This window comes from Magallana gigas, chromosome 6 (assembly GCF_963853765.1).
Source record: "Magallana gigas chromosome 6, xbMagGiga1.1, whole genome shotgun sequence".
Classification (NCBI taxonomy): Eukaryota; Metazoa; Mollusca; class Bivalvia; order Ostreida; family Ostreidae; genus Magallana; species Magallana gigas.
Genome location: NC_088858.1, coordinates 18,885,042 through 19,089,812, shown reverse-complemented (window position 1 = coordinate 19,089,812; position 204,771 = coordinate 18,885,042). Strand labels below are relative to the sequence as shown.

Genomic DNA, 204,771 nt, shown 5'->3' with positions numbered 1-204,771 from the left:
CCATGCATGGGCAAATCATATAAAGTGAACAAATAAATGAAAAGAGTGGAAAGATGATCTAAGCGTGATATTAACAGGGCTGAATGGTCGTCGACATTTTTGAGACTAATATGATCTCCTTTGGAAGAAGAGCTCCGTATGAGGATATTGGAATATGTGATATAAATGTTAATTTCTCTCATACCATATCAATGGTACATGAGGTACAAAAAACAAATATATTTACAAATGTACAAATGCAGGGTTCTTTATTTCTCTCATACCATATCAATGGTACATGAGGTACAAAAAACAAATATATTTACAAATGTACAAATGCAGGGTTCTTTATTTCTCTCAAGCCATATCAATGGTACATGAGCTACAAAAAACAAAAATATTTACAAATGTACAGGGTCGTTTATTTCTCTCAAACGATATCAATGGTACACGAGGTACAAAAAACAAATTTATTTACAAATGTACAAATGCAGGGTTCTTTATTTCTCTCAAGCCATATCAATGGTACATGAGCTACAAAAAACAAAAATATTTACAAATGTACAGGGTCGTTTATTTCTCTCAAACGATATCAATGGTACACGAGGTACAAAAAACAAATATTTTTACAAATATACAAATGCAGGATCCTTTATTTCTCTCAAACCATATCAATGGTACATGAGGTACAGAAAAACAAAAATATTTACAAATGTACAAATGCAGGGTCAAGTAAGGAAGAGTAAAGGAATTGAATAAATCGAGCTAATATTTTTTTTTAACAAATATGGACAAATTTTTTAAATGAATCAATATCTATGGTATTCATAGGTATACCTTATAAGTGTTCAAATTTGATGAGTATTTATCTTCGATTAATTTGTTGCGGAATAAAGAAAATGCCTGACAGTCCATAACACAGTGGTTTTCGTCACACAAAGTGTTTTTATTACATAATGAACAGATTCTAAGACATCTTTTTATGTTACTCCATCTTCCAGTTTTAATTGGCAATTTATGATTACAGGTTCTAAATTTTGTAAATATGACACTTAAATCGTTTGGAAGTTTTTTAAGATAAATTTCCTGTCCAAAGATTCTGTAATTCAAAAATTTGGGTGATTTTTCTACATTTCTGAACCAATCTTGTAAAAATGTACATGTAGTATTGGAAAAAACTCAAATTTAAAAGCTAAAAATTATAGATTTTTCATTTTTAATAAATAGAAAATAGCTTATTAAAACATATAAAAAAATTCAGGTATATCTGATGGATAATTTGTTGACCACACAGCCTCCTCAACGATAGATTATAAATATGAACAACGACAACGTTGCCGTTTCGAGGTTTCATTATTACGTTTCATTTGCATGTACAGCATATCATTTCAAACAAAAAACTGTCAGAAATTAAATACTGGCAACGTACATTTCGACGGCAAAGAGTTACAATAAAGAGTTCATTTAATTGAATGTAGGCTGTTATAAACTATATACAGAGAAAGTTCATTTTGAAGTAAGAGAGAATCTTAACAATGTTTAATGGATCATTTGGACAAGAATACGCCGCCACACCTGCAATAACCATCGATAAATCACTTTGTCATCTCAACATCAATCGGCATATTGAAGCGCGTGCTGCATTGTGCTCTGCTAGGGCCCAACACGCCCTCTGTCTTGTTTATAACGGTAATATTGAATTTCAGAGGAGACAAAATAAAGAGGAGTTGAGAATGGAAGCAAACCACGTTCAACCCGGGGATTTTAATTACTGTTTATACTGTGTCGCTCCTTACAATCGGCAGAGCTCCGTTTTATGATTCTTCTCTCCTCCCATTTATTGTCCCCTATTTTATCTAGTTAATTACAAAGGATGTAATTAGAAAAATATACCTGTATCAACCATAACCCCTTTTTTCACGACATGAAAATGTCTGTTAACTGCATGGAATTGGTCATATAGAGCAATTTCTTTCTTTAGAATTTTCTTTTGCTATAAAATATTGACACTTTAGCTCTACACGAAGCTTGTCTTGTCAGATGGATTGAAAGAGATTTTCTTTGACCATTAATCCCTGCAAAAAAAGCAGTTTATATTATTTATGGGCTGAATGCAAAAACCTTCATTTATTTTTATCGCATCCAATTAACTCTATGTTTGATTTCGTATTAAGGGAATTTAGATGAAGCGGTAAGTTTGTCGAACGAAGAAAAAACTCCATGATTTCATTTAGCAACCCCTCCCCCTTCTTGCCTCTCCATAAAACACCACCAAGAGAAAAAAAACCCTAACAAAATTAGTAAATAAGTATATCGATTACTTAATCAATCAATAGATGAAATACCCCCAAAAAACATAACAAAACCAAAAAAAACTAAATTAAGAACGTACATGCATTCAGTCTCCTTAGTACTAGTTCAGAAGTGAATAAACCAATACTGTTTCTATCTTATTCTTTAAAAAACAATATTCTTTCTATTGTTGTAAATGAGGATAATTATTGGAAGGCTTCGATCATTGGAAAACAAATGCGTAACCCACGTACATTTTATGGACATGATCGCCATCTTCACAGCAAGTACATGTATGTGAACCACGTGCACTACCAACAGAATATTTCATTGTTTATATGACCTCTCTCTTTATCTCGCATTCGTTCTCTCTGTCTTCAAAGATTTATATGTAAGGAAAGTAAAAGTACATTGTAAGTAAATAATCGGTAAATAATAAGTAAATAATACCTTACTTTATAAAGAAACAACCAATTCTTCCTCTTTTTTTTTTAAATTTTTGACTTATTTGTAAAATAGGATGTTTTCAACAATTATTTACTGGAGGTGTGCGTCACTCGGTGGAGAGCGTGATCAACTGAAACTCGAGTTTTACTAACGCATTTATTATAGTTAGACCTTATCTGTATTTGAATATGGTTTGTATCTCAACCATTCGGTTTTGTCAGCAGTATTATGCACTTAATCGGATTTTTAAGTCACCCAAATCACCCAGGTGACTATAGCCATTGGTCTTCGTGCGTCGTCAGTTATCAAAACTTCTTGAAATCTTATAATTTATGGTTTGAAGCATATCTAAAGTTCATGTAAGAGAAATCTAAATTCTAAAATATATGACCTTACCACCCCGAAAAAAACAACTAAATGCATGATTATAATGTTCTAAAAGCCCTCTACCTAAATTGTGAAATTTGTTGGTCAGGGGTTCAGGCCGTAGGGCGGGGCCAATATTCTGAAGTTCATGAAGACGCGGACCTCTATCAAAATTTTGAAATAAATGGCCCCAGTGTCAGGAATTTAGGCCCTTGGGCGGGGCAAACTTGGCCCTGTAGTGAAATGTGTTTAATCTAAGAAAATCTTTTTCGAGTTTTCCACATCTGGAAGAGATAAACTGAATGCATGTATATGTCTATGAAGATCTCTACCTAATTAATTGTGAAATTCATGACCCCTGATTATGCAATTTTTCGACATCTGGAGCTTGGATATAAATAATACGATATTCTTCCAACACTTGCTCCCCTTTTATGAATTAACGCAGTCAGAGAAATCTCGAGTTAGGGTTTAGACTCCAAACTGAAGCTTAAAACGCAAAAATGAGACAGGTCCATCTACTGGCTATAATGGTACCCAGACTCTTGTTAGTATAAAAAGGGGGAAAATACTCGGTATAAGTAATTAAAAGTTGATGAACAGTCGCCGGGGTCAGGCTAGAGCATTCTGTCCTACTTTTGTTGTTTATTATCATGTTTGTGGCATGTGTGATATTATTAAAATGACGGATAAATATTTCAGGTGACCAGTTCATATACAGTTTACCTTTGATAATGATTATGAATAATCAAATGCATTAATTTAATTTGAAACCACCGCATAATTTCTTGCGTCATATACTAATACATGTAGCAAGCGCAACTATATGAAATATATAGGATCTCTCATGATTTGCGATGGTACTGTATCTGATTTTTATCCAAGGAGTTGTGTGTTTTCTATCTCCGAGCCTTGGTGAGAGGTTAAAAAAAACACACAACGAGTTGGATAAAATCATATGTTATCTTCGCAAATCATGATATTCTTTTTATCACGTGTGTGTCCACGTTAAACCTCATTTTTTCTGTAATAATTATAATTGTGAACCGCACAACACATTTAAAACTACAATATGTCAACAAATTTACGTATTAAAAAAATGTTCCTTGAAGATTAATAAGCAAACATTTCATTTTCGAACATTTTTTAATCAATTCTTGAAAAAAAAAATAAAACTGCATTTGATGCTCCACGCTTTTCAAATGAATCATTTTTTTTTTCATTCTATGTCAATCAACCTTCTACGCTACTTATACATAAAAAAAATCATCAAATTTATAATACTAGTTTTGTTATTTTGTTTATAATCATATTGATATTCTAGAATTATAATTTAAATTATGTACCTCATGTAACATCAAATATGTTTGGAGAGAAATAAATGAACTTTAAATTTAGAAACCAATACAACTACTGTGGACCAATATCTGACGACCAAAAGTGATAAATGTTAATCTTTGGTGAAATCTTTTATAAGTGTTATAAACATATATATTTATGGATTTGATGACGTAGAAAGAGTGCGTTATGTCTTTCGATTGTACGTAACTATGGTTTCAATTTTCAACGATGAGCTTAGTAAATACTTCAGCGGCTCTTTTCGAACTATTGTCGAGTTCTTCTTAAACTTTACCTATTTGCAATTGAAATTGATAATATTTCATTTTTGAAAATATTTTTTGTCTAAATATTCTTTTTTTCACCTTTCCTCTCTTGTGGATAATTCATAAATATATTACCTCTCATTTAAATGCGCAACATCGAACGTGGGTCGATGAAATACATGCTACATATAAATGTATTGAGTGAGCAACATGTGTCCCCTGACTAATCATTGGTTGTTTAATACATGTATTTGATTAGATCTTGAACACACACAAGAATCCGACAAAAATCAGAAAATAAATCTCTCTGAGGTTCATTTGAGTGGAACAATTTATAGCTTATACATCAACAACGCCAGAAAACGGAAGCGGGATTTTATTTTATGCCCACCAAACAAGAAATATTCATTGAATTATACGATTGAAAAATTTATTCGAAATTTTCGGCATTTTTCTTAAGGCTCCATAATAATTATGATTGTACAAGATCCCCCTTTCCCACACACACACACACACACACATATTATAAGTACGAATCAGAATATTTTGATATTTTTTACGGAAATTATAACGGAAAAACTTTAAGTTGATGATTAATAAGACTGACCAATAGTCGAGTACTCGAGTATTTATCGTTATCATCCCTTATGAAATTACTTTAAAAAGAGAAATTTGTTACCATCGGAATTCTATATATTAATATAAAACAATATCCTATATATTAATGTTTAATGTCAACAACTTCAGAGATTATATTGGGAAAAAATACTGTTTGTTGATCATTTGTTTAGTTCGAATTATCTACATATAGTATATATATGTCAAATCTTAAGAATATATTTCGAAGAGTTAAATCTGAATAAGACAAGTTTAGCAAATCTTTTCTCTCTGTGAGTTAGATTGTGACTTCTGATAGGGTACTTCAAAATTTGACATTGATTATACTCGTTAATGGCGTTATGAAGGTACATATGTAATCGAATATGCATAATAATGATAAAAACATGCAAGCACGTAGCTTTGTTTTTTCAGTGTGTGCTTAGGGAGCGTACCCATCCCTAAATTATCGGTAATTAGATAAGGCGGAGAGGACACTAACTTTGCCAAACCTAAAAGTCTTAATCTTGGGGGTGGGTGGGTAGGCTTCAAATGCAATTTTCATATCATCTCAATTTCAACTTTCAGTCTCAATAGGTGGTGTTGCTTTTAAATTAATTTCTCTGTATATAAATATAAGAAATAGTCGATCCAAAGAGGGAAAGTAGCCCCACCCACATCCCGCTGCTACGTGCTTTCAAAGGGCAAAGTTTTATATCGTAAAGGGAAAAAAGAAAGAAAAGAGAAAATGTAACGTTCCTGCCCATATTTCTTATCCCCGACATGGTGTCGGTACTGGAGACATTTGAGAGATGTTTCATGGAGGAAAATGTAGACAATCAGAGAAGTTCATCGACAGTCTTGCGGGGAAGAGACAGGGCTGCAATGTCTGCCTGCATCGTGATGTACGGCACTAGAAGAAGAGTTGGATAGCAATTCTCGGCTGGGTCATTTCTTCCATCCCCCGGCGTGACTTAACGCAAAGAATGAATGAGCGTTAAATATTTTATTCAGATTCATTTATGGAAACTTCTCGTGAGAAGATGGATCTTTGAAACTAGCATTTCTTCCAACCGCTATCTCCTGCGGCTCATTACATATCATATGTTGTTGTTTTTTTGGTTCATTTTTTTGTCGACCTTTCATCATTTTATAATAATTGATACTGATCATGACAACGCTTTATAATATTAAGAATTATTTTGCATTTGACAATTTGAAACAAATCTACAACCAATTTCAATGATTAACATTTTTATTTCACCAAAACTTTCTCTAACTTGATTACATATTAATCTATTCATTTATTTATAAAGCAGGGGGCAGGGGAAATAAAACTCTTCAATGTTGATCTACCATATTTTGTTGTCATAAACATGGACTCAATTCTGATTCTGACTCAAGTCTCAGTACTGAAACCAAATAATTCCCTGTAGCCCTTTCCGTCAAAAAAAAAAAAAATGAATTTGCATTCGACTTCAACTTAAGAATCTTTTACCAGGAATTTAGCTTTTTTTTAAAATCGTTTTAATTCAATTTCGTACATGTAGTTTCTTTGTATATCTAAATCATACAAATATATATAAGAAAACCAAAAAAAAAAGACACAATTGTTATAATATTGTTGTGAGACACATGAGAAATTTAGCTTTTCACAAACGCATTTGTAGCAGATTTCACCAGGTTTGTTGTATCTATTTTAAGTGACAAATGCAAGCTGTAAAACAAATAAAACAGAAGGATTTTAATTAGCCACATTTTATATATCACAATTCATCCATATTCCCTACCATGTCACGTTATGCTCAAGGGAAACGGTAAATTATAGCATAAATATTTTTGAAGATAATTGGATTTTGATAACAATAACCATAGATATGGTATTGCGAATTCTTAATCATTAATTGTTAATCATTGATTACGATATGCGAAATGTCAGCAACATTAATACATACATGAACTTACATTTACCATCACGCAAATAAAGCGCTATACAGTAACTTGTCTCTTATTTATGTAAAACTTCCGGTATCTCTTAACAATATTAATCTTCGCAAGATTGTCAACAAGGAAATATTCTCATGGTTCATAAAACCGACTTTCCATGAATAAAAAGTGCAATATTGTGTGCTATAATATCCGTATACTATTTTTGGCCAGTTGAATAATTATGATATTGCACTACCGTTAAAACACAATTCGTGCAGTAATACAGATCACGTGACTGTTCCTCCGCCATATTAATCTCCACAGGAAACAGGCGATGATTAAGTAAACTCGGCAGTCCAACTCCAGTTCCTCCGACTGCATATTGCATTGTCTCTGCGATTAATGCCTGTTATGTTCCGGGATATTGATGCATAAATAAAACAGTTTTCTGAGTACTTTATTAGTTAATTAAATACAAGGATGTGATCTTTTGGAGACTTTTAAAAAAAATATATATACTAAATTCTAGTTCCTGGTTTACTTTTTTTGCTTGTACCGACGAAAGTCGTATTACTCCAGTGTTAATACATGTAAATCTAACAGTTTTATACGATGGATTGCAGTGATTTATCTGATTATTATTATATCTGCGACACTCCTTTGTTGATTTCTGATAGACTGTTTATGGATATCTTGTCTACCATATTTGTAACAGCGGCGAGAGAGAGAGAGAGAGAGAGAGAGAGAGAGAGAGAGAGAGAGAGAGAGAGAGAGAGAGAGAGAGAGAGTGAGTGTAGATGAGCATGATTTATCGTGTAATTTACATGAAAATTCTAATTTATTATTTCATGTCAAAGTTAAGCTGATTTTTTAAATTTTTTTTTTTATCAAAATTCTCTTAAACCTTTGATTCTGCTGATAAGGTTTGAAATTAAAAAAAAAAACCTGCAATGCAAGCTTTTATGAATACGCGTATTGTCAGTAAGAAGTGATATCCAAATCAAATCTATTAACAATCAAAACAGGATACACATGTACAGGATCCAATGATTTATATTTCAAAGAATATATATTTTTCATGTTTTATTTCTTATTTTCTAATATTAAAATTAACTTAATTTTCATTTCAATTCCTTCCTGAGTTTATTTTAATTTAACTGTAATAAAAAGCACGGCCTTGATGATGACATAAGAAATTAACGCAATAATGATTTAAACATTGATCTATATCATGATAATATTTAAATAAATTTTTCAGTAGAACATTTTTCATTTACTTGTTTGATGACTTCCCAATAATCTCAGATATCAAATATATTTATATCCAGCACTGAGAGAGAGAGAGAGAGAGAGAGAGAGAGAGAGAGAGAGAGAGAGAGAGAGAGAGAGAGAGAGAGCGAGAGAGAGAGAGAGAGATGTTAATGAACTTGATATCATGAAAAACAAATAGCTACACTAATTTTAAAGTAACTTTTTTATCCCTATTGACAACTTTTATATGTCTATCTATATAACACTTGAACATGAATTATAAAAATCATGTAATATAAAATTTTGCTAGTCATTCAAACAGGCAACCTAAACTAACGTCTTGACCACGCATACAATGTTGAGCAAAATCTTTTTACGGGACGTGATGCAATCATTTCACAAAAAAAAAAACAACTATATACTACAAAGTATATCAAAAAAGTAAGAAACAAATATAAAATGCCAAACAAATATAAAGATAAAAGTATATAAATTGTTAGATATTCTTTAAAATAAAGGAAAAAAGAGAGAGATTAATAAAAGTAAAACCGCTCAGTTATAATGCATTCCATAAGATGAAAATGAGATCAAAATGTATCGTTGAGTATTTGGTGTAAAATGTGCATAAAGATCAAAATTAATATCAATTAAAAAGCAGAAAATATATTCAATTGATTTAATATAATATCACTGAAAAATTAAGTGATAGAATCCGACAAAGTCTTCGACGTGTTTGCATTAGCACGAAAATTACCTGCTATGTAGAATCTTTTCACAACTAAATTATCGGAGTCACTCAATCCATTTAGTGTTTACGTGGAAATGTAATTTTGTTTATTATAAATGAAAAGATTCGGACAAAAGGCAAAGCAAACAACCCTTCTGAGGCATTGGAAAATTCCTCCCATTTAACTGCAGAGAGAAGTAAATATTATTCAATGCCATTGATCAGAAGTTCCCACAATCCTTATGTGTATAAGTATCATTTGTGTGCTACCCGTTTCTCGTTGACTGCCCGTGAAGAAAAACAAACTTCGTATTATTGTTGCTGTCAAAATGCCGAACCCCTGCTTTTCCTTTCTTTCTTTTTTTTCTCTCTCTACTTCGCTCTTGATCAATATCACTTAATATTCATGTAGCGAGATATTATTGGCATTTCTCACCAGCGCTGATAGCCGTTGGAATCTGTTGCCAGATCCGATGGGAGGAGGGAGGATCAAAAGTGGTCGCGTATCTATGCCAAACTGCGGATCGAATATCCTCCAATCAAATTCATTTAGAGATGCTTATCAAAAATTACGCCAACAATTGATATAAAAATAAATGGAAGGTTTTAAAAAATAATTTTCATATCTGATTCTCCGACAAATAAGAGAACAATATGGATTTGGGTGCCACAACACTCATGCCGATGCCCGGGAATTTCGGAAGCAGTTCGCAAGGTAAGGGCCATCTTTCGTACCATATTCTTCATTTATAACAAAAGCAAATTAAGGTTGAAAGCCGCGGTTGGTCTTGCTCTTATTTAATTCATCTGCTGGTAATGAAATCATTGCTTTTCAATTTAATCCGTACTGGAAATAATGAAGTAAATATCATTAGTAGCAACCAACACCTTATCTTGAAGTAAAGCCAGTAATTCTCCCCCAAGAAAAAAAAAACCGGCAAGGAGATGTTTTTATTTCCAATTTTTGTGTGTTTGAATAAATCGCTTATCTTTTAATCTTCACTAATATGAGAAATCGAAATCCAGCTTTAGTTATTTAATCTTGATATTAAATACGAACACTTTATGCCTGTCTAATTGTTTGAAATTAAAAAAAAAATTTTCGTTTTGAAACATTATCTATTGAGAATTTATTTTTAAAATATTTTTTTCCATTCATATATGCAATATAAACGACCTTTTTTAATTTTTTAAAGTCTTTAACATTAATTATCTCTTGAATATTTGATAAAGTTTAATTTATTAGTGGTTGACAAAGCCAAGACTGATTAATTACAATTAGCAAGTATGTATGATACTCTATTCAGTATAGAATCAGGACAATTAACGAGTCTGCGACAATATATAAAACGAGTCAAAAAATTTCAAACAAAGTTATATCGAAAAAGAAATTAAACATCAATCAATAGGTAATAAAAAAAAATCATTATAAAACTACCATATATTATACTGAAATATTAAATTAAAAAGCCAAACAAATTACAAATCTGTTGGTAGGTTCAGGCCTAGGATTGAAAGCGGATTTAGGGAACCCAGTGACACGTCCGATGCCCCCGCAAAGCCCCTCCCGAGACTCAGACAGCGGGGGTGAGGACAGGATGGGGGACGGGGACAAACCCTCGAAACAGAAGCGACACAGGACCAGGTTCACGCCCGCCCAGCTGAACGAACTGGAGAGAAGTTTCGCCAAAACTCACTACCCCGATATTTTTATGAGGGAGGAACTGGCTCTAAGGATTGGTCTCACCGAATCGAGGGTTCAGGTTTGTGGGTTTTAGTACTACGTACAATAAAAGAACCGCATAAGAAAATAAAGAAATAAATATATCTTTGGTAAATTTCAATCAAAAGAAATTTTTTTTATAGCGATATTGTACAGTATTTCAATTATTTTTGGGGGGCGGGAAAGTAAAAATTAAGTTAATCTTACTGCTGAAACAACTAGTGTTCCCACTTCAATTTCTTTAAAAATATATGAAATGGTATTCAAAAGTGTATTAATTAAAAAAAAAAACGAAATTTTTAAAACACACAGTTCAATTCAGTATATATATATCTCCACTACGCCACATACTGGTCGCGATATGCAAATACATAAGTTAAAAAGATCTAATCAAGGTACATGTAATTAGAGACGACCTTATAAAAGTCCGACAAAGGATATAAAGGCAGGCTAAGAAACAACCTGCTGTTAAATAATGATGACCTCCTGCCGTTACCTATCTTCTTACACAGACACACAAAAAATAATCTACGCTTTGATGAAAACAATTCTTAAAGGAACATATACTCGTCATTTCTGACGTTCTGCTCTTAAAATTTACTCATGGTTGCGGATTTTGCTGTGACGACGACATATTATGAAACATTTACCCGCCCTTGTAAACCTTCATCGCCTTTTGGTCGAGTTTGTCGCGGGTTTGCGCCCATAACCTTCTCATTGACACTCACTGCCACGTGCAGGTGTATAGATTTCATTGGGTACCTCTAACGGTTTCGACATGACAAACAAAAACAAGCGAAAACTGTGAATTTGTGGCATCCCCGTCTTAAAACCCGTTTCTTATTATACAGTACTCTGTTTTGGTTTAGTTTATATTTGAAAAAAAAAACCTAAATATTTTTTAACGATTTCATAACTATTTCTTTAGTTCCACACAGTTGGTCTTGATTAAAAAAAATATTTATATCAACGAGAATGTCAATAAATGTGATCTGGGGCATGTGATAATTTTCATGAAATGGAGGAAATTTAAAATCCATATAAATATGTTACCCTTTACGCTAGTTTCTTGTAATGTCAAATATAATCAGACTATTTATTTCCCATTGTTTTATTTTTCTCCAAAGTACCCCATATTCGATGAAATGCAATTAGATAGTATCCCATATTTGATAAATTACAGTTATGAAATAACTTTGTACATGTACTTTAAATTAAGAGAAAATCGAGAAACTTTTGAATTCTATATTTTGAAAAAATCGCAGTTCAACAATAAAAGACTACGTGGCCAAGAACTTCAAAGGGAAATTTTTACTTTGAAGTGACCAGCATATTGAGCCTTTTTTACCGGATACACAAAATCCATTGTCTGTATTGAGTTTCATTTCAGTAAAAAGAGACTGTTTCGATTCTAAATTTCGTATGTACATTTGAATGTTGTTTAAATAGAATGACCTGGACATTGGCTAAACTATAGACAAAGTTGATTCAAACTTAAAACGCGAGACGGTTGACCTCCTCGTATTGATATTCTACCGTACACAAATCCTATTAATACCGCTTTTGATCTTTGCCGATTTATACAGCTTCTTATTCTTCAATTAATTGCTTAAAATAAATAAAACCTGTGAAATGTAAACACATTCATCTGCATTCAATGTTATCGCGTTTTAACTGCATTGTAGCTGGGAAATAATGCTTTGTGAGAATGAGGTAAATATTATAGTTAATACACAGGTAACAGAGCTATAACCTTCCATTCGTCTAATGTAGACATTATAAAAATAGGTTGTACAAATTACGTTCATCTGTTAGGCGTTATTTTTTTTTTTTAATATTAAATACCCTTTAATAAATTTTAACACTCGCGAAATCTAAATAATACTGATCATTCTCACTGTCTTTTCATTCATTGCTTTAATTTCTAAGATATCATGGAATCGTAGATACACGAATGAAAGCTGATATAGATTCATCAATTCTCAAGATTTGATGCATTCTTTTCTCACGCCATTGGAACATTTCAATTAACATACAAATTATCTTCTCAATGGCAGTCTATCCACGCTTGACACATTTATAATTATTTTATTAACTTCACTAAATTGTCAAAGGAATTTCATGACACAACGGTATTTCAGCCCTGTCAAAGATGTGCAAATAGAACAATTAGCATTTTCTAACGGCCGCCGAGCTTGCGTGTGTTTTGTTATTGGCAAACGGGCCTGCCATGTCCAAACACACGCTCATCTCGCGAGAATACCGCGCACCGATAGCGCTTGTATAGGGTGATGTAAACTTTAGGACGAGAGCTAATTTTTGTCAAACCGTCACCGAACGTTGAAATAATTCTTGTGTGGGTGGATGTGTTTCTCGAACATATAATGTAGAACAATCATTTTACAACCAGGAAAACATGACTACTTTGTTGGCAACAACTTCAAACAGGTACGCAAAAAATATAAGTAAACAAGAATTGGCAATCAAAATTGGCAAAACTAAACTTAAATTGTCAGATTGTTTAATATGTTTTTTACTAAGTTACAATTTTTAATTGTCAACAAGTCCATGACATACTCATTCGGAATTTTAATAATTAATGGACACACAATCATATTAGTGAGCAAGTTTCTATAAAGCTTATACATATAATTCTGAATCAATTTGAGAAAATTCCAAAAGCTAAGTATTAAAACGTTATAAATCTTCATTTTTTACCACAGAAATACATTACATGAATGTACTAAAATATTTAAAAAGACTTTTCACTCTTAATTCCTTTAAAGAATATAATTTCAAAATATCATGGAGTGTGATTGTTTTCAATGAACTCCACGAACATATGAATGCAACTTGTAAAATTTGTAAAATGTGTTTCATAAACCATGAAAAAAAAACTTGAGGCTGTGTGGGAATATCAGTATGGCAGAAAGTACATCATAAGTGCCATTATCATTTGGTAAGAAAAATCAAACCCCAAATATGAAACAGTGAGATAACCATATTCTAAAAGTTCTTACAAATGTAAAAAGCCCCCGGGGCATTCGACCTGCACGATGGACCTACGGCACTGAAAGATACTGACAAAATAAATGTACAAGTCTTTAGAAAATTTTCAAAGAAAGTACATCATTTTATGGAAGTGATCCTAAACCCCTAAACAAAATAAAATGTTTCAATTCTGATAAACAATATTATCATAAGTGAATAAAAGATAAGCTAATAGATAGCATTCTGAGAGTATACTGTATGAGCAATACTTGATCCATAATCACAATGGCAACCTTTTCTTCAGATCTATTTGAGGGATGTCGTTTCATGTGGTATAGAGATTTCGAGGAAATTCGGACACAATGTGAACTTCTTTTCCAGTGAAAATTACTAGTAAGAGGTCATGCAGAAATTTTCTTCACTGAAGGAGAAGTTTCTGCTAAATGAAACTGAATTTAATTGGTCTTGTGCGAACTCCATCACAGTGTTCCTTTCAATACATATCGTAGTTTCAATATGCAACTGGTCGGTTTTTATTTTTATCCCATAAGCGGAGGAAACAACGTTCAATGTCCTCGACATTCTTTATTTGAAAAAACCCCACCCATTGGAACAAATATAAGGTCATCTTATCATGAGTAATTTTCAAAATTTTCATTAAACTACATTAAATCTTATCCTTACGATATAACCAAAATAACTAGAGAAAAGCCAGCTTTAAACTCTTTCTAGCAAATACTTCAAACTATAGGAGACAACTTCATTTTGTATTAATATCAAACATCCTGCGATGATAATACATTTGAGCTCTGACTGCAAGGTTCGAGATGTTGCGATTTATCTTCAATGTAAAACGAAGTAAACAACAAGTCCCATATATTAATCTAGTGAAGGATAAACCTGATCAGAAAATTAAGAGCACTTAAAGATTACATCCGCTGATATATTTTAGTTCAAAAATGTAAAAGCGGTCATCTGATTGGCTGACAGCAATACATACATATGCATACGCTAATGTCATTCAAAGAGGAACTCTTAGCGGTGCCTGTTGTACCCTTTCGACGATTTTAATCAGATAAAACATTAAAATGTTCACGGTTTCACTGGTAGCAGACTAATTTGTACAAAAGTATACCATTTTTTACTCCTTCTCTTTTTAAAAGTAGATATCAGTATTAACTTTATAAATGACAATGAGGTAATGTTTCTTTTTTCGTATTGCGCAGGTCTGGTTCCAAAATCGGCGTGCAAAATGGAAGAAAAGGAAGAAGACCACAAATGTGTTTCGCACACCCGGGGCTTTGTTGCCTAATCCAGGGATGACACCATTCGGAACTATGAATGACGCTTTCTGTACGTTTCGTCCTACAGACTCTCGCTGGTCCTCGATTCCAAGTATGACGTCACCAATAAACGGGAATCCTCTTGCCCTCACATCCTCCTTGCCTCGCCAAACACCCCTGGGTCAGTCTTTTGGTTCTCAAGTACCTTTTACGGGTCTTCAAGATGCGTGCTCCACGATTGCAAGCAACATTTCAATGCCAAATAATGGTGCTTCATTACACAGCACCTGCTTCGGTGTTCCATCCGTCAGCTGTGCTTCTCCTTTATCGGCGAATTCCAACTCTCCGCCGATTTCTCATCCGCAAGTCAACTGTGGCATGCAAGACGTGGATGATGCTTGGAGAGGAACCAGCATAGCAGAGCTGCGTAGAAAAGCTTTGGCGCATACAGCAACTCTCACAGGATATAGATGAACTTTTTTGGGGGCATCATATGCAATGGATTTCAAAATGCGCTGACGAGGAAATCGACAGGGTAACTTTTATTGCTTTGTGGTGGAAGGAAAAAAGATGTACAAAGCTTTTAATTATAGAATTAAGTAAATACATGAATTTGTGGAAACTTTCCAACACAAAAATGACTAATCACAGAACTCGTCGTAGCGCAATGTCTTTCTTTTGAATGTATTTATCATGTTTTTTACAAGAAAAATCTAAATTAGATTTATCATGTACTAGATTTGTAAGTAAAAAAATTGAAGTGCTCTAGAATAAGATACCTATGTTCTCATAAAATAACATTGTTTTGTTCGATATAAGTGAATGTTTGTAATGAGTTTTATATTGTAAACAAAAAAAGACATTCCACAGAACAGTGTTAAGGCATACAAATGTATCAATCATTTCTGGCCGATTTCCCCAGACTTTGTATTCTCACAGAAAGCAGTTAACAATATTATACTTAAAGTTGCTAATCATATATAATTGATCGATAAAAATATATAAAGTGGTTATTAGCATGAATTATACTGTGCTTTATTCAATTATATACCCGGTAAACATGCATTGAAAAGGACTAGACAGCCAGGAAGATGTTTATATATATGTTCTCATCCGATGGAATTTGTTGTCAGTAAGCGTTGAATCATGAAATGATATTCAGTTTAAATGAAATATCAGAAATCATCTAATAGAAAAAAAAAATTGTGATTTTAATTATATTTTACTATGTTATAGTAAAAGAAAGAATGGCATTTTATACATCAATATATCTGATTGGTCCATTGCCATCTATGTTGTATATTGCAGTATCTTGTTATCAGTATCATGATTGTCATACTATTGTATCAGGAATTATTATGAAATAAACTAAAAACGTACATTCTCAAGTCTTAGAGAAACAAGAGTTCAAACGTATATTAACATTGTTATTGCGAAAGTGATTACTACATATATGTATATGTAAATTTCACACGTTGGAAATAGTGAATTGGTTTCTTGCATGAATGTTTGTAAGAAATTGTGCCTATAATACGTGTAACTGGAAACGTATTACAATAACAATTCGTGACAAAAAATATTTTATTATACATAACTGAATTAAAAAAAATTGTTGAAAATTATAATGTATAACAGAGGAATTCATCTAGAGAAAAAAAGAAGCAATATCAACCAATTCATTTCCTTGTAACATTTTTAAAAAAAAAGAGCGGATCCTTCAACGAGCCGATTCAGTAAGTGCACGTTATATAAATCCACATAATTTACACTAAGCTGTGACAACCAACTGTACTTTTGCATCTTTAAACAGTTACATATCAGCGCAGTGAGGTAAACCTTTTTTTCTCACATTTAGATAGCGTTTGACAAATTACATTGACTAGCTGAAGGAGAAAAATGTACCTAACTGCGCCCGTGTATTTCAAACTTTTTCAAACGTGAGGTGAAGCTAAGCGTCTATTGCGGTTGAATGTGAACATTGTACTCCTACCATCACTTATGAAGTATATCTCACAAGTGCTTATTTCTTTCCCTTTTTTGGATAGAAAGGGTATTTTATGAGGGTAGTTACATCAAAGATTTAATGCATGCAAAACTAAAAGTAAATTCATTTGCCCCAAACCTTGGCCGGGATCAAAGGCATGTCGCCGAAAACTCCAACACGAGAGACAGGTACAGACGTAGAGAGAGAAAGGGTCGAAAAAAAGCGATATTATTTATACATTGTATTTTGTCATAGACAGAAAAGGAGGGAGATGGGGGTGACACAACCTTAAGTTCATCAAGGTAACTGGTTAGAAAAACAAAGCTAAACAAAATTAATCTATTCTGCTTTTTTTCCATATAATTTTGATATGGAAGATATTAATGAACATATAATAAATAGCAGCTACGAGTACATACATGATGTGATTATTAATAAATGATTATTGCAAATCAATATATTATAATAATATCTGAACATAAGATCTTTTACAATAGGTGATTTCGTGGACTGAGCCACGAACATCGCGGCTGCCCACTAACAATGATGATTCCAAAGGAGTGCCCATATATGTGATTTTAACTTACTTAGTATAAGTTTTCTGATGAATTTGCTGACGTTTGTTTACATAAGCTTACCATTGTTTGTAAAATTTGTAAATCAAATAATTACTGTGTGATGTATTATGAAATTTTGAATATAAATAAACCATACAAATGCAATTACATTGTTACGTAGGTACACCTCCTAATTGTTCTGTCATTCCTGATATTATTTATTTCAACAAATAGAATACACATCTTGCCTATTTTAAAATACTGTATACAGGGTTGTTTTCGACCCGTGCTATTTTGGCCCAGCTTTACTTCCAAACAGTTTCGCCACGTCTTGAATTCTCACAGACAGGGTTATGTTAAAAGAGAGATAATTTGAAACATTGGAATCAGTCTTAAACTCACCCACTGACAAAGAGGGCGAAAGGGGCGTAAATAAAACAGGGGCGAATATTTCCATGTATGTATATTTTATTTGTTTAAAAAAATTATATCAGGAAGAACAGTTCCTTTCTTTCTTTCGTGTCTTATGAAATCCAGTTGTTTTTACACCTGCATGATTTTAATCATTATATTATTATCATAATGATCATGCAAGTGGATTGTAGCTGTAATACCATTCTTTGCAAACTTGTACTAAACTTTTAACAATTTTTTTCTAAGTCAATATGATCAAAAGCTGTTTTTCACATTCTTAGGATATTATAAATCACCACACGTTTATACTATGTATAGCATTTATATTTTGGAAAGAAAAGTCATGATAGCAACGATAGTATTTTATTTATTTTAAAATACTTTTTATTTATATTTACATATCTTCCAAAATTAACAGAACCCATCAGTATATTTCTGGATAATAAATGCAATTAATTATTTAAATAAAAAACAAAGAATTAAATTGGAAGCTAAGTCTCAGTTCTAACAACATTATTTTGAACATCAGTCATTTGCTTTTGTTGTTAAGAGATCATCATGGATATGTGCAGCCTAAAATTTGTTTTGATTACTCATACTCTAAAGACCAAGATGAGATTTAATAACTTTATTTACACCGATCGAGTTCAATATATCAATATATAATATGTAGGTGTATCCGGCTAATTACAAGTCCCTTTAATTAATTGCTACATATGTTGGATTTCCGCTGTGATTCATGCATGTACGTTGTAAGCTCGTTAAGGAGCCTGGATGGTCAACGAATGAGCCGTCAGATCTTCTTTAAAATTTTACATAAAGTAAAGAAAAAATCCATGTAATTTACCTTTAAAATTTTACATAAAGTAAAGAAAAAATCCATGTAATTAACCTTTAAAATTTTGGAATTTTCCTATATTCTTATATAGTGCTCTAGCTTCTTTTAAAGGAGTTCAAAACAATCTAAAAATGGCCACTTTTCATGTTGTGCATACATCATTTGTACTGTGTTATATACTTGTATTGGGAGAGTGCAGGCTCAGTTTCAGAACTTGTGCCCATTCCCAGTTGTGATTTTGTACAACAAATATTTTCAAATCAAACATGGCCACGGCCATCTAACCCTCTTAACAAAACTTTGTCTCAGACTTTATTAATAGGTATGTCCATTCAATTTTTACGGGTGCGTGGAAAAGCCAGATAAAAATAAATTTTAAAAATGAATTTTTCAATGTTCGTACGAGTAATTTATTTGTTCCGACGGTCAAGCCTTTTTGTTCAGACAAATAAGTTTTTTGTTCAGACGAATTGACTATTTGTTCTGATGAATTAGGATTTGTCAGGACGAATTAGGATTTGTTCAGACGAATGAGTTAAATGTTTGGACGAACTACTTCGTCCAAACAAATAATTTATTTGTCCGAACAAATATCTACTATTAATTCACCCGAACAAATCCTAATTCGTCCAAACAAATAAGAACAAAAAAATTCACCCTTCCGAAAAAAATGGATAATTCGTCCAAACAAATACGAGTTATTTTTTTTTTTCATCTGGCCCTTTCAAGCCGCCGTAAATTTGACATCATGGAGCGTAAGATTGCGATTTCTTTTCTTTTCTTTCTTTTTTTTTTTTTTAAATAAACTAACTCTTGTAATGTATTTCACTGGTGTGTAAATTACAGTTGATGGGGGATTGGCAGGGTTTTTCAGACTAAAGAAGGTCGTCTGGGGTTATTTTGGCCACGTTTACTTTTTTAAAGCCTTAAAATATAATGGTGAAGATTCATGAATGTTTACAACTGTAGATTATAGATTTCTATGTAATGTATCCAAGAAAACTTATAAAGTTCCAGAAAAAAATGCGATAAATAAACTATTCTACTTTAAAAGAAACTTTCTCGATCAATAATTTTGTAATCATATCATATATTTATATTAGACCTAATATCATATCTAACACCCTTCTTGCAAACGTACATCGGACTGCGACGAACCAAGTCGAACAACTCTTACGTTTACATTTATAAAGGTTACGTTTAAGGTCCGACGCGACCTATCTTCCATTTTTTTCTATTTTTTTTATCTCCACAATGTGAAGATTTCCGCTAAGTAATTCAATAATTATATTTTCATGCTATATGATACATTTTTTATTTATATATAGTGTTCAATTAAAAATGTATTCTATGACTTTATTTATTAGCATTCAATATTAGCATTTTGCATGCTATTTTAAGGAAAATTCTAAATATTCTAGCTCCGAAAATAGCCTGGTAATGTACCCTTAATTTTTGGGAATTAACAGGTTTAAATGTTAGTAAATAAGGAATAAAATATCAAGAAAAATTATATAAAATTGAGGAACCTCTCGTGCGTCCTTAAATCTACGATCAGTATTTTTTTTTTAAATTGTTAATGAAGAAGACACTAGTGGGTAACCTTACGTAACATTTGTCCATGACCTGTATCGTTGATCTGGTGCAATATGGCAGGTGCAATGAACGATGCACTTGAAGAATTACAGCGTGAAAAAAAGGTAAACAAAACACGTATCACGATAGACCTGGTAGCATTTATTTTATTTGGGCGTTGGTAATTGTATATATATGTTTACATCCTGGACTTCCTAGAGCGTACCATATATGGATATATATCATTGATTCTCAGTATGGAGGGTTACGTAGAGACAAAGAGAGATAATTTTGCACATTCACTGAATGAAACCCATCGGTGTGTTAATTCAAAAATAGGAGATATTTATGGTTGTACTATGGAACACCTCCTTATTTTGAAGTGCTACCTATCGAAATAAACAATAAAATTCAGTTTAATTTTATAAGTTTGTTCTTTCGCAATTTTAAGTATGTTACCTAATAGCGTAGCGCAATAAGCAAGAGCGTCTAGCGCTCAGGATTAGAGCGTCTTTACGTCATGAGTTCGAATCCCGCCGGGACAATTGAAATTTTAATTTACCTTTTAAAAACGCATTTTTTGGGCAAATTTATTTTGACGATTAGTGACTTTGCGGCGTTTAGGGCACGTCCATATTGTGAAGTTCTTTGTTTCGAAACAAACAGCAATATAAACTAACTTTATTACAAACTTATCATACTCCCCAAAGTCACTATTCATCTAAATAATTTTATCCCAAAAATGCGTATCAAGTTCGTTGACTGGTGCTATAAAATCATCATTGACATAACTACAAAAATCAAATTTAGCATTCATATAGATGAACAAAAGTTAAACGTGTACGTACAAACTTCCTTAAATAAAAAAAAATATATTTTCAATCCACTTCGGCGTTTCCGACTTCCTATAAAAAAACTAAAGTTAAAGCGATCGTAAAACCTTTTATTTAGTATCAGCAAAGCGATTGATAAATATCTTGTTTCATATATAAGTATACAATAAGCAAATTTGAGAAGATCCCTATTCGAGAGAGATTATATGCAAGGCAAAGCATTGTCCGAAGACTCTGCCGTCACAAGTTAGTGTATAGTTATAATAGAGTATAGCTATAGATAAAAAGAGACAAAAATAATAAATGTTATTTATGTCTCTGAGATAAACGATGAACGTACACATCTATTCGTATACATTAAATTAACGGAATTTTTTTTTATCTGGGTGTAATTTTAATTTATTAAATCGGAATTTGAATTAACTCTCCTCTGTGAATGAACCCGTTTCAACAATGTCACACTTGATTTCAGACTTGTGACTACTGCATGTTTCTGTGGAGTCATCGGACAATGCTTTGCGTTGCGTAAAATCTCTATCAAATTGGGATCTTCTCATGTTTGCTGATTGTATACTTAAAGATGAAATAAAATATATTTATTTATCAATCTCTTTTCTGATACTAAATAAAAGGTTTTTCGATCGCTTTGACTTATATAGCAAGTTAGAAACGCTGATGTGGATTTAAAATACACTTCCTATAACTACAGTTGCAATCCAATGTTTTCTCAGATATCCGCGTCAATTTGTTCCCTCCTATTTCAAATGTTTTGACTGTAACAGGTGAAATTGACGTAAGCTGTATATCTCAGTCTTGTCGGTTAATGTTCCGCGGTCTTATCTCAAAATAATATAAAAATACAGGTACATGTATTCTGTTGACATTTATAAGAACCAATGAATAATGTTCGAATCCAAAGATAATTACATATGTCTGCAAATTTGATGTTATTTCAATCGTTCCCTAGATTTTTATAGTCGATTGGGCGAATAAAGATGAAAAAAAACCCACTGTGTTGTGAAAATTGACGTTGGGCCAGAATGTTTTTGCAGCGTTATTATTATAACAGCCTTATACGTAAATGAACTAACGACAGATGACGCCAACCGCATTTTTGGAGTTTGTGAAAGGGTCAATAATGCTGAGAATACTAGGAATGCGTGTAGTTAGTTCTGAGATTAATAGAATCATTCATTATAACGAGTGTGGGATAGTGAAATTCCACAGAGGGGACAAGATTTACGGTCTAGGACGAGGCTTTGCCGAGTCCTAGACTGTGAATCTTGGCCCCGAGGTGGAATTTCACTATCCCACACGAGTATATAATGAATGATTATTTTTCTCGCATTATATTACCTTAAAAAATGATGTTTGACAACTTTCTGTTATGACGTTCAAATTATCCCTCTGCGTGCTTCAAATAGTGCAAGTCAAAATGAGAGCATATGACAGTTTTTTAAATAAAAATATAATAAATTGTAATAAATTTAGCAAACTAATTACTTAATGGATAATCTCAATCCATCATTTTGCATGTACCTACAAAAGACAACGTTTGTTTACGTTTTAAAACGGCGTAGTAATACACAGTGTAAGACAGAAAAATCTCACACTGCTGTCTCACACCGGACAAACCGATCTCACACCGGTGATAATGCGAGAAAAGCTTATACATGTATCTCATTGAAACTTTCCACACTTACAGTAAATATGTGTAACAAAAATCACAGTGACCATAAATTAAATTACAATCGAATAGATTATCTTTGTCCTTTATGGCGTTTTTATGTTAATTTAAAAAAAACCCTCCTAGTGCTGGGCCAATCAAGGGTGGTGGGAGCATATATGAAAGTCTCTTCTTAATTATCCCTGCATATCGCAATACTTTAAAGCCCGGTGAATTTACTGACATCTTTATAACTAACATTGGTATGACCTAGTGTTTTAAATATCACAATCCACTCACCTGCCTACCAAAAAAGATAATTTTTACTTTTTTTATTGAATGTATAAGTGCTTTTATTAAACATATAAATCGATCTACAAAATCAGGTCTTGGATACCAAAGTCTATGCTGCTTAAAATATACATTTAGGGCACCGACAGAAATAATGTAACTTACATACCAAAAATGGCGATACAGAAGGCTGTTATTTACATTTGTAGCCCACCATCTGCTGCGTGAAGGAAAGAATGAAGTATTCGAATTTTACTGACTTTATAGCCAATAATCGACTAAGAAGATTTAGTAGATGATCGTCGTGACCGAGCGATAATCGAGTACTCGATTACTCGTTGACATCCCTTCTGTTTAGTATGATATAAAATATATCAATTAACTATTTTTACAGATGCGAAAGCTCCAAGAACTATTCCGAGGTCGTTTTTCCGAAGTTCAGGCCCGTCGCTTACTGACACATCACGGTTGGGCTCTAGAGATTACCGTGGATTTTGTATTTGAGGGTATGTGATGATTGGATTGATAAAATGTGATTAAGCACATCGTCATAAGAAATATTGTACAAACATATACATACATATATATGATCTTTTCAGCACAACACAATCAAGTTAAAGAAATTGCTGGAACTGAAGATGACAGGGTACTAAGTATTTACTAAGTCATTTTAGATTATTCTTGTACCTTTTAATGTCTACAGTTTTGATGCGTTTCTTAGTTATGATGACTATACAAATCAATTTTAGTGGTTGGAAGTGTTAAACAGGCGAGCTTGGCGGGAGTTAGCCAGGCAGAAGCGAATTGATTCTATTGATATTAGACAGTTCGCTTGCCGTCCTTGTGACTCGGTCTGGTGGAGACGAGTGCCCGGAAGAAAGACGGTACGTCAAAGTCAGTTGCTTTCCGTTATTATCCTCTGTATGGTACAAGTCTAGAAACCTTCTGGGGTTTTTCCTCTGCTTTCATCAGTATGTTGAATATACTTGCAATTGTGGAAATATCAGTACTAGTAATCCATATTAAGATTCATATACACTTACATTGTATTTGAATTTTGGGAAAACTGCACCTTATAGATACATGCATATGAAAAAAGGCCACAATGGCAATTGCATGATAATCCAGAATTGTTAATATTTTTGAGTTTTCATTGAGATATACATTAATAGACGTAAGCGTACGGAATATATACAACTACCATCTACAATGTATATTACACAATCTAATGAGAAATACTAGTAAAAAAAAGTCTTATCCGTTAACAAATTCGCTTAACAACCGAATTAAGCATCTAATTTGGATAAGACTGCATTCATACCATTTTTTTTTTCATTAAATGATTCAATTATGCGTTTGCGTGAAATTTGCCACAATTCAGGTCCTATGCAGTATTGTACATTGAAAAAATTTAACTCGTTTCTAACAAAACCTGTAAAAATCTCCGGCAATTTTGATCCAAAATAATTCAAACATCTTCATCAAAAAAAGAAACAAAACGTGAAAAAACGTAACAAAAAATGAAACAAATGTCACATATTCGTTTAAAGATGCTCCGAAAAAGGGATATGAAAACTAAGAAACAAAGTTGAGATTTTTTCTTACAACAGTTACTCTTTGGTAGGTGTCGAAATGTCACCGGTGTAGAATTAGGTATGATGCAGTACCCAAAGAAAGCGAGTGGGGCGTTGCAGAATTTACTTGTGGAAATTGTGGCAATGTGTTCAAGTGAGTTAGCTTTAATTTAAGTTTAATTGAAACAGGTAATGGTGTTCGTTAAAACCATGTCTATTTTATGGATTCAAGCCATAGAAAATAAGTAATTAACTGATATGTGGTTTGTAATTGTACGATTATAATGTTTTTTTTTGGTGCTAATCTTAGAGGATTTGGACAAATGAACAACACGTTTAGTCCGTGTTATGTTTGCAACGACATTGCTCAACCATCAAAAATATTTCCAAAGATGCGTCCATCTGGAGAGCGCCGTAGACATACACATTCCTGTTATGCAAGCAATTGCTTCAATCGAGCAGGTATGATTACGTTTTATAAAACAAGTTAATCGTTAGTCTTTTTATTTATTATATTTTGGAAATGTTCACAGTGTATGATTATTATTTATATTTAAAGCTGCTTGGTCCGATTTTAATTATATCAAATTTTATCCACGCTTTTAAACGATGGCTATGCTTAGTATATGTATAATAATAGACATTGCAGTAGTTTTCCCGTCAATTATGCCAAATTTCAATGAAGAAATATACATACAAAATTTGCTAACAAAACAAACGACATTAAAAGGTACCGCGTTATTTCGCCTCATGTTAAATTTCACCCCTGACGACGAGACGGGTATGGTTGTATTACGACTTTGACATCGCTTTAAAGGTCGAAATGATCAGACAAATTGCAAATAAACATGTGTACGTTTTGTTCGCTAATATTTCCAAAGTCTGCTTTCTTTACAATCGATGCATAGCATGCGGGTTGAATAACCCCAATCATTCGGGGGACGAAACCAAGCGGTTTTCTTTTCTAAACATTCCCGTGATGCATTTTGGTTTGTTTTTCGTTTGCCCAAAGAGAAATTATTTTTATTCACTTTGAATATTTCTAACTTTGAAAAGAGACTGATTCTACTGGTGTAAATAAGAGAAAGTCCATAACTTTCTAAGATAAAGGATTTGTATGGAAAAAATTTTGATACTGTAATTACAAAAAAATCGGACCAAGCAGCTTTAACATATTATCGAAATTTTCATTCTGAAAAAATTAAATAAATCGTTCGTAATTTCTGCGACATTGTTATTGAAATAACGACCCCCTCCGGATTGATTCTCCTTTTAGTAATAATTAGAATGAATTGACTTGTATATATGCTCATATATATTAAAAAGAATAGACAAACTTGCTAGTAACATTTAATTGTTGGAGTAAAATTCGTCGGAATATCGTTTATAAGACTATGCTGGCACAATGTTGTGCTTGATATAAAATCGTTATCATTCCATGTTAAAGTAAAAAATAATATTGTGTAACAAAATAACATGTAAGCATTGAAACATGTACACAGTGCATTAATGTCATTTGTACATACAGATGGAGACATATTGCCTGGTATCTGCGTCCACCCAAAGTCCCTAGGTCGAAAAGTGGTCACACCCAGTGATCAGCACATCAGCTCTGGGTCGACTGTCGACACATTCCTCACCCAGGACGACCTCGCATCCATTTCATCCGCCAGTTCTCGTCCCAATCTCTCAGATATTGATGAAGATAACTGATTGTTTTTTGTTCGATACAATATGTATCTGTGATATTATATTACAATATGACTTCTCCGGTGATTCCGTCTACGCCACAAGTGTTTTACGTAAAGTGATTAACTGCGACTTTGGAAAAGATAGTCATTAAATGAAGCTCATATATTTTTAAGTAAAAACCAGGCAGCAACAGTTTAAGATAGATAGTTAAATAATGTATTTTATAGATTTAGCCATCCGACAGTTTTTCTTTTTCTTTTTATGTGGTATAAAGAATGTATTGAAGTTCAGCACGACATTGAATTAAATACATGTATATAACTATACAATAATTTGTTTTTTTTCCAGTGATTTGAAGGTAAACTAACTACAGATAACAATGAAAAGAGAAACCACGTTGATGTTATAATTTGTCCCATGTTATTGCTTCCATCACTTTTTGATGATTTTTAATAAAAATACACATACCTGTGAAAGAAGTACAGTTGAAATCGATGAAATGGAAAATATCCAAGATATCTTCATTGACAAATTATCCCTTTTCACTCATGAAAGTTAACAGATACGAAAAAAAAAATTCTTACGGAGATTTTTCAAGGAAAATGTTTACATCTTTTCTCCATTCAAAAGTAATCGGGACACCTCCCGCAATTTTGCAACTTCATCATCTGGGATTATTTATGGCGGATGCAATGCAAAATCCCCGTAGACTTTCTATTTTGGGATGTGTATTAAAACCTGTAGCGGTAAATGGGGCGTTTCAAAACAGATAATCTGAACATTTTTCATATTAGTGGATGAACGCAGTTTGAGCACAAAGGTATATTTGATTATCGAGTATCAAGCATAAAATGGTGGAAGCACAAACTAGGGACAGAGTATAAGTAAAATTTGAACGCTGTCACTGAAAAAAGACATTTTTCGCACAAATTTGTAGTAATACCACCATCCACTCCTATCCCACACTCTAACAAATTGAAGACATGTGGAATGTAAATCTTCTCCCTCTTTAAAATGGGTTCAAATATCCTTTGTTATAAGCTGATTTTTCTTGTGAATATGATGTTTTTCATAAATTCATGAACCTGACTCCTCATCCTAAATTCGATTTTTTCCAGTATCTGAAAAGCTCGGTTGACCAGTCTTAAACAACAACCGATAAAACGTGGTCTTTCAAACAAGAATGAATATGATTTTAATTGATCATTCATGTATATGGCGAAAATTTAGACACTAAATATTGTAATTTGCGCATTACAATGGAAAGTCTTAACTAAGTGTTTCTACCAAAGCTTAGGCATTTGCGGAAGGGGAAAGGTTTTCTGATAGTTTAATGACATTCACAGGATGTTGATCAACAGTTTTAACTGTGACTGAGAGCGTAGACCCGTGTCCTCGGGTGTTTGTTTAATTAAAAGGATATAATTTTCATCAATTTTATTGATTGCCAATACATACACATACATCTTCCGTATATGATACCACTATTTCTTACGGAAATTTATTGTTAAATTCATAGCTATATAGAACTTACAGGACTGAAATCTAAACGCCCCGATTATTGATTGGTTGAAAAATCACGGACTGCACGAAATAATCGTGATGATGTCAATCTCAAATTCCCATAGGCGACGATTTGGGTGTTTCTTTTAGCTAACTTACTGATACACATTTACAGTAATTTAGTGAATTTTACTTCTTCTTCTTTTTTTTACAGTCAATCAATTAATTAAGAGGACGTGGGTTATTTATATTTTCTGCAATGTCGCCACCTTTATATCACGAATGAATCGCCAAAGAAGGCATTTTATTGTTTAAATCTTGTGCCGAAGAGTTTTCTTGACCGTATTATTGCCATGATTGTAACATTCTGAGAGTTGAATGAGAATGATTTTAAAACATTTCACCTTTTTGTTTTCTGTAGAAAACGTATTAAAAATGAGGTAAAAAGATACATGATATTATAATCGGAATATTAAAAAAAAATCCAGCTACTTTTCAGGTTTTTTAAAGTGTTTTTTTTATATATATTTCCCATGTCTGTTTATATATTAGTCGTGGTGGCTAAATTTTATTGGATTTCGTGGATACAAATTTGTTTTGAATTTACATGCCCTGATAATCTAGTATGAGTATTAGTTTTTATGTAATTTAACTTCTTCTGAGTCAGAAAAGGAATATAATACATAAAAGTTACGTTTGATAATATAAGTTGAATATAGGATAATTTGCCAATCCTGTTGAGCTTTAATTACACGCACATGTCGTGTGTCATAACTATAAAGAGAAGACGTTAATTGCTCATTTCCATGTTTAAGAGTATTTGACTTTATAGGGAAATCTAACTCTGTACCAATCAATAAAACAACTTAAGTGTGCAAGTAAAAATTCTTTAATTTTTCTTAATTATACAATGCAAATAAGAAATGTGGAAAAATTGAAATATTTCGTAAGATGTTTCAAATTTATTGAACATTTCTGAATTTTAGTTTTCTGAGAATCATCTATATGTGTTGTACACTTACGCTATTAATAACACATTCACAAATATTTCCTGTTCATTAAAACTGTACATGTGTCCTTATCTTCTAAAAATAACTTAAATGAAACTTCAATATTTCCTGTTATAAAATCTAGTATATATTGGATATATATTACATTTGTTTTCGCTTGCAAATTATGATAACGTTACTTCTTCCTTCTTTTGGATGCATGAATACCAATGGTCTTCTTCAAGCACTTGCACCTGTTGTACACATGTCGAACTTTATGTACATCATATATTGTTTACTAAAAGTATCGAACAACTGAAATTAAACAATACTTGATCTTTTTCTCTACATTAATAATACAGAAATGTAATTCTGCCAATTGCTAGTATTATTGATGGTACATTAATTTTTTGTTTTTATTCCAACATGACCTTCAATCGTATTTGTGATAGCTCTATCCAGATGATTAAGATAGATACATTAGAATCTTGAATCCACCTTTCCCGTTCAAATACTCTACCCACGCCATACCGTCTCCATCCACGCACAGTGAGCGAGGGTTGTTTATCTTATCCTCACGAACAAGGTACATCATAAACTTTCCATTTCTGTCAAGCAAGTCAATACAATGATTGTTGTGATCTGCCACTAAAATATGGCATCGCTTGTCCGTACAAATTGCTGTTGGATAAAACTGAGCCTGTTTTTGATTGTCTCCTGACCCCGTGTACACCGCTTTGAATGACATATTACCGTGAAGAATAACCACTTTTCTGTCCGGCAGATTCAAGACACAAATTGCATGATCCGCGTTTTCTGTGAGCCTGTGGGGTTTACTGAGAAGTGCTGCACCATTGTGCTCTGGAATGACATCTTGAATAACATTCTTTTCCTTTCCTATCCTCATTAGCTTCCCGATGCCGTCCCTGGTAAGAGATACCAGCAAGTCACCATTCCGATCCGTGCTTATACCAGACGGTGACCAATCTCCAGTTTCCAAAAACTTTTTCACTTTCCCCTTAGGTGAACATTTTTTTATGTATCGCTCCCTAAATAATGTAATGAAAATTTCGTTGCTTTTTGATTCCGCAAAATCTTCCACGTGAAATCCAAATTTGAATTTTTTCATTTTCTGCCCATTGCTATCGATCAAAACTAGTTTGCATTGCTTATAGCCAACCCAAATACAGTCTGGTTTTGATCTACAAGGGCTTAAATTCAAATCCAACTGTTGTCCGATTTCAAAGGATTTTATCACAAATGGAAGATGCATTAGTGTTCGCGACATCTGCCTTTGTAGTCTCCGAATAAATCTCGGTGAGACGAGAGGACTATGGTTACCAGGCATTTCTCTACTTTGACAGATAGTGCCACAAAAAGCATTCAAAAGGTTGAAATCCTTTTCTGCACTCTCGTACGATGGTGGTTCGACTTTCATGCAGATGCAGTTTCGGGTCATGTCTTCAGGTGAGGGAAGTTCATTCATGAATTGTAATAGACGAAATTTGTCATGACCCTTTAAGTGACGTTTAGCATCTGTTATGAAGCTGTGTACGCTTTTTAGTTGAGACCTCACCTTTTCTTGTTCACTTTCAAGTTTACCCATATCTATTTGCTTCAAAACAGACAGTTCATTTTCAACTACACAAAAGGCTCGATCAATTTCGTTCTTGAGCATTTCTTTTTCCGACTTTATGGTTGATTCTATACAGCTAACTTTTTCTTCGTATTTTGTAACATTTTCTGCAGAAGATCCTAGTTGACTTTCTAGTTTTTTAATTGTACTTTCTTCCAATGTCTTAAGAAATGTCACAAGATATCCCCTTTTTTCTTCAAATACGTCTGACAGAATGGTACATAGATGGCGCCTGTGTTGTGTGGATAGCATACATGTATTGCATACTGCTGTGTGACATGTTTCACAGTAATGTTCTAAAGGTTCACCTCTGTGCTTCTTACACGTATACATATCAATAGTATCTTCCTGGTTCATAATCAAATTTGTGTAGAAACTTGGCGGTACACCGTTTAAAGAATGTAATGGAGGCGGACCACACATATGTGGAGCAGGAGGTGGTTCATTTGGTAGTGATAATGGTTCTTTTGGAAGAGGGGCTGGTGCTTTCTTAGCGCGTGGTGCTGTTCTAAATCCATCGTGAACTGAGGATGTATCGTCAAATCCTCTAGATATTTTCTTATCTAGAACGTTATGAGGGGTAGGCATAGGTAGCTGGCTGGAATCAATTGGTTGCTTCCTGCTGGTTGTAGCAACATCGTACGACCCTCTGACTCTGCGACCAGCACCTGCCATGCTATAATAATTTGGAGTTTTAAAGCATAGATACACAATGAACAATTGCTTTTGTTTAGAAGTTTCAATGACCATAATTAATGAAATAATAATTTAGAAACTCAGAAAGGTAAATAAAAACATCAAAGAACCTGTGCTGTACTACTGCTAAGTTTCGACAATGATTTTCTTCCTGTTGTATATATACTTATGAGAACTTGTGAGAATTGTTCCGCCTAAAGTTAAATCAGGAGACAGCCATTGGTACATGCATGGAATAATGGAAATCTAAATATAGAGGAAAATCATAGAAAATTAAAAAGATTTTATACCTATATATATATTGGTACATGTTAATAGATACATGTTTGAACTATATTTTTTAAAAGGATTTTTTTCGGGAATGGTGGTTTTTTCCCCCATATATAATTTCATGGGGTTTCTTGCCCCATGGGGTTTATAGCAAAACCCCATGGGGTTTTCTGTGGGGTATTTTTCCAAGCTAAAATCCCATGGGGTTGGAACTTTTAAGTTCAAATATCTAAAAAACTATCTAAAAATGTTTAAATTTTTTCCCCATAAATTTTTTCAGAATAAAAAAAACCACCATTTGGTACCAAACTTTAGTCGATAGTGTGAATGGAAAGGTGTGCGCAACGCCGGAAAAATGTCCATTCCGGAGTTGTCCGTCCCACTGTTTAAATGTGTTCAGACGTTTCTTTTAATCAACAAACTATTCATAAAGTATTCTCCACTTCAAACCCATTGTACTAGTACTAGTACATGTATATTATATTTTTACAATTAAAATAAACACTGACATGTCATAAACTCTGGATATAAATATGTCCATTATTTTTTTTAGTTATCATACTTATCGTATTGGCTGAAATACAGGTTGAGGAATTTGAAATCATAGTTGACGATTTTTGTAAAATAGCGACTCTTTTTGGGAGTTGATTTTAATCAACTCTCCTATGCAGTTACTCAGACAACCCGAAAGTGAAACAGTGTTAGGACCTCAGCACAAATCATTGCTGCTGACAAGACTTAGTTCTTGAAAAATAATTGATAAATTCGATCGTTGTAATGTATGCTAAAGCATTGTTTTTCAAGGAAACGTATTTATAAATACCTTGAAAATAGTCAGATTTTAAATGGCACGAACAATTTAAATATTTTTTGTAGTCGTATGTATTCCTACGCCAGAGTTCAATATATTATCGTTCAACTCGACGCTCGGCTGTCTCCGTAAATCCTTGTCGGAGATTTACGGTGTCAGCCGAGCGTTTGGTTGAACGAGACTAGAGTTCAATATTGCTTGGATCCATACAATTTTTGAGATATATTTATTTTATTTTTATTTTTATTTTACTTATATATACATAGTTTGATTGAATTAATTTTATCTTTAAATATTATTTAACAAGATTCATATGGGGGTTTCTCGACATTCTTGTCGAAGAATTCATATTATGAAAATGTGCGTAATTCAAATTAGAATCTTCATGTACTTGTCATGCAAAATAACATATCATTGATTTTAGAATAAATAAACATCGACAAAATCAACTCCCGTCAGTTTTTCAGTACTTTGATTTTTAAGGTACTTACATACAGTACATAATAGTTTTGATACTTTAGAATAATCATTTTTATTTCCAGTTCGTTAATAAACAGTGTGAATAAAATATGAATAAAATAAGAAATAATCTGCATGCACTCCCCACGAATGTGTTAATTAGCAATTACATACTTTATTACGGATCTAAAAAAATCTTTGAAAAAATGATATAAGCTTTTTTTGGCATTCGCTCGTTTGCTGTTGATTAGGCATTGATTTATAAATGCATATAAAACACCTTGCAGTTAATGAAGATAGACAGAAAAAAATCAAAAGCCGTAAACTTACAATTTACGTGGTGATGATATCATTCTCCATTGCAAACCTTTTTCTTCCGGTTTTAAAAACTATCAAAGCGTTTTACCAATCCCATTTTGTTTCCGCATTATATGTTATGTTTATCGAATAGCAACGCTAGTGTTGCCTTCAGAATCAAGAGCAATCGATTTCCTGAAATTGTTTGGGATTGTGATTTACTTGAAATTTAAAAAAAAAAAATCATTTTTCTGTACATATTTTACGTTTGAAACATTGTTATAACTCAGAAGAAAAAATCAAATCTTTCGTCAACTATCGTTACACACCTTTTAGGGAATGATTGTTTTTGTTTTTGCGAGCAATAACACTACATACAGTTAAGAGAGTTCCGTAGTTTCACTTCCGGCCTAGACTCGCAGTAGAGTTCATCGGCTTTGAAGACGAAGTGCCTCGGCCTTTCATGTCTGATACCCAATGTTAACTATTTTACAGGAAATATCAAATTATTATTAACGTAAATTACATAGTAATGTTCCATATTTCGAAGGAATGTTTGTAGTTGTATTGTGTGCAGTTTGTTTTAACGGTAAACAACCCAAGTGTAGTTTTTATGCTTTAGCACGCTTTGAGCAACTTCTGAGATTCTTTAATTTTATGATTATATTATAAGCTCAAGAATAGGGAAATTATTTCTAAATAATTAAGAGTATCTTCGTTGTTTTATATACTAATAAATTAAGACAATCAAAGCGCGTTTGTTATGAATCGATTATCTTTTTAATCATCTTTAAAGTATTGTTTTGCATCAATATCAATACTTACATGTACATATACTTGCAAATCACAAAATTTAAAAGACAAAATGTGTAAGAGTGCTACAATTCATTCTTGGCTTAAAATTTACCAAACATTTAACGTCAATCCTTGTTATTTTGCATTATGACTGTAAGTTTGGTATTATTCATTCTAAGTTGTTTAAAAAAATTAAATAAAAATTAAAGCTGCTTGGTTCGATTTTATATCAAATTTTGTGCACGCTTTTAAACGATGGTTGTGCTATGTATATGTGTAATAATACACGTTGCAGTAGTGTTCCCATTCAATGAAGCCAAATTTCAAAGAACAAAATTATGTACAGTTAACAAAACAAACGCAAAAAAGGTATCGCGTTATTTCGCCTCATGTTAAAATATACCCCTGATGTCGAGACGGGTATAGTTGTATTACGACTGTTACGTCGCTATAAATAAAGATCGTAATGTTCAGCCAAATTACAAAGAAACATGTGTACGTTTCGTTCGCTAATATTTCTGAAGTTTGCTTTCTTTATAATCGATGCAAAGCATGTAGGTTGGACAACCCCAATCATTCAGGGGACGAAATCAAATGGTTCTCTTTTCTAAACATTCCCACGATGCATATTGGTGTTTTCTTTTCGTTTTTCCCAAAAGAAATTATTTTTTACTTACCTTGAATATTTCTAACTTTGAAAAGAGGCCGATTCTGCTGGTGTAAATAGGAGAAATACAATTTTCTAAGATAATTTGTTTGTATGGAAAATTATTTGATACTGTAATAACAAAAAAATCGGACAAGGCAGCTTAAAAGGCAGATAGTATGATTTTCTCTCATATACATATTCCACTGCTTTAATTGTCCAACCATATTATGCTAACCCACTGTATTAAAAGAATTAGGATAAATTATAGCTAGAAAAAAGTGCCTCACGAGAAACTGACATGTGAAAACAGCTCTGTTATATTATGTATAAAATTTTCTGGGGAAAAAAGAGTTGAAAGTAAAGGCCGCACATGAACATGGTGCTTACTTTTGAACGCCAATCGACTAAGGATTTTCAATTTTTTTTTCATATCAATAACTAGCACAGACATATTAAGCCTTCGAATTTGGAGCCCCATCTTCATTATCATTTTCATGTTAATATGTATTTTCATCCAGCGACAGATAAATGTGCAAAACATGGTGTTTCATGGCATCTTATAATGCACAAGTTTTCGATCTGATCATACACAAATTCAAATTTTAGTGAAAAGTTTATTAGGAAAAAAATCAAGATTCATGTATCAATATGTGTGATTTTTAATTACTAACAAGCATTTTGGCCTGTCTTTTTGTTACAACTAAATTGATATTGTTATATTTCAACATTTTCCAAAAAAAAAACTAGTTTAAAATTGACATAGATTACGCTTATTGGCACCGATTGTTAGCCGTTATTGGCCGTTTTATATTATATATAAAAAAATACTGAAAATAGTGTTAAAAATAAAGATTTTAAAAAATAAAAATGTCTTGAAACTTGATAATATAGGATAGGATGTGTCTAGTTTATTTCCTTCGTAAGAATTTGACATTTTTTAAAAACACTCCCAGTGAATAATTATGTAGGTGGTTCGTTTTCACCTGTCCTCCGACGACATAAATGCTAGTTCTAACTGTTTGATTAGTGTTACAAACTATGTGAACAGAACTTAGGAAAATCGGTACCTGAATGTCAAGCGAACGTTTACATTGTTGAAAAAAGGGACATTCTCTTTTCCTCAACCTAAGCTTAACGGTGATGGAAAAGTACATTAACAAACCGCCTACCATCTAAAAAATCCCAAAAGCAAAATACAACACCCCTGCGAATGTGTTCGGAATGTTTTCTTTATCGTTGCTAAGTGTAATTGTAATAAATCCAGAGGTGCTCGATCTTTAATGAATAAAAACAGTCGTTAGTTGTAAAATATCTGAAGATGTTGTTTATTTTTTCATTTATGTTTTCTATATTTTATCCAACCACTGTGACTTTTTTTTCTGGAATTATATATATATATATATATATATATATATATATATATATATATATATATATATATATATATATATATATATATATATAAAAGAATTGGCTTTTCCTATAATGTAACATGCTGATCAACAATAATGATAATTTACGTGCTTTTAGAGCCTTTTACCGTTTAATATTGATAAATATTCACATCATTTGATGCTAATATAAAAAAATAAAATACTTATTTAGTGTTAAATAAGGACTATGAAGGTAGTAATCATTGTATAAAAATACATATTGTGCATGTCTTGGTAAATGAGACTGATTCGCCCATTAAAAATTGGAGGTCTGTAGAAACTCACGTTTGCAATGTGAATGAATTTGCTGGTGCGTTCACCGTTCACTTTGCGCTCCGTTTGCGCTCTACGTTCGCCTATCTTTCATCGTTCATTAGCGTTCACCGAATTCCGATCAGCGTGCGCTCACTGTTTGCTCAGAATGCGCTCACCGTAGGCTCAGAGTGCGATCACCGTGCACTCACCGTTCAACTGGGAAAGTAGAACGTTTTAGAGACTGTAATCACTGTAAAAAAATGGCTACAGATATGTAACAAAGCACACAAAGCTCTATTATTATCTATTATTTAAAAAAACCCACTTTCAAATAATATTTGTAAGTGAAATATGTTTGTTATTCTTATATTAAGTTTTTCATTTAATGATACTTATACAAAACATGATCTCTGTAATTGAAATATGAACAAATGGTAGCCTGAACACATTTTATAGTTATGGACCATAACTTCAATATTTGGAAATATCAAATAAGATTTTCTGTTTGAAAAGTAAGGTTAGATTGATTTCTAGAAGATTTTTGGAGAAAAAAAAGCGCTATGGATTCATAACAGTTGTTGAAGATAGCTCTAGCAATGCATCGAACGAAAAAGAATCTAAAATGTATCTAAACTTTTAGCTCCCAAACTGGTCTGTGCACTAAACCTTGTATTTCAAGATTTAAAACCATTAAAACTTATTCATCTTTTTAAAAAAAGTATGTACTTTGTTAAGTGGCTGATTTAATACAATCCAAATAGTACGATAATTCATGTCATTATTGTATGGATAATTAATCAGGTTAAATATTTGTTAAGTAAATAACATTATTTGCCTACACTGAATTACTAGAAATAAATATCAGAATCTAAAGATTTATGAAATCAATCCTTCCATTATTTCTATGCGTCATCAGGAAATACTTTCCTTGTTTTTGTCGCTACACAAGATGATATAACTGTTCTGAATTCTACCTTGAACCATACCTAATCTAAACCAGTTTATCTGTAAGTATGACATTATTTTTGATTATCTACACAGAATTGTGTACGTGTTAATTGATGGTTTGACAGATAATGTAATTTTTTTGATTACAAATAATTGATTAGCTTATTTTTAGCTTATTTTTTCGAATCGTTATTTTTTTCACTTGTAACTGTGGTTCTTACTCTCTGGCGTTCTATCCTATATGAATAATATCGGATTTCAAAAGAACAAAGGGAAATAAACGCAAGGTGTCGAATCAGGATGCTAAATAAAAGTTCCGATCATCATGTTTCAGTCAAACACATAATGTTCAAACTGGTAACGACAAAGCCAATTCTTAAATGTATGTAAAACTGAGTACTCTTTTCACAAGAACGTCAATCCAGTGATACTTCCCTGTCGCTAGCATCAACTAATGGTGGACAAGCTTCAAAATAAGATCACGTCTAGTTATGATTGCTCCTCTTTCATCTGTTTAACCCCTTACTTACATTTCATTATCAATTCACTTTCTGATGACGATTGTTTAAAAAAAAAAAAACCTCTGTTACTCAAGTGCACCAAATCCAACGTGTCCCACTGACGTTAGCATTAGCATTTGGATGCTTGGAGTCCAGCAGGCGGTAAGTTTTATAAATTTATCATTATCAGATTACTTAATGTGGCTAAAATTCTTACTGACGAGAACTGTGTGTAAATAGGATTTAGAAATCGATATTCAAATTCTCAGTTTCAACCCTGCATTATGTTCTCCTGTTGGCAGTTTTAAAAAGCGAACTTGTTTTCTTTTCTCAAACAAAATACAACACTTTTTATGTGAGTAACAATGTTAAACAATTTATTCCAAACAAACATAACACTCCCATACCAAGATCACTCGTGTACTAAAGCGTCGTCTAATATTTCTTCTGAAATCGGAAAAAAAATACAATTTAGACATAGTGTATTATATTTATCAAATATCAAATCATATCGTGATATTAAACTTTGAATAAAATAAAAAGGCTCTTTTAAAATTCTAAAACATTTGAAAAGACCCCAAAACTCAACCCTTTTTCAAACAATAACATAAAATGAAAATGAAAACAAGACTTACTCCTCTTCGGTTTCCATGTCCATAAACCGGGGGAGAAACGTGTCCAATTGGTCCCAAACTTCCTACTGGTCCCAAACCTACTGGCCCGATACCTCCGACAGGTCTAAGTCCACCAGCTGGGCCACCGGCAAAAAGATGCCCTCCATGACCTGCAAGATGACTTGGGACTACGTTTGCACTGACTCTGCCGTCGTGGTGGGCGGTGGCGGTGGCTACGTTACGACCGTCGTTAACGTGGATGGACTTTCCATGGTGAGTTAGGGACTTTGTGATGTGACCGCCGGATCCTGAGAGCCTTCTTCCGCCATTTAAACCGTTAAAAAGGAGACTGTTTTGGAGTCCTCCAGCGGACCCGATGAAGGGGTTTCTGTAAACATGGCCGTGCCCGTGAACTGGTCCATGCACTGGTCCATGCACTGGTCTATGCACTGGTCCGTGATGTCCGTAGTTATTTTTGGGGATAGCAGCCACACAGGCTACCAACAGAACGGCTACACAGTATTGCATCATTTTACCTGAAAAATTAAATGATCCATTCATATTTTCCATAGAGCTTCAAATATTTTTCACGATTTAATAAAGAAGACAGCAACTCAAAATCAACAATGCCAAATATTCATTTTTTAAAGTTTTCTTTGAATAGGAATTGATAATACGAACAACTTAACAAATCTAAACTACCGGAATCAATTTAAAGTTAATATACAAATTCCAATTTGAATGAGTATATATTCAACTTGTTCAAATCAGTTCAGCGTTTCCTAAAGTTATCAGCAAATTCAATTGATTATGGGGTTGTTGGAAACGAAGTTTTTACTATAAAGTCAATACACTTATTTTTCCATTACACCCGCCACAGAATCTGCTTCAAGAGGCACCTACATTTATTTTATTCAATTTAAGAAGTATTTTGTTCGAGTATAAATATAAATGCAATTTTATACATACTGTTACTTCAGCAACAAAACGCTTTGTCTAAATAATAAAACAATATTGAATCTTGACTCTTTCTTCCCAAACCGATATCAGAAAAATTGTTTTCATTTCTCTCTTTATTTTTTTTCTTTTTGATTTGTATCCTTTCTGTAGTCTGACATGTATATAGGTAAAAAGCTATAATAGACTATGCTTGCTGCCTAATCGAATTCAATATTGTTGAATTAAATATTGTTTAGATAAATAAAGGGATAGAATGTTCATAAAAGGTCTTAAGTTTGTAAAATTAAAGCTACTTAAGTGTTCGATGCTGTTAAATTTCCCTTAAGATTTTCATTTTTTTATTCATTTTAAAATAAACAAAGAAATAATAAACTTTCAAGACTTCTTACCTTTGAAAACAGTTTAAATGGCCAACCCCAAAATTTGTTTGGTGACAGGTCCTTCATTAACGGGCATTTTATACCTAATAAGTGTTGTTACGTCATGCGATTAGGTTCAGTTGATTGGGTGTCTACCAAAAATAGACTGATTCAGCAAAGCAAACCATTTCCTCATGTAGATTCTCTTCTTTGTGGTTCGGTTCAAATGTCTATTTTTGACAATCAATAAATTTAGTAAAATATATACCATGCGTCATGTATAAATAATAAGGATCTCTATTCTTTGTTTAAGATTATATTTTGTCAGTTATACGTACGTTCAGTTGAATATGTAGTTTTGTGTTAAACATTGCGTTCTGTGTTATGTTTTGGTATGAAAAATTGATAAATATCTGTTAAGCAATAATCTTAGATTTCCCTGGTGAATAATTTTTGAACGTTGTTTTTTATTGAATCAAATTTCAATATTTATCAAAATGTACTCTCGAATTTAATTTTAATGATTTCATACCTAAAGAGTCATGTCTAATTTTAGAAATGAAATATGATGTAATATTTCAAATATGATCCAATAAATTTAATGGAAAAATTATTGGGGTCTCATTTAATATGTTTTCAAAATGAAACATTAATTAACACAATTAAAAGAGAATAATTTGCCAATACGCTTTCCTTCTACAAATATCCTTGCTTTAATAGCCTAAATTAAAACACAACTACAAGATAATGACAGGAGAATATCATAAATTAGTTAGTGTATGTTAAAAAGAACATCCGTCTGTTTAAAGTGTTAATTTTAGATAATGGGTTTTTCATTATTCTGTCAATTCTACAATGTAAAAAGTTGTTTAAATTTTCATGGGAAATCATTGAGGCATGGATAATATTCATAACCAGCAAATCTATGATTTGTCATCAATATTCTCTCATGTTTTCGTATCTAAATATCTTTCATTTTTCCATATTTGATTTTTCATTTCTGGCGTTTTTCAGTATTCTTGATTAATGAACAAACAAATATACTTGAAACGATTTCTTTTATTCAGGTCTAGTTTACTAGGTAAATGTGGTTTCGTTTCCCTCATTGTGTTCATGCTGAGTAAGTGAAGCGAAACTAATTAAGTCATACAAGGAAAGTGTAATGATGTGACAATTACGAACACTACTTTGGAGAGAAAACCATCGGGGCTTATCGAAAAAATCCCCATGATAGCTGTCCTTTGTTTTAAAGGATGGTGCTTTGTTTTATGTCAAACAAGTTCATATTATGCATCTTCAGATATTAACTAGATCGTCAAAGTGTAATGTGTAGAATAATTATAAAGTTTATAATTCTTGGAGTTTTTCTCAACTTAAAGATAACATCTAAAGGTATTTTTAGTTAGACCTGTTATTAAAACAAACCCTTCTTTGAATCAAATACTTCATACTAATAATACTTTAATTAATATATAAATATGAAATGGCCTTACAAACAATAATGTAAAGGCCTAATAATTGTGAAAACGTAAATACAATGAGGCAAGCATATTTGTTTCTTATTCATTTAATTATAATTTATTTTAGAGAGAGAGAGAGTTTTTATTCTTACAGCTGTGCAATTTCGGTACACACTTCAAGAAACTACACTCATTTTATATTTGTTTGTGTTTCTTAATGTAAGTCACTAGTCCTATCACATGTATGTTAATTTTTAAACTGTTGTTTTGGAGTAATTCAAATATCTTTTAGCACACCTGATTTCAAAGAGACGAGCTAGTCATTTTTATCGCATAAATTTCGAAGATTTGACAAGGACATATGTACATCCTTTGGTTGTCGATACATAAAAATGCTGCATTATTTATAACGTAATGATAGGTGGACAGAAAAAAGGCTACTTAATTTTAGCCCAGATGCTTCGATAAAAAAACCACCTGTAATGTATATATACTACTGGAATGCGATGTTTAGAAAATTTTTCCACTGCATGCGTTCTTTAAACTTTAATATACTTTTGTCTTTCTTTTTGCTATTGATTATGTTTTTCCTATAATTTATTTTTTTAACCTAAAGTATCCCTACGTAAAGTTAGATAAAGAGCATTCGTTTTGTTATTTTTGATATTTTCAAAATATAAAACAAAATATTCAAAATTGTGCAGCAACTTATATTTTATTTAGAATTAGTTGTTATAAATTAACTAGATGTTACAACCTTAATCATAGGTCTCGTATATATTTTCCCCTGAATAATCTCGCCGGAGCGGACTACGAATACGAAATTAGCTTTGTTCCTTTATTAACATTGTTCCTTTTTTTTCTATTTTTCGAGGGCAAAAACAACATGACTTCCTATTGAAGTATTGCTGCAAAAATAATTCAACTTCTTTTAACTGACTCTGAATATTGATACGCAGAAACAAAATGATTTCCCGTTCATCTACTGCAGCAAACATAAATTATTTTCTTTAAATGACATCTGATTGAAAATTCAGAAATTTATTTTGTGGCTAAATTTAAACCAAATGCTCTCTATAGACAATTATAGGTCCAAATGATGTTGATTTAAACCTTTGAGGGTTAATGAACTTAATTTTGAGTATGATATATGCTGAACTGAAGACCTATTAATTGCAATGCAACGTGAGAGGGTTTATGATAAATGTAAGACAGGAAGTCGCTTATCAATTATACATAACAACAGATAGGGACAAGAAATAGATTATTATATCACTGTACTCCTAGTATGCAATGAAAATTAGATTTTAGTTGATTGCGTGTGTAACTATAAACTTTTTTTTAAAGAAAAAAGTATTTTATTGTAAAACTTGGGACTATTGTGCCGCTCTTTCTTATGACCGATGGAATAAGGCAATCATTTCTACAGTCCCAGCATTTCCGACAAACCTCAAATTCCTAATCTAGGATGGGGGGGGGGGGGCATATTCATTTATTCTAATATCAACTTTGATATCATGTACGTTTCTTTCATTACATCAAATGAGAGGGATCCAGAATTCTCCCCTTCTCCGTTGCTACATGTCTGCCTGGGAGCTGACGATTTTTTTCTCCGCAAATACTGTTTGAAAAGTATCCACTTATTTTAATAAACTGCACAAAGTTAAATTTCTTCACTGCTTTGATTATTGACCAAAAATATATTAAAATGTCCTTGGCTAAAGAGTATATAAAAGCCATGCATAATTTTTCTTAATTTTTATCACTTCTTTCTGGAAAATAATCTACAGAAAATTCAAAAAGTTGAATAAACTGTATGTATGTATTTATTTTACATTACCTGCACATGTTTTCTCTATATTGCAGATTAAAGAAGGAAAAATGGTTATGTTTGTAACGTTGATTTCTATGACAAAGTTTACTATGAAAAAGCGCGTTCTTATGTATTACTTGAATGACAAAAGAATCAATTGTTTACACTCAAAGAATGTACTGAAATATATATAAATTAATGTATATTTTTGTAAATGTACACAAATTATAATTACTGGTTTTATACCTTTTGTATTAATGTACATGACTTTGTATAATTTTCCCTGTCGAAATGCTTAATGGTTTGTTCTTGCATAAGTCCCACAAATTCTATCTGCATGAACTAATATGAAAAATTAGATGTTCCAAAGTTACCTTCGAACTACAACGTAAGAATTGTCCAATTTTGATCTTGATGTTCCTGACTTTTTTCCAAGGTCATATCTTAGTAAAGTTTTATGTGCCTTGATTATAAAAGGTGTTGATGCACATTCACTTTTAATCTTAATGATGCACTTTGATTTTTTTTTTAAAATATGTTAACTTGGTCCTAAATTTAACGCACTTTGAATAAAAATTTACAAATGCTTTGATTTTGTGCTAAATGTTACTTTGAATTTTTTTAGTGCAGAGCAACAGAGTTGCCTTTTTCAAATGCCATGAAAATTCTAACTTTTTAGTCAATTAAAGGAGATTAGCTCGTCATTAAGACTTGTGAATGAGTGAATGATCTTCATTTATTCCTGTTCGATCAGGCAAACCGTTTTTTTTAATGATTTTTTAAATGACATTTTATTCAAAGTGGTAACAATGAAAGGACCAGCTGCAAAGTGTTTGTAGCTCGAAATCACTTTCTCCCTATATTAGTTATATTTTGAATCATATGAACATTCAAATTACTGCAGATATGTAAATTTGGGATTTATCAATCTGAAATGGCGTATTTCAATCACTTAAATCTTATTGCTAGTGCTTTCAAAATATCATTCTTCCTATTCATTAACTGTTAAATTTGAAAAGCAGCCAAAAAATTATCCAAGGTATAATAATATTCTGACATGAATGTATAGATAACACATGGAACCAAACATTTTTAGAAATGATTTGATGGTCACAATTTCTACCAAAAATGTTTACCTTCTGCCTTTTTTAACGTTAACAATGTTATAGGTTGGATGCTTTTAAATGTTCGACAGCAACTTTTAGAGTAAGTTGTCGAGTTACTAGTGGAAAAATTTCACAATTCATATTTTATAATCTCGGATTGCGTTATGTTTTTATCAAATACATTGATGATAGAAAATGCCACATCTTTGACAAAATTTTGAGCTAAAGCACTTGAAACTGTTTCATTGTATTTAAAATTTTAATTTTAAGTAATGACGTGATATGTATTGTTTCTTGCATTCAGCGATTGGGTGTGTTTTTCTGAGCTATCATACGCCAAGCTTATGTGATAAAATCGAACGCAGTGACACAAACGAGTTGGGTTCTTGTTTATAGGACATGCAGGTGACTTTAAAAAAAATTACTTCATATACATTCTGTGTTTGATGGATCGATTATTGAAATTCCCTGTCCTTGTTTTAACTTCTGATGACGCCCAATTCATCATTTATTAGCTTTTAATTTGCAACAGGAAAACTTAACATTGAATAAGCGTTGCTGCATATTTGGGGTCATCTATGTCGTGAGGTGTCACTAACTCAAAGATGAAGAGAGTCATTGTACTGAATGATTTGCACATTTTAATGCAATGTGTGCAACCCCTTTGAGTACTTATAAATAATTCAAAAAACAAATATTACATTTATACTAAAAGACACTTTCAAATCAGTTTCCTATTGAAATCTATCAATTTGAAATATATATCGACAGCAAGTTTGATTTAAACAAAGGTGACAAAAACTTCCCAGCAATTAAATAGGTTTGATGAATAATTAACATGAATGAATTTAAATTGCTTGAGAGTTATTTTCTAGGCACCATTTTAATATTTTCTAATGTAAAAAAAATCTTGATATCAATAATTTGAATTTTGTTTATATCAAACAAATAATTTTTGTAAAAAATAGAGTTTTATATAAGATTTTCTGGCATTAAAAGGGCTTGCTGATGTAAAAAAAAAAAAGAAAAAAAAAGATTTTTGTTTAACTCATCAAAACGGCGCCTGAGATACATACTATACCTGTACTTATTGGATTCGTTTTTCTGCATAATGTACATAATTTACATGGTTTAAAAATCAACTAATGCCCAAACATTCTAGATTTCGATTCGTAACACATTTTGTAGTCTAGATGTATGAATTGCAAAATTTACATTTGAATCTTTACAATGGTCCCGGAGAAGATATGATCGAATCCCATTATAAACAATTCATTTTTGTTTTACATTGTTACGTAAATTATTCAAGGGAAAATCTATGAATTTAAAAATACTCTTTTCATTAATAGGTTCAATTCATTTTTAAAAACCACTGTCATACATTGTAGGCCCATTTTCATAGGTATAAGAAACAATCATATAAAATCATAATGAAAAAATATTGACAACGAGAGAACGGAAGGGGGATGTCTTTTATATTTGAGTATAAGAATGTAAACATTTCTTGAACTGGCTTGTTTCTGCTCGAAACTGACCAAAACTGTTGCCTTAAGATATAAAAGCACCGAATATGAGATTCTAAATGTTGTTTTGTATGCAAATTATGCATTCAAGAACAGGACAATTCCTTTTTAATCACGTAAAAATAGTTGTCAAACTGCGCAGCTAATTTTGAAGATTGAAAAATATGAAGGGGGTTGGTGTCCTCTTTACAACCATTTTTTGAGAAAAAGGTTGAATTTTGCACATGAATATAAAACTTTGCCTCAAAATAAGGCACTCTATTTTTTATCTGGGAACTATTTTTAGAACAAGAAAATTCCAGGCTTAGAACTCCTATGCCTATGGAGGCACATTGACGTTATATTTTAATCGATAAAAATAAATGTCAATTCAAAACAATCTGGACTGAATGTGACAGACATTTCTATACCTATTCCAATTGTATTGTTTTAGTTATAAGAGTATAAAGTAAGTTCTTTTTAGAAGTAAGATAGGGTTCAAAAAATTAACTGCCTGAAAGAAAATTTATACATATTATTTTTCAATGAAAGTATAACTCTAATGTACCTTCATAGACAAAGACAAAATATCTCGTGCCAATTTATGGTTTTTAAGACCCATTTTTAGAATAGGGTACTCTCTTTTGAGACAAAGTTTCGGCTTAAATAAGCAAGCTTTGCGTTTTTCTCAACAAATGGTTGTAGAGTGACACTAATTATTTCCTTTCATATTTTCTCATATTCTTAAGTCCTTCTTTTAAGTCTGTACTGCACAGTTCAAAGTGATTTAAAAATGCATTGTTCTGCCCTTGTATGCGTAATTTGCATACAAAACAACATGCTGAACGTCATATTTATTGCTTTTGTATTTTTGACAATAGTTTTAGCAAGTTTTGGACAGAAACAAATCAGTTTAAGAAATGTTTACATTTTTCTTCCCGAATGTACAAGATAGCCATACATCTCCCAGAAGATAAGGTAAACTGGCCTCTGGCCCGCCTGAGCTACGAAAGGATATCGAGACCTTTAGGAGTATGTGCGGTCATCTTGTAAATATGAGGACCAAAAATCTTAACATTTCTATAACTAACTTGATTATGCCCTCCTTTGAGACAAAGCTACAATGCAAGAATCAACCTTTTTCTCAACAAATGGCCATAAAATGGACATCAATGGCTCCCTTTCAGTTTATTTTAAATTTTTGAAGTCTTCAGTTGCGTAGTATAAGAAAAAGAGTATTATTTTGTACTTCTATGTGCAATTTGCATCCAAAACAATCAACATGTAAAATCTCATATTTATTGCTTTTTTGTCGTTCGACAACAGTTTTGGGCATAAACAAGCCAGCTCAAGATCTAGAAATGTTAACATTTTTGGTCCACACATGTACATGACGGCGGACATCCCCTTTAAATCAAAGGGACTGAGTTTTGTTTGTTATCTGATATTAATATAAAACGCCAAATATAGTTAAAAGTCAAATTTATTCAATGGCAAAATAAAGAAAGAAATATTTAATAATAAAGAAACTATAAATTGAAAAACTATGAAAAGAATCTAAGATTTATCTTCTAAACTTTAAATGTCATGCCTCAATTGTCAAATAGACAATTTTCGATTCTTTTATCTATAAGTTGTTGGACAAAATTCATGACTTTGTGAAATATTACTCAAACGTTGACATAAGAAAAAAAACAAAACCTGTAAAATGCAAAATATATAACAATACGTCAATTCTATTATAATTTATTTCAATATAAAAAGTGAATGAATTGGTTAATTGATTAAAATTATCAATCATGCATTTTAATTTGATTCATTAACACACTACTTGAAATGTGGTTAGCAGCATGACGATGAGTTATTATAAATATTCATGGAATCATTCTGTAGCCAATCGTTTCACTTCATACAAAATAAATGCGATATAAATATCTCCCGAAGAATTTTCTGCAAAATTGTTTGTTTGCACTAGGACGTCATGAAGGCTCTATAAGTTTGTATCGCTCATCTCGATCTAAAAATATTCATTTTCGAAGAACTGTTCTGTATTTTCATTTCTTGAGGCTAAAATATTCATTAAATTAAATAAATATTCAATGGACAGATAGTGTTTGTTGTTTCATGGGTAGGTGTAGGACCTCACGAATTACATTTATACGACCTCGGCTCAAGATTATATAGATAATTACAAGCATGTACTTGTAGTTAATACTTCTTTTGTATAGAAGCAAATTAAAAGCTAGCATATCTGAAATAAATTACGAAAATATTACATTTAAATGAGTTATATCATATCTACGAAAGCCCATAAGTCCCATTCCAGATCGAAATTTGAAATAGGTTTACGGGATTCGAGATATCAGTATGCAACTAGGAAATATAATATATATTATAAAAGGTGTAAATCGTACATGCATTTCCCTCTTTCTTAACAATTACCTGAACAGTTATATGAATTCACAATTATTTGACACCGTTCCTTTTAGGAAAAAATTAGCGAAAAATCAACAGTTGATTAATATAAAATTAATGCATATACCTTTATTTTTTTCCAATTATGAAATTTGGAAGAATTATATTACGAGGGAAGATCAAAGTAATTTATACTTCATGCATAAACTGTGAAAATACAATCATGGATGAAAGATACTCACAATTTAAAAAAATAATAAAGTTGCATATCATTATTTTGAATTATGTTTTCAAATCTAATTTGCCATTGGCGATGTTTAATTCTTCTTTCCCAACTTCTTTTGTCTTAAGAACTATATCTGAAGCTGTGAAAAGAAAACGATTAATTCACCTTCCTTTCCGTTTTGCTCGGTGTGCTGTGCAAATTTTGTATGTTTGCTGTATAGCAGACCTGTAGCTCTAGAGGACGATATGAGCTTCTGATCGGCATTGAGTTTGTTAAAGTAACGATATGAGCCAAAATGACCTGAAGCTGAAATAAAGAAGTTTTTGTTAAGGCTACTGTATCTTAAAAACGTATATTTTATCGATTTTTATTTTTTTAATTTTTTTTTTGGTTAATCTCAGACGGTGTTTGTTTCCATGGTGCAATTTGTAATTTTTTGAAGTTAAATTTCGAGAAAAAGCAAACATTCTATACAAAAATGTAATAGCAAAGTATCACTGTTTTATCAGTAAACAGGGGCATGCAGCAAAGATCAGATCACCAGCCTACACAAAACTACAGAAACAGTTATCGTTGGAAAATTTCAATCCAGGCATACTCGTGTATCTGTTGATAAAAACTTGACCCTCTACAATCTGCAGATGTGTGGAAAGAGCTGAAACTCAAGATCATCAGCTTTTCAAAAATATGTCAACATTTTATCTTAAATGACAAAGTATGTGCTTTGTGAATTATTTCTTCTAAGCTGTTTCAGCCACAGTGCCACTTTTTTTAAAAGTTTGTCAGCTGTCCAGATTTTAAACCAAGGCTTGTTGTGTTGTCAATTGAGTCGGCTCCCCTTACTTGATATTTAGACACTGTACATATGTATTATATTAGCTGCGACATACGTGTCGTGTTTTGTCGGTTTTGATTATTTCACAAGCGTTGTTTTAACATCGAGATCGTATTTTTTTTGATAAAATAAAAGATAAATATAGATATTCCTACCTTGGAAATATGTGATTGAAGTTTGTTATATTGCTGAACACTCAGAACTAAAAAAAAAAGAATGCCAAAAGAGAGACAAAGACCGGGTCCAATTGTTCTTACCCTTCGGCAGACCAATTACTAGGCATACGGAGGACCACTAACTTGTAACTAAGTACATTAATTCATTGTGAAAAGTTATACATAATCAAATTTAAAAAGTTGTGTACATTGTCATATTGTTCTCCAACTTATTTTTAACCAGAATATCACTTCACCTTTCTGTGTATACTGCAGTACAGAGTTAATCAATTTTTGCTAGAGTTTATGTCTACAATGTATGAAATAATAATAATTCATTATCTTACTCTCTATCAAATACTAAATTATAGCTACTTTTAAGGCTTAGAGTACAAATATTTTTAATACTAGGTTGTACTCGACTGCAGCGAGTTGGACCCAACGAAAAAAAATGACGAAAGCTGAGGTCGATCTAGTAAATTTACAACTCACATTTTATTACTACTTTTATATAATTTTTTTTCTCTCTCTATTAAATACATGAACTGAATAGACAACAGACAATATAACTTTATATGGATAGAAGCTTTCCTAGTGATATTTTAAATGATGTAATTATTTAGTTCTTAGTCCAGCCAAAGGCAATGTTTATTGACAGAGGACAGGTATGTTACATGCTCTTACATGGAATGGGCAAGATCATTTACTAATTTGTTTTTTTTAATTTTTTTAATACTAGGTTGAATTTGACTGTAGCTAGTTAGGGTTAGACCCAACGAAAAAAAAATGACAAAAGCTGAGGTCGAGCTTGTAAATTTACAACTCACATTTTATTACTTCATTTATATAATTTTTTTTTTCTCTCTCTCTATAAAATAATTATTAATTATATAATACAAGTAATAGCTTTCCAAAAAGCTTGCCTGATTAAACAAAATTATTCAATGGAAGCATTCATGTACCAATTAGGCTAAATTATCAGTAATGAATTTTAATTTTCGCAGCTGATCATAAATTAATAAACGGAACGTGCAAATTTAAGACGAAATGTCAGTCTTTTTTTTTTTTTTTTATCTAGAACATGTTTATATATACTAGTCTCACTTGAAATTCAATTTTTTAAGGAATGTACACATATCATATAAGTGCATGTAAGCTTGAAATTAAATAGTCATTTTATTAAAAATTGTATTTGTTATATTAAGATGCAAAATCAACTGAAAGGCGTTTAAAAAAATTTCCAACCATACAAAATTTGAAAGGGTAACGTTTTGTTTTTGAATACATAAAAAAAACCTAACTGTAACTTCAATTCCTTATATGCAGTTTCATTTATTACATGCACCTACAAAAGTGGAGGGGGCAAATCCATGATATTTCAATTTATTATATAAAAGTTAAGAAAAGTGCCTGCTGCAAAAAAGTGGGGAGGGGGAAGCACGGTGTGCTCTGAGGTATTAGCATGATCCCCACGGATTCGTCCACTAATCGGCGCACAAAAACTCTGAATGAGACATTATGGCACGAAGTCCTGCTTTACCATTCACGCAACGGCTGAGATCTTGATCCTATTGTTTGAATGAACTCATCCTATTGGCCGAGATCCATGGGGAAGGGGTCAGATGAATTTTTTTTACATTTGTTTTGTAACAGCTACATACATGTATATTATACTTTGGATCGGATGTTTTGGAAGAGATCTATCGATTTATCAAACACACTTGATTAGTAGTTGTTAAATGTAGTAATGTACATTTAGTAAGACACGCGAGTTATGACCCCTTTTCAAGATTGGTGAAATCGCTCAATTGAACGAAAATCGGGTCAAAACCCGCTTTGGCGATTTAGTTCCTCCAGTAAACATTCCAGCTGAATAAATATATATTTGTTTTAATCCAAACTAATGACTCTCTTGTATTAATGATAATCCAACACCAATTATTATACATTGTATCGTAATAGGCAGTTTGTTACAACTAGTTGCGATGACCCCCTCCCCACTTTTTCACCGTTCAAATATGGTGGAATGCTGATCTATTTTTAAATCAGGATTACACACGTGCACTGCATGGTGAACATCCCTTTTACTTGAAAACTCTTGCTCGCTGTTTTCATCAATTATGAATGTAAATGCTGACACCTTATTTTAAACATGCAACGGTTAATATTTTTTGTGAAATATCATGATATTGCTTGATCCCATTGTCTGCACTGTTTCATAGAATGTAACTTTTAAACCTTAGATATGCCTGACGTCATGACGTCAGGCAACATGACGTCAGGCAATAATTAATAATTAATTATAATTATTTAATTCTCGGTCAAGTCAAAGGCAATGTTTATTGACAGAGGACATGTATGTTACATGCTCTTACATGGAATTGGCCAGATCATTTACTAATTGTTTTTTTTAATACTAGGCTGAACTTGACTGTAGCGAGTTAGACCCAACGAAAAAAATGACGAAAGCTGAGGTCGAGCTAGTAATTTAAAATTTACAACTCACGTTAATAACATCTATATAATTTTTTCTCTCTCTCTCTATAAAATACATAAACTGAATAGACAACAGACAATATTTAATATAATTTTATATGGATAGAAGCTTCGCTGGTGATATTTTAAATGATATAATTGAGCTTAAAAAAGTATTAGAAAATATTACTTTTTAAATCATTTTTTAGTTCTTGGTCCAGCCAAAGGCAATGTTTATTGACAGAAGACAGGTATGTTACATGCTCTTATATGAAATGGGCAATTATCATTTACAAATTGCTATACTATTCATTAGTATATCTTTTCTTTACTATTGTAATAATTACCTACTTGTCTTTTCTAGGCTCGAAATTAGAATAAGTATATGTTCAATGTAATCAGTATCAACATTATTATTTTTTTTTATAGAAAAATATTTTCAAAAAAGTTCTCCGTTTCCTCTTCTGCGCTGCTGCCTAAACGGAGTTTGATTTCTTAATTATAATATGACGCAACTTAGTAAAACTGAATTTTTTGATACATTTCTATTTTGATAAACAAGATTTATTTTTTGAAAGATTTACACTTAGCATTTATACATTTTCTTGTCAATTTTATTTGATTTTTAATTTTTTTTCTTTTAAAATTGCAAAAAAGACAAATACAGTTTCTAATACCTTTGATTGTGGTGTTTCTTTCCTTTTTTGTTCTCTAGAGTGACTCAGATAACATATTGTTCCAATTTTGGTGAATTCTTGAGCAATATGACTTAAATCATGCACAAACCTTAAATTTTGATATGTTGAGTCTTATTCTTCAAATAAACTATACTTCGCTGGTCTTGACCAAATCGGTGTGCAACAGACTTGAAGGGAAAGAGGAAACAATTTTAATTGATGTTTGTGATCTTCACCCTCAGTCGTGGGCCATAAGCTTTTTGTGAAAAAATTAATGCATAAATCTTAATTCCTGAGGATCAACATTATATGCATTAAAACTGAATGAATAATAAAGGTGAGCAATAATAGTGAAATTCAGGACTCCAGGGTCAGAGGTTCTGATGTATAAGTAGTCTCTGATGGTGAGATAGTACTGTTTAGTACAACATTACCAGTAATTGTACCAGCCGCAAACTACCTCCCAATACTCTGGCCTTAGTGTGATCTGTTGTTATACTGACCAATTTTTTATATGAATTTTACCATTAACAGTCTTCATAAATTTTAAACACAAGTTACCACCAAGATACACTAGGTATTTGTACGGTTTACTAATAACTATTGTTATACTTTCATGTTAAATACTGAAATCTGATTGGCTAAGACGCAGTTAATAATATTTACTATTACCCTCAGCGTTAGCAACGCACTTGGCAACGGGTAACATTAAAAAATGTTACATGCGCGAAAATTATGCGCGTACGGTTCGCTGTAGAATTCACGTTATTCCTATATAAAAGCAGTAAAAATTTCTTAAAAATTTTAAAAAAGACATTCAGTATAACAAAATAAATAGTGCCTGTTTGGGAGGATAACAGTTGAAATTGACACCCCTCGAAAACCATTGTCAACCTCCGCTTCGCGTCGGTTGACAATGGCTTTCTCGGGGTGTCAATTTCAACTGTTACCCTCCCAAACAGGCACTATTTATATACTATTAATTTAGCAAGTGTAAACATTAAGCTGTCGGATTTTCGTGATTTTAGAAAGTTTCTGTTTTGTTTTTTGCTTGTTAAGATTTTTTTGGATGACCCCCCCCCCCCCCCTCCTACTTTTAAAAACGATGCTACGTTCCTGCGTACCTCCCAGCTGAGAACAATATCGAACTGTTTGAGGATGAATTGTCATTATAACAAGATTATTACAATAATTATTCAAGATACGGGCATGTCTTTTTTGACTGGCGATTTTACCGGAAGTTGTCGAATTGAATAATTGTATATGTAATCTATATAAATTAAGCGAGCTTACTAGGCATTTTGTAGAGCAACATCACCTAAAGTATATATCTTATAGATGTAGATATATATTCACTGGTAGTAATACCATGTTGGATTTATAATTTTTCTGATACACATATGTTCATGTCTCTCAGATCCTATGAAATTCTTAATGAAGGAGCACTTTCAGGTCCCTCTGAACTCATTCCTATATTAACAGTGTTCAAGTGTTCTGCTTTACCTAACTGATCTTAAGGTGGCTCACTACACCTTGAAAAATTTTCTCAAATCAGCAGAAAATTACTTGATCATGATAGATATCATAATGGATAAGAAGTATTTAAGTCAAACAGGCAAAAAAATGTGCAATTTTGGATGAAAAATTACATTTTTGAAAATTTAATTCAGTAAACATGAACAAAAGCTCCAGATGGATTCGAACTCATGATCTGCGGTTCAGAAGCCGAATACTTTAGCCACTAAGCTACGACGATATACAACCGAATTGAACGATATAAACAGTTTTAACAAAATATTCAAATCGCCATCTTGTGACGTAGTGTCTCAAAATGTATTAGCCTGGGTGTAGTGAGGTATATACCGTATGAGCAGTAAAAGCTCCAGTGAAATAGAAGTTAACCAACAACTGGACATGGTAGAAGGAAACAGTATCCCAATGACTCCCCCTGAAATTAACGATTTTGTATGTTATCTTTTTGTTAACTCTTACATGAGGAACTTTCATACCAAATAAAATTTGAAATATTTTTTGTGTTTATTTGCAATGATTTTTATTCAATTTTTTTATGTCACAGTTATTAAAATAGATTTTGTTATAACATCAAGCAGCTTTTTCAGATGATTTGTCAACAGAGTAAGAAAATATGAAATGTGATTTGGGGAAATACTAAAAAAAATTGCAATAATAAAAGTTTTGAATGTTAAGAAGTATTATATTTATTTTTAGGTGTCCGAAGGAAATACCCATCATATAACAAAAACATTTCTCTCAATTTTTTAATAGTTAACTTTTTAAAAATTATTTTACAAAAACACGAAAAAACATTTGAAAATTCTATAAAAATACCTCTAGTATCCCTATCATCATTTTGATATTTGATAAGTATATGTTTTGTGGTCTTCTATTGAAAATTGCATAAACTGTGGGTGTATAGAGCCACCTTAATACGGTTTTACTATATGGCCATATTGACCTCAGGTGACCTAAAAATCCACAATTGACCAATCTAATCTTCTTTGATTCAGATTTTTAAAATTTCGAGCTACACAAATTCATAATGTATATATGTACAAGGATTAGCGAGAATTTGGGATTTTTGTGGTCACTGCAGCTAGCCAAAATAATCAATTGCAACGCTGTTGCAAAAACCTGGACGATTACCCCAATGAAAAGACTTTTGGTAAACACACATTGTCAAGCCGATTGAGCATATTCTAATGCACAGATTTGTTTATGCACTTTGTGCAGTTGTTGCTATTTTCTGGTTTCATATGACGTAACTCATGTAATTAATATATTATCGCAATTTTAAAAATGCATTCCATTTTTTTTTATATCATGTATATGATGTAATCTCTCAGTCTGAAAAAAAGAAAATAATGAATACTGAATAATTGCTGTTCGTACATTTCTGAGTAAGATATGGGTATATCCCTCTAACTATTTTTAGAATCGGTAGGACAACAAAGTAGTGCCTTTAAGCAAAATAGTCCCTCTACTTGCAGAGTGTATATACATTTATTGGGACATTTTAAATCAGAATGCTTGACACATGTCAGAAAAGAGGATTTGCAATTTCAAAAAAAAGTGTCAAAATTGAATTATCATTTGAAGAAAAGAATTGAAATTGTTTGATGTACACCCTTTCCAAAACTGAGAAATTCCCTACTTTTACTTTCATTTTCAGAGTTTTTCAATACAGACGCATTTTGCCGGAAAACGAATCTGACTTCACACCACGAAATTTTAACAGGGAAGAGACAATTTGATGAGCTTTCATTCAAGAGGTCTCTCGTTGCTGAACGAAAATTAAGGCCGGAGCTATGAACCATAACGTTAACATTACCGCCTATGGAAAATGCATTAGTGGACTATACCCATATTGTATGCGATGTAAAAACTATTCTACCCTTTCTTTTTTTTTTTTGAGAGAGAGAGAGAGAGAGAGAGAGAGAGAGAGAGAGGGGCCAAGCGGCTTGCATGAAAGATTGTGAAAAGAGTGTGCGTGATTTTGTTCGTTTGTTTGTTTGTTTGTTTTTTGGGGGACTTGCTAAAATATGTTTACGTGTTAGTGTTATATTTTTTATTGCCTGATACATGTATATAAAATCTTTAACCCCCTACCTGGGAAAAATCTTATTCTTCATAACGTTTACTGATGGAAAGATTACAAAGCATGTATTATTTTTATCAATTTCCTTTAAGATCAAAATGATATCAGTTTCTAATAATAAGATAATCTTTACTGAAGAAACGCCAACAATGCTAAAAAAAATGAAGGAAATCATATCTATTTTATTCATCGAGATCGGGATTCCGAAAATAAGATCAGATTGGAATTTACCCGGGAATGATATCTGATTTCTTATTTAATCGTTTATGTTTTAACTTTTTATTTAAAGGGGCATTTGAATAATGAAAATGGGAACTAGAAGAAAATTTAGCACTGAAACATTGGTTGGTCGTATGCAGAAGTCTTCACAGCGTGGAAACTCAGAAAGAGAAAATGGGTCTATCGTCCGGATAAAGCTCGATAATTTTTTGTATGAATACACTGTATTGTTCTTGTTGTTTACTTGTATTAGAACGGACTTCTCGGTATTAACTGAGTTAAAGCCTTATTAATATATTTCATATCTTGAAACATTTACTCATTAATGTCTATCCATGCATTATTTCATGTTTGAAAAAAAGTTTCACACGTTTTTAAAAGCTCTATGAACTTCAGTGTATCTTGAGCTGTTGGTTAAGATTTGGCTGTATGGAATAACGCTTAGACGAGTTTCCTCATACTCTAACCCTTGCCTATATCATTTATATAATATGATAAGTACAATTGAGAGTCAGAGTGGAGTAGCTACCGAGTGTCACTTGTTTCTGCTACAAAAGTTCACCCAATAGAAAGATAATAACACAAGGTATCTAACTGAGTAACTCCAAATTACATGATTACCCCTACTGTGAATTGTTATCTTTTTTACTTTCAATGAAAAAGAAAAAAAAATGAATGTTTTTGAAATGTTGATACCAAAGAGGGTACCTGAAATATTCGGATAAGATACTTGTACGTGTTATACAGTATAGGGTGAACTTACATTACAGAAACCAGTGCCTATGTATCAGCCAGTGAGTGAAGAGACTTCATACATTTTGCACTTTTATTTGTCAGATCGATTGTTGCCGCAGAATTCCTACTTAACAATATGAGATGTCCGCCACTCTTACCCTTCCATGCATATTGTCCGTCCCAGGACTTGTTTTTTCAAAAATAACATGCGTTAGTGAACCTAGTATTGTCTAGACTGAATGCAAAAATGTTGTTTTTTTTTTTTTACCAGAACATACGACTCTGTGGAGTTTCTGACTGGACCATCCCTAAATGTAATAATTGGTCCCAATGGCACAGGAAAGAGCTCTATTGTTTGTGCAATATGCTTGGGGCTTGGGGGAAAGACAGGACTTTTGGGCCGTGCCCAGCAGGTGGGAGATTACATTAAATACGGATGTCCAAAGGCAAAGATTGAACTGGAATTGTAAGTTGTAGCATTCTATATGTAGGTCAAACAACTAGTTAATTATTTTGTTTATTTTGGAAGAATTCCATGTGCTTTCTTTAACTATAAGCATACATAAATCAGTATTCTTAATATTCAGTGCAAATATTTTATTAAAAAAATTGATTAGAATAATGAGTTTGGTTGAGCAGATATAGATAAGCCAAACTTCTTCTATGTACATGTACTTCACATGTATATTTTTCATCTCCTTGATTGTGGTTTGGTAATGTTAACAAACATATAGTTCTTGTACTTGTGGATCTTCTTTACTTGATTGTGTTACAGGTATAATAAAAATGGAGAAAATTGGATAATTTTAAGAGAGATACAAAAGAACAATAACTCTTCTTGGACAGTGAATGGAAGATCAGCAACCATGAAATCGGTAAAAATGTGTGAATAAAGTGTAACTTAAGGTATTTCTGTCCATAAATATTGTAAATTTTAAAAAAATAAAATAAAGTACATGTAATGTGGTTTCACCAAATGAATATTTGTTGAATACCAGTTTTCATGGATTTCGTTATTCAGTTGATCCATGAAATTAAGTGTTCATTGAAGTGCAATTTCTATTAACATTTTGTATTGATATAGGGTCATTGGCCACAAATTTACGTATCCTTGAAACTGTGATTGTCAATTAATTAATCCAAGGAAATTGATACCCTTGAACATTAATATAACCAACGTAATGAGTATTACATGTATTATTTTTTAAATTATGTCAATAAAATTGAAATATTAACACATTAAAGGTATATTGTTGTATTGATACATTGTTAGTTTTAGTGCTTTTTACAGTCTCTTGAAATAATTCAAAGTGTAAACCTGAATTATAGATTGTTTAACACCATTTATATGTTTTAGGTGGATGAACTGGTGGCAAATCTAAACATTCAAGTTGGAAACCTCTGTCAGTTCCTTCCACAAGAAAAAGTTGCAGACTTTGCTAAAATGACTCCTGAAGATTTGTTGGAGAACACGGAAAAAGCTGTAAGCTTATTTTTTTTATTTATTTCTAATCACTCAAAAACATTATAGCTTTGATATATATTTTTATTTGCTTTTGGTTTTGTACTTTCTAATCAACATTGTAGAATGAAATCTTAATATTCTGTTATTTTAAAATTTTATGTATGAGATTTTCATAGATGGAGTAAAGAGTTTAAGAGAATACTGTGCATGTAATTCATACTTTTGTACATGTTATTACAGTGTATTACAGGTATGCCATGAATTAAAGTGCTTTGATACTATAAGTCAGCAACATTTGCTTGCATTCAGGTTGGTATACCAGAAATGTTTGAAAACCACCAGCGTCTGAAACAATCCCGGACCGAGGCTAAATCGCTGGAAATGAACTTTAACAGCATGAAAGAGAGGCTGGAGAACCTACGTCAGAGAAATGCCCGCCTTGAGCAAGACGTCAAGAACTTTGAAGAGCGGGAAAAACATCTTGATAATATAAGAATCCTGCAGATGAAGAGGCCTTGGCTGGTAAGATGATGTTAGATTTTTGTTAAGTGAAAGTTTATGGTGATGTATGCTTAGTTGGATTGGTTTGAACAGAAATGTAGCTTGTATGCCGTATTTAAAATACAGTTGAAAAATCAAACTTCATTTTAAATATCCCTCTCATCTAAGTGAATGTAGCTAGAATTTATAAGATGAAGCCTTTAAAGTATGTGTTCATTATTTTTGTAAAGGATGGAATCCAATAACGTATATCAGCAGCTCTTGTTAAGACTTCTTCATCTTTGATGAAAAATGGATTCTATGAGGTTACATATATCAAAGGTTAAAAACATGACTTGAATGAAACAGAAATTGTGAAATTTATTAATCTGTTTATTTACTGGGGGCAGTATTTTCCATCATTTTTTTTGCAAAAGCTTACTTTTATGATACATTGTTGATGATGTTCAACATTATGTAATAATAGAGTACATTGTAGATATATTTGATCATCAAATAACTTTTGTAACAAAACAAAAAGTAAAAAAAGACTATCGGAAGGCATTGTACATAAATTTGAATTAGAATGAATTAGAGAGTTTTAATAGTTTTAATTTATACTGAATGAAAATTAAGTTTCCAATTATTAATGAATCCTATTGCTTGTTTACATGTCATTTTGTGTTGGTAGGAATATGAATCACACAGACAACAACATGAGGAAGTGAAGAAATACAAAGATAAAAAGGTAGAAGAGTTGAAAGCTGCCAGGTCAAAGCTATATCCTCTGGATAAGAAAATTGATGCCCTCAAGAAAAAGAAAGAGGAGATGGATGCCCAGATGAAATCAAAGGTTTTCACTTATGATTTTCATGTCCAGTAATATTGATATAAACACACACCTTTCTATAAAATGTTTGCATTTGTGAATGTTTTGAATTTCAGACTGATGTTTTAAGGAAGTTTGCCAATGACGCTCATGCAAACAGCAAAGAAATAGAAAAACATGCAGATCAGGTAAGAAATATATAGATCATCATGTACATAAATTATGTTAATATACTTTAAACGTATTACATTTGGCTGTGTATTCTAATTAGCGTTTTTGGCGGAAAACGTCCTCCGCTAAATCAAGTACACCGCCAAATGTAAAATATATAAGTACATAAATAGGTAGAATCAGAAATGCGCTAAATCAAATCCACACTAACTTTTAAAAATTCATATGCAGCTAAATATAATACGTTTACAGTAAATTCCTCAGAGGGTACCGTAAATCTGGAAATTTTTACCGTAGATAAATTTTAAGCTAATTTGCGCATTGAAACATTAGAAGTTCTTACTTCACACAAAGATTGCTTATGACCTAAGGGTGTGTCATGACCTTGAACCAAGGTCATTCGGGCAAGGTCAAGGTCACTGGCAGAAAAAGTGCAAAATTCGTGTCCGGTCCATATCTTTCTTATGGAGAAACATTAGAAGTTTTTACTTCACACAAAGATTGCTTATGACCTAAGGGTGTGTCATGACCTTGAACCAAGGTCATTCGGGCAAGGTCAAGGTCACCAACAGAAAAAGTGCAAAATTCGTGTCCGGTCCATATCTTTCTTATAGAGAAACGCTGAAAGTTTTTATTTCACACAAAGATTGCTTATAACATAAGTGTGTCATGACCTTAACCCAAGGTTATTAGGGAAAGGTAAAGGTCACTGACAGAAAAAGTGCAAAATTTGTGTCCGGTCCATATCTTTTTAATGGAGAAACATTGGAAGTTCTTACTTCATACAAAATTGCTTATGACCTAAGGGTGTGTCATGACCTTGCACCAAGGTCATTCGGGCAAGGTCAAGGTCACTGGCAGAAAAAGTGCAAAATTCTTGTCCGGTCCATATCTTTCTTATGTAGAAACATTAAAGGTTTTTACTTCACACAAAGATTGCTTATGACCTAAGGGTGTGTCATAACCTTGAACCAAGGTCATTCGGGCAAGGTCAATGTCACCAACAGAAAAAGTGCAAAATTCGTGTCCGGTCCATATCTTTCTTATAGAGAAACACTGAAAGTTTTTATTTCACACAAAGATTGCTTATAACCTAAGGGTGTGTCATGACCTTAACCCAAGGTCATTCGGGGAAGGTCAAGGTCACTGACAGAAAAAGTGCAAAATTCGTGTCCGGTCAATATCTTTTTAATGGAGAAACATTGGAAGTTCTTACTTCATACAAAATTCCTTATGACCTAAGGGTGTGTCATGACCTTGACCCAAGGTCATTTGGACAAGGTCAAGGTCAATGGTAGAAAAAAGTGCAAAATTCTTGTCTGGTCCATATCTTTCTTATGGAGAAACATTGGAAGTTCTCAGTTCACACAAAGATTGCTTATGACCTACGGGTTTGTCATGACCTTGACCAAAGGTCAATTGAGGAAGTTCAAGGTCATTGTTAAAAAAAAAATCGGGCCCAGTATACCAATAATTCAAAATGTTTATATTAAGTGGCTGCTTTACATGTGGAATTTGTTTGATTCGAGTCATGTTTGTTAACATAAGGATGCAAATATCCTCATGCATTAACAGTTAACTTGAACTAAAATGGAATTTAAAGAATAGAAATTGGTTTGTGTACTCATATAAGCATTTTAAATAGTTTTAAAAAATAGAGCAGTTGTTATTTATAGAAAATGGACGATGAAATAGATTCATCCAATATTTTCTATAATAGAAAAAATACATGAGTTATGATTTTTTCTTAGCGGGGGGTATCAATTGTGAGCTTGCTCACAGTACCTCTAGTTGGGATAATTATCTAGCTATAAATCCGTATCAAGATACCCCTTTAGGTAGTTTTGTTGCATTTGCTGCTGTTATTGTATATATCGGTAATTTGAACAAGATATAAATTGCAGACATCAACTCTCACATGATACTATATGAAGTTGGTAAACATATACGATTCGTGAGAAAATTAGAGGCGGCGGCAATATACGATGTCCGAAGGTTAGCTAACATTGTGCATGTTAGTATGTTGACATTTAATATTTGAGTGCTTTTTATTTTTAGTGCCGATGACAATTCGCAAAAATTTAAAACTTAAAAATTATTCTATAGCTTTATGACTCCAATTCGCAAAAATAAATCGACGTAAAAATTTCCAGATTTACGGTATATACCATACATTGTAAGTCATTTTATGCATGTTTTTAGGTCACCTGAGTCACTCAGCCATTGGTCTACAGTTTTGTCCGTGACTTGCGTCATTCGTTAACAATTTTACAGTTTTAACTTCTTCTTAAAAAACTACCAAGCCAATTGTTACAATTTTGGGTTTAAAGCATCTTTAGGATAAGAGGAATTTAAAATCTGATATTTATGACCTTACCACCCCTGGGGCCTGTAAGGTGAAGCCAAATATGCTAAAAATGTGAAATGTGGAAAAAAAAACCCTAAAAGCTCTCTACCAAAATTTTTAATTCATGGCCCCTGGATCGGTTTCAGACCCTAGGGCAGCACCAATATAGTGAACATCTTAAAAAATCTTCTTCTCTTCGCCCATTCGAAGGACTACCGTAAAGTAGTTGTAATTTACATGTTTTATTGTGAATTTGTTTATGTAGTTCGGAGAGGTTCAAGATCTTCTAAAGCAAAAGGAAAGTGAAGAAGAGAGCAGAAAAAGAAGGCAAGAAAAATTGAATTAGATAAATATGAATATATTCAATTCAAATATACAATAATTCTTGTATGAACCATATGATTTCCCCTTTTCTTATCATGCACATGTTATCTTTTAATTTGGAAAAGCTGGCAGAATGATAAACAAGAATTTATTTTTTAAATGGTTATACAGTAAAATTCGGTTGTAGCGAAGTCCTAGGGACCAATGGAATAACTTCGTTATATCCGTAATTCGTTATATCAGTATAACGAATTGGTAATAATATCTACAGTGAATTCACTATATACATGTTTTCTTACACTAAATCTAGACAATATTTTTCGCTAATTGAGGTTTAAAATAAAAATACATTACTTTGATAGAGAACCTTTAATAATCGCGAATTGAAAGAAAAATATATGAAAATAAATTCATTCAAACCATTTTGTTAAATGGTAGTGAAAACTTTTTTAAACTGCATGTAATGAAATTCATTATAAAGGTGTTAAATTTCGTTATTATTCACCTCTATGGGACTCAAAATCAGTTCGCTACATCCGTAAATTTGTTATATCCGAATTCGTTATAACCGTAAAATTTTGCAAAGATTTATTAAGAATTTTACCGGGGACTCAAAAAAACTTCGCTATATCCGAGAATTCGCTATATCCGTGTTCGTATTAAACAAGTTTTACTTGTAATGCATTTATTATGTTTTAATGTATGCTAAATTGATTGGGTAAACAGTAATTTTTGCTAGACAATAATCTTAATTGGGTTTGAGTGTGGCATTGACGATGATAATGACACAGAGTTTAACTTTGTTAGAATCACAGATCTAAGGAGACAGTTGGATGCCCTGGAGGAAGAACTCCGGACCTCAGTGGAAACCACAAACATACAGGTAGAAGCCTAGTTTCTGTAGACCAAGTATTATGTGAGGTATTTTTCATTCACAAATAAGGGGGAAAGAACTTCTCACAAACAAGAAGTAATTTTGTTTATTTCATATGCATTCTGTATTCATCTTAATCAAAGCAGGTTAGCATAGCCAAATATCAACCAGCAGAGATTATTCCTAAATCTTGCAGCTACCAGTATTTATTGTTTGTACATTTAATATATCAAGGAAGATACATGTAATTTGAGAAACAGTCAAAACTTAACATGGAGAAATTACAAGCCAGGGCATTCAAATGAACTGTATCCTCCATCATATTGCAAAAACATACATCCACATGGAGAATTCAGTATCTTGTACATTACATACTGTTTATTCACAGACACAATAAAATCTACAAACTTCTTAAATGATTCTTAAAGTATTTTGTTGTGGCTCAAAGTTTATGAGCTTTACCTTGGCTACATTTGCAAGGAATAAGTTTTGATTTTGTACACAGCATCACTTTCATTTGTGTTAAAACAGGGTTGTCTCTAAAAATTGAAGTAGAAGGAAGAAATAAAAAAGTAGAAGGGGGTCTGGAGGTCTTGCTTATAGCTATATTGTGTTTGAAATGCAATAATAGCCGGATAATAAAGGCATTATGGGCGGGGGAATTCCCCGCCCCCTGGGTCTTAGAGACAACCATGGTTAAAAGCAAAGACTTCATGCCATGTTAACAGGAAGGGGTGGGAGGAATGTAGGTTAGGCGAGTTACATATGATTTCTTTAAAAGCCGCAGCTTGAGGAGACAACCAATGAGATGAGAGCCACTAACCACAGGATGACCGTCTTAGCCCAGGACGGGGACAGGGTGCGGAGGGAAATTGACGGCCTGAAGCGACAGATTGAAGGTACTGTGGTCAGTGAGCTTAGATGCTCTATGCTACCTTTTTCTGTCATCATCATTGTATTATGATGTTTGTCAGAAAGCAATGTTATACAAAAAGAAATAGCACAGGAAAATGAATTTTGAGACACCTTGAATCCCCATATTTTGCTGTAAACTTAAGATAAAAAAATTTTTATTTGTTTTTTTTGTGAATTATAGAAATGCGTATACAGGGAAATAAGCAAGAATTATACTCTGGGTACCTGCAGAACAACTGATTGGTACATGTACAATGTTTAATTGGTGTAAAATTAATTGATTGGTATTCAAGGTTACCAAAAGGAACTGAAAGAAATTCAAAACATTGAGAATCGAAAGCTAGAAATGTTGCGAAATAAACACAAGCCCACTTACGATGCTGTGATGTGGTTTAAGGACAACCAGAACAGATTCCAAGGACAGGTTCATCTTCCCCTTCTCTTATCTGTAAGTACATGTACAACTTAAAGGGACTTGATATCATGGTAGCCATTTTTTTCTTCAAATTTTATTTTTCAAGTTTGGATGTTTGCATCCATTAAGTAATTTTCAATGGTCTGCCAAAATTTAGTGGCATTTATCAAGTTATAAGTGAGATGCAGAGCTTACAATACTTTGTAATGTAAATAATTATAAGGCTCATGCCATGTTTTTGTTTGCATTTGGGTTGTTGAATAGAAAATACATTATCTAAAACAAAGGAAGAAGTGACAATACTAGAAACTGTAAAATTATGTTCATTATTGACTTGCAGGTAGAAAAACTTTAAGAAAAAGAAGTTTTTACAGTATACACATTTACATCTTAAGTTATCAAAAACATCATGTCATGGTACAAGATTTGTTAACAAAGAAATGTGAGCTCTGTATCTTGCTTATAACTTCACAACAGATTGTAAAACTTGATTAACAGTTGGAAATACCTTAGTTACAGGAAAGCATTGTAAGCATTAACATTTTAAAAGGAAAATTTTTAAAAAATCCTGACTATGTCGCCATATATTATCATTAAACAGCTAATTAGAGGATGCCAATGTTGAGTGTCAGATCATGGTGAACTTAAGACTAGGTTCTCCTGGAAGAAAAAGGTCACCTGAGTTACTGATGGGACTAATCCCAGTCAGCCTTCATAAGTTGCATATATAACTTTCATCTCAAGTGCGTTAAGGTGGCTCTATACACCACTTTTTAATGACGCAGTACGCAAAAAAGTAAATCTGGAAACATGCATTTCCGGTACTGACTGATTTAAACTGAGGTGAATTGTATGGGAACCGCTATTTTGAAAAATTTGTTAAATGGATAGATTTAATTTGATAATTGGAAAATTCATTACTTACAAGTAATGTGGTATGTGACACCTTCACGTTGTGTGGTATTATTTATCGAAATAAACAATAAAATCAAGTATAAATTTTTAAAGAGTTTCTTTAGCATCATCGATATGTTACACCGTAGCGCAGTGGGTTAGTGGGTTCACTACAAACCAGTAGGTCATGAGTTCGATTCCCGTTGAGAACAATAAATTTTTTAACTTTTCAAAAATTTCTAAAATGTATTTTTTGGTTGAATACCGTGAAAGAAAATTCTAAACAGGTAAAAATATTTCAATTATAATATACTTTAATGCACATTAATATCGACACCTAACGGGGATGAGAGGGTTGCTTTGAATTTCTCTCAGGTTGGGATACATAAATCCTATTAGCCTTGTCAATGTTCCCCTTTGTTTATTTGACTTAGTTTTGCACTAAAGCGAATATATTCACTAATACAGGGCAAAGTCTATAATGAAATACGCATGTTTTTATCATTCCAACATTATATTTAGGAAATTTTCTTCAACTCAGAAATAAAAAGTCCCCAAGGTTTTTGGGCCTTGGGACTTAGGAACGATAACCCTTACATGAGGAACTTTCATACCAAATAAAATTTAAAATATTTTTTGTGTTTATTTGCAAATGTTTTCATTCAATTTTTTATTTCACATTTATTAAAATACATTTTCTTATAACATCAAGCAACTTTTTCAGATGATTTGTTAACAGAGTAAGAAAATATGAAAAAATATGTTTTGGGGAAATACTGAAAAAAAATTGCAATAATAACATTTTTGAATGTTAAGAAGTGTTATATTTTTTTTATGTGTCCGAAGGAAATATCCATCATATGACAAAATAATTTCTCTCAATTTGTTGATAGCTGTCTTTTTAAAAAATATTTTACAAAAACATGAAAAAACATTTAAAAATTCTTTAAAAATACCTATAGTATCCCTATCGTCATTTTAATATTTGATAAGTATATGTTTATATTCAGTTTTGGTATATAGCATATGTACATGTAAGCTAGGTGAAGGGAGATAACTTTTAAAAAATTTTAATATGACTTTCAAATGGCATAAAATTTTGATTGAAAACTGTAATAATTGATGCTCTTATAAATACTGTTAACGTGGTTATTAATGCGTTGAGGAAATTTACACTAGTTACATGGTAAGCCTAAAACTGTGGAAAATACCCCGGCATGTATGGTGAAAAAATCAAAACTTAAGTGTGGCAAATTATGCATCGGCATATTTAATACATGTGTGTTGTTTGCCAATTTGACTTAACCACCAGTAAATAAACACTTTAACATTTTACTGCAACTGCATCAAGCAAGGGGTAGGACCTCAGCCAAAACTGTAAATTTCATGACCACTAAGTTGGGGGCTATTGAGCTAGGGTTGTGCGTTATTAGAAATATTCAATTGGGAAAACCTTTAAAAGATTCTACTCAATTTACTAAATCAGGGAAAAGGCAGATGTATAATTATAATATAAATGTATTATTATTAATAAAGCTGTTTGGGAAAATTTATCAAGTTTCATTTAAATTCCAGTTATAACCCCTGGGGTCTAAAAAAGGCTGCAGTTTGTCAGTTGTGAAGTTAATTGAAAAAAAGAAAACTAAACTAAAATGAAGGCAGTAGCTTTATGATTCAGTGGCATTTTGATATTTATTTACTACCCCTTGTCAAATAGACATCAAGATGAAGGGATGTGTTCCAATTTCAGGTAAAGATATTTCTTCTGAAAAGAAGAGAACTGATTCAGGGGTTTTTATGTGAGGTTCAGATATTACATGATACCTTACATTGTAGGTAAACCCAACCAGCCCAGCTGTAGCAAAATACATAGAGATGACTATAAGTGCCAATGACATGAGGGCTTTCATTTTTGAGAACACGGCAGACTACAATGAGTTTATGAGTGAAGTCAGAGATAGGCAGAATCTGAAAGTGAATGCACTGAAGGTGCCCCCTCAACAGCTCAGTAGCTTCAGATCAAAACACAACATTTCTCATTACAGGTATAATTTATTTGTACTGTATACAGGGAAATAATTACCCCCGTTTTATTTTCGCCCCTTTTGCTCTCAATGTCAGCAGGTGAATTTAAGACTGGACAAAATCCAATTTGTCAAATTATTTCTCTCTTTAATTGATTAAACCCAACTGTGTCTTGGCTAATTCAAGATGAACCGAAACAGCGTGCGAGCTAGTATAGAGGGGCAATAATAACACGGGACAAAAATAAGTTAAACTTTGTATGTACACTATATCAAAAATACCCGCTTTGATGAAACATACTACAGTAAGTTTAGCTTTATTTGTCATTTTATAAGTCGATATGTTGCTCATTCTAATTAGATATCGAAACACCAAAGTGTTTCTAATATATTCCTTCATGAATTTTCTTGAGGCTAACAATTAACACTCTTTTTTTCTTCTATCCGAATGATAAACTGTGGAATTTTCTATTAATCTGATGAAATTCTTCAGACATTTTAACCATCAGTGTATTTAGCTGGTTCCACTGTGTTTATTAAGGTTTACTCATCTCTGTCCTTGAGCTTCCTGCATTGTTATTGAATTTAACTCATTAGTATTTGAGATGAACAAAAATATTCAGACAAAAAAACAGTCTGCAAAATGCACGTAACACTCATTAGACTGAGGATGGTAAAATGTCAAAGAACAGGGGAACCCCAAAGTTGTTACAAACATACACCCAGTACGTCACATAAGTTTGTTCATCATTTTAATTCTCTGGTATGAAAATGCAAATTTTGACTCTATTTGTTCTGTAACATGGGAAATAAAGCATAGAAATAAAATATGATTTTCATTATCTTTCGTTTTGAGGAATTGTAGATGTAATCACCTAGCAAACAAAATAATTACAGGTATAGGCAGTGGTGTGGATATGAATAATAAAAATTCATTTTCTGATTTCTTCATTAAAATGTTTAATTTTGTACATGTATTTGCATAAATGAAGGATGGAATTGTAAGTTTCAAAGAACTTGTGCTTTATCTTATATTGTTAATACTTAAAACTCTTGACAGTTGACAGTTTAAAATTTTATTCCTAACTATGCCAGTTTGTATGACTTTGAAAAAAGAAGTGTTGATAAAAACTTGAATTGTTTTACCCATTAGTTCATTCCTTGTTAAAATTCAACCATGTAAAACATTCAACTCTGTTATCGTCCACCTTTCTATTTAGGGCTGGTAGCCTTATATTATTCAGCAGCACTTCTGCAGGGGACTCTACGTCGCAATGCTCACATGTCTAGCATAATCAACATGAATTAAAGGCTTGTCTTGACTGTTGTTAAATGACCATACAAAGAAAGCAATAGTTAATTTGTGTCACTTTTTAGCTCACCGAGACGAAGTCAGGGGGAGCTTATACTATACCGTCGGCGTCGGTGTCGGCGTCGGCGTCTGGACCTGGTTAAAGTTTTTGTTGCAGGTCCTGTATCTAAGCTATTACTTGTCCTATATTCACCAAACTTGCATGGATGATGCATCTGGACCTACTTATGGACTTGAAAGACTTGGATGCTGAATCTGAGTCCTAAATTTCAGATGCTGGAGGAGGTTAAGGTTGTTGGACCAGGTTAAAGTTTTTGTTGCAGGTGCCCTTTGATAGCAATATCTAAGTTACTGCAGGTCCGTACTTCACCAAACTTGCATGGATGGTGTGTCTTATGATACTGATGCACCAGACAGGCTTGAGTGCTGAATCTGAGCTATAGGTTTTGGATGCTGGAGGAGGTTAAGGTTTTTGGATCTGGTTAAAGTTTTTGTTGCAGGTGCCCTTTGATAGCAATATCTAAGTTACTGCTGGTCCGTACTTCACTAAACTTGCATGGATAGTGTGTCTTATGATACTGATGCACCAGACAGGCTTGAGTGCTGAATCTGAGCTATAGGTTTCGGATGCTGGAGGAGGTTAAGGTTTTTAGAGCTGGTTAAAGTTTTTGTTGCAGGTGCCCTCTGATGATTATATCTTAGTTACTACTTGTCCTAACTTCACCAGACTTCCATGGATGGTGCGTCTTATGATACTGATGCACCAGACAGGCTTGAATGCTGAATCTGAGCCATAGGTTTCGGATGCTGAAGGAGGTTAAGGTTTTTAGAGCTGGTTAAAGTTTTTGAAACAGGTGCCCTCTGATGATTATATATTCGTTATTACTTGTCCTACCTTCACCAGACTTCTATGGATGGTGCGTGTTATGATACTGATGCACCTGACAAGTTTGAATGCTGAGTCTGAGCCATAGGTTTCAGACGCTGGATATGGTTAAGTTTTTTGGAACAGGTCACATGTTTAATAGATAATAGTACTTTTTCAAACTTGCATAGTTGATTAAACTGTAGTATGAATGAATCACATAGGAAGCTTCAGATGCAGAGCTTGATCTCCATTATCAAGGATGCTAAAAAATATATCTTAGTTATTACAGGTCCTAACTTCACCAAACTTGAATGGATGGTGTGTCTTATGATACAGATGCACCTGACAGGCATGGATGTTGAATCTGAGCTATAGGTTGCAGATGCTGGAGAAGGTTAAGGTTTTAATTGCTAGTGCCCTCTGATGATGATATCTTAGTTATTACTGGTCTGAGCTTCACCAAACTTGCATGGAGATGCGTCTTTTGTATACTGATGCACCTGACAGGCTTGAATGCTGAATCTGAGCCATAGGTTTTGGATGCTGGATGAGGTTTAGTTTTTTTGGAACAGGTCACATGTTTTATAGATGATAGCTTGCATAGTTGATTTAACTATATTATAAATGAAACGCAGAGGTTGCTTCAGATGCAGAGCCTGATCTCCATTATCAAGGAGGCTAAAGAAATCTCCTACCTCACTCAAAACTGCTCGATAGATAGATGTGTTTGTTGATAAATGATATAACATGATTCCTATGATATAGTATTGTATGGTATGAAACAATATTGTTTAATATGATACAATATAATATCATATGTAATATTATAAAAAGTTATTTGATACGATATGATATTGTATAAATTTTTTTGATATTTTATGTTATGATATTGTATCATGATATCGTTATGTATAGTATTGTATATTATGATACAATATTGTATATTGTTTTCCCTTGGACTGAAATGTCACACTTTCATTGGTTTAAACATAGCACGTGATTGCCTCATATATCTCTATATTTGTTCTGTGAGAAATAATATTAGGCAATATGGCCGTCATTGGTCAACGCTTCGCTTACTCATTTCGACATTTCATAGTATTTAATACATAAACCGCATGCCGTAAGTTCTTAAAGTATTTGGAGTAGTTGCCCTTTGAAATTCTTTAAAACTAGAGTAGTTGCCCTTAGAATATTGACGTCACATTGTTTTGACTGGAGCAGAACAAAATGACAGCGTCGCAATTTGCTGAAATCTCTGCAGAGGAAAGGGAGAAAACATTTAAAATTGAATAACAACAAAACATTGTAAGTAAACATGGGTGAAGCAAAGATTTTTAAAGAGAATTTGAAAGGTGAGATTGAAAATTCTGAAGAGTTTAAATGAGTTAAATTGGACGAGATGTTAGGCATCTTGTACATGGCTTTGTGTAGATCATCGCTATTTGTTAATAAATATGTCGCCTGATAGTCCTAGGGAAAACAAAACACTTTAAAATTTTACCCAGTCAGTTCAAGTTTAACATCTTTAAGAATTGAATGGTTTTTGATAATGTAAACCAACGTTTTTTTCAGCTGCAGGAAATTTTTGCGAGGTTTGCAAGAGCCTTTCTAAAGCACATATTTCTTACTGTGAACTTATAGCCTCCAAATGTCTTTTTTAACCTATTTTCCAGGTAATCTACATCTTAATAGCAAAAAATAATAGCCGCATTGCAGTTAATCTTTGATAAATGTGGCAAATAAAAGTTGGTTGATGATATGCACTTTTCAGTCTGCCTTTTTCCTGTTTTTTAATTTCAGTCAGTTTGGTTTTGTAAACTACATGAATGACTACATAGTTTGTGCTGAGGGGGTCAGAAGGTACTTGTGTGCCCAGTACCATGTCCATAACATTCCCGTAGGAACCCGACGAACCAAAGATCTTGTGGAGGAAATCAAACTGCGATGTCCAGAACTGAGACTGTTTTATACAGATGAATACCAGGTACCAAAGTATCATAAAATGTTGTGTGTGTGTGTGAGAGGGGGGGGGGGGGGGGTAGGTGGCAGCAATTTAAAGAAAATCTGTTTATATGTTACCATTATCTGAATTTAAATTCAATATCAGAGTATGTCAGCTTCATTTTTCACCAAGATTACCAGTTTAATCAAATATTCTTACTGATGCAATTTAGTGAAGAATACATATGTGCTCATACATGTTTTTCTTGTATGTTTATTTTAATGAATGTTTTAGATTGAAAAAATGATTTTTTGAGTAATAGAGATTATCCTAATAAACATACCTGTATTGAATGCACAGTAGAATAAAAAAAAAACTAGTGTTACAGCCAGTTGAAACTGAACATGAAATAATGCTGTGTAATACTGTTTTAATTCTAGTACTCCTGTCGAGTTTCTAAATATGATAAGTCTGTGTCATCGAGAAGCACCAAAATCAGGTAGGAATTTGTCCAGAAATTACCTGTATAAAGTCATCAAGGTAGGAATTTGTCCAGAAATTACCTGTATAAAGACATCAAGGTAAGAATTTATCCAGCAATTACCTGTATTAAGTCTTCAAGGTAGGAATTTATCCAGAAATTACCTGTATAAAGTCTTCAAGGTAGGAATTTTTCCAGAAATTACCTGTGTAAAGTCATCAAGAATGAATTTTCAATACTAAGACACTTTACAGAAATAACTGATCATTTTTGAAGGATTCTTATGCAGTTTCTAAAAAAGTGTCTTATCAAATTATTTTAGGGGAGATTGTAGCTGATATGTGTCTGCAATTGCTCCATCCATTTATCAGTCAATAAATTATTTCATTTATCTGCATACTCATCCTGCTCTGGTTTTACTTCTCTGGAAGAATAATTTAGTAATTAGTTTATGTTAAACTGAAATCTTCAGTTAGAAAGTTAATGCAGCCCCCCCCCTCCAAAAAAAAGAGAAAAAAAAAGGCAAAAGCAGTTTAACTGTCAGTATGTTTCATTGTTTTTTGTCACAAACCAAATTATAATGTCGGATCATAGTTTGTAATCTGCCTCATTCTCCTCTTTGTTAGTTTTGAACTCTATTGACTTGTTTTAACTTGCATGGCTTATTTTTAACTTGAATGACTTGTTTTTAACTTGAAAGACTTGCTTTTGCAGAGACCCTCAATGGATGTCCGCGTCAGTGGATGCTTCCAGGATTCAAGAAATAAACAATGAGATTAAGGTGAGGGAAGGAAATCAACGAGAAAGGGAAACATTATTTTTATAGTAGCACAGTCAGACCATGATTAAACATAGTAAAAGCTTAACAATATTCAGAGGATTCTATATACAGAGGATTAGATGCACAAAGAAATAGTGATTGGACTAGTTCTAGGCCCAAAGCTTGGAACTTGAGTTTCTCTGGCCAAAAACTTCAAAATAGAATTTGGCTGACGGGTATTTGCAAAAGGGTATATCTCCAATTTTATATTTCAACTGTAATGAAAAAATTGAGTTCCCTCCTTTTTCAACACGGCAATAAAACTCATTTGACCTGATGCAGGATTGCCCTGAAAAAACAAAACAATAAAGCTTGTTGCCCTTCTATATTGTGCATAGAGGAAATCTCATTAAATTCCAATGAAGGAAGGAAGTGAAGGCATAATGATATTTGAATGAGTTTCTTCTGAAAATCTTATCAATGAGTTAAAGAATTTTCAGTAAACCAACTTTTATTTCCAGCAAATTTTTATCTTGATTAATTGAAGTTAAACTTGTCTCCAATGACGAATTTTCACAATCAAGATGCAGATTACCTGGAAAATAAAATACCAGACAGAGACATTTAATGACTGGTTTGCAGGGGAAAATATTTGCGACAACAAGGCAATTTGTAAACTTTGCAAAAATTTCTTGCATGGAAATAAGTTTAATGGTTATCAAAAGGGGAATGGGATGTCATGGAAGCAGGCATAACACAAGGTGTTTTTCTTTGAAAGGCCAAAAAGTTGAGATTGTGTTGAACACACAATTCACAAGATGTAGAAATTGATTAGTTTTGTAAAAGTTAAAAAAAAGATATTATTAAAGAAATTTGTAATTGATGTTTTAAAAAGTGTCTTGGTTTTGCATGTGTAGTCCAGTAATTGAAACTTTTAAAAATTAACATCCAGAGTTGTCAGGAGCAGAGGAAAGAGAAAGAGAATAACTACAATGCCCTCCAGAGAGAGTCACAGGAATTGGAGACAAAGATGAACAGACTACGGGAACAGAAAGTAGGTATTAGGGTAAAAGTCATGTAATTAGGGCCCCGCAAGGATTTGCGGGTGCCCTATAGTAATCACTCTGTCCGACCGTCCTTCTGTCTGTCCGTCTGTCACTCTTCCGTCCACAAATTTCCTGTTTTTTTCTAATAACTTTTTATATGGTGGCCGAATCAAGTTCAAATTTGGTATGGTAGTTCAGTAGGCAGAAATACATATTTTGATGCTAAGTTTGGTTCTCTATGTCTTCTGGTTTGGAGCTGGGGTGGTGGGGTAGATTTCTAACTATGCATAAGAATGAATGGGCAAAGAGAGATAACTGCTGAGAATGAATGGGCAAAGAGAGATAACTGCTGAGAATGTTACCATTGTATACATGGAAGGCTGTGCAATATTTGTCCTTTGGGAGTAATTAACCTTCCACAGGAAGAAAATCCTAAGCTTTATCTTTATCTGTCACATTGAGATTAATTACTGCACTGCCTGTGTCTGCAAATGAACTTTGTTTTGAAGTTAAGGTCAATTTTGAATGATGTGTAGTATTGTGTACATTCTTTGAAATATGGATTTAAAATATAATATTCATATTTTTGGTTAAAATACCATACACAATAATTTATAATAATTTTATTGAATTCTAAAATCAAGATCCCTTTTCACTATTTTATTTTTGAATTATTTATTTTATTTTTTTCTGCCTTAATGCTGTTAATTTTAACAGGTAATCAGATAATAACACCATTCTGTCATTTCTGAAAAAAAAATCTTATTGTAAATTTAGAAGAAAAGGATGAGAGAGCAGAACAATTAATCCCAGGATTAATCCCCTGGGATTAATTATCTTGCCTGCTGCAGAAAATATAGAGGCTTATCTTTATCTGTCATATCGAGATTAATGAACACCTTTGTCTGCACTGATGTTTGTTTTGAAGCAAATTAAACTCTCATTCCATGAGCTGCACCCTAATATTTTTACCCCTCAGTTTAAAGGATGGTATTTGATAAAGAATATATTTCATTCTAGTCCAAATACTTATATTCTGTAAAATAAAAAAAAAAAAATGAATAACAATAAATTAAAAAAAAAAAAATTTTTAGATATCAGTTTTTTTATTTTTCTTTTTTTTTTTTTTTAATGGATGTTTTGGTGTTGTTGTTTTTGGTTGCTATGTTTATATTAAAGGAAACTTAAGAATAGTACCTGAAAATGTTCCTTCTGTAAGCCCTGATTAAATTCAATAAATGGATGAGAGCAGGATAATTAATCCCCTGAGATTAATTATCTTGCCTGTTTCAGAAAATCTAAGGTCTGTCTTTATCTGTTATATGTATTACCGTACACATGTGTCTGCAAGTGATGTTTGTTTGAAGTTGAGGCAAAGCCTAGGTATCATTGCATTGGTATCAATTCTTTGTTTTTTTAACAAATTTTATTTCATCCCATGTTAACCCACTTTATCCCGTGGATATGACTCATTGGATATTTTTTTGATATCCCACAGTTGTGACTTTGCAACGGGATTTGTGTAGGCATAATGAAGTAAAATAATGTGGAGTTTTATAAACAGTGTAAACATTGATTGTGGTGTATAAAACATGGGATAAATAGAATCTCATATGATTTGTAGTATAATATGATTTTTATCCAACTTGTGTTTTATCCCCTCACTAAGGCTCAAGAAAAATTGTTGGATGAAAATCATATCCAACTACAAATCACGAGATCCTATATATTCCAGTTCTTTACATCTTCTGCCGGGCATTTATTTTTCATCATTGTTAATATAAAGAGGATGGAATTCAAAGTTTTTTTCACTTCTCTATATTAATTGTCATAGCGGGGCCCTGCCTGACTGGTCAGTTTTCTAGTTTTTTTTAAATTTCAACTGCAGGTAAGGAATGCACGTATTCTAGGTTGGACATCACAAGTTTGTTAATCACAGTTTCCCGTTAAAAAGTTCACCAAATAGGTTGATGGTGATTTTAATGAAAAGCCGTTTTGATAGCTGTGTGACCCCTGGATCATTACTGGGGCCCCAGGAGGGGTTCAGAGTTTAAAATATAAATGTATAGGGAAAATGTTTTTAAATCTTCTCATGAACAACAATTCTACAATTTGTAATTTTACTATGCAAGCATCCTCAGATAGTGTAGATTCTAAATTATTTAAACCATGAACCCCAAACTAATACTGCTGCCTCAGGAGGGGTTCTAAGTTTAACATACTAGAAATATAGAGGGAAAATGTTTAAAAGTCCTTTTCTCAAGAACTGCAATTTGTACTTTGTAAATTATTGTGCAAATAAGGTAAATTCTGAATTGTAAAAACTGAGACCCCTAGATCAAAACTGGTACCTCAATAGGTGTTCAAATTTCAAAATTCAAATCTATGTAGAAATTGTGTGAATACAGTTTGTGAGATTATCATTATAATATATGGAATAATTCTACGATATGAATAGGTTTTCAGTGTTTTTAAATGGTATACATGTAGTCTTGAAAGTTCTCACTGGCCCACCGTCACCAAATGTTTCAACTTTATGTAAACTATTATTATTGCTACTTCTATCTAGACAGAAAAATTAAAGTGTCAGTAAACTTTAAATTGTTTTTTATATCTAATCAAAAGTGTTAATTATTGTAAAACAAATCTTAAGCCCTTTCAAGCAATGCAGTTTCCTGTTATTTTGTGCTAAGAATTTAATTGAATCATTATCAGCTAGGGGCACGAGACCCTTGTTTATCCATAAGAACAAGCGACGTTACTGGCCAAAATTTGCTGCTTTTCACATATATTTGCGTCATGAAATTCATACTGAAAACTGTTCCGTTTTTAGCAAGACGTCAAAAGTTTACTGAACATTTATATGCGACGTCATGCATACAAAGGTAATTCAAAAAGTTTGTGGACACATGACAATTGTTATTTCATTTTAAATAAGGATTTAATATCCAGGAAAGTATTATGATATTTTAATTTAGTCTATAATATATATGTATAAAAATCAGAGGAATGTACATTCTTACATTGGAGTTTACAATAAACAGTAAAACTCAGTTATAGCGAAGTCCTAGGGACCAATTGATTTACTTCATTATATCCGTAATTCGTTATATCCGTATAACGAATTCGTAATAATAAATGAAGCGAAGTCACTATATACATGTTATCTTTTACCAGACTATGATTTTTACTAATTAAGGCTTAGAATAAAAATATATTATCGTAAAATACCGTGTATAATACGCACTCATGTATAATACGCACCCCCCAAAGTGACCAATAATGGCGAAAAAACAGCAGGTCCTATGTAAAATATGCACCCCAAAAATGGCAAAATCAACGGCTGCCATTTCCCCCCAAACTTTTGATGTTTCATGATAATTTTATAATCCATGTGCAATTTCTGTAATATTGTAATTGGGACATAGCTAGAATTTTGATTTCTGATAATTTATGAAAAAAGTACCAGCTTTTGAACTTAGTCATTTTTTGGCAAAATATTGTATATAGGGTACTCCATATAAATTCAGGGTTGACATGGATTATGGATACACTTCACATAAAAGGAAAAACTGGTTTGCTGTCACATTGACAGCTTTTCACTTGTTAAATGCATTGTTATATATTCATATTGACCTCTTGTGTTATAATCATATTGACCCCTTGTGTTTTAATCATATTTTACAACTTGTGTTGTATTTATATCCACCACATGTGTTGTATTCATAGTGACCACCTGTGTTATATTCCCACTGACCACGTATGTAATACCCATATTGACTACCTTTGTGATATTTATATTGAATGCTTTTCTTGTAGAAAAACTTAATGCAAATGAAAGACAAAAAAAAGAGGTTCCAATCTCAGATTGAATCCAAGAAGCAAAGGTAATATATGCACATTGTATATTTTAGAATAGATGAGGAGAGGACTTGCAGTCTTTTTCTGTCTAAATTGATTATAAATGTTGAATTCAGAAAGCTACACAAATGGAATATTGTTTGTATTTTGTAGAATACAGACAGAGGAAGCAGAGGCCATAGATCTGGATGCAGAGAACAGAGCTGCTGACAAGAAGAAGAAAGCCCTCAATGTCAAGATGTGTGTCTGCCTGCAGAAAATGAAGGACAACACAAAGGTACCCATTCACTCTAGAAGAGAGTTTCATTGGCTCCATTCTGCTGATAGACCCTGAAGCTATATCCAAGTTTTTGGTTTCCACCATTCATTAAAAGTTAACAGTAGGGCTGGGACGATTCAGGGTTCATTCGATTCGGTTCGGTTTCGATTCAAAGTGCTGGGTTTGGTTTTTTTTTTTTCGGTTTGATTCGATTAAACATGTATTAGCCTTAAAATTATAAATAAATAATTTTTACTTTGTAGATTCCTTTAATTAAGGATAACAAACAAAAAATGTTATGTATTCTTTTTAAATTAGATATTTAGAGGATGAAAAACTTGCAGGAAAGGGGAAATACTTGTTGGCAAAACTGCATGTACATGTATACAAAGAATATTTGAGGATATTATTGGCTCACGTGCTTTATATACAGTCTCTACAAGCGATTTTTAAAAAAATATTTTGCAAATATAGTTTTCAGAAACATTAAAAATATTCAAGAAAGAGGTATAAGTACCTTGAAAATAGTCAGATTTTAAATAGTACAAACAATTTAGATATTATTTGCAGTCGTATGTATTCCTAAGCCAGAGTTCAATATAGTGTCTATGTAAATCTCTGACAAGCATATATTTAGAGGTCGCGTCATCAAACTATCATGTGACCTGGTTTACACATGGGCAGAGAGTATCTCTTGCTTGTCTGAGATTAACGGAGACAGCCGAGCATCTGGTTGAACTAGACTAGAGTTCATTATTGCTTGGATGATACATGCATTTAATTAATTATAAGCTTCATGCTGGAGTAAAATAAAATTTTTGATATGATAATGATCACCATTTTCCTACCTGAAGTCTTACAACAAGGACATTGATAGGATATAATTGTCCCATATTTGTTAGCTGTCAAGTATAGCTTTTATGATTAAATGTTGGAAATGGAAGACCTTAAAAACACTGTTAACTAGGGCTTTGCTCCAGCATGAAGCTTAATTAAATGTATGTACCGGTTTGAGAATCCTTAAAGGGTCTGTAGATGGGCTATGGTACTTAGGTGTCCGTTAAGGCCTGTTGGCCTCTTGTCACTGTCGATCCCAAGATATTGAAGATTCTTTGTTTTGTTTGTTCACAATTTTTCTCAAAAAGTATCATAGATAGAAATTTCAAATTTTTAATGATGGTAAGAGAGTATCCAGCTGCATATCTGAACATCTGCAGTCACTTCCTTTTTTCACCGGAAAGAAATAAAAAACCTTAATTTTTTATTTTTTTTAAACTAAGATTGATGGAGATGCTCTAATAAATGCAGAGTACAAAATTTGTTTTAAAATTGATCCATGCACTCTCAACATTTTTGGCTTTAAAGGGGGATGGTCATGGTTTTGGTCAAATTCTATTTTTCTGTTTTTTTCCAAAGGAAAAATCCAGTTATTGAAATGGCTTGACAAATGGATTATGGATACTGTTCAAAAGAAAACCTGGTTGCTGTCACATTGACAGCTTTTCTCATGCTGTTATTTAGGAATGTATTTATAATGATCAAATGAAATTGAGAGTCTGCAGTCACAGAGTTTTAAGCAAGATACAGGACTCACAATTCTTTGTCATGTAAACAAGGCTCGTGCCCTGTTTTTGTTTACATAGGTTCAATACACCAGTAAAAAATCTTTTTCAAGCTGATTTGTCTATTTTCTTATTCATTTAAAGCATAAAGAAAATATTTCTAATGTTTAAAACATTTGTTTTTAGGTCTAAAGCTGGAATTTTCACCTCAACATTGAAAATGTAAACAAGAGCTTTGCTTACATAGCAAAGAATTGCAAGCTCTGTAACTCGCTCATAATTCAAAGAATGACACTCAAATTTTGGTTGCATATTAAAAATGCCTTACTGAAGCATTATAAAAATTAAAACTGGAAAAATGATTTATGATCAAAATCGGGACCATGCCCTTTTAAAGTCCTGAAGCGAGAATCCTCATAGCCCATTTGTTACAGTTTTGGACATATGCCCAGGCAACCTAGGTTCAAATGCTGCAGTTTGTTTTCCTTAATTTTGTTTCAATTATGATTTTATCTTTAAAATGATGCATCTGATTTATTTCTAAGTGTAGTTTATCAAAATTCACAGAAATAGCGCATTTTTTAGCATAATTATAAGTCTTTTAAAATCCATATGGAGGGTTAAATGGAATATATATGTTTAAAAAAAATTACATTTGGCATGAAATTTTTACTGTAGTCCTCAGAGGAATTATTTAGTTATTTATAAACATGTATCATTTATTTCATATTACTGTATGACATGAAACATGCACTCTATGGAAAAAAGTTGTACTCTTTAAGACTGTTTATCAATTCATGATATTTAAAAGTACATGTTTAACAGTATCAAATAAATGTAGCTTTTGTCAAACAGACCTCCTTCAAAAGTAAATACATTGTATTAGAGATACAATAAAACAGGCTGTTCATACTTTGTTTTTGTTTCAGGAATGTTTGAATCTCAGTGTAGATAAAGTTCGGTTAAGTCTAAAACATGCATCGATAGTTCGAGACTTGGAGAATCTAGAGAACTCAAAAAGAGAGCAGTCCCACTCCATGCAAGACTTGGAGGTAAGGCATTGCTTTTTAAAGAACTTTGAATTGATATAGAATTGGTAATGTGATTTGTCACTTTGAAAGTTTAAGAGGTTGAGAATGATTGGTGTAAAGAGTCTTAGAATATAAAAAAAATGAAAAAGTGTCCAAATCATCATTTGGATTTGACAGTGCACTTGATTAGGGTGCAATTAGTTTTTGAAATTTTTATTTCAATTCAGTTTTTTTGACATCACCATGTTGGCATACAGTCAAAATGAAATCAACTGACAGACAAAAGAATATCATAACATAAAGGCCATAGCATGCAAGACAATTTTATACAATTCTTTATAGTCCCTTGAACTGTTTTCTCTGCATATTAAAAACATTGATCGAAGTAGACACTGGTCTTTTAAAATCATTTATAGAAGTTGACACATAGATGTTTTGTAGTACATTGTATTATAATCACATGAATAAACAATATCTTTAATGGGATCACTACCACAGCATAATTTATCATTAAAAATATCATTGATAATACTTGTATTAGAATCAAAGGTTGTCATAAAAAGGACATGAAGTACAAAATAGTTTTTCATTTTCAACCAATAATTTGCATGCTTAGCATAAATGTTTTTCCTTAGGGATAATCGGTTTTTAAATTACAATATCTGCCGGTTTCAATAAATTGTGAATGTGCTCTGAATCTTGATAGCTGGGATATTTCTTGCTTTTTCAATTAAGAGAAACTTTAAGTAATCTTGTAATTTATACTCAAAAGAATTTAATATTTTACTGTAGAAATAAAGTTTTCCTGTCGGAGTTAGAAGATGGGATTTTGTTCAGTTGTTCAAAAATCATATCAACAAAAGTGTTATTTAAATTAAACCTCAAATCCTCTATAAGGGAAATAGCTAAAGATGTAAATCTAAAATTATGTTTATATTCTCTATTAAATACATATACTGTAGATGGTTTCAGAGAGGTGACTTTTGAAACAATACAAGTATCACATTAACTAGATATACTGTATACAGGGTTATTTTTGCCCCGTGTAATTTTCGCCTTTCTACGCTTTCAAACAGTTTCGCCCAGTCTTGAATTCGCCCAGCAATTTGTGTTAAAAGGGACAGAATAGGAGACACTGGAATTCGCCCACTCTTAAATTTGCCCACTGACAACGAGGGCGAAAATAAAACGGGGGGAATTATTTTCCTGTATACAGTATGCAATTAACATCAGTAAAATGTCTCTACAACAACGTCTTTCTCTTAACATATATAGCAGTTTTGGTACCCGTTACTTGACATTAAATTTCTTTCTGGATCACAATCGGTAAATAGATTAATATCCAAATGTTGATACACCAGTGCATTATAGAATCTTTGCTATATATTTGCAGAGAGAATTTGAGGAAGCTAAAGAAAGAGTACGAGATATTAAAGAGAGGGCAAAGCGGTTGTTACAGACTGCCAAGAGAGCTACTGGAACAGCTGAAAATGAAGAGCTCTCTCAAGATATCAGAACGGTGAGTGTGCTTGCTAAAAAAAATGCTGAGGTTCTTTCTTCATGTACAGTAATATAGGGTATTTCATATCAATTTAACAATTAAAGCAATATGTTCTGTATTTTTTAGAATTTTATTTTGCTGCAAAAACCTGCTAGTATGATAAGTCTGCATATAACTTAAACTTTTATGATAAATAAGGTTTGAAAAAATCATTAATTTTTGTCAAAGGAAATATATCTCTTCTAAGGAATATATAGCAAATCAATTTTTGTACAGGACGACAATAATTCAATTTTGCTATAAATAAGGCTTTTTAACGGCCTTTTCCACAAAAATATGGCTAACAGAAATTTAAAAACCATGATATTTTTGTCATTTTAGAAGAAAAGAACATTTTAGTAAAAAAAAAAAAAATTCAACATGAAAAATGCAGCTCATATTGCTTTAACATCTGTATACTGTAGTTTTTTTGGAAGGTGTTAGTTGATGATAACCGCTCTGTTGCTTTGTTATAAAGAATTTTTTTGTTACCCTTTCAAAGGAGATGGCTTGTATGTGTTTAAATCTATTCTGCTCAGTCTGCAGACGATCTTTTGTCATTTTGTGCCATTAATACATGTATTATCAGGGATGTAATTTCCATTAAAAACCCATTTTTAAATATGTCACAAACAAACAGTCTTAGGATTTTATATTTTTATTTGTGTCCTCATAGAGAAAAAAAAATGATAAACCAAAAAAAAAACCCTACCTATACCTAATCTAATTTTTTCATCAGTGTTACCCTTAACACACAATTTTTTTTCTTAGGCATTATGAAATAATATACAAATTGAGATTAAAAAAAGGGTATCAGTGGCTCAAACTCCTCAACCTTACGTTATTTATGGTAGGAATAAAAAATCTGGATAATTTAGTACATCGAACATGGCTGGGGATCGGAGATTGTTAAATGTCAAAATAGTTATTGTTTGGTTGAGATCGGTGTAGACTAATTTGATTTAGTCATATCCTTCTATTAATTATTACTTCTCCACTAGCAGTCTTGAATTAATTTATTGAATTGCATAAATACATATTATTGTGCAAATGACTGAAAGTAATTAGTTTGATCTTAATTATACCACATCTGAAGCAGTACCCTATATTTTCAGAGACATGTTGATTAAGATTTAATAATTTGGAGATATATTTAATTCCATGATAACCTTACTCTTTTCCTGTTTTCCATCCGTTTTTCATTAGCAGTTATAGTTCACCATTTCATTATCAATACTTATTATAAAAGTATTCAAGCCCACCAGCCCAAAAGTTCAGTATCCATTTTTAAGTGGCATGTAATTTCCATTTTTTGGGTACGAACTCAAAACAAAAATTTATTTTGATTGAACAGTTTACTATCGGGGAGTATATATATTAATATTTCCTAAAACTTCATAAAATTGTCTCTTTCTTTTAAAGCCAGAAAATCATATTTTCGCCGGAGCATATTTAAAAAAAAAATATTTGTTCCTCCATTTTGACATAAAAATTTATGATGTATGAATATTTCAAAGGTATACTGGCACTGTACCAGTTATCGGCTAAAATTTAACGTTTTCTTTTCGTAATTCCTTATATCTTGATATTTTTTTATAAAACTTGACATACTTTAAAAAGTGAACTCCTTATTTATCAATCTGTTAGTTTATATCATTATTTAGAACCCAAAACATCTTGTTTTGTGCTTTTAAGCACACCCCGAATTTGCCGAGTTTTTACGATTTACTGTACCAGTTATCGGCTTCATGATAATAACATAGAAAAAATCCGTGTTCATGTTGATTTCATACTCTGCTAAATGTAGTTTGAATTATGCCCCTTGTGAGGTCAGACTAAAGTATTCGGGGTCATGATACATTGTAAACAAAACTCATAAAATAATTCGTTTATTATCATACGGTAATACACCAAATCGTATACTATTCAATACATAATTGTGCAATCAGGCGTTCAATTGCGCTACGAATCTCTGGGAAATTCGTGAATCCCTTTTGTTTATACATGTCAAATGTATTGAATAGATATGTCAAATCAAAGAACGGATATAATAACGTACCACAAAGAAGTAATATTCTATTTTTAACTTATAACGTCACTTCCCCCACTGCTGAAAGTGCAAAGATGTAAAATCAGCGGTAAACAATGATCGTTTAAGTTCATGTATAAAACATATTCAGGAAAGTTTTCAAGCAAACTTACTTTTCTTTATTCGAAAAAGACGACTGAATTAAAAAATCTTGGATTGTCGCGTGCTATCAACCCGAACTCTCAGTTTAGCTGATAACTGGTCTTAGCCGATAACTGGTACAGTACCAGTATACAACAGAAATATGTGTTTAAATGTATGTGTGATATTTTATTGCAAAGAAGCAATGTAATGAACAGTTGCTGATTTTGAATTTTTCAATACTTCTGATGCATGGGGTTGGTATATATACTCAAAGCAATCCAAAGACTTGTTGAATTTACAAGAAAGAAGGGCATTCAATGTTTCATTGTTGTCAATGTTGAAGTTCTGAGCGAAATTCAGTGTGAATTTTCTTTGATAATGCTAAAAGAGTTTACTGCAGAAGCAGTTTTTACTTGACTTTGTGGTTTTTAATGTTTAGTCAGATCGTTTTTGGCACCAGATCCAATATTCACTTTACCTAGAACATAAAAAGCCTCGTATTGTCCTTGATTACTTTGTTTTACCAATGGGAATTACTTTTCCGAGCTATGTTGATAGGTACAGAGATATTGTTTTCTTTTTGTCCGTTTTCATTCTGCTGGCCACGGTTAAGACCTCTTCTTATTGGAAGCCATTGCACTTAATGATATAAGCAACTCATGATATTAATTAACACTAATACCTGATCTGAACAATTACTTGTTAAAGCCATCAACATTTTTACGTAAATCCAAGCACAGCTTGGATTCATAACTGGAAGTCAATCACGCAACATGATTTACAAACCAAATTCGAGAATCGGGAGATTTTCAAGTTGTTCGACAAAAATCGGTTGAAAAGCATGACCAGCCGAGTCATAAACAATATTTGGGTGGATCAGGGGTCGAAAAATTAGACGTGACCCAATGAAAAAGTTAATGAATTCAGAAATATGGTTATTAGGATTATGACACAGGCAGTATATTATGGAAAAATAAGCAAATTTGGACAAATTCTTCATGAGTTAAAGATGTTTCACACTGAGTAACCATTAAAGTAAATGAATAGCAGAAAGTCTTCATGTAAAACACAGTCACCCATTTACCACCATTTCTACCAGCCAAATTATGATCTATATAATTATGTTAATATATTTACATCAACTGAGTATTTTTTCTCTATTTTTTAAGAAAACCAATTGTGATTCATAGCTTTATACTGTAGAAACTGACAGGGCTGAAATCTACACAATTCCATTCTATATAACCAGATCAGTCGAAAATTTCATCAATCTGTTAAAAAATTCAGGGACTGCACAAAATAATAATGATGATCGATGTCAGACTCAAATTTTTATAAAAGAAGATTGGCTATTTCTTGATAAACGATCATTGCAGAAAAAAATAACATAACCTGACCACTAATACTGGTTGTGTATTTTATTTTGCAATGTTACTACCTTCAAACCTGCATGAATCACCAAAGAAAGTATTTTTTTAAAAATAGTAATCTTTCCAATGCATCATGAAAATTAAAAAATTCCCCGTTAAACATATTCTTAGATTGTATTTCCAGCATAGAATCAGTTTGATAGATGGTAATGGCTATGATATGTTCTACATTTACTTGTATATTGCAGCTTTTTGAGAGAGTGAGAGCCCATACTGTGGAGGAGATAGATGAGGCCATTCATGAACAGGAAGCACGAGCAGATTCTCTCTATCAGACAGACGAGAGGGTAATTACTGTCTTGTAGTAAAGTACAGAATAATGTGACAGCAATCTTACGAATGCAGGCTAATGGGCATATTGAGGGAGGGGGGAGGGGTGGAAGCAAGAAACTGTTTAAAATCTGCCACCACAGCTAGTAGAATGTTCATATAGCATCTGTTCATTAGAAAATGATCACAATGTTATCATATCTATAATTTGACTTTGAAAACTTCTTATTTACCAGGTCGTACAAGAATATCGAGATCGCAAGGCAGAGATAAGTAAATTGGAGTCGGATGTGGAAAACAGAGAACGCGCTCTGAGTGGCCATCAGGAGAAGATTGAGGAAATCAAGCGACAATGGCTGGAACCCTTGCGCGAACTGATGGAAAAGATCAACGAGAACTTTGGGTACTTTTTCTCCTGTATGAAATGTGCTGGTGAAGTGGACCTCAGTGTACCAGCCAATGAAGTGAGTTTTTAGAGTTTATTGAGAAATTAGATAGGAAAAAAGAAAGCTATTTTGGTGTGTAGCTGACATCCTTTTTTATGTAAAGAAGGCTTGTTATATGATTTTATGTATACAATCATAGATTTGCTGAATAGAGAATACAATAAGGCTGGGTGGGCAACAAGAAAGCCTTCAGATCTATCTAAAAATTTTAGATATGATTTTTGAAGCTATAAACTATTATTTAGTAAATAAAATTTCCTAATATGGCCTAGGCCATCCAGTCCTCTTAAGGTGGATTAATACATCGGTCATCACAAAATAGCTCACCTCTGATCAACATTTTGTTTTATTAAAAGGATTTTATCGACAGCAACATGAAACTTTCCCCATAGCTGAGTGGATAAGGTGTAGGGCTTGTGATCCGTACATCCAGTGTTTGAATCCCAAGGGCTTTTGTTGTTGCTTACTAAATTGAATATTTTAGATCATTTTTTTTATCCCCAAACTGCAAATTTTTTGCTTATTCAAAATGATTTACTGTTAATTTGAGGAACTTTTTCCAGGTGTTAATTCCACTTTGATTATAGGATAACTCAACATTCAAATTTTGATAAGTATACCTATATGGGAAAAAATAAATTTTAAGTATGTGTTGTGTAAAAACACTTTATATCAAAAAAAGAAAATTCCATAGAGGCTCAAATTATGGCCAATATACACTCTTAAGAAAACCTTGCAATGGTTACAAATTGTAAATGTATCAAAATGTAATGCAAATTTGCAAGTTATGAACAGAACACAGCTTCCTTGCAATTATAAGCAGTAATTACTTGAGAGTCAGTGTTTCCTTTAAAAAATAATTTAGCTGTGGGCATTTGAAAATGGTTTGAGAATAAATACAGTTTATAAAATGTCAGACTGATCTATGTATATGTACATTTGACATGATCATCCCTATTTAATAAGATGATAAAGTCTCTGCAGACGACCTGGGAGCTACAGGGCCACCCATTGAAAAAATTGTATATTTATTGCGCAGAAAAAACGTGCGCTAGTTTTCGACTAATTTACCTTATTTATACACAAATTCTGTGAAAACAATTAAAACCATTAAATTCATGCAATTTACTACTGATATCATCTCTTCACTATCCCCCCCCCCCCCCCCCCCCTTTCCTAGAAAAGGCATAAAATTCTACAAACTACCGTAATTTAAGTACAACCTGATGACTAACCTAGGAGATGATGTAGGCGAAATACTCGCTTTTTGATCGGTACACTGAGTTCACAATCGTGTATGTTAAATTAACCCAGATGAAATAAATTAATAATTATCTAATTCTAAAGACATCTTCTTAGACTATTAACACCTGTTGTGATTAATAAATCGAGGCAGGTGATGCAACAACATGTTGTGCAAAACAATGTTGATTACTTTTAGGCTAGACCCAGTGTTGATATTTCAGTTGGTTGGTAGGTTGTAATTATAGTTAATAACTCTGTCAAATCAATGCGAAATAATCATAAAGTTTGATTACAGTTATCTTTAAAAAAAATATATCCTCTACATACGAGTTGATTAAATTGAATCTTAAATATGGTTTGAATGATTCATTATTGGTAAAGATAAACCAATACAATTAAACAGAAAAAAAAGTCTTTAATATTTGGTGTTTGTTGTTACTTTTCGTCAATTTTTGTCAAATTGGTCAGGGCTAGTGATAAAGGAGTCGGGGCTAGTGAAACATTGCTGAGGTAGCCCGACTGGTCTAGTAATTCAAAAACTTAATGTCAAACCCTGGATGTGAATTAACATCAGTGTCAAAGGAATGAAAGTAACAACAAAGATAGCCTTACACATGTATATTAAAATAAGTTAATACGACTCTGTTTATTTTAATTTTTATCTGCATCATTTTCAACAAAGGACCCATGTCATTAAATCATTAAAAACATTTTTAAAACAAGTATGAATGAATAAAGATAAAGTTTACACTTATGTAAACAAAATGTATGTAATTTTTTTAAAAATATCTATTCTTGGTCAAATCTATAGTACTGAGCACAGGCACCTGACATTATAAGTTTTTCTCATAATAAAAATAAATACCCTATACCTATTATTACGTAAAGGGTATTTATATTTTTATCATGGGAAAAATTTATAACATCTGGTGCCTGTGGTTCTAATTGCAAATTTTTGCCTGTTTTACAGGAGGATTATGAGAAGTATGGCGTTCGAATCAAAGTAAAATATAGGGATGCGGAGCAGCTACGTGAGCTGAACATGTACCATCAGAGTGGAGGCGAGCGTAGCGTGGCGACCGTTCTCTACCTGCTTGCTCTCCAGGAACTCGCCAAGTGTCCGTTCAGATGTGTCGACGAAATCAACCAGGTATGTCAGTGAAATGTTCAAGCATGATTTAAAAGTATGTTTTCTAAATTGAGCTCAGAATTTAGAGTTCGTTTTCTTTAAAATAGTGCTCAAAATGTAGATTATGTAATTCACATTGACAAGATCAAACACTAAATAATTTACGTGTTTTTCAGCTCAGTGTTGTAGCTTGATATAATACTATTTTTTAACGAGACCTGTAACCCGAAAGTATATGTTTTTAACGAGACTGAGTCTAATTATTTCTTATCTAGATATTTTGATGAAAAAAGTTGCTTGAAGTTTTATTACCATATAAATTATTTCAAGATTAAAATATTAAATTTTGTGCACAATTGGACCCTATAGTAATTTGTTCAAGAAGTGTCAAATTTTCACATTTTTAAAAATATTTTTTGTCGATAATTTGAATTCTAGAAGACAATAAATATATTTCATCTTTGGCCCCTCCAGGCCTTCTTTTCAATATTCAGTGATGAAAGTCTGATAACTCTTACTGTGTCAAACACATAATAAAGAATTGAAAATGAATGAGCTCATTTAATTTTGAAAAATACTTATCGATAAAGATTTGATTTTTAAGAATTATCTTTTGTTTCAGAAATATAAAAAACAAAAATTTCACACTGTTGATCTTAGCATTGGTATCAGCCGTAGGATGGTATCGGTTGCACTCTTTTGTGTTTGGCTGATACCAACCACTCGGGTTGTTACCAGGGCAGAGATCAAAACAACAGTGCGATATTTTATATCAGTTGGTAGAAAAAGAAAGGTAACTCATGAGAAGACATCTTAATTAGGTTCAAGTCTTGAGAATGATTTTTTTTAACTACCGGTAGTCAAAGTACAATATTTACATCTACATGTACACTGAAAATTTCAGTGTTTGATATTGAAGAAAATTTTGGTAACATGATCATTGGAAGAACTGAAAATGATTTACAGGATAGTAATTGCCTCATATGAATTACTGTTAACATACATTTCGCTCTGTATTCTGAGTGTTTTTGGCAGAATGCGGCTTCCGTTAAATCAAGTACAACGCTAAATGCCATGGATACATGTATATGTATAAAAGTAGTCACATTCAGGAATACACCAATTTAAATCCACGCCAAATTGTTCAAAAACTATTTTTCCCCAAATATCGTACACACCAAATATATTGCATATGTACTTTTACAGTATGAAATCCATTGGGTTTGATTTGCTATATATAACTTTAGTGTTTTGATGATGTTTACTTCTAACAGGGCATGGATCCGGTGAATGAGAGGAAAGTGTTTGAACTGGTTGTCCAGACTGTTTGTCAGAAGTCCAGGTCACAGTACTTTCTGCTGAGTCCCAAGGTAAATAATTATATATCCTATCATCTAGCTGTGAATCACTGAATATACTGGCACATGTAGTCCAAACACAAAAAATGTTTTGTTTACCAGTGTAGTTTTTAGAGTATTGTTTCTTTTTGACCAATGGCTTATTCTCGTGTTTTAGGAACAGACATTGTGTAAATCCAATTTCTCGCGTACTTTTTTTTCAATCGGATGTTATTTTCAATTATTTACATTTAATCTGTTGTTCTTTTGCCGTTTCAGCTCTTGCCCGACATGAACTACGCCGGCAACATGACATACCTTTGTGTCTACAATGGACCGCACATGTTGAACCACAAGGACTGGGACCTTAAGAAGTTCATCCAGAGACGAAGGAAGTTAGAAAACGATGACTGAAGAACAAAATAATATGAGAACTTGCAGTCTTTTTCAAGAGATATGTGTAAACTTGTGCACTTGTAAACTAGTTGTGCATAGATGTAAGGAAACATTGCAACCAGAAGAAGGCCATGATCATTATTATGAGTTATTTCCCAAGTATAAAGCATGGACTTAGTATTCTTTTTTTTTTAATGCAGTGAGGAAGTGAGATTTCTTGAGAAGCAATAGATATGATTATAATGATATTTAGATTATAATGATATTTATTACAACGAAGAACAGTCTAGTCAATTTTAATCATTGTGTATGAGAGAGTTTTAAAAATATTCCATTTCTTACTTTGGGTATTGTGATGATCAGAAAGATATCTAGAAATTCAAATGAGTATTTATTTAGATGTACATTTCCACTTGCATTCACCTGAATTCATGAAAAGGTAACAGTGCTTCAAGTTATTGAATACATGTTGTCTGCAAACATTCACAATATATAGTTGATGTGCATCAGTATTTTGAACCAAATTAAAGGAAACAGATTTGAAACGAAGATTCATATTCAGTTTGGCTGATTTGACCATATCTATTAAATTATACTTCCTCTTTTAAAAAAATAATAAGGGTAAGATTTCAAAATTGTGCTGTCATTTTGATTTGGACTTACCTCTTATCAAATACTGAGTAGACACTTTTGAAATAAATTCTATATTGTCTTCCTCAATACTTCATGTGTACATTTTAAGTGTAGAAATAATATTTATAGCCCCAAATCATGATGCAATTGTTTATAAAAGAAGACAGGAGTTCGGTAATCTCAGTTTAAAGGAAATTTCCAATTGTCTTGATAAATGTGAAATAATTTAGGACTTCATACTTAGTTGACAATATTTTTGAAGCATTTATAAAAAAAAATTGAAATATTTTGTCTTTATGACCAGTTCATTTAAAACTCGTCGTACATTTATGTATTCCTTTTGATGATGAGAAATTTAATGTGTTATGTTATTACAGGAGTGGAAGTTAAATAATCCGATAGAAATGTGTTCAGTATAAGGTGTTCAAATGTTTATTAACAGTTTGTTTTTACTTAGTACTTTCCTCCATTTTATCAAGACTTTTTAACATTTTTCACAAACTATAATCACAGTTCTTTTCACTTTGAAACCAAGATATACATTGTAAAGAGATAAGTTGGACAAATGGCGACGTGTCATCAACATCAACACATGTTTTAAAATATGCATGTGTGACTAGTGCTACTCCACTTGTGATCCGCCTTGACCCGTTTTACGTGTATTTACAATAAAAAGAACGAATGTTTCTGTGTTGTTGTTTGTAATGTAAACATGCTACCTTGTGCTTAACCAACTCAGACTCTTGTACATATCTACTACCACTGAGTATAAATTTCTTGAAGACAACAACTGTTGTCCATAATGGGCTGTAAACAGATCTTGTTAATACTCGGAATATAATGTCAAGGTGCCACATATATTTCATCTTCCCAAGTCAAGGGTTTCTGATCCGCACCTCTTCTCAGAAGCCTTTCTGTGGGGAGCAGAGTGACTGAAAACCCTTGGCTAGCGAAGACACAAATTGGATTAGTTAATTGGATTACGGTTAATTTTAGTTCCATTTTGCATATAGCGTTTAATTATATGCAAAAAATTAACCACAGTGGTAGAATTCGTCCATAAATCTTAGCACATCTTAAATAACAATATATGGTCGTATGTTCATGGGTTTTAAGATATCACACTTCTTGTTGATCAGTTAATTGGTTGCCCTCTGGACGATTGTCCCATCAATATCGGACACTGTTTTACCGAGACTGTCTTGTACAAAGGAAATGGATGCCTGAGCATGGCTTCCAATGTCAGCGCCATTTTCCTGAAGTACCCGGATCTTTCCCAGCAGACGATTAAGGTGTGGAAGTACGTGCGTTGTGAAATCTGTGGCCATGTAGTCCAAGGAACTGTTAATGTTTATTGCCGCCGTCCGCCCACTTTCTTTTGCTGAGTCAGAGTTGGTCCTACCAATGAGATGGATGAAATCTCGAACCGAATTTGGCATCACATCAGCACCTCGTTTATGTCTCGGTGGTTCATTTAGCTCTGCGAATGAAAGATGGATGGAAATTGAGTTCTCTGTTATCGCAGGATGTTTTAATGAGAGAGCAGTAATAAGATAATGTTTTATGAATTAAAGTGATAATTGCCACGAAACAGCTACGTGCATACTTCTTGTGTGGTTCTTTTCAATTCAATATCATAATATTTATAAAGTTACCTCTGAAAAACAATTTCAAGTTCAACTTTATATTTTTCAACACTTTTGGCGAGAACTGAGTACTCATGGATTGCACAAACTGAAATGATTTAAGAGTTAGTCATTTTGAATATTTTGAAACAGTTTCATATATAAGATTCCCCGTCTTGAGCTGGCTCCGGGGCCATAAAACTTAGACAAGCTCACTTTTGATTTAAGTCTCACTTTTCTACTATATATTCCTTGTGGAAAAGTAAGACTGAGATCAAAGTGAGCTCATTATGTAAACAGATAACAAATGAGATCAAAAGTGAGCTCACCTAAGTTTTATGGCCCCGGGGCTTGGTCTCTCATTATGTAAAAAGATAACAAAAATATTCGTTTTTAGCTCACCTGATCTGTAAGCTCAAGTGAGCTATTCTGATCACATTTTGTCCGTCGTCCGTCCGTCCGTCCGTCTGTAAACTTTTTACATTTTAAACTTCTTCTCTAAAACCGCTTATCCAATTTCAACCAAATTTGGCACAAAGCATCCTTATGGGAGGGCGATTATAAAGTGCAGAAATAAAAGTCCGATCTGTATTCAAAGCGGAGAAAACCTTGAAACTGTAGAAAAAGGGGGGTGCATTTTTAAAAATCTTCTTCTCAAGAACTACTGAGTCCAATTCAACGTAGTTTAGCCTAAATTATCCTTATGGGAAGGAAAATATAAATTGCAAAAATTAAGGTTTAATTTTGTTTCAAATCTGCGTTATTACAAAAATAATAATAAAGGAAAGGCGTGTTTCAGCTTCGGGTTCGGCATCCGGTAAAATGGATAGGCAAGACTTGGCCTGGGCAAAACAAAAGATTGGCAGTTATTAATCTGCCTATCTCATTAAAATTTCAGGATATTTGATGGACCAGTAATATTTGTATTCGCTGTAAATATTGCTGCAAAATAATGCGTATTTGGAATTGACGATTGCCGATCTGCCCCGGCTTTTATTTTGCCACGGCCCGGGTTTGCATACCCATTTTACCAAGACTCGTATTCCATACTTCTAAAACGAGGTTCTTTGTTTAAAGCAGCCATGACATTATACGAAAAAGGGTCGATCTGACTATGATGAATTTGCTTGTTATGCAACAGTTGGCGTATGAAGGGAAATTTTTGACACATGCAAAATATATTGGTGCCGATTTTGTGAAGTAAATTGAGGCTAAATATTTCAATGCGTTGACAGTTTTCACCACTCTCTACCATCGGCTCATACATTCACTGAGAGAGGAACGAACGACAACTCTGCATGAGAGATCGAGTTTTCACACATGACGTTGGTGTTAGCTTGTTCTGATTTTCGTTTCGTTTTCATTATTTATGCTTTGTAACCTAGCTAGGAACTCTCGTCTGTATTTCGTGATTTTTACGTATCAAATCAAACAGAGACTTCGGTAAATCAAACAGTTAACTGTTTACCTGCGCAAATTAAGCAAAATCTGATGTATCAAAAAAGTACTGAAATACAATTCATTCTATCGGTAATTCGGCATTATCTTTTGCGTAATGGTAGATTAATTAATGCAATAGGTTTTGTTGAGATGCTCGGCATTTTCTCGAGTTTATTCAGTTTAAATAGAGTTTGATATCGCTGACGGAAATATGTAGGTATATACATGTATATATATGATTCATTTCGAAAATATAAATTGTGTTCTTTATTTGTTATAGTGCATGTTTCTTGTGTTTAATTGTTTACAATTTCTATTTACTAACCATATTTGAGTGTTAAGCTTCGAATTATAAGCAAGATACAGAGATTTGCTCACAATTTTATGTTTGTACACAGCTAGATCTTAAAAACTAAAGATTTAAAAAGTAAAAAATTAGTCTGTTCTTCCAGAAACCAACTTTAACAACTTATTGTATTGTAAACTTAACCTTTTTTCATCATTATTACTCCTACTGTACATGTGATCCTTGACTGTGTTTGTGTACATTTGTATAAACTGATTTTGAACCTCAAATACCAGTGAACTGGTCTTGAGTGAATAAAAGAATTGAAAATCTTAGGGCATCCTTTTTTTCCATTTTAAATGCTGAATAGGAAATACCAAGTTAAAAATCTTAAGCTGAATGTAGTAAACTCATGTGAACAAAATATGACTCAAATCTAGGGGAACTGTGAGCTCTGTATCTTGCTTATAATTCTACGATTGACGCTGAAATTTTGGTTGAAGATTAGAAATTCTATATGAATTAGAGTATGTACTTGTACAAACAAAATAAAAGAATGATATTCTGTATATACCTACTCTCCGGGGCCCCCTCTTTATACAATAAATAATGTGAAATCTACATCAATTTTGATAGTTTTTCAGACACGAGTAAATAAAAACGACATCTTTAAAACAGTTTCCATAGTTCTGACACATTTTTGTTGCGGGGATAAAGTAATTATCGCTATTCGTAAGAAAATATCACAGCGGAAAATTATCCTGGTTTGTACGCGAGGTAAATAACAGTCATTTAATTATAATGGAGAAGACAAATTATATTTTTGAATGTTTTTAATTTGAGGAATTGAGCGCATTGAGGTACAATTTTCTTCACATCTATACATGTAGGATTTTTTAAATAAAATACAATAACTATTCGGGTATATATTTTTTTAAAATACAATAACTAGTAAGTAGTTGATGAAAAAAATGTACCTATATGCTCTCATATATTTTGATCGCTTTACAAAGTCGGGGGGGGGGGGGGGGGGCAGAACGAAAATATAGGGAATTGGAAGTTAACAACAGTGTACCCCTACCAAATGTTTAGTTTTATATCTTGCGTAGGATTTTCTTATTCTGGTAAAACAAATAGTATTTCATGAAGGTACAATGTCAAAGATTACGTGTATGCAAAAATAAGTGTAAAATTCGAATACTTGACAATATTTATTTTTTGTTATTCTACCGAGGGACCATATGGCACAATATCTTTTGAACGCCCATTGTTGATCAGGTGAGCGATGTGGCCCCATGGGCCTCTTGTTTATTGTGTACATGGTGTGTATTCATTTTGGATTAGTTAATTTCCGTTTAATTTCAGTTGGACAAAGCTAAGAGAAACTTGCTCTACTGAATTGGATCTACTGAGTTTTTTTCTCTATACCCGTTTGTCCAAACGACTATTGACAAAATCGAATTAATCACGATCTTTTATAATTAATTTCAAGTTTTAATCAATTAGTCGGTTGCTTTCCAGTTGGATACACAGACCTCTAAATGCGTGAACTACAACCAATAAAAATGAAAGGGTACTAGTATACTCTTTGGAAGATGGCTAAGGTATTTGATTTCGTTTGCACAGAGAGTATTGTCTGGCCTTGTGTGCATAGAGAACATGTGTGTCGTTTATACTAAATGCAGGCACGTAGCATGGGGGGGAGGGGGGGGGGCTGCCCCCCCCCCCCACTTTTTCTCGCAAGAACAATTTTTTTTAAAATTTACATATAGCGTTCATCTTTCGTTTAGCGTTCACTTATCGTTCAGTCATTTTCATTCGGAACTCCAACATGAAAGGATCGGATTTTCCGAGTCACCGCAAATAAGAAAAGAACCCGCGTGTAAAGGTAGAAGTAAACTTTATATATTACACATAAAACATCATTCTATTCGGAATTTAATCCGTGATGAAATGGACTGAGAAAAGAATCCGTGCGTAAAGGTAGAAAGAAACTTGTATTGCACATAAAACATCATTTTAGTATGAATTTATTCTGTAGAATTAAAGGGGGTGTGCGGTCATCTTGTACATTTGAGAATAAGAATGTAAAAATTTTTTGAACTGGCATATTTCTGTCTGAAATTGGCCAAAACTGTTGCCTAAAGATATAAAAGCAATATATATGGTCCTACATGTCTTTTTGTTTGAAAAGTATGCATACAAGAACAGGAGGATGGCTTTTTCATCGCTAAGAACAGCTGTCGAACTGCGCAGCTACAGACTTATTTTGAAGATTTAAAAATCTGAAATAAATTAGTGTCCTCTCTACGACATACCGCACGTTACGATACGATAAAAGACGGAACAGCCATTGAACATGATATTTATCATGTTTATAGTACGCTTACTCGGCTAAAAATATGATGCCAGAAACTTTTCCGGGGAAATCTCTTTTTTAAATGGATAGAATAGATTGTATAAGGTGGAATAACACATCATCACAAAATGGCTGTTGTCTGATCGATTTCGTTTTATTAAAATCGATTTCGTCGACGGAAAGATGTAACTTACTCCATAGCCTGGGCCCGGTTTTTCGAAAGGTGGTTAAATTTAAGGATAACGACATGTTAAATCCCAATCAAGTGATTAGCTAACGCAGTTGTTAAATTCTGTTGATCAAAAGCAATTTAACGCATTGGTTAGCTAACACTGTCTTAACTGAGTTAACCACTTGGTAATCACTTGGTTACCCATAATTCTTTTTTACTTCCTATATATGAAAAAAAAAAAGATTTTGCTTTGGGATTTCAATAAATTTGAATTCAGTAAAATATTATTAGTATGATTATATGTTGAACATCTATATCATTTCCTTATTTTCAAATCAATTTTTTTTTGCAAAAAAAGTGGGGGGCCAACTCCTTGATAATTCAAATTTTTTTATGAACGCACATTGAGCGCGATCGGAGCGGAGAACGCAAGTGAACGCACTGTCAGTGCACTGTGAACGCACTAAAAATGGGAAAGTAGAACGTTTCAGGGACTGTAGATACCATGAAATTTTCATACCCCAAATATGAATTATAAATTTTGAATTGCGAACTGCGTTCTAGAGTGCAGTTCATTTTTGAATTACGAATAGTGAACTGCGGACTGCGTTCCAAAACCGATTGCCCACATGGCGTAATGTGGGTCAGTCATGTTGATGCTTTGTTCAATTTGTCCGCGTCTACACGTTAATGTAAACGTGGAGAAAACGTAAAATGCCATTGCCAAGGGCGAAATGTCGGCAGTTAATCGTAGAGGTCTACTCCTCCCTAAGAATCTTAATTGACTCACCTGTTAATGGACAAGATAGGGTCTTCGCTGGGAAATTTATCTTCCTAATAAAATTGACGCGTTATGTTTTTGCATAGTATTAGAGCATGCAAAATAAGCCTCCTCCCTTCAAATTGGAGATATTTGCTTTCAAATTGTAAACTAATAGAGATTTATTTTATTACTGGTATTAATTTAAAAAGTGATTATTACAGAAAAACTCAGAAAATAAATCTTTACTATGAAATATTTGGAATCAATTTGGAAGTAATATTTCCAACAGTGGATACTCTTTGTTTAAGATAGGAGTATTTCAGAACTTCTGATATTTGTTTAACAAAACAATATTAAAAACTAACATACATTTTTATAAGAGATATATTTACATAACTTTACTGGAAACAGCGTCAAAAAATGCACAAGGAAAATGTGAATGTAATAAAATGTAATTAGGTTTACTTTTATTTGTAAATATGCATTTCATCTAAAAAAAAAAAATGAAACTGAGACCGTTGCTAGATTTCCTCTCATTTGTCTGAATGTTTGGTGTCAACAAATTATCCGACAAGCCTGAAAAGTTCATAAACTGAGTGATTTAGTGAACAAAAACTTAATTCATATTTAATCATAATTAATTATTTATACGGAACTCTCGTGTGAGATGAGATTTAAATAAAAAAAAATATGGTCACCTTATGTTTTAACTCAAAAGACACATAAATACCCATCTATCAAAGTGTTTGATGCAAAATATGGCATGTACTGTTAAACTTCTATGATAAATTAATCGTTACTATTTATCTATCTTTGAGCGCCTTTTTGACTATATAATTACTTGTCACACCTGATGCCACGTTGCTCCGAATTATAACCAGGGTACTTGTATATAAGATATTCGAGTAATTTTATGGAAATATAACTTTTCTGTCTTACATATTCGCTAAGATTTTAAGTTTTTAATCAAAATGATTTGAAACTCAATTTTACCTAGTTTCGGATGAATATGACACTGGTTTTTAGTTGCATTCACGCATTTGCATTACCTTTTCATAAAAAGGCACGTTGACACCTGCACAACTGCCAAAGGTGACAAGGAAAAATACCGCTACTTGCATTTTAGAAGTCTAAAGTGGAAAAATATATTGTTACTCTGTTTGATTGATTTTAAGAGTGTCATTGAAAATTCTTCACTAAATATTACTCGAAGCAAGAAATTGAATCAGTAATATGTATATGATATTACAATCATGTTTAACACCTTAGATTTAGGAAATTAAAAATTATTACATGTACATACCTTAATATTGGGGCACCTTGCTTGTCTTTTATTCTTATGATATTTGTATTCATTATAGTAATAAAAACAACATAACATATGAAGGCTTTGACATGGAATCATCGCATTCTTCAGACGGACGTTAATGAGCGACCAAAATCAATGATTACCGCTATATTGACAACTTCGAGGAACAAACAGTAAAAACAAAGCAATGTATAGACCGCTGTTGATTATGGTTTGCCTTTGGAGAAAATATGTCACAAACATTTACATATCACATTTACTATGAAGAGAATCTTCATAGGAATTTTAAATAGAGAAATGGACACGAAAATACATCTGAAATAAAGTCTTTTCTTTAAAAAAAAAAACAAGAGAATTTCTTTGTAATTCTCTAAAGCAAAGAATATGCAAATTTAGCTTCACTTTATACAATTCATGGAGAATCTCTCTCTCTCTCTCTCTCTCTCTCTCTCTCTCTCTCTCTCTCTCTCTCTCTCTCTCTCTCTCTCTCTCTCTCTCTCTCTCTCTCTCTCTCTCTCTCCTTTGTGAGTGAAAATAGAACAGGAGTTAAAAAATTTATCTAAATTGATATACTAGTATACACTTGTAATTTGAAAGGAAAACCAGACACATTAATAGGTTTTGCATCATAGTTTTTTACCTTTCGCTGACCTAGTAAACGGAAAAGGCGATGACTGTTTATTCATGCTATGCAGCAGTAAATAAGGTATGTTGCCCGCCCAACAAAAACTTAAGGCTTGACAAAACAGTGAATGGTCACATAATGTTCTTTTATAGGATAGGTTGACCTTATTATGATGGACATGTACAAAACAATGCGTTTTTCTTTATCTTTAGCGAAGTGAAAACTGATGACGAAGTTTGATGTGACAGAGTATTCAATTTCTAAATTTCTTATTTGATGGATAAATCTGAGTTATAAAAAAAATCCATTAGATGCCGATGGCGTTTTATAAGGGTATTTTAGGTTGTGTGCGACATATTGTGATATTTTAAATAAGGATGAAAGAATATCAAATTCAAAAAGCAATTCCCGTTTTAAAACATTTAAAAAAAATTTGTGAAATACATGTATTTAAACAGCATCCAGTACGAAGCATCGAAACCGGAAAACTCTTGCTTGACCCCAAATTCCAAAACGGGGAGGGGGAGGGGGGCAAATCTAATATCTTAAAGAATAAATACATCAACTTTCAATGTAATTTTCTTACAATGTCTGAAAAAAGTGGAGGGACAAGTTCGCTTAAAAATTTAATTTTCTATAAAAGGATAGTTAACAAAATACTACTCCCACCACCCCGGGCGCCATGCTGTTATAGACCTCGGACAAAAAAATGACCTTGATTATATTTTTGACTACGATTTTTTGTTATATTAACGATTCTTTCTTATCATGTATTATTCATAATTTCCTAGAATAGTTTACGTCTTCTTCTTTTTTCTTTGTTTTCTGCACAATAAAGAAGGGTTCTTAGTCTAATGAGTAGATTTCATTTTCACAAATACGCGTACAAATTTTAAATGACGGACTAAAACGATTAAAAATACTAATGATAAAAAAGATGGGTGAATAAGGCATGTAAAATGCCCATAAGAGATATGATTAGATACTGCAAAATTAAAATATCATTAAATCTGATACTTTTAAAAAAAATAATTGAGAACAATGTATATTTAACGTAACATCGGTATGTAACCCATAAATATTTTAATTACTTGCAATAGGTTGATTTAAACTGGCGTATGCTTGTCAAAACCTCAAAATAGTGACATTTTTAAAACTTCAATGCCTTTTCTTTTACAGAGTGGGTCTGAGCTCCATATTTTTGTCATAGTCTAAATGCGGTTAAATGGAATTTAAGCCGATTTTAATCAACAGAAATGTAGAGAGATGACCCACTATACTTTAAAAGTGCCATTTGGTAGCCCAACAATTGAACGTTTTAGAAAAATAATAAAAATCCATAAATTCGTGGCCAACTTCTCATATAGCATTTTAACAACGCTCTTTGTTGTGAATGAAATGGCTCAGTGGTTAGAGCACCAGACATTAAGTAACTTTATAGAACTTAAGTTTTTAGGTTGTGGGTTTGATACCATCAAAACTTAAGGATTTATAATTTTTTTTTATCGTTTTTTGAAATATTTCAAACTGAATATAGTTATAAATTACCCTTTTGTCAACTTGAATTATAACATATCAAATATATTTAATTGAAAAAATGTTAAATTTGAAATTGTATTTTACGACTTAACCAAACGGGCAGTTGCGCCATCTTATTCCCCCATTTTCTTCAAATTTTCTTTACTTTCCATATAGATATATTTAAAGATCAATAATACTTTGGAAGATAACAATTTCAAGAAAAAATCTTCAAAATATCCATCTATAAACACCGTTCCGAAGTTAATAATATTACCTTTACAAAAATATTTTTACAGAATTAAATCCAGATACTGTAAAATCCTCCGAGATATTATTTACGCTATATCCAATAAATAACGGTATTAACTTCTGCATTAGCATACCTGTACTAACTTTCAGGCATGCAAATGATTAATGCCATAAATTCAGCTTCAACAAAATGTCTAATTGTGAAACTCATATTGTATTCTGTCGGAGCTGGGTTTTTTTTAAAAATCGTGTTCAACATTCGATCTTAATTAAAACTGTTTTTAATCCAATCACATTTTCTCTCTGCATTCTCATATGACATCTGACAGAGGCGGACAAGACAATAATTTGAATTAGAAAATAAAAAACAATTTCGTATTAAGTTGATACTTCATGGGTTTATGAGTACAAGAAAAAAAAAGATTTTTGTTTATCTATGTAAAAACAATTACCAATCATACCGCTTCTAGTGAAAATAATAATAAATAAGAGCATGTATTTAGATAAGTAAATGTCAAAAACACCAGATACCAGTAATTAAAAATCAAATAGTGACATTTATGTAATGAAAACAACTACGCAATGATATGAAAGTACATATATATGTTATGAAATGAAGAAGACGGATACATTTTTCACCTATATAATTGTTTTGCTCGGCTCTAAATTCAAAAAAGACATTAATTTTACAATGAAAAGAAAAAGAAAAACAACAACAACATACAGTCTCAGTTGATTTAAAGAGATGCATATATCTTAATTGCATGTATTTACATTTATTGTTTTAGTACAAATCTATTGTCAAAAGGTGCATATTGTCGGCTGTGTTTTTATAAATATATAAAAGAAAAAAAATGTATTAAATTATCACAGGTAATGGTTATAAAGGGACAGGGGCATAGGAAATCACACATTTTATTATTCAAATGTGTAGTCCAACATTTTAAAAGTGTATCAAATTATTCAGATGTACCAGAATTCCAACTGTTATACCTGAAATATCGAAACTTACTTTAAAACCGATATGAATATCCACACAAAAAATGTCGGCTCTTTCAAAATTTTTAACGATTTTTATTTCCTTGTCAGATTAATAATAGAAACTTAAAAGTTCTCGCTCTGATGAAAAATTCTAACCCCGTATTCATTCTTTCATTTGATCGACCCCCTTGTCTTTCAGATCCTAAGGTTAGCCATAACATGGTCTCCAACAAGATCTAGCCAGCCCAAACCAGATTGTACTGCATTTTGCGTGTAACAAATTAATAAAGCTGTCACATTTGCATAAATATAAATAATATACAATGCATTTCAGAAATGTTTTCAACGCCTGTCCAACTCCGTAATCGTCTAAGCGTATTAAAAAAGACAGAGACATGTTTTTAAAATGATCAAATTTTAAAACGTGACAGCTGTTTGTATAATTAAGCACGGACATCTTCCTATATATATATACCTGCATTTCTTCTTCTGTTCAATCAAACTCCGTCGTCCGAAATGAAGACAGCATTCCCAGTGCTGGCTGTGTTGTGTGGATTTCTAGCAACAGAATATTTGCACCAGGTATATTGAATATATGTTTAATAGCTAATCATGTCATCAAAATAAAATTTGAGATAAAATCAAATCAAAAGTTATTTTTTATTGTAACTAAGAAAACAATTTAAATAAATATTTTTCCCTCAGGTTGGTGCAGAGACTAATGAAATTGCGGAGAGTAATTTTGGTCGTAAGTTTGTTTTCATACAATTTTTAAGCATCTGTTTCGGATATAAAATTTAAGTACATGTACGAAAAATTTTTCGAAAATTTTTATTTGCCAAAAAAGTTTATAATTAATAAGTCATATCTCAAATTTCTCAGAACTGAGACATAGACGCGCGGTCCTTAGTAATCCTGGTGGAACACCTGTTGTCATTGGAGAGGAACCCATTGTTGCACCCGGCCCAGTTGTACCCGGTCCCGAGACTACTACCAAAAAACCTGTTAAAAAAACAAAGAAACCCAAGAGACCTAAACAGCACAAACCGGGAAAGAGACCAAAGAAATCCAAGGGAGCAAAGAAAGATAAGAAAAACAAGGGTCCTAAAGCACCAAAGAAGGATAAGAAAAACAAAGGATCGAAAGGTCAAAAGAAGGATAAGAAAGCAAAAGGCTCAAAGAAATCAAACAAGGGTAAAAAGGCCAAGGACGCTAAACCTGCTGGACCTTAAACCCGAATTAGGAAAATCTTGAAAGGACAACATTTATCTTGAGGTGTGAAAGTGACTGTTTTAAAATGACAGCGAAGGACAATCGCTTTTGGTCGAGGATATTGTATATACGTTGTTAGTATTTTACATTGATATGAATTATTATTTTTATTAAAAGTTGAAAAATATTTGAATTTTGTTTTTTTAAAACTATTTCAGTTTTAAAATATCCTACACAAATTGAATGGCGTTATTTTAATTTTTAAAAAAGATGAGTACAAGTTATTTGCTAATTACAAACAGATTATTTACTAGCATGCCTTTGAAAGAAAGGTAGTTTGAAGGACGACAATGCAAATGCGTGAGCGAAAACTTGATAATCATTTGGCTATTTAAGGTATATTCATGGATTGCATCGGATGGGTTTATGACATCACAGCCATTTTGTTACGTGCAAAGCATATCAAATGGGAGAAATCTTTAAACAATAAGCATAAAACTATCCTTATTTCTAATTAACAGCTGTAAAGGTTAAAATGGTATCAAGGAAACACCATCACTTGATTTGACCCAATAAATATTGTGTGGTTGCCGCAGTAGCCCGTAAAAAGAATACATGTTCTAAAGACTGTTTATGAATACAAGAAAGCAATAAATGTCACTTCTAGCAGTGATGTATACCACATGTGCCAAACTGCGAGTAATTAACTTTTCTGCGCAGAAACACGAGATCTGCGTAATGTAGGTGAAAAGATGAGTTTAAAACTAGCTAACTTTCATAATATATCTTGTTGTCTGTCGGCTGTTTTTAATAAGGAATAAGGAATCATTCTTTGAGTATTATGAGGTGATCATTTACTTATATTTATATAATTTTAAACCATCGTACGATTATATATTAAATATAAATAAGCAAACCCCGCTGGCGCCTCAATTTGCCTTTATGAGTTGTATAGTACAAAATCGATACATAGTGTTATCAAAGGCAAAGACACTGGGAAATGAAAATATAAAAAAATTACCACCAATCATATTTGAGTTCATCCTTGAAATTCGACGATGGAATTCAGAGATGATACAAATTGGATCAAGAAATGATGTTAATGATGTTTAAAGTGAATGTTTTAAGACTACAAGAAATCATATCTACTCAATGGTGACAATACATATTAGTTCATAGAATTATTCTTTTGAATCACTATGTCTTAAATCAAAATCTCACTGTATCATTCGATTTATGTGTTTTTTTGAAAACATGACGTTAAGATCAACGTGTTTACATAAAAAATGAAAAACAATACTTAGTCTAGAATTTAATATTGAGCTGCCTGAGCATTTAAATCGGTATTAACATGTGTATCAGACTTCTTAATGAACTTTTTAGAATATTTAATGCTATTAATATTCTGTAAGGTGAGCTTTCTTTGTCCAAAGACGACTTAGTTATAATTTGTATCATTTCATATTTAAAACAATAGTTGTTCACTTATTTGAAAACAGACACATTATCAATCCTTTCAGTGGAAATTAAAATTTTGAAATGCAAAAATTTGTAAATGCATGGAAACTCTATAGAAATGTATATTTGATGATGCCAGTAAATCTCAACTCATCAACTTTGTTGTACCGATGGACACCTCTTAACTTTGTCTAATTTTGTTGCTTTTATTATAATTTACCTTTTAAATTTAATTACATGACCATTGACTTATTTGTCTGGATTTTTATTCATTCAGAAATCTTAAATATAAAAATTGTTCACCCAAAACAATCATCTTAGAAGTCAATATTATATAATTTATGCCAAACAAAAACCAAAAATAAAAAATTAGAATTTTAGATTCCTTTCAGTGACGACCGGAAGTTATGTCGAACAAAATGAAACATATTCGAACCATCCACATACTTGGGGATATCATTTCGAAAACTTTACCTTTTAATTATTTACCGTTAAAGAGCAAAAAAGGACGAAAATGTATTTGTCTCTCAGACCGGAAACGAAAAAAACGGAAATGATTCTTAACAAAAAAATGATATTTTATACTTCCCAAATTTTTTCCAGTGGACCGAAAACCCTTGTGTAGCGAAGATGAGAAAAACATCGAAATTCAAAAAAAAAAAAAAAAAAAGAAAAAGATTTTTCAAACGATTTCAGTGATAACTGAAAATAGAACTAGCCAAAAAAATGCTCGTTTCATTTATCTTCATATCAAAGTTTATCATCCGTGAAAGTTTCATGTCTAAACCAATTTTTTGTTATTGAGACCCACAGACAAAAACTGTCTTAGATATTTGAGATATCTCAACGGGGGCAAAAATGTACTAAATCAAAATTAATTACTTACATGTACATATAAACTTTTCTTCAGAAATATAATTTTCAAGCAAAACAACAAAAAGCTTTAAGGTATATCACCTCTTGAATTCTTTAGTGTTTAAAAAAGAGGTTGTGTGTCGGACCGGAAAATACCGAACGAAAATATTTTTTTTGATATAAAAAAATAACCTCCAGATATGATAAATTTATATTAAAATATCATATTTATTATTTATTATCATATTTTAAAATTTTAACTTTCCTTTCATGAGCTGTTATTGTAGAGTAAATAAAACGGAAGTAACGTCAGACTGGAAGTGATTTTTCAGAAAATGGGCACCGGTATAAACTTCCGATGGTAATGCACCATTCTGAAAATTTAATGAAAATCGGTCGAACCAAATCTGCAAAAAATTTGTAAGAAAAACCCAATAAAAATAGTGAAAAAGAAACAATAGAATAATAAAACGGTCCTTTGTTGAATACGGAAGACCCTAACAATTGAAATATACAAAAATAACATTTGTCGGGTCACAAAAATACAAAGCACGTGCACAAAGAAAATAGAAAGATATTCATCTTGGAATTTATTTGCATCATTTACTTAAGAAACTTCAACTAGTTGACAACCAGTTTCATTATTTAAACGCAACTTTTTAATGGATGGAAATCAATCACCAATATCCTTTTTTAAGGTGGCTCTATACACCCACAGTTTATTCCAATTTTCAATAGAAGACCACAAAACATATACTTATCAAATATTAAATGATGATAGGGCTACTATAGGTATTTTTAAAGAATTTTTAAAAGTTTTGTCGTGTTTTTGTAAAATAATTTTTAAAAAGTTAACTATTAACAAATTGAGAGAAATTTGATAGATATTTCCTTCGGACACCTTCAAAATAAATATAACACTTCTTAACATTCAAAAATGTTATTACTGCAATTTTTTTTAGTATTTCCCCAAAACATAATTTTTCATTTTTTCTTACTCTGTTGACAAATAATCTGAAAAAGCTGCTTGATGTTATGAGAAAATGTATTTAATAACTGTGACATAAAAAATTTGAATGAAAATCATTGCAAATAAACACAAAAAATATTTTAAATTTTATTTGGTATGAAAGTTCCTCAGGTAAGAGTTATCGTTCCTAAGTACCAAGGCCCAAACATCTTGGGGACTTTTCATTTCTGAGTTGAAGAAAATTTCCTAAATATCATAATGGAATGATAAATACATACATATTTCATTATAGGCCTATATAAGTGAATTTATTCGCTTAAATGCAAAACTAAGTCAAATAAATAAAGGGGAAAATAAACTAATAGGATTTATGTATCCCAACCTGAGAGAAATTCAAAGCCACCCTCTCATCCCCTTATGGTGGTAAGGAACATCTGTCAATATTAATGAGGATAAAAGTATATTTTAATTAAATTACTTCCACCGGTTTCGAATTTTCTTTCACAGTATTCATCCAAAAAATACGTTTTAGAAAATTTTGGAAAGTTAAAATTTTTATTGTCCTCAACGGGATTCGAATTCATGACCTACAGGTTTGTAGTGAACCCACTTTTTTTTTTTATATCTTTTTGTAGTGAACCCACTAACCTACTGCGCTACGCTGTAAGATGTCGAAGGTAGGAAAGAAACTATTTAAAAAAACCATACTTGATTCTATTGTTTATTTCCAATAAATAATACGACACAACGTGAAGGTGTCACAGACCACATGACTTGTAAGTAATGATTTTTCCAATTAACGAAATAAATCTAAGACTATTCATGAATATAACAATTTTTTTAAAAGAGCGGTCCCCATACAATTTGCCTCAGTTTAAATTAGCCAGTACCGGAATTGCATGCTTCCAGATTTACTTTTTTGCATACTGAGTCATCAAAAAGTGGTGTATAGAGCCATCTTAAAAGGGTTCATGGTATTGGTCATTTCAGATCTTCGATTGTTTGGATAACTGCACCTCTGTATCAAAACATAGGAAAAAAAATCAAGTCATAAATCTGAAGCAATTGGTAAGGAATTCCACACATGACAGGTAACTGTCAGCTACCAACTGCTGACTGCTTACTGCTGAAATGCTTTTGCGCATTTGCGAAAAATATTTAACCTAACATGAAATATTTAGTCATTTGAAGATAGCTGCAGCATTTGATGTCATGACTTATAAAACATTTTTAACACTAGGGCAGATGCCAGTAAGCAGTTGGTAGTAAGCAGTTGCCAGAAAGTAGTTGCTAGGAAGTAGCTGACAGGAAGTAGTCAGCAGTTGGCAGTACTGTAAACAGTCTGCAGTTGGCAGCTGACAGCTGGCTGTCGTTTATGGAATTCTATAAGTTGATGCATTATTGTATATACGTCGTGAATTATTTCTTCTAAGCTGTTTCAGACACGATGCTTCTTGAAAGTTTGTCTGCTGTCCAGATCTATAACAAAGGCATGTTGCCCGTCAAATGACTGATGTCAGTGCTTATACAATTAGAACATCTTTAGCACATGCGCAAAACATTTCGTAAGTAAACAGCTGGAAGTTAGCAGGCAGCTGAAAGTAAATGGAATTCCATGGCAACTGCTCCATACCACATATCTTTTTTACGTAATATTTAACATTTTAGTGGAACATTTTGTAATTCGTTGATGACTCACTCTGATCCTTATTATAAAATTTATTCAGGAATTCCCCTCAATATGTTGTGTTTTTATTTTGATACATACATTATATATATATCCCATTAGATAAAAATCCCATTATTTTGTTCATAATTATACCCAACAATCGGATCATCCAGTAGAAAGAATAACCAGGTGCCAATTACATGTAATATACAAGTTTTTAGAATCAATCCAAAAAAGATTCTTACTTGAAATAGACATCTAACGTCTTCTTCTCTATGGTTCGGTTTATAAGAATGGGTTAAATTTTGAATAGCATTTGAAGATATTTTTCTAAGTCTCAAATACGATCAGAAACATTGGTTTGCAAATTGGGTGAAGACCACAACATTTCATAGATCATATTAACACTTAATAAACATAGCAAAATAAAATACTGATTTAGAAGTTTTACTTGGACTTCGTACAATGTTCCTGTATGCTATTTGAATAGAGAAAAGTAGCTTCGATGGGAGCCAACTATCGTTAAAAGAGAGATAACTGCAAGTCGGTGTTCTCCACTAATACTCTTAGAGAATCCTACATGTATGTAATACCAGGACACATCGTGATGTATGTTTCTGCCATCCACTCTTTGGCCTTTATTTGACCAGATTCTTATGTAAAGATAAAGAGTTGTATATTGACAGTCCCTGGTATCATCACATTATAATAAAGTCGTATTTGATTTGGGGTTTTGGGAGTTATTACTCAAGCAAACCGGAAGAAAACTGTTTGGACCTAATCACAAAATCATCACCGCTGAAAAAAAATATTACTTGAAAATCGATAAATTCGACGTAATATATTCGTTAGCCTTATTCGGAAACATGGTTTTTCAAGGAGACTTATTAATAAATATATTGAATATATTCAGATTTCAAATGGTACGAACAATAAAGAAAGTAGTCCTATAAATTATATTCCTACGCCAGCGTTCAATAGGCTGGTCCCCCGCTAAAACAATATCAAAGTACTGCAAGGATAAGCAAGCTTGTTGTTTAGCTGTAAGGAATATTTTGCATTAATATTCATTTTGAGTTCTAGTACATTTTTAATAGCATTTTTATATAGTTTTTTAATGTTTTTAATGTTTTATCTATAAAATGATTTGAAAAAAATGACAAATTAATTATGATTTAATAAATTAAAACGGTCAATGAATTAATTTTTTCATCAATATCGTACAATTTGATGACGTTAATTCTATTTTTAAATACACAATACATGTAGATTCAATTTAGGTTTTCCGTCTAAAGCTCCGAATATTGCTATTCAAATTAGAAAAAAATGGGCGTAATACCGTAAATTCAAGTACCAATTACTCTTTGCCATGCGAAAATAGCAGTACATTGTGATTTTAATGGGGATAGTTTTTGGAATCGATATTTTCATATTATTGCTTGAGCACTGGCAACTACGTTATTCCTTTTTACTGGAAAACACACGCTCGACTTCACAGTAGGGCATTCTGGTGGCAGGGAATAGTTTCGAACAAAAATTTCAAAATTTTGAAATAAAGGGAGAACCTTGAGGGGTTATTTGAGGGGTATAAATTGCTAGAATATTTATTGCATTCATTTTGTGGATAGAGGAGCTCATGTCAATTTCATTGATATATGACACTTTAATACTGGTAACACTTTTCATTACATATGGAATGAGAATGCGAAACTGTGGCCAAAATTTTCATTTTCGGTTTTGTGCTTGAAAAGTAGGGTGGGTTCAGAACACGAAAGGTCACTCGAAAAGAAGGCGATTGACCCCCCATCAATTGGTGATTATTTGCATGGGTATACAATAAGCTACCAATCCTATGGTAGTTTATGGCAGTTGCTCGGGACTGGAGCGTGGTGCTGGACCCGTGAAAATGTGAAAAAAGGGCAATTTTTCAGAAAACTTGAGACCGTCCCTCGCTATTCTATAGAATGCTATATGTCAGTTGTACTTGTTTTATTCTGAAATGTTTTAAAATTCTCAGGAGTCGGGACCATGTGTTCCCTGCATGCAAACCAATTTTAGCAAATTTAAATATCCACTGAAAAATTAAATCACATATCTGAGCACTATCTGCCTCTCATTTCCTCGCCCAAAAAAACTATCTCCTGCCACCTCTAGAAATACTTCTGTAGATAAACTGTACCATGTCAATTTTATTATCATCTTTATATGATCTGAAGTTTTATGTTTTGTTCAACCTGTACATAAATACCAGAAAGTAACAGTAGCTTAGGTCTTATAATACCAAATCATTTCTGAAATTATAATGAATAGCTATCTTTTCTTAACAACCTTCCTGGGTCTTTCCGTTAAGCTCGAAAAACAACCTTGGATATGTTTTCCGAGCTTGTCGGAAAGGCCTGAGAAGATACGATTACTACAAAACAGTACCATTGGTTCTAACGATTTCTAATTTTTCACCTCGAAATAACTGTAAATACAAAATGGTTTAAGCATACTTAATACATGAGTCATGCCAGTGCCAATGTAAAGCCCACTCTAGATTCACCATTCTGAATTGAGACCATCACCCCACCCCAACAAATTTCAGTGCACTACTGTGCCCTCATATTAATAATTTATCGATTCAGAAAATCAAACCTACGGTTTAGAAATATACTTCTGTATTTTATGGTTGCTATGTACAGCACTAGCTCACCTATCTTTTAAAAAGATAAAATTGTGTTTAGATATATAATAGTCCTAGAAATTTAGTTGTTTGTTTTCCATTTCATATACTTATAGCTTTTTTGTCTGCACCTCTTTTCTTAAAAATCAAATTAAATTCTCATTGTTTTAAATATGTTAAAGTTTCTGGTTTATATCCATATTTCTTGTCATTTATATTCCTTTCTTGTTGTTTAACGCATTTGTCTATAAACAATTGATATGTGTATTCTAATTTCAAAATGTTTGTAAGCCGTGATATCTGTCAAAGGTGGTGGGGGGGGGGTCAATATTTTGCGGTCATAATATTTTGAACCCCCTCTCCAATGGGAATTTTCAATAGGAGGAGGTTAAATGTTTTGTAGTCATAATATCTTGAACCCCCTCTCAAACAGAAAATGAAAATTGTGGGAGGGGGGGGGGTCAATATTTCGTAGCAATGATATTTTTAACCCCATTTTAGAACGCATTTCGCATTTTACTATTCGCAATTCAAAAGTGAACTGCGTTCTAGAACGCGGTTCGGAATTAAAAATTTATAATTCATATTTGGGCTCAAATTTTCAGGGTCATCCTCTAGTGGTAACTCACAATCACCGTGAAAATATGGTGATGTGGTCATCTCTAGTTTTTGAGACATGGGGACCTAAAAAATGCACTATTCATTATAAAAAGATTTTAAACATCGGGCTTGGAAACATCGAGGGGCCCTACCCTGGGCGCTAAAATGTACAGGGTCATTGCCCAGGAGTTAAATACCCATTTTCTAATTCTTGAACCAAAACTTGGTTCTGTATAAAAAAAAGATACCTTTATTGTTTTTTTCTATGCCATGTCTAATGATTAAAGAAATCCAACATAAATACCCCATTTCGTCAGGTCATGTTTTAATGTTTTTTATTCACTTCTGAATAAATCAACTCCTGTCAGTACTTTCTGTATTTAATGAACCGACCAATTTTGCGTTTTGCTCATGAACCAGTACCTCAAAATTATAAACTATTGTTTTAAGTGTTGATTGTTTTGAACAAGTTAAAACAATAATTTTAAGATTTATGTTTTAGTTTTTTTTTTCGACGATTTTCAGCTAGACATCAAAATATTGTTATAATTTTATTATAAAATCTTTTATAACTATGAAAAGTAAAGAAATTATTGTAAATCGACTATCTAATATGCGCAGCTCTTGTTTCAAGGCTAGGTCATTTGTTTTGTTAAATGAAGTATTTTAACACGAATCATATGATTCACAAAAGATGAGATATTAATCATCACAAGACTAGAACATGTTTTATAAACATTGCCGCGTGGAATTTTAATTTAACAGTCGGTCCATCCTTCTTGTGTTACTTCTTATTGTTTTGGCCTTCCATTTCTAAACAGTATAAAAAGGAGAAGGATTCTGTTGCCCTAGTCTTGCAGAGATGAACGCTGTGGTTGGACTTTTAGTCGTTTTCTGTAGCTTCTTGCTGCTGGATTCCTCACATCAGGTATTTAATTTTCAAATTTCTCTATACTCCTTTGATATTCCTGTTCTTGGCTCATTTTTATGAAATCAAACCAGATAAAAATAAAAGGATTCTTATTAAGAGTGTAACCATCAATTAAATTTTTAAAAAATCTCCTTCATTCTGTAGACATGCTGCATATACTATGATATAATACTTTATATACATTTAATCATTTATAAAACTTAATAGTTTTTTTAAATGCTTTGGCTTGTTTCAAGGTTTCATTCAATTTCATTTGAATTTCTAGGAGGATTTACAACTGTTCAATGGAGGTATGTGCAATTTATATTTTTTCTGCTTATCATGTTAAGATATATCAATCATTGATAATCATTAATAATCAAACGTTATGCTATCCATCTCTTTTTAATAAGACTAGAGTTTACAATATTGTCATAAACCCAGGTGAGAAAAACAAGAATGAATATTATTAACACAGCAAAATACATGTAAAATCGATATAAACTGAAAACAAACCCACAAGATAAATTAAAAAGCATCGAAAAATTGTTCTTTGGGATGTGACAACAGTTTGTAAACAATGTATAAAAACATTAATGCATTGTTTTGTTGTGAAAAATTTAAAGCAAGATTGTATATAATTCGATAAAAAGAAAAACAAGACTAGACCAGTTGCTATCATCATAGAACTGCAAGTCCCGTGAAAATAATGTAAACCATTTAATAGTTCTGAAACCTATTGTTTTATAATTTAGTTATGAAGTGTGTTTTAATAAAAAATGAAATATAACAAAACGAAAAAATAATTATTTTAAATCTTATTCGGTAGGAAAAATATTCATGATATGAATTAATTTAAAATTAAATTATATAGCATTTTTAAAATAACAAATGATTTAGTTTAATAAATTATAAACGTACAAAATGGAAACTACGAACAAAATATTACAAAGTACTTTGAGTGATTTTAATTTGAAAAAAAGTTTGTTGCATATTTAAATAAGTATACACATGCTATTATAATATATAAATTTATTTTCTGTCTTTGGGTAAACTTCAGCATTAGAAATAACACCAGTTAAAATTAAGGTTTGGCAAATGAAGAAATCTTTATGAGTTTAGTGTATTTTGATTTAGCAAGAAACAAACGTGCAGTAGCCATAGGGGATCCACTGAACACTGAAACAACAACCACCGAGGCCCCGGAACCACCCGAGCCAACAGACCCACCCAGGACATCATGGCGAAGGAGAAACCGGGTGGGTGGAGCCAGGAACTCAACTACAGGAAGCAGGGTATCTAGAAGAAGAAACCGAGTGGGAGGGGCCAGAAACTCCACCACAGGAGGGTCAAGACGAAGGTCAAGGACAAACAGGATTCGGTCGTCTGGAAATTCGACAGTAGCAGGGTCTAGGGCGAGCAGGAGAAATAGAAGAAAGAATAGAAGATTACAGCAACAATCTACGACAACCGAAGCGCCTTGAAAGGAATCCTCTGGAAAAAAAACTAGAAGAAAGTGACATTAAGAGAAAGTCAATGTGGAAAAATAAATAAAGTAGTCTGGTTTTGTAATGTTATCCAAAGATGTGCTTTTTGACAAGATCATGTGATGGTTTAATAGAGCATTAATAAAAAGTTAATTGAGAATAATAATTGGTATTTTAAAATGAATATTTTAAAAAAATTAAATGATTTTATACATAATTTTTTTTTTAGAAAAAAAAATAAATGAAGGTCTTTAACCTAAAGGGAAATAATCGAAACAACCTTTTCATGTGCAGAGAAAACAAAAAGTTGCCTCGCCACGTCAGTAGTTGACTAATAATACATGTAATAATAATATCATAACGACTTCACAATACAATTAAAGTCCACTAGTGTTTCATGTGAGGGTGTTATGTAATTTATTCAATTGTTCCACAAGATGCTATTTCCGAACGTGCTCACACCTGGCGGGTGCATTAGCCAAAGTGTTACTCATGAAAGTCCCTCCTTAACTTGAGGAGTAGCCCGTGTCCAAATCTATTTAAAAGGGGGAGAGAGAGACAGCTCTTAGATAGATAGATAGATAGATAGATAGATAGATAGAAGAAGAAGAAACCGAGTGTGTTGCAATGTTTGTGCTTATTATGATATTCATGATATGAATTAATCTAAAATTAAATTATATAGCATTTTTAAAATCACAAATAATTTAGTTTAATAAATTATAAACGTACAAAATGGAAACTACGAACAAAATATTACGTATAAATGTAGTTTACCCATTACAAACTACTTTGAGTGATTTTGAAAAAAGTTTGTTGCATATTTAAATAAGTATACACATGCTATTATAATATATAAATTTATTTTCTGTCTTTGGGTAAACTTCAGCATTAGAAATAAAACCAGTTGAAATTAAGGTTTTGCAAATGAAGAAAGCTTTATGAGTTTAGTGTATTTTGATTTAGCAAGAAACAAACGTGCAGTAGCCATAGGGGATCCACTGAACACTGAAACAACCACCACCTAGGCCCCAGAACCACCCAAGCCAACAGACCCACCCAGAACATCATGGCGAAGGAGAAACCGGGTGGGTGGAGCCAGGAACTCAACCACAGGGAGCAGGATATCTAGAAGAAGAAACCGAGTGGGAGGGGCCAGAAACTCCACCACAGGAGGGTCAAGAAGAAGATCAAGGACAAACAGGATTCGGTCGTCTGGAAATTCAACAGTAGCAGGGTCTAGGGCGAGCAGGAGAAATAGAAGATTACAGCAACAATCTACGACAACCGAAGCGCCTTGAAAGGAATCCTCTGGAAAAAAAACTAGAAGAAAGTGACATTAAGAGAAAGTCAATGTGGAAAAATAAATAAAGTAGTCTGGTTTTGTAATATTATCCAAAGATGTGCTTTTTGACAAGATCATGTGATGGTTTAATAGAGCATTAATAAAAAGTTAATTGAGAATAATAATTGGTATTTTAAAATGAATATTTAAAAAAAATTAAATGATTCTATACAAAATTTTTTTTAGAAAAAATAAATAAATGAAGGTCTTTAACCTAAAGGGAAATAATCGAAACAACCTTCTCATGTGCAGAGAAAACAAAGAGTTGCCTCGCCACGTCAGTAGTTGACTAATAATACATGTAATAATAATATCATAACGACTTCACAATAAAATTAAGGTTCACAAGTGTTTCATGTGAGGGTATATATATATATATATATATATATATATATATATATATATATATATATATATATATATATATATATATATATATATATATATATATATATTCCTTTGCCAAATAAGATGCTGTTAAACAACACAGGATAACAAAAGCACGTTCTGACATAAATTGCATTTTCTTGTACACCTCATTACAGCTACTTCCAGATGTACTCAAGTTCGAAATGAACTAGATTTCATATGGCTGATTTCAAATATCTGAACTGAAAAACGTGAGAGAAGTAAGCTAAAAAACTTTGATCGGAAAAATAAAGCAATTTGAAAAAAAGATATTGTCCTTTGCTAAGCAACCTCAAAGAAGTGTGAATGTTTTTGTAAATTAGTTAAATCATAGTTTTGTATCGTAAAATCAGTACACGTCGGAGCAAAAATCAATATCCCTGAAGAAAGTGAAAATCTTTATTCTTCAATTAAATACACAACATACATTACACATATACATGTAACTTGTGTCTGTATAAAAGAAAAATGGTCGACAATTATGGTTACAAAACATTTTTGTCTCTGTCATTTTATCATTTTTAACTTATAACATACATTTACAATTTGATCAGCTACTGAACTGATGAACTGATAAAAAATATGTCTGTTAACTTTGAATATTCTGTCATATTTTTGTTAATTATCGTCAGTGTTACATGTGAAGATAGACAGTAAAACACAAGTTTTTCGACTTGATTTGATAAATAATGAAAATCTGTGTGCAGAAAATAAAGAAATCCCCTGCTTCAGTTGACTATGGAATTTGATATACGACAGCCAACTGCTGACTGCTTACTGCCAACTGCTTACTGCCAGCTGCTTCTTGCCGAAATGCTTTTGCACATGTGCTAAAAATGTTACATACGTACAGGGCTGCGTTCAAGATCGTAGCAGCTAGCCTAGCCGCTAGGTCGTAGATATCTATGTCTAGTGATCGGAATGCTAGGTTAGCCGCTGGGTCTCAGATTTGAAGATTTGAAGTATAAAGACTAATCGACATCATTTGTTGATTTCAAGCAGAAATATGCATGTTTAAATTCATTATAACTTAAAGGACGAACAAAAATCACCATATTAATATATTTCATGTTTGTTACAAACTGGTAACTAAGGTGGCCATCTTTAATTTGATGCCTAGCATAAAATATTTAGGCTACCAATATCTACGTATAAGCTAGCCTAGCCGCTACGTAGATATTCGTAGACTAAATATTTTATGCTAAGCATCAAATTCAAGATGACCACCTTATTTACCACTTTATAACAAACATGAAATCTATATATTTCGTGATATTTTGTTCATCCTTTAAGTTATTATAAATTTTAACATGTATATTTCCGCTTGAAGTTAACAAATTATGTCAATATAATTAGTCTTTTGTTGAATATTTCCAACTTCAAATCTGAGACCTAGCGGCTAACCTAGCAGTTCGTTCAATAGACCTAGATATCTACGACCTAGCGGCTAGGCTAGCTGCTACCATTCAGCTTTAAGGACGACGGGCCCAATTCAAGATTTCGCACCTATGCGCAGAAATCCGCGCAAATGCTAATTATATGACTGTTGTAATTACGTACATCAGAATAAGAGAAAATGATAAAATTTCCATTCTACTAAACATAACTTGTGATGCCAAAATATCTTTAGTGGAGACAAATTAAGGAAAGAAAATTAGTCGGAATATCTTCTGCTTGCGACAAGTCCGTTATATTTCCACGGTTAATAGTCCTAAAACGCGCAAATAATACTTACATACATAGCATTTAATGTAACGTCAGGCAATAATTAATTATGTACTTTTCAATGATATTTCTTAAGAAAAATGAACCATGCTGTGAACTTTGACACAACTCCTTAAGAATTTAGATCCATGACATATTTTTTTCTGTTCATCGTTAAGCTAATTGACTAATTAATATTACAATTTAATTAGTTTTTATACCACACACCAGAAAATTCCCATAACTTCCTAATATATCTGAGGATTTTCGTACCAAAATTTTGAAACGCCCCCAGTATAGTAAGGAAGTCGATGATCATGTAATTTTTTTTTTTACTAATTTTCACTCACAATTAACTGATAAACATTATATAAAAAATTGAATAAAAAATCTATGGTAGAAATGAATTGGGTCCGCCGTCCTTTACTTTGTTTTCCAGGGCGATGTCATGGCCAATAATGCCTAAATTTTAAGACAAAAATACCAAATAACTTCACAACAGACACTTTACATAAAGAATAAAATTCAAACCTCTTGTGTGATAGTGAATAATATCATTTTGAATAAGTAGTTACGGAACCTTTGTATCTATATTCATAATACTGATACAAATATATATATATATATATATATATATATATATATATATATATATATATATATATATATATATATATATATATATATATATATATATATATATATATATATATATATATATATATATATATATATGAATAAGTAGTTACGGAACCTTTGTATCAATATTCATAATACTGATACAAATATATATATTAATATATATATATTTGTATCAGTATTATGAATATTGATACAAAGGTTCCGTAACTACTTATTTAAAACGATATTATTCACTATCACACAAGAGGTTTGAATTTTATTCTTTATGAAAAGTGTCTGTTGTGAAGTTTTTTGGTACTGTTGATCTTTTAAAATATGTAACAGAGACATAAATGTGATTTTATATGATATATGATTCTGTTGATGCATCAGCTTTTTTTTTTATACTTTGTGAATTATTTCCCAGTCACAATGCTTCTTTAAACTTTATCAGCTGTCCTGATCTTAAACCAATGTATTATGGGCGTCAAATGAATATATATTCTATACCAGTGCTTACATGAGTATAAGATTTTAGCATACGCGCAAAAATATTTCGGCAGTAAGCAGCTGCCAATAAACAGTTGGTAGCAAGTAGTAAGCAGTTGGATGCTGAAGGTTGGTAGCTGACTGTTGTCTATCGCATATGGAATTCAATTTTTGACTATGTTCGTTTATGGACTTTCTGCAATGATGATTGCAACAGGTAGATCCCCAAAAAAATAACAGAAACAACATCGTATTTACTAATATATCTTTTTTTCTGTTTTTAAAGATAATTAACTGACATCAAGTTGCATGGGAAAAGAAAGTTCAATAGTGTTTAATACTTTTGTGTTGTGATTATTATGCCTCATATTTGTCCATCTGAGCTGTGAGATATTCAAAATTCTTTTTCCAACTAACACATAAACAGAGAGATGCATTTCTTTGAAAAGAAAATGCATGATACATATATTCATGAAGATGTAAACCGATCGATTTCTAAAACTGGTTCGTAGAAAAGAATATTTCACGGCATAAAATATAATACATAATAAAGAAAGTTCGTATGTCCCAGATTTTTGTCTTCAGCAAAGTTGAAAGAAAATTGTGTATGCTCCAAGTGCCTTTGTTTTGCCTCGGATCAAAATGTCAAACGTCATTAGATTAAACGTGTCACGTGATTGTCCAGTATGTTTTTATAGTCAACGAGTAGTATATAATATACGGGACCTTGGCTGCCTTAACGTCTTTATTATCTTTTTTTCTTTCTTCAGTTAACTAATATTACAAGTATTGGTCCTTGACGAAAAAAAACAACCTGATAGGTTTGTAAATGACTTTCTATTGAAATATGATGAGTTTTTAATCACCTTTATTTCCCCCTCTATGAACTCGAACAAACGACACACTTCTGTAGACATTCAGTAATATTTAGCGGTAACGCATTTTAGAGAGCGATATGGCACGACGTTATCATAATATACTTACAATTATTTGGTTTCAATTTTTTGTGTTCTTAACATCCAAAAAGTTTTTGTCTATCCATATTACTACCCCATTTTTCACGAGCTGTCTGTAATCTGCAGGCATGATTACGAAACTTTCCTTAGATATGACCTAAATGTGTTCCTACGATATGACTTAGGAAAAACAGTAACGAAATCCAAAGATCAACTTTTGAGAAATGTTAAAATGTTGCTCGATGGTAATTTAGGATCATCTTGAGTTAGGATCCTGGACTACTAAAATCATTATTTTTCATATCATACAGATGAAAGGACTATATATGATATGGGCCTAAAATGGCCCCCTGAAATGAATATCATCATTTTACTATAATTATTTGTTTTCTTAGTACAGATATCTATGTGATGTGTTCACATAGTATTCATTTTGGTTCAAGTGCCCACAATTTAGAAATATGACGTTGTAAAGACAACCTTTTCCCGCCAGTTTTGCATTTTTAGCGTAAAACAGCTTGTTTTCAAGCAGTTTTTCCTTCCGAAAACATAGAGCGCATCCTTGAACAAACAAAATATTTTAATTAGAGATGTATCTAGCCAAGACAAATAAGTGATAAAAAAATGTTTCTTGTTCAAGCATGCGCTTTATATTTCCCATTTGTAAATAGATAAGAAATATGTCAATTTTTGGCTGATTTTGATTGAATTATAGAAATGGCGTCACTTCTGACGTCATATACTGCCAGTGAGTGCAAATAAATGAAATAAATAGATAAAAAATATATTTTTTATCAACTCTTCTAAAAAATAAGTAAACATTTTATTGTACCCGACACTTAAAAAATGGCGAATTATGGGGGCCAAATTTAACTCTTATCATATATAGTTCTTTGAGAGACTTGTGCAGGGATAAATCATTAAACATTTCGACAGGGAAATTATACTTATTCATAAACACGACAAGCCTAAAACCGGTAATTTTTTAAATAATATTTACAGAAAATATACAGTAAAATACGGATATAGCGAACACTCTCATAATGAAGTGATGCTTACAGGGAAATGAAATCTATTCCCCTTGACTTTATTACATCTTGTTAACTTGACGGATATAAGAATTACGCTTATAACGAAACAAAATCCCCTGTCCCCGGCACTTCGTTATAAGCGTGTTTTACTGAACATTTACATAGATAATTATATTCAGTGACCAATAACAATTTAGTTCAAACAAAAAAACCCCCAAGAAATCCAAATGTAAAGAAAATATACATTCTGATAGCTTTTGGCTTACAAGCCAATAATTTTTGAAAAACAAATACATTCGTTGTTCGCGTGTAAATGAACATTTGATACTGTTGTCAATCAAATAAAACATATTGGCATGCGCTTTTTTTAAAATAAAAATTAACGTTACAAACACAACCAATTTTTTATTAATCTGCAATATATAGAATACATGTTGAAGGTAAATAAGAAGTTGGTTCTGATCTATCACGGAAATACATAGATATAGTGTAATCAACATTACGAGTTTTCCTAAGATTAATTTTGCCAATACTAGTACTAGTAATCAAAGCAATGAATGTAACTTAGGTTTTTAAAATAAGCGAATAATGTTCATCTAAATAGAGACAGTATTTGTGAAAAATATATAAATTTGTTTAATTTGTAAACTTCTAGGCAGGCACGTAGTTGCGAATAAGGGGAGAGTTCACCCTCTAGTTATGTTATAATAAACGTACATACATGTATTATTAAAGTTGATACACGTATATTGTACTTGAAAGAATGAGAATGCCCCCTCCCGGACTACGATTTTGAGGTTTGTCGGAAATGCTGAAGATGTAGAAAAGATTGCATTATTCTACCGGTCTTAGGAAAAGCACCACAACAGCCCCTTAAACATCCCATAAAACTAAACGTGATTTTACAACCGTATGGTGATCTAAGGACAAGGTAAGTGATGTCCTAAATTTGGGACAAAGTTATGACTGTTCCTAACTTTAGGAGAGATTTGAGAAACAGGCTTAAGTCTAAATCATATGCAAAGACTTACGTTGGACGCACCATAGTCCTAAGATAGCTTCATGAACATGCCCTCTGGCGTTCCTTATGTAACTTAAATTTATCATATAAAAAGTATCAGTAAAATATGATTTAGTATTATGTGATGGTGCATTTAGTTTCGTGTAACTAATTGTAATCGTGACATTTTAACGTTTTAAAGCTTTAAATAAATCTAGTTTAAACGATGAACACCAATATTCTTTATTTAAAAGCATTGTTATAAAAGTTTCTAAACAACATATGAACAGGTAATATTTTTATAATTACCACACGTGTTTAGTATCTTACTTAACAGACGTGCACATAAAAACTAAAAGTGTCTTAAATAGAAAGAAAAAATCAAAAGTTAAGAAAAACTCAGAATAAACGCAGTAGTTCTTTTTCGTGTTTCTTGACTAAATAAAGGGTTACCAAACTTCTTATTAGAATTGTTAGGGTTTTTTGTCATTGTCATTGTTAGGGGGTTTTTTTTTGGGGGGGGGGGGGGGGGGTTGCATACCCCAAATCGCAACTTCTCGGGCCTTTCCTGGCAAGCGCGGAAGTACACCTCGAACTGTTTAACATTACCGGATGTTAGAATTTTATACAAAATAGAGTCGCTTCCCATTAAAGTAAGTATCGGCTAGAAAGCCTTATAAGTCGCTTCTGTGTTATATTTTAGGGTAAATCATTTACTTTAATGATGTCTAGCTTACATCTTAACAGATCGTTAAATGTGTTGTATTTATATCAAGCTTTTTAAAAAGAGGGGTTGTCATGGACGCCTAGGTAATACATTCGAGGTGTTTTTCCGAGCCTGCCGGAAAGGCCCGAGAAGTTGCGATTGTGCATACCCCAGTAGTTACTTTGTTCATTAGTCAAACCCTGCTGCACTTCCTTTTCTTTTTCAATGGCGGAGTGAAGCAGACGAGATCTCGCATGTACAGTTTCTGTTTACTATAATTCATTGTTGTCAAATTTTGGGTTGGTTAAATTAACTATAAAATTAATGAAACCAGTAAATATTGTAATTACTGTAACCTAAAATTGCATTATTCGTCAATGAACAATAAAATTATACTTCTTGCATGTTTTCTCTAATGATTCGATTTCATTGTTTAGAAAATTCAATCGCTTTATTAATATTCATTAAAATACTAGTAACTATAAACTCAAATTTAATTTTGTGCATCTTTTATTGTTAAGCACATACGAGTGGGTCGGATGCAAGGCTTTGAACATTTTTTTTCATTTTTATTTTTAGATTCAAGATTATCAAGCAAACAGTTTAGAATTTAATTGATTTTATCATGTTAAATTACTAATACAAGTTTAGTTACCTTTGCGTTATAGTTTAATTTTGTACAGAAAAAACCTTTTGTCCTTTTGTGGTGTGTCGCTGTCCATTTGATTGTAATTTTTGCCAGTTTGTAGTAGGTTGTTTAAGAGGATCATTTCTTGCACATAACTTTTAAGGTTTTTTTTTGTAAAACAACAATTTCAACTATCTCCATGCACACTGACAACGATAAAAAAACGAAAATACATGTATGATTTTTATTTGACAGCCACATGATGTAAAATGACGTTTCACGCTGTTGTTATAATATTACAAATTTTATATACATTGGTGATATTAATTTCAAGAAAATATATGTATAGTAGAATAGATGGATTAAAAATCTCAACAATTTGAAAAAAAAATATTGATTAAAAAAGAAACCAGGTATTATATACCAGTATCTATCAAATAATAGGCAATATTATGACAAATTATGAAATAACCATACATTTGGCATCTGATGTTCCAAAAGTCCATATATATATATATATATATATATATATATATATATATATATATATATATATATATATATATATATGTCCAGAAGTTGGAATTTATAAAATACTCGAAGAATCAAAATGATATCTAAGCTCTCAAGCCTTGGGATTCTTTGCACATTTGTATAGAACACGTTTGAGAAGTAAATCCTTAAAACGTGGTCGAATGAAAATGTGTCATTGTGGCGTTATTATTTGCGCCTTCAAGAAACTAATTAATATCATTTTTTTTATGGTAATTGTCATATATTAGCTCGTCCTCTATTATTATTTTTAGAGTCTCTAAATTATACGAATCTCCAGCAAATGATTCAACTAAACCACCATTTACGATGGTGATTACTCATTCAACAAAAGAACTTGCTTGGTTCTTATTTAAAGAATGTCTGGCTATGAAGTAAAAAGGTGCATTGTGATAATTTTGCATGTGCTGGAAATAAAAAGAACAATAAAACATTCCACAATCCAGTTACAATTTAATTATCTTGATCTCAAAATAAATTATAATTGTTCATACTTAGTAGAGATAATAATTTGCCTCGACGAACCGATAAAACACTCAACAATTTCGAATGGATGTCTTTGATTCAGAGAAATAAGACATTTAATGCTATTTTAGAATTAATATAGAATGAAATAAAACAACCATGATCAGTCAGAAAGTTCTAGTTAGTGAATCGTCTCTTGTGTAAATATTTTCCAAAATTTTATGATTTATTATACGCTCTTGTAGATCAATTTATCAAATCCCGTATGAAATTGCGTATGAAAAGAAACAAAACTGTAAAAGAACAAATTGGCAAAATTGCCACAACCTGAATTAAGCGTAATCTAAAATGACCCCCCCCCCCCAAAAAAAAAAAAACAACAAAAAAACCCCACAAAAAACAAAAACAAAACACTACAAATTTAATATGCTGCATTTCGTTGAATGGCCTAATTAAAAACAGAAGTAATGATAATACGCTTGCCTTTTTACAATTTATATGCTCTCGTACTTTTCACACTTCTTTGTTACTCGGAACTGTCCGGAATAAAAAAAAGAAAGAAAAAGACTGCGTTATTTCTTTAATGACCAAAAGTCCAGTACAGCTGAATCACGTGCAGGAATCTCCACGGTCGAACTCAAACTGACTCTTTCACACAACGCGCATCTGTCACTCAACATTCAATTAACAAAATTAAGGAGTAATAACACTATCATAGCGGTGACCTCTTGGTGTAAGGAATGACTTTTATCTTCAAAAATGCTTCAGAACGTTTTCACTTATTAAATTGAAAATAAATTAAAACCCTGTTTTATTAATCCTAATATTAAATTAAATGTGTTGTTTTCACTGTTGAAATATGGAAAACAAAGTATTCATTTAAAATAACTTAATGATTCTTGATAACCTTTCTCTATACATTAAATGGTAAAAATTATCTACTAAACTACTCTAAAGTGGGGCTTAAAGACGTGAAAATAAAAATTAGACGCCTTTCATGTCACAATCATGCAAACGCACTGTAAAGAGAGAAATATATATTACTAAATAAATCCAAGTTATAGATCTACATTTTTCCTATTCTAAAAATACCATACTACGCAAATGATGGTCCATTTGATTTCTTAACATTGTTCACGGAAATAAAACTCTGCATTTACATGTTAAAAATTATTGTGCATTTTTAATCATTTCTATAACATGGATGCAATATGAATTTCTATTGAAAAAATACAAATTTTGTAAACCATTGCGGAAAAAAAGAACACGATATATGATTATTACAAAAATAGCAGTATGTAAAATCTAAATTTTCGAGAGAAAAAAATCAGCATTATATTATATCCAATGTTGATCCAAAAGTAATGTCACACTATTCACCGCGTTTCACACTGGCGCTGTTTTGTATAAAATGATAGAGCAAAATTTTCCGTATCAAGATTCGAATTTGAAGTAAAATTTTGATTGATATAAATTCCGTTGAACACTTAACAAGATATAGATGTTTATAGCATGGTATTTACGTGACATTGCCGCCTCATGAATTTACTGCTTTTTTAAGGTTTGTATTTATATATAAATTACATACTTCAAAGATATTTCAGGGACTTTTTCTAAATGTTTTTTAAAAAATAGGGAATGTTACCGTCCATTTAGGATATCTACGCAATGCATTTTGTCTCTAGACCAAGGAATAAAAGAATAAAAAGACTGGACATGCGAATAGTGATGCGAGGCAATTTTTTCTTCGACGGATAGAAATCACTAGACAATGTACTGAAATTGATATATCAACCTAAAATTGAGAGCGAGTTAACAGAGGACCCTTAACTTGGTTCCAATATCTAATAAAATGATATGTTAATAAATAAATTAAATAGCCATAAGATATACGTTCTGAATGAATGTAAAAACTAGGTTCTTACGTCATTAGATATATCATAAAGCTGCGTTGATGACTTCTTGAAAAGACCTCGACAAACTGATCGCACATTAAATAATATCCAATATACTACCCCATCGATTACAAAAAGAGTAATGTGTTACATGTACTTTATGAAATAAAAATGATAAAAAATATAAAATAGAGCATCGTGGCTAATTTGTATAGAGTACTAAATTACGAAATTCTACCAGAATGCCAAAGATCTAAAATTGACGTTGCTAACGTGCGGCGACTATCCTTATTTAACGCTGTACAAAACATATTATCTTCAGATATAATTATCACAACTCATTAAAATTTTCAGTTCTGAATAGAATTAGGTAGATTTCTCAAAGCACAAGTTTTTGTCACTTTACGCGGATTTTTCACGATTTTATCGCATCTGTGACATTACTTTTGGATTAACCCTCGTATATTGACAAGGTTTTCTGTTAACGCATACTGATTTTCAAAGAAAATATTGAAACTATAAAAGCGAATAGGAAAAAGTAATAGATTGCACACTATATTAAAAGAGTGTATACCAATTCTTTGATAAATCATTTCATTAAATATCTTAGTCGTCATTTAATGTATATTTCAATCTTAAGTTAAATCTTAAGTTAAATTTTGGCAAGCCCTTAAAAGTTTTTCTATTGTCATGTGTGGAACTCTTTCCTCAATATTAAACGCTATTTAAGGAAGAACAGTTTATTTCTGTGACATTCTTAAGACGCACGTTGTATTTAGTTACACTATGACAGGTGAAAAAGATTATCTTTTCTTATGAAGAATGCAATTTAAAATCATTACCTTGACGTAATTATTAACTTCGTCGTGACATTTTCAGTCGTATCCAAATTTAGAATAACTCTATCTGGAATATTTCTTTTCAACTGAAATACTCTTTCGTTGTTTCTTTTGATGGTTCTTTAACATAGGCGAACTATAAACACGCATTTTATTACAAAGATACTAAGAATTCTGGAAAAAATAAAACTTTAAAAGTTATAGATGGCATACATGTAGATCTGCTTGATTAAACTCTGCGCATATAAAAAAACAGTACAGTTCAAATTCATCCAAATCACACAAAGCTGTCTGCACTTTCAAATCCAGTTACTGCATGGCCTCACTTTCCTTTAATATTTGATATATTACATTCATTGCAATCAATTATAAACAGATGCTTTTCTTTTAAATCATTTAAAAAAAATATTTGAATATATGCATCTGATCTTTAAAAAAAAATCTACATATACATTTAATTTTTAAGATGAAGTGCATTACAGATTAAAGTACTTTTGATTTAAGGCTTCTTAATCATTCTGGGGTTTAGCGTCTCTGTACCAAACAGTTACTATCAAAAGATGTAAATTAGGTGTGTTTATTAATTTACCACGAACATACGAAAAGAAACGCGGTGCATTTTTCGCTCATCATTTTTAAGTTATCCGTTACAATTTTGACAGGCGGGGGAAAAGATGAGTTTTGTCGAAAATGTTATCCAACAACCGTTGTCATAAATTTACATTTACTTATCCTCGATTACTATAAATTCAAAATATTTAGCAAAAGCAAGCCAGATACTGCAATGAAGGTCCTTGCACAAGCATTGGTCTTGGTCGCTCTCGTTTTTCTGGTGGAATCGAGAAAGGTAAATATCAATCTCTTATTATGTTTTTGTCTAAAATTACTACGATTAAAATTTATATCAATATATTATATATAAATGCTTTAACATCTAAGTTGTAAATGCAAGAAATTGTAATTGATTTTTAATTTGATTTTAGATCCACTTTCAGTCAGCAAGTCTAGATGGGAAAATAAGAGGTACTGATTTTTGACGTATTATTATTAAATCTGAATGGCTGTTCTTTCGTGTAATTAAATCAAAAATATTTTTGTTTCACTTTTTAAAAACTTTGTTTCAGAGAAAAGACAAGCGCAATCAAATGCTAACGATACAGCGACCGAAGCAATTCTAAAAAATGAAGAGCAGACAGTATCTGAACCGACTCCAAGCGAAACAGTAGTTAAATCCCCTACTGAAATAACTGCCAATTCATTATCAGAGCCTGCACCAAGCCAGGCAGAACCAAACACCGAAGCTCCTACAGACGCGACCACAGAATCCGCTGTGAATATACTGGCCGATCCTCCTGTGGAACAAAATGCCAATCCTGATGCTGCAGCTGCAGAGGCTGTAGACCCCGAAACCACAGCAAATGTTGCAGTTGCAACTGAAGTTACTACCACTGAGGCAACAGGAACTGCCACAGAGGCTGCTGCTGAAGTGACCGCCACTGAGGCAACAGGAACCGCACCAGAGGCTGCTGCTGATGGGACCACCACTCAAGCAACAGGAACTGCCACAGATGTTGCTACTGAAGGGGCTGTGGCTGAAGCAACAGGAACTGCACCAGATACGGGAGCTGCCACTGATGCCGTATCAGAGGGTACAACTGGAGGAACAACAACAGGGGTAGCTGTAGAGGGAACTACCTCCACTGCAGCACCCGAAGTTGTAACACCAAAGGCTGTGTTAAAGAAGAAACAAAGGATGACAAAGAAACAAAGAGCTGCTATTAGGGCGGCAAAAAAACGTGCAAGGTTGGCTAAGGCGAAAAGGAACAAGGCGGCTAAGAACGTAAAGGTCGAAAGTAGAAAACTAAAAAAGGCACACAGAAAAGCAAAGGCTAATGCTAAAAAACAAAAAAGGTTAGAGAGAAAACGTGAAAAGAGACTCTCAAATAAAAAAGGAGCTAAAAAGCGAAAGAGATCAGTCAAGAAATACAAGAAGTCTAGAGTATAATTGGAAGTGTGACTGAAAAAATAAAATCAATCAGTTGTTCCAATTGTCATTTTGTGAATATTGTTGTAGTTTAGTGTATGTATATAGTTGTTTTATATTTATTAAAATCTAAATTATTCCTCACTTGGTTTTTTTCTTTCAATAACAAGAATGATAGCTGACACTAACACATTCTATTGTTAACAAGCAAGGTAGTTCTTTAGATGTACACGATTTGAAGACTTTATCAAAAATGTGTTCTATAGGTATATCATAAAACTATGGGCGCAAATAATAAGTTTTGATAAGTAAAAAGTGTTTTGTTTTATAAAACATAGTGTCTTAATAAAGCAATATTCAGCACAATCTTTTTGAAAGAAATTTGTGCTTTTGATATTAAAGCAAACGTTTTATAATGGGTAACTCACCGCATAAATCTAGTGACAAAGTTTGTAAACAGTTTGTCACAAAGACTGCACGCCTCGTTCATTATTTACAACGTTTGGTTTGTCTAACGTTTGTTTAGATTTCATGTGTTCATTCAAATAACATCTGCCTGTGAAAGTCAAAAAACGTGAGATGACAAACATGATCAATCATTTAAACCTCTACATGCTATAGTGTATAAAAAGGAATAATACCAATGATCTTTGGATGAGTACTGACCATGCACCCCCTCTTTGTATTGACTCTGCTACTATATATCAAGCATGGTTATTTTGAGTCCACACAGGTAAATATACTATTAGTATATTACGAAACATTTTTAAAAAGTTTTATATAATCTCAGCATTTTGGCTAAAGAAATAAGATAGTAATGTATTTTATCGTTATAAGTTCAGAGGTGCAGAGTTATGATTTTGTAAACATTGTCTGATTAATTTTTATTTTACAAATAGGTGCCAAGCTTGCGTTTAAAGCGAGAAACGACCAGTTCTGTTCTTCCATCTTGGTTGGAAAATATTGTGCGCGATAGTGGAAAACGTTCTAAAGATCAAGTATTGATGTTCATCAAAAATATTGGCATTCAATTCATTAGAAAAAAGAAGGATGGTGATAATTCTAAAACCGAAGTTCCTTCCATAAGAAACGACTCAAACACTCCAAAGGAATCTGTTAATAATTCTCTGACTCAATTTAACAGTTTACATTCAACACAAAACACTGACATCGAATCCGATACTACAGTTTTGAACACCGGAAACAACGAGATAACATTAGTTGCAAACAAGACGAAGAAGACAGCAAAAAATCAGAAATTAATTGTGCAAAATCAAAATGATTTTCTAACAGCGCAAAGAGAAAATATAAGTAAATCGGCAACAAAAGGCAAACAACTTATTGATTCAAACGCAGATGACGGGAAAATCAGCAAGCCTATGGTTGTGGCCAGTACACCTAAAACTAAGGACAACGGTGTGGGCAAAACCAACGCAAAAGTAATTAAAAAAGAAAAGACAATGGAGACATTGCAAACTTCAACAAGTGTCATCGTGGAACAAATACAAGACTTACAAACAGTAATTGTGACTACACCAAAAATCTTCATTAGTACTCCTGACAGGCTGCCGCAAAAGAACTTTGGAAGGAAAATCAAAAGTATTTTTACTCGTTAGTCTCATTAATCTTGTTCCATCATTCTGCTTATTCTTGAATGTAATCATGTGTATAAAGTGCTCTTTTATGCACTACAAATTGTCAGCCACATTTATCATTTGACCATTCTGTATTTTTTCCCAAATTTGATGGTCTTTGGGTGGTATCTGACACCTCTATATTGTGACGTACTTCCTATCGAAATAAACAACGAAATCTAGCATATTTTCATAAATGTTTTCATTCCAGTAATTGTTAAATTGTAGCGCAATGATTTAGAGCGTTAAATATATATAATGAGTCTGTAAGTCATCAGGGGCTGCCGTCATAAGCTCGAATCCCGCTGGGGCTTTTATTAGTTTTTACATTTTAGAACATAATTAAATCTTAAAATCTAAACCGGTGAAAGTATTTTGATAATCTACTTTTATTCACATTATTATCGAAATGTGTCCATACCACCTTTAATGTACTTCAAACACATACGTTGTAAACTTATTAAACATTGTTGTATTTATTTTGGTCGAACAAACGATACAAGATTATAACAAAAACTTTTTTATTGATTTTTGTTCATTTGCTAGCAACAATAAGTGTTAAAACTTATGGGTTAATCTAAAACTTATATTTTAGTTCATTTTTTGGGTTGAATTATAAATATAGGCGATAAAGCATCCAAGTCATTGTAGTAAAGTATTCATAAAATGTAAGGTAAATAGAAAAATAAGCATATGAGATCAAAAATTATTTTTTATACATTCATGTTAATCGATATCAAGAGAAGTGTTCAAAAAAACCCCAACAAATAACGCAATAACCAATTGGTATTCTAAATTTATCGACTGTGTCAATAGATTTAAACAAGAGGAAACGGCAATATGATATTTTTTGGTCTAACCCTTTATATCGTTTATGATGTCATGCATTCTGTGATTTTGTAATTGTTTAACATATCATTGGATCACAGATAACATATAGCTGTTTGGTTATTTCAAGCTCCGAACTTCAGTCGCCATCATTCCACTGTTTTTGATCACTCGGTAACTACGGAAAACATTGGACGTACTTGCATGGATGATCCAAAAGCTTTCAAAGCAATGACTTGTAATTCCCTTTCCCTCTTCTGTTTTAATTGCCGTTTGTATTCCACTGAAAATAAGAAGTGAGAGATATGGCGTGTCAGTCACAGTATTCTGATCACAGAACAACTGGTTCTAGTGAATGACCTAATGATGAATTTAAGAACCGTAGATAATTGAAGCATTTGGTGGTAATGCACTTTACAATGTGTAACGATCTGTCCACCTATCAACATTTACATTGTTGTTTTTGTTTTTGCGGATCTTGTTAATCCCTTATGCTTTTACCGTTGGAGTTTATGCAATTTATTTAGAGTCATATATTGATCTTTCTTAACAACCCATCACGAAATATGTCCATGTCTTTTGATAGCATGATTACACTGGCGTTTGCTGTTTATGAAATCAAGTATTAAAAAAACAAAAACCGGAAAAACAAAACACAAACCAAACAAAAAACAAACAAACAAATAAACAGAAACAACAAAACTTATCAAAACGATAAAAGAAACGTAAAACCCCAAATTCAGGGTCGTGTAAACGGCAATCGTTGATATGCTACTGAAACTCATGCATGCAAAACCGTATAATGAATGGTAAGTATAAGCAATAACAGACATACCGATATTTTGACGAATGATGATATATGCATGTGTGTCGTTTTCAGCGGTTTATTTTCTGAGTGCATTTTTTTGTGAAGCTTTTGACTACTTTTCATAGAAGGAAAAATATGTATGCCAATGTTTGTCAGTTAAGAGCATTTTTATATACATATGCATGTACTATGGAAATGTTTTTCGTGCAATATAATCGATTTGTAAATAAAAAAGGAAAATACACCATACATATTTTAAATTTTAAAAGTGTGACATATTATGAAAGAATCAGAAAATAACTATTAAAAAATTAATTATTGTCCAGGTTTTTTTTTATTATCTAAATTTTACTTTTGATATGCTTTTATTTATTTTAATTATATCATGCAGATACATGTAAAGAAGTATAGTCCAGACATACAGGACAAATCCCTCTCGTAAGAACGGAAGAGAAAGATACATTGCAATAACTTTGAAGTATGTATTTTGTTATCGTGGCAATATTCAATGCCTTGCAAAATTAATCTTTTTCTGATGATAATCTAATCCACTATCATAATGGCGTTAGAATAATTCTAACAATCTGTACTGCTTATCCTAATCGAAATTGTATCATACTAGTTACTTTTCTATCGGTAAGTTGATTATCAAATAGACGCTTTCAACGAGACTCAGTTTATGTATAACGATAGAAGCCCCCCATCAAGCATTAAAAAATTGCATGTAGCACACGTGAATGTAGATTTCTAGTGAATCTAGTTTTCATTTTCATATCTTTACACATAGCTTTTCTTCTTAAAGAATGATAAAGTCTAAAACAAAACAAAAGGGCACGACTATTTAACTCCCTTACATCGACAATGGAACATCGACTATGGAACATCTTTATATCACTTTCTCAGCGTAGGTTCATTTGCGATTTCATCCATGAGTTTTACTTGTACCGTGGTCTTTCGTTAGTTAGCAGGTAATCGTTATCCGGTTAAAAAGTTAAATATCTGATTTTGACAGCGTTTTTCAATTATTTAGTAAACAAAGATTTATCCATTAGCATGTGTTGCAAAAATAAAACCATGCAATTAAGATAATTGCTAAAAAAAATTGAAAAATGTAAAACATGGTTTCTATATTCTATGAGACGCTCGCAACTGTATTGACGTTATACTTTAATATTTTATTTTTCAAAAAAAGTCATACAATTTAAAAGTTATTGCCTAAAGCTTTTTCAAAAATTAAAAACATCTGAACGTTAACAATACGTCCACTCATCCTTTGATAATCACTTCGTACAGTGATATTTATGGACCCCAAAATAGGCCATGGTATTCACATGACACCTGGCATTTATCCAAAGGTAAACTACAATGCTAATATTAATGTTCTTATGACATTCATTAGATAGATCAAAGAGTACATTGTACTCACCTGAGAGCGTGACGAGTTTGATGCCCCAGGCCAGACTCCAGAACCACCCCACAAACAGGAAGGTGACGGTGAACAGCTGGGACACGCCCACCCATACGTTGACGCAAAGTGTCACAGTCTTTTGGTCTTCTTTTGCTTGTATCCTTGTCTCGCCGCAAAAGAGGATGGAAAATCCACTCAATACCGTCCCTAGTGATAACAAAAATAATCTGACATTTAGAAAAAGTTTTTATTTTCGACTTTGAACATTTTTTTAAAAGATTTTTCTTGAAACAATTTCCTAGGTAACTTGGTATTTTTCAACCCGTTTTAACGGCGGGTTTAACGGGCAGAACGTGTTCAAAATATACTGAAGTTTGAGTTTTAAAAATCTATTATTGTTTTAATCGATGTACTGGAATGAAAGCTAATTTTGAAATCAAAACCTGTCATTAAAAGATCATCTGCGTAAAAAGTTCTCAATGTTAAATATACGTATTTCAAAATCTAGACGTTTCTGTTATTTTGAATGACACTGTGTGTTTGTTCGGCCAGGCTGAAATATATATGCCCCGGTTATTCCAACTTTTCAATTATGTATTTTTTAAATCAGTAGTTATGGCTACTTTAATTTTGTGTTATAAACATGATCATATATTCTTCGGAATATTTGCCATATGCAAGTACATTAGTATTGAATAATCCCATTAAACATGTTCACTTAGCTTTTAAATTCATTATACCAGTACCAATTAGCCAAATTAAACATGGAGTCACAAAAACTCTGAATCTCTTAATTAAGTTGAAAAAAAGCTTTTCTTGTTTTGTGTTAATTTATCAAGAAGGAGTCCATGAAACATAAAACAAAGAGATGAATACGGACATATATATACCAAAAAGAAATTTGTTTATCCCATGGACTCAACGCAAACTTAAGTTTGTCAAAAACCGGGAATACCTCAAGAAATACAACTCTCAAAATAAATCATTATCATTTCCAAAATCTATCAAATGCATTGCTACATGTATTAAAAAATTTAATAACTATAAAAATTCGAAAAACGGTCGTAAGAAAGTAAATTTTGTAAACAAAACCTTTTTGCGACTAGCAAAGCCTACGAAAAATAAAATGTGGTTAAAGGCAATGATTTTTCCCTATAAAATAAATAACCACATGTTTTTACAACAATAGACAAACGCAATGGAAGTAATTGACCTCTAAGCACCAAATTAATCCTAAGGCGAGGCAATCATTTTCTTGATAATTAATCTCACTTTTGGATGAAAATACCAATAAAATTCCTGTTTTCTATCAGTTCTTCGAATATTTTTTTCATAAGTCTAGTACATCTAATAGACCCTTCTCTAATACGTCTTTTCACAAAATCACTACAGATTAGCCAGGCCATTCCTGAATACCGGAAGAGGTATCAAGGCGGTTCGCAGTTTGAATGTAACGAAGAAAAATAGATTCCATCAAACGTCTATGTCGAGTAGCAGTTAAATCAATTAGCCATCAAATTATTCAATCACCGCCGTGTAAAAGGACCCGATAAGCAAGAAGGGATGAAAATGGACATTGATTTGCAATTTTAAAGGTTGATTGTACGACAGCCGCTCTATCGCCGAAGTAGCAAGTAAGGTAATTACATTTCAACTCGAACACTCTCCAAAAGGATTTTCTGGACTTGGTAGATAAGGAGTTAGTAACGTCATACGCGCAAAATTCTATAGAAAACATTTAAATGTCAGATAGTTCTACGCTGTTTAAGTACTGTTATCACCCCAAAAACATTTGTCTCATTCTTAGGTAAAATGTTCACGTAATATTGGATTTTAGAGAAAAATACATATAACCTTACAAAATTGCCTGTTTTAAATTATTTCTATGACTTCGCTTCTTATATACTGATAAATAAGTTTAAAAAATAGATATGCACATCACCTGCATATAATACACATACAAATGGTAACATTTAGCGATTCTAAGTTACCAAATTTCTGTGTTTTACAAATATTAAAAGTGTTTAATCGTGGATTTTATGCACTTTACATACAATTTCCAGACATTCACAAATGGTTTTTTGTCTTTTGCTCTTATATTTCTAAACTATTTAATGGATCATTTTAATGTTGCAACGAGCTCTGTAGCAGCATTTACCTTTGAATGCATCTAAAAGTTTGTAGAGTATTGTTTAGACAATTCTCATTAAATAGTTATATAGGGGATAACAATTTATCGATATTAAGTAACAAGTGTTTTTCTTAAGAATTGTTTTTCGACGGAAACATAATTATTGAACTCAAATTTTTTTTAGACTTGAAAATAACTTTTAGCTCCCCCCCCCCCCTCAAAAAAACTAATAATAAAAAGAAGAAAAAGACTGCAGAATAAATGGTCAAAACACAGTATTAGCACTGATTAAATAGAACTATACGTAGAATAACATTAATCGATCTTCAGGACTATTGCTACCTATTTCCCGAAAATGTTCCAATGGCATTTTCTGTCCTACTTTTCCAAACATAATGGTAATCCCGTTAGTGTCTCAAATTATCATTGCAGACAAAACAAGAGATTTAAAAAGCTTATTGTACCCAATAGCGCAGTATATTGGATAATTTACAACAGAAATTTAATCACTGGTGCAGAAGAATACATTTAACGTGTCCGGTGTGTCAAATCCGTTTTCTTAGATATCCTGTGTTGTCTGCTGTGACAGAACAAGAAATTGCTAGCCATTAGGCAGTGAATAGATCATTTTATTGTGTATATGAAATGTCAATCGGCAAACGGGGATAAAACTATAATTTTCCATCCAGTTCAAAGCGAATTTTAGGGATTTGATAACCTACGTTCATTAATGTTTACCCATTAACAAGTATTTGAGTAATAAAGTTAGGATCAAACTTGTGTTATTTTTCAAATTGCAGAGTAGTTAGCAACATTGCACGATAACGGATTAAATATTGACGTAAACTGAATGAGTCTTTTATTCTGCTTGCTAAAATCAAAAGTTTCTGAAGTCTGAAAAATAGATATAATGAGACGTGATTGTTTTCGGATAAATAATCCTTGTAACCATGCACTGCCGAGTACTTTTAAAAGATTATTTTCTACTCTTTCAAAACAATTTAATTTGCATAATTGAAAAATTCTGACGTTATTCATTTTTGAAAATAACGATTTAACCACTGCTTTTTATGAATATTAGAATTTATCTTACGTCAGAGAAACAACAAAAGATGAAATACCTGAACCAGGTATGATGATATTCATCAATAAGCAAATCGCTGATAATCCTAATGGAAGATACGGTATGGCAGATTGAATCCATGAGTCGGAATTAGACACCACTGATTTTGTCTTTTCATCTTCGGGATCTTTAGAATGGTTTGCATACTGAACAGCGGGCTCTGTGGCCGAGTTGGAACATTCGCCATCGTTCGTTGACACTTGATTTAAATCTGATGTAAACGATTCCTTGATATCTGAGATATCTTTTGGTTTTTCGTTCGAGGTGTTTTTTGTTAGAATTGCAGCAGGATTTGTTATCGTTTCTTCCAGTATTTGTTTCTCTACACTGTTGTCTCCAACATTTGAAGATTGTGCGTCTTTTGGTAATGACCCATTTCCTTGTGAAGAAATTAACTGTTTTTCTTTCACTTTCTCAGATTTAAATCTCTGCCACGTCTTTTTAATTCCAGTGGGTTTTGTTTTATTATCGTGAGACAGAGCTTTTATTTTGTCTGTTTGGTTGGCACTATCTATATTAATATGTCCATTTCCCGTCATTTTACTCTTTGAACTGTCCGGTCTACCACCATTGTCCTTTGGTTTTACAGGTTCCTCTGTTATACTTAGCTTTGAGCCTGTTTGCTCGTTGTCTTGGGTTGATCCTCCAGCTACTCCAGACTGTCTGGATATCTCTTGCTTTTTTACAAGCTTTTTTGACAGTGTCGGCCCTTTTCCTTTGACAAGATCAGATGAACTGCTTCTTCGTTTGTCCAAGAGTTTACCTTTCAAGAGATGACTCGGTCCTCTTCTTTTGCCTTTATCTTTGGAATCAGTACTACGGTTACTTTTTGTAGACAAAGGTCTTGCTTTTGCTAGGGGACGGTTACTAATCTCGGCACTCTTTTTTCCTTTCATTTCGTTACGTAAATCACTTTCATTAACTTTGTCGTCTTCTAATGAATTTGAGTTTTCTTTTCCGGTGATTATATTTTCCGTTTTACTTAATTTAGTTCCATTTTCGTTGTTTTGTGGATTATTATTCAATTCTATACTGAAATGTCGATCCTCTGATTCCGAGTGATTGGAATTCAGGTCAGTTGTCGGTATCATATCCATTGCTTAATGAAAAATTTACAAACTCACGCTTTTTGATATGGATCCTAATTAAAAATTTAAAATTTTCACTACAGGTTTTCGTAAATTATCATCCATCACTCTGTATGTGTTGATGATAGAATTGAAGGCAGCTTCTTTCCTTTTACTCTCTCAGTGTAGTAAAAGCGCAGGTTTTCAGCTTCATTTCATTTTGTGATACAACTGGTCGATAGATTCAACTAATGAATCTGCTCAACGAAAATGAAAACTTGTGAGTTGGTGTTAGTTGATGTGTACTTTTTTTTGACGTTTTGCAGAGCAACAGAACTGGAGTGTAGAGGTAACTAATAAACCCAAACCACAGTGCATCCTCCTATTTATCGATTTTAAATTAATAGTCCGAAATTGGACATGACGAAATCAATCGTTGTCTTGGTTACATAACAATATGTAATAATTTCAACCCATGTATGATGATTGCAGATAACTGAATAAGTAGGCGATCGACTAATACAACAAAACATTGAATTTGGTTTTATCATCAAGACATTATTTGGTACTCTGAGGTCAATTTCATAACCGTTATTATGTACAATAACAATGCAGATACTCTGTCAATTATTTGATATATCATTTTTTTAATTCCATGAGATTATCATATTAACAAATATCTGTCGATGTTTAATTACGGGGTAGCTTCTATTTGTAACATAACATCGTTACTTAGTTAAAAGTAATTGTCGAAGTATTTCCTTCAAATGAATCAATAAGGTAAACATTCTTTTATTCCTATATGGCATTCATTGAGGAAAAATATTCACAAAGCAAATATAAATGAATTAATTAGAATTCATATTTAAACAAATTAATAGTAAAAGTGCAGCCAAATAAACCTTCGGCAATGTAGTCAAAATCACCATGCATACAACTGGCATGTTTTTATCCGTGATTGAAAATGACAACGAGCACTTTTAGATAAAACCGTTGAGGAATTAGATAAACCAGCACATCCACCTGAATCTGTCTGTGTGCTAAAACATATACGAAGTTATGCGATTCGCAAACATATATTTTTCAATAATTAGAAATTTTAAAAAATATGAAACTGTAAGGTTACAAAGGAAGGTAGATATGAAAAATCTATAATTATTTAACGTTTAGTTGTCAAATTTTACCTAGGGGAATATGTGTTTTCGGAAATTGCCTCCCAAAGGTATATTAAAATCAAATTCCTCAAGTGTGCGGCTAATGTAACGTGATACTGGTAATAGAATTGATTATAAATAATATGCATTCCTACCATTATAACCCTGGTGGTCCCTCCATTTAGTGGCGTCATATTACCTTTTATATCATATCACGAATAAATGTGTCACTCACCAGAATTTTGATCAGGGGATGACGTCATACTGTCGAGATATCCGTACGCTTTGTAGGAACTGTTATATATATATATATATATATATATATATATATATATATATATATATATATATATATATATATATATATATATATATATATATATAAGTTTTTGGCACACAAACTTAGACAGTTCTAATTTTTTTTTAAATAGGGCACTGGGATATCAAAACTTTTTTTTTCTTTTTCCAAAGGAGGAATAACACTTGGCGTATGTTGTTAAGCAACAGATATATTAGGTTGATGTTGTTGACAGTGTTAAAACGTATGTCTTTTTTCCAACGCTCCGTTGTTTCCAAAATATTAGCTAAGTACTTTTATGGATTAAAAAAGCATCCGACAAAATCTGATATTCGATATCCCATATTTATAATGTTTAGCTCTCGCTTATATTGCAATGATATACTAGTATGAAATACATATTTGCTGTATTGATTATCTGAAACCCAAAATTGTTAAAATGTTCAATATGAAAGAACTGAGTGGCAGTTTCTTTGCAGCTATAATTGTTTGATGATTTGTGTCAGTTTTGAATATTAAACTAATGCCCCAATGACGTGCAGGAATCAGAACACAACTAACGACATTTTGAGTGGTTCAGCAGCGATCCCCCGCAAGTCATAATCATGGCTACAAAAGATATGATAAATTCATGGAATATTTGTAATCGAGCAAGTTGGCTTTGATGTCGTTTAAATGTCTCGAATTTACTAGAAAAGAGTAATAACAACAATGAAGAGTAACTAACTATGTTTATGACAAAGCCGGTGATTCACAAAATGACGAGGCAGAAATTTAGATAGTTAATATCCCAACAAAAAATAAATAAATAGATGTCATGCAGATTTTTGGTGCATTTGAACATCTTGCGACTCGTGTTTTGTGCATCAAAATATCTCAATCAGAAAAATGTGCTGGATCCTGGACATTGTGACTTTACTTTCAGTGAACCAATTGATTTAACTTAATACGACATAAATCTGTGTGTCTTTGTTTATTTCCATGTCTATATTGTGCTGATATAGTTTTTTGGCAATTATATATACTTGGTTTGTGTGGAACTATATAAAAATATTTTGTCAAATTTTGCATTGAAACTTATCCGATAAATTCAGTATTTACAGAAAAACTTTTTCTAATGTTCATCTTCATTTTTAATATACACCTTGATAATTAAACGAATTTAGATTCCTAATAGTTTAAGAAAATGTATTTTTTGGATTATTCTCAAAGAAGCCATCGATGCAAAAGACTCCATTTTAAATAAAGATGTTCTCATACAATTGTTCTGCAATGCTTTGCAATGTTTCCGTAGTTTCCGTAAGAAAATATGACAAGCTTTTGAATTAATTTATATCATTGGAAGTATATATCCAATATTGATTTTTTTTTTCGAGAATTAGGTAAACCTCTCCTATAAAGACTGTGCAGTAAATATTCTTCAATAAAACCCAATATTTTGAAAATCAAAGAGACGGAGGAATAGTTTTATATTTTGAACTTAGAATTCCAAATGTATCCTTTGATTTTGAAGTTGAATAGTTCCGCTGTTCCAACAAGATTTTTTTGCTTAAAAAAAAACAAAAATAAAACCCACACAAATCTATCTATATGTTGAAATTGAAATACAATAATGAATCAGATGTCATTTTCAGGTTTTATTTGTATTTCAATTGCATACAAACATAATTAGTTTCAATGCTATACCGGTGTGAATTCCCATACTTTTAAATGATATACCACTATACGTTTTTTTGGATAAATAAATTAAATAGCGAGGTACAAGAGCACATTAAAAATATATAGGAAAACAATTACTAAAGTATGTATGTCCCACGTTATTGATTTCGTTATTTATTCACAATTTTAAAAAAGATAATAAATAAACATGCCAGTCAATTAAGTACAATTGAAATCGATAAAGGGAATCAAAATCCAAGATTTATTCATTGACACGTCATCTGTTTTTATCCTTAAAAACTCACAGGACGAAAACAAATTTCTTACGGTAATTTACTGTCGCTTGCAATGCAAAATCTCTTAAACTTTTTTTATTTTTAGCCGTTTATTGATATCTGACAAGCTTTAGTTTTAAAGGAGAAATCTTGGGACTTTTTATAGTATTGAATGAACATCGTTTGAACTCTGAGGTATTTATGAATATTGAATAATTTGAGAAAATGTGCTGAATAAATATCTTGGGATAGAGTATAGTATCATAATTGTTCATACACTGTTTTTATATTTACTGAAATCTACACGCCCCGTATAGCGATTGCTCGAAACCTTCATCAACCTAAGAAAAATCACGGACTGCACGAAATAATCATGATAATGTCAGACTCAAATTCCCATAAAAGACGATCTGGCTGTTTCTTTTAGCTAACGTACTGATTTACATTAATTCAGTTAAGTTTACTAACTTCTTACGATCAATTTATTCATTCGTTAAAAGAAAGGTGTAGATATAAACAATCAAATTCTTTCTTTGATTATTCATGCGGGTTATGAAGGTAGCGATCATTGAACATTTTTTTTTTAAACCAGCTAACGCGGTTTATGTATTTTTCTACAATGTTGCCACCTTCATATCCCGCCTAGATCACCAAGGAAAGGTTTTATTGTTTAAATCGTTACACGCATATTAATGTTTATTTTAATGAATGGAATAAAAAAAAAAAGATTGATTTCTTTTCAAAACAAAGATAAGTACTTTGTTTAAAATTGTTACTGTGTCAGTCTTTAAATCAAATAAGAAGCACCGGCATTCTTATTTAGACAGATATCAAATACAGTGCTGTAAAGGCGAAGAAAGAGATTAAATTATGAAATATAATGAACGTCCTTATAAAAGAAAACAGGAGGGAATAGACAATATACAGAATCAAGTTATTTCAAATATATGTATTGAGCAGGTATTAAACACAATTAAAGATCCATGCATTCCAAAAAAGAATATACACGTACAATGTAATCTCATATCTATTTTAACAGTCAAATAGCGATAATTCGGCGAGTGTGAGTATAATGACAGAAAATTCACAAAACTCGACTCCAGAGGTATGTAGCATTATCAAGTAACATGAGATATGCAGGGATTGCGGCCCATTCCCTACTTTTGTTTCCCCGTTTCCGTTTTATTTGATTTTGTATAGGTCTGTTGGTAAAAGTTAAGGAAGAGAACAAATTGTGAAATAGTAAAAAGGCACTGACACACAATGTACGCTCTTGGAAACCCGCATCCTACGTATAACACTTGTATACTATGAAGAAGAAACCAGGCAAACTGCACCTGTAATGACAGCGAAAAAAAAAATTAAATATTCATAAGTCATTTATTTGTTTTCTGCTAGAAAATTGATTGTTAGATAAAAACTCTCATACATTTAGTTCAAGTCTATGGGAATTTAATCTTATATTTGATAATAATTTATTAACTCGTGTTTGTTAACTTGGGTTTCCAAATACTGGTTAATAAATCATCACTCTTGTGTTTGTTATTCATTTAGAACAATTTGTACATAACACCATCTGTATTCTGAATTCCACTATACATTCAAATTTGCACTTCAATAAATTTATATTCTATATCTTACCTAATTACATTCTTTTAAAGATACAATGATTTTGTGATGGTATAGTCACAATGTAAATTTTGAATTTAGTGGGTGGGTGTAACTACAAAATTTACAATATGACAGTATTCTAACATCTGAATTTCATAACCCGTCACCATAGACAAGTCTATTGGTATTTCTATGTTACGTAGCTTCGTGTATCAAATAGTTCAATTATAGGATATTGGTAAATACTGCTATATGTACTAGGTATACTGCATTACATGTAAATTATAAATGTTTAACATAGACCGTGAACATTATTTAGCACTGATCAGATTCACTATATTAAATTCGTAATACAAAATAATACGGTTGTCCCTATAACTTCTTGTGCGATAATCGTAGGAATATTAATCAAATGTATCAAATGTCAAATGTCAAGTAAAACTTCTACGAACAACGTCATTTGGAACGATGTTTTTAATAAGAGCCATTTTAACAAAAGCTTGGACTTTGGGCAGTACGTGACAAACTCTGATTTGATGAAGGCAGGGTTTACTTTATAAACTGTGCAGTCATTGGCTAATACATGTATGAATACATTGAACGCAATAACATTTGTCCGACTATATTTCAGTTGAAACAGTGTCAATTTCACACAGCAGAGCAGTTCGTGGGAAACATAACTTTCTGGTTTTGACAGTCTGTGAATGTTAATCAGCTTCTCGTAGGGAAATAGAAGAAAGAAGGTCAATATTTGACAGCTTATTTTGATGATCAAACTAGACAATAACATCTCACCGAAAAGTCCAAGCTCTTGTTAAAACGGTACTTACTTGCTATTTGGTCCGGTCAACCTTAGTTCAATTTGTAGTTTTGTAGAATTTGTGAGTGGGATTGGGTATAATATTGGCATGGGGTCTAAGACGTGTTTCCTTACCAACTGTAGCTTTGTCATGTATTTTTTCCACCATAGATATTTCTGCATGGACGGCCCAAACGCTGCCAGCAGGTAATAGGTGTACATGATGGTATGTATGAAACTATTTAAGCTCACTACAAGGTAACCTGTAATGACAATAAAAAAAGAAGAAGGGGAAACATACATTTTGATTAAAAAACAGAGAGATAGACGTTTCCAACAAGAAATAATACTGTACTCTCTCCTCCAGGAACAAATTTCGCTCCTAGCCAGTACCAGAAAGGCATAGCCGAATGGTGGTAAACGTGAAGGAAGGTTATCTGGTTGTTTTTCTTCCTCAAAACGAAGAAGGCCTGCAATTCGATTATATTTATTATTATTTCTTAAAACCAGATCATAGGCACATGAACACGAGTTACAGGATTCAAATACATATTTTATAGATTAAATGTTATTGATTAGTAACGGTAATTATAAGCTTACTATAGAATACGGAAAAAAGTGAAAAATATAATTCAATTGTATATGAGTGAAGAGAAAAAAATTGAAAAAATACGGGTACATTAGTACATATGTAATACATTAAAAATTTTCTAAGGTTTTAGACACTATCGTTGTATCCCGTGGTATAAGTTGTCAGCGATTAAAAACCATTACTTTGGCTAACTTAATTGTTTCAATATTGTAATATATTGTATACCTATTAAGGTAAAAAAAAAATTCATTGGGTTTTTGTGAATTATTTGTTCTTTTTAACTTACCGTATCAAGGAACTCGACTAGTTTAGATATATAGTAAACCCAAATTACATTGGCAATCTGCAACACAAAAAATAAAAATCTCTAACAGAGTTACATTTACATATAAATGTAGTTTTTCTCAATAGAATTTTTAATTTTTAATTTGTTCCAATTGAACAGCAAGAAATTGTTTAAATCTTATAGCGATCAGAATCAGCAACTCAGCTCTAAGTACAAGTCATTTAATAGAGATTTTGTTTAGATCCTTACTCAATATAGAACCTAACTCCAATCAAAGATAATTGGTACATAAAAGAAAAGAGTTTGCTTATGATTAGTTCGCTGAAATTAGATGGAAATGTCATATTTTTTGTTAGCCGATAAACTTTTCATCTTATAATTTATTTCATTTTTTTCCAGTGAGAGACTTGCATTACATATTCAAGGAATCTCGATTTTAATGACGCAACTTATGACGAAAGAGTATATGTAATCAATTTAAATGAAGATAATCTCGTTCAAAGGATCAACAATTCAAATACATGTAAAGAAAATGAAGCATTATTACCAACTTTAACAAAATGGTTTATTTAGTTTCAAGATCATACAATGTTGGCAGGCAGCTTTTCAACAATGACCAACCGTATATCCGTTTTTTCGGCAATCGGTTTTTAGAACGTAGATCGCAGTTCGAAATTGAATAGTGAACTGCGTTCTATCTAGAACGCAGTTCGCAATTCAAAATTTAGAATTCATTTTCGCAGTTCGCAATTGAATAGTGAACTGCGTTCTATCTAGAACGCAGTTCGCAATTCAAAATTTAGAATTCATATTTGGGGCCCGATTGCCTTATATGCAATTGAATAGTGAACTGCGTTCTATCTAGAACGCAGTTCGCAATTCAAAATTTAGAATTCATATTCGCAGTTCGCAATTGAATAGTGAACTGCATTCTATCTAGAATGCAGTTCGCAATTCAAAATTTAGAATTCATATTTGGGGCCCGATTGCCTTATATGCAATTGAATAGTGAACTGCGTTCAATCCAGAACGCAGTTCGCAATTCAAAATCTAGAATTCATATTTGGGGCCCGATTGCCTTATATGCAATTGAATAGTGAACTGCGTTCTATCTAGAACGCAGTTCGCAATTCAAATTGTTGAATAGTGAACTGCGTTCTATCTAGAACGCAGTTCGCAATTCAAAATCTAGAATTCATATTCGCAGCTCGCAATTGAATAGTGAACTGCGTTCTATCTAGAACGCAGTTCGCAATTCAAAATTTAGAATTCATATCTGCAGTTCGCAATTGAATAGTGAACTGTGTTCTATCTAGAACGCAGTTTGCAATTCAAAATTTAGAATTCATATTTGGGACCCGATTGCCTTATATGCAATTGAATAGTGAACTGCGTTCTATCTAGAGCGCAGTTCGCAATTCAAAAAAATTTAGAATTCATGTTCGCAGTTCGCGATTGAATAGTGAACTGCGTTCTATCTAGAACGCAGTTCGCAATTCAAAAAAAATTAGAATTCATGTTCGCAGTTCGCAATTGAATAGTGAACTGCGTTCTATCTAGAACGCAGTTCGCAATTCAAAAAAATTTAGAATTCATGTTCGCAGTTCGCAATTGAATAGTGAACTGCGTTCTATCTAGAACGCAGTTCGCAATTCAAAATTAAGAATTCATATTTGGGGCCCGATTGCCTTATATGCAATTGAATAGTGAACTGCGTTCTATCTAGAACGCAGCTCGCAATTCAAAATTTAGAATTCATATTCGCAGTTCGCAATTGAATAGTGAACTGCGTTCTATCTAGAACGCAGTTCGCAATTCAAAATTTAGAATTCATATTTGGGGTCCGATTGCCTTATATGCAATTGAATAGTGAACTGCGTTCTATCTAGAACGCAGTTCGCAATTCAAATTGTTGAATAGTGAACTGCGTTCTATCTAGAACGCAGTTCGCAATTCAAAATCTAGAATTCATATTCGCAGCTCGCAATTGAATAGTGAACTGCGTTCTATCTAGAACGCAGTTCGCAATTCAAAAATTAGAATTCATATCCGCAGTTCGCAATTGAATAGTGAACTGTGTTCTATCTAGAACGCAGTTTGCAATTCAAAATTTAGAATTCAGATTTGGGACCCGATTGCCTTATATGCAATTGAATAGTGAACTGCGTTCTATCTAGAACGCAGTTCGCAATTCAAAAAAATTTAGAATTCATGTTCGCAGTTCGCAATTGAATAGTGAACTGCGTTCTATCTAGAACGCAGTCCGCAATTCAAAATCTAGAATTCATATTCGCAGTTCGCAATTGAATAGTGAACTGCGTTCTATCTAGAACGCAGTTCGCAATTCAAAATTAAGAATTCATATTTGGGGCCCGATTGCCTTATATGCAATTGAATAGTGAACTGCGTTCTATCTAGAACGCAGTTCGGAATTCAAAATTTAGAATTCATATTTGGGGCCCGATTGCCTTATATGCAATTGAATAGTGAACTGCGTTCTATCTAGAACGCAGTTCGCAATTCAAAATTTAGAATTCATATTCGCAGTTCGCAATTGAATAGTGAACTGCGTTCTATCTAGAACGCAGTTCGCAATTCAAAATTTAGAATTCATATTTGGGGTCCGATTGCCTTATATGCAATTGAATAGTGAACTGCGTTCTATCTAGAACGCAGTTCGGAATTCAAAATCTAGAATTCATATTTGGGGCCCGATTGCCTTATATGCAATTGAATAGTGAACTGCGTTCTAGAACGCAGTTTGCAATTCATTTTTGGGGCCCGAAATTTTCAGGGGCATCTACTAGTGGTATTTCACTACCACTGGGAAAATATGGTGATGCAGTAATCTATAGTTTTTGAGACCTGTATGGTGTCCGGATAGGGCCATTTGCATTAGCGCGACATCGCGTTCAGATAAACGAGACATTGCGCTAACACATGTACACAACACACCGTCGCGCTAACGCAACTTTGCACAACACGCTGTCGCGCTAACGCAACTTTGCACAACATGCCGTCGCGCTAACACAACTTTGCTTAACACGCCGTCGCACTAACGCAACTTTGCAAGTTTCACAGTCTAGTAGGAAGTCGTGTCCGGAAATATTAGACTGCGCATGCTGAAATTTGTAGGCCTGCATGCAAGCATGGAAATTATTTTCAATTATTATCAATACATATGAATAAAAATATAGTTACTAGTTTGTCACTGTATAAGGACAAGCTAGAGTGCATATAAATTATAAATAAATTGAAAATTTACCTCAAATATTTGATATAATTAATAAATTCAGCAATGATATATTTATAACATGTACATGTCACAAATTCATATTAGGTGCTCTGTATATTACCTAAGCAAAGAAATTTTAAAATGTAAAATTACCGGTATATTACCGGTTTATAACATGTCACATTGAAAGTGGCGGGGCTAGACTGATCCTCAGAAATATTGAGAGAAAAAACCTAATTCCCAGAATTATGAAAATCCTAATCCGTTGGGGGGGGGGGGGGAGAGGGTATGGGGGGGGGGGGGGGTTAATCCTATACTTCCAAAACAAAAATCTTTCCGTCCATACATCTTTTTTCCCCAAAACATGAAAATCCTAATCCGTGGGGGGTAGGGGGGGGGGGGTTATGCCTTTCACTCCAACTTCTAAATCTTTCAAACGTACATTACGGAACAATTATCTTTCCTGGGAAAAAAAAGTGTGTGTGTGTGTGTGGGGGGGGGGCTGAACCCTCTATTCTGCTATGTTCCTAATGATTAGGTATAACTAAGCAAAAAAAGACAGCCCCCCCCTCCGGTTCCGACGCCTATGTGTCATGAATATATTATTGTTGATTTAATGAATTTTATTAAATATTTAAGGTAAATGTATCAATTGGTAGATTTTATATTAATTCATATCCTTATATAGTGACACACTAGTAACTATATTTTTATTCATATGCACTGATAATAAATGAAAATAATATATATATTTCAAAGTACATTTTATTTATTGTTCATCCATGCTTGCGTGCATGCATATTTCAGCATTCGCAGTCTGATATTTCCGGACACGACTTCCTACTAGACTATGAAACTTGCAAAGTTGCGTTAGCGCGACGTCGTGTTGTGCAAAGTTGCGTTAGCGCGACGGCGTGTTGTGTGTTAGCGCGACAGCGTGTTGTGCAAAGTTGCGTTAGCGCAACGGCGTGTTGTGTGTTAGCACGATGTCTCGTTTATCTGAACGCGATGTCGCGCTAACGCAAATAGCCCTATCCGGACACCATACGATTCTCAAAAACTATAGATAACTGCATCACCATATTTTCACAGTGGTAGTGAAATACCACTAGTAGATGCCCCTGAAAATTTCGGGCCCCAAATATGAATTGCGAACTGCGTTCTAGAACGCAGTTCACTATTCAATTGAATATAAGCCCGATTCTCAAAAAACTATAGATAACTGCATCACCATATTTTCACAGTGGTAATGAAATACCACTAGTAGATGCCCTTGAAAATTTCGGGCCCTAAATCTGAATTCTAAATTTTGAATTGCGAACTGCATTCTAGATAGAACGCAGTTCACTATTCAATTGCATATAAGCCCGATTCTCAGAAACTATAGATAACTGCATCACCATATTTTCACAGTGGTAGTGAAATACCACTAGTAGATGCCCCTGAAAAATTCAGGTCCCAAATATGAATTCTAAATTTTGAATTGCGAATTGCGTTCTAGATAGAACGCAGTTCACTATTCAATTGCATATAAGCCCGATTCTTAAACATAGGTAATCACAGATTACAAAGCTCACCGAGACGAGGGATCACCTTTATGAGGAATCACCTTTATGAGACCACCTTTATCATATTATTTGAAAATCATAGTTAATAATGATCTTGGATATACATGGAACTGTTTTGACACAATATCGTATAACAATATCATATAATAAAAATTGTATAATAATCATATGTTCATTTCATAGGGTATTATATGATACAATGTTTACCAATACGATTTAAAATACTATATTGCATCCTATGATACCAGTACAATATATATATATATCACATATTACAATAAAATACTGTAAAAAATAATGATGAAATATGATATTGTAACATATGATATGACATTGTATCGTGTTATACATTATTGTATTTGATCACATAATACAATATCATGATATATTATGATATTGATATGATATGATACATTATAATAATATATGATACAATATCATATCACATAATGCATCACAATATTTTAACATATGATATTATACTGTATAATATTATAGCATGATATTGTATTGTATGATATTGTATGATATTTGATACATGATAGGATATTGTATCATATGATACAATAAAATTAGATACAACATTGTATCATATCAATTGATACAATATCATGTGATAAAGTACTATATTATATCATACAAAATCATAGTATACTTTATTGTATTATATTATATAAATAGTGCCTGTTTGGGAGGGTAACAGTTGAAATTGACACCCCGAGAAAACCATTGTCAACCGACGCGAAGCGGAGGTTGACAATGGTTTTCGAGGGGTGTCAATTTCAACTGTTATCCTCCCAAACAGGCACTATTTATTTTGTTATACTGAATGTCTAATTTTTAAGAAAATTTTACTGCTTTTATATAGGAATAATGTGAATTCTACAGCGAACCGTACGCGCATAATTTTCGCGCAAGAAACATTTTTTAATGTTACCCGTTGCCAAGTGCGTTGCTAACGCTGAGGGTAATTGTAAATATTATTAACTGCGTCTTAACCAATCAGATTTCAGTATTTAACATGAAAGTATAACAAGATACAATATCATATTATACAATATCATATAATACATTTTCATATATTGATATAATAATATATTATATAAACCAATATCATTTTATACAATATCGTACCATATAATATGATATGATATATATTATACAATATCATATCATATGATACAATATTATATGTTGCAATATCATATGAAATAGCATGTGATAAAATATGATATATGTGATATTATACAATATCAGATTATACAATATTGTATCATAATAAACAATACTATACAATCAGAATACAATACAATATCATATCATAATGTACAAAAAAAATTGATACAATATCATATCGTATCATATAACTTTTTACAATATAATATATGATATAATATTGTATCATATAAAACAATAGTGTATAATATCATACAATACTATATCATAGGAATCATACTATATCATTTAACAACGAACACATCTATCAAGCAGGTTTTAGATAGGATAATTTTTTTAGCATCCTTGATAATGGAGATCTGCATCTGAAGCTACCTCTGCAGTTCATTAAGATTATAGTTAAATCAACTATGCAAGCTATTACTAGTATCTATAAAATATGTAACCTGTTCCAAAAAAACAAATCTCATCTAGCATCCGAAACCTACGCCTCAGATTCAGCATTCAAGCCTCCCATGTGCATCAGTATCATAAAATGCATCATCCATGCAAATTTGGTGAAGTTAGGACCAGTAATAACTAAGATATAATCATAAGAGAGCACCTGCTCCAAAAACACCAGCTCTTAAAACCTTAACCTCCCTCCAGCATCCGAAACCTATGGGTCAAATTCAGCATTCATGCCTGTCAGGTGCATCAGTATCATAAGACGCACCATCCATGCAAGTTTAGTAAAGTTAGGACCAATAATAACTAAGATATATCTTTTAGCATCCTTGATAATGAAGATCAGGCTCTGCATCTGAAGCTACCTCTGCGATTCATATATATTATAGTTCAATTAACTATGCAAGTTTGAAATAGTACTAATATTTATTAAACATGTGATCTGTTCCAAAAAACTTAACCTAATCCAGCATCCGAAACCTTTGGCTCAGATTCAGCATTCAAGCCTGTCAGGTGCATCAGTATCATAAGACGTATCATCCATGCAAGTTTTATGAAGTTAGGACCAGTAATAACTAAGATATAATCATCAGAGGGCACCTGCTCCAAAAACTTTAACATGCTCTTAAAACCTTAACCTCCTTCAGCTTCCGAAACCTATGGCTCAGATTCAGCATTCATGCCTGTCAGGTGCATCAGTATTATAAGACGCACCATCCATATAAGTTTGGTGAAGTTAAGACCAGTGATAACTAAGATTTAATCATCAAAGGGCACCTGCTCCAAAAACTTTAACCAGCTCTAAAAACCTTAACCTCATCCAGCATCTGAAACTCATGGCCCTGATTCAGCATTCAAGTCTTTCAAGTCCATGAGTAGGTCAATATGCATCATCCATGCAAGTTTGGTGAATATAGGACAAGTAATAACTTAGATACAGGACCTGCAACAAAAACTTTAACCAGGTTCGGACGCCGACGACGACGCCGAGGGTATAGCATAAGCTCCCCCCCCCCCCCGACTTCGTCTCGGTGAGCTAAAAACTACCCAAATATGAATTCTAAATTTGAATTGCGAACTGCGTTCTATAAAGAACGCAGTTCATTATTCAATTGCATATAAGGCAATCGGGCCCCAAATATGAATTCTAAATTTTGAATTGCGAACTGCGTTCTAGATAGAACGCAGTTCACTATTCAATCGCATATAAGGCAATCGGGCCCCAAATATGAATTCTAAATTTTGAATTGCGAACTGCGTTCTAGATAGAACGCAGTTCACTATTCAATTGCATATAAGGCAAGCGGGCCCCAAGTATGAATTATAAATTTTGAATTGCGAACTGCGTTCTAGATAGAACGCAGTTCACTATTCAACAATTTGAATTGCGAACTGCGTTCTAGATAGAACGCAGTTCACTATTCAATTGCATATAAGGCAATCGGGCCCCATATATGAATTCTAAATTTTGAATTGCGAACTGCGTTCTAGATAGAACGCAGTTCACTAATCAATTGCATATAAGGCAATCGGGCCTCAAATATGAATTCTAAATTTTGAATTGCGAACTGCGTTCTAGATAGAACGCAATTCAGTATTCAATTGCATATAAGGCAAGCGGGCCCCAAATATGAATTCTAAATTTTGAATTGCGAACTGCGTTCTAGATAGAACGCAGTTCACTATTCAATCGCACTAAATTTTGAATTGCGAACTGCGTTCTAGATAGAACGCAGTTCACTATTCAATCGCACTAAATTTTGAATTGCGAACTGCGTTCTAGATAGAAGTTCACTATTCAATCGCACTAAATTTTGAATTGCGAACTGCGTTCTAGATAGAACGCAGTTCACTATTCAATTGCGAACTGCGAACTGCGTTCTAAAATCCGATTGCCCGTTTTTTCCGCGTATCAGAAAATTTGCAATAATGTGGAAAATGTGTAACTTTTATATATTTTGCGTGTGTCATTTTTGTGCGACTTTAGAAGTTTTTTTTATAGGAAACAATACACGATATACTTTCTGCGTATTAGATATTTTGCGATGTAAATGTGGTCGCGAAAAAAGCGAAAAATTACATCATCGCGAAAAATACCGGATATCCAGTGCACCAGTGGATGCACTTTAGACGTAATGTTTAAGAAGAAAATTTATGTTTTCAACATGCAATTTTATAATGCATTTTAAACCTACTGCCTTTCAGACAAACCTATCATCACCAGAGCGTTAAATTGATGTGAATTACATTTGCAAGAAAGCTACATAAATCGTAAAAAATAAATTAAAATAAATACTTATACATGAACCTACTCTTAAAGCGTTCGGGTCATTGGAGTAATCCATTGGTTGGCATTGCTTACTGAAGTCTGTATTGAACCATGCCGCCATTAGAGTCTAAAATGAAACATGTTTGATGATGTTTGCTTCTATATGATTTAAAATACCCGTATGATAATGAGAAAATAGAGAATCATTTACTATATCGTCATTTTTAGACATTGCTCTAACACTTTTTAGGGCGGAATTTATGGTTTCGTTTTTAAAAATTGATCCAAAAAGACAAAAACGATTATATTTTTATTTTCATATTTCATGCACTCTATAAGAAAACATAAATGCGGACATATAAAATATCGACCTGTCATCACTCAAACTATACCTCATAAAACATATACATGCTTAGCAGAACCATACAGCAGTTGTAGACAATCATTGGATTTTTTAGATCGTAGGCCTTTCTTGATTTCATCCAAACGGGGCCCAGTTTTACTAGGTAAAGATACACGCCGATACTTAGAAGAATCGGCGCCGGGGATCGAACCATGAACCAATCCTGTGTACGAGGATCTGTGATTGTAAAATAACAAATATTTGGGAAAATAACAAATATACATGGGAAAATAACAAATATACATGGGAAAATAACAAATACATTTAAACAATAAAATGCTTTCTTTGGGGATTCATTCGGGATATGAAGGTAGTGACATTGCAGAAAAGATACATAACCCGCGTTAGCGGGTTATGTAATTTTTTTAACTAATTAATAAATTGATTATGAAAAGTAAGTAAAATTCACTAAATTACTGTTAATGTACATAAGTACGTTAGATAAAAGAAACAGCCAAATCGTCTCCTGTGAGACTTTGAGTCTGATATCATCATGATTATTTTGTGCAGTCCGTGATTTTTCTTAGGTTGCTGATGGCTTTGACCAATCGATAAACAGGGCGTGTCCATTTTATTCCTGTCAGTATCTTGTCAGTTTCAGCCGTTGTAGATTTCGACCAATCGATAAACGGGGCATGTATATTTCAGTCTGGCTGTTTCTATAGAGCTATGAATTAACTATATTTATGTTTCCGTAAGAAATAGAGGAAATAATGTGTAGTAGATGTAAATATAAAACACATAAAATTTAATGCATAAAATAATACATACATGTAAAGTCGAAAACCAGTATACATGATACAGTTTTTGGTTTGGGGTTTTTTTTTCATGTAATTGTGAACGCCAAGAATCAACGCCATGATATCATGCACCTTGTGTTCAATTCAATACAGTTCTTTTGTTGCTTTACATTTTACTAAAACTTTAAAACGAAAATTCTGTTTTCGTTTGACATTGTTTTATCACGTTTAAATCTAGTATTCATTGTGATTCTAGCTATATTTGTGTGCAAAGAACTCGTTTGTCTTATTTCCTTAATACTTGATAAGAAATCTCGTTACAACTGACTTTATTGTTTTGAAATTAATTGCTGTGAACTTGTAGTATCACAAAGGTTGATCGTTTATATTATACGCATGGCGGGATGGCAGTAAGCGGTAGACATCTCCTTTTTTGTCTCCTATCTTTTGCATCTTGTTCAAGGATCTGGATGTCGCTACCTTGGGATTTAAAGAACTTTTCGAAAAGTTAATTGTCAACGAGGTTAATGGATCAAAATGATTACTAGTAAATTAATTGGCTTTACATTGGACACAGCCCGATCGCAATATTAATCTATACTGTCAAAACTTTAAAGTCATCAGAAGTTGAAACAAAAATTGGAATTTTAAATTCTTTATCTACAATTCTTGTATCTTTTGATCAAAGAACTTGACGACATTGCATATTACTAGTGCTGGCCTGGTATCTGGCAAGTTAATAACCTCAATTTATCGACCTTAAAGGGGGGGGGGGGTATTGACACATCTATTCAAGTTCAAATTCATTCAAGATTTGCACGCAGAGCAAATACTTAAGTGTGTGTTTTTCTGCAATGATCGCTTAATTTTTAAAAAGTATGAACTATCAAATAAACCTTTTTAATGTTTATATACTTTTCTCTTTGACTCTGTCTTCAGTTAAAGGGCTAAATTAACGTCATTGTCGTTCAGTTCGTTACATTGAGGGAACAGCCAGTTTTTCCATACATGGAAAACTATTACGAGTCCGTGTAGTTCGTTCTCTCAATAAAGCTGAAGTTGTCGTTCGACCACGCTTACTCTATATACATGTACATCATCAGTAACATATAAAACGCCAGTAAAAATGTATTCAATATCTATTATGGGTATTTGAATAAGAGGCTCGAACAAGTAACTAGAACCATTTTAACATGAGCTTGGAGTTTGGGTAGTTGGTGTCAAACTGCAATGTGACGTATGCCTGTCTATTTCATTGTAGGCCACTCAGCCATTGCTCGTTGAAATCAACAAGATTTGTCTGGCTTTTGAGCTAAGACTACTCAATCGGTGTATATTTCACCTGAAGCCAGCGTCATTTTAACTTGTTTTGACGCAAGAAATAGATAGTTACGTCCTACTGAAAGTCCAAGGCCTTGTCAAAATGGTTCCAAGTATGCTCATATGCACACAGGTTGATTCAAACGGGTTAGATCACAATGAATTTTGTCAGTAACTGAAATGTTTAATTGCGAGAAAAGGCTCAGTGGTTACATTTATTTACTAGGGACTTGAGATAAGAAGAATAACTCTAACTTCTTGTATTATATTGGATATTCCTCAGAGTTAAACATGTTAAAGTTTACTTACCACTCATGTCGTCCATGACGTAACGGTAAAAACGCCGGACTTCAGTGATGGTGGTCATTCTCTGTCCATTAGTGCGGAAAAGAAAAAAACCCAGATATACATGAAATTACAGCAAATACATGTTATATATCGACGTCACTTACACAACTTTGATTTTTATGATGATTTCACATCAGAATTAAATTCAATGCACTAGGAAAACAGTTTCATAAATGAAAATAAATAACAAATGAAACAAAAGATTTAAAATCACAGAGGACAATCTAAAAGAGGAAATGATACTTTTATAACAACAATTTCAGCGCGCTGAAGAGCGGTTTACGTTTCACACAACGAAAAGTGTTGTGTGAAACGTAAACCGTCTTCAGCGCACTAAAATTGTTGTATCATTTCTGTTGAAAGGGAAGAAATTACGAATTACGTACGATCATTACTCTAACTTTACAGCTAAGACCTTACTTACCATTCACTAGTTTACAAGTTATAAAGAGTGTTTCAATGGGAAGTACATACATGTACATACAACATGCATACAGATGTCACGTATTCAAACAGGATAAGAAAAAAAACAAGAAACGCCTTCAATAAGTACATAAATAAATAGGATTAGAGAGAGAGAGAGAGAGTTAGAGAGAGAGAGAGAGAGAGAGAGAGAGAGAGAGAGAGAGAGAGAGAGAGAGAGGGGGGGCGTTGATGCATAGTTAATTGTTGTCATGCGTTGAAAACTAATATATGAACCGTTTATTATCAGGCTTCAAATTCTAACTGCTTTGGGATATCATACATGTCATGCATATTTTTTTCTATCGCAAATTAATGAGTAAGGTAAATTATATATGTAAATGATAAATTCTTGTTCCGGATTCTCGGCTGAATTTGAATTGTATGAGCGGACCCTGGCCTTGAATTGTTCCTGAAAGCCATATTAAAAGGTGGGGCACATTTTCTGATGAATTCTGCCGTTCAAAATAGCAATCCCGCAAAACCATGCAATACCTTCACCAATGAACATGCTTCTTAAATTGATTATTTTCTCCGGATGAATTATGTTGAATTATAATACATGTTAACTGTTCGTAAAGTTTAAGTAAGAGCTAATCAATTTAACAGCGTGAGAATTCGCCTTTTATAGAAAACCTGTACAACCAACGCAGAAACGTTAAATTAAGTTAATTTGTTTTCAAATATTTAAGTTATTTGTATATAAAAATAGATTTAATTCAATAAGAATTGATAAGTTTTTATGCTTCGTTATTCATCGGTTATAAATCGGCATGAAAATGAATGTATATAATTCGTGAAATCATCCCCCACCACCACCAGCACCCCCCCCCCCCCCCCCCCCGACTCGTTTTGACTGGTGAGGTATAAATACTGTTCTTCTTGACAGATACATCTACTAGTTCTTGTACATGTATGTATGGAAAATGATTGTCGGAGTTTGTAAAATTCATAAGAATTTTAACTCACAATGGTGGTTTAAATAGATAATAATTTTTTACCAATATTTTTTTGTATGTAAAATACGGTGATAAGGATTCGATTTTGTCAACGTACAGTACAAATATTGGCAATTTTGCCTGCTGTTCAATCGATATTAACCGTAAATACTTATGTATATACATGTTCATGTAAGAAGAATTAAATTCTTCTTAAACTACTCTGTCACTGGTCCCTCGATGCCTTTCAATATATATCTTTACAAATTGGTTAAACGTATTACTACTGTCAAGTCTGCCTGCGTATTAATTCACTTTAAACAGGTCACATATTAGTATTATCTTTAAAAAATAACACAAGCACACTACTAGGCCCTGGGTCAATGGTTTGAAAACATATACTTTTAAAGCTATATAAGGATTAAGAATTAGATGTGCGCTGAAAATTGAAGAGCTGTAAATTCAAAATAGTTCTGTGAAGTTTTGATGACCTACAATGATAGTTAAAACAAATTACTGTGTGTGTTGAAATCGAACTTGATAAACTCAGTGTCTAGACGTAGGAGATATTTTTTTCAATCAAATATATCCTTAAAAAATAAATGATGTCTTTAGCGTTAAGTCAAGAAATAAAATTGTAAAGATTTCATAAATCAATAGAAACATTGCTAGTACACAAACATGATGGGAAAATCCGGCAATGCTGATATGTGTATTTTTACCATGTCGATTATAATGCCAAAAACAATTAAAACAACGTTAGTATAAAACCAACAAAACAATGGTGGGAAATGTTTTGTACTTACTTTTCCTTCAGTCGGAAGTCCGCGTTCAGTTTTGTTTATGTGTTGTAACTAGATTGACGTCCAGAGCACGTGCATTGCTCGACTTTTGAATTTTTAAGACGACCCGATCGACCAGTACGACCCGTATTTAAATACCGGTGATCAATTGAGTATTCAAACAGCACAAGCTGAGTTTACATTTGCACATTTTATTACTCAGGCAGAGCTCAAGACACGAGATGTGATCGATATTTTCGAACTTCTAATTTTATTCTGTTGTGAGCTTATAATGTTGTTAATTATTATGATGCTGATGTTTTCGTAGATATCGAATTTTTTTTCCACTGTAGAAATCTTAAATACGGTGCAAGGTTCAGAAAGTCCCTGTATGATTAGTCACAATGACATTCATTTGCAAGAACCAGATCTAGAGTATGTCCGAAAGGAACTCGTCAACGTACAATTTTACAATACACAATTATTTTCCATTGCAGATGTACGTCTTGAGATGTGAAATGAGTTCTTTAAACGCAACGATGAAAACATCCTTTTAGTTCCATAATATTTTTTTTTCAAATCGATTTTGCGGTGCACAATTATTTTTGTGATGAATATGATATTGACATATCGATTTTGCTGTTACAAATTTCATTGTGAAAAACCGAGTCTGGGGTACGATCCAGTTTGTTTCGCTTTTTATCTTCTACATCCTCATGTAATTACAAAGTATACTTTCTGCGGAATAAATTGATTATGAACCGTAATTATACTTATTTTTAAAGTTTGTTTATTTTTCTTTAAACATATAATGTAGATAATTCTTTGCATGAATTTCATGCAAACGAGGTAATTAAAAAAATCTTTATATGTAAATGATATTCATTAACTGCATAAAATATCATTAATACATGCAGGTAGCATGCTTTTTTTTAAAAATGAAAATCTTAATCCCGGAAGGGGAGGCGGGGGGGGGGGCATAGCGTACCTATACCTTCATGTAACATCAATTTCACTATTAATTTATTATTTTCTTTCCTTTCAATTCAACTTCTAACATTAAAAAGTGGGGAGGGGGAGGGACAACTCCATCTCAATTTACTTTTTATATGTAAATTTCAAATAAGTATTTGCCGCAAGAAAAAAAAAAGGGGGGGGGGGGGGTCAGCCCCCCCCCCCCCCCCCCCCCCCGGTAATATATCTGAAGTGGTTTGTATTTTTAAAGGAGGATAACTACGTCATGTGCGTTTCACAGTAACTATATAATAAGCTGTCGGGGGTTGTCTTTCTTTAACCCTGCCTGTAACAGTCACGTGCGGATGACGATGGGGGTAGCGTATTTTAACGTTTAACCAATTAATAGCATTACAGTTGACATTTAATAAACTATATATAGACGAGTATTTCAATAACATAATAATTATATCCCAAGTTTATGGATACTCCTTGAAGGGAAAAAGAATACATACATATATATACAAACTATGAAATATAATAAAATGGTATTTTCATTGAAATACACAGTTGTTCAGAATTTCTTCTATCACTATCGCTATCCAATTACATCGTTAATGCGAGCCTACCTTCTAGTCTAAGTTACCAAAGCCAAAGAATGACCCAGCCAGTACGGACAATCTTTATGTAACAACTATATACGTGAAACCTAACAGGTTCCCTATATGTTAAATTTACAGATGAAGCATGGCAGAAACTTGGCAAACAATGCATGGGACAATAAAGGACACTTTAAACAAATAGTGAACGAGATTTAGGGAACGGACCCCGGGGTCCATCCACCTACCCAGGGAAGTCAGCTGTTAAATTATATACACCGCTCTAGTGGCGTATTTCTCATTACCAATCAAAATGAGTGAGTATATTTTCGATTCATTTCAATTTATTGATTAACCAAACATGTCGCCACGAAACCATGTTGGTGATGTTACAAAGCATCTAAGCAATGTTTTGTCAAATAACAATTTGACAAATGGGTATATATATCCCTCTAACTATTTTTAGAATTTGATACTAATACTACAACAAAGCAGTGCCTTTAAGCAAAATAGTCCCTATACTTGCATAGTGTATATACATTTATTGGGACATTTTAAATCAGAATGCTTGACACATGTCAGAAAAGAGGATTTGCAATTTTAAAAACAAGTGTCAAAATTGAATTATCATTTGAAGAAAAGAATTGAAATTGTTTGATGTACTGAGAAATTCCCTCCTTTAACTTTCATTTTCAGAGTTTTTCAATACAGACGCATTAATCTGACTTCAAACCACGAAATTTTAACAGGAAAGAGACAATTTGATGAGCTTTCATTCAAGAGGTCCCTCGTTGTTGAACGAAAATTAGGGCCGGAGCTATGAACCCTAACGTTAACATTACCGCCTATGGAAAATGAAATAGTGGACTATATACCCAAATAACAATTTGACAAGTCCTATAAGGATGATATCTGTGTCCGTAGATCGAGACCGTACCTGAATAAGCAATACAGTCATGCATTCATTTTCAACAATAGTTTTATTTATAAAAGTCACTAAAACGAGATTCTTTTGGGATATACGTGTATGGTTTTGAATGTCCAGTTACGTTGCATCGTTTTTGAAAGGGGACAGAATCATCCAAAAAAATTTGACAAGCTAACCCCCCCTCTTCCCCCCCCCCCCAAAAAAAATAAACAAATCCCAAATCATGAAATTCCTAATGGCTGGGGGTAGCACTCTTTGTCCTTTAATTTAATTTCAATTTTGACATACTCCCAGAAAAGTGTGTGTGTGTGTGTGGGGGGGGGGGGGGGGTCCAACTCCAAAATAATTCAATTTTAAGAAAAATGTTTGCTGTTTGCTGCGATAATAAGTCACCCCCCTCCCCCCTCTCAGTTTCAATGCATGAAGGATATCCAGAAATTCTAAGATATGCTAATTCAGTTTGTTTATACATGATATTGAATTTAATTACTCTTGTAATTCATAGTTCTTTCTAATTTGTCACCTCATAATACTCAAAGAATGATTCCTTATTAAAAACCTTTTTCTTATTATGACTAGTCATTCTATTTTGATATTAAAACGTTTAAAAAAAAAGCTTTGCTACAAAGTCAGGCATGAAGCATCGTTTTTAAAAGTTATGGGGAGGCAGACTTATTCGAAAACTTGCTAATCAAAATAAATTCCACTAAACACACAAAAAAACTTCAGAATACAATTTTCCATGTAAAAAGAAAGAGTGCTGCGTGAAGACGTTCGGAGTGGAGGGGACATGACCCCTGAATTCTACAGGCCAGAGAATGGAAGAGTTCCTAGCGTATATCTAAATGCTAAGTTTTAACATTTGTTTTAGTTTTTTGTTTTGATTTTATTTCTGTTTTTGTTTTTTTTGTTTTGTGTGTGTGTGTTTTCTTTTCCTTTTTTTTTTTTTGGGGGGGGGGGGGTCTGTACAATAAAAATGTATTAGAAGAGATTCTAAGTACATATGTTTGTTGTTTTCTCTCGATGTTATTTCTTTTACATGTAATAAAAATCATGAAAAATACGTATGCTTCATTATCACGCTTGAAATCCCGCTGCTGGCGCCTTCACTATAGTCTATCCGAATTCAAGCGGAGCCGAATCTCAGAACGTGATTTCGCTATTAATTGATGTCAACAGTTTGAGAAACACAGCATGAATGGAATGATTTCCTTACATCAGTTATCCTATGTTTTACTATCACATGAACATTTTAAAAGTGATCATTAGTTTAAGTAATACATGCAGAGCAAATGATGGAGACGAAGGGCGTGGAACTTTGAGTTCGGACAAAATACTTGGTTTTTGTATTATGTATTATATGATATCATAACCCAAAGAAGGAAGATTTGAAGGCTCTAAATCAGTTGCAAAAGACTCAAGAAATTGATGGCAAGAACATAGGATCAGAGACAGCTGACGTTACTAATATTTTCTTTCATGATAATATAATTCCCTGCATGTACTATAATAATCACAAGTTATTATCTTAAAGTAGTAACAATAAAAAAACAAACAAGAGGCCTACAGGCCTTGACGGTCACCTGAGTACCATACTGACATACATGTAGTCCTCAGATTGACCCGTCAGAGGGAATCATTTTTGCATTTTAAGCTTTATTTTGGGGTCTAAATACTAATCCAAATTTAATGTTTGAAATCACTTATTCATCAGGGGAAGTGAAAGAATCTGGGATTATTTAGCTCCAGGTACCAAAGATTGTAAACATTTGGTAAAAAGAGACCATCGTGCCTTTATTTGTCAATCTTTTATAATTTTCGTTTTTGTTTATAACGCACACAACACGCATACATAATTATAATTATTATAATAAAAGTAGAAAAGAAGATTTTCTAAGATTGAATACATTTTCACTATACGGCCATATTGACCGCACTCTATGAACTGAAGGCCTGACCCAGGGACCATGACTTTCACAATTTAAACAGGAAGCTTCATGCTCATCATTACCATGCATTTAGTTTTTTTTCAAGCGTACATGGGAGTGGAGAAGATTTTCTAAGATTGAATACATTTCCACTATGTGTCCATACTGGTCCCGCCCTAGGACCTAACTTCTAACCCAGAGGTCTTGAATTTCACAATTTAGGTAGAAGGTTCTATGGACATCATAACCATGCATTTAGTTTTTATTAAATATTGAACCAATCCAAGGGCCTGAACCCTGACCCATGGGCCATGAATTTCACAATTTTGATAGAGGGCTTCGTTGATAACAAACAATGGATAATGACAAAGACCAATTGCAAAAGGTCACCCAAGTGACCTTAAAATATAGTTTTAACATTAGGTGCCTGTGCACTGTTCAATCTTTATTAAATCCTCTGAAAAAATAATTAATCTTAATATTCAAACAGATGCTCCAGCATTGCAGTTTGGAAAAAAACCCCTCAAACATGTACAATCTCCTGTCAGTGTATTTTAAATACCCAGTAACATTTAATTTCCTCATAACTCCTAAAATTGTTTTTCCCATTCTTTTTTTAAAGTATAAAAAAATCCCCGTGTCAAAAAATTCAGCAATTGACTTCCTGTTCATTTTCCAAAAATCTACGTTTGCTATACCCTGCAACTGTATATAATGGAGCGTCATTAATACAAGTGAAACTTAACATACTTTTTTCTTAAGATTGGACAGATCTATCCTGGATAGCTCAGAAACAAAAATACATTTAATTCACATTCTAAATCCCTCTTACTATATAAATTCAGAAAATTATCACAAAATTAGCGTATTTCCACAAAACTAAAAATAAATCCTGTTCTTAATGCTGTAGTTTACTTCCTATAATTTCCCATTCATTTAATCATGTTGATTGGCAACCATCTAAATTTAACTTTTCCCAAAGTTCTACACTAAAATATCATTCAGATTTCTATCATTCTATTTCCTCTAAGCTTTTCACTTTTATTATGTTTCCTCATCTGCTAATGAACACACAAGTTAAAAGTTTTCACAATTTATTTGGATTTACAAAATATCTATTGCACAAAATAAGATGCTTTTGAACTTTGTACAGCATCAACAAAAAACAACATTTCTGGTCTGAATATTTTTTTGAATTTAAGTTCATATTCTGCTATTATGGTTCAATCTTCTTGAAAGACATTAAAATAAAAACAGCTTAAACATGTAAAAGTGCTCAATCATTTCAGCTGTTTATCGTTCAGTTCAAAACAAACAAAAGAGAGACTCATGCATACATACTGTTACGGCTTGTTTACAATCGAGAGATCATTTTTATTTTGCTGGTTTCCATCATTTGACAATTAACAATAACATTCTCTTTTAAACGTCACATTGTACAAAGGTACTTAAACCTGCCATTATGTAAAAGATGCTGCTCTTTGTATAAAATACACATCATTAATATACAAGTCTTAAAATCCCAACGTTGGAAGAATAGCACTATTTCTCAATGCCATTTCAACCACTAATATGATATACTGAGAGGCTCCTCTACGTTTTCAAATTCTCTATAAATCTAAATTTTAACTCCATAAAAACCTAAATTTTTTTTTTTGTAGATAAACCTTTCAATCACATCATATTAAATGGTCTATTAACAGGCATACATCAAATTAGTTTGGACTAAAACCAATCACTAACATAAAATTATTTACATGTTAACTTTGGTTCTCATACTTCTAGATGTTTATAAATAATCCACAAAAGAGTCTGTTAAGTGCTGCCAACACTTTTCCATTTAAAACTCTATACAATTAACCAAATTGTTGTTGAGTAGAGAATTTCAAAATATGGATTTAAATCATTTACAGGAACAACCATTAGACAAAAATCATTAAATATCAAGTATCCTTCAATATAAGATTGTTCATCTCCAAGACTCGGGACAGTATTCTCATCCTTGGGGAGGATGGGCAAGAGATAATCGGTTGACTAGATGTCGAAAATCCCTGAACATTTTCAATTTGTGTCGAAGGTTCAACTCCTAGCAACCATGGTTCCCAATGTCACGAGACCTACTGCAGTGAACATCAGGCCCTTCCAAAGCTTGTCCTCTGTTGCTCCTTGCTCGGGAAAATAATCAGAAAACGCATCCTGTTGAAAAAAAAAGAAGAAAAAAATTGATATTTAAATGTACAATTATGACACACAAAATTACTCAAAATCCTGTTTCAATCACATGACATTTTTGGGCAATAAATTCTCTTATACATTGGTCCATTTAATCAAGATATTTAAATTCCCAAGTTTGCCAAGCTGTAGACGAATTTTGGCACATGAATCACCATACTTGTGGTAAACTAATGCATGGTGGTCAGGGATGGGGTAATTGAAAAAAGTATTTGTAATTGAGTGTAATTAATTACATTTTTCAAAGTAATTGAAAGTAATTTGTAATTGAGTCTGTCTTCAATTACAAGTAATTGAATGTATTTAAATACATTCCAAAAATATTGTGTATTTTCAATTACTTTTCAATTACATCTCAATTACTTTTTTCCTAGGTTAAAATATAAAAAAGGTGTCTGATAATGATAAATAGATTTTATACATGTTTGGCATGGACTTTTGTTTATACAATAATTAAATGTCCCATCATGTTTCATATGTTTATACAGCATAACACACTGCCCAGAGCAATAGGTAAAGATCAAATTTTGTGGAGGTGTGAACTCCTCTAATAGCCAAGAACCCCCATTGATTTTAGACTTAAGGGTGTCAAAATATATCATTCTTGTGAATTATAGCAATTATTATTTATATACTGATATGCTGTACTGCCGAAAGTTGTACTTTCTGAATAAACATAGTTTTAATATGTGAATAAAAATTAATTCACTATAGAGAAAATGTTATTCATAACCAAAAATGAACTCAATGGTACTTAATGAATTTAATGTTAAAGAAAATTTTTCTAGAAATTTTCAAGAAATTTGATCTGACCTGAACTATACAACCTTTAAAAACATAACCGTACATAAAGCTCTGTATATCTTAATGCTGTTAATATATGTATATGTTCTCAACATTTAAAACAAATAAAACTAAAGTATTTGAAATGTAATTAATTACATTTATCAAAGTAATTGAGAGTAATTAATTACATTTTAAAAAATCAATGTAATTGTAATTGCAAGTAATTGATAAAATTGTCAATGTATTTGAAAGTAATTAATTACTTTTCAAAGTAATTGACCCCAACTCTGATGGTGGTTAAACATGGAATTTGGAACATTGCCAGGTTCATTGAGAATTCAATACACGTTTATGGCAATTTGCCAATGAAAATCCCTTAGGATCATTATAACTATTTCGTGGAATATTTTAATTTCTTCTTATTTTTTTCTTGTTCATAATCATTTTCTTTTTTATAATCTAAATTCTTAACCCCTTTTATAGAATGTATTGTTATATTTTGTATTAAAAGTGTCAAATTACAATATTATAAATAGTTGAACTGATTTAACAGCATTCAACTTTTGTTATACTAATGATCTCTTCAAGTTACAGTCAACATTCAAATCAATACTAACCCATCCCCCATTATCCAAGATCCATTTCCCCAATTTGCTTGCCACATATTTTCCTGCATAGAGTGCTATCCTTTCTTCTGATTCGGGGTTATGTTTTTTACAATGGGCTGCCAATCGTGAAGCAAAAGTGTAGACAGCAACGATTCTCCCCCAATTAATTGTCCCGTCCTCAAAAATCTCATCCGCAACTGATACGAATGTTGAGAAGGCATTAGTGTCATTCACATTCAATTTCTGCACCATAGATTTAAAAGCGATATTATGTCGGTCAGACATTTCTTTTACAGTTCTTCTCATGGTTTTACAGTATCTGTTTTGTGGAGTTTTGGTAGAATCATCTTCAAATGTGGCAATAACATCAGAAGCTATCACCTCTGCCGTCTGTCGGACTTTATCCATCGGTGTGGTACTGCCAGGAGTCTGTGTTTCTTGGTCTAATTTTGTCATATCTTGCCCTAATCCAGCAAATCCAGGAAGAATACCAAGCTGCCGGTTAATTTCACTGAATAGATTTCCTTTCAGATAGTTTCCACTGGAATGCTTTATGTTTTCTATTTCGGTAGCCATTTTTGTTTCAAAATTCACTGTTTTCCTTTCAAATAAATGTGAACCAAAATGAAGAATAAACAAGTAAACAAGAAAAGTCTTTCTCCCTTCCCTCACAATATGGCCGAGCTCAGACGGAGCGGTTCACGTGGTTACAATACTGCCAGATTATTGGTCTTGGTCGTATATATCGTTCTCGTCTATTTTTGGAATCGTATACGTCAACATTCAACAACAAATCTCATTGGCTAAAACTTGTGAAAGGTAAAGATGGAATTTCTTTTCCTCAAATATCTGTTGAGATTTTCATAGTTTTGCAGCTTTCGGAATTTAATTTAGAATTCAAGAATTTACCGTTTCCGTATCGTTTGATCAGTTTCAGAGACAGGAAATCAGAAGATTCACATGGGTATGTCGATTTTTGATTTGTTTATAGAAACCGAATTTCCTCGGTGTTATTTTAATACCGGAAACTGATATATTTTTATTGTAATTTTTAAAATCAGACAAGTAATATATTTTTTAAAGTGTATATTATGCATTTACGTTGTAGATATACCAATTTTAAGTTATTGTATCATTTTAAGTATGTGTTAATTCCAGAAGTGGATATCTGACCCACATAGCCTATTTGCGTGATATCCATATGGATATAGGCCTACGTTATTCCAGTCCATATATGGAAATTCCTCTCTATGGGGAATATTTGATATACATGTACTCTTTTGAGAAGTGGGCAGGTATAGTCTTCACGAACGTCCACTTCTCAAAAGAGAATAATTTGACGACTTTTAAGTTACTCATAATGTAAGGAAGGAAAGGACAACTTTTCAAATGAGGAGCTTGAGGATATGGTGGATCTCTTTAAAAATAAAAAATCAAGGACGCTTGAGTTTTAAAGGGGCTAGGACAGATTTGATGCTCATAATTTCAGAACTTTTCTGAAATAATATGACGTGTTTGTTGTTAAAATAAATAATTTGTCAAAGGGAATCTTAGTAATATTTTTTTCAATGACAAATTAGAAATTTACAGCTGCAAAACATTTAAGAGGATGTATCTCTGAAATATGGTTTTTCATTGTTATTTTATGCACACCGAATGGACATAAAAATGCTGAAAATCAATTTCAGCCGCCTCCCTGGTCCCCCCAGCAGGGCTCTGCCATGCACCCGCTGGGGGCCTGTAGCGGCCCCCAGACCCCCGGTTATCTTTCCCATTTTCTCAAAAAGAGTTGTTTCCCCTAAAACCTAGACTAATCCCTGGTTAGTAAGTTATATATAATATATGGGTGAAGCCAAGCCGTCTATGAGAATGATCTACCCAATATATTTCTGTAGTCAGCCCGTAACAAACCTAATAAGTGTTTTGTTTTCCTGAAGACTATCGAGTGAGACATTTATTCACAAAAATTGATCATCTATGCAAATCCATGTAAAAGTGGCCTTACATCTGGTCCAATTTATTCACAATCAAACTCTTCAAAATTATCATTCTCCCCTTTTAAATACTGTAGATTGCTAATTAACCTCAAGGAATTAATATCTGCTTAAAATGGTGAGAAGCACCCCTCGGGGATTTTAAAATCTCGCTATTATTTTCTAAGAGATGAAAATTTAAGAAATAAGGATGGAAATTCTGTGTTTGCGATTTTATATTCTCAGGATTTTATGGGAAACCGCGAGATCCCAGAATTAAGTACTCGCGTAATATAAGGAATTTACAGTACTCTTTGAAAATTTTCGCCTTACCCTTGTTTACACTTGTTTTGTTTTGTTGATATTCAATTTTGAAAATGTTCTCCCTTTCCTCCGCAGAGGTTTGAGCAAATCTTGTGCTGCCATATTAATTATATATTCTGCACAACAATGTGATGTCAATTCAGAGGGAAACTACTCAATTTAAAAAAGTAATTTCAAAGGGCAACTACTCCAAATCTTTTTAAACTCACGGAATGCGGTTTCTGTACTTAATACATTATGAAATGTCGAGATGAATAGGTGAAACGTTGGCCTTATTGTCAAATTTTAATTCTCACCAGACAGACATAGAGATATATCCAGCAGTCATGTGTCATGTATATATAAACCAATGAGGCAGCAGCTTGTGTTGGAGAAATTCCACTTTTAAATAATAAGTGTGCTCTAGCCGACACAAAATCAAAATCAAACAAATAATATGTACCCTGGACAATGCAAATTTTAAGACATGTACATGACTGTAAAAATGATAATGCTTTAAAGACCCTTTCCTTTTTACCTCACATCAATTACATGTAGACATGGATTTTTTTTTTTATCCCATTCCATCAAGTGTCTGTCAATCTGCCTGTTAACTTTTCACATTGTTCAACTTCTTCACTAGAAGCACTGAGCCAATTTCATCCAAACTTGGCACAAAACATCCTTTGGTAAAATGCATTCAAATTTCTTTAAATGAAGAGCCAGGCCCCCTTCCAAAATGATTAAAACAGATTGTAGATAGGTATGAGTATTTTAAACATTATAAATTCTTCTCGAGAACCAAACATATAACTTGCTTTTCCCTTTGCGTAGTTGCATTTATTATTATATGCATGTGGACGTATGTTAGAGCTTTGGTTTGTTAGTGTAAAAGGCTTGTTCAATGTTGGCAAGATTTCATATCATCCTGTTATAAAATTTAATTCTTTGTTTACAAACAATTAACTCATTGCACATTGATCACTTTAAACTATTGAATATATATATAGACATACATTGTGAATTCACCCTTTTTGCATATCTTTAAAAAATTACATTGTGACATCATTTTATTTAACCCGGCTTCAGAAGGATACAAGGAAATTTACACCTGACTTGTTAACCAATCAGAAGTCATTAAAATAAATTAAGCCGCAGTAGGTAAAACCTATTTGCATCCTGTTTGTAAGCAAAACAAATAGCTTCCTACAAGCTAAATAGAAAATAAGTGACCCCAAGATATATGGAATCCAACCAGGGGTAAATTCCTGTTCACCATTGATTGCACTTAAATAATTAATAAAATAGGTTTTTCTTATGGTCCTTTTGATCTCACAAATGTCTGATTTGATAAAATTTCTAAACTAAGGACACATTATATCTGTTTAAAAACATAAAAAAATGCTATACAATGTACCAGTGATAACTATAAAATGTAGTTAGAACCATTTTAACAAGAGCTTTGACTTTCTGTGGGATGTTACTATCTAGTTTGCTCATCAAAACATGGTGTCAAATATTGACCTGCTTTCTTCTAATTCGCTAAAAGAAGCTGATTATTGATATTCATAGACTGTCAGAACCGGAAAGTTGTTTTCCAAGAACTGCTCTGCTGTGTGAAATTGATGCTGTTTCAACGAACTATACATCTCTGGGTGAAGTCGGGCGAGTGTCATTGCGTTCAATATATTCATATCTATTAGCCAATGACTGGACAGTTACCCGTTTTCATCAAATCGGAGTTTGTGACGTACTGCTCAAAGTCCAAGCTCCTGTTAAAATGGTTCTAGTTATGATTTGATAGGTTACAAAATTACAAAATTTAGACCCAGTCAGATTCTGCCTGCTTTCTTCCATTTAGTTATTAATAAATTAAGATTAATGTCGATAAAGGAATATTTTCTATTTCGGTGTTATAATTCGTGAATACAGAATGTATTATAGATATCTTAGAAAGTGTCTCTAAGTACTTTTAAGTGTCTTTAAGGATTTGATGAAAATTCAACTATTTTGTAAACGGGTTAAAAAAAACTTTGTTATTTTCAGGACATGGGAGCTGACGGAATGGAAGACGAAGAACCACAACGTTCTTTGCCCCACCCCCAAAACAACCCTCAAATTCAGGTGACACGTGCTGAAAGTATAGAGAACTCTCAGAGTGATACAGAGGAGAGTAACGAGGAGAGAATTCGACTGAGTCAGCAGTCTTCTGAGCGCAGAGGATCTGTCCCCACTGGGCTAGTTGAGCATCACCTCAACCCCCAAGCGCATTCTATATGTGGACAAATTCTGAGAGTGATGGGGGATGAACATTACTCTAAAGGTTTAGGTAAACATTTAAGGTACATGGGAGATGAAATGTGTTATTCGTATTTTCTAAGGTACAGATACTACTCTTCCCAGCAGAACTCTTCCACTGGCCTTACAAGTAGCCATTCCCTTCCAGATTTGAGAAGAGAGTACGGACCTGAGCAATAAGACTGTGAATCCTTTTATTCTTAGAAGACAGGCATTTAAAGTTGTTGTGATATTCCTGCAGTAAGAGTTCAACGAGACAGTGAAATGCCATCATATAGACAGATAAACTGACCCTCGAATTGGTTGTAAGAGCAAATATTTGTATCATGTTCTGAGGTTGAGTACCTGGAAGGCATATAGGCTGCCCTGCTGTGAAAAGAATAAAACTAAAGAAGTTTTTACTGTATGCAAGGAAGTAGTTTGGATTTTGATGATGACCCACTTTTGATAGGACAGTGTTGTACACCTATGTGAATAGTTCTGAGGTTGTTGGTACATTAAATGATGTCATTTTCTGTTTTTGATGGATCAGTTATTTGTTTACCATTAACTGCTGAGTTTTGATGTAAACAGACATAGTCACATACAATAAACATCTAGATCAGCAGGATTATTAACCAACCTTGCTACGTTTAAATACCTATAGACATACACTGCTTTTTATCACGTAGACAAATCAATAATGTGTTTTAAACACACAGGTAACAAACATGTTTACCAAAGAATGATGTAATGGTGTTTTATAATTTTGTAACAATTTTAGTTTTGCTGATAATGAGGGTTAACTTCTCAGTATAAATGTATGGAGGGGTCATTTACCTACAGAAGCCAGACAGAAAAGTTTAGCTAAATTCTTGGTCTCTCTCCAAACTTAGAAAGTTTATTGATCTGACACCAAGTTTTCATTCATATATTTAAGTTCAGATAATCTTAGAATTTAAGTTCTTTGAGAATAATTAACAAAATATTTGTTACTTATAATCCAGAAAAGAGATTTATGATTTCAAAAGTATGAATTTTCTTTTAAAAATTTCCAAAAAGGTGCCTTATAATTATATACGGATACTGGTATTTGATGTCACTCAAGTATCCTTATGTAATTACTATGCTTTCCAGCATTGAATTCAACAAAGTATTTATATTTTTACATAATTGTCTGACCTTTTCACCAATGTTGAAAGTGATCAAATTCTAAAGACACATGGTCTCCCAAAACCTGCAAATTTATTTTCTGAAGATGCCTTAGACATTTACCTCAGATTCACAACGCCAAATATTACTGCATGGTGTGTGATGATCAATACTACATGTATATATTTGTACATGTAGTGTTTTTTTTAAAAATATGTAATATTGAATATAATCATGATAATAATAATAATAAAAAGAATATTCTTAAACAGGAGCATGTTTTGAATTCATGAACACTACCTAATGTTCATGTTCCTGATGTTCCATAAATCACCACACAAATTATGGTTATTGTAATATTGATAAATTAAGATAACGAACAGATATAAATCATTGTTAATTAAAGTAATATGATGAAGAAATAGTGCACATTGCCATTTGATGCAACAACGTGTACCACAGTATCCTGTCTCTAGTTCATTAAATAGGACAGACCATTCATAGATACTGCCATCATTACTCATTTAGAATACTTAGATCTAATGTGATGAAATTCAGAAAATCATATGAAAATGTTACACGTTTGAAAAATCATTCTAAATTGTTTTGTAATATTATTGATACAAGTTTTGATATTCAATGTACATTTGCAACAGGTGTTTAATTACTACAGGTGTTGAATATGTCAGATTTTTGAACTTTCAATCCAGAAAGTATCCTTCTAATGAGAATTAATTTAACTACAGATATTGTATCTACATGTACTTGATAAGCAGGCCATTCCATGAAGGGGTTATGCACAAAGACATTCTTGAAGGGTTTAATGGAGTATTCATGCACCCCCAACCAACACACATTTTTCGGTGTAAGAATGACATCAGCAGAGGTTGACATGTTCAACACCCGAATAAGTACAGGTATTTTACCTACGGTAAATACCTGTTCTTAAAAGGACATTTATTTCTTAACAAGTTCTTATTGTGATTGAGAACTTAAAAAGGTTGTCAATGAATTTTTTTGACGGTCTAAATCTTAATTACAGTATGTTGGTTTGATAAAGTTTGCTAATTGTTTAAAGATGCATGTCTTATTATTTGTACAATATGTATGTGGGAGAAATTGCAAAAGGTAGTTGAAATTTTTTTTTTATATGCGAGTGACTATTTGTGCAACACTGATCTAGCAATATTAGACTTTGCATGGTTAGGCAATAAATAATGCACAGCAACAGATGTTCTTTGCATTAGTTACAGAGGTATAAATAATGAATTCATGTACCTTGCACATTGGCAGATTATCAATGAAAGTTAATAAGCAGTGTAAAGGATTGTTCAATGAACTACATGTACATGTATATCAATAAGGGCTCATATCTTATCTATGAGCAAAATGATTAGTTTGTAAATCTCTATACGGAATTTTGTGTTGAAATTGTTATACATTTATAAAATGAATATGTAAAACATTATGAAGTCTAATTTATATATGTTATATAAAAGTCAGCCATCTTGATGTGCAATACTGGTTTGACTAAATGTTATGAATGAGTTATTGTGATATATTTAGGTATTAAATTTATGTGGTTAGAAAAATAGAGAAATATATAACTCATGGAGTGAAGTTTTTCCTGTCTTATAAGTTATGTTGTAATATACTTTTTTTTGTTGATAGTTTATAAAATTGATAAATTTGTGTTATAAAATTGACAATACAAATGTTTGCAATTAACAATGGCACCATAAAATGGAGTCTTCATTTATTTGTTTAGTCAGAAGAAGTAGAAACTCTTCTTTATTGTGTAATGATAATGGGTGGGAATATAGGAGTGCTATGATGCAATATTGTGCAATTCAATGTGTAATCGTTACATGCATGAATTTTGCTGCTGTATGGATTAATCCCATCTAGGTGTCTGGTGGCGACACCTCACACACTGTGTACATGTGTCACAGATGATAGACGACACACACAGTCTAAAATCGCTCAACACCTAATCAGCTGGAGTTTGCTTATAATTAATCACGACATGTGTTGTAATTGGTCTCCATTTTTTTTTTTTGGGGGGGGGGGGGTTGTGATAATTGTATTTTTATTTATTTTTTTTTTGGGGGGGGGGGTTGTCGGTCTAAGAAGTTTTAGTTTGGATTACTCTTTTGTTATAACATATACCTGTTCAATCGATTGATATATTTAATAAATTAATTGATAGGTTCACTGGGTTTTGCTGATTTTTTTTTTATTTTCCACGTTTTAGAAACGAACAATTTCATATATAAGATATCTGCAGGTCCGTATTCGGATGGACGAATTTTTTCAGAGCGGGAGCTACAGACCTTCAGCTATTATGTATATAAGATTGAAATTTTTATCTTTGAATAGCATAAATGGCGGTTATATATAATTTCAAATTTGCATGAAAGCATTTTCCATGTTTTAAGCATACTTTCTCTATTGTACGCATATAAGATAATATGGATAGAATTTACGCATGTAGAATTTTCCTGCTTTTTTGTCGATTTGATGGATATGTACTTATTAGCGAAAATGGAATATGTAAACGTAAATAAGATGCCATTGGTTTAAAATCGTAGTGCAGCTATTAATATCCATCTACACACTCTTTCAATTTCAGAATTATAAATAGATAACTTCTCGCGGACACCTCGTATGTAACGTGTAATAGAATACAGTGTACATAAATGTATATTTTCCAGTGACATGCATCCTAGACAGTCGCGATTAATTTGGCCATTAAAAAAATATATAGTAATACAATATTATTATTGATAACGAAAATTGGATATGCATCGGTGATATTGGTATTCTAATATCTGAAATGAAAATAATTCTTCCCAGCTATAACCTGTGAACATTATTGGAAATTTATTTGCGGATAAAATGCAGGCAATAATATTAAATACGATGTTGTTTGTATAAAACAAAACGCAAATTCATATCTGACAATGAAAAAAATAAATAAGGAAATGAGCTGTATGTACGCAATAAACGCACCTCCAAGACCAAAACCTAATTATTTTACATATTGTAATAAGTATTTTGACAAACTTCATGAAAATCAATAAATATACTACATTAGGAAGCTGTATAGTGAACAAATTAGCAATCGGGCAGATCTATCATATCTTTAGATGTGATAAATACATGTATACCCAAAGGTTTCGATTGGGAAAGTTTTTCTTTTTCTTTATACATACATGTAGCTCTCCTTTTTATAATCTTCTAGTCTAGAAATGGCCAGGACCATCCAACCCTCTTAATAGCCAAAAATTGGATTATAAAAGATATCAAACTTATGAAAAATCTAAATTTGAAAGAAAAAAACCCCACAAAACTCAAAAGTAGTTTTCCTGTATATATTCATCGACTATTTCTTCGATCACGGACGTTTCATCCATTATATTTATAAACTCTCTATATACATGTATATTAACTTGTTATTAATTTTAGCATGACAAGGACACGAGGAAGTTGCATATGATACTAGCGAAGATGCTTTTTTTTTTTTACAACGATTTCCTTATGATTTACAGTTAGGATACTACTACGAATAATTCCCTTGTTTTATATAAACATTACACGCACGAAAAACACTTTTTTCAATATTTTTATTCAACAGCAATTGAACTCATTTATAAAGCAAATGATTAAGAAATAACGTTAATTTCAACAACCTTTTTATTTAAAAAGTTGTTGAAATTAACGTTATTTCTTAATTACTTGTATTAATCCGTACTTTGTTTACAACTAGCAAACAAACAACTATATAGATTCACAAACCTATGAAGAACTTACAATGTTAAAGACTAAAGTCACGTAGATGACCAACTTAAAATAGATTGTACATATATTTACTTGTTTACCAAAAGGTGATATCTGATTGTTGTTTTTTCCTATAAGATTTTATATGATTTACCCCCCCCCCCCCCCTCTCTCTCTATATATATCTATATATAAAAGAAGGTCAATTGCCTGAAAACATAGAGAAGGTCTTGGCATTCTTGGTCTGCCTCCAAGACTTTTCATTGATCGTTTCATTCATGAGTTGAAAATCCGGATCCGGTTTTTTTGGCACTTAGTTCTTTGTCATTGATAACAAATAATTTTATCCCCTAAAACGGAACATTAACCTAGTGAGGAAACAAGAGGTGACCGTTTGTTAACACCTGTCAATGTGAAATAAAAATATCACCTGCACCTGGTGAAAATTAATGAGAGGTGTGTATAAAATCACTCGAATGCCTCTTAAGATAAGTTCGAAATACTAAGATTACATATCATGAAATGTTTAGATTGTTTTATTCCGATCAATTAAATGTTTGACTGCTCTAAATTCAGGGTGAGAAAAATTCACAAATTAATGTTGGTGAAATACACAATACGTATTTGCATCATTAGTTACATGTAACTATGCTTATCTATATGTATGTAGTTTTTTCAAATGCTTCTCCAAAAACAATTTAATTGCCTTGCGCCCGGAGATGGTTTTACATACACGTTTCACATTGCATGTGACCAATAAACACAGTTCATAATATAGTTCAACACCATATTTAATTTTTCTGTTTTAAATAATTAAAAATTGTTTTCAAAACCTTTATTTCTTATATGTCCATCCATAATTAAAAGATCAAAAGAAAAATTTCAAAAAGGTTAATCAAAATATAATGTAGCGGTCCCGTTTTCTTTACAATTACTATAACGATAACAAATATATTAATTTTGCTTCATAATCGCTTAGCTGCAGGTATATAGCTCCCGGTCTGGAAAAAAACCCCGGATGGACAACCTGGGAGCTACAGTGCCACCCATTGAAAAAAAATTTGCGCAGAAAAACGTGCGCAAGTTTTGGGCGGATTAACCTTATTCTGTGAAAACAATTAGTACCATTAAATTCTTCATGCAATTTACTACTGATATCGCTCTTTACTTTAAATGTACAATAAATACACAATGTTTGGGAGTTGATTTTAATCAACTCTCCTATGCAGTTACTCAGACAAATCGAAAGTGAAACAGTGTTTGGACCTCAGCACAAATCAATGCTGCTGACAAGCCTTAGTTCTTGAAAATAATCGATAAATTCGATGTAATGTATGCTAAAGCATTGTTTTTCAAGGAAACTTATATATAAATACCTTGAAAATAGTCAGATTTTAAATGGTACGAACACTTTAAATATTTTTTGTAGTCGTATGTATTCCTACGCCAGAGTTATATATAGTCTCGTTCAACTCGACGCTCGGGTGTCTCCGTAAATCCTTGTCGGAGATTTACGGTGTCAGCCGAGCGTTTGGTTGAACGAGATTAGAGTTCAATATTGCTTGGATCCATACAATTTTCGAGGAATATTTCTATTACTGACACATAGTTTGATTGAATAAATTTCATCTATAAATATTATTTAACATGATTTGTGCTGAGGTCTCGACATTCTTGTCGAAAAAGTACAAAATTTCATTTATAAAAATGTGCGTAATTCAAATTAGAAACTACATGTTGTACATGTATTTGTCATGCAAAATAACATATCATTGATTTTAAAATAAATAAACATCGACAAAATCAACTCCCGTCAGTTCTTCAGTACTTTGATTTCAACTGGTGGCACTATAGCTCCCAGGTCGTCCATACGAATTTTTTTTCAGACCGGGAGCTACAGACCTGCAGCTTAATATTCGCTATGTATTTGAGAATATCAAACCCACTGCACATCAATGATTGTGCTCTGTATTATTCCTACTAAGCACCGGATGATTGCTGCCATGTGATGTACACATACATGTAGGTATCAAAGTACAATAAACTCGACTGTGTATTGTTGAGATGAAAGATAAAGGAATTTGATCTGTACAGTACCAGGTACCCGATATACCTGTACTTACATAATTTAACAACGCCCTGGAATAGTGTTTTCAATAGCTGTAACTATAACGACGAATAAATTTGTAAAACATGTATATTAAGTTTTTTGTCGAACCCAAAATATATACTGATTATATACATGACTTTTATCTAAGGTCCAGCATTTTTATGTAATCCTCACACACGTAACAATATTGACTGCATATTCTTAATTGTTTGTAGTTAGTTATGCAAGAAGACCAGTAAATACTTCAAAAATACAATCACTATTTCTTACAAATAGTATGTAAATACTTATTGCTTTGAAATAACTTTCTTTATCGCTTTATCGAACACGTGCAAAGTTCTTTTCATGTGATGCACAATGGTCCTCGAGGATGGAGTTTGATTTTTTTTCTTCTGTATCTGTACTATAAACTTCGTTTGAACTATTAACTCGGTTAAAGCAGAAATCCAAAGGTATGAAAAATAAAGTAATAAGTCATAAGATGCGACCTTGTACAGATGTCAATGAAATTGATCATTCTTATAGATCTAGGCGTTAGGTGGCGCAACCATCCACAGTGCTTGCCTACACGATGGATGACAGCGCGATCAAAGTCCCATCATTCTATAATTTCGAATTCCCGTTTAATTACTCACATGTGTAGAAAAGCTTTTAACTTTAGTGAAAGAGCAATATTTCTAGGTTGTTTTTGAAATTGTGTCGTATTACTTTATGCTATGATCCTTACGTAATCAGAATACGTACTATAGTAGAAAGATTAAATCATAAAGAGTCAGCCATTTGCTTAAATCACGCACATCCTTTAATTATTGAAATTAACATTATAGTCAAAGTTCATAAACGGTGTATATGTACTTACATATACAGTTATATATACATGTATATACACACACTGTATCTTGACTGTACATTTATAGTATCAAGGATTTTGAACAATTTAAACACCCACGCGAGTAAATTTAATGTTTAACTTTTGATAAGATAGTCAATTGGCTGGTCATTTCGTTATGTTCATACATAACAACTTCGTGTACGCACAGGAATAGATGGATATAATTATATGATGACAAACTTAAAACAAGAAAAGATCATCACCGTCAAACCTGTCACAATCTGTTTCGATTTCCATTCCATAATCAATGACAGTCATAAAGCACTGGTGTCCTTTATAACCTTAACAAAACAATTATAGTGTTTTACATGTACATGTACAATGGGTTTCAATTAAAATTTTTAAAGTTTCAAATCTAGACCAATAGACTTGTATAATGATAAAAGTTTGAACAAATACATGTAAGTTTTATTTGAATATATGCTGTTGTTGACAATCTTATTTTTATAAGGTTACTGGTTTAAAAAAATAACATCAAACTGTTATTTAAAACAATATGATCTCTAACCTCATTTCAGATGAATGTAAAGAATATTGCATGGTGATGACAACACACACACACACACACACAATTATCTAAACAGACTAGATGTTCAGCTCTGTTCCTGTATCTCTTTCTCTCCTTACCAAGCTGGTATTCTTCAATATACATGTAGTTTTGAAATTGTATGGAAAATGCTGCATGATAGTGAACTTGATACTCCCTTTATTATGGTAAGGTAAGAGCATATCAGTTTGATAAACTTTTAAGAAATTTTGGGCGGGGAGGTCCAATTTGCAGTTGGATTTTGGTACGTCGCATTCTGCTTGGTGTTTTGCATATAATTGTCGCATTCATTCTTTCTGTTTCACTTTAGGGGGTAAGCAGTTTGCATAAAGTTTTTCTCAAACTTTACAGAGTATATACTACTTTGTTTTTTCTAATCAATGCTGACCGAATTGAATTGTTTCCCTTTTCGTCATTTACTTTAATAAATGACATGTTATTCATTTCTAATGCTCCATGTTTTTTTTTCATATAACATAAATACACCAAATGCAGTTTTTGAATAACTAAGGGACACAAATATCTTAATTTTGTCAATGAGAACCAACGTGAGCATAGGATGCCATGTCCGTGTTCCAGGGCCAATCATATGTAAAGCTGACATGCCTGTAAAATTGAAATGCATGTAAAACTGGCATTGGCCACAAACAATCTTACTTTTGGTCTCAGTGTCACTGTTACATTATACATGTAGAATAGGAATAGTGATTACATGGAGAGAGAGAGAGAGAGAGAGAGAGAGAGAGAGAGAGAGAGAGAGAGAGAGAGAGAGAGAGTTGCTTCAATGTTATGATACAATGACTAGTTATCTGTTTAGTATATATATATATATATATATATATATATATATATATATATATATATATATATATATATATATATATATATATATATATATACACACACACACGCAAATTAAATAGATAAACGATCGTTTTCGTTGTTGACCTCTGTTTAGTGGGTGTGTTCCCGTTTTGCACACATTTGATAATTGGGTATAGAACAATAGGTGTGATTTGTGTTGTGATAGCAATTATAGTCTGCTTTCGGTCCAAGATTTACCTGGATTTTTACCTATGTTTTATAAGTGCCTTAACGATAAAACAAGAAGAATACAGATATTTTGATGTGTTTAAGGTCTAATAACTATCACCGTTTTTTTTTCGTTTGATAAAATAATGATAATGATATATTTAAAAAGTCTGATAAAAAAATAATGATTAGATTGGATGAATTGACTTTTACATTTTTGTCCATTTACCTTAAATATTAAACCAAATGAATTAGGAAAAATTGCTGGTCCAAAGCCAATTGGAAGCTGATTCAATGGATCATTATATGATAGACAGTCATATGGGGTACTCCGTGTCTCTTTTTACAATTGAGTTGCAATTTATGTAAAACGCATGTTTATAATTGATTGTTTGGTATCAACAGAAAAAATATTATGAAAGAAAACAGATCTTTATCACAAAATATTTCAATGTTTGAAGTAGCGACCTTGACAGTAGTTCTTATGACATCACCACTTTAGTATATGGCGGGTCACTTTCTACTTTTTCAAATCAGAGGTTAAATACATAAAAAATCTGACAAAAGTAATATTTTAATATTGATGCGATATATCTCAAACTGAAAAAGGTTGAAAATGCATGAATTAGGTCTACATTTGATAGGTTTTGTGAAATAATCTTTACAGTTTTTGAAGCATGCTTTTAACATTTCCTATTTATCATCATACAGTTTGTCTATTTTCTTCGATTATTCAAGATATAACACAACATAAATGAAAAATATTTAGCAGCGTTTTCAGTAGACACATTTCTTCCAATTATGTCAGCAAAAGCAATAATTAAATATTTACTTATGATATTTCTCTTCGAAATTTTAGCATGTACATGTAGTATACTTCCTATATAGGCAGTAAGTTAAACAAAGGCGCTACATACTCAACATTTTTGCAATAATCTTTCTTGTTTAAAATAATGAAATTGTTCATGACCAAATTGATGTTTGAAACCAAATTCATGAATATGGATGTCAATTATTATGTAAATGTGCTTTTATGCAAGTTATATTGTAACATAAAATACATGTAAATTTCAAGTGCGAGTAGATATGATTTATTTATTGTATTGTCAATTGCCCTCGCAGGAATTGTGATATAGACTATAGTAATTAAGCAATTATATCACCTGGTCAAATTCCCGTTTCGCACACATTTTTTCGATACCTTATTTTCAAATGTGTGCAAAACGGGAACAAACCGTTTAGTGGCCCCTACAATTAAATGGAATGATATCACACGATCAAAGCGGAACAACTCTGTATGTGAAACATGGATAATTTTTTTTGCGTGGAAGATAGGCAAAAACATGCAACATTACCGCTTAACTCTGCATATTTGTATGTATGAATTTAAAAACATCAATGAACAAATTACATAATTGAAAATATATAATTATATATTATGCAAAGAAACTATGGTTCAACTCTTGTGTAGCTAAGAAGTCACAAAACCAAACAGCGTATTCAAAATAGAAATTAAATTTGAAATCTACCCCTTCCCCCGCGCCCTTTGGAACATAGAAAAAGAAACGAGGTTGATAAACAACTCTTTGTAAATTACTGGTTAATTATTTTTTCTCATTAATAAATCACAAAACACTCTTTGTTACTCACTTTAATTTTCATATCTTCATATCTTGCTCTACATATACACAAACTAATATGTTGCATAGTCTGTATCATCAGTGTCGTCATTTCCGACATCGCCATTGTTGGATTTCAAATTATTGGCAAGATCCAAGCCTACAGTTATCGAAAGCAAGTGGAATGTTTATACTAGTATATCATATTGTAGGGTTGACATAAAATTACTTTTAGATATGTTCAATTCGACGATGTTAATGTTTTTCGTTTTAAGCTCATGGATTTGAATTTTGTATGCTCAGCAGGCAAGGTTATGAATACATTTGTGTACGACATTTTATCTGAAAAAAACCATATATCCGGGTTTTTTCACATACAACAAAATTTGAAAAAATTGGGAAAATGTATAACATTTTTAATTTGCGTCAGTCATTTTTTTGCGATTTCTGCCTATTCAATTTGCGATGTAAAAAATGATCGTGAAAAAAGCAAAAATGAGATCATCGCAAAAATCACCGGATGTACGGTAATTCTAAAATATATTTCTACGAGTAACATGCTAGGTTCTTTTCATTTACTTTTTCATTTAAAAAATGAAGAAAATACACATTTATTCACACAATATACAACAGAAGTTTTGTATACTCAGCAAAAATGAGATCATCGCAAAAATCACCGGATGTACGGTAATTCTAAGATATATTTTTACGAGTAACATACTAGGTTATTTTCATTTACTTTTTCATTTAAAAAATGAAGAAAATACACATTTATTCACACAATATACAACAGAAGTTTGAACATACATTATTAAAAGTATATAAGATACAACCTCATTGAAAGTGTAAAATCTTGATATTCATTTTTGCTTTACATAAAACTATTTTTCTTTGCTATTCATCCATTTAATATGCAATACTAGTATGAATACAATAAAACGTTAACAGCTAAATTTTGATTATGTGTATATAATAAATATATATAATTTTATTTTATTTCAATGTTAATGTATTAAAGTACACCACCTTTTGCGTTAGATAGAAATAGAGGACAGACATAGGGAATTAAAGGTGGCACATTATGGAGATGGTATTGAAAATCTTATAATTATATATTCATTAAATTCGTATCCTTAAAGTAAGTTCGTTTGTGTTATATTGGGTCAGGTACTAGTATTAAGAAAAGCAAAAAACTATACACTTTCTTTTAGATCTGCCTTATGTACTAACAGTCCAATGAAAATGTAAGTCTGTACCACCTACCAGCGTTGACTGCATTTAGTCCTGTAGATGCGGCATCCGCGATGCCCGTAACAGCGCCCCAACCACTCCCACCTCCAGATCCATTCGAACCTTTACGTCTGGATTGTCTGGAACGTCCACGACCGGGTTGTCTGGAACGTCCACGACCGGATCGTCTGGAACGTCCACGACCGGATCGTCTGGATCTGCTACGGCGAGACCTTCTAGATCCTCTACGGCGAGACCTTCTAGATCCTCTACGGCGTGATCTACTTCTTCGGCGCAAACCTCGTGTTTCTATCTCCTCAATTTCATCTGCTCAATTTTCCCCAAAAAGCAAATCATGTTTAAAAACAGTTGGACAGATTGGATAAAATCAAATGTTTTATACTACAATGATGACCGAAAAGTGAAAAAGGAAAATATTGTTACCCTTAGAAATCTGTGCAATAACTTTATCAGTAGCTGATCCATCTGCTAAAATATAAAGAACAATTGTAGCGTTGCTGTTAATGACCCAAACATTACTTTAAATTCACATGCAGTACATTTAAAAGTACAATGTTGTACCCTTTAAAACAGCCTCAGTATCGGCATCTCGCTTACTCCTCGTATGGATCGGGTTGGTCTCTGTGTCGTAAACTGCTTCTGAAATTACACGGAGACATATTATTCTCTCTCTCTCTCTCTCTCTCTCTCTCTCTCTCTCTCTCTCTCTCTCTCTCTCTCTCTCTCTCTCTCTCTCGTTATCATTCTTTTATTTAACTGCATTAATTTTCTGTTGCGATTTACCACTGCTAATGTTTTTTTGTTATACTTCTTACTAGTTAAAATCAGAATTCGATCTGTAAATATTAGTTGTATTTCTATGATCGGATTTGCTCACCTAAATCTTCATTCCTCCTCACATTATCATCAACCTCTTCAATGCTCTTAGAAGACGATTCTTCGTAAATGAAATGAGAAGAAAACTGTATCATAGAAGTGATTTATTTAAATTTCTGAGAATATCAACAGTTTAAAAAGCATTGTGACTTTTTTTAACAAAATTGAATTAATAGTTAAATATAACTCAATGAAATTAAAAAAAAAACCCCAAACAAACCAATAAACAAACGAAAAAAAAATATTAAAAAAATAAACAAACCAAATGCAATTATATGTATACACAGTGATCTGAATCAAATTCTTAGCGTCAAAGCTTTACGACTTAACGTTAATTCGCGCGTTTATAAGTTCAATTTTTATTGTCTAATTCAATTTTAATTTACCACACAATTCATATACTTACTTGTCACGAATGAAGAAATAACTGCTACAATTAACACGACCAGAACCCAGAACCTCTCGGGAGCCATTTTAGTTCTTTTTGAATATCGGCCACTTATCAAGTTTTATATACTATGGGGGCATACACCACCTGTAAGTGTATTTGTATTTGGCAAACCCACTGGATAAACCTGTATGATAATTTTGAAATAGAACTACCTACTGTGCATTATCAGAGATCTATTAACTTTCAGTTCAAGATGTTACAAACAAAGTAAATTTAATTAACAATAATTTTAGAGAAAAGTGTGCTCTTTAACACTTTTCTATGTATTTAAAACCATCTGCGTATAAAAGTAAATTTATTGTTATTAACATTTATTGGTTTTCAGTCGTAGTTATTAATATTTTATTTAAGTTGTCACATAAATTGAGGAGCAGATCGGGTATCATCCAAATATAAGAATAGAGCGGTTTTAGAATATTTGGTCATACAGGTAGCGGAATCTTAACAGTGCATACGGTGGTATCAACGTTATAGTTGACAAGCCAATCGTGTGTAATAGTTCGTGTACCGTGGGTGATCGTTCGTGTAACGTGCGGGATCGTGCGTGTATCAGAAAAATGGTTTTGCGTTTTTTACCGTACGTGATCGTGCGTAATCGTGCGGTTTTTTCGTTTTGTTACTTTTTTTTACGGAATGACAGGATTCAATCTAAAACCAACAACGAGTAATATTTTTAAAACAACGCAGCAGTATAAATTAAAAATTGTTTTTATTAAAGAATATTGACAATTGTTAACATTCATGTATTATGTAAGCGCTAATTAAAAAAAAAATTCTCTCTTTCGTCGTTATGCTAATAATAAGTATATTTCAACAAGTCATTTAATTCTTTGATCGATCGAGTTAGTTTGTATTATTTTGTAATCAGTCTATATCAAGCATCCATAATATCTTGAAATAATGTTAATTATGACACGTTAAAGAGGTCAAACTTACTTATTCCCCGTTCAAAACAATTATTCCCTAAGTTTTCTTTCAAATGAAAGTACGTCACATATGCATTCCTCTCTGTTACATTGTATAATCATTCATTAGAATTAAAAATCTATTTAGATGGTTTAAAATTTAGAATAAATAGAATTCATCCAATTGTGTACCGTGAATTATGGAAAAATGGGATGTGTAAAATCGAATTTCTTTGGAACAAGGTAACAAATTTAAACATCAACTTAAATATAAATAATTTCGTGTAGTTTATGCATTATCTTTATTTCTTTTACAACTAATTTTCTTTGAGTTGTGATAGAAGTTGACATTTGTTGTGGAGACAAAACAATTCAATTGGAGTATGGACCCTATCATATCGTTTACTCATAAAAATAAAATAGGGAATGGCTACTGTAAATGCCGCTTTTCAATAAAACACAAGCATAATGTTGTAAAAATTAAAGCAATACGTTTTTTTAATGATGATCTTAAAAATTAATTCTAATTTTGCGTGTTAAATGATGCAGAATCGTTTGTTGGCGTGTTTTTTCGTTATCGTTTGTGTATCGTGAAAATTCAGTAAGTTAGTGATCGTCCATGTATCGTGCATGATCGTTCGTGTATCAGAATCGTGCGTGTCGTTTGCCAACAATAACGTTGCTACCACAGTACTAGCAACTGTTTTAAGAACCATTTTAACAAGAGCTTGGACTTTGGGTAGTTGGTGTCAAACAGCAATGTGACGTAGTCCTGTCTATTTTACTGTAGGCCACTTACCCTCAACAATATTTGTCTGGCTTTTGAGCTAAGACTACGCAATCAGTGTATATTTCGCTTGAAACCAGCGTCATTTTAAACTTGTTTTGACACAAGAAATTGATAGTTACGTCTTACTGAAAGTCCAAGGCCTTGTTAAAATGGTTTTAAGAGGTTATATTAGACATGCTGCATGTAGCAGTATGTACTCGCTGTGGTGTTCTCGCTCTTGCTGTTAACGTGTTAGTGCGAATCAAGCAATATCATACTTCAGAAACAAAATTTATTTAATCCAAAGAACTGTATAAAATGAAGAAAAAAAAATTTAAAATAATTTAATGAGTTTTTTTTTTTAGCTATGTGTCTATATAATTCATTGAAAAACATGCCCGTCTAAAGATTGATACTATGTGTATTATTATTTATCCAGGATCCAACAAGGGTGTACGGGGATCTACCCCGGGTTGTACAAATACAGCACGGGGTAAATCCCCTTACACCCTTGACTGGACCTGGATAACGAATTTATTTCCTACGTTAAACAAATTTCAAAATTATGTTGTTTTACAATTTTTACCAGTGCTTTGCAACTTTAAATCAATTAATTATACTAGTTATTGAAATTGTGCTAAAAATAATTTATTCATACCAATAGAATATTAAGAAAGATGGATTTTGATAAATAATTTTTTACTATACTAGTATACGAAAATTTACATTCGGTTCGTGAACCAATCATATCTCGCGTTATAAGCGACATAGGAATAATAGGATATGCTGAATTATAGATTGACCCCTGTAGGGAAAACATAACCATAATTTCAAATTTATGACACACAAACATTTGACTTTTATTATTTTATTATATATTTTGTTCTGGTACATTTTCTATTCTGTAACGTCTGTTTCGTCTGCACTGTCATTTTCGTTATCGGCGTTGTTGGCTTGCATAGTATTGGCAAGACCCATGGCTTCAATGAGAAAATGTTTCTAGTGAAACCATGCATGAATGAATATTCTTTTCGGTTAAAATGTTGAATCACTAAGATATTATTAGTCTATTGCCAAATCGTCCTTAAATCAAAATTGAGATCAATTTGCGTTTTTATTTCTTTAACGTACTTAAAATCATATCAAAAGCATCGCCATAAAAAAACCCAAACAAACAAAAAACAAAACAAAAAAACAACAACAAAAAGCCCAATTTCAAAGTGTTTCCTTATAATATAACAATGTATGTGATACATGCAAATGATTCTACAAAGGGTAGGTATACCAAATAACACTCGTACAATTGATACGCTTTCTCAACACAAAATCAAAATATCCCGTCTATCTAAGAACCTTAATCAAGAGAATACATGTACCTTATTAACTAGTGAAGGCATGCTTTTATTTGGAAAACGTGAAACAAGGCTTAGCTTGATTGAAATATTTTTTTAAATGGCTGATTAAAACCTGAGCATGCGCTACCCACCAGAACCGGCGAAATCTAGCCCCGAAGCAACCCCCGTTAGAGCATCCCCTACTCCTGATCCTATGGAACCTTTTCGGCGAGACCGACTAGATCTGTTTCTATTTTTACTTCCTGATTTTCTTGATCGTCTGCGTAGGCGAAAACGTCGCTTCTTTCTCTCTATGTCTTCTGCACTGTCCCTTTCGTAATCGGCGTTATTAGCTTGCACGGTATTTGCAAGATCCATGGCTGCAAAACACATTGAAGAATGTTTATAGTGAAACCATGCATGAAACATGACCAAAGAGAAAAGGTATCCTCATTTACACTGAAATTTTGATCAACCAAGAAAGCCTATTGCCAAACAGTCATCATAATGTAAATCAAAATTGAAATTAACTTGCATTTTTTTTAATGTACTCTAAATCATGTCCAAAGCATTGCGAATAAAACTGTCAAATCAAAGTGTTTTCTAATAATTTAGCAATGTTTTCTGTACATGGAAAGGGTTAATTTGTTTATCTCTCTAGGATCCTTCATCTGCCAAAAAAATACTCAGTGCTAAAGTAGGACATTTTATTTTCAGGCTGAATTTCACCTGCACAAGCGCTACCCACCAGAACTGGCTACATCTAGTCCCGAGCCAATCCCCGTTAGAGCACCCCCTATGGAACCTTTTCGGCGAGACCGACTAGATCTGTTTCTATTTCTACTTCCTGATCTTCTTGATCGTCTGCGTAGGCGAAAACCTCGCTTGTTTCGCTCTGCGATTTCATCAGATGATGAACTCCGTAAGATGGCGTCATGATCCGCATCGCGCCTGTCCCTGCTGGGTGTCCGCTCGGTGTCGTACAGTGCTTCTGAAACATTTGAGACACTGTTACATAGCTGAACATGTGTACATGTAATTAGACTGACAAATTTTAGAATTATTTTCAATCTGCAAAATAGCTAGTGATAAATACCAATGATTGCCTGTGTGTTTTTAAAGCTGATGCGTATGCGTATGATTGTTTAAACGAAATCATCTTGAAATAAAGAATAAAGATCAATATTCACAAAATTTCCGTAATCTAATAACAAAAAATTGATGTTATTCATCTTACATATACCCGTGACATCATGCTTGCTTGATTTATTATAATTTTTACTTACCTAAATCTATCGAAGTGCTGACGGTGTCATCAGTTTCTTCAGCAGTGCTCTTACCTGACGTATCTACGAAGAGAGGTACATGTATATGGTTATATTCTGATTTGACGATGTTTTTTTGTATATCACTGTCAGATTTCGTCGTGAATTTGGCTACTGCTAACCAACTTTAATTCGCGACCATTTTATATCGCGATTTACTGGGAATAAACTAGTTTGCGGCGACTATTTTTGGGGTCAAGCCTTATCCGAAGTGTTATTTACACCTGTAAGGCACGGACCAGTTCGCGGCGAGAAATATTAGCAACTGCCTGGTTCCCACAAACTTCGCTTAAATTTTCTCGCACGCGAATAAAAGTTAGTTTACAGTAAATTAGATTAAGTTTCAAAATTTACATTGAAATTCAATTCAATTCTATATCGTGAATCTGAAAAAAGAAAATAGGATGGGGTGAGCCTAAAGAAGATATACTAGTATATTTATTTATCTTAAGTACTTACGAGGCAGCAATAAAGAAATAGCAGCAACTGTGAGCACAGCTAGAGCTAAGAACCTGGTCGGATGAGCCATTCTAGATCTCTTTGGAGCATTAGTGCAATATCAGCGGGGTTTTTATACGCTTTAGATGTATAGAGCACCTGTCTTTGTATTTGAAATTGACAAACGCATGGGTCAAAATATTTGGACTGTGAAAATAAAATTTAATTAAAAGGAATAGTGATCATAAATGATAAAGATCTGCTCTATAGCAGTTTTGTGGTATAGATAAATGTATTTGATATTTGACATACCTGCTTACACAAGGAAACGGACGGGTCATTTCAGTTTCAAATTATGTGTGTTTAATCGACTTTCGAAGCTGATGATGTTCATGTCATAAAAGCTGTTACAAATAAAGTAAATTCAGCAATTGCACATTTTTACATCTGTAATAAAAATCGTTCCCCACCCTTGAACCGCAAATAAAACAGGTGTGTGTAAGGTACAAATTAAAGTATCATATGATATACCATCATTATTTGCAAGCTATAGTTTTTGAAAAGTGTTTTATGGTACTTTTGAATTCCTCGAACGGAAAATACGACAATAAATTTAATTTTGTTAAAATAAAGAAAAATTATGAGAAAAATAAAGATTTGCAAGCTGCCAAAAAATATTAAAATTGCTACGGCCTTCATATATATCAGATTCCAATTTGAACTGAATGCACTAGATCATTAATTTGATGAATTATTAAATACATGTAAACTGTATATAAAAAATTGTATTATGTATACATCATGATGTATATAGATAGAAAGAGGTTCTTAATGGAAAAAATGATGAATTATACTTTAAGTACAAATAGAGTTCTCTTTTTATGTGCGGATCAATATTTTTTTTTCGGAGAGGCGGATCCGTGATCTATTTTAGTTAACTTTACAATAAAATATATTTGACTCATTTATCATTTTATATTATATTGAATGCAAGAAGCTTTTAAAAATAGATTATGTCGACATTCTAGATAATTCTTAGATTTAATATATATGCATTTCTTTTACTTATAAAAACATGTAAAAGCTATTGCCTTTTTTGTTCAACGGTGAGTTATTTCTGCCACGTGAGTGCCAATGTATGATATTCATTGAAAATGCTTTGAAACAACGACGATGGCATTAATTCAAATATGAAAATTTTCAATAACATTAACTTCTCAATATGATGCAATTATAACATTGAGCAATTCGTCGTGTAATATAATCTATGTTTATTTACATAAGAACAATGTGTGTGGCTGCTGTTCTCGTTTTGATCATAGCAACATAGCAAAGCCAAAAATGACTAATTATCGATGTTTTTCAGGTAAGAAATATTTTGTATATAAAAAATTTGATCATCTTGATAATTTCAGAGATGACTTGGAATTTTTATTGTGTGCTTTTGAAAAAATTATATATTCATTAGTAATGTCAGGGTGAAATGCATTTTATAACAAAGTCTGAGTCCAAAGAGAAATAACTCTAAAAATTGTCATCAATTGATGAAGGAGTTTATATTTATATTATTTGGAAATTCGGTGTATCCGTAACGTTTAATTGTGTATTATTCTAAATGTTTTATCTCTTTCATATTTCTAAAAATTTCGCAGTATGAACTGTCACAGGGTCTTTTCGACAGAGCTCTGCTGGAAAGGTCCGAGAAGTAATTGTTACTAAATAGAATCGGGATCGGGATTTGAAAATGATATCATTTTCTATTTTCGCTTTGAAGATGGCGGGAACAGTGGTCACCGACAGCGACTACCACCCACTAAAGGAAACAGTACATGTATGTCCAATATGTTTTGAATCATACAAAACACCACGGTTTCTACCATGTCTGCATACTTTTTGCCACGCTTGTCTATCATCATACATAATGTCTTCGTGTCAACAAAAAAAACGACCCGTCGGATTCGGGTGCCCCCTGTGCAGAAGTTTTGTTCCGGCACCAGTGTATAATAAATCACCCGAAAAATGGGCTGAAAATTTTCCGATAGATAAACCATTAGAAGCTCTGTGTGCGAAAGGTAATGAAATGAATTACTGTGATCCATGCAAACGCATGAACGAAAAAGTAATGACGACAGACTGGTGTAAAGAATGCATGGAATCGCTGTGCTGCGCGTGTGCAAAAGCTCACGGCAGGAGTCGCACAAGCCAGAACCATAAGTTGCTTACTCTGATGAGTGAAATGGGTGCTGAAGGAGGAGGACATAGTCATGTTGAAATTTGTAGAACACACACAAAGAAAAAGATCAAGTATTTCTGCCAGGATCACCTGATTCCTTGCTGCACACAGTGTATTTGCACTGAACATAGAGGCTGCAAGCAAGTAGACTCTATCTTACATGAAGCCCAAACTCTTTTTAAAGCAAAGAAAATTGACAATTTGTTAGTGGAAATTGAGAAATATGGAAAAGCTGTTACAAAGCTAAAATCAGAGAGGGAAGATAATGTGGCAGAGCTTGACAACTCATCAGACACCATGCTTCAGAGTGCCGATGAACTGAGAAATAAAATCATTTCCCATCTGGATGCCATGTTAGAAAAACATAAGAATGAAATCTCAAAAACTATCAAAGTCTGCAGAGAGAAGCAATCAGTTGCAATTGAATGTTTTTCTGATCGCCAACTACTAGCCGAGTGCTATGCAGGAACTCTGAAAAAAGTGAAAGAAGGAGGAGCCTCTGTTGTACTTGTGGTGGAATATCACAGGATAAAGCAAGAATTATCAAAAATTTTAAATGAAAAAGTTTACTCATCTACACTGAAACTGTCACAGAAGATGGATGAAAACCTTCAGGAGATCTTGAAAGTTGCTGAATTTGGAAAATTAAATCTTGATGAATGTTCAAAAGGGTTTGACTATAATCTAGCATTATGCACAATGAATTTGATTTTTGAACTCGACCTATCTGATGGTAATGTTACCGGTGGCTGTTTTCTTTCCAATGAGGAGATCCTTCTTATTAACTTTGAAACTGATTGCCTCGAACACTTCACAGCAGATGGAAAACTTTCACACACTCTTCTGACTAATTTCTTTCCTGATGATGCTTGTTTGAAAAACTCCACAATGAACACTCTGTATGTGACTTGCTCTGATATTTCTAATGAGCATTGTGGAGTCTATATGGTGAAGTTACCAGAGACTAACGAGGAAGCTATGGAAATTCTTAAACTGCCATTGAAAAAATCTTGCTATGGAGTGACATACATGTCTGAATTTTTGTATGTAGCTTGTGATGATGTAATCATTAAAATGAACTGTTATGGGGATATTGTTTGGGAGTTCCAAACTGAGTATGAAACCTACTCTGTTGCTGTGAACAAAAAAAATCACATTGTCTCCTCTTCATGCTCTTCACACAGTGTTTTGGCCATTGATGAGTTTGGACAGAAATTGTTCAAGTACAAACACCCAGAACTCATTAGACATGGACTTGGAAGGATACATTTTTGTAGCTGGAAGAGACAGCAACAACATTCATATCCTCTCTCCAACAGGGGAACTGATTAAGATAATACCAGCACTCAATCCAAAGTGCATCAAGTTTAGAAAAGACTCTCGAGTATGTCTTATTGGAAGTGAAAAAGCATGCAAAACAAGGTTGTGTGAATTTACATGTAAGTAAGGTCTGATTTAATAATGAACTGTTTTCAAAAGTTCAGAAAAACAGTGAGATGTGTGTTTGAAATGTAAAAAAAAAGTTATACTTAAGAAAGCTACATGTAGCCATTTGAGAATCAATGTTCATTCTTTATTGAAAAATAACAAGAACGATTCTTTTACCGGTACATATAATTTTATAAGATATTCAGATCTTCTTGGTACAGTTTTTCAGTTAACTAATACAAAGTATTAATCACAAATCACAAAGGAATGTGATTTCTGTTGTCTCAGTTTCTTTTAGGGCAAAGGATGATAAGCCATGTTAAAACTTGTTAACTTGTGTTCATTGGATGTAAAATACATGCATTCTGTTCATTTATTTGTTAAATTATTATATAAATTCTGATACAGGCTTTCTTGTTGTTTATTTCTGAGCCTTTTCATTTCGGTTTAAAATCTTGAGCAATATCAACTAAAGACCATTCAATTTGGTCAGGTGATGCATTCAGGTAGAAAATATGTCACAACAGGTTAATGTAGCCTCATTTTGGAATTTTATGGCTATTTCCTTAACAAACGATGAGTATATTAGAATGACCAACAAGGCATTAAAAGTCTATATTAAGAAAGGAATTTATTGTATCTAATTTCCTGTTGTGAAAACTAAATGCTCATCATCACAGGAAGGTGGGGGATAAGATTTTCAGAGAGGATATAGTAACATTGACCATACTTGTACTTAAAGGGCAATGGTGAAGCAATTGTCTAATGTTTTGTCAGCTTACGTGAACATAGAACAACTATAAACCAATTTCAATCAAATTTTATGCGAATTATTTTTATGTGAATGTTGAATAAAATTGCTCATATAAATGGTGCACTCTTTTCAATAAGGAAATACATGTATGTTAAAAAGTGTGTAAAACAAACTGTGGATTTATAAAAAGAGTTTTGAATTGTTATAATTAAATGCATGCCAATATCTACAAGGAAACTTCTTAACGAATTAGTAATTCTTGTTTTAATGGTGACCCACCCAAACCAATGATGGGGCCCTAGGAAGGGGCTTATTATTACAATACATCAAATGTCTGAAACTACAGTGTTGGAGTTTGTGGAATGATGTTGAGTGCAACATGATTAGATACATTCAAGATTGTCGAAACTATGACCTTTGAGCAAATTCTGGCCTTGAGGCTATGAAGGATTTTCAAGTTTGCTTATACCTATAAGCCCCACATACGAAAGAGATACTACACGTTGGGAGAAGGGCTCATGATAAAGAATTCAGTATTATCAAATACATGCGCGGATCTAAAGGGGGGGATACGGACCCCAATCCCCTGCAAATTTTACATCATAAAATTACCAAAAATATGCCTCAGACACCCCCTTCTCCCGGAAACTCAAATAACTGTTGAACCCCCCCCCCCCCCCCCTGTAATAGATAGGTAAAGTTAGCTACTAGTAGCTGGCTACTAGTAACTGGCTACGAGAAGTAAAAAAAGCTAGCTACTAGTAACTGGCTACGAGATTAAATAAAAGTTAGCTACTAGTAACTGGCTACTAGTAACTGGCTACGAGAAGTAAGAAAAGCTAGCTACTAGTAACTGGCTACGAGATTAAAGAAACTTGGCTTCTAGATACTTCTTACCGTCCATGGGAGAACACATACCAAAGATTTCTATTTTTGTTCTTAAGATGTACATTGCACTATATCACTGTCAATTGTCAATATATCTCAAGTAGCTGTATATATAGACTGAAGATATATGCCTGACTTGCTAATATCAACATTCTGCCGAGTCATCCACATAATATTACCACACAATTACTCAGATATCTCTCTTTATGTAGTCAGCTACTTGTGCGTTTCGTTACAAATATCTTTATTTTTTGGCTGTTTTGTCAATATATCTCAAGTAGCTGTATATATAGATTGAAGATATATGCCAGACATGCTAATATCAACATTCTGTTAAGTCATCCACATAATATTACGACACAATTACTCAGATATCTCTCTTTATGTAGTCAGCTACTTGTGCATTTCGTTACAAATATCATTCTTTTTTGGCAGTTTTGTCAATATATCTCAAGTAGCTGAATATATAGATTAAAGATATATGCCAGACATGCTAATATCAACATTCTGTCAAGTCATCCACATAATATTACGACACAATTACTCAGATATCTCTCTTTATATAGTCAGCTACTTATGCATTTCGTTCTAAATATCTTTATTTTTGGCAGTTTTGTCAATATATCTCAAGTAGCTGAATATATAGATGTAAGATATATGCCGGTCTTTCTAAAATCAACATTCTGTCAAGTCATCCACATAATATTGCGACACAATTACTCAGATATCTCAATTTATGTAGTCAGCTACTTGTGCGTTTCGTTACAAATATCTTTATTTTTTGCCGGTTTTGTCAATATATCTCAAGTAGCTGAATATATAGATTGAAGATATATGTCAAACATGCTAATATCAACATTCTGTTAAGTCATCCACATAATATTACGACACAATTACTCAGATATCTCAATTTATGTAGTCAGCTACTTGTGCGTTTCGTTACAAATATCTTTATTTTTTGGCGGTTTTGTCAATATACCTCAAGTAGCTGAATATATAGATTGAAGATATATGTCAAACATGCTTATATCAACATTCTTTCAAGTCATCCACATAATATGATCACACAATTACTCAGATATCTCTCTTGATGTAGTCAGCTACTTGTGCATTTCGTTATAAATATCTTTATTTTTGGCAGTTTTGTCAATATATCTCAAGTAGCTGAATATATAGATTGAAGAAATATGCCAGTCTTGCTAAAATCTACATTCTGTCTAGTCAGCCACATAATTTAATCACACAATTACTCAGATATCTCTCTTGATGTAGTCAGCTGCTTGTGCATTTTGTCTCAAATATCATTCTTTTTTTGCGGTTTTGTCAATATACCTCAAGTAGCTGAATATATAGATTGAAGATATATGTCAGACATGCTAATATCAACATTCTGTTAAGTCATCCACATAATATTACGACACAATTACTCAGATATCTCTCTTTATATAGTCAGCTACTTGTGCATTTCGTTATAAATATCTTTATTTTTGGCAGTTTTGTCAATATATCCCAAGTAGCTGAATATATAGATTGAAGATATATGCCAGTCTTGCTAAAATCAACATTCTGTCAAGTCATCCACATAATATTACGACACAATTACTCAGATATCTCTCTTTATGTAGTCAGCTACTTGTGCGTTCCGTTACAAATATCTTTATTTTTTGGCGGTTTTGTCAATATACCTCAAGTAGCTGAATATATAGATTGAAGATATATGTCAGACATGCTAATATCAACATTCTGTTAAGTCATCCACATAATATTACGACACAATTACTCAGATATCTCTCTGGATGTAGTCAGCTACTTGTGCATTTTGTTACAAATATCTTTATTTTTTGGCGGTTTTGTCAATATATCTCAAGTAGCTGAATATATAGATGTAAGATATATGCCAGTCTTGCTAAAATCAACATTCTGTCAAGTCATCCACATAATATTACGACACAATTACTCAGATATCTCAATTTATGTAGTCAGCTACTTGTGCGTTCCGTTACAAATATCTTTATTTTTTGGCGGTTTTGTCAATATACCTCAAGTAGCTGAATATATAGATTTCTTCAAGTCATCTACATAATATTACAACACAATTACTCAGATATCTCTCTTGATGTAGTCAGCTACTTTTGCATTTCGTTATAAATATCTTTATTTTTGGCAGTTTTGTCAATATATCTCAAGTAGCTGAATATATAGATGTAAGAAATATGCCAGTCTTGCTAAAATCTACATTCTGTCTAGTCAGCCACATAATTTAATCACACAATTACTCAGATATCTCTCTTGATGTAGTCAGCTACTTGTGCATTTTGTCTCAAATATCATTCTTTTTTTGCGGTTTTGTCAATATACCTCAAGTAGCTGAATATATAGATTGAAGATATATGTCAGACATGCTAATATCAACATTCTGTTAAGTCATCCACATAATATTACGACACAATTACTCAGATATCTCTCTTGAGGTAGTCAGCTACTTGTGCATTTCGTTATAAATATCTTTATTTTTGGCAGTTTTGTCAATATATCCCAAGTAGCTGAATATATAGATGTAAGATATATGCCAGTCTTGCTAAAATCAACATTCTGTCAAGTCATCCACATAATATTACGACACAATTACTCAGATATCTCTCTTTATGTAGTCAGCTACTTGTGCGTTCCGTTACAAATATCTTTATTTTTTGGCGGTTTTGTCAATATACCTCAAGTAGCTGAATATATAGATTGAAGATATATGTCAGACATGCTAATATCAACATTCTGTTAAGTCATCCACATAATATTACGACACAATTACTCAGATATCTCTCTTGATGTAGTCAGCTACTTGTGCATTTTGTTACAAATATCTTTATTTTTTGCTGTTTTGTCTATATCTCTCAAGTAGCGGTATATATAGATTGTAGATATATGCCAGACATGCTAATATAAACATTCTGTCAAGTCATCCACATAATATTACGACACAATTACTCAGATATCTCTCTTTATGTAGTCAGCTACTTGTGCATTTCGTTATAAATATCTTCATTTTTTGGCGGTTTTGTCGATATATTTCAAGTAGCTGAATATATAGGTTGCAGATATATGCCAGTCTTGCTAAAATCAACATTCTGTCAAGTAATCCACATAATATGATCACACAATTACTCAGATATCTCTCTTTATACAGTCAGGTACCTGTGCATTTCGTTACAAATATCATTCTTTTTTTGCGGTTTTGTCAATATACCTCAAGTAGCTGAATATATAGATTGAAGATATATGTCAGACATGCTAATATCAACATTCTGTTAAGTCATCCACATAATATTACGACACAATTACTCAGATATCTCTCTTTATATAGTCAGCTACTTGTGCATTTCGTTATAAATATCTTTATTTTTGGCAGTTTTGTCAATATATCCCAAGTAGCTGAATATATAGATGTAAGATATATGCCAGTCTTGCTAAAATCAACATTCTGTCAAGTCATCCACATAATATTACGACACAATTACTCAGATATCTCTCTTTATGTAGTCAGCTACTTGTGCGTTCCGTTACAAATATCTTTATTTTTTAGCGGTTTTGTCAATATACCTCAAGTAGCTGAATATATAGATTGAAGATATATGTCAGACATGCTAATATCAACATTCTGTTAAGTCATCCACATAATATTACGACACAATTACTCAGATATCTCTCTTGATGTAGTCAGCTACTTGTGCATTTTGTTACAAATATCTTTATTTTTTGCTGTTTTGTCTATATCTCTCAAGTAGCTGTATATATAAATTGTGGATATATGCCAGACATGCTAATATAAACATTCTGTCAAGTCATCCACATAATATAATCACACAATTACTGAGATATCTCTCTTTATGAAGTCAGCTACTTGTGCATTTTGTTTCAAATATCATTCTTTTTTGGTGGTTTTGTCGATATATTTCAAGTAGCTGAATATATAGGTTGCAGATATATGCCAGTCTTGCTAATATCAACATTCTGTCAAGTCATCCACATAATATGATCACACAATTACTCAGATATCTCTCTTTATGCAGTCAGGTACCTGTGCATTTCGTTACAAATATCATTCTTTTTTGGCGGTTTTGTCAATATATCTCAAGTAACTGAATATATAGATTGAAGATATGTGCCAGACATGCTAATATAAACATTCTGTCAAGTCATCCACATAATATAATCACACAATTACTCAGATATCTCTCTTTATGTAGTCAGCTACTTGTGCATTTTGTTATAAATATCATTCTTTTTTGGTGGTTTTGTCGATATATTTCAAGTAGCTGAATATATAGATTTAAGATATATGCCAGTTTTGCTAATATCAACATTCTGTCAAGTCATCCACATATTATGATCATACAATTACTCAGATATCTCTCTTTATGCAGTCAGGTACCTGTGCATTTCGTTACAAATATCATTCTTTTTTGGCGGTTTTGTCGATACATGTATATCTCAAGTAGCTGAATATGTAGATTGAAGATATGTGCCAGACATGCTAATACCAACATTCTGTCAAGTCATCCACATAATATAACGACACAATTACTCAGATATCTCTCTTTATGTAGTCAGCTACTTGTGCATTTCGTTATAAATATCTTTATTTTTTGGCTGTTTTGTCAATATATCTCAAGTAGCTGAATATATAGATTGAAGATATATGCCAGACATGCTAATATCAACATTCTGTCAAGTCATCCACATGATATAACCACACAATTACTCAGATATCTCTCTTTATATAGTCAGCTACTAGAGCATTTTGCTAAATATATCTTTATTTTTGGAGGTAATGTCATTTTATCTTAAGTACCTGTATACTTAGATTCAAGATATCTACAAGTCTGGTTAATTAGAACATTCTACAAGGTCGCCTATATGATATTGTTACACAATTGCTCAGATATCCCTTTAAATATCGTCAGCTTCTAAAACTTTTTGTTACAAATATCTCTAAGTTCCCTTGTTTTTAAGAGGCAAGACGACTGCACTAGGTTTTTTGATGAAAAATAGAAACACATAACATATTTGAAGATGAAAATAGACCATTTATTCAAATAAATGGCAAAGATGTTTAAAAAAACCCAGTAGATATTGAGGGGTCAGATAAGACTAGAAACTGACCCCCTACATACAAAACAGAAAAAAGTATCGCCCTGAACAGATAGGTAAAGCTAGCTACTAGTAACTGGCAATGAAATAAAAGAAAAGTTAGCTGTATTGTATATATAACTTTACAACATTTTCTAAAAGAAACATGTGTAACTTCACAACATAGGGTTTTGATGTTATTTAAGTTCCTTCGTTTCAAAGGCAAAACTTTGTTTATTTCTTGAATTCCTTTTCCTACTATGAAATACATCTCTATCATATAAGGATATTATGTGGTGTTTATTACATACATAATGTACGAAGTCCAGAAAAAGAGCCAATAGACCTTAAATTTTATAATGAGAAAGCAAGTATTATGACTTAGCACTCATTATATGCACATACAAATGAATAAAGTGACTAGCATAACAAACAACCAGCCAACCAAAACTAAGTTACAATGAATAAACAACGAGTTCAAAAAAACGTACGAATTCAAATAAAGAATGGATTGACTTTGACAGTGTACCTAAACTCTTTGGTCAAACATATCAGAGCTTCCTAGCCAAAATAGATAAACAAAACAGATCAATGCTTGTGATCTATTAATCTAACTTGTATAAACTAGATCATATGATATGCCTAATAAAGAAAAGAACAGACATATTGCTACAAGTCACAAACATGTATTTACATAATATCGGTTCTGTTTTATTTATGAATGAACGTATTTGATCAAAACTTGATTACAGAAATTTCCAAGTCATCAAAAAAAATTCATTTCTTTTCTATCAATTCTGTCGATGCCTGTCATTTCAGGTGACACCTGAAAACTGATTCTCTCAGTTGCTCTTACTTTTGACATATATTAAATGGACAACTGTTTCATTTGATCTACATCTAAAACGTTCAAGTTTTACAAATCTGTTTTTATTTCGAAGACCATCATAACAATACCATGGCTCATCGGATTTAGACCTCACCAACAAACAGAAGTGGCCATGTCTATTCAGAGTTGCTGCATACAAATCGTACAGCTGGTCAACAACGTTGATGGGATCTTCTAAGGAACTGATTATCAGTCTGTCTTCAGCAGACGCCAAGTCAACTGATACAAATAATAATACAGGTATCGAATCAAAATGTTGAATCGTTTCTGTATTGCCACCACATCTTACGGGACAACGGGACGATGTTCCATGTTGCCAATCAAATAAAAGGTCTTGGATTGTATTTTGGTTACTCCTTCCGAGCCCTAATTCGATAAGGTTATGTCGGAAGGACCTTCTCTCAGAACACTCAATACATTTTCTTTGAGTAATGTGTCGTTGTGGGCTAACTAAGTGTTTCACTGCCATTTCAAATTCAGAGCCAAACAAATCTACATTCGAGCCATGTTTCCGTAGCAGGTCTTTAACAAACTTTACTTTTGCCATTGTCCACTGCCGTTTTTGCATGTCATTTAGACAAATCTCCAACACTAACTGGATCGCAGTGTCTTTACACTGAGAAAGCTTTTGCTTGACATCTGAACGAGAAACTATGATTATGTGCAAAGCAGTAAGAATGTTGTCAATAGTACAAGTGTTTGACAGTGAAATGCCTGTATAATCTTTGTCAAAGCCACCCCATCTCATGGCATTTTCGTCTGTGAAGTCAAATGATGACTTTCCTGAACTCGTACAATCTTCCTCTTTCTTTTGTTCTTTCTGACCTTTGTTTGATTTTGAAAGTGGTCGTTTTGAAGTTTTGAAGAACGATTTCTTCGAAGAGTTTTCCGATTCCGATTGCTTTTTTTCATCATTTTCTTCAGTGTTTACTTTCATAAATTTCTGGTTGGAGGGGCTTGAAAAATATTTGGATTTCTTTTTCTTAATGTCATTACGCTGGCCTTGTCTTTGCCACTTTTCCTCTTCTTGGGTGTCATCTTTGACTCTCTGTTTTTTTATGGAGGCAAGGGATGCCTTTGCCAAGCCTTTTGCTGAGATGTAGAGAAGACGACAGGCTTTTGCTGGATTGATGTTTTTCTCTTTATGCAATATTTCATTTTTTATAGTCGCAAAATGACGCTCAACAACAGCGTTAGTATCTCGATTTGATCCTTCAGTTAAATTTCTGTCCGGTTCTTGCAGCAAAACGCCTGACCACAAAGGAAAGAAGGGCATGTATTGTTTCAGAATTTTCTCGGCGAGCTCTGGAATATAATACGGATTTTTGTCGCCTAATGCATTTGAAACATAAGCATTTTCCACAATATGCTTGAAGTGATTGAAGAAAGGAGATTGCGACCTTAAAGTTTCATCTCCGAGTATTTCCTCTGAAGTACATGTTTTGCCAACATCATAAACTTCCTCAACAATTGGATCCTGCATCTGTATTGCCCTGTTTAGTCGTTTCAATGCGCGGTTCGCTAGCTTGCTTAGAAGCTTGCTCTTTGATATTGTTGAAAGATCTTCGACTAATTGTGACGCAATCTCTAAAGAAGTTGATGTCTGCAGTCTTGCCAATACATACAACCAAAATTTTCTTACATCTTTTATATTTGTGAATTGAACAATTAGATTTTGAAAGATTTTCAGCATGTGCGCAGCGCAAATGTGCAGAACAGTGCATTTTGATGACATATACGTGGATGACGTTATGCTGTTCCAACAATCTATTAAATAATTAACCAAACTGCAAGAATTAAGAGCCCGGCATGCAGCATTAATCATGGCAAAGCTAAAATCAGTCTCAATTTTTCTTTCGATAATTTTCCTGTTTGGCAAACATTCACTACAACCGATGATTTCCCTTCGGGTTCGTCTGATATGGTCATTTTGTAATTTGCTGAACACATTTCATGTTTACAATGAGCAGAAAATGAACCGTAGTTGGCGGCCTTGTGGGATCTAGCTATTCGGTTGTATTTGAAAATCAAGACACACATTGGTTGAACCTTGTTAAAGTGTTTTGCAAAGACATCCGCCCAATTTCCCCCAAGGCGTTTGTAAGACACTTTGTCTACATAAGGAAGTTTTGCCCACTCAGAAAATGGAATTGTGAAATTAAAATTTGCGCCGGGATCTTCGTGTTTTTTGGTATTGTCTTCGTCGCTTTCCTCGTCATTTTCCTTTCTAGTTTCCTCCTCAATGTCACTGTCCTTGTTGTCGATTTCATTATCATCATTACTTTGTTCGTTGTCATCAATACACCCCTCATATTGCTTATATTTTGGAGAAGAAAGAACGTGATGATCACTGAATTCCGACGAGCTGATACTTGTAACTTCAATGCTATCGTCACTAAAACTTTCATCAAAATTGTTATGATCAGTGCTCGCAGACCTCAAATCTTCTTCTTGGGCATCGATTATCTCATCGTCCAAATTATTTAAACTGGCAGTGTTTTTCTTTCCTTCCCGACCATTGCTTCCTTTTGTGATATTCAGATTAACTTTTTCATCATCCAATAAATCTTCTTCATATTCTAAGCTACTACTTATTGTCTCGATTTTCTGGTCTAGCAAACAATCACCATCTCTAATAGCATTGGTGTTGTTTAACAACTCATCAAAGTTATCATTTTTGCATTTTTTAGTTTTGGTATTATGATCGTTCTGAAGTTCATTATCATCGTTAATATTCAATAATTCTGCTTCTCTCTTATTCTCATTTCTTCGTCTTTTTTTTGGAAAAGTCAGTATGAATTCCTTGTACTTCTTTGGCATTGAATGGGTACGTTTCATCATCTTGAATATAAAAAATTACGAATTTTATTACAGTTATGAAGCTATAAATATCTGCGTTCAGGTATCCTGTACTTGGATGCTCTCTTTACTACATTTTGATAACTATACTAGACCGTCGAGATCTACCAGAGATCTCCATATATGGCAAACGAGCAAATTCGGATTACTCTTGCAGCTCTCCAATCGACCAAACGAATACCCCCTTCTCTCTCTCTCTCTCTCTCTCTCTCTCTCTCTCTCTCTCTCTTATGTATCTGTGTGTGCGTGCGTGAGTGCGTGCGTGTCTGCGTGCGTGCGTGCATGTATGTATGTACAAACAATACAGAAATAATAAAGTCTTGTTCGCATGGATTTTATTCATTTTAAATTCTAAGGTATAACGCTTTCAACGTATAACTATACGTTTGTAGACTATCATCGGCTTTATCGATACAAACATTAATTTTACAGCACATATATATTAAAACATAAAGTAAATGGACTGTGCGTGCAAAAAAATTATATTAAATGATGCAGAAAAAACGTAAAACTAACAAAATAGAAATGTTATACATTTGACTAAACACATGACTTATTCAATATGATCGCGGCAACGTGTGAATGTCCGACCGTTGTTGTATATGGCATAAATTGGTTAAACTTGGTATTAATGAAAAATTGTTTAATAATTGGGAATTTTTGGGAACAACAAGAAGTTACTAATGTTAAACAATTTGTTGTACTATTTGATCAGCGCCTCACAGACGCGTTCATACAGAATTGTTGTAGTGTTTTTGAAAATTCTTCAAAATGTATAGTATACAAGGAAATAGCTTCACAGTTTTGTTTACAGAAATATCTTTTGAAACGGTTGTCACATAAAGAAAAGTCTCTGTTGTGGAAATATAGAATATCAGCGCATTCCATAAACGTTGAAAATGGA

General features: G+C 32.5%; 15 protein-coding genes and 3 long non-coding RNA genes across 21 annotated transcripts; 9 read left to right on the top strand and 9 right to left on the bottom strand.

The window, feature by feature from the left end:
- The first annotated feature begins 9,614 nt into the window (after positions 1-9,614).
- On the top strand, positions 9,615-16,570 carry LOC105334613 (homeobox protein orthopedia). Its single transcript, XM_011438131.4, has 3 exons — positions 9,615-9,907; positions 10,690-10,955; positions 15,133-16,570. Exons 1-3 carry the CDS (start codon positions 9,847-9,849, stop codon positions 15,661-15,663), a joined length of 858 nt encoding a protein of 285 aa, XP_011436433.1. The 5' UTR covers positions 9,615-9,846; the 3' UTR covers positions 15,664-16,570.
- A 3,994-nt stretch (positions 16,571-20,564) lies between these two features.
- LOC105334612 (shiftless antiviral inhibitor of ribosomal frameshifting protein homolog) lies at positions 20,565-26,792 on the top strand. Its single transcript, XM_011438130.4, has 7 exons — positions 20,565-20,682; positions 23,742-23,853; positions 23,947-23,993; positions 24,097-24,231; positions 24,972-25,075; positions 25,232-25,383; positions 26,450-26,792. Exons 1-7 carry the CDS (start codon positions 20,632-20,634, stop codon positions 26,632-26,634), a joined length of 786 nt encoding a protein of 261 aa, XP_011436432.3. The 5' UTR covers positions 20,565-20,631; the 3' UTR covers positions 26,635-26,792.
- A 2,204-nt stretch (positions 26,793-28,996) lies between these two features.
- Positions 28,997-33,444, bottom strand: LOC105334610 (uncharacterized). The gene is made up of 3 exons (XM_011438129.4): positions 33,308-33,444; positions 31,548-31,683; positions 28,997-31,417 (listed from the first exon to the last, which is right to left on the bottom strand). The coding sequence occupies exon 3, from the start codon at positions 31,414-31,416 to the stop codon at positions 29,572-29,574; it is 1,845 nt and encodes a 614-aa protein (XP_011436431.3). The 5' UTR covers position 31,417; positions 31,548-31,683; positions 33,308-33,444; the 3' UTR covers positions 28,997-29,571.
- A 4,770-nt stretch (positions 33,445-38,214) lies between these two features.
- LOC105334609 (collagen alpha-2(I) chain) lies at positions 38,215-39,938 on the bottom strand. Its single transcript, XM_011438128.4, has 3 exons — positions 39,818-39,938; positions 38,490-39,004; positions 38,215-38,301 (listed from the first exon to the last, which is right to left on the bottom strand). The coding sequence occupies exons 2-3, from the start codon at positions 38,997-38,999 to the stop codon at positions 38,290-38,292; spliced, it is 522 nt and encodes a 173-aa protein (XP_011436430.3). The 5' UTR covers positions 39,000-39,004; positions 39,818-39,938; the 3' UTR covers positions 38,215-38,289.
- A 16,326-nt stretch (positions 39,939-56,264) lies between these two features.
- Positions 56,265-92,169, top strand: LOC105334607 (structural maintenance of chromosomes protein 5). The gene is made up of 25 exons (XM_034468585.2): positions 56,265-56,497; positions 57,293-57,487; positions 57,797-57,896; positions 58,379-58,504; positions 58,796-59,008; positions 59,658-59,819; positions 59,912-59,983; positions 62,579-62,640; positions 63,445-63,520; positions 64,293-64,410; positions 64,720-64,874; positions 67,572-67,780; positions 71,743-71,926; positions 72,325-72,383; positions 73,080-73,146; positions 74,078-74,179; positions 77,991-78,058; positions 78,186-78,309; positions 80,783-80,905; positions 82,278-82,403; positions 86,216-86,314; positions 86,534-86,761; positions 88,959-89,138; positions 90,392-90,487; positions 90,734-92,169. Exons 1-25 carry the CDS (start codon positions 56,370-56,372, stop codon positions 90,866-90,868), a joined length of 3,207 nt encoding a protein of 1,068 aa, XP_034324476.2. The 5' UTR covers positions 56,265-56,369; the 3' UTR covers positions 90,869-92,169.
- A 103-nt stretch (positions 92,170-92,272) lies between these two features.
- Positions 92,273-99,257, bottom strand: LOC105317411 (uncharacterized). Its single transcript, XM_011414056.4, has 3 exons — positions 99,178-99,257; positions 93,139-93,217; positions 92,273-92,963 (listed from the first exon to the last, which is right to left on the bottom strand). The coding sequence occupies exons 1-3, from the start codon at positions 99,247-99,249 to the stop codon at positions 92,623-92,625; spliced, it is 492 nt and encodes a 163-aa protein (XP_011412358.3). The 5' UTR covers positions 99,250-99,257; the 3' UTR covers positions 92,273-92,622.
- A 3,343-nt stretch (positions 99,258-102,600) lies between these two features.
- LOC136276055 (uncharacterized) lies at positions 102,601-103,370 on the bottom strand. The gene is made up of 3 exons (XR_010714532.1): positions 103,289-103,370; positions 102,970-103,073; positions 102,601-102,825 (listed from the first exon to the last, which is right to left on the bottom strand). It is a non-coding gene; the product is annotated as an uncharacterized lncRNA (long non-coding RNA).
- LOC105317412 (uncharacterized) lies at positions 103,147-104,212 on the top strand. The gene is made up of 3 exons (XM_011414058.4): positions 103,147-103,395; positions 103,519-103,561; positions 103,696-104,212. Exons 1-3 carry the CDS (start codon positions 103,330-103,332, stop codon positions 104,043-104,045), a joined length of 459 nt encoding a protein of 152 aa, XP_011412360.3. The 5' UTR covers positions 103,147-103,329; the 3' UTR covers positions 104,046-104,212.
- Positions 104,213-113,041: 8,829 nt separating this feature from the next.
- Positions 113,042-114,642, top strand: LOC105317413 (serine/arginine repetitive matrix protein 2). The gene is made up of 3 exons (XM_011414059.4): positions 113,042-113,170; positions 113,439-113,463; positions 114,290-114,642. Exons 1-3 carry the CDS (start codon positions 113,105-113,107, stop codon positions 114,634-114,636), a joined length of 438 nt encoding a protein of 145 aa, XP_011412361.2. The 5' UTR covers positions 113,042-113,104; the 3' UTR covers positions 114,637-114,642.
- Positions 114,643-128,028: 13,386 nt separating this feature from the next.
- LOC105317414 (testis-specific gene A8 protein-like) lies at positions 128,029-129,400 on the top strand. Its single transcript, XM_011414060.4, has 3 exons — positions 128,029-128,125; positions 128,262-128,301; positions 128,403-129,400. The coding sequence occupies exons 1-3, from the start codon at positions 128,063-128,065 to the stop codon at positions 129,281-129,283; spliced, it is 984 nt and encodes a 327-aa protein (XP_011412362.3). The 5' UTR covers positions 128,029-128,062; the 3' UTR covers positions 129,284-129,400.
- Positions 129,401-129,747: 347 nt separating this feature from the next.
- LOC105317415 (uncharacterized) lies at positions 129,748-131,078 on the top strand. The gene is made up of 2 exons (XR_010714531.1): positions 129,748-129,995; positions 130,162-131,078. It is a non-coding gene; the product is annotated as an uncharacterized lncRNA (long non-coding RNA).
- A 376-nt stretch (positions 131,079-131,454) lies between these two features.
- Positions 131,455-138,603, bottom strand: LOC105317416 (micronuclear linker histone polyprotein). Its single transcript, XM_011414062.4, has 3 exons — positions 137,193-138,603; positions 133,959-134,147; positions 131,455-132,007 (listed from the first exon to the last, which is right to left on the bottom strand). Exons 1-3 carry the CDS (start codon positions 138,289-138,291, stop codon positions 131,892-131,894), a joined length of 1,404 nt encoding a protein of 467 aa, XP_011412364.3. The 5' UTR covers positions 138,292-138,603; the 3' UTR covers positions 131,455-131,891.
- Positions 138,604-142,576: 3,973 nt separating this feature from the next.
- LOC105317417 (very long chain fatty acid elongase 4) lies at positions 142,577-160,267 on the bottom strand. Of its 2 annotated transcripts, none has more exons than XM_034468586.2 (8): positions 160,207-160,267; positions 156,403-156,463; positions 154,023-154,210; positions 153,674-153,757; positions 144,936-144,992; positions 144,413-144,527; positions 144,193-144,320; positions 142,577-142,984 (listed from the first exon to the last, which is right to left on the bottom strand). In XM_034468586.2, the coding sequence occupies exons 2-8, from the start codon at positions 156,458-156,460 to the stop codon at positions 142,805-142,807; spliced, it is 810 nt and encodes a 269-aa protein (XP_034324477.2). In that variant the 5' UTR covers positions 156,461-156,463; positions 160,207-160,267; the 3' UTR covers positions 142,577-142,804. The 2 variants fall into 2 exon arrangements, with proteins under 2 accessions (XP_034324477.2, XP_019918408.3); XM_020062849.3 differs by lacking the exon at positions 160,207-160,267 and adding an exon at positions 158,648-158,687.
- Positions 160,268-164,109: 3,842 nt separating this feature from the next.
- On the bottom strand, positions 164,110-167,380 carry LOC105335025 (anti-apoptotic protein NR13). Its single transcript, XM_011438688.4, has 2 exons — positions 166,668-167,380; positions 164,110-165,228 (listed from the first exon to the last, which is right to left on the bottom strand). The coding sequence occupies exons 1-2, from the start codon at positions 167,232-167,234 to the stop codon at positions 165,112-165,114; spliced, it is 684 nt and encodes a 227-aa protein (XP_011436990.3). The 5' UTR covers positions 167,235-167,380; the 3' UTR covers positions 164,110-165,111.
- An 83-nt stretch (positions 167,381-167,463) lies between these two features.
- Positions 167,464-173,984, top strand: LOC105335026 (uncharacterized). Its single transcript, XR_901230.4, has 2 exons — positions 167,464-167,622; positions 170,981-173,984. It is a non-coding gene; the product is annotated as an uncharacterized lncRNA (long non-coding RNA).
- An 8,376-nt stretch (positions 173,985-182,360) lies between these two features.
- On the bottom strand, positions 182,361-185,034 carry LOC105344999 (probable splicing factor, arginine/serine-rich 6). 2 transcript variants are annotated; one of them, XM_034468587.2, is made up of 6 exons: positions 184,877-185,034; positions 184,472-184,531; positions 184,156-184,233; positions 184,018-184,059; positions 183,607-183,900; positions 182,361-182,503 (listed from the first exon to the last, which is right to left on the bottom strand). In XM_034468587.2, the coding sequence occupies exons 1-6, from the start codon at positions 184,941-184,943 to the stop codon at positions 182,418-182,420; spliced, it is 627 nt and encodes a 208-aa protein (XP_034324478.2). In that variant the 5' UTR covers positions 184,944-185,034; the 3' UTR covers positions 182,361-182,417. The 2 variants fall into 2 exon arrangements, with proteins under 2 accessions (XP_034324478.2, XP_011451262.3); XM_011452960.4 differs by having other exon boundaries at positions 184,018-184,062; positions 184,877-185,033.
- Positions 185,035-187,452: 2,418 nt separating this feature from the next.
- On the bottom strand, positions 187,453-189,862 carry LOC105344998 (U1 small nuclear ribonucleoprotein 70 kDa). 2 transcript variants are annotated; one of them, XM_011452959.4, is made up of 5 exons: positions 189,714-189,862; positions 189,216-189,278; positions 188,678-188,917; positions 188,082-188,309; positions 187,453-187,575 (listed from the first exon to the last, which is right to left on the bottom strand). In XM_011452959.4, exons 1-5 carry the CDS (start codon positions 189,781-189,783, stop codon positions 187,493-187,495), a joined length of 684 nt encoding a protein of 227 aa, XP_011451261.3. In that variant the 5' UTR covers positions 189,784-189,862; the 3' UTR covers positions 187,453-187,492. The 2 variants fall into 2 exon arrangements, with proteins under 2 accessions (XP_011451261.3, XP_011451259.3); XM_011452957.4 differs by having other exon boundaries at positions 188,678-188,920; positions 189,714-189,860.
- A 1,581-nt stretch (positions 189,863-191,443) lies between these two features.
- LOC117689018 (E3 ubiquitin-protein ligase TRIM45-like) lies at positions 191,444-193,257 on the top strand. The gene has a single exon (XM_034468588.2). It carries the CDS (start codon positions 191,467-191,469, stop codon positions 193,255-193,257), a length of 1,791 nt encoding a protein of 596 aa, XP_034324479.2. The 5' UTR covers positions 191,444-191,466.
- The last annotated feature ends 11,514 nt before the right edge of the window (positions 193,258-204,771 follow it).

Excerpts from the sequence above, each read along its gene's own strand:
- LOC105334612 (XM_011438130.4), top strand. The coding sequence starts at position 20,632 with ATGGCAGGTGCAATGAACGATGCACTTGAAGAATTACAGCGTGAAAAA. Across the intron at positions 25,076-25,231 it reads AATTGTGGCAATGTGTTCAA|AGGATTTGGACAAATGAACA; the intron begins GTGAGTTAGCTT and ends TGCTAATCTTAG. Across the intron at positions 25,384-26,449 it reads CAATTGCTTCAATCGAGCAG|ATGGAGACATATTGCCTGGT; the intron begins GTATGATTACGT and ends TTGTACATACAG.
- LOC105317411 (XM_011414056.4), bottom strand. The coding sequence starts at position 99,249 with ATGCAAGTAGCGGTATTTTTCCTTGTCACCTTTGGCAGTTGTGCAGGT. Across the intron at positions 93,218-99,177 it reads ACGTGCCTTTTTATGAAAAG|TTTGTGCAATCCATGAGTAC; the intron begins GTAATGCAAATG and ends AAATCATTTCAG. Across the intron at positions 92,964-93,138 it reads CTTGAAATTGTTTTTCAGAG|AGCTAAATGAACCACCGAGA; the intron begins GTAACTTTATAA and ends TTTCATTCGCAG.
- LOC105317414 (XM_011414060.4), top strand. The coding sequence starts at position 128,063 with ATGAAGGTCCTTGCACAAGCATTGGTCTTGGTCGCTCTCGTTTTTCTG. Across the intron at positions 128,126-128,261 it reads TTCTGGTGGAATCGAGAAAG|ATCCACTTTCAGTCAGCAAG; the intron begins GTAAATATCAAT and ends ATTTGATTTTAG. Across the intron at positions 128,302-128,402 it reads TCTAGATGGGAAAATAAGAG|AGAAAAGACAAGCGCAATCA; the intron begins GTACTGATTTTT and ends ACTTTGTTTCAG.
- LOC105334609 (XM_011438128.4), bottom strand. The coding sequence starts at position 38,999 with ATGATGCAATACTGTGTAGCCGTTCTGTTGGTAGCCTGTGTGGCTGCT.
- LOC105317416 (XM_011414062.4), bottom strand. The coding sequence starts at position 138,291 with ATGGATATGATACCGACAACTGACCTGAATTCCAATCACTCGGAATCA. Across the intron at positions 134,148-137,192 it reads TATCATCATACCTGGTTCAG|GGACGGTATTGAGTGGATTT; the intron begins GTATTTCATCTT and ends TGTTATCACTAG. Across the intron at positions 132,008-133,958 it reads CAAACTCGTCACGCTCTCAG|TGGAATACAAACGGCAATTA; the intron begins GTGAGTACAATG and ends TCTTATTTTCAG.
- LOC105317412 (XM_011414058.4), top strand. The coding sequence starts at position 103,330 with ATGAAGACAGCATTCCCAGTGCTGGCTGTGTTGTGTGGATTTCTAGCA. Across the intron at positions 103,396-103,518 it reads CAACAGAATATTTGCACCAG|GTTGGTGCAGAGACTAATGA; the intron begins GTATATTGAATA and ends TTTTTCCCTCAG. Across the intron at positions 103,562-103,695 it reads TGCGGAGAGTAATTTTGGTC|AACTGAGACATAGACGCGCG; the intron begins GTAAGTTTGTTT and ends CAAATTTCTCAG.
- LOC105344998 (XM_011452957.4), bottom strand. The coding sequence starts at position 189,783 with ATGGCTCATCCGACCAGGTTCTTAGCTCTAGCTGTGCTCACAGTTGCT. Across the intron at positions 188,921-189,215 it reads CAGCACTTCGATAGATTTAG|AAGCACTGTACGACACCGAG; the intron begins GTAAGTAAAAAT and ends CAAATGTTTCAG. Across the intron at positions 187,576-188,081 it reads GCTAGATTTCGCCGGTTCTG|CCATGGGTCTTGCCAATACT; the intron begins GTGGGTAGCGCA and ends TTCTCATTGAAG.
- LOC105334607 (XM_034468585.2), top strand. The coding sequence starts at position 56,370 with ATGAAAATGGGAACTAGAAGAAAATTTAGCACTGAAACATTGGTTGGT. Across the intron at positions 57,488-57,796 it reads GCAAAGATTGAACTGGAATT|GTATAATAAAAATGGAGAAA; the intron begins GTAAGTTGTAGC and ends ATTGTGTTACAG. Across the intron at positions 64,875-67,571 it reads ATCTTCCCCTTCTCTTATCT|GTAAACCCAACCAGCCCAGC; the intron begins GTAAGTACATGT and ends CTTACATTGTAG.
- LOC105334613 (XM_011438131.4), top strand. The coding sequence starts at position 9,847 with ATGGATTTGGGTGCCACAACACTCATGCCGATGCCCGGGAATTTCGGA. Across the intron at positions 9,908-10,689 it reads TTTCGGAAGCAGTTCGCAAG|GTTCAGGCCTAGGATTGAAA; the intron begins GTAAGGGCCATC and ends ATCTGTTGGTAG. Across the intron at positions 10,956-15,132 it reads TCACCGAATCGAGGGTTCAG|GTCTGGTTCCAAAATCGGCG; the intron begins GTTTGTGGGTTT and ends CGTATTGCGCAG.
- LOC105344999 (XM_011452960.4), bottom strand. The coding sequence starts at position 184,943 with ATGGCTCCCGAGAGGTTCTGGGTTCTGGTCGTGTTAATTGTAGCAGTT. Across the intron at positions 184,532-184,876 it reads TATTTCTTCATTCGTGACAA|AATCGTCTTCTAAGAGCATT; the intron begins GTAAGTATATGA and ends TCATTTACGAAG. Across the intron at positions 183,901-184,017 it reads TATTGCACAGATTTCTAAGG|ATGAAATTGAGGAGATAGAA; the intron begins GTAACAATATTT and ends AAAATTGAGCAG.
- LOC105334610 (XM_011438129.4), bottom strand. The coding sequence starts at position 31,416 with ATGGCAGGTGCTGGTCGCAGAGTCAGAGGGTCGTACGATGTTGCTACA.
- LOC105317417 (XM_034468586.2), bottom strand. The coding sequence starts at position 156,460 with ATGACCACCATCACTGAAGTCCGGCGTTTTTACCGTTACGTCATGGAC. Across the intron at positions 153,758-154,022 it reads GCATGTATATGTTTTATGAG|ACTCTAATGGCGGCATGGTT; the intron begins GTATAGTTTGAG and ends GTTTCATTTTAG. Across the intron at positions 144,528-144,935 it reads TAGTCGAGTTCCTTGATACG|GCCTTCTTCGTTTTGAGGAA; the intron begins GTAAGTTAAAAA and ends ATCGAATTGCAG.
- LOC105317413 (XM_011414059.4), top strand. The coding sequence starts at position 113,105 with ATGAACGCTGTGGTTGGACTTTTAGTCGTTTTCTGTAGCTTCTTGCTG. Across the intron at positions 113,171-113,438 it reads TGCTGGATTCCTCACATCAG|GAGGATTTACAACTGTTCAA; the intron begins GTATTTAATTTT and ends TTGAATTTCTAG. Across the intron at positions 113,464-114,289 it reads TTTACAACTGTTCAATGGAG|CAAGAAACAAACGTGCAGTA; the intron begins GTATGTGCAATT and ends ATTTTGATTTAG.
- LOC105335025 (XM_011438688.4), bottom strand. The coding sequence starts at position 167,234 with ATGGCTACCGAAATAGAAAACATAAAGCATTCCAGTGGAAACTATCTG. Across the intron at positions 165,229-166,667 it reads TCTTGGATAATGGGGGATGG|GATGCGTTTTCTGATTATTT; the intron begins GTTAGTATTGAT and ends TTTTTTCAACAG.
- LOC117689018 (XM_034468588.2), top strand. The coding sequence starts at position 191,467 with ATGGCGGGAACAGTGGTCACCGACAGCGACTACCACCCACTAAAGGAA.